The sequence below is a fragment of the Myxine glutinosa genome, chromosome 10, assembly GCF_964187855.1.
Source record: "Myxine glutinosa chromosome 10, kmMyxGlut1.1, whole genome shotgun sequence".
Taxonomy (NCBI): Eukaryota; Metazoa; Chordata; class Myxini; order Myxiniformes; family Myxinidae; genus Myxine; species Myxine glutinosa.
In genome coordinates this window covers 18,366,133-18,623,667 of record NC_136270.1, presented here as the reverse complement: position 1 = coordinate 18,623,667, position 257,535 = coordinate 18,366,133, and the positions used below count along the sequence as shown (strand labels likewise).

Genomic DNA, 257,535 nt, shown 5'->3' with positions numbered 1-257,535 from the left:
ACCCCCCCCCCATCCGGACCAAATTTAGATCCTGGGGGGACAGGGCCTTCTCCATCGCTGCTCCCACCCTCTGGAACTCGCTACCTCACACCATCAGAGACTCCTCCTCACTCACCACATTCAAAACATCACTCAAGACCCACCTGTTCAACACTGCATTCAACATTTAACCCACAGCATCTAACCCCTGACTATCTCCTCTCCTTCTCCCTCCTTTGTGCTTTGAATATTTCCCTATTGATTCTTCTTTTTTTGCAATTGTTTTTATGTTTTGCTATGCATTATGTTTTGCACTCTGTCAAAGCGTCTTTGGGCTTCCTGAAAAGCGCTATATAAAATAAATGCATTATTATTATTATTATTAGTATAAGGGATGACAGGGGAAGCACCAGTATTAGGGGAAATAGTTAGTTTAAATGATGCTGTGTGTATGGAGTGTAGTTTATTAAATAAGGAATTGAATGAGTGTTTTTCTGGTGAGCATGTTGAAATGAGGAATTGAGCGTGGGAAGATTTGAGAGCATGAGGCAATGGTTTGGAGAAGTGATGTATTGTGAGTGTATTGTGGATGATGTAATGAAGTTGGTTGAATGAATTGCTTGCTTAGTGTGCAAGTAGAGATTTGGTGAGTGGTAATAAATGGTGTGGAGTGCTTGTTGGGTGGAGTGAGTATTGTGGAATGAGTGGAGTGGAGTGCATGGTGTGAAGGAGTGAATGGGGGAAGGATGGACCCCTTCACGAATACCCGGGGAGGGTAGTTTAAAGTTAGGTAGAGAGAGTAGGTAAATTGGTTGGATATTGACATCTGTGGTGCAGATAGATGCCAGTTGGCTGGGTGTGGGTACCTCTCTCACCAGCCATGGCTCTTCAGCAAAAGACTTCTGCGACTCACTGGGACTGACACAATCTGTCAATTTCCCGACCCGGATCTCAGTCAACGGAGCATCTTCTCTTCTGGATTTGGTTATGACAAACTTCCCTGAAAATGTCTGCTGCTCTTCTTCTGCTCCAATCGGCTCATCTGATCATGTGCTTGTCAAAGTGGACATCTCTCTGACCATTCTCAGAGAGCCTCCTCAGCGTCGACGAGTCTGGCATTTCACTCAGGCCAACTGGCACGGTCTTCAAGCAGCCATCAATCACCTGGACTGGTCTCCCATCTCTACCGCCTCTGACATCAACTCATCCTGGGAATTCTTTCAAAGTAAATTGCTTTCTCTCATGCACAGATTTATCCCATCTCGTCTTCAGTTGTCATACCCTTCCTCCCGTCCAAGGTACACGGATTCTTGTGGTGAGGCTGTTGCCCTGAAACAACTTGCTTTCGTCTCCTGGAAAGCAAATCCAACTGAAGGAAATCTCATTTCCTTTCACAAAGCCCGAAACAAGTGTGTGTCCACCCTCAGGAGAGCCAGGAAACAATATCTCACCGTTCTCAAGACCGAACTCTCTTATCTGTCTCCCTCTTCCAAATCCTGGTGGCGTCTGGTCAAATCTGTTTCTGGTGTTTGTTCCCCCTCCATCCCCTCCCTCACCTCAAACGGCTTAACGGCTGACTCCGCACGTGAAAAAGCTGAATGCCTCAACTCTGTGTTTGCCTCTAAATCTTGTGTCCCAAACCCATCCCTCTCTGTACCCACCGTACCCAGTCGTACCCAGCTGCTCCTGGACTCTGTGTCCTTTCCTCCTGACAAGGTGGAAAAGTTTCTGTCAACCCTCGACTCTGATTCTGCAACTGGTCCTGACAGCATCAGCCCACGGGTCCTAAAATCATGTTCTTCCGCTCTTTCACTCCCTCTTTCTGTTCTCTTCACCCTCTCTTTTGCTCAAGGTCATCTGCCATCTGCTTGGAAATCAGCCAACATCACCGCTTTGCACAAAAAAGGTGCAAAAACAGATCCCAGCAACTACAGACCAATCAGCCTTCTCCCAATTATCAGCAAAGTCATGGAATCCATCATTGCTTCAGATATGAAATCTTTCCTCTTCTCCAATGGCTTGATCTCTGATCATCAATTTGGTTTCAGACCTGGTCACTCTACTCTGGACTTGCTGCTTCTGCTTTCTCAACAATGGATGGAGGTCCTCAACACCAAACAGGAAATTAGAGCTGTCTCCCTTGACATTTCACGTGCCTTCGATACGGTCTGGCACCCTGCTCTGCTCACCAAACTCTCCTCCTTTGGTATCCATGGAAATCTCCACGCATGGCTGGCGGACTTCCTCTCTGGTCGTAGTCAACGTGTGGCCCTGAATGGGTTTCTCTCATCTCCTCTTCCTGTTCAGGCTGGAGTTCCCCAAGGTAGTGTTCTGGGCCCTGTGCTTTTTCTGGTCTTCATCAATGATCTCTCTTACTCTCTTGAAAATCCTCTCTATCTCTTTGCTGATGACTCTACTCTCTGTCGCTCCATTCCTCATCCCTCAGATCGGCAGTCTGCAGCCTCCTCACTCTCTGCAGACCTGGACAAAATCACAGACTGGGCAAACAAATGGAACATGTCTTTCAATCCTGATAAATCTCACACTCTTACGATGTCTCTCCGAAAAGACCGACTGGAAAACCCTCCCATCCACTTTCTGAATAATCCTCTCCAAGAAGTTCTGTCACTCAAGCTTTTGGGTCTCACTATTTGCCATGATCTTTCCTGGGAAAACCACATTTCAAATCTGGCCTCCAAAGCCAGTCACCGACTGGGCATCCTCCGTCGTGCGAAGTCCTTCCTTGGCACACCTGAGCTCCTCACCACATACAAGGCTTTCATCTGCAGCTCTATGGAATACTGCTCTCCCCTCTGGTCTGGTGCTCCTGCCTCACACCTAGCCCGTCTTCACGCTGTTGAAACCAAAGCGTTCAGAATCATTGGAATCTCCCGCGATGAAGCTAACTCCAAGGGCCTTTCACTCACTCACCGCAGGCAGGTTGGTGGTCTTCCGTCTTCTACTGACTCCTCTCTGGCCTTGCCCCCCCAGCCCTCTCTGGGCTCTGTCCCCCAAATATTCCTACAGGTCGCACAAGATCTGCCTGCAACCCTCTTATGGTTAAACTGCCAAAATCAAGACTTTCTGCTCACCTTCACTCCTTCATTCCTCTTTTCTCCCGCCTCTGGAACAAACTCCCTCGCTCTCTTCAATCGCACTCCACCCTCCAGGTCTTTAAAACAGCTGTTCACCACCATCTCTTATCCTCCCCCAACCAAAACCTTGATCTTTTCTACCCCCGCTAATTTCGGTCCCCTTGTGTTTTATACCTCTCCCCACCCCCCCCCCCTCCCCTTCCCACGCCTCCTGCCCCCAAGCCCTCTCCCTCCCACACTTCTCCTTGCTCTCAAATGTTGTGGTTGTGTGCTTCCCCTTCTCTCCCCATCTTGTCTTCCGCTCCCTCTTTTTGTATATTTTGCTTGTCTGGTTGATTTGTTTGTGAAATAAATGTTAGCTCTTTCACGAGCCTCGATTCAGTACACAAAAAAAAAAAAAAAAGTACTGCTTGGATGGGTGCATAAGTGTATGGAATGGCTGGGCGTGTGAGCCTGTTAGTGCGTATGGTTAAATGAGCACTCCGCCACTGGTAGTCTGTTGTCCAGGTGAGGCCGCAGGTAGGCTCTGGGAGCCAGGTAGAGTTGAGTAGAGTTCAGCGGGGCCCGAGGCTCTGAGGAGAGGGCCCGGGTAGCCCAATGCCAAAGAGGGCATCGAGGGGGTAAGTGCCAGAGAGGGCCTTCCCCAGGTAGGTTAGGGTAGTGTGAAGGAGCTAGGCAAGCTCGGGTGGCGACGTTCAGTGGCGGAGGTGCACAGGTAAGTAGGACCTGCTAGGAAAGCCACACGACCCAGCCCCGAAATGTGCGAGGGCACAGGTAGAAAAATCGGGGGAGTGAGACCCCAAATTGGGAGAGCACCACAGACTGGTCAATGGGAATTCAGTTTTTAGAACTGCATAGTGCCCCGGTGTGTACCCCAGTTTAGAATAGGTCCACCGTATCCCTGCGCATCGGAAGAGGCGACTAAAGGTTGGCGTCAGGAAGGGCATCCGGCCATAAAAACATTGCCTCAAACAGGGAACCATGATTGTCATGGGGCCCGCAAGGCTAACCCCCGCTCTAGCGGGGAAAATGGCCTGAAAAACGATCATTCATTCATTCATAAAGTGTAATGATGGCCAATGGATTGGCAGGGCAAGACCCCGGGTAGTTTAACGAGATAATGTCATTTAGATGTATAGCTAGGATGAAAGTCTCTTCGCACCATCCGCATCCACCACTCACCAAGGGTGATAGGACTCCACACCAGGTTTTGTGAACTATTTGGAAAGGTAAAGACGCATCTTGACGTGGGTGAGACATTGTATGTGATTCCATCCCTTCCTTCTTGGGAGGGATTGGGGACGAATTTGGTTTAGGGGAGATATGGGGGACAAGACGGGTTGAGACGAATTTGTAAAGTTGTAAATTGTGTAAATACGGGGTAGGGGCAAGGGTAGTGTAGGCTGACATGGGGGGTGATGAACGCTAGGGACGAGCTTTCTCAGCTCGCTCTCCCGCGCCCTTCATGTCGCATTGCCTTGTTTTGATGTGTACTCTTGCGCCCTTGCCCCCTGCTAACCTCTGCTTGTCTTCCTTCCCCACTCATGGACCATGGTTTTTTGTGTCCGAGGGGAGTGTGCAGGTGCCGTGAATTGTGCGCCCGCACCCTTGCTGCCTCCTGCCTGCACTGATGCACCATATGGACCACATGTTCTGTGGCCTGGCACTTATGGACCACACGTTCTGTGGCCTGGCACTTATGGACCACACGTTCTGTGGCCTGGCACCTCTGCTGGGACCGACCATTGCTGCCAGCAGTATCTGGCTAGCGGACCACTGTTTTAAGTGGCATCCATGCCCAGCAGTCGGACCTCCTACGTTGGCCCTGCTGGCCACAAATAAAAAAGCGGACGTGGTGTGTGCCCTTTTTATTAAAGTAACATCAAGCAAGAAGATCAAGCCAAGATACATCGGCCCAGCAGAGAAGCAGAAGACATCCTTTATTATTTTTGAAATGTTTCAGTGCATTTTCATTTTGGTGCTGGTGCTTTTTGGTGCTTTTCATGCATTCTCATTATGGTGCATATATGGTACATATGGGTATGGTGTATCGGTGCAGTGCATGGCAATGGCATTTTCCTCTTTTCAAAACCATTCTGCTTCTTCCCACAAAAGACAGGTCCTGGGTTGTAGTGTAAATAATAGTAGTCTTGTAAATAATGCTCCCCACCGGCTCTATGTGTAGTTTGGAAACCAATTCCGTAATTCGGTTCATTGTGGGCGTGAGTCAGTTAGATAGGACGCAACGCAGCAGGGGGGAACATTTCTAGTGTTAAAACTGTCGCACTCAGGGTAGTAGGTTAAAAGTAGAGGGGAACCACACCTGAGTGTCACATTAATTTAAAAGATAGTCCTTTTGTTTTGGCTCGGGCCGAGCCTGGAAAAAGGGGGGGGGTGCAGTGTTGCGGTTTTAGAACCCACACTTTCTTGTAAATATCCCATCATTAAAAGGTTAAAGGTTGCACCCCATAGTTAGGCCACAAGCAACACGTAGGCCACCATAGGACTTCAGTTATTTCATTAGTATGTGTATAGGTAAGGCCGCGTTTCCAATAGTTGAATCTGCGTTGTGTCAATCAAATAAGAAGTAGGCCCATTCCGTCCATTTTGAAAGCCTCCCTCTCCAAGCAACGCCATTACGCGCCCTCCAGTCTGCCCTATGGCTCTCCCAATTTGTTACGTGCCTTTGTTAGCAGCAGCTGCCTTAGCGCTCGCTCAACGCCTCCATAAGCCACGCGGTGAGGCCCGGAAAAAGGGGGCGGAACGCCAAGAAGAAGGTGTGGCCACATCATCCAACCGTCAAAGGCGGGGCCGGTAAGCCTTAACCAGCCAACCAGGGCTGAAGTGACATCGCCGACAGGCGTGGCTTTGGGGCCCGCGGAGTGATCGCTTGGTGAGTTATAAAAGCGAACGCAAAGCCCTTTTACAGGACTGTGCGTAGGACTGTCGTGATTGCAAGAACACTTACTGCGTGAGAGAGCTCGCCTTCACTTACTTACTGGGAGAACGCGCGTTGCATTGAAAGGACTCGTGCAGTGGCGCTGATGAAAGGAAGATCTTATCAAAGGAGTACATTGGAGAGGGGGCGGTTGGCGCCTTTGTATAGTGCAAATATTACGTACGCAGCGTACCAGCTTCCCTCCGTTATATAAACTGTCCGGTCGCGTTCCATTATATGCGGAGCTGCCTGCCGGGTTTCGTCCGCTGGATCGGAGCTTGGACTGGAGCCGACTGGAGCCTGGACCGGAGCCTGGACCCCATCGCCGGACCTTCCACCCTTCCATCTACAATCCCCATGTGAGTGTGTATGTTTGTCCTGGGTATTAAGAATAAGATTGTTTTAAGGCTGCCCTGTGTAACTGCTTCTTCCTCTTCCTATCTTGTGTATTCCTTTCGTTTCCTCTTCTCCTTGTACATTGTGAATAAATTGCCCTGTTCTTTCTTGGTTTCCTCTTATCCGATCGCATCCGTCTTTTCTCTCATTGGGTAAACGTGGCACGATTAGAAACCGCTCAGAATCGGGTTTAGTCATTTGTTAATAGCTCGGATCGCGGAGCATTTTCCATCATATCCGTGGTTCGAGCGGGAGTTATTCCCTCGTTTCCGGCCTGCGTTAGTAGTTAGGTAGTAGTGAACCCCTAGGCCTAACAAACCCTACCTAACGCCGCGCCGGGAAGGACGTTATAACTTCCAGGACTCGGGTCGGCCAGATAAAAAGACAAGGGGATTCACCCCCCCCCCCCCCCCCCCCTTGATAAGGGGAGAGCCGACGTCCGAGATCCGTAACAATATATATATATTGTATATATCCGTAACAATAAAATATATATATATACTATACATACATACACAGTACACACACCCTGCATGTGAAGTACCATGACAATAACAGGTTATAGCTATAGGTCGATATTTCAACCCAGATTCCACAGCTGAGATGGGAGTGTGCATGGCTCTCGGAGTCTACGCCTTTGGCTTTTATTTTTTGGATGCAAGATCGAGGCTCGTGTAAGCGATAACATTTATCACAAAAACAAACAAACAAACGGACACACAAAACACAACAAAGGGAGCGGGAGACAAGATGGGGAGAGAGAGGGAGGCACACAAGTACAACAGCAGAGAACAGGGACAAACGGATCTTCTTGTGGGAGGGAGAGGGCTTGGGGGGGAGGAGACATGGGAAAGGGGGGGGGGAGGTATAAAACACCTGGACACTGTTAGGACTTCCAGCAAAGAAGTCAGTATTTCAAAAAAGTGGATCTGGGGTGAATTAGCGGGGGTAGAAAAGATCAAGGTTTTGGATGGGGGAAGATAAGAGATGGTGGTGAACAACTGTTTTAAAGACCTGGAGGGAGGAGTGGGATTGAAGAGAGTGAGGAGGTTTGTTCCAGAGGCGGGAGAGAAGAGGAATGAAAGAGTGAAAGTGAGCAGAGAGTCTTGATTTTGGCAATTTCACCAGAAGAGTGTTGCTGGTAGATCTTGTGTGACCTGTATTGGGGAGGAATATTTGGGGGACAGGGCCCAGAGAGAGAGAGCTGGGGGAGCTAGGCCGGATAGGAGTCGCTAGTAGGCAGAAAAGACCACCTACCTGCCTGCGGTGAGTGAGTGAAGGCCCTCACAATGAGCTTCATCGCGGAAGGTTTCAACAGCGTGAAGCCGAGCTAGGTGTGAGGCAGGAGCACCAGCCCAGAAGGGAGAGCAGTATTCCATTGAGCTGCGGATGAAAGCCTTGTATGTGGTGAGGAGCTCAGAAGTACCAAGAATGGACTTCGCACGACGGAGGATGCCCATTCGGCGACTGGCTTTGGAGGCCAGGTTGGAAATGTGGTTTTCCCAGGAAAGATCATGGCAGATAGTGAGACCCAAATGCTTGAGTGACAAAACTTCTTGGAGAAGATTGTTGAGAAAGTGGATGGGAGGTTGTCCAGTTGGTATTTTCGGAGAAACATAGTAAGAGCATGAGATTTGTCAGGATTGAAAGACATGTTCCACTTGTTTGACCAGTCTGTGATTTTGTCCAGGTCTGCAGAGAGTGAGGAGGCTGCAGACTGCCGATCTGAGGGATGAGGAATGAAGCGGCAGAGAGTGGAGTCATCAGCAAAGAGATAGAGAGGATTTTCCAGAGAGTCGGAGAGATCATTGATGAAGACCACAAAAAGCACAGGGCCCAGAACACTGCTTTGGCGAACTCCAGCCTGAACAGGAAAGGGAGATGAGAGAAACCCATTCAGGGCCACTCGTTGACTATGACGAGAGAGGAAGTCCGCAGGCCATGCGTGGAGATTTCCATGGATACCATAGGAGGAGAGATTGGTGAGCAGAGTGGGGTGCCCGACCGTATCGAAGGCATGTGATATGTCAAGGGAGACAGCTCTGATTTCCTGTTGGCATTGAGGACCTCCATCCCTTGTTGAGACAGCAGAAGCAGCATGTCCAGAGTAGAGTGACTTGGTCTGAAACCAAACTGATGATCAAAGATCAAGAGTATAGGCTGTTATAGCAGCAATGGGGAGGGGGACCAACTCCATATAAATTTTGGAATGAGATGTGTGATGTTCGAGTGTCCACATACTTTTGGTCATGTCGTGTATATATATATATATATATATATATATATATACATATATATATACTGTATATATATATATATATATATATATATATATATAAAACACAGTTTGTGTGTGTGTGTGTGTGTGTGTGTGTGTGCGTGTGTGTGTAATGTTACCGATAGACTCCGAAACGGAGAGGCTCACGTGCTTGATATTTGGCATAGACATGGCCATTGAGCCTGGGACGAACATGGCTGAGACCATATTTGACGAGATCCATATTTTTTATTCATATTTACCTTAGCGCATTTCAGCGAAGTACCCGCTAATCTCAGCCAGTGCGAGCAGCTCGCTGATTCGCTCAGAGCGATCACGTGATGTTCCATCCCTTCACACGTCACACGTTTGCACGTGATTTAGGGCGAAAAGCCATTGCGTTTTTCACCTTTATGCGATCGTGTTTTGTGTCGATTTTGTGCGATATGAATTAAATTTTAAATTCATATTTCGTATTTACGAATTCGAATACGAAGGATTTCCCCTTTCCCATTTCGATTTCGAATACGAATCGAATACGAGCTTGAGTCGAGAGGGCGAATGTCCGGGTTGGGAATGTACGGGTCTCCCCTCCCCCACCCGGCAATGCCGGGTACTTCTGCTAGGATCACGTGATGTTCCTCCCCCCTCTCCTCCCCTCCCCCTCCCCTCCCCCCTCTCCCTCCCCCCACCCTCCCACTCCTCTCCCCCTCCCATCCCTCCCCCTCCCCCCTCTCCTCCCCTCCCCCTCCCTCCCCCCTCTCCTCCCCTCCCCTCCCCTCCCCTCCCCTCCTCTCCCTCCCCCCTCCCCTCCTCCCCTCCCTCCCCCTCCTCCCCCTTCCCCCCCCTCCTCCCCCTTTCCCCCTCCCCCTCCCCCTACTCTTCCCCCTCCCTTCTCCCTCCACCCTACCCTCTCCCCTTCCCCCCTCCCCTCCCCTCCCCCTCCCTTTCCCCATGCCCCTCCCTTTCCCCCTACCCCTTCCTTTCTGCCCTACCCCTTCCCCATCCCCCTCCCTCCCCCATCCCCTCCCCTCCCCCCTCCCCTCCCCCCTCCCCTCCCCCTCCCCCCTCCCCTCCTCCCCTCCCTCCCCCTCCCTCCCCTCCCTCCCCCTCCCTCCCCCTACTCTTCCCCCTCCTTCTCCCTCCACCCTACCCTCTCCCCTTCCCCCCTCCCCTTTCCCCTCCCCTCCCCCTCCCTTTCCCCCATGCCCCTCCCTTTCCCCCCTACCCCTTCCTTTCCGCCCTACCCCTCCCCCTCCCTCCTCCCCTCCCCTCCTCCCCCTCCCCCCTACCCCTTCCCTCCCCCACTCCCCTCCACCCTCCCCTCCCCCTCCCCCCTCCCCCTCCCTCCTCTCCCCCCCACCCTCCCACCCCTCTCCCCCTCCCCCCTCTCCTCCCCCTCCTCTACCCCCCCACCCTCCCACTCCTCTCCCCCCCACACTCCCACTCCTCTCCCCCCCCCCACCCTCCCACTCCTCTCCCCCCCCAACCCTCCACTCCTCTCCCCCCCCCACCCTCCCACTCCTCTCCCCCCCCCCCACCCTCCCACTCCTCTCCCCCCCCACCCTCCCACTCCTCTCCCCCCCCCACCCTCCCACTCATCTCCCCCCCCACCCTCCCACTCATCTCCCCCCCCCCACCCTCCCACTCATCTCCCCCCCACCCTCCCACTCATCTCCCCCCCCACCCTCCCACTCATCTCCCCCCTCCCCCCTCCCCCTCCCCCTCCCCCTTCCCCTCCCCCTCCCCCCTCCCCCTCCCCTCCCCCTCCCCATCCCCCTCTCCCCCCCTCCCCCTCCCCCCTCCCCCTACCCTCCCCCCTCCCCTCCCCCTCCCCCCGTCCCCTCCCCCGTCCCCTCCCCCCTCCCCCTCCCCCGTCCCCTCCCCCCTCCCCCTCCCCCGTCCCCCTCCCCCCTCCCCCTCCCCCTCCCCCGTCCCCTCCCCCCTCCCCCTCCCCCGTCCCTCCCCCCTCCCCCTCCCCCCGTCCCCTCCCCTCCCCCGTCCCCTCCCCCCTCCCCCTCCCCCGTCCCCTCCCCCCTTCCCTCCCCCGTCCCCTCCCCCGTTCCCTCCCCCTCCGCCCTCCCCCTCCCCCTCCCCCGCCCGGCAATGCCGGGTACTTCTGCTAGTATATATATACTAGCGGGGTCACCCGTGGGAATCCACGGGCATGGATGTGTGTGACATTTCGACATATTGAGTTATATGCTGCACATTCATATTTACAAAATGGTTACTGGCAAGTCATCAGATCCAGAAATGGTGTGAATTTAGTTATTTCACATAATATGTGACCCCTCACTCCTCTCCACCTGACACTCTCCTGTCTCCACCTGACACTCTCCTGTCTCCACCTGACACTCTCCTCTCTCCACCTAGCACTCCTCTCCTCTCCAAACCCTCACATCCCTCTCCTTTCCAATCCCTCACCTCTCCAATCCCTCACACTCCTCTCCTCTGCAATCCTTCACACGCCTCTCCAATCGCGCCTCACACTCCTCTCCAATCGCGCCTCACACTCCTCTCCAATCGCGCCTCACACTCCTCTCCAATCGTGCCTCACACTCCTCTCCAATCGTGCCTCACACTCCCCTCCAATCACTCCTCTCCAATCGTGCCTCACACTCCTCTCCAATCACGCCTCACACTCCTCTCCAATCGTGCCTCACACTCCTCTCCAATCGCGCCTCACACTCCTCTCCAATCGCGCCTCACTCGCCTCTCCAATCGGCTTTCCCGTCTCGTTTCTCTCCTTTTTCTCCCGTCTCGTTCTTTTTCTTGCTCCAAATCGGCCCGTCGGAATCGGAAATCGGCCCGTCTCGCCCGTCGGCCCGTCGGAATCGGAAATCGGCCCGTCTTGCTTTTGTGCTTGTGCGTAAATAAATTGTGTTCATGACACCATTTCTGGTGTTGGGCTAGCGGCTAGGGTGCCGGCTTAGGATCCTGGGGTTCGAATCTCGGTCGATCGCCGAATTAATGCCAGGGGGGTTGACTCAGCCTGTCATCCTTCCGAGGTCGGCTAATTGAGTACCAGTTCACTGGTAATTCCCTGTTTGTCGTTGAAGGCGGCAAAAAGGGTTGGCGTCAGGAAGGGCATCCGGCCGTAAAACATTGCTTCAAAAAGGGGACAAAAAAACAACAACTACCCACGGTCCCCGAAAAGGCCAACCCCCGCTTTGCGGGGAAAAATGGCCTCTAAACGGTGGTTTTTACACCATTTCTGGATCTGATGACTTGCCAGTAACCATTTGTAAAAATGAATGTGCAGCATCTAACTCAATATGTCGAAATGTCACACACATCCATGCCCGTGGGATTCCCACGGGTGACCCCGCAAGTTTGCATTGAACGTTCGTCGAAGGACTCGTTCGCCCGTCTCATTCGTTTTCTTGCTGCATCCTGTTCAAGTCTGCGTTCTTCATCGATCGTCTCATTCATTTTGGAAATAGAAGTTTCCACGCAGCGCATGAATTGTCACGATCCTCAAGAGGAATTTGTCTCGTAATCATCAAATGATAAATGGCAAGTAAATTATATTGTGGAAATTAAAGATTTCAAATAAACCTATTTAAAGTGTATTCGCACATAACTAATTTTAAAAAACGAAGAAATATCTCTCGGTAATTTCCTGAAACATATTTTACTTCCGGCTAATAATGTTGAATTAAATAAAAACGAAGAAATATATGTCGGCATCATTGTTGACGTTTTTGTGACGACTGTCATCAAACGAAAAAGTAATATATCTTAACGGAAAAGCAAAAGCGAATTTTTAATATATATCGACACGTTGCCGTCGGTGTCATGTTGGGCGGTGTATGATACACCATGACGCGATTTTTAAAAATATATCTCTGCATTTTCCCGCGTGTGTGGAATGTTCTCAATTATTGCTGACACCGAGTCCAAAACCATCGATAAAAATGAAATCATATGGTGAGTTAGATTGGAGATAAAGGCGTGAGAGAGACTCAATGGCCTTGAAGTTGAAGTTACAGGCGTTTGAGAATTCATTTCGTTCTATAAACGGCAACTTTCATTGGATTTCCTTCCCGTTTTTTTTCAACCGAGTCGAAAACTATGTTAGCGACTGTGAAAAATGAAATGATATATCGAATTTTTAATATGTATCGACACGTTGCCGTCGGTGTCATGTTAGGCGGTGTATGATACACCATGACGCGATTTTAAAAAATATATCTGCATTTTCCCGCGTGTGTGGAATGTTCTCAATTATTGCTGACACCGACTCTAAAACCATCGATAAAAATGAAATCATATGGTGAGTTAGATTGGAGATAAAGGCGTGAGAGAGACTCAATGGCCTTGAAGTTACAGGCATTTGAGAATTCATTTCGTTCTATAAACGGCAACTTTCATCGGATTTTCTTCTCGTTTTTTAAAACCGAGTCTAAAACTATGTTAGCGACTGTGAAAAATGAAATGATATATCGAATTTAAAATAGATATCGACACATTGCCGTCGGTGTCATGTTGGGCGGTGTATGATACACCATGACGCGATTTTAAAAAATATATCTCTGCATTTTCCCGCGTGTGTGGAATGTTTGTGGAAAATTAAAGATTTCAAATAAACCTATTTAAAGTGTATGCGCACATAACTAATAAAAAAAACGAAGAAATATCTCTCGGTAATTTCCTGAAACATATTTTACTTCCGGCTAATATGTTGAATGAAATAAAAACGAAGAAATATATGTCGGCATCATTGTTGACGTTTTTGTGACGACTATCATCAAACGAAATAGTAATATATCATAACGGAAAAGCAAAAGCGAATTTTTAATATATATCGACACATTGCCGGCGGTGTCATGTTGGGCGGTGTATGATACACCATGACGCGATTTTAAAAAATATATCTCTGCATTTTCCCGCGTGTGTGGATTGTTCTCAATTATTGCTGACACCGAGTCTAAAAGTAAAACCATCGATAAAAATGAAATCATATGGTGAGTTAGATTGGAGATAAAGGCGTGAGAGAGACTCAATGGCCTTGAAGTTACAGGCCTTTGAGAATTCATTTCGTTCTATAAACGGCAACTTTCATCGGATTTTCTTCCCGTTTTTTTTCAACCGAGTCTAAAACTATGTTAGCGACTGTGAAAAATGAAATGATTTATCGAATTTGATTTGAAATAAAACTGGGGGAGAGCAAGACACCACGGGCCTACAAAACAGGACTCAAAGCTATGCGAGTTAATAAAATGGTGGATATTTGTTTATAGCCACTCCCAGAATGGGTGGAGCTATGGGTGGAGCTACTCTGCAAACCGAGTAAGCCACACCCCGGACAGACACCCAACAGATAGACAGACAGACAGACAGAATCATCTACGGCTATTATAATATAGATATATATATATGTTTTGTTCTTTTTTTAAATTATATTTCCTGTCAATGCTCGGCTTTATCAATAACATCTTGTTTGACGTTAGTATTTGTTTTAATCCTTAAGTAGCTTATTTCATGGAATGGTAAATAGTATTCTGTCTTTTTTATGTAGGTGTTGATAGAGATGCAAACCCACTTTTACAATTCCAAATATTGTGACGATTTCTCTCCGTGCAGTTGCTGTTGGCCATTACAGAGTAGTTAATTGCAGTTTGTATTTTGAGGCGCTCGTTTCCTTTTTTATTTAGTATTTTACACATTTGTTATGCAAAATGTATATATTGGTATTAGTTTGTGAAAACGCCGTCATCAGAACATGAAAAAAAGAAGGAAAGCGAAGATTGATTATTTGCTTAATGGACCGAAACAGTGGCGGGGAGCTTAAGTCGTGCTCACTTTGGGCCTGAGGTGAATGTTATGCTAAAGCTATCGATTGTTGCAAGGCCCCGGCGCACATCCTTGGTTTGTACTTATGTTAAGTAGTAAGGGAGCATTGTATAGCATATCCTTACACTTACAGCTTCTTTATTAGATTAATGCACGTGGGGTGGACAATGTCAATGTTATAACCTCCCTGTACTTCGATAGAACATCAGATTTGACGAACACAGACTACATAACGTGGAGATATGTACATATACATTATTTAAAAGCCTGCTTGAAGCCCTGGAGGGAAGAATGCGATTGATTCGTCTCCAAAAGGTAGTTTCACAAATGCAGGAAAAAGAGGAATAAATTAGTTTAGGCGTACATTAAACCTAGTATTTGGAAGTTTAACCAGGATGGGGTTACTGGATGAACATGTGCTTCCTGGAGTTGTTTGGGAAGGACGGAGGGCTGAGAGAGCTAATCGACCAAGACAGTAGAAAACACCTGCCTCCCTGTGATGTGAGAGCAACATGCCTTGTGCTTCGTCCTCATAGCAAGAGATTCCAATAATGGTGAGACTTCAGACCTTTAGATTCAACAGAATCCAGGAGATACATATGTGATGCTGGAGTACCAGCCCATAGGGGAGAGCAGCACTCCAATGATCTACAAAGCAGTAGATCAGCCGTGTTGGCTGTGAGTAGGAAAGATTTTTTTAAATCAAGGAATGACTTGGAGTGGCGGAGGATGGATTACTTTGGTGACTAAGATATCGGTACGGAATTCCAGAGTGGTGTGGATTAGTTGTGATTAGACCTCGCGTTGATTTAAATGATGTTTCTGCTTCAATTCCCTCCCTAACTACTGATCATTGGACTTGATCCCAGGTATAGTTGTGATAGTGTGTTAAAACGAGGCTTTTAAGCACAACATAATAAACATTAACATGTATGACGTGTCCACTTGCTTTTGGTTTAACTTTAAATGTTTTTTTACTTGATTTGTGAGTTTTAAATTCTTAACTTTGATTAACGGCATTTTTAGTTTGTGTACCTCCAAACCTATATACCCCCAAACACACCTACCTTAAATTTTACAATCCCACCTGCATTTTACAAGCCCCTCATATCCAAGAATGAAACTTGCATGGATGATAATGCATAAACATTCTAATATATATATATATATATAATCACTGAGGCAAGTTTGCTGGGTACTGCCGCTGTGCAAAGTTCACAGCAATTTTAAGTTATATTTTAAAGTTGAATTCATTTTGTTTTTAATTTTATTAATTGTGTGAATCCATGTCTGTTGCGATTTCTGTACAGAGTGCGTTGGTCACGTTTGTGTGATGTACGTGGCTCACCGTGTGTCTGCGGATCATAAAGACCTTATTCATGATGTGGCCTACGACTTTCATGGACAGCGCCTGGCTACATGTTCCAGTGACCAAAGTGTAAAGGTTTGTTCACTACAGTGCATGGAGATTATGCTTTCACTCATATGTTTGTCTGACTATCAGCAGGATATTAAATCTCAAAAAGTTGTGGAAGGGTTCGGATGAAACTTGGTGGACTGGTTTGGTGTGTAGAAGAAAAAAGAAGAACCACCTTTGGAGGCCATTTTTCCATGTAGAGCAGGGGTTGGCATTTTTTGGGCACCGTGGTCCCCTTTTTGAAGCAATATTTTATGGCCGGATGCCCTTCCTGCTGCAACACTGTTAGTCGCCCCTTGCAACACACAGGGAATTATCAGTGAACTGGTACTCAATTTGCCGACCTCAGAAGTATGACGGGCTGAGTCAACCCCCCCCCCCCCCCCCCCCCCGGCGTTAATTCAGCGATCGACCGGGATTCAAACCCAGGATCCTAGGATCCCAAGCTGGCACCCGAAACGCTAAGCCAACACCAGGCATTACTCGTAGGTGTGTGACGAGGACAAATTGATTCGATGTTGGTGAAGATCCGAATATGGATCCAGATACGAGAATTTTTGAATTGAGTAATTCTTCACAATTGAGAGATAGGGCTAAAAGCAATATATAGCATATAAATTGTGGATGAATTATGACAACTCGGTGGATAAGTTGGGTAGGTGACAAGAAAAAGCTGATTAGATTTTGGTTTAAGGTAAGGATCCAGATCCGACCCATCAGTGGGATACAAAACGTAAACTGTTCAGCCAGGTGGAGTTATGCAAATAAGAAATTAACTGGGGATGAAACAGAAAATGGACAAAAACTAAAAGGGGTGAGAGATGTGAGGTTGGGGGGGATGGAGGAGTGTGTGGGATTCAATATGCTGGAAAGGATGGAGTGTGCTTCAGGAGGATTAATGTAGGTAGAAAGGATCACATGTATGCATAGAGGTGACCTAATGTCCTACCAACGTACCATCATGTCAGTTATGGATCATTCACTCTCGTATAGATTTTCATAAACAAATGGGTAGCGATTGATTTGTGCAAAAGGCTTTATCACTTGTAGTTTCACCTCTCTCCAGTTTGTTCATTTTTTGTTTAAAATTCTCAATTTGAGAATATATTGGAAAAAGGTGTGTTTATGTTGAATAATCCGTGTGATCATATCCATTTTTTTTTTTAATCCGTGTGATCATAAGCACCAGTAGCATTTTGTGGATAAATGTGTAGAAAACCTGTCGGTTGGATGTTCTCATGGATTTTCGTCTTGTCTTCGAGTTGAATTCTTACTCATAACTGTTTACTTGGCCTCTTTAGGTTTGGGATCGTAATGAGAATGGTGAGTGGATATGTACTGCAAGCTGGAAGGTAAGCCTTATTTTGAGGAATAGTTTTCATTCAATTGCAAATCCCCTCTGAATAGCCATACTTCCTTGATTCTGAATTATTTAATTATTATTCTCCTACTGTGGGGCTCGATTCACTTTAAGTAGTTAAGAACTTAATTTGGAAACGTAATATTTGACTTTACTTTTTATTGCCCATGTCAAGGCTCATGGAAGAACTGAATAACAGGAGGAAAGTGAGGAAGATGAAAGCAGGACAGGAGGATAATAGTTGCACAGCTGGCACCATCACATGCACAATTTAGGTAGATGTTTTTAGTAGGTCGGAGTGCGGAAGATATAAGATGGATACATAATGGAGGTAATATGAGGTGGTTGATGAGATTGTAATATTGGGAGTGAACGACATGAGAGGTAACCCCAGGGAGGCGATTCCACAAGCTAGTGAAGACGAAGACAGGTATGGAGGAACAGAAAAAGGCAGAGATTTTGAGAAGTACCAAGTTGTGAATTTCTGGATGCATGTACGGTTGGATATGGTTTTATCTATATATATAAAAGAAAGTTTTTCTTTGTTTGTTTGTTTGTCTGCACGCGCTAATCTCCTGAACAGTGAAAGATAGGAGGAAACCTCTGAAACAAAAAATGTCGGGACGGGCCCCGGGAAGGTTATAGGCAAGGTGGCGAGACCGGTCGAGGCTGCCTCGGCCCATTTCGCAATTAAAAGCTGAGCTGAATTATAATTATAGTAGTCAATCTTCTACGGCTGCGAGTAAAAGCTGAATTTTAGTAGTAAATTCATTCAAAAAGAACCTGGGCAACGCCGGGTGCTTTCGGCTAGTCTATAATAATAATATTAAAAGAGAATGTGTGTCAGTCAGGTAGTGGTTTTTTTTGTTTTTTAATTATGTAGAAGGCTCCAGGCACGGACTATGTAGTCCTCATCGAGGCCAGGTCTAAATAATAGAGCTGCATTGACAGAAAAGTGAAGAAGGAGAGAATAGTCTCAGAGTTTTTGAGAAAGCAGAAAATCTGCTTTTTGAAAAGGGAAGATCATAAGTGTTTGGAAAGACATGGCAAGGTAAACAGTTCCAGAGTTTGGCAGTGGAGGGGAAAAAACAAACATCATAATGACCCACCCTTGAGTTGCCAATGGCCACACAGTAATTATGAGATGTAGTGGCTTGTCGAGTATTCCGTGGTCTCGCTAATGGCGGAGGTATACAAGCAACAGGTTCTTGGGAGCAAAAACCGAAGTAATATCTGTAGAAAAGTGAAAGAGAGCCAACTTTGCGACGTAATTTGAGCGGGTCGGGTTTTGAGGTCAGATTGGGAGAGTTGATAAGTCGAATTACTTTTAATTCAATTCTGTCCAGTAAGTATGTGGAGCTAGAACCTCTCCAGATGTGAGAGTAGTACTCCATACAAGAACTAATCAATCCTTTATATAGTTGAAGCAACTGTTAAGAGGAGAAGAATCTTCGACATCTGAACAGGACTCCCAGTTTCTTCGAGGAAGACTTAGCTATTTGTGTAATGTGTGGATTCCAGGATAAATTTGAAGTTAGGGTAATACCTAGTATGTTTATTGTATCAATTGTGGAGTGTTCGAAAGAGTTTGGAGAGTTGAGAGGAGTTTTAGAGAGAGAGATGGGAAGAAATTTAGTTTTAGAAGCATTTAATTTTACCTGATTACATTTGCCCCACTGGGAAATCTTGTGCAAATCCGAATTTAAAGAGGTGGCTGTGATCAAACGAGATGCAGATCGATTGACGGAAGATGGAGCAGATGGGAAAAACATGGAGGAATGCAACGTTGAGTCATCAGCATTTGAGTGCATTTGGTTATTTGTAGAAGAAAGAAGGTCATTGATAAAAAGAAGGAAGAGTGTTGGAGACAGGACAGAACCCTGAGGGACACCGCTGTTGATAGGGAAAGAGGGAGATGTTGAGCCATGGACAATTACAGAGATAGAGTGGTCGGAGAGAATGCTCTCTCATAATCGAGTGAATGAGTGAATCGAGTGAATGAGAAAAGCCGAAAGAGGGAAGCTTGGATATCAGACCCTGATGCCACACTCTGTCAAAGGCTTTTGAGATATCAAGGCCTACAACAAAGGATTCCCCAAAGTCTCTCAGAGAAGAGGACCAGACATTTGTAATGTAAGAAAGGATATCACCGGTAGATCTTGCCTTGCGAAAGCCATATTGATGGTCAGATAGAAGACTGGTGAGATTCAATATGCTTGAGGAAATGGTTATTGAGAAGATATTCAAAGACTTTGGAAATAGTAGAAGTCAGAGCAATAGGACTGTAGCTGGAAGGGTTTGAACGATCACCCTTCTTTAAAATAGGCTGTACGAAGGAATGTTTCCAGGAAAGGGGAAAAGTTCGGGTTTTCAAACAAAAACGAAACGAACAAACGAGCAAGCACGGGTGCAAGTTCTGAAGCACACTCCTTCAAGACACAAGAAGGAATGCCATCTTGTCTGTATGCCTTGCTTGTGTCCATAGAGAGGAGTACTTTTCTGACTGCATGGAAAGAGATTATAGGGAGGGGCATAGGATTGCTAAGGGGTGCATCAGAGGGAGATGGAATGTTAGAGTCATCCAGAGTGGAATTAGAGGAGAAAAGAGGGCCAAAAAGAGTTGCTTTGTCAGTCGGAGAGATAGCTATAGTATCATCAGAACGGAAAAGTGAAGGAAAGGTAGAGCGACAGAAGTTGTTGGCGATACTTTTAGCTAATGACCAGAAAGATCTATTAGTGGAAGAAGATGAGAGTTTGTCACATTTCTTTTAGATAAAGGAATGCTTCGCCTCACGAATAACATGTTTGCAATGATTTCTAGCAGATATGAAAGCTGAATGTGAGTTGGAGGAAGAAGAATTTTTCCATGTCCGATATGCCGCATCTCTTGAACGAATGGCTGCAGAGCAGGAATTATTGAACCAAGAGTTGGTTGGAGAGATAAACGTGAAAGAGAAGGGGATATAAGCCTCCATTCCTGCAACAATAACCTCAGCTATACGTTCAGCAGAGATGGAGGCATCGGCCGAGGAGAGGCAGTAGTCTTTCCAGGGAAAGTCAGTTTGTCAGTCAGTCAGAAAGTCAGTCAGTTCAGGGAAAAATAAGTTTCGTAAACCAGTCCAGTCAGCACTATTGAAATGCCAATACTGGCGTTTAGTCAGAGCAGTCGCAGAAGGAGTGGTGGTAAGTAAAGTGATCACACGATTGTGGTCAGAAGAACCAATTGGGGGTGAAATTGTGTAGTTGCAATGCAACGGATTAGAAGTGAAGAACAAATCCAAAGTATTGGATGAGTGGTCATGACGATCAGGGATATGGGTAGAGTGGGTGATGATTTGTTCCAAATCATTGAGAATGGAAAATGTAAGAGCTTCAACTCCCCCAACATCCATGTGGGATGATTTCAAACATTCCTTGTGGTGTACATTGAAGTCTCCAAAATAGAGGAATTCTGCATGAGGGAGTTTGGATATCATGGCCTCATGGCAGGAATTAAGATAGTCAAAGAAAGCTGTGAAGTTTGTAGAGTTGGGAGAGCAGTAAGTGAAACAGAAAAATAGTGATGAGTGATGGTCGGGAGACAAATCTTAAGCCAGATGACATCAAAGTTTGGAGATTTGAGGTCCACAAGGCGTACAGCAGGCGTGTTGATGTTGGAGTAGACACACGCTCCTTTGAAGTGGAATCATGAGTGAAGGTTGTACTTTGAAATGTTAAAGGGGTTAAGAAGAACGTCGTGTGACAATTGGGTCTCTGAGAGAAGCAATATATTGGGAGAGTAACATGCAAGATTATGTTCATCAGAGGAAAGATTCGAAGAAAGACCACGAATGTTGGTGAAGTGAATTGAAACAGAGTCACATTGATTCAACAGGCAAGGGTTTTGGGAGGGACCGATACTACTACTACTACTACTACTACTACTACTACTACTACTACTACTACTACTACTACTACTATCTGAGCCCCCCTCTCATTGATAGTAGAGACAGGCAGGTCACCGGAGATTATTCGCACCCCATAATGCTGGGAACAAGGGGTCATTAACTTTTCAGACTTTATCATATTTAATAATTGGACAATGTGAGGAAATGAGAGGAAAGAGAAGTAAAGAAGAGAGAATGTAAAGGTGAGGAGTGAAAATGAGTAAGAAAAGTGTTTGATGAAAAGTGTATGATGTTTGTTAGAGAGACAGAGACAGAGACAGAGACAGAGACAGAGACAGAGACAGAGACAGAGACAGAGACAGAGACAGAGACAGAGACAGAGACAGAGACAGAGACAGAGACCGAGACCGAGACCGATTGTTTGAGATTGAGATTGAAGCTAGCCTGGTAGCTATAGTTTGAGTGAAACAAAGAAAATTCAGCAATCCTGACATGGAGAGTGTAAGATGGTTCCGGGCACCACTTTAACGCTCCTAGGTCAAAACGGTCATACCACTCCGAGCGGTTACTGCCTACAACCTACTACCTAAGAAACCGGTCCAACCGGATGAGTGTTTTTTTGGAGACAACATCTCCTTACTGGATGGCCTTTGGCTCCTGAAGGGAGCTCATCCTCCCTTTGACAGGTATTGTTTTTAGTTCTACAGGGTGTCACAGTCACCCTCCCCACTGGCGAACCAGTGAGGGTAGCCAGTTTAGTAGCTGACTACCCGACCATGCGGCATGTAGCACTGGGTTACATGGTAAAATAACTCATATATAAAATAATATAATAATGATAAGTAAAATAATAATAAGTGTGTATGTGTTTCCTCCATAACTCCAAAATCTTGAAACTTAGTGGCTCAAAACTTTGCCTGCATATTTAAGGTTCAAAGGAGTGCATGAATGAAAACTGGGTGCTTGGGTAAATTTTAACACTCCTTTTAAAGATAATTTAGGGGGTGCTCATTTAGGGGGTGCTCATCACAAAGAAAACAAAATAAGCCTTACCAAAATGGTGGCGTGCAATCTTGGTCAGCCATCTGTCACATCGCTGGGTTCTTCCACCGCCATTTTGTTCAGCCTGCTCAAAAGTGGCCTTGTAACAGGCCGCAACGGTTTCTTAACGATGAAGCACTCGAGTTTGTTTTTTTCCCCCACTTTCTTCACTTACATCATTGAATGTCTGATCTTCATACCTACGGATCGCTGTATACATTGCTTTTGTCTGTGCTATAGTTTTCAAATTACATGCTTGGACAGATTTATGCATTATGTGATGCGTTTTTTCACGATGACCTCTCATGGCCAAATTGAAGTGTATAATTGAGGATCTCATGAACTAAATAAGTGTAGAAATGTGGAGTGAAATCTGAAAAAGTTAAGAAATTAGTGATGTTTTTGTTTTTGTGGGTGTGTCCCATTACCAATCAACTTGCTATCGCTTGCCAAGCCAGCCGTTCCTTATCAGCTGTTTCATTGGAGTGCTTGCTTGGGCGCTTACGCCACTTGGCGAGCGCTCTACAAGCTGTTTGGTTGTTCGTTTGCAAGCCATGGCGATACATGGCAAAAGTACCTGCACTGTCACTCTAAAACACAACCAAAAATACATCAATCAATGTATAAAGTTCAAGCCCCACCCGCCTGCGTTGGCCCCTGCAGTGTCGTGCAGTGTCTCGGGCGGTGCCTCTCCCACTGAATATGTGCAGTTTTATTTTTACATGACAGCTCTACAAGCTGCTTGGGTGTTCGTTTGCAAGCCATGGTGATACACGGCAAAATACCCGCACTGTCTCTGCATTGTTCCTCTGCTTAAAACAACCAAAAATACATTGATCGACGTACAAAGTTCAGGCCCTATCCACCTGCTTTGGGACCTGCGGTGTTGTGCTGTGCCTCAGACGGTGCCTCGCCCGCTGAAAATGTTTTGCAATTTTTGTTTTGCATGGCATTTCCCCTTTTTTGCACGGCACCCATCACGTTGACATAGATAGAAACATATATAAAGTAAATTAAGTATTCTTCAACTGTTTTCTTTGAGTACTTGAGTGCTTAAGTGGCTTAGCGAATGCTCTACAAACTTTGTTCTTTACAAGCTTCCATGGCAATACGGCAGTTCGGTTTTCTGTGGGACATCCCTGGAGTTAGGAAGGGAAAATAAATTGGAGGATTAGAATGAGTAAAGCAACGGAACAAGTGAACTATTGGTTCAAGAGAGAATCCAAAAATGTTTTTATTGACTACAAAGCAATGAATCCCCACACCATGGCAGGATGGCCGAGAGGTACGCACACTTGTTCTAAATGGTGTAGCCTGGGTTTGATTCCAGACTCCACTATAAACCACCATCCCAGTGTCTCACAGGCAGGGTGATTCATCAATGTGTGTGCCATCACTCGGGTTGACGTTAAACTGGGATTCACACCTGCCTGAACCTCTCCCCCCCCCCCTCTTCTCTTTCTCCTCTCTCCACCTCGCGCTCTCCCCCCCCCCTTCTCCCTCTCTCTCTCTCTCTCTCTCTCTCTCTCTCTCTCTCTCTCTCTCTCTCTCTCTCTCTCACCTCCTGCTGGCTGTTTGTGTGTTGGGCATGGCAAGATGGTGGCTGTGTGCACCTGCTCTGTTGTGGTGAGTCCTCAGTGTGGTTCTCTCCTCTCCTCTCCGGCCCTTGCCTCCCTCTCCGGCCCTTGCCTCCCTCTCCGGCCCTCGCCTCCCTCTACGGCTCTCGCCTCCCTCTCCTTTTCCATCCTGTGTGCTTTGGCGTTTTGTTTTCATCCTTTCTACACCTTTGTCTTCTCGAGAGAGAGAGGATTGAGAGCGGGCCCATTTTGGGTGCGGCCTACCAGCTTCGACGACGCTTTGTAAGCCCTTTTGTGCTTATAATGCACGTTTGTTATTTATTTTATTTCGATTTATTTAGGTTTGATACCTTCTTGTCCGGTTCGGACAAGTGAGGGGGGGGGGGGTGTTAATTCGCTGTTATGGTGAATACATGCTCTCGGTTAGAGGCGTTCAACAATTTAACAAGGAAGCATGCATTTGTGTGTGTTCCACCTGAAGGAACTGAATTATTGAATGTCCTGGAATCATCATTGGTGCATGGAGAACTACCATTAAGCTTTAGAATAGCGGTGCTGTCGCTGATTCCAAAGACTGGAGGTCTACGACAGATAAAGAATTGGCGGCTGGTCTCGTTATTATGTACAAAATATTGTCAAAAGTGTTGGCCAGTCGGTTGAAGACTAATCGGTGATCTAGTCCATCCTGATCAGAATTACTGCATCCCAAACAGATCTATTTGTGATATTTTTTTGATCAGGGATTTAATGGAGTGTGATTGCTTGGAAAAAGATTTTGGGATAATATTCCATGATTTGGAATATCCTTGGTGTTGGTTAACCAATATCCTTGGTTTAGTCCTTGGTGTTGGGCTAGCGGCTAGGGTGCCGGCTTAGGATCCTAGGATCCTGGGTTTGAATCCCAGTCAATCGCTGAATTAACACCAGGGGGGTTGACTCAGCCTGTCATCCTTCCGAGGTCGGCTAATTTGAGTACCAGTTCACTGGTAATTCCCTGCTTGTCGTTAAAGGCGGCAAAAAGGGTTGGCGTCAGGAAGGGCATCCGGCCGTAAAACATTGCTTCAAAAAGGGGACCGAAAAACAACAACAACCACAGTTCCCGAAAAAGGCCAACCCCCGCTTGCGGGGAAAAATGGCCTCTAAAGGTGGTTTTTATTTTATTTTTTATTCCATGATTTGGAAAGAGCTTTTGATCGTGTTGATCATGTTTTTTTGCATCGTTAGCTGGAAGCATGTGGCTTTGGTGCCAATTTTAGGGCTTACGTGACTCTATTGTACAACAATATATTTAGTTTATTTAAAATAAATAACTAACTCAGTTTTCCGGTACAGGTTCAAAGAGGGGTGAAACAAGGATGCCCGGTTTCTGGGTTATTATTCTCCTTGGTAATGGAATCACTTCTAATTTTATTTAGGAAAAATATTTCAGGAGTGACTATGACTATTTCAGGACTCCCCTGGAAGTCCTTCAGTAGTTGTATCGGCTTATGCAGATGATGCCTGTGTGGTTGTTAAGAATAAGAATGATATCTTTGCACTTGTCGAATGTTTAAATCTTTTTTTGCCTCGCTTCTTCTTTGAAGTGTAACTGGGACAAGAGTAAGGCCTTATGGATTCCCTGTCTCAAGAACAATCCACCTGGAACAGTGCTGGTACCACCTGTGCATCTACCAACGAAGTTAAAATGGGTGGAAGATGGAGTCAAATACCTTGGGGTTTTCCTGGGATCTCCACATTACATCCTCAGAAATTGGGACGGGATGGTTGAACACGTTAAAAAAAGATTGGGACTGTGGAATCGAGCTCTGCCACACCTTTCCTACAAAGACAGGGTTCTAGTGGTTAATAATTTAGTGGCTTCTTCTTTGTGGCATAGGTTTATCTGCCTTCAGCCGCCGGAGGCACTACAGAGTCTACTGGTGGATTTTTTTGGAGTGGTCACCATTGGTTACTACAAATGCTATCTGTAGCCCATTGGCTGAAGGTGGCCAAGGATTTGGTTGGTACCAATTTGGTACCATACAGCAGTTGATGTACTAAGAACGACTGCCAAGCCGTCTTCTGGCCTATCATATGTTGCGAAAAGCAAGCGGGCTCGGATACGGCCTTGAACTTTTCTTAATCCAACTCCAACATGTTGACACATTTCATCTACCATCATTCTATCAGAGCCTTCTGAACGCCTGGAAAAACCTTTCAACTAGTCGCCAGCAGGAAACCTATGCTACAAACATGTTTGTGGAAGAACCCCTTTTTTACAACCCGCTTTTTCCTGCAATTCCAAGAAGCCGAGACTTTTATCAACACTTTATTACAGCAGGCATAATCAAAGTGTTGGACCTCCACTATGATTCTGGTTGGGGGTGGAAGGCAGTGCAGGAGATAGCTGATATGACTGGAATATGGTCAAATAGAATAATTGGAAGAGTCTGAAAGGAAATAGTACAGAAAATAGTTCAACTTGGACTAAGATGGACCCAGGAAGTTTTGGTGACATCCAATGACTGGCGATTTCCTGGTTTATTGGGACAGCTTAGTCAGAGACTTGCCCCCAATTAGTGATGGACAAAACATTTTTCAGAAATGTAGTAGTGAAGACCTGTATTGTTTATGTACTACAGTTCTGCTTGGGAACGAACTCACCATCAAATGGAATGGCCAGGTGGAAAGGGTTAATGCTGGAAGGACTCCCATCTGAGCCTGCATGGGAATCGATGTGCAGTAAGCTGGTAAGCAAAAGGAAGGTGATCTTCAGTGGCGATTGATACACTGGATCATTCCGTCTAATAAATTAGTGAATCATTTTGCGCCTACATCTACGTGTGCCCATTCTGCGTTTGCACAGAGGATGTATTCCATGCTTACGTTGATTACGCAAGACTTGTGCCTTTATTTCAATGGCTTAACTACATGTCTGGAAAAATGAATATCACTTTTTCTCTGTGATCATTTATTTTTGGTTTCAACGATATGAAAGAACATGTACATATGTTGTTTTTGTTTTTTGTGGCCACGGTGAAAATGGCAATTTATTTATCGAGGAAAGAAAAACTGAAGGGAAAGCTGATTGGGCAATGCAATATCATGTTCTTTTTTAATGCCTTGATATCTGCAAGACTTAAACTTCAAGTTTGTTTTTCTGAAAGAAAGAAAAGGATTGATGAGTTTATGAACATTTGGTGTTTTGATGGGATCTGCATGGTGTATGAGAATGAATTAATGATATATATGTGTTGGTTCGTTTGGAATCAGTAGTGTGGGGTGGGGTCAGTTTTTGGTTTTTCTTTTTATTTCATTGTACGGTTTAAATTCCTTTCCTTTCCTGTTTTTTTCTTTTATTATTTTCTGTGCTTTTTCGATTATTGTGCTTGTATTGAATAGTATCTTCACCGACTGACAAACATGTATTTTTATATTTTTGTAATAAAAAGTCTAAAAAGTCTCTATCTCTATCGATCTCTCTCTCTCTCACACTCGCTCACACACTCACTCTCTCACACACTCACTCTCTCACACACTCACTCTCTCACACACTCACTCTCTCACACACTCACTCTCTCACACACTCACTCTCTCACACACTCACTCTCGCACACTCTCACCCTCTCGTGCACTCTCACTCTCCCTCACACTCTCTCACTCTCTCCCACTCTCTCTCACCCTCTCTCGCCTTCTCTCTCACCTTCTCTCTCGCCTTCTCTCTCTCACCTTCTCTCTCACACCTTCTCTCACACCTTCTCTCTCTCACCTTCTCTCTCACCTTCTCTCTCACCTTCTCTCTCACCTTCTCTCTCACCTTCTCTCTCCCTTCTCTCCCTTCTCTCTCTTTCTCACCCCTTCTCTCACCCCCTCTCTCTCTTTCTCACCCCCCCCCCTCTCTCACCCATTCTCTCACCCCTCTCTCCCTCTTTCTCACCCCCTCTCTCTCCCCCTCTCCCCCTCTCCTAGTATTCCCGGCAGCAAAGCAATGGGTGATATTTGCTAATAACAAATAATAGTAAGATGATCAAGGTCAAATAGAGGCAATATATAGGACTGAAAATTAACTAACCTTTCTGCGGTGAGCAAGGGGTGGGCTCCATAACTCGACCTCTTTTCTACACACAAATGAGCCTCTGATGGGCATCAATGGCATCTGATGCATTTTCTTATTAGCCCATCCCCTGCACAGTGGGATACTGGGTTTTTGTGTGTGTCTGTGTGTCGTGTCTCCGTCCGTCTTTGTCCAGGCCATAACATTTTTACCATTTCAGCTTTTGTCATCAAATTTTCAACAAACCTTTATTATGAGAATATGGAGAAAACGAATTAATAAATTTTACATTTTATTTTATTTTTTTCCTGCTGTTTTCCTCAACTTCAGTACAAAGTGGACGTGGACAGGCTTTAAATTTTGGGTTCATTTCTAGTTGAATTTGTCTTGTAAATGTTGATTAACATAATTTAATCTTTTTCACAATTATGCAATGTAAAACAACTTTGTGCAATCAACCAGGGAAGGCCCATGACACTCTATATGCAGAAACAGTTTCTCTCCATAATTCTAACATGGCATTCTATCTCCCTTCCTGTTTATGATAACTTATCTTGGCCGGCTTAATGAAACAAGAAAACAAAGTTCTTGAAAGACGACGGCAAAAGTTTAAAGCAATTTGTTTGGTTAACATGCACATACTACTGCCCGTCACATCACTACATGCAAAGGCCTACTTCTGCTTTTGGTATGAGTGTGTATTTGGTGAGTTTCACTTCATTTCAAGATGACGCACAAGTCCACTCTGAAGCCAAGAAATGTTACCGTGAACTGGAATAACAACACACGAGCTAATCAAGTTTGTACTTGAGATTAAAATGTAAAAGAAATACTTTTATTGATTGAAAGTAATCTTCCTGAAAAATTCCTTCTCTTATCTTTATAAACTCCAACATTGTGGCTGTCCATGTTTCCATAATCAGACTCTACTTCCTTTTTCTCATTTACATATTGTTTATTTTTGCCTGAAGGTCAATTGATGCACTTTCACATCTTGCTTTGGTTTTACAAAACAACGTGCTCCTGGCAGTTTCACTTGTGCTAGTTTCACTCTGAAAAATGTCTGTGGCTGGTGTTTTAAGTACATTTACTGAGCAGGACGTTGCCAGTGTTTTGGCCAGAGCTTCAAATACTATATATATATATATATATATATATATATATATATATATATATATATATATATATATATATATATATATATATATATATATATATATATATATATATATATATATATATCTTGTATATGTATGTATATATATATATATATATATATATATATATATATATATATATATATATATATATATATATATATATATGTATATATATATATATATATATATATATATATGTATATATATATATGTATATATATATATATGTATATATATATATGTATATATATATATGTATATATATATATGTATATATATATATGTATATATGTATATATATATATATATATATATATATATATAATGTATATATATATGTATATATATATATATATATGTATATTGTGGTGAAAATGTAAGTTGAACCCAGGTGTGACGCTCACTTAAACCACTGGGCGGTGTCTATAAGACCTCGGGACGTCCGCGACTCGAGGCCACTCCTGCGACTTTATACAATGACATGTAGAATTGAATGGTACGTACCCACTTATATTCTAGGCTTGCTGGCATTGACTGATACTAGGGCATGCCCGTACTATATCTATATCTAAAATTATATCCCCCCCCTCTATTTACATGAAATGGTTTGGTCCAAAGCGAACGGCTTGCGAGTACGGTGACAATCCCCCCCCCTCTATTTACATGAAATGGTTTGGTCCAAAGCGAACGGCTTGCGGAGTTTGGTAAAGAAATCGCCGTAGCGTGCACAAACGCGCAGGAAAGCGAAAGAATCGCAAATTAGTTTTAATTAGTTTTAAAACATAGTTTAACGCCAACATAGTTTGCCAACGTGAAATAAATGAATACGCTCTCAAATGTGCCGTCCGAGGCAGAGTCTGTTCGGCACGTTCGGCACACGTGATAGCTCGCTGCTCTCTGATTGGTTGAATCGTTTTTTGGACATAGCTCGGTAACTACTTGTCCGATTAATATGAAACCTTGAAAAGGCACATCCTCGGGTCCCCAGCAATATACCTGGCAAGTTTAAAGTATATCGGACCCGTGGTTGTCGAGAAACAGCGGTCACAGACAAACATACATACATACATACATACATACATACATACATACATACACACAGAGATTACTGGAATTATAGATAGATATCCAATCTTTCTCATATGATGCCTTGATCCTGACATATATGTTGCATGGTGTATTTTACAGGATGATGTTACGATCTAATTGAAATTAAACCTATCTATGGGACGAGTTGTGGATTTGGTTGATTTTCACAACACTTAATTTCAATTATGATCTTCGGAAATGGCGGGACACGAGTCTTGCGATGGCCGGATGAACGCAGATCACAGACGAGCGTTCCCGAAATTCTCCGCGCTCCTGCGAGGCCCACCTCGGAGAAGAATGACCGGCGGAGGACCCGTCGAGCTAGCTCCAGCTACGGAGCTCCGACTACTCTCGCCGCCGGTCTGCCTCAAAAGGACCGAATGCGATGGGGACCTCGCAAGCCTTTTGCGGGACCGCGTCGTCAAACGCGAACTGCTCTCCTGAGGCCCGAACGCCGGAGCAGGCATGACGGACTCCGGCAAGACGCCTGGAGAACGATGCTACTGGGCAACGTCCTGCGGCCGAAACCCCGTCGGAACGACGGACCCGCTTGGAGCCGACGGCCCGACCAACTGATTTGCGTGCCTCGGCCCGAGATGAGATGACCACGCGAGTGTTCACGACTCCCTTGACTGTCATGCCGCGCTCGGAAGCACCTCCACGCGCGAATCGCGCGCGCGGCACCCATCGCGTGCACTGCTCTGTGAGGCCTACGATTCCGATCGCTGCTCGGAATCACCTCCTCCTACGCGACGCCGCACGCTGCATCCGTCGCGTGCACTACTCTGTGCCCGACCGACCGCTGCTCGGAAGCACCTCCCCGCGCGAATCGCGCGCGCTGCACCCGTCGCGTGCACTACTCTGTGAGGCCTACGAGAGGCCTACGATTCCGATCGCTGCTCGGAATCACCTCCTCCTACACGCAGCCACGCTGCGCCCAATGCGGGCACCACTCTGCGAGGCCGGCGATTCCAATCGCTGCACGTCGGAATCACCTCCTCCCACGCGAAGCCACGCTGCGCCCAACGCGGGCACCACTCTGCGAGGCCGGCGATTCCAATCGCTGCACGTCGGAATCACCTCCTACGCGCGAGTCGCGCGCTGCCCCATCGCGGGCACAACCCGATCAATCGCTGCTCGGTGGAATCACCTCCTACGCGCAAATCGTGCACTGCGCCCTTCGCGGGCACCACTCTGCGAGGCCGGCGATTCTGATCGCGGCTCGTCGAAATCCCACCTACATGTGGCTACTCAACGAGGCCGGCGAACTCCGCTGCCCGGAATCGCCTCAATGGAGGCTCGCTTGGCACCATTCAAGGACTCGCCGCAGCACGGATGAGTTTCTAAGGACGTCGAGCGGGACCTTCATAGCCTTTCACGACACTCGGGCTTATGCTTATGATAGATGATCGTATACCATGTGTATTCTATATGACTAACTATGTCTAAAACTCCGGACAAAACACGGCCCGAAAGCTAAACAAACGAGACGCTACTTCAGGTCGTGATATGTATTCGATCCTTTGACCCAAAAGCTAACAAACGAGACGCTACTTCAGGGCGTGATATGTATTCGATCCTCTGACCCGAAAGCTAACAAACGAGACGCTACTTCAGGGCGTGATATGTATTCGATCCTTTGACCCGACAGCTAAACAAACGAGACGCTACTTCAGGTCGTGCAGTCTATCGCTGCCAAGCATGCTCACCCTCTCGACTCGGCGTGCTCGCCCTCTCGACTCGGCGTGCTCGCCCTCTCGACTCGGCGAAGCCGCACTGGTTCAACGGGCCGAGCTCAACTTTCGGTTTCCCTCGTACGCGGTGCGCCCTAGATAATACTTTTCACTCGTCGGCCGGGTTCGTATTCCGTACTCCGATCTCGAGCCCGCTCGAATGCTGCTGCCCAATGGACGCGAGACTTTAGATTTCGGAGTGCTACTTTACTCCGTCTGGGGATACCGCTCAGCTGGAACTCGCCATCAAACCCGCCCGCACGCGCCCGAAGCAATTGATGACGTCATCGACTAAATCACGCGTTTGCTTTACAGCGCCATTTAACTGTTTCCCGCGCTTGCGTCATCAGAGTTCGTCTACCTGGGTACCTCTACAGATAGCAGAAATACTCAATCTGACCGCCCCTGCCCGAAAGTGCGTGTCATAACGTGGCGGCCTTCGAGGGCGACTAGCCAACATCGAGGACTTATGCCGTTAATCGATAAGGCACGGGGCATTTGGGGGTGCACGGTGACCCCATGACACGGTGACATTGAGCGTTGCGCCCGACTCCCTCGTCTCCTGAGCAAGCCACGTGGGCACCGGCCCGCCGGATCGCCCTTGACTCTGGGCTTGTTGCTTCTAGGACAGGTCTCCTGGCTCGCCTCCACACATTTCGAGACTGCGAGACGCCTCGCCCGGCCGCTGCCTGATTGCGTTCCCTCTGACCCAGACTGTGAAGGTCGCTCGACTTCGGTGCGCGGTGCGCGGCTGTTAGCTCACACTTCACGAGGGGGGGGGGGGGGATGGATGAGTGAGGGGGTGAGATGATGGTCCATCCATCCGGGCCATCCTCTTGGATGTCGATCCATCCATCCGGGCCATCCTCTTGGATGTCGATCCATCCATCCGGGCCATCCTCTTGGATGTCGATCCATCCATCCGGGCCATCCTCTTGGATGTCGATCCATCCATCCGGGCCATCCTCTTGGATGTCGATCCATCCATCCGGGCCATCCTCTTGGATGTCGATCCATCCATCCGGGCCATCCTCTTGGATGTCGATCCATCCATCCGGGCCATCCTCTTGGATGTCGATCCATCCGGGACGTTTTCCATTTCTCGATCTCGACGTTTTCTCTCCGGGACAATCCCTCCGGGACGGTAGCCGGTATAGCCGGTATCGCCGCGTAGTCAATAGGACGGGCCATGGATACAATCCATCCGGGACGTCTCTCGGTAGCCGGTACGGCCGAACGGGCCATGGATGGACAATCCATCCGGGACGTTCTCTCGGTAGCCGGTAGCCGGTATAGCCGATCTTCTCCGATCCTCTGCGCGCTGTGCTGCAGGTCAGGAGATTCTGCGCGCTTCGCTGGGAAGGCGCATTTCGGTCGTTTTGTGCGTCGTCGTAATCTGCCATGCCGGTCGTTCGGGCAGTCTTCGGAGGGCACTCGTGGCAAACGTTTTGCTTGAAACTATTTGCCGGAGCTTGTAATTCGTACGCGCTGCCGTCAGAGAGCGCTCGAGTCTCGTGATTTCAAAACGGGGGACTCCGGGGTATCGCGTAACTCTCGTTATGGCTCTCGTCGGTTCTCTCCCTCGGCAATTCCATGACATGGATGTAATGTGGATCGACCATGTACCCTTGGGAGCCAAGGCAGGTACAGACTTACTGTAATGGACTTACTAAAATGGCCTCCTGTCATGTAATCTTACTTACTGTTACAACTCCTAGGCCGGTACAGACTTACTGTAATTGACTTACACTGTCATGGCCTCCTGTCATGTAATCTTACTTACTGTTACAGCTTACTGTAAAGAGGCTTACTGATTTACACATCTTCCACATCGACACATCTTCCTGTAATGTGTTGCCTTGCGACGAATAGACATGGCTTACTGATTTACACATCTTCCACATCGACACATCTGCCTGAAATGCGTTGCATTGCGACGAATGGACATTCGCTCTTCGACAAGGTACACCCTACGTGCAAGGTACACTTTATGTAATGAGTTGCATATCGAAAAGGTACACCTTATCCAGCACATAGGCCTGTGAGACTAGACTATTGTGACCCACAGGCTCATCGTCTGCCAGTATCGGACATGTTTGCTAACCAGGCTATGAGTGCGCCTAGAGAACATCTGCCGTCCCTCCCTTCGCCTGATACACCCCTGCCTGAAGCGGTGAGGGCACTGAGGTGCCCCTCCGACACCTGCCTCCAGCGGCTACTCCGAAGCAGGGGACTCCGGATTTGGGGACGTCGTACCCGGTAGTTTCCGAACCTGTGCTGGCAGGGTAATTCGCCACACTGACCTCTACGGATGGACCGACTGACCTGTACTACTGATAATGGATTTGTTTCGTATAGCGCTTTCCAGGAAGCCCTAAAGACGCTTTGACAGTGTGCGAAACATAACACAATGGCGCAAAGACAAGAATCAATAGGGATATTTCTTTGACACCCTAATAATGATACAATGACTTCCTCTACCCATTAATGCTGACTCGCGCTCGCTTCCTGCCTAGTGGCAGCATAGTTCTAACGGCGGGGAGAATGTGGTGAAAATGTAAGTTGAACCCAGGTGTGACGCTCACTTAAACCACTGGGCGGTGTCTATAAGACCTCAGGACGTCCGCGACTCGAGGCCACTCCTGCGACTTTATACAATGACATGTAGAATTGAATGGTACGTACCCACTTATATTCTAGGCTTGCTGGCATTGACTGATATATCCAATCTTTCTCATATGATGCCTTGATCCTGACATATATGTTGCATGGTGTATTTTACAGGATGATGTTACGATCTAATTGAAATTAAACCTATCTATGGGACGAGTTGTGGATTTGGTTGATTTTCACAATATGTATATATATATATATGTATATATATTGTTACAGACGCGGTTGTGGATGTTAGTTTACCGAGCGGTTTGGTATGACCGCGTCTGCACAGTTTACCCGATTATACTCGAACGTTGGCCGAGTCGCGCTACGCTAAATCAATTGAGGAAAGGACACAACGGCTGGATTAAATGACACGACACCAGGGGTACAGTTCTCAAGACCTCCGGAGGAGGTTATAATATTGCGGAACGTTAGATTACAAGGACAAGAGAGACAGCATAGTAAGGTAGGCACTTAATCACGGTCTTATAGTAGCCCCGACAGACGACAGATAAACAGGACAAAACTGACTCACACGGGGATTGATGGCAAGGAAGGGCAGGTAGTCGAGGCTCAAGGTGCACTCTTGGCTCAGGGGCAGAATCGACCCGGTCCGGTCCAGAGATGCGGGAGGTCTCTCTCAGCGCTAGAAGGTGACGTTCTTTCTCCAAGCTGGGGGCGCCTCTTACGTCACGTCCGGTAAGTGGCTGCGTATATCCGGCGGGGAGTGACACGCCTTCGGCTCGTTAGCTCCGCCCCAGATGGAATCGGCCCGTTGCTTCTTATTGGGTGCGGGGGTTACCGGGCTCCGCCCTTGACGAGGAGCTGACAGCCAGCCCCTTCGTGGTAACCCCGTGGACGCACATGGCAATGGCGGCTAACCAAGCCGGTGTGAGGACGCACACTCCCCGCACCGCGGCCGCGCCGCCCCCGCTGTGGTTGTAGTTGTTGTTGTTATTGTTTCATGAGGAAGATGGGAGGAGGTATGGGGAGGTCCTAAACTCACTACTGGTGCCATACAATCACATTCTGGTGCAACGAAGAGTCAGAATTAATGGAAACGAGTCCTTAACTGACATAGACTAAGAATAACTAGCAAGATGTCCGAAAGTTGTCTACGTGAGATGTGGTGGACCTGGGCACGACATTTAATGGGGGAAGAAGGGGAAGGTCGGTTCTACAGAGTGTTGTTTACAGACAATGGGACTAGGGAATGGGGGATTGGGGATAGTTGGGGAGTAATGGGGAAATAGGGGAATATTTACAAGCGGATATGGAGGCCAAATCCCATATCCGCAACATTGCACCCTTCTCTACCCTCGGGGCGTCCCGACCCGATAAATTTTTACCTATTTTAGTGTGGCACTCAGATGTAGTTCCCTCTACTATTAACTCTACCCTGAGTGCGACAGTTTTGCAGATATTCACAAATGAGTAAATATGTCCCCCTGCGACGTTGCACCCTTCTCCTCACAGAAACACACCCACAGGATAACCGAATCGCGGAAAGAATTCGCAAACTAAACATACAGCCGGTAGGGAGCATTATTTACAAGACTACGCTGATATTTACACTACGATCCAGGACCTGTTTTTGGAGGAACACATGCAGATGTTATGCATAGAGAGAGCACGCATGCCAGCATCGATACACCAACCCACGAGTGCTCTGTGGCCTTACGGCCTTTAATAATGTGCAGAGCACCCCTTCCAAGCACCAAAAGCACCACCCCATCACACAGTCAGCACCATCCGGTGCACCAATAAAATGTTTAATGATCATGGTGTGGTGTCGCAGCCGGCCGATGTTCTGCCGCTGGTCTTGCCTTCGTGTGGTGCACTTGGCCTTCGTACTTCTTTCAAAAATAAAGAAAGGCGCCAACCGCGTCCATTTCTTTATTGTGGCCGTCAGGGGGCCAACTATAAGTGGTTCACCTGTATGGCATAGGTGCCACGTTGACCCATAGGTCCATCCACGGGTGGTGCTTGGCCGCAAAAGAACTGCGGTCCATTGTGGGTGGCCACCAAAATTGCGGTCCATATGGTGTATCGATCCAGGCAGCAAGCAGCGAAAGTGCAGGCCCACAACTGCGGAGCCAGCACCTCTCTCTCCTCTCTCTCTGCCCCAAAGCCAGATCCTCGGAGGTGGGAGACAAAAGAAGCAGACAAGTGAGTAAGGTGGTAAGGGCGCAAAAGTGCACGCAATGTAAGGTAATGCACACTGGGGGCACATGGGAACCAGGTGAGACGGGTACGTTCCTACCGTACGCCCCCCCCCCCCCCCCACCAGGTAACCTACATTGCCCCTCCCTTACCCCTTACTGTATCCACAAAACACAACACTACCCATAAACATCTACTTTACAAATCAACAAACGTCCCTACTGTCTTCCCCGTTCCTCCCATATACCAAATTCGTCTTCTCTCCCTCCTAACCAATCAAATTTGCCATTTTCAACTCTCATCAAAATTTGCCATCTCCAACTCAACATCATAATTTGCTATCACCAATTCATCATCAGTCCCTCCTAGGGAGGGAGAGATGGAATCACCCCAATGTCTCATCCACGTCGTGATGCGTCTCACCAATCCACACAGCAATTCTCATTTCCTGCACACAGAACAAAGAAAACACAGGTGTGGAGTCATCATCATCACCACAGGTAAGTGGCTGCGTATGGTGCGACAGGTTCATCAATCCTAACTATTTCCTAAATGACTTTAACAACTTTACATTACCCGGGGTCTTTCCCTGCCAATCCATTGGCCAACTTACACTATGGGTTCTAAAAACCAATTCCCATTGACCAAACTGTGGTGCTTTTCAATTTGGGGTCTCACTCCCCCGATTCATCTCCCGGTGCCCTCGCACAATTTTGGGCCGCGACGTGTACCTCTCCCAGCGGGTCTACCCACCTGCACACCTCCACCACTGCAGTTGCCTCCGAGCTTATAGTCCTTGAGCCAGACCAAAAGTAATGTTCCGGCGGGGGGAGTAATTCTCATTATGATTTTCCATTAGACCAATGTCTCAAGTGTCAGAAAAGGTGTGATGGACATCTGAGAACGGTAGCTTAGTGCCCGGATGGACGCCATCTTTGAAACCACCCAGCTCGAAAATGCCCATTTGGTGGGGTACATTGTTGCACGTGTATCTGGACTTCTATACTAGCTATCGATGTGCGGTTGACGACTAAATATACGTCCGATGTGTACCGTCTAAATAAAAAATAATATGAAGCATTTTGTTTTAGATTAATTATTATAAAAATCAATTATCGAAAAAAAATCATATATTTTTCAATATTTTATTATTAGACTTGTACTTTTTTTAGTGAAACAACACTGGTATGATTTTCCAAATTATGCATTGTGCTACACCGTTTATCTGTCTATAAAAATAACTCAAAAACTAAAACATATTGTTGCGAATATGGAATTTGACCTCCATATCCGCTTGTAAATATTCCCCTATCTTCTCCGATACTCCCCAACTCTCCCCTTACCCCATTCCCTAGTCCCATTGTCTGTAAACAACACCCATTAGAGCCGATCTTCCCCTTCATTCCCCCATTAAATGTCGTGCCCAGGTCCCCCGCACCACACGGAGACAATTATAGGACATCTTGCTAGTTATTCTTAATCTATGTCAGTTAAGGACTTGTTTCCATTAATTATGACTCTTCGTTGCACCAGAATGTGATTATATGGCACCTGTTAGGAAGTTTAGGACCTCCCCATACCTCTCCGCATCTCTTCCCCATGAAGAAGCGCCAACTACAACAACAACAACAAAAGAGGGGGGCGGCGCGGTGACGGCATGGGGAGTGGGCGTCCTCACTCCGGCTCGGTTGGCCGCCATTGAACATGTGCTCGACGGGGTTACCCAGAAGGGGGCTCCCTGTCGGCCCCTCGTCAAGGGCGGAGCCGGTAACCCCCGCACCCAATGAGAAGCCATGGGCCGATGCCATATGGGGCGGAGCTAACGAGCGAGGGCGTCACTCCCCGCCGGATATACGCGGCCCCGCGCCGGACGTGACGTCAGATGCGCCCCGAGCTTGAGACGACAAGACGCCACCCTCCCGAGCGCTGAGCGACCTCCCCGGCATCTCCACCAAAGTCGCGACCCACGAGCGCTGAGCGACCTCCCCGCATCTGCTGGACACCACCGTACGCGATTCTGTCCCTGAGCCAGGTGCACCTGAGCCATCGACTGCCGCTTTCCTGGCCATCAAACCCCGTGTGAGTGAGCCTTGTCCCGTTTATCTGTGGTCTGTCTAGGGTTAATATAAGAGTGTGTTTAAGTGCCCACCTTCCTATGTTTCCCTCTTGTCCCTGTAATCTAACCTTTTCCGCCTTAATATAACCTCCTCCGGAGGTCTTGAGAACTGAACCCCTGGTGTCGTATTGTGTGATTGTAATCCAGCCGTGTGTCTTCTTTTTCTTTCCTATTGAGCCAGCATAGCGCGGCTTCGTCGACGTTCGAGTACAATCGGGTAACTTGTACGGATACGGCGGCCATCCCGCTCGGCCCACCATACCATCAAAGTCGTATCTGTAACAATTGGTGTCGGGAGTGAGATTCGAGGCCCGACCAAATTTTGAAGAAAAAAAAAAACGAATAGAGGAAAAAAAAAAAAATTTGGTCAAAATTTGGAGCGGCCGAAATTTGTTTTGTTTTACGAAACTCGAATTTTGCAAGTCGCGCTATGGCGGATCAAGACGGCTGGGGTCCGGTAGGGGAGAGTGAGGTAGGGTCGATCCAGGACCAAAATGAGGGACAGGAGGAGAGCGAAGCAGTGAGGGCGGCAGGTTCGCAAAATAGCGCCGTCACGCACGAAGTAGCAGACGCGCGAAATGGCGCCTCGCACATAGCTACGTCGGCCGCACCCGCTGCACAAGTGGGAGGGATGGCCCAGATGCAGGTCCTCATGGAGCAATTTATGGCGCAAATGCAGGCGTCCCTCAAACTGCAGAGTAACCAATTGGGGGTAATGGGGAACCGGATGGATGCTCAGGGTGAGCGATTGGAGGGCCAAATGGGGGCCAATAGCCAACGGTTAGAACAAAGAATGGGGTCCAATAGCGAGAAATTGAGGGAGGACATGGGGGCGCAGATCGGGGGGTTAGGGAGTAGAATAGAGGGATTAGACAAGAAATTAGAGGGGTTAGACAATGGGATAGAAGGGGTGAAACATGGGTTAATGGGGGTAGAAAACAGAATGGCCGCTCAAGAGAATCAAATGGAAGGGATGCAAAAGGGGTTAGAGGGGGTAGAAAATAGAATGGCTGCCCAGGAGAATCAGATAGAGGGAGTGAAAAATGGGTTAGAGGGGTTAGAAAACAGTATGGAAGGCAAATTGAGGGACATGAGGGACCAAGCGGAAAGGGAAGTTAAACAAATGGAGCAGCAGATAGAGGGGGTCAGAATGGGGGTAGAAACCAAACTGGATGCTCACAGGGAGGAAATGGAGCAGATGAGGGTGGCATCTGGGCAGGAGATGCAAGTGATGGGAGAGGAGATCAGAAGAGGAGTGAGTGAGGAGGTCGGAGGAGTGCGCGAGGAGGTGAGGCACTGTAAGGAGCGCATGGAGAAAGAGGTGAGAAAGGGGACTGTAAAATTGCAAGGTGGTATAGAGGAGTTGACGCTGGGAGTAGAACAACTGACAGTGGGACAAAAGGAGTTGGGGGACCAGGTAAAGAAGAACACAGCGGTAATAGAGGGTTTAAAATCGACACAGAAGGAGATGAAAAAGGACGTAGGGGTAATTAAAAAAGAGTGTCAGACGGTACATGAGGACCTGACGAGGAAAATGGACAAGGTGGTAGAGGTAATGGAGGTTAAAGAGCGGGAGGTGCGGGAGCACATAGAAAAAAATAAAGTGGAGTTAGAGGAAGAACTTAAAGGGGCGCACGAAGAGATGAAGGAGATGAAGCAAAAATTAGAAGAAGTGGAAGAAGGGGTGAGCGAAATTAAAAAGCGACGGAGAGAGGATAAGAAAGAGATAAAAGAGGAGGTAAAAGAATTGGTCCAGAGTCTGTGTTCGGATCGTGATGATGTGCTCATTAACCGGATGAGGGATTCGCAGGTGATGGAGGAGAAGCGAAGAGAAAGAGGACCCGGTGTAAGTGGTGACCAATATGGTCGTGCGTATGATGCGCCAGGTGATTTAATAAGCTTGGGGGTCGAGATAGACCCGGATGTTCGTGAGAGGCCAAGAGTGAGGTGTATGGCTGGTCCGGAGGGTATGGAACGAGAGGTGCGAGGTGTGGGTGAGCAAGGTTGTGGTGGTGGTGGTATGGAATGGGTAGCGGGTTGCGGAGGTGTGACCCATGCATCGACACCAACAGGGGTAGTTGTTGGAGGGACCGGGGAGGCACGAGAGCCCCTTGGGGGTAGTGTACTGTGGGGGCCCGGCCGGTTCGGCCCCGCGCTGACCCCGCAAGGGGCGACGCACGGGGTCCGGCAGGCGGGCAACGACTCACATACGAGGTGGTCCCACAAGGTCCCACTCGCGCCGTATGACGGCAAGAGTGATCTACGCGCGTACCTGGCGCAGTTCGACTGTGTGTGTAAGGGCAACGGTTGGGGTGAGGACGAAGGTGGAGTACACCTGGTGGCCGCATTGCGCGGCGCGGCGGCGGAGGTGCTGACGGCATTACCAGCGGGTGCTCTCACCCTGCCAGCCCTCCGCGACGCCCTAATTAATCGATTCGGCATAGAACAGCAGAGCGAGCTTGTTAAAGCTCAGCTCGCGCTGCGAAAACGCAAGCCCCAGGAAGCCATCGGGGAACTTGCCCACGACATTCGCCGCGCAGTGGGGATCGCACATGCTAGCATGGCAGCGGATTCCCGGGAAAGCCTGGCGCTGGACCATTTTATCCAGGCCCTCCCGGATATTGAGCTCCGGCAACAGCTCGCCATGTGGCGCCCGCAGACTCTGAGCCAGGCGGCTGACGCTGCGGCCCGTTGGGAAGCAGCGAGGCCCCTGGCCCGAGGGGGCGAGCGTCTGGCAATGGCGGTCCGCCAGGTGGGACCCCCGATGGAGGGCGGACCCCTTAGGGGACCCGCCCCCGACGTGGGTCCTGACCTGGCGGGCATGGTCCGGAGGCTGGTGGACCAGCGCCTGGCGGGACCTGGACCATGGCAGGCGGCCACGGAGGTGGCCCGCGGTGGACCACGAGCGGGTAATCCAATTCGGACCTACAGGGGGGGGAATTTGGAATTCCGGAGGCAAGCACCTTATCAGGTGAGGTGCTATACCTGCAACCGCCTGGGTCACCTGGCGCGGCACTGTCGAAACGCGCGCCGGGATGATCCCCGGCAGTTGAGGTCCTCAACTCCGCCCAGGGGGGAGCGGGTTAGCCGACCCCAGACACCCCCCCGCCAGACCCCGGGAAACTAGAAGGTGTCGGGCACGTAGGGCGGTGTTCGACAGCAGCGGATGGAGGAGAGCCCTCATTGACGCGACAGGTCATTTATTGTGGCCAAATTGGAACCGGTAGCCTGACAATTAGATGCAAAATTGCCGGCGTGGGGGTAGACGCCGTAGTGGACACAGGAGCTAGCGCCACGATCATCAGCCCTGTGGTCCTTGATTCGAGCGCAGGTGGCTGGGATAAGATCCAGCGCCTGCAAAATTATAGTTTGCAGCTTGCTACCGGGGTAACGGCCCCGATCATAGGGCGTGGTTCTGTGACCCTCAAGTTAGGGTCGGTAAGGAGGGAGATAGATGTTTGGGTGGCGGAGGTGTGCGACCCATGTTTAATAGGGTTGGACCTGTTGACTGCCAGCGGTTGTAAAATCGACTTGTGCCGGGGGATCCTGCAGGTGGGAGTAGAAGAGCTGCCGTTAGGGGGAGTGAGCACGGCCGAGAGAGCGGAGCTGGAGGCTTCCGAGGCCGTGACCATCCCCCCAAGGGCCGAGGCGATAGTGCCGGCCCGGTGGGCAGCTCGCCCAACATGGCAGGAGTCCTGCGGCCTGGTCGAACCGGTGGCAGCGCAGTCCATACCGGGTTTAATCGTGGGCCGCACCCTTGTAAAAACGGACGGACCGGTAGTGGCCGTCCGAGTAGTAAATGTGAGTACAGAACCACGCACTATAGTAAGGGGCACGAGGGTAGCTGGCTGCACCCCAGTTGAGGAAGTCGCGACAGTGAGGGGCGAGAACGTCCAGCCGAGCCGACCCCGGGGGGAGCCTTCAATAACAAGTAGGAATTGGCCCGATCCCATTTGCGAGATGGTAAATCGTAGTAGCGTAGAGTTGGGAGGTACCCAGAGGGAGGCCTTACACAAACTGGTTGGGTCCCATTTGGACCTCTTCTCCCTGTCCACCGAGGATATTGGACGTACGGGCCTGGTGAAACATCAGATCCACACCGGTGAGGCCCGGCCTATTCGTCAGGCCGCCCGACGGCTCCCTTGGAGCAAGAGGGCGGAAGCTGACGAGCAGGTTGCAAAAATGCTCGACGCAGGTGTGATCGAGCCCTCGGGAAGTCCTTGGATGTCACCTGTTGTGCTGGTCAAAAAGAAGGATGGGACCACGCGGTTCTGCGTGGACTATCGCCAGCTAAACAACGTGACACTCAAGGACTCATATCCCCTGCCAAGGATTGATGACACCCTCGATGCCGTTGCGGGCTCAAATTGGTTCACAACTTTGGACCTCAAGAGTGGGTATTGGCAGGTGGAGATGGATAGGGCAGGGAAGGAGAAAACGGCATTTTCCACAGGTAAGGGACTGTATCAGTTTACTGTGATGCCGTTTGGTTTGTGTAACGCCCCCGCCACCTTTGAGAGATTGATGGAGCATGTACTAGGCGGCATGCCATGGCAATCATGCCTGGTGTACCTGGATGACGTCCTGGTACATGCCCAAACGTTCCCCCAGGCACTAGCTAATTTGGACCAGGTGTTCGGGTGCCTCAGACAGGCAGGGTTGAAGCTGAACCCGAGTAAGTGCACTTTGTTTGCAAGAGAGGTGGCCTATCTAGGTCACGTGATTGGCCGCGAGGGGGTAAAAACAGACCCAGACAAAATTAAAGCGGTAGAGGAGTGGCCCGCACCACGTACCATCAAAGAGGTGCGGGGATTTTTGGGACTCTGCTCCTACTACCGGCGCTTTGTGGCGAAATTTGCGGAGTTGGCCCGTCCCCTCCACCGGCTTACTGAGAAGGGGACGCGATTTAATTGGACACGGGAGTGCCACGAGGCCTTCCAAAAATTGAAGGGGTGTCTAACATCCGCACCCCTTCTAGCTTACCCCACTAGTGACGGGACATTTACCCTGGACACGGATGCGAGCCAGGAAGGATTGGGCGCAGTTTTGTCTCAGACACAGGAGGGCGTGGAGAGAGTGATTGGTTATTATAGTCGGGCCTTAAGTAGGCCCGAGAGAAATTATTGCGTCACTCGCAAAGAGTTATTGGCTATGCTGGCTGCCATGAACCATTTCCACCCGTACTTGTACGGGCGGAAATTTTTGGTTAGAACTGACCATTCCTCCTTGCAATGGCTCCTTCGGTTCAAGGAACCGGAGGGCCAAATTGCAAGGTGGTTGGAAAAGTTGCAGCAGTACGATTTTGATGTGGCCCATAGGGCCGGGAAGGCCCATGGTAATGCGGACGCACTCTCTCGGCGTCCTTGTCTGGGGGAAAACTGTAAATTTTGTGCGAGACACGAGGAGAGGGAGCAATTGGGCGATTCCGCCCCGATTCTCGTCGTCCGGGCAACCCGGGTGAGAGGGCCAATTTTGCCACTAACCGCGGACGAGGAATTTGGAGAGTTGGCTTGGAGCACGGCCCAGCAGGAGGATCCTGTTCTGGGGCCGGTGTTCCAATGGGTCAAATTGGGGCAAAGACCAAAGGGGGAAGAGGTCACCCCCCTCGGGGCACAAACAAAGGCATATTGGGCTCAGTGGCAGACCCTGGAATTGAAAGGCAACATCTTGTATCGCAAGTGGGTGGAGGTTCCCTCTGATCGAACTTCCTGGCTGGTGATAGTCCCTGACAAATTCAAGAACGTCATATTGCAACAGGTGCATGGTACCCGCTCCGGCGGCCATTTGGGCAGGACAAAGACAATATCTCGGGTCCGCCGGAGGTTCTATTGGGTGAATATGGGGCGCGACATACAGGACTGGTGTCGGAGATGCGACGCCTGTTCTGCCAAAAAGGGACCAGCACGGAGGATGAGGGCCCCCCTTCAATTACATCAGGTGGGGGCCCCCCTTGAGCGGGTGGCTATGGATATTCTAGGACCGCTGCCCCGCACCCGCCAAGGTAATAAGTATATCCTCGTTGTGATGGACTACTTCACCAAGTGGCCGGAGGCCTACGCCCTCCCCAACCAAGAAGCAGGGGTGGTAGCGCAGGCCTTCGTGGAAGGATTTGTGTGCCGGCATGGGATTCCACAGGAGTTGCACACCGACCAGGGACGAAATTTTGAGAGCAAATTACTAAAAGATGTGTGTAGTCTCCTGTCAATTCGAAAAACCAGGACAACGCCTTTAAGACCTCAATCTGACGGGATGGTGGAAAGATTCAACCGAACTTTAATCCAACAACTGGCACTGTTCACCACCACCCGTCAGGATGACTGGGACGAACATCTCCCTTATTTGCTTATGGCCTACCGGACCAGCCAGCACGGGGCCACCGCATGCAGTCCAGCGTTGCTTATGTATGGGCGGGAGTTACGGGCTCCCGCCGACTTGCTGTGCGGTCCCGTGCCAGACACAGTGGTTAACCCGCCGAGGGAGGGGTACGCACGTCACCTAGAGGAAGGCATGGAGCTAGTCCATGCCTTCGCCCGCCGCCAACTCCATCTGGCGGGGGAAAAGATGAAGCGCAGGTACGACGACCGGAGCCAGGGGAGTCAATACGCTCCGGGGACGAAGATTTGGTTCTTTAATCCCCGGAGGCGGAAGGGAAGGTGCCCAAAACTCACCTCCCCCTGGCAAGGCCCAGGAGTCGTCCTGTCGCAAATCTGTGACGTGGTCTTTAAGATCAAAATGGGGCCACGAGCCCTCCCTCGGATCGTCCACGCCGACCGGATAAGACCTTACACCGGCGAGCAGGCGCCCCCGTGGATTGCCTCGGCTTTAGATGCCGAGGCGGGACCCAGTACCTCTGAATAAGGGGGGCTTACTAGTGCCAGAGGACTGGGGGATTGAGGAGCGATAGGCCCGGTGGGAGAGGGTGGCATCCCTGCCACCTTTCCCATAGTGGGGCAAATGCGCTATAGCTTATGGGGTGTATGGCAGTGAAAACTAGCCCGGGTGGGTTAGGATATGGTGTGTAGGGATCTAGAGAAGATGACCTTAGGTAACGTTAAGGTTAGTTAGTGACTGATACCTGTAGTGGGGACGCAGGTAGATTAGTATGGATGATAATGACGTGGGAGCGCAATAGTTTAAAGGGACGACTGGGAAGCGCAAAGTTCAGAAGGGAGTAGTTAGCTGAGATGGTGCCGTGTGTGTGTGAGAATTGAACAGGTGTGATTGCACAGGTGTGCAACTGGACAGGTGTGTGGAGCAGTGTATGAGTAGTGAGTGTTGTGGATCAGCGCGAATGCGCTTGGGGAGAGAAGGGTGCAGGTGGCACCAGGTGTGAGAGCACAGGTGTGCAGGTACAGGTGTGTGGAGAGAGTTGGAGTGAGTGGTACGGAGTGGTGTGCATGGTGCGAAGGTGTGGATGGGGGAAGAGTGGACCCCTTTCACGAGCACCCGGGGCGGGTAGTGTAAGTGTTAGGTAGAGGGTGCAGGTAAATTGTGGTTGGATATTGGCATTTGTGGTGCGGTTGCAGAATGGTGTTGTGAATGGGTGCATTAGTGTTGTGGAAATGGCTGGGCGTGTAGCCTGTTAGTGTGTGTAGTTGGTTGGGCACTCCACCACTGTGAGGATGTCGGCCAGGTGAGGCCGCAGGTGGGCTCTGGGAGCCGGTAGTTGTGAGTGGGTGCCTGAGGATCCCGGGTGTGGATCGGGCAGCCCAGTGCCAGAGAGGGCACGGAGTGGGGAGAGAGCCAGAGGGCCTTCCCCAGGTAGTTAGGTTAGGGTGAGGAGCAGGTAAGCTCGGAGGCAACTGCAGTGGTGGAGGTGTGCAGGTGGGTAGACCCACTGGGAGAGGTACACGCCGCAGCCCAGAAATTGTGCGAGGGCACCGGGAGATGAATCGGGGGAGTGAGACCCCAAATTGAAGAGCACCACAGTTTGGCCAATGGGAATTGGTTTTTAGAACCCATAGTGTAAGAGGGCCAATGGTTTGGCAGGGAAAGACCCCGGGTAGTGTAAAGTTGTTAAAGTCATTTAGGAGATAGTTAGGATTGATGAACCTGTCGCACCATACGCAGCCACTTGCCTGTGGTGATGATGATGACTCCACACCTGTGTTTTCTTTGTGTGTTGCAGGAAATGAGATTGCTGTGAGGATTTGTGAGACGCATCACGACGTGGATGAGACATTGGGGTGATTCCATCTCTCCCTCCCTAGGAGGGACTGATGATGAATTGGTGATGGCAAATTTTGATGTTGAGTTGAAAATGGCAAATTTTGATGAGAGTTGAAAATGGCAAATTTGATTGGTTAGGAGGGAGAGAAGACGAATTTGGTATATGGGAGGAACGGGGAAGACAGTAGGGATGTTTGTGGATTTGTAAAGTAGATGTTTATGGGTAGTGTTGTGTTTTGTTGATACAGTAAGGGGTAAGGGAGGGGCCATGTAGGTTACCTGGTGGGGGGGGGCGTACGATAGGAACGTACCTGTCTCACCTGGTTCCCATGTGCCCCCAGTGTGCATTACCTTATATTGCGTGCACTTTTGCGCCCTTACCACCTTACTCACTTGTTTCTTCTTTTGTCTCCCACCTCCGAGGATCTGGCTTTGGGGTAGAGAGAGAGGAGAGAGAGGTGCTGGCTACGCAGTTGTGGGCCTGCACTTTCGCTGCTTGTTGCCTGGATCGATACACCATATGGACCGCAATGTTGGTGGCCACCCACAATGGACCGTAGTTCTTTTGCGGCCAAGCACCACCCGGGGATGGACCTATGGGTCAACGTGGCACCTATGCCATACAGGTGAACCACTTTTAGTTACCACCAAGTGCACCACACGAAGAGCAAGAGACACCTGCAGGGTTAGGGGTTGTCGCATTTATTTTTAATCATTGAACAATGGTGACTGCACCGATTGGTGGTGGGGTGGTGCTTTTGATGCTCGGGAAGGGTGCTCTGCACGTTATTAAAGGCCGTCGGCCACAGAGCACTCGTGGGTTGGTGTATCGATGTTGGCAAGCGCGCTCTCTCTATGCATAACATCTGCATGTGTTCCTCCAAAGACAGGTCCTGGATCGTAGTGTAAATATCAGCGTAGTCTTGTAAATAATGCTCCCTACCGGCTGTATGTTTAGTTTGAGGATTCTTTCCGGATTCGGTTATCCTGTGGGTGTGTTTCTGAGAGGAGAAGGGTGCAACGTCGCAGGGGGACATATTTACTCATTTGTGAATATCTATAAAACTGTCGCACTCAGGGTAGAGTTAATAGTAGAGGGAACTACATTGCGTGCCACACTAAAGTAGGTAAAAATTTATCGGGTCGGGACGCCCCGAGGGTAGAGAAGGGTGCAATGTTGCGAATATGGAATTTGACCTCCATATCCGCTTGTAAATATTCCCCTATCTTCTCCGATACTCCCCAACTCTCCCCTTACCCCATTCCCTAGTCCCATTGTCTGTAAACAACACCCATTAGAGCCGATCTTCCCCTTCATTCCCCCATTAAATGTCGTGCCCAGGTCCCCCGCACCACACGGAGACAATTATAGGACATCTTGCTAGTTATTCTTAATCTATGTCAGTTAAGGACTTGTTTCCATTAATTATGACTCTTCGTTGCACCAGAATGTGATTATATGGCACCTGTTAGGAAGTTTAGGACCTCCCCATACCTCTCCGCATCTCTTCCCCATGAAGAAGCGCCAACTACAACAACAACAACAAAAGAGGGGGGCGGCGCGGTGACGGCATGGGGAGTGGGCGTCCTCACTCCGGCTCGGTTGGCCGCCATTGAACATGTGCTCGACGGGGTTACCCAGAAGGGGGCTCCCTGTCGGCCCCTCGTCAAGGGCGGAGCCGGTAACCCCCGCACCCAATGAGAAGCCATGGGCCGATGCCATATGGGGCGGAGCTAACGAGCGAGGGCGTCACTCCCCGCCGGATATACGCGGCCCCGCGCCGGACGTGACGTCAGATGCGCCCCGAGCTTGAGACGACAAGACGCCACCCTCCCGAGCGCTGAGCGACCTCCCCGGCATCTCCACCAAAGTCGCGACCCACGAGCGCTGAGCGACCTCCCCGCATCTGCTGGACACCACCGTACGCGATTCTGTCCCTGAGCCAGGTGCACCTGAGCCATCGACTGCCGCTTTCCTGGCCATCAAACCCCGTGTGAGTGAGCCTTGTCCCGTTTATCTGTGGTCTGTCTAGGGTTAATATAAGAGTGTGTTTAAGTGCCCACCTTCCTATGTTTCCCTCTTGTCCCTGTAATCTAACCTTTTCCGCCTTAATATAACCTCCTCCGGAGGTCTTGAGAACTGAACCCCTGGTGTCGTATTGTGTGATTGTAATCCAGCCGTGTGTCTTCTTTTTCTTTCCTATTGAGCCAGCATAGCGCGGCTTCGTCGACGTTCGAGTACAATCGGGTAACTTGTACGGATACGGCGGCCATCCCGCTCGGCCCACCATACCATCAAAGTCGTATCTGTAACAATATCATCCACCACGAGTTTACAACAAATAAATGTAAAGAGGCATAAAATGACTTAGGCCGCCGCTGGCATTATCTATTCTGACGATAACGCAAGTTAGGAATGTCGTACGGAGAGGATTTTAACACCATACGATATCTAATAAGCAGACGGAAATTGTTACATAGGAAATCTGCACTTTGGTGGCCATCTTGGATTTCAAAATGGCCGCCAATTATATTAATTATTCATTACTAGAGTTTGGAAAGACGTATGGAGCTGATTTTAACACCATACAATGTATATTCCTAATAAGCAAGCGGAGGTATCATTGAACATGTCATGTTTTAGTCAAATAACACCGGTATGATCTTCCAAATTATACATTTTGCTAAACCGTTTATCTGTCTATAAAGATTTTCAGGCAATTTGGCCTGCATTATAATAGAGAACAACATATGCTATACAATATACAGTGCACACAAAGTTAATCATCAGAGTCGCCATCAGTCATTGGCATCCTGAGCCACGATAGCATCATCCTGCACCATGTTGGAGCATCCCTGCAGCTTACACACAACAGTGCACTTCAACCCATTCAGTATGCAGGAGCAATCTGACGGTCGACACGTCCTTCTGCATGTGCATGAGATGAGATTCAAGACGACATCTGGAGCTGGTAGACCCGCCATCCATCGGATTGTGAGCGAACCGCCATCATCGAGTTCCCAACCATGTCCTGCTGATGGTGTTGGGACGTCTGGTAGGTTTTCAAGGCTGCGTCGCCAGATAGCCGCCTGATAGTTGGCCCTAAGCGTATGCTGCATCAAGGAGTCTTCACAAGGCGGCAATTGTCCAGATTCGATCTGGCCCTTCTTTGCACAGAACATGTGATAACGGAGCGAATTAACACCGACGATCTTCGTGTTCTTGGCGTACAGCTGACACGTGAAGGCCTGAATGCTATTGAAGACGTCTGTTGGTACATTCCACGAAGATCCCAGATCTGTGAATGCTTGAAGATACAGCTCATTCGCTTGCACAAGCTTCAAAGCCTTTATCTTTCCTTGGCTAGCCAGAGCACTCACAGTGTCACACCCGCTCCATGCATGAAGCCCTGGCAATGCACTGCAAACTCCAGACCCCAATACCGCAGCCAACTTTCCAACGTCGATCATTCTGACTCGAACCTTTGTTCCTCGTCTGATGAAGAGCTGACTATCGATGGTTCTGCTGAGATGAAGACTGATGATCAGAACGTCGGTGTCATCTGCCACTAAGATGATCGTCTTGTAGTGGGTAGCGGCGTGCTTTGCGTGGAGAAACATACGCGTGTCTGCTTCCTCGTGGCTACATTCGAGTGCTTGCCTGTACAACTCGGGGCATTTTTCGTGGAGTTGCGTCATCTGTGCATAGTACACTGGTAGATATCTAGCATAGTTCACCTTGTTCATTGCGAAACACCAAGGGATCACTCTTCTGACACAAGCCAAGTGAAGCATCCAGTCGCCTTCTCTATCCGCACGAATCAACCCCAGCAGGGTCTCTACCATATCAATATACATCATCCAGAAGCGAGCCAGGTCTCCATGTTTGGTTCGCAGAAAATGTAGGTATTTCGCGAACATGTCAAAGCTCTGTACACATGAATCATCATCGAGAGCAGCAGCGAGAGTCTCGTGGCAAACATCCTCCTTGATGCTGCGAATTTTGAGGTCAGTGCTTCGAATCTGGGGTTCCTTGTCAGGATGATTGCTTTCTATCCACACCTGGAAGCCCTTCCAAATGATGCGCATTAGTGCCTCGTACATCAACTTGTGGAGTCGCACAGCACGGTTGTATTGCTTGCCTTCCAGAACCCTGTTGATGGAACCTTCAGCGATTACTCCTGACTCAACAGCTACATCCCGAAGGCCTGCATCTCCAAACATTTTCCCAATGCTCGACATGAAGTTACAGATGGTATGGAAGTTCCCCATCATGAGCACGATTCTTCCATATCGATCGACATCTTTCCATGCTATTTCGGTCGCCTTAGCAAATAGTGCCTGGTCTAGCACCACCGGTATACGCTCAAGCTGAAGTGATGACATGATGTTCAGAGCTTCTCTGAGGATTTCTTGCACTGTTGCCATATCTGTGGCAGGCGCGTTTATAGTCGGCAGGTAGCCAACTACATCTTCCGTCACCTGAACACGATCTCTAGTCATGATGTTGAAACCAGTCCACGAACTGATTGTCTGGTCGCATGGTTCCAGCATGCGAGTCATAATCCATACGTGATTTCGGCGCTGCGCAAGGGATGTTGCGCCTGCAAGAGTGTCAGAAAGATCTGCAGGCTTGATTGCAGGTGGGCCCTCTCGTTTCCCACCGCTGTATATTGGAACTAAATCGCTGGATGACGGGATATATCGCTTCTTATCTGCTTTGGATACTGCCGATGGAGGTTGGGGCGGCAAACACGACTGCGACTTCGGTTGGACGATGATACCGTTGACGCGATGCGATGTTCCGCCACCACTCAGCGATTCCTCTAGCCTGTCGATGTTATCGAATGCTAATACAGTCGGGACCGAAGGGTGCACATGTGACGGAAGTGGTACTGTATCTTTCTCCACACTTGCTAATTTGTCTATGCATAGCGCTGTCTCGATTTCTTCCAGAACTGTGTACGAACATCCGTGCCCGAGTCGATTCAATATTCTGATGACCTCTGTATTACCGGTGAGCGTTTTCATGACCCACGGAAGTAGGACATGCTTCGATGTTCTGATGGTACCCCGGTGTACAGCATTGATGATATCTTGAGCCATCGACCATACCAGTGTGTCGGCACGCGCAGAGCTACCCCCACTCCCGCAAATCAAAGTATGCAGAAATACACGAAGAGAATCTTGTATCTTCACGTAATCTGAAGTGAGTTCTGCTGGCTGAGGCGGCCAACGTTCATTGTAATGAGCATCTTTGATCTGGTGTCGCAGTGAAGTAGCTGCACGCACAATGTTACTTTCACCGTCCGTTCGTTCAAATGCTTTCACTTCTGCTTTCAGGTTTACGCACTCTGCAGCAATCTCTCGCTTTGTCAGATTATCGGGCATCAAGTATACACGGTGTTTCACATTGAAGAAGATGAGCGATTCTCCAAACTCTCTTTGTAATGTGCGCTGCAGATTCTTCTTGATGGAGTCACGAACATCAACTGAAAATGTATCTGAAGACAGGATATCTGTTGCAACATCAACTATTGGAACAATCCTCGGGTTCAAGAACAAGTCAGTGCGAATGAAATTGAATATACATCGTATCATTTCTTTTTTCTCGATATTATCTTCAATGTCAGTTTCTACTTGAGGTTTTTGGGGCCGTGTGTAGTTTCTATAGCAGGAGAAGTGGTAGTGAGCCTCAGCTGCAACCATATCTCGTGTAGTCAATGCCAAAACTCTCTCATCATTGCGAGCTGTCGCAGCATCTCTTATTGTCTTATCTGCTCGAAGTTCAACAGCCAAGACAACTGTTTCACGGGTACGACTGCCTTTTATGAATTTTGAAGCATGCTGGCAAAAAATGCATTTATCATCGTAGACCGTTGAAGTTGATCCTGTCTCTTCCCGTGATGATCGCCGTCGCACCGCATCGCCAGTATCAACTGAAGAACTTCTAGCTGCATTGGTCAAAGTAGCTAGGTGGTTTTTGTGAGTGAAGTCTGATCTACAAGCCCTATGGTATAATATTGGAATATTAGGAAGTTCAACTGCGCCTTCTTGGACTAGCTTTAGAATTGGATAAAAGTTTCTAACTGCGGCTGCGTCACACAATGTCTTCCAAGAACTGTTGCCCGCTGCCTTGCTTAGTTCAGAGAGTGGCGACTTCTTGCTGCACAGGATGCACGTTCCGGACTCAGGTTCAATCTTCGCCCGTTTCGCCTCGACACCGGCCATCTCAGCTGAAAGAACAAAAAGACTGACGTTAGATTACTCCGATATCCGAAAAGCTCGCCAGCTTACATAGACATACTCATCCAAGTCAGTGAACATGTTAGATGGCGCCACAATACAACTCTATAATAGAGTTGTATGTGGCGCCATCTAACATGTTCACTTTTAGTTCTTAAGCCACCCACCCCCCCCCCCCCCCCCCTCAGAAATTAATCAGGTCACCGCAACAAATCTCAGACTGAGATATAGAATATAGATATAGAATAGACTGACATCACTTTCGGCACTGGGTTCTGTGGGTTGATTATCGGCGGGAAATTCCAACTGACATAGTTTCGGTTTGTGGAAAGTGCATGCCTTTTCATATATTTTTTGTGTAAACTCGTGGTGGATGATATGTTTTAGTTTTTGAGTTATTTTTATAGACAGATAAATGGTGTAGCACAATGCATAATTTGGAAAATCATACCAGTGTTGTTTCACTAAAAAAAGTACAAGTCTAATAATAAAATATTGAAAAATATATGATTTTTTTTCGATAATTGATTTTTATAATAATTAATCTAAAACAAAATGCTTCATATTATTTTTTATTTAGACGGTACACATCGGACGTATATTTAGTCGTCAACCGCACATCGATAGCTAGTATAGAAGTCCAGATACACATGCAACAATGTACCCCACCAAATGGGCATTTTCGAGCTGGGTGGTTTCAAAGATGGCGTCCATCCGGGCACTAAGCTACCGTTCTCAGATGTCCATCACACCTTTTCTGACACTTGAGACATTGGTCTAATGGAAAATCATAATGAGAATTACTCCCCCCGCCGGAGCATTCACTTCAAAATATGGCCGGTTGGCTCAAGGACTATTACCTGCTCCTTACCCTAACCTAACTACCTGGGGAAGGCCCTCTGGCGCTCTCCCCACTCGGTGCCCTCTCTGGCACTGGGCTACCCGGGTCCGTCCTCCGGATCCTCGGGCCCCATCCACAACTCTACCGGCTCCCAGAGCCCACCTGCGGCCTCACCTGGCCGACATCCTCACAGTGGTGGAGTGCCCAACCAACTACACACACTAACAGGCTACACGCCCAGCCATTTCCACAACACTAATGCACCCATCCACAATACCATTCTGCAACCGCACCACAAATGCCAATATCCAACCACAATTTACCTATACCCTCTACCTAACACTTACACTACCCGCCCCGGGTACTCGTGAAAGGGGTCCACTCTTCCCCCATCCACACCTTCGCACCATGCACACCACTCCGTACCACTTACTCCAACTCTCTCCACACCACCTTTACTTGCACACCTGTGCTCTCACACCTGGTGCCACCTGCACCCTTCTCTCCCCAAGCGCATTCGCGCTGATCCACAACACTCATTACTCACACACTGCTCCACACACCTGTCCAGTTGCACACCTGTGCAATCACACCTGTTCAATTCTCACACACACGGCATCATCACAGCTAACTACTCCCTTCTGAAACTTGCGCTTCCCAGTCGTCCCTTTAAACTATTGCGCTCCCTCGTCATTATCAACCACACTAAACTACCTGCGTCCCCACTACAGGTATCAGTCACTAACTAACCTTAACGTCACCTAATGTCATCTTCGCTAGATCCCTACACACAATATAACCTAACCCACCCGGGCTAGTTTTCACTGCCATACACCCCATAAGCTATAGCTCCTTTGCCCCACCCATGGGAAGGGTGGCAGGGATGCCACCCTTACCCACCGGGCCCATCGCTCACTACCAATTTTGCACATCAAATTTCAACAAATCAAAAATTTTGCCAATCACTACCCATCATCTGCCAATCATTACTGCCAATCCTTTGCCAATCATCAAATTTTGTTTTTCTCTAATTTTGGGTCCAAAACACTAACCTCATCACCCAGTCTACTCACTAATGCCTCTCGGTGCGCCAATTCCTGTCCAAAGCCCGGCTTCGTAAAGCTGAGCAATGAATGCGGGTTGTTTTGCGCCAGCGGCTGGATGCGTCCGGCATTCGGTGCAGGCAAGGAGGTTTACCCGGGCCGAGATCCCACGCACCATCTCGGCACGGAGCCATCCAATGTCCCGACCTCGACCTGCCGGCACGTCTCAACAAAAAGGGGTCGCCATGACGATCCTTCCTATCCAGCCGCCCGCTCCGCCTAGTGGAGCACGGACGCGGCCGTTCAAAGCGAGGCCCAGCACGCACCGAGGGCCCGATTCGGCTAAAAGTCGACCTAACCTCTAACCCGTGTAACGTCGATGCTTCACCTGCATGCTTACACCCCGCAGCCCGTTCCTTGCTCACACATCCAGCCGTGCCCATGCTCCTCGTACCTTTCCTTACACACCCAGGTACCCTCATTCCACTCACAGCCTTGGTCACACACCTGACCACCGAACACTTTGGCACACATTCGTTGGTAGCACACCTCACCAACACACCTCTTCGCGCCCCCTCCTCGGTCACCTCCTCTGTGACAATCACAGGTGTGCTCTCATTCGCACACCCAACCACGTGCCTCACTACCAATTCCAGCGTGCATTCCCACTCACGCTCTACCAGTCCAGGTGTGCATCCTTTCTCACCTGTCACAACCAACTCACGCTCCTTGTCACTCTCACTACTCTCACCTCCATTCTTGACAGCGCACTCTTTCCCCATGCACCTGTCCGTCACACACCTTTCTCGCGCACACTCTCCCGTCACACCCTCTGTAACACTCACCACAGGTGTGCATTCTTCCTTGCCTTTGACAGCGCACTCTTTCCCCATGCACCTGTCCGTCACACACCTTTCTCGCGCACACTCTTGCGCACACTCTCCCGTCACACCCTCTGTAACACTTACCACACCGCGCTTCCTTGTGCTCCCTCGCACACGCGCTTCGACCAACTCACTCCTGCCAGCACCCTCACTCCTTGGCACGCACTTTTTCCTCACACACCCCAGAGTCGGACTTTCTTGCACACCTCCTTTTTCACACACCAGACCTGTCGCACACTTCACCAACGGCCTCTCACGAACACCCGGGTCCATCTCGACCCCCAAGCTTCTTAAATCCCCTGGCGCATCATACGCACGACCATATTGGTCACCACTTACACCGGGTCCTCTTCCTCTTCGCTTCTCCTCCATCACCTGCGAATCCCTCATCCGGTTAATGAGCACATCACGATCCAAACACAGACTTTGGACCAATTCTTTTATCTCCTCTTTTATCTCCTTCTTATCCCCTCTCCGTCGCTTCTTAATTTCGCTCACCCCTTCTTCCACTTCTTCTAATTTCTGCTTCACCTCTTTTATTTCCCGGTACGTCTCCTCAAGCTCATCCTCTAAGGCTACCTTGACCGTTTCCAGGTGCGTCCTCACCTGCCGGTCCGTCGTCTCCATTACCTCTATCACCTCGTCCAACCTCGTTGTCAGTCCCTCACGTACCATCTGACATTCCCTCTTCGTCGCTATCAAGTCATCTTTTAGTTCTTTCTGTGTCGCCTTTAACCCTCCTAATACCGCAGTGTTCCTTTGAACCTGCTCCGTTAGTCCTTTTTGTCCCTCCGTCAGGTCCTCTATGCCCCCTTGCAATTTTACAGTCCCCTTTCTCACCTCCTTCTCCATGTGCTCCTTACAGTGCCTCACCTCCTCGCGCACTCCTCCGACCTCCTCACTCACACCTCTTCTGATCTCCTCTCCCATCACTTGCATCTCCTGCCCAGATGCCACCCTCATCTGCTCCATTTCCTCCCTGTGAGCATCCAGTTTGGTTTCTACCCCCATTCTGACCCCCTCTATCTGCTGCCCCATTTGGTTAACTTCCCTTTCCGCTTGGTCCCTCATGTCCCTCAATTTGCCTTCCATCCTGTTTTCTAACCCCTTTTAGCCCCTTTTGCATCCCTTCCATTTGATTCTCTTGAGCGGCCATTCTGTTTTCTACCCCCATTAACCCATTTCTCACCTCTTTTATCCCGTTGTCTAACCCCTCAAAATTATTGTCTAACTTCCCAAATTTCTTGTCTAACTCCTCAAAATTATTGTCTAACTTCCCAAATTTCTTGTCTAATCCCTTAAAATTATTGTCTAACCCCTCACCGGTACCCCTCGCTTCGTCCCTCATTACTCCCAATTGCTCACTCTGAGCATCCATTTGGTTTCTCAAACCTCCAATTTGGTCTATAAGGGCCCTCATTTGCAGGAAAAAAAGGTTCGAATCCACCAGCGTCACTGCTACGGTCGCGGGCGGCGTGGCCATGTGCGAGGCGCCATTTTGTGCGTCTGCTACCCTCGCTGCTTCGCTCGCCTCATGTCCCTCAATTTGGTCCTGGATCGACCCTGCCTCACTCTCCTCTATCGGAACCCAGCCGTCTTGGTCTGCCATAGCGCGACTTTCAAAATTCGGGTTTTTATTTTTTTTGTAAAACACAATTAAATTTTGCCGTTATAATTTCGAGCGCGTGAAACGCGCTCCGGATCGAATTCCACTTCCCGACACCAAAATGTTACCCTAATGGTACAATTGGTGTTCCAAAATTTGGGCCTAACTGAATTTAGTCCCAGGTCCGAATTCCACTCCTCGACACCAAATGTTACAGACGCGGTTGTGGATGTTAGTTTACCGAGCGGTTTGGTATGACCGCGTCTGCACAGTTTACCCGATTATACTCGAACGTTGGCCGAGTCGCGCTACGCTAAATCAATTGAGGAAAGGACACAACGGCTGGATTAAATGACACGACACCAGGGGTACAGTTCTCAAGACCTCCGGAGGAGGTTATAATATTGCGGAACGTTAGATTACAAGGACAAGAGAGACAGCATAGTAAGGTAGGCACTTAATCACGGTCTTATAGTTCCCCCGACAGACGACAGATAAACAGGACAAAACTGACTCACACGGGGATTGATGGCAAGGAAGGGCAGGTAGTCGAGGCTCAAGGTGCACTCTTGGCTCAGGGGCAGAATCGACCCGGTCCGGTCCAGAGATGCGGGAGGTCTCTCTCAGCGCTAGAAGGTGACGTTCTTTCTCCAAGCTGGGGGCGCCTCTTACGTCACGTCCGGTAAGTGGCTGCGTATATCCGGCGGGGAGTGACACGCCCTCGGCTCGTTAGCTCCGCCCCAGATGGAATCGGCCCGTTGCTTCTTATTGGGTGCGGGGGTTACCGGGCTCCGCCCTTGACGAGGAGCTGACAGCCAGCCCCTTCGTGGTAACCCCGTGGGCGCACATGGCAATGGCGGCTAACCAAGCCGGTGTGAGGACGCACACTCCCCGCACCGCGGCCGCGCCGCCCCCGCTGTGGTTGTAGTTGTTGTTGTTGTTATTGTTTCATGAGGAAGATGGGAGGAGGTATGGGGAGGTCCTAAACTCACTACTGGTGCCATACAATCACATTCTGGTGCAACGAAGAGTCAGAATTAATGGAAACGAGTCCTTAACTGACATAGACTAAGAATAACTAGCAAGATGTCCGAAAGTTGTCTACGTGAGATGCGGTGGACCTGGGCACGACATTTAATGGGGGAAGAAGGGGAAGGTCGGTTCTACAGAGTGTTGTTTACAGACAATGGGAATGGGGGATTGGGGATAGTTGGGGAGTACTGGGGAAATAGGGGAATATTTACAAGCGGATATGGAGGCCAAATCCCATATCCGCAACAATATGTATGTATATATATATATATATGTATATATATATATATATATATATATATATATATATATATATATATATATATATATATATATATATATATATGTATGTATATATATATATATATGTATATATATATGTATGTATATATATATATATGTATATATATATGTATGTATATATATATGTATGTATATATATATATATGTATATATATATGTATGTATATATATATATGTATATATATATGTATGTATATATATATATATATGTATATATATATGTATGTATATATATATATATATGTATATATATATGTATGTATATATATATATATGTATATATATATATATGTATATTGTTACAGACGCGGTTGTGGATGTTAGTTTACCGAGCGGTTTGGTATGACCGCGTCTGCACAGTTTACCCGATTATACTCGAACGTTGGCCGAGTCGCGCTACGCTAAATCAATTGAGGAAAGGACACAACGGCTGGATTAAATGACACGACACCAGGGGTACAGTTCTCAAGACCTCCGGAGGAGGTTATAATAGTTCGGAACGTTAGATTACAAGGACAAGAGAGACAGCATAGGAAGGTAGGCACTTAAATACGGTCTTATAGTAACCCCGACAGACGACAGATAAACGGGACAAGACTGACTCACACCGGGATTGATGGCAAGGAAGGGCAGGTAGTCGGTGGACAGCACAAGGTGCACTCTTGGCTCAGGGACAGGATCCACACGGTCCGAAAGATGCAGGGAGGTCTCTCAGCGCTCGGAGGTCGCGACTGGTTCTTCTTCAAGCTCGGGGCGCATCTGACGTCACGTCCGGTAAGTGGCTGCGTATATCCGGCGGGGAGTGACACGCCCTCGGCTCGTTAGCTCCGCCCCAGATGGAATCGGCCCGTTGCTCTTTATTGGGTGCGGGGGGTTACCGGGCTCCGCCCTTGACGAGGGGCCGACAGGCAGCCCCTTCGTGGTAACCCCGTCGGCGCACATGGGTAATGGCGGCTAACCGAGCCGGAGTGGAGCCGGAGTGAGGACGCACACTCCCCGCGCGCTGTTGTGGTAGTTGTTGTTGTTGTTGTTGTTTCATGGGGAAGATGGGAGGAGGTATGGGGAGGTCCTAAACTCACTACTGGTGCCATACAATCACATTCTGGTGCAACGAAGAGTCAGAATTAATGGAAACGAGTCCTTAACTGACATAGACTAAGAATAACTAGCAAGATGTCCGAAAGTTGTCTACGTGAGATGCGGTGGACCTGGGCACGACATTTAATGGGGGAAAAAGGGGAAGGTCGGTTCTACAGAGTGTTGTTTACAGACAATGGGACTAGGGAATGGGGGGTTGGGGATAGTTGGGGAGTATTGGGGAAATAGGGGAATATTTACAAGCGGATATGGAGGCCAAATCCCATATCCGCAACATTGCACCCTTCTCTACCCTCGGGGCGTCCCGACCCGATAAATTTTTACCTATTTTAGTGTGGCACTCAGATGTAGTTCCCTCTACTATTAACTCTACCCTGAGTGCGACAGTTTTACAGATATTCACAAATGAGTAAATATGTCCCCCTGCGACGTTGCACCCTTCTCCTCACAGAAACACACCCACAGGATAACCGAATCGCGGAAAGAATTCGCAAACTAAACATACAGCCGGTAGGGAGCATTATTTACAAGACTACGCTGATATTTACACTACGATCCAGGACCTGTTTTTGGAGGAACACATGCAGATGTTATGCATAGAGAGAGAGCACGCATGCCAGCATCGATACACCAACCCACGAGTGCTCTGTGGCCTTACGGCCTTTAATAATGTGCAGAGCACCCCTTCCAAGCACCAAAAGCACCACCCCATCACACAGTCAGCACCATCCGGTGCACCAATAAAATGTTTAATAATCATGGTGTGGTGTCGCAGCCGGCCGATGTTCTGCCGCGGGTCTTGCCTTCGTGTGGTGCACTTGGCCTTCTTACTTCTTTCAAAAATAAAGAAAGGCGCCAACCGCGTCCATTTCTTTATTGTGGCCGTCAGGGGGCCAACTATAAGTGGTTCACCTGTATGGCATAGGTGCCACGTTGACCCATAGGTCCATCCACGGGTGGTGCTTGGCCGCAAAAGAACTGCGGTCCATTGTGGGTGGCCACCAAAATTGCGGTCCATATGGTGTATCGATCCAGGCAGCAAGCAGCAAAAGTGCAGGCCCACAACTGCGGAGCCAGCACCTCTCTCTCCTCTCTCTCTGCCCCAAAGCCAGATCCTCGGAGGTGGGAGACAAAAGAAAAGACAAGTGAGTAAGGTGGTAAGGGCGCAAAAGTGCACGCAATGTAAGGTAATGCACACTGGGGGCACTTGGGAACCAGGTGAGACAGGTACGTTCCTACCGTACGCCCCCCCCCCCCCCCACCAGGTAACCTACATTGCCCCTCCCTTACCCCTTACTGTATCCACAAAACACAACACTACCCATAAACATCTACTTTACTAATCAACAAACGTCCCTACTGTCTTCCCCGTTCCTCCCATATACCAAATTCGTCTTCTCTCCCTCCTAACCAATCAAATTTGCCATTTTCAACTCAACATCATAATTTGCCATTTCCAATTCATCATCAGTCCCTCCTAGGGAGGGAGAGATGGAATCACCCCAATGTCTCATCCACGTCGTGATGCGTCTCACAAATCCACAGAGCAATTCTCCTTCCTGCAACACAAACAAAGAAAACACAGGTGTGGAGTCATCATCACCACAGGTAAGTGGCTGCGTATGGTGCGACAGGTTCATCAATCCTAACTATTTCCTAAATGACTTTAACAACTTTACATTACCCGGGGTCTTTCTCCTGCCAAACCATTGGCCCTCTTACACTATGGGTTCTAAAAACCAATTCCCATTGACCAAACTGTGGTGCTTTTCAATTTGGGGTCTCACTCCCCCGATTCATCTCCCGGTGCCCTCGCACAATTTCTGGGCTGTGGCGTGTACCTCTCCCAGCGGGTCTACCCACCTGCACACCTCCACCACTGCAGTTGCCTCCGAGCTTACCTGCTCCTTACCCTAACCTAACTACCTGGGGAAGGCCCTCTGGCGCTCTCCCCACTCGGTGCCCTCTCTGGCACTGGGCTACCCGGGTCCGTCCTCCGGATCCTCGGGCCCCACTGACACTAACGGCTCCCAGAGCCCACCTGCGGCCTCACCTGGCCGACATCCTCACAGTGGTGGAGTGCCCAACCAACTACACACACTAACAGGCTACACGCCCAGCCATTTCCACAACACTAATGCACCCATCCACAATACCATTCTGCAACCGCACCACAAATGCCAATATCCAACCACAATTTACCTATACCCTCTACCTAACACTTACACTACCCGCCCCGGGTACTCGTGAAAGGGGTCCACTCTTCCCCCATCCACACCTTCGCACCATGCACACCACTCCGTACCACTTACTCCAACTCTCTCCACACACCTGTACCTGCACACCTGTGCTCTCACACCTGGTGCCACCTGCACCCTTCTCTCCCCAAGCGCATTCGCGCTGATCCACAACACTCATTACTCACACACTGCTCCACACACCTGTCCAGTTGCACACCTGTGCAATCACACCTGTTCAATTCTCACACACACGGCATCATCTCAGCTAACTACTCCCTTCTGAAACTTGCGCTTCCCAGTCGTCCCTTTAAACTATTGCGCTCCCTCGTCATTATCATCCATACTAATCTACCTGCGTCCCCACTACAGGTATCAGTCACTAACTAAACTTAACGTCACCTAATGTCATCTTCGCTAGATCCCTATCAATATCCTAACCCACCCGGGCTAGTTTTCACTGCCATCAACCCCATAAGCTATTGCGCATTTGCCCCCACCATGGGAAGGAATGACAGAGTTGCCATCCCACCACATCGGGCATCTCCCACTACCAATTTTGCACATCAAATTTCAACAAATCAAAATTTTTGCCAATCACTGCCCATCATCTGCCAATCATTACTGCCACTCCTTTGCCAATCATCAAATTTTGTTTTTCTCTAATTTTGGGTCCAAAACACTAACCTCATCACCCAGTCTACTCACTAATGCCTCTCGGTGCGCCAATTCCTGTCCAAAGCCCGGCTTCGTAAAGCCAAGCCATGAATGCGGGTTGTTCTGTGCCAGCGGCTGGATGCGTCCGGCACTCGGTGCAGGGACGGGGGCTTACCCGGGCCGAGATCCCACGCACCATCTCGGCGTGGAGCCATCCAATGTCCCGATCTCGACCTGCCGGACTGCCTCAACAAAAAGTGGTCGCCATGACGACCCTTTCTATCGGGCTGCCCGCTCCGCCTAGTGGAGCACGGACGCGGCCGTTCAAAGCGAGGCCCAGCACGCACCGAGGGCCCGATTCGGCTAAAAGTCGCTCTAACCTCTAAACCGGTTACCGTCGATGCTTCACCTGGACGCTTACACCCCGCAGCCCGTTCCTTGCTCACACATCCAGCCGTTTCCATGCTCCTCGTACCTTTCCTTACACACCCAGGTACCCTCATTCCACTCACAGCCTTGGTCACACACCTGACCACCGAACACTTTGGCACACATTCGTTGGTCGCACACCTCACCAACACACCTCTTCGCGCCCCCTCCTCGGTCACCTCCTCTGTGACAATCACAGGTGTGCTCTCATTCGCACACCCAACCACGTGCCTCACTACCAATTCCAGCGTGCATTCCCACTCACGCTCTACCATTCCAGGTGTGCATCCTTTCTCACCTGTCACAACCAACTCACGCTCCTTGTCACTCTCACTACTCTCACCTCCATTCTTGACAGCGCACTCACCCTTACTCATGCACCCGTCCGTTACACACCTCTCTCGCGCACACTCTCCCGTCACACCCTCTGTAACACTCACCACAGGCGTGCATTCTTCCCTGCCTTTGACAGCGCACTCTTTCCCCATGCACCTGTCCGTCACACACCTTTCTCGCGCACACTCTTGCGCACACTCTCCCGTCACACCCTCTGTAACACTTACCACACCGCGCTTCCATGTGCTCCCTCGCACACGCGCTACGACCGACTCACTCTCGCCAGCACCCTCACTCCTTGGCACGCACTTTTTCCTCACACACCCCAGAGTCGGACTTTCTCGCACACCTCCTCTTTCGCACACCAGACCTGTCGCACACTTCACCAACGGCCTCTCACGAACACCCGGGTCCATCTCGACCCCCAAGCTTCTTAAATCACCTGGCGCATCATACGCACGACCATATTGGTCACCACTTACACTGGGTCCTCCTCCTCTTCGCTTCTCCTCCATCACCTGCGAATCCCTCATCCGGTTAATGAGCACATCATCACGATCCGAACACAGACTTCGGACCAAAACTTTTACCTCCTCCTTTATCTCTTTCTTATCCTCTCTCCGTCGCTTCTTAATTTCGCTCACCCCTTCTTCCACTTCTTCTAATTTCTGCTTCACCTCCTTCATCTCCTCGTGCGCCCCTTTAAGTTCTTCCTCTAACTCCACTTTATTTTTTTCTATGTGCTCCCGCACCTCCCGCTCTTTAACCTCCATCACCTCTACCACCGTGTTCATTTTTCTCGTCAAGTCCTCATGTACCGTCTGACACTCTTTTTTAATTACCCCTACGTCCTTTTTCATCTCCTTCTGCGTCGATTTTAACCCCTCTATTACCGCTGTGTTCTTCTTTACCTGTTCCCCCAACTCCTTTTGTCCCACTGTCAGTTGTTCTACTCCCAGCGTCAACTCCTCTATACCACCTTGCAATTTTACAGTCCCCTTTCTCACCTCCTTCTCCATGCGCTCCTTACAGTGCCTCACCTCCTCGCGCACTCCTCCGACCTCCTCACTCACTCCTCTTCTGATCTCCTCTCCCATCACTTGCATCTCCTGCCCAGATGCCACCCTCATCTGCTCCATTTCCTCCCTGTGAGCATCCAGTTTGGTTTCTACCCCCATTCTGACCCCCTCTATCTGCTGCCCCATTTGGTTAACTTCCCTTTCCGCTTGGTCCCTCATGTCCCTCAATTTGCCTTCCATCCTGTTTTCTAACCCCTCTAACCCATTTTTCACTCCCTCTATCTGATTCTCCTGGGCAGCCATTCTATTTTCTACCCCCATTAACCCATTTTTCACCTCTTTTATCCCGTGGTCTAACCCCTCAAATTTGTCGTCTAACTTCCCAAATTTCTTGTCTAATCCCTTAAAATTATTGTCTAACCCCTCACCGGTACCCCTCGCTTCGTCCCTCATTACCCACAATTGCTCACCCTGAGCATCCATCCGGTTCCCCATTACCCCTATTTTGCCCTCCAATCGCTCACCCTGAGCTTCTATACTGTTTTTCAAACCTCCAATTTGGTCTCCCATTTGTTCCATAAAGGCCCTCATTTGCAGGAGGAAAAGGTTCGAATCCACCAGGGGCACTACCACGGTCGCGGGCGCGGTCGCCGTGGCCATGTGCGAGGCGCCATTTTGTGCGTCTGCTACCCTCGCTGCTTCGCTCTCCTCATGTCCCTCAATTTGGTCCTGGATCGACCCTGCCTCACTCTCCTCTATCGGAACCCAGCCGTCTTGGTCTGCCATAGCGCGACTTCCAAAATTCGGGTTTTTATTTTCGTAAAACAAAATCAAATTTCGCCGTTATAATTTTGAGCGCGTGAAATGCGCTCCGGATCGAATTCCACTTCCCAACACCAATTGTTACCCTGATGGTACAATTGGTGTTCCAAAATTTGGGCCTAATAAATTTAGTCCCAGGTCCGAATCCAACTCCTCGACACCAAATGTTACAGACGCGGTTGTGGATGTTAGTTTACCGAGCGGTTTGGTATGACCGCGTCTGCACAGTTTACCCGATTATACTCGAACGTTGGCCGAGTCGCGCTACGCTAAATCAATTGAGGAAAGGACACAACGGCTGGATTAAATGACACGACACCAGGGGTACAGTTCTCAAGACCTCCGGAGGAGGTTATAATAGTTCGGAACGTTAGATTACAAGGACAAGAGAGACAGCATAGGAAGGTAGGCACTTAAATACGGTCTTATAGTAGCCCCGACAGACGACAGATAAACGGGACAAGACTGACTCACACCGGGATTGATGGCAAGGAAGGGCAGGTAGTCGGTGGACAGCACAAGGTGCACTCTTGGCTCAGGGACAGGATCCACACGGTCCGAAAGATGCAGGGAGGTCTCTCAGCGCTCGGAGGTCGCGACTGGTTCTTCTTCAAGCTCGGGGCGCATCTGACGTCACGTCCGGTAAGTGGCTGCGTATATCCGGCGGGGAGTGACACGCCCTCGGCTCGTTAGCTCCGCCCCAGATGGAATCGGCCCGTTGCTCTTTATTGGGTGCGGGGGGTTACCGGGCTCCGCCCTTGACGAGGGGCCGACAGGCAGCCCCTTCGTGGTAACCCCGTCGGCGCACATGGGTAATGGCTGCTAACCGAGCCGGAGTGAGGACGCACACTCCCCGCGCGCTGTTGTGGTAGTTGTTGTTGTTGTTTCATGGGGAAGATGGGAGGAGGTATGGGGAGGTCCTAAACACTACTGGTGCCATACAATCACATTCTGGTGCAACGAAGAGTCAGAATTAATGGAAACGAGTCCTTAACTGACATAGACTAAGAATAACTAGCAAGATGTCCGAAACTTGTCTATGTGAGATGCGGTGGACCTGGGCACGACATTTAAAGGGGGAAAAAGGGGAAGGTCGGTTCTACAGAGTGTTGTTTACAGACAATGGGACTAGGGAATGGGGGGTTGGGGATAGTTGGGGAGTATTGGGGAAATAGGGGAATATTTACAAGCGGATATGGAGGCCAAATCCCATATCCGCAACAATATATATATATGTATATATATATATGTATATATATATATGTATATATGTATATATGTATATGTATATATGTATATATATATGTATATATATATGTATATATATATATATGTATATATATATATGTGTATATATATATATGTGTATATATATATATATATGTATATATATATATATGTATATGTATATATGTATATATGTATATATATATACACAAAGAATTAAGTTAAGCACCCCCCCCCCCCCCCCCCCCCCGTTTTTTTACAACTTCGCACATTACAAGTTTGTTGTCGTCAAAACAGTGTAATATACCCATGATATTGCTATATTTTCTGGAGAAGTGATATTATGGTCACATAAAAACATAACAATCATGCCGGTTTCAATATTTTATTCTGAATAATTTAAGGTGAAATTTTTTGGGAATTTTAGGCATATTTTCACCTCAATTTAAGTATGGAGCTATAGGTCCATCACGGACAGTGTGGATGACGTTTATGTTTTCTAACGTACAGTCATTGTTCTGAGAAGACCTCTAGCGATCTTTGCGTCAATAACGTGTGTAGGACCCACGTGATCGGATCACTGACTCAACCAATCACTTTTTTTCACTTTGATCACTCAATTTCATCAATGGATAATTGCTAATGTCATACCAATCATTATTTGGTCTCACATACCTTAGAATATATGCCAATGTATACATATACACAAAGAATATATATTAGGGGGTGCTTACCTTAATTCGTTGTGTAGGGGTGCTTAACTTAATTCTTTGTGTATATATTGTTACGGTCCGTGGATTAGATGTTATTTTTTACCGAGTGGTGGTGTAACCGCGGCCGAACAGTTTTTCCCCGACTAAAACCCGATTCAACCCAAACGTTGGCCGTATCACGCCACCGCTATTCAATCGGGAAAAGACTAAGACGACAAATGCAAAGAGGAAAAGGAATAAGACGAGAAAAGGGTTGAAAATACTACTAAATTTATTTACTATTTACAGGCTCAAAATAACCAAGGAGAAGGAAAGATAATAAAATAATATACAGAAGCTTTTAGAGACACAGGGAAAATACTAGCTTATCTAACAGGCTTACTTACTACCCAGGACAGAACAAACAAAGACACTGACTCATGCGGGGAATTGCAGAGTGGATTGCTGGAAGGAGGTGTGTGGCTGGAGGGGGGAGGACGGCACGGAGCTGGCTGGAGCTTGATCCCGCACGGGACGTCGGGCTGGACCTCGACGGCCGCTGATGCCACTGAGCCTGTCGTGTGCGCGGAGTCACGGGTCGGAGCTGCTTGTCTCAGTAAAAACGCATCTGCTCTGGCGACCCAGCTCTTTCTTTGGACTCAGTAAAAGCGCAACTCTCTGACGACCCAGCTCTTTCTTTGGACTCAGTAAAAGCGCAACTCTCTGACGACCCAGCTCTTTCTTTGGACTCAGTAAAAGCGCAACTCTCTGATGACCCAGCTCTTGTCTCCTCCCTCCTTGTCTCAACTGCTTGGGGAACGCCCCGCCGGCGGGTTATATAGGCCCCGCCCCTCAACCTTTGCGAACCTCCCCCAAACGTTCTTCCTCCGCCCTCTCAAACCAAACCCCTCGTGCTCGGTTGGTTGTTCGGGGCTGGCTCACTCCTCCCCTCTATGACGAGGTGGAGACATGCCTTTCTTCCCCAATCCTGCCTCGTGGCCAATGGTGGTTGAAGAAAACTGCCCAAAATGCAGTTGGCCATTGAAATGAAATGAAAGGGGATCTACTCTTATTTCACTTGGTACAATGGAGTATTTAAGTTAATGGGAGACACAGCCTTACCCTAAGACACATAATAAGATATAAGCTATCGAACAGGGGTATTCTATGATTGGCTGACGTGTATGCTTTATGGACTAATTACCGAGACGCCCTTTTTACCTTTATACAACTCTGGAGGCAAGAGGGGCCATATCCAACCAATGGTACACAGCAGTTTACCACAATCCAATACACACAATCAAAAAAATGCCATCCTCATATCCGCAACACTGCACCCTCCTCCTCTTAGGCACACCCCGGGCCTATAACTTTAATTTAGTGTGACACGAAGGTGTAGTTCCCTCTACTTTTAACCTGACCCAGAGTGCGACAGTTTTAAAACATAAATAAATGTGTCCCGCTGTTCCATTGCACCCTGCCTAACAGACTTACGCCCACAGTTAACCGAATTGCGGAATGGTCTTCAACTATACATTGACGGTGGGGAGCATTATTTACAATTGACGCTACTTTTATTTACAAGACTAACCCAGGACCTGTAATTGTTCTTTCTGGGGGGGAGACAGTCTGCTCTGCATCGACGCACCATGAAAGCACCTATAACGCACCAAAACACCCTCAAGCACCAATCGGTGCAGTCACCACAGTTCATCAGTGTTCAATGAATAAAAATAAAATCAACAACCCCTAACCCTGCAAGTGATCTCTTGCTCTTCGGCTCCCTCTGCTGGCTATTATTATTTCTTCCAGTTGTTGTCTTTTCCTTCATTTCCTTACTGGCGGCCTATTTGCAATAAAGCTTGCCCAAACGTGTCCATTTTATTTATCTTTATTTATGGCCCACAGGGCCGACTACGTGTGGTTCACCTGTGGGGCATCAGTGCCCTGTGGCCAAGGTCCGCCAGCAAGATTTCGGGCCCTCATGGCCGGTTCCAGCAGAGGGGCCATGCCCCAACCCATGGGGTCCATAAGTGGTGCTCAGCCACAGACATGTGGTCCATAATGTGGTGCATCGATGCAGACAGCTGGTTCTGAGAGTTCCGGGCGCACAATGGCCGACTCACGCACGCTCCCCTCGGCGCCCAATGGCGCACAGGTCATGTGGGAGACAAAAGGGGAAAGACAAATGAGCGAGGGGTATTGGGTAAGGTCACAAGGGTACACGTCAATAAGGCAATGCAAGGCGAAATGCGTATGGAGGGCGAAGTGAGAAAGCTCGTCCCTACCGTACGTCACCCCCCTGTCACCTACACTACCCTTGCCCTTACCCCATATGTACAAAATCTCCACATTACAAATTCGTCGCTACTGTCACGTCTCCCCATATTCCCCTTATACCAAATTCGTCTCCACAATCCCTCTACTTCAAAATTTGCCATCACCCAATTCATCATCAATCCTCATAAGGAGGAAGAGATGGAACATCAAAGCACAATGTCACATCCACGTCATGATGCGTCTCACAATCCAAACATTTGCATCATAAAAAATAATCAAAACATGGCATGGTGTGGAGTACCTGTCACCTCAGGTGAGTGGATGCAGATGGTGCGAGGAGACTCTAATCCTAACTATCCTCTAAATGACATTAACACACTTTACACTACCCGGGGTCTTTCCCTGCCAATCCATTGGCCAACTTACACTATGGGTTCTAAAAAACAATTCCCATTGACCAAACTGTGGTGCTGCTCAATTTGGGGTCTCACTCCCCCGATTCATCTCCCGGTGCCCTTGCACAATTTCTGGGCTGGGTCGTGTAGCTCTCCCAGCAGGTCTACCCACCTGCACACCTCCACCACTGTAGTTGCCACCCGAGCTTACCTAGCTCCTCACCCTAACCTAACTAACTGGGGAAGGCCCCTCCTGGCTCTGTCACCCCACTCGGTGCCCTCTGGCACTGGGCTACCCGGGTCCGTCCTCCGGATCCTCAGGCCCCATCCACAACTACCGGCTCCCAGAGCCCACCTGCGGCCTCACCTGGCCGACATCCTCACAGTGGTGGAGTGCCCAAACCAACTACACACACTAACAGGCTACACGCCCAGCCATTTCCACAACACTAATGCACCCATCCAAACATCATTCTTCCACCCGCACCACAGATGCCAATATCCAACCACAATTTACCTGTACCCTCTACCTAACACGTACACTACCCGCCCCGGGTATCCGTGATGGGGGTCCACTCTTCCCCCATTCACACCTTCGCACCATCCACTCCACCTCACAGTTTCCACCATACTCACTCCACGACCATCCATTCCAATACTCCATTTACTCCACACTACCATTTATTCCACACAACCATTCTCCATACACCTGTTGTTGCACACCTGTGCAATCACACCTGCTGCCACCTGCACCCTCCTCCTCTTCCTGGACCAGTTGGTCAACACAACACACATCACCATCACCCAAACACTGCTCCATACACCTGTTCAGTTGCACACCTGTGCAATCACACCTGTTCAATCACACCTGTTCAATCCTCAAACACATGGCATCATCTCAGCTAACTACTCCCCTCTGAAACTTGCGCTTCCCAGTCGCCCCTTTAAACTGTTGCGCTCCCTCGTCATTATCATCCACACTAATCTACCTGCGTCCCCACTACAAGTATCATTGTCACTACCTAACCTTAACGTCACCTAAGGTCATCTTCTAGGTCCTTACACACGATATATCCTAACCCTCCCGGGCTAGTTTTCACTGCCATCAACCCCATAACACTAGTGCTCCTTTGCCCCCCCTTCTGTGAGGGATGACAGAGTTGCCATCCCACCACAGCGGGGCATCTCTCACTACCATCCCCCCAGTCCTCTGACGCTACGAGCCCCCGTCGCAAGAGGTACTGGGTCCTGCCTCGGCATCTAGAGCCGAGGCGATCCATGAGGGCGCCTGCTCGCCGGCATAAGGTCTTATCCGGTCGGCATGGACGATCCGAGGGGGGGGTCCGTGGCCCCATTTTGATCTTAATGACCACGTCACAGATTTGCGACAGGACGACTCCTGGGCCTTGCCAGGGGGAGGTGAGTTTTGGGCACCTTCCCTTCCGCCTCCGGGGATTAAAGAACCAAATCTTCATCCCCGGAGCGTATTGACTCCCCTGGCTCCGGTCGTCGTACCTGCGCTTCATCTTGGCCCCCGCCAGATGGAGCTGGCGGCGGGCGAAGGCATGGATCCGCTCCATGCCTTCCTCCAGGTGACGTGCGTAACCCTCCCTCGGCGGTGTGTCCGTGGTGTCTGGCACGGGACCGCATAGCAAGTCGGCGGGAGCCCGTAACTCCCGCCCATACATAAGCAACGCTGGACTGCATGCGGTGGCCCCGTGCTGGCTAGTTCGGTAGGCCATCAACAGGTACGGGAGATGTTCGTCCCAGTCATCCTGACGGGTGGTGGTGAACAATGCTAGTTGTTGGATCAATGTTCGATTGAACCTTTCCACCATCCCGTCAGATTGTGGCCGTAAGGGCGTGGTTCTGGTTTTCCGAATTGACAGGAGTCTGCACACATCTTTTAGCAATTGACTTTCAAAATTTCGACCCTGATCGGTGTGCAGCTCCTGTGGAATCCCGTGCCGACATACAAATCCTTCTACGAAGGCCTGCGCCACAACCCCGGCTTCTTGGTTGGGGAAGGCGTAGGCCTCCGGCCACTTGGTGAAATAGTCCATTACAACGAGGATATACTTATTACCTTGGTGGGTGCGGGGCAGCGGTCCTAGAATATCCATAGCCACCCGCTCAAGGGGGGCCCCCACCTGATGTAATTGAAGGGGGGCCCTTATCCTCCGTGCTGGTCCCTTTTTGGCAGAACAGGCGTCGCATCTCCGACACCAGTCCTGTATGTCGCGCCCCATATTCACCCAATAGAACCTCCGGCGGACCCGAGATATTGTCTTTGTCCTGCCCAAATGGCCGCCGGAGCGGGTACCATGCACCTGTTGTAAGATGACGTTCTTGAATTTGTCTGGAACTATCACCAGCCAGGAAGTTCTATCAGAGGGAACCTCCACCCACTTGCGATATAAGATGTTGCCTTTCAACTCCAGGGTCTGCCACTGAGCCCAATACGCTTTTGTTTGCGCCCCGAGGGGGGTGACCTCTTCCCCCTTTGGTCTTTGCCCCAATTTGACCCAATTGAACACCGGCCCCAGGACAGGATCCTCCTGCTGGGCCGTGCTCCAAGCCAAATCTCCAAATTCCTCGTCCGCGGTTAGTGGCAAAATTGGCCCTCTCACCCGGGTTGCCCGGACGACGAGAATCGGGGCAGAATCGCCCAATTGTTCCCTCTCCTCGTGTCTCGCACAAAATTTGCAGTTTTCCCCCAGACAAGGACGCCGAGAGAGTGCGTCCGCATTACCATGGGCCTTCCCGGCCCTATGGGTCACATTGAAATCGTACTGCTGCAACTTTTCCAACCACCTTGCAATTTGGCCCTCCGGTTCCTTGAACCGAAGGAGCCATTGCAGGGAGGAATGGTCAGTTCGAACCGAAAATTTCCGCCCGTACAGGTACGGGTGGAAATGGTTCATGGCAGCCAGCATAGCCAATAACTCTTTGCGAGTGACACAATAATTTCGCTCGGGCCTACTTAAGGCCCGACTATAGTAACCAATCACTCTCTCCACGCCCTCCTGTGTCTGAGACAAAACTGCGCCCAATCCTTCCTGGCTCGCATCCGTGTCCAGGGTAAATGCCCCGTTGCTAGTGGGGTACGCTAGAAGGGGTGCGGATGTTAGACACCCCTTCAATTTTTGGAAGGCCTCGTGGCACTCCCGCGTCCAATTAAATCGCGTCCCCTTCTCCGTAAGCCGGTGGAGGGGACGGGCCAACTCCGCAAATTTTGCCACAAAGCGCCGGTAGTAGGAGCAGAGTCCAAAAAATCCCCGCACCTCTTTGATGGTACGTGGTGCGGGCCACTCCTCTACCGCTTTAATTTTGTCTGGGTCCGTTTTTACCCCCTCGCAGCCGATCACGTGACCTAGATAGGCCACCTCTCTTGCAAACAAAGTGCACTTACTCGGGTTCAGCTTTAACCCTGCCTGTCTGAGGCACCCGAACACCTGGTCCAAATTAGCTAATGCCTGGGGGAAGGTCTTTGCATGTACCAGGACGTCATCCAGGTATACCAGGCATGATTGCCATGGCATGCCGCCTAGCACATGCTCCATTAATCTCTCAAAGGTGGCGGGGGCGTTACACAAACCAAACGGCATCACAGTGAACTGATACAGCCCCTTACCTGTGGAAAATGCCGTTTTCTCCTTCCCTGTCCGATCCATCTCCACCTGCCAATACCCATTCTTGAGGTCCAAAGTTGTGAACCAATTTGAGCCCGCAACGGCATCGAGGGTGTCATCAATCCTTGGCAGGGAATATGAGTCCTTGAGTGTCACGTTGTTTAGCTGGCGATAGTCCACGCAGAACCGCGTGGTCCCATCTTTCTTTTTGACCAGCACAACAGGTGACATCCAAGGACTTCCCGAGGGCTCGGTCACGCCTGCGTCGAGCATCTTTTCAACCTGCTCGTCAGCTTCCGCCCTCTTGCTCCAAGGGAGCCGTCGGGCGGCCTGACGAAAAGCCCGGGCCTCACCGGTGTGGATCTGATGTTTCACCAGGCCCGTACGTCCAATATCCTCGGTGGACAAGGAGAAGAGGTCCAAATGGGACCCAACCAGTTTGTGTAAGGCCTCCCTCTGGGTACCTCCCAACTCTACACTACTACGATTTACCATCTCGCAAATGGAATCGGGCCAATTCCTATTACTTATTGAAGGCTCCCCCTGGGGCCGGCTCGGCTGGACGTTCTCGCCCCTCACTGACGCAACTTCTCTAACTGGGGTGCAGCCAGCTATCTTCGTGCCCCTTCCTATAGTGCGTGGTTCTGTGCTAATATTAATTACTCGGACGGCCACTACCGGCCCGTCCGTTTTTACAAGGGTGCGGCCCACGATTAAACCAGGTATGGATCGCGCTGCCACCGGTTCGACCAGGCCGCAGGATTCCTGCCATGTCGGGCGGGCTGACCATCGGGCCGGCACTATGGCCTCGGCCCCCGGAGGGATGGTCACGGCCTCAGGAGCCTCCAGCTCCACCCTCTCGGTCGTGCTCACCCCCTCCAGTGGTAGCTCCTCCACCCCCCATTGCAGGATCCCCCGGCCCAAGTCGATTTTACAACCGCCGGCAGTCAACAAATCCAACCCTATTAAGCACGGGTCGCACACCTCCGCCACCCAAACCTCTATCTCTTGCTTTACCGATCCCAACTTGAGGGTCACAAAACCACGCCCTATGATCGGAGCCGTTGCCCCGGTAGCCAGCTGCAAGCTATGATTTTCCAGACGCTGGATTTTACCCCAGCCGTCTGCACTCGAATTAAGGACCACGGGGCTGATGATCGTGGCGCTGGCTCCCGTGTCCACCACGGCGTCTACCCCCACGCCGGCAATTTTGCACCGAATTGTCAAACTACCTGTTCCAATTTTGCCACAATGAATGACCTGTCGCGTCAGCGAGGGCTTCTTTCCATCCCCTACTGCCGAACACCGCCCTGCATGCCCGGCACGTTCTAGTTTCCCTGGCCCTGGCGGGGGGGTGTCTGTGGTCGGCTAGGCCGATCGATACTGGGCGGAGTTGAGGGCATCGGCTGACGGGGAACGTCCCGGCGCGGAGCTCGACACTCCCACGCACGGTGACCCATCCTAGCACAATTATAGCACCTCACCTGGTAAGGTGCTTGCCTCCGGTATTCCAAATTTCCCCCCCTGTATGTCCGAATTGGGGTACTCTGTCGGGGACTACCGGGTGCCATCACTGGAGCCGCCTGCCATGGTCCAGGTCCCGCTAGACGCCGATCCACCAGCCTCCGAACCATGCTCTCCAGGTCAGGGCCCCCGTCGGGGGCCGGCCCCCCGGGGGGGGCGACCCCCATCACGGGCCCTACCTGACGCACCGCCACTGCGTGGCGCTCGCCTCCCCGGGCCAGGGGCCTCGCTGCTTCCCAACGGGCTGCAGCGTCGGCCGCCTGACTCATGGTCTGCGGGCGCCACATGGCGAGCTGTTGTCGGAGCTCCAGGTCCGGAAGGGCCTGAATAAAGTGATCCAGCGCCAGGCTTTCCTGGGAACTCGCTGCCATGTCCGCGTGTGCAATCCCTATCGCGCGGCGAATATCGTGAGCAAGTTCCCCGATGGTCTCCTGGGGCTTGCGTTTACGCTGCGCAAGTTGAGCTTTAACAAGCTCGCTTTGCTGCTCGATACCGAAACGGTTAATTAAAGCCGCACGGAGAGCTGACAAGGTGAGAGCACCCGGTGGTAAAGCTGTCAGCACCTCCGCCGCCGCACCGCGCAGCGCCCCTACCAGGTGTACTCCACCTTCGTCCGGATTCCAACCGTTGCCTTTACACACGTACTCAAACTGCGCCAGGTACGCCCTCAAATCGCTTTTGCCGTCATACGGCGCGAGTGGGACCTTGTGGGCGCCTGAAGATCGGACCCCGCGCGTCACTCCTTGCGGGATCAACGCGGGACCAAACCGTTCGGGCTCCCACAGTACGCTATTCCCGGGGGGCTCGCGCGCGCCCCCCGTCCCTCCAAACACCACCCCTCTTGGTGTCGATGCCTGGGTCGCCCTTCCGCAACCCGCTACCCACTCCATACCCGCACATTCTTGCTCACCAGCACCCCCCTCACTCCCCATAGCCAGACCTCCTTGTACACCTCCTCTTTCCACACACTCCGGACCAGTCATACACCTCACTATTGGTCCCTCACGAACACCCGGGTCTAAATCAACCCCCAAGCCGACTGAAGCTCCCCTCACATCATATACATTTCCAAATATATCGCCACTCACCTTGACACCTCGTCTCCGCACCTCCTCTGCCACCTGCAAACTCTTTATTTGGTTAGTGAGCACATCATCACGATTCGAGCACAGACCTTGTACCAATTCCATTACCTCCTCCTTTATTTCCTTTTTAGTTTCCCTTCGTCTCTTCTTAATTTCACTCACCCCTTCTTCCACCTCCTCTAATTTTTCCTTTACTTCCTTCATCTCCCTGTGCGCCCCCTCTATCTCTTCCTCTAACGCCACTTTAACCGTTTCTATGTGCGTCCTCACTTCTCGGTCCTTCGTCTCCATTACTTCTGTCACCTCTTCCAACTTCTTCGTCAACCCCTCATGTACCATCTGACATTCCTTTTGTGTCGCTATTAATTCGTTCTTAATGTCTTTTTGTGTCGCTTTTAACCCCCCGATTATTGCAGTGTTCTTTTCCACTTGGTCCACTAGTTCCTTTTGTCCCACTGTCAGCTGTTCTACTCCCTTCGTCAGACCCTCTATGCCCCCCTGTAACCTAGCCGTATTATTCCTCACCTCTTTCTCTATACGCTTTTCGCCTCGCTTTACCTCCTCGCGTACCCCCGAGACCTCCTCACTTACACCTCGTCGTATAGCCTCTTTCATCTCCTCCCTCTCTTTTGTAGATGCCGCCCTCATCTGTCCCAATTCATCCCTCTGAGCATCCAGTTTGGTTTCTACCCCGATTTTCACCTCTATCTGCTCCCCCATTTGTTTAATTTCTCGGGCGGATTGCTCCCCTATCTCCCGCAATTTGTCTTCCATCCTATTTTCCAACCCCATTAACCCGTTTTTCACCCCCTCTAACTGATTCTCCTGGGCAGCCATTCGATTTTCCACCCCCGTTAACCCATTCTTTACCTCTTTTATCCCGTTGTCTAACCCCTCAAATTTATCGTCTAACTTCCCAAATTTCTTGTCTAATCCCTCAAAATTATTGTCTAACCCCTCAAATTTGCTGTCTATCTTCCCTATTTGGGCACTGGTACCCCTCGCTTCGTCCCTCATTACCCCCAATTGCTCACTCCGAGCCCTCGCTTCTTCCCTCATTACCCCCAATTGCTCACTCCGAGCCCTCGCTTCGTCCCTCATTACTCCCAATTGCTCACTCTGAGCATCCATCCGGTTCCCCACTTGTCCCTCCAATCGCTCACTATTAGCCCTCATTTTGTCCCTCATTTTGTCCATAAGGGCCCCGATTTGTAGCAACAAAAGGTCCGAATCCAACGGCGGCGCTGCTACTGTCGCGGGCGCGGTCGCCATGGCCATGTGCGAGGCGCCATTTTGCGCGCCCGTAACCTCGTGCGCGAGAGCGCCATTTTGTGCGCCTGATACCTCCTCAACCACATTGCCAATGTTCTCCTCCTCTCCTTCCCCCACATACATTTCCCCGAGGTCCTGGGTCGATTCCACCCCGTCTATCTCTAGCTCACCCACCTGCATCCGATCGCCTTGACCAGCCATGGCGCGATTTCAAAATTCGGGTTTTGCTTTAAAACAACACAAATTTCCAGCAGCTTGTAATTTTGAGCGCGTTAAGCGCGCTTCGGGCCTCGTATCTCACTCCCGACACCAATTTGTTACGGTCCGCGGATTAGATGTTATTTTTTACCGAGCGGTGGTGTAACCGCGGCCGAACAGTTTTTCCCCGACTAAAACCCGATTCAACCCAAACGTTGGCCGTATCGCCCCACCGCTATTCAATCGGGAAAAGACTAAGACGACAAATGCAAAGAGGAAAAGGAATAAGACGAGAAAAGGGTTGAAAATACTACTAAATTTATTTACTATTTACAGGCTCAAAATAACCAAGGAGAAGGAAAGATAATAAAATAATATACAGAAGCTTTTAGAGACACAGGGAAAATACTAGCTTATCTAACAGGCTTACTTACTACCCAGGACAGAACAAACAAAGACACTGACTCACGCGGGGAATTGCAGAGTGGATTGCTGGAAGGAGGTGTGTGGCTGGAGGGGGGAGGACGGCACGGAGCTGGCTGGAGCTTGATCCCGCACGGGACGTCGGGCTGGACCTCGACGGCCGCTGATGCCACCGAGCCTGTCGTGTGCGCGGAGTCACGGGTCGGAGCTGCTTGTCTCAGTAAAAACGCATCTGCTCTGGCGACCCAGCTCTTTCTTTGGACTCAGTAAAAGCGCAACTCTCTGACGACCCAGCTCTTTCTTTGGACTCAGTAAAAGCGCAACTCTCTGACGACCCAGCTCTTTCTTTGGACTCAGTAAAAGTGCAACTCTCTGACGACCCAGCTCTTGTCTCCTCCCTCCTTGTCTCAACTGCTTGGGGAACGCCCCGCCGGCGGGTTATATAGGCCCCGCCCCTCAACCTTTGCGAACCTCCCCCAAACGTTCTTCCTCCGCCCTCTCAAACCAAACCCCTCGTGCTCAGTTGGTTGTTCGGGGCTGGCTCACTCCTCCCCTCTATGACGAGGTGGAGACACGCCTTTCTTCCCCAACCCTGCCTCGTGGCCAATGGTGGTTGAAGAAAACCGCCCAAAATGCAGTTGGCCATTGAAATGAAATGAAAGGGGATCTACTCTTATTTCACTTGGTACAATGGAGTATTTAAGTTAATGGGAGACACAGCCTTACCCTAAGACACATAATAAGATATAAGCTATCGAACAGGGGTATTCTATGATTGGCTGACGTGTATGCTTTATGGACTAATTACCGAGACGCCCTTTTTACCTTTATACAACTCTGGAGGCAAGAGGGGCCATATCCAACCAATGGTACACAGCAGTTTACCACAATCCAATACACACAATCAAAAAAATGCCATCCTCATATCCACAACAATATATATATATATATATATATATATATATATATATATATATATATATATATATATACATACATACATACATACATACACACACACACACACACACACACACACACACACACACACACACACACACACACACACACACACACACACACACACACACACACACACACACACTGATGCTGTCTGTCTGTTCTACCCTGAAACACGGAAACGCTCCTCGGACAGAACAAATTATTAAATGAAAGTTGCTTCAAATTAATCCCAACCAATGAGAAAGTTATATATTTTTTTCAATCGGACAAAAAATTGAACCTGGGCGGTGGAAAGCAAACAGACTGCTGCCTCAATCGCTCCCAATTTTTGTCCCCCGTCGCACAGCGGAGCAAAAGGGGGACTATGGTTTTCCCCTCCGTCCGTGTCAGTCCGTCCGTCTGTCCGTCCATCTGTCCGTGCGTGCGTAAGCGAAGGACCGCATTCGAATTTGGTGTGTGGGTGCAACCCACGTCAAAATCCAAGATGGCCGCCGCCATGTATGTCTGATGCCATGTATGTCTGAGCCTTGTGAGCTGAATATCTTGAAAAATAAGCGAAGTACCAACTTCTAATTTGGTGTGTGGGTGTATCTAGGCATAAGGAAGAAGGCTATTGAAAATTTGGTCGCCACGTCAAAATCCAAGATGGCCGCCGCCATGTATGTCTGGCTGACGTGTATGCTTTATGGACTAATTACCGAGACGCCCTTAGGGTTGCGCGAGGGCAACGAACCTTGTGAGCTGAATATCTTGAAAAATAAGCGAAGTACCAACTTCTAATCTGGTGTGTGGGTGTATCTAGGCACAAGCAGGAACGCTGTTTAAAATTGAGTCGCCACGTCAAAATCCAAGATGGCCACCGCCATGTATGTCTGAACGTTGAGATGAATATCTTGAAAAATAAGCGAAGTACCAACTTCTAATTTGGTGTGTGGGTGTCTCGGCATAAGGAAGAACGCTATTGAAAATTGGGTCGCCACGTCAAAATCCAAGATGGCCACCACCATGTATGTCTGAACCTTGTGAGCGGAATATCTTGAAAAATAAGCAAAGTACCTGTGATGAAATCGTCATATGCAATCGTCATCCAAGTTACGACACGGATGTTGTTCGCCTCATGGCCGCTACGCGACCCTTTCGCGGTTCCTATATATATCAGCGTGGACAGGAGATGTACATCCATAATCGAAATGTAACTCTCTCTCGCTACTCTGGGCTTCCCTAGAAAGGTAACGACTCTGCTATAAATATCACAAGCTCACTTATAGTTATACTACCTGTACGCACCTGTATGCAACCGTTGCTACTCATGTGATGCTGATTTAATGCCTGTTGCTTGAATGTATTCTTTTAGGAATGCCTTTGGATCTAAATGATATTAAAGCCTACCTAGAGGTCCAGTCGTGTCAGAGTTCGATTTTCACGACATTTAATATCATTTAGATCTTTGAGATCGCCGGATGATGATCGTGGTACCGCCTCGCGGAGCCGACCCTCAAGCGGAGGGATCTGCGTCGGAGTTGCTCCTTGGCTCAACGCGCGGCAGAATAACTTTGCGGCTCACGAGACCGAGCCCACCGCTCCGTGTTACAGACCAACTTTCTCCTGACATCGCTCGGAATCAACCCACGCTCCCGCACTGCTCGCTGCGGCGCTACGGAGAAGAACGCCCGGCGGAGGACCCGTCGAGCTAGCTCCAGCGACGGAGCTCCGACTCCTCTCGCCACCGGTCTGCCTCACGAGGGCCGGATACGATGGGGACCTCGCAAGCCTTCTGCGGGACCGCGTCGTCAAAACGCAGGCTGCTCTCCTGTAGGCCCGAAAGCCGGAGCAGGCATGACTCCGGCACAGCACCTGCTGAAGGAGGCCACTGGGAAATGACCTGGGCCGCAACCCCCTGTCGGAACAACGGACCCGCTTGGAGCCGAAGGTATGAACCTCGCCTCGGTTACTCGAATCGCTAACGGCTCCGTCCGAGAGAACCATCCCGCTTCCGGAGCTCCCCCGCAGCCGCCGCTGCCCGGCCTACCCGGTATGCAAAACGTTACTCGTGTGGACATCGGCCGCATCCTCGCTCCGAATGCCGGCCCGACAGGCGACGTGTCACCTGTGCTCCACTAAGGCCCTTTTGCGAAAGGTCTGCAGAAAGGCCGCTCGGGGCACGCATTCCGCTGATCGTGATTCCGTGACGAGCGGAGATCAGCGGAACATAGAGCTCACGACCGGCTCCACTCCGACAACTCGCGACTCTGTGGCCCCTCTCCTCCGCGTGAATCACGCACTGCTCGTCGGAATCACGCCGCGTCTCTCTCACGACCGGCTCCACTCCGACCACTCGCTACTCTGTGGCCCATCTCCGCCGTGCGGATCGCGCACTACTCGTCGGACTCACGCCGGCACGACCGGCTCACTCCGACCACTCGTTACTCGGTGGAACCACCACCTCCTCCACGCGAATCGGGGCCTCCATTCTGATTCTGAACACCTCCTCGCCGCACGTTGCTCCCGCACTCGGCGTGGCCCACGACGATCGGCGTGGCCCTCGATTCCGTTCGTTGCTCGGAATCACCTCCTACTCGCCACACGTGGCACCCATCGCGGCCCTCTCTGCGTTGCCGGCGATTCCTCGCTGCTCGTCGGATCCCCTCTTACACGCGAATCACGCGCCGCACCGTCGCTGGATGGAATCCCTACTATGCACGACGCGCCCGTTGCGCGCGCCGCATCTTCGCTGGATTCCTCTCGCCGGCCCCACTGAGTAGGGGATCGCCCGGAAACGCCTCAATGGAGGCTCGCTTGGGCCCTGGCGAGGACTCGTCGCAGCACGGACGAGTTTCTATGGACGTCGAGCGGGACCTTCATAGCCTTTCACGACACACGGGCATATGCTTCTAATGGTTGATCGTATACCTGGCTACCATGTGTATTCTATAAGTGATCGTCCTTTGTTTTCCTTGATTTGGTGTTCCCGATCTTCAAACGGCGTATTCGTTAACCACCTGCGACCATTGTAAAAATGCTGTGCATGGAATGTATGTGGACCGTATGCTTTCATTCTTCTTTTTCACACCCCGCGTTTCACCCAATTAATTTAATTTGATAAGCTGTTGGATTGCGTTTATGTGGTGTAGAGCAGGCTTGACGGACCGAAAGGCCCCTCTTCATCCTTCATGCTCAATGCACCTCCAAATGAGATGCTACGTCAGGGCGTTGTATGTGTTCGCTCCTTAGACCCGACAGCCAGGCAGGCGGGGCGCTGCTTCGGGTCGTGCGGTCTGTCGCTGCCGGGCGTGCTCGCCAACTCGACTCGGCCTGCTCGCCCCTCGGCTCGGCGGGCTCGCCCGCTCTGGATCAACGGGCCGAGACGCGGCTTTCGGTTTCCCTCGTACGCGGTGCGCCCTAGATGTTGCTTTCGCCGTCGGCCGGGTTCGTGTGCCGTGTGCCGATCTCGGGCTCGCTCGGGTGTTGCTGCGCCCTAGATGTTGCTTTCGCCGTCGGCCGGGTTCGTGTGCCGTGTGCCGATCTCGGGCTCGCTCGGGTGTTGCTGCGCGCGACTCCGTCTGGGGAGGCCGCTCGGCTGGAGCTCGCCAACCCGCCCGACCCACTTGTTGACGTCATCGACTGTATCACGCGTTCGCTTTACAGCATCTTTGACGCGTTCGCTTCGCGGCGTCATTAGCGTAATGGCGTGCTTCCCGTGATCTCATCGGGGGTTCGTTTGCCTTACCGTGTACCTTGGTGACTGCGTACCCATTGTCCTTTACGTAACGACGTGAACAACGTAACGCGGCGCTCCCTCAGGGTCGCGCGCCAGCACCATTTAGGGTGTACACGGTGACCTCGTGACATTGAGCGTCGCGCCCGACTCCCTTGACCGCATGCTCGTCCTTGACTCTGGGCTCGTTGTTATCGAACAGAGCTCTTGCCTCGTACATTTCGAGACTGCGAGACGCCTCGTCTGATTCCAATCTCCCCTCTGCCCCAGTCTGACTGTGACTCATCCTGACCCAGACTGTGAAGGCCGTCTGTCTTCGGTATGCAGCGCGCTGCAGCCACCTCCTTAACAGTTGTTTTGTCTCGTGTTTTGTCTACCTCGATGTTCTTGCGGTTTGTGGATAGTATGTCCAAGGGATATGACCATGTTGCTAATCTGCCGCGCTTCCTTGAGGTCGCGCTGGTGGATAGTCTTCTGGGTACACCGTGACCCATGGCCCCTGCGACCCTTCCTCGACATGACCCCCCCCCCTGAGATCGGGCCACCTCGGGAAGTTCTTGTTGCTCGCTCCGGGAGCCGTCCGGTATTCTTGTTGACTTCGGTATGTTGACCATAGATGGTCGATCCGAGCCATTCCATGTGTTACCATGGATGCCTTTGTGTCTTTGAGCGTGACTTTGAGTCCATGGATGGTCGATCCGAGCCATTCCATGTGATGAACGGATGGACGATCCGAGCCATCCCATGTGTTGAATGGATGGATTGGTCGGACATCTGTGGATGGACAGCCCATCCGGGGAGACCTTGCGTCCGTGGATGGTCGATCCGAGCCATTCCGCGGTCCGGCTGGATCCGTGCCATGCAACGATGGCGTTAACTGGATGGATCCGGGATGGCCAATCCATCCGGGACATCTAGCATGACAATCATGACAATCATGACAATCAATCTTAACGATCCGGGACGACGCTGGGACAAATATGGTTTGTCCAGCCGGGGCTCTCTCGGTCTGCCGATCTTCTCCGATCCTCCGCGCGCTGTGCTGCTGGACAAGCTTGCCATATGCATCCCGGAGGACCTGCGCGTTTCGCTGGAGAGGCGCGTCGTAAATGCCGGTCGTCCAGGCAGCCTTCAGAGGCCGCTCGTGTCTCGTGCGATCGCTGCCAACGGTAGATTCGCGTGCCGCTACATGAGCTTGTACAGCGTATGTACCCTTGGGAGCCAAGGCAGGTACAGACCTACTATAATGGTCTTCCTGTAGTGGCCTCCTGTTATGTAATCTTACTTACTGTTGAGGTTTACTGATTTACTGTTGAGGTTTACTGATTTACACATCTTCCGCTTCGACACCTCTTCCTGAAATGTGTTGCCCTGCGACGAATAGACATGACTTACTGAATTACACATCTTCCACACCGACACATCAGCCTGAAATGCGTTGCTTTGCGTCGTATGGACAGCCGCTCTTCGTCATGGCACACCTTATGAGCTGCGAATCGCAAAGGGTACACTTATCTACTCAGACTACCCCACTGGAAGACTACTGCTACCCACGGGCTCAACGTCTTCTCCCTGGGATGACCACTGCTTGCTCGGTCCGATATCTTCTTGACTGGGACTTCCTCCTCGACACATCTATAGCTGGGGATTGATTGCTAACCAGGCTAACAGGCTGAAACGCAGTAGCCCTGCCATCGGGATTGATGGCCCCTTGGACGTCCGACCGGCCGTGACATCTTTCAAATGTATTTCGTTCTTTGCATTCCCACGTGTTCCTCTGTATGAGTCTGCTGTTCTTCACCGCCGAGTTAAGATCTAAGCGCGGGGAGAATGTGATGAAATCGTCATATGCAATCGTCATCCAAGTTACGACACGGATGTTGTTCGCCTCATGGCCGCTACGCGACCCTTTCGCGGTTCCTATATATATCAGCGCGGACAGGAGATGTACATCCATAATCGAAATGTAACTCTCTCTCGCTACTCTGGGCTTCCCTAGAAAGGTAACGACTCTGCTATAAATATCACAAGCTCGCTTGTAGTTATACTACCTGTACGCACCTGTATGCAACCGTTGCTACTCATGTGATGCTGATTTAATGCCTGTTGCTTGAATGTATTCTTTTAGGAATGCCTTTGGATCTAAATGATATTAAAGCCTACCTAGAGGTCCAGTCGTGTCAGAGTTCGATTTTCACGACAGTACCAACTTCTAATCTGGTGTGTGGGTGTATCTAGGCATAAGGAAGAACGCTATTGAAAATTGGGTCGCCACGTCAAAATCCAAGATGGCCGCCACCATGTATGTCTGAACCTTGTGAGCAGAATATCTTGAAAAATAAGGGAAGTACCAACTTCTAATCTGGCGTGTGGGTGTATCTAGGCATAAGGAAGAACGCTATTGAAAATTGGGTCGCCACGTCAAAATCCAAGATGGCCGCCTCCATGTATGTCTGAACCTTGTGAGCGAAATATAATATCATAGTTTAGGAGTCGCGGAAGGCGAGAGAACGAGGCCATTCGTAGGGTTCGAAGATGGTTTATTGTAACAGCAAGATCCAGCACACTAAACTCGAACGGAAGTCAGCATGCTTATATAAAGCCAAAAGCCCTCTTCGGAGGGCGTGGCTCCGGCAACCGCGCGTGCGTCACGTCCGCACAACCACAAGTCCAACAGGCCCATGCACGTGTATTATGCCCAAATAAGGTAATCACATAAGGTAACCGCCACATGCGTCCCCCCAGAATGCACTCCACGGGCCTATGCGTAGGCTGAGGCGACCGAGGGGCTGGTCAAGTCCTCGGGGGAGGCTGCCGAGGTTCCTCGCGGGCCTCCCGATGTTGCTGGTGAAATCGAACCGAGCCGCGGGTGGAACAGAGCCGGGCCGCGGGTGGAACAGAGCCGGGCCGCGGGTGGAACAGAGCCGGGCCACGGGTGGAACAGAGCCGGGCCACGGGTGGAACAGAGCCGGGCCGAGGGTAGGCTGCCGAGGTTCCTCGCAGGCCTCCCGAGGATGCAGAGTCGGAGAAGTAGTTGCAGCTTTGGACACGCGGGCTGTAGCTGTAGTTGCGCGAGGGCAACGAAGCGGCCGTGCCGCTAACGTCAGTGCGCGCGAAGGCGACGAAGCAGCCGTTCCGCCAACGTCGGTGCGCGCGAAGGTGACGAAGCAGCCGTGCCTTCGGAGGGTCTTGGAGTAGGCTCGCCCCTCCGGTCGTAGAGGAGGAGCCGAGCTCGGTGCGCGAACCTCATAGTCATGGCCGTCGTCGTTACCGAAACTCCAGCATTTCGAAACTGCGCCCGAAGCCGTGCGGGAGAAGCCGGCGTCACCAGCTTAGGTGGCTTCCCTGGCTCGGGCGCGCTTGCCGTGTTCGTTCGCAGCCCCCGAATCCGTTCGGGGGCAGTCGGAGGTCACCAGTTTAGGTGGCTTCCCTGGCTAGGGCGCGCTTGCCGTGTTCGTTCGCAGCCCCCGAATCCGTTCGGGGGCAGTCGGAGGTCACCAGTTTAGGAGTCGTGGAAGGCGAGAGAACGAGGCCATTCGTAGGGTTCGAAGATGGTTTATTGTAACAGCAAGATCCAGCACACTAAACTCGAACGGAAGTCAGCATGCTTATATAAAGCCAAAAGCCCTCTTCGGAGGGCGTGGCTCCGGCAACCGCGCGTGCGTCACGTCCGCACAACCACAAGTCCAACAGGCCCGTGCACGTGTATTATGCCCAAATAAGGTAATCACATAAGGTAACCGCCACATGCGGTTACCTGCACATAAGGTAACCGCCACGATAGCATGTTTTCTGCGTCTTCCACTTTGTCAACTCACATCACTTCCCCGACGGGGGACCGAGGCGTAACGCTTGTTTTTTCTTGTTTCTTTTCTTTTTTCTTTTTCCTGTTTTTTATACCGTGGTATTTCTACAATGGGCTTCTGCTAGTATTGTACATTCATTTTGGGAAGATGAAGCCTGCTCATTCCATCAAGGCAATATTGCTAAACAGGTGCGTTTGAAAGTTCTTTGATTGTCTACCTCGTACACCTTTGCTTCTTTAATCTAATTTGCCAAAAGCTTATACGAGTACATCACATTTACCTTGATATTGTTAAACTGGTCACAATTTACCTGAGTTTGTGTGCTTTATGCTGATTCCATGATGTAGAAAGATTCTGTGTCATATTTACATTGTTTCTGTAATTAAATATATAAAATAAATGTTTCCTATTATATTTTATAATTGATAAATTACAGGTGCTGTAATTTATAAAACTCTGTTGTTTGTACACTCGACATACACTACACTGACAATATGACCAGAGCCTCCACTTCCTTTCCCCCACACCCACCAACATTTTATCTCTTTTAGACTCATTGTGGTTCAGTTTGGCGTGTTACCTGGGCCCATCCTGAGTTTGGCCAGGTGCTTGCCTCGTGCTCATCTGACCGAACAGCAGCCATATGGGAGGAAGTTGTGGGTGAATCTACTGACAGACAACGCAGCCAGAGTCATTGGGTATGTGAACAACAACAAAATAAGATTTTGTTAATGTTAAAGTTTCCAGTCACGGACTATATAGTCTTAAATAGAAGAACTGCATAGATACAAAAGTGAAGAAATTGTCGGCACCCTGGACAAATTACAAATTTCTCCCAAAACCCACAAGAGGCACCGCACTAGCGGCACAGTAATGATGCAAATTAGCAACCACGAGCTGCACACAATATAATGATGATTATTTCATTGTCTAGGTGAAACGCACGACTCTGGTGGATAGCCGGACGTCGGTGACAGATGTACGATTTGGACCAAAGCACCTGGGGTTGGTACTGGCGGCGTGCTCAGCTGATGGCGTCATAAGGCTGTACGAGGCACCGGACATCATGGAGCTGAGTCAGTGGTCTCTTCAGCATGAACTGTCATATCGTCTCAGTTGTTCCTGCATTTCGTGGAACCCTTCTTGGTTAGCTTCTGTTTGATTGTTAGGTTTTTTCAGTGTGTGGTATAGTTTGGATTTGACTCAAACTCTGATTTTCAAATTCCACTGTACTGTACAACAACACAACACAACAGGCATTTTAAGGCCATTTTCCCTGCTAGAGCGGGGGCTAGCCTTGCGGGCCCCATGACAATCTTCTCCATTTTGCCATATTTTCTGCATCTCCCCTTGTTAACCCCCTTGCCCGCATTTCTTCTTCCACCACCTTTAGTCAAGTCTTTCCTCAGTCTTCCCCATCCTCTACTTCCTTCTACATTCATTTCCATCATTCTTCTCAACCAGTCACTTTCATCCTTCCTCAACACATGACCAAACCATCTCGACCTGTTTCTCCACACAGCATCAATCACAGGCTCTATTCCCATCATCTTTCGCAATTCATCATTTGTCTTCCTCTCTCTCTCAACGATACTCGGCACATCCACCGAACCATTCGCATTTCCACCCTTTCCAGACTTCGTTGCTGCTCTACATTCATTACCCATGTCTCGCTCCCATAAATCATAACACTTCTCACACATGCAGCATACACCTTTCCCTTCAGCTTCAACGACACTCCCCTCCTCGTCAGCACGCCACTCAGTTCCCGAAACTTCTTCCATGCACATCTCACTCTAGCAACGTTACCAAGTCTGATCCACCTTCTCCATTCAGCATGTCTCCAAGGTAACAAAATGTTTTCACACCTTCCAGCTTCACGCCGTTTCCAAGATCCAACTCAACATTTCCTCCATCTGCAGTTCCCTCTGTGCACACCTTACACTTGAATGTAGCTGCCACACTGGTTAATGACCCTCTCAGACCACTACATTTTTGATGAACCCACTCGGCGCACATTGTACATTGAATGGAGTTCACTCCAACACCCTTCCTGCACACAGCACACGGCCACTTCCCAGTTCTTTCCACCTCACCACATGCTTTACCACATCACTGTACTGTGATTTATATTATTCACATATCCTACATTTTTAAACATGAAGAGTGCTGGTCTTGTTCTTGCTATACTTGTCCTTGCCGTCATCAAATATTTCAAAGTCAAACAACATGGGTTGGATAGAAAAGTGATTTCAGATTTTCAGATGATTCCACAGTGTGCATTTTCTCAAAAATGTGACGAGGAACAAAAGTTTGCTTTGGTGAAGTAAAACCTGGAATAGTCCAGACAGATGTCTGAGCACTGCCCTTGAGAGCCATTGCTCATACGGAGAAACGTAGTAATTGATGGTTGAGAGTGGTGTGATGGAATGGCGGTAGTGAGACGAGGCTGAGCAAAATAATTTTTGATGTCTTGCACAAATTTTGCTTTGAAATGTGAAACATTAGGCCTTTTCCCACTTTCAACTTTCATTCTGTGTTGAAATTTACACAGATCCAATCCATGTCAACTATGTGTAAGTTTCAACACAGGTAAACAACACATCATGTTCACACTTGCTATACGCGAACCCAGTATTTGCGCTACATGTGTAACTTTCAAACACATGTAATATGCACACATTTAAAACTGCACACGTTGAGCACGGGTCACAGTGTGCGCGGCCAGGCTGGCACAGTCCCATGCTGCATTGTGCCAAAGCGACAAATAGCCAAACAGGAAGTGGTCACCAAATATAACATGCGTGTTTTCTTCTCTCCCACTCCATCCTCACGACTCAGCTTCCGTGGCCATCCCCCAATGTTAGCAGTGGGCAGCGATGACTCCAGTATCTCAAGTGGAGGGAAGGTGCAAGTGTTTGAGTACAATGAGAACACAAGGTGTGGAAAAACACTTTTCATCCAGGGTTTCTTTAGCTCCAACGGCTGGGCTGTCTGTGTGGCTGTGTATTGGTCTGTTGAACGGTGTGAATGATATTTCCCTTGATTGTTCCACAGCAGCATTGCAGGCACAATATTTAAATGGGTTCAAAAGCAATAAATGGGTTATATCAAACTAAATTATGCAATTTGGTGTCTGTTTGTCTGTCTGTCTGACCACGATGCATTCAGTCGTTACTAATCCAATCTCAACCATACCTGCCAGGTAGACGAGCAGTGATGCAAGGTTGTCATGACTTAATTTGCCTCCCTCCCCAAGGGGGTTTTCTGCTTTGAACGAACTCCATGTTTGGTGTTTAAATAGCTTGACGTGGTGTTTCATGGGGCACACATACCTGACATAAAAATTATTTTAACCACAAACTGCAATGTTTAGTGCTTTAGTCATTTCTGTCTAAAGTATGATTACCTTTTTAAACAGTCGTTACTGTTGTTTAACACTTAACTGAAAGAAATTTGTAGGAAATCTGATGTCCTTGAGGCATTTTATGCTTAGAGCGTCATCCACAAACTAAAGTATCTGAGCTGTCTTGACTTAAGGGAGCACTACACTGAACACAGTAAAAACAACACTGAATCACAGTAATGCACTTTTTGATAAAATGTCTTGATTGAAAATATGCAAAACTATATATGTACATGTTGCTTGATATATGAACATTACATTGGTATACATTACATAGCATTATATTATGCATGGTTACCATGGTAACCAGATGCATACAAATGATGAATTACCACTTTTCAGCTTATATCTTCTCTATGACAAGTCCATTTACGTTCAAACTTGGTACATATATACAATACTAGGAAACAAACATTTTAATTGATGCATTTGTATAATTGGCATTTCGTGTTGCCATGGCAACCATTAATCGTCCAATGAGAATTGACATCCTTTAAATTAAAAACCCAAGGTCATAATACAATAAAACTCTATTAATATCTTTGTTGGGTCATTATCAATATCTGTGCCAAATTTGAAGTGAAAAGAATTAAGAATTCCAAAGTTATAGGGGAAAATGTAAACTAATATTATGTAAACACACATTTGCTGTAAGTGGCCATTGACATCAGGATTCCGTTTCCTATACATTGAAATTACAATTGCGTACAATGTTTTTCCATTATTTCATGAATCTGGAGTTCACTTTGCAAGTTTTTTCATTCTTTTCACCCTTGTACTTGTATGTTGATGGACAAACGCCTCTCCAAACTCCCCACTACCATATGTTTGGCCTTCTTCTTCAATAAAGCTTTCCTCCTTTTTTCTTTTTGCCTTTGAAATATTTTCCCGTATCTTTGTTTCCTGAACGGAAGCTTTCCTAGCAGCATCGTACAAACTTTTTTTGTCTTTTTTTTCTGCTGCTGCCTGTGTGTATAGTGCCCCCTTAATAGGCCTCCAGGTAGGCCGCTAGCAAGGCTGCAATGACCGATGGCTAATAAACATGGTTAAATTGGTCTTCACGCATGAATGGTGTATCCCATTGCTTGTCTGTTTTTTCTAGCCATCAGATTAATATGTGGACTGTATATGGATTGTTTACAACTTGTATATTTGAGGCATCTTATGTAATTGTGCAGAGTGATGTGCAATATTGCCTTCAACACCGTTTTTTTTGTTTTTTTTTGTAAATATATACTGAATCGAGGCTCACGAAAGAGTGAACATTTACTTCACAAACAAATCAACCAGACAAACAAATATATATAACAAGAGGGAGCGGAAGACAAGATGGGGAGAGAAGGGGAAACACACACACACAACATTTGAGACAAGGGAGATGTGTGGGAGGGAGAGGGCTTGAGGGGAGGAGGCGTGGGAAGGGGGTGGGGGGGTGGGAGAGGTATAAAACACAGGGACACCAAGAACTTCCAGGAAAGAAGTTGGTATTTCAAAAAAGTGGAATTGGGGTGAAATTAGCCAGAGTAGAAAAGATCAAGGTTTTGGATGGGGGAAGATAAGAGATGGTGGTGAACAGCTGTTTTAAAAACATGGAGGGTGGAGTGGGATTGAAGAGAGTGAGGGAGTTTGTTCCAGAGGTGGGAGAAAAGAGGAATGAAGGAGTGAAGGTGAGCAGAGAGTCTTGATTTTGGCAGTTTAACCATAAGAGGGTTGCAGGCAGATCTTGTGCGACCTGTAGGAATATTTGCGGGACAGAGCCCAGAGAGAGCTGGGGGGGTGGGGGGGGCAAGGCCAGAGAGGAGTCTGTAGAAGACAGATAGACCACCAACCTGCCTGCGGTGAGTGAGTGAGAGGCCCTTGGAGTTAGCTTCATCGCGGGAGATTCCAATGATTCTGAACGCTTTGGTTTCAACAGCATGAAGACGAGCTAGGTGTGAGGCAGGAGCACCAGCCCAGAGGGGAGAGCAGTATTCCATTGAGCTGCGGATGAAAGCCTTGTATGTGGTGAGGAGCTCAGGTGTGCCAAGGAAGGACTTCGCACGACAGAGGATGCCCAGTCGGCGACTGGCTTTGGAGGCCAGATTTGAAATGTGGTTTTCCCAGGAAAGATCATGGCAGATAGTGAGACCCAAAATCTTGAGTGACAGAACTTCTTGGAGAGGATTATTCAGAAAGTGGATGGGAGGGTTGTCCAGTCGGTCTTTTCGGAGAGACATCGTAAGAGTGTGAGATTTGTCAGGATTGAAAGACATGTTCCACTTGTTTGCCCAGTCTGTGATTTTGTCCAGGTCTGCAGAGAGTGAGGAGGCTGCAGACTGCCGATCTGAGGGATGAAGAATGGAGCGACAGAGAGTAGAGTCATCAGCAAAGAGACAGAGAGGATTTTCAAGAGAGTCAGAGAGATCATTGATGAAGACCAGAAAAAGCACAGGGCCCAGAACACTGCCTTGGGGAACTCCAGCCTGAACAGGAAGAGGAGATGAGAGAAACCCATTCAGGGCCACACGTTGACTACAACTAGAAAGGAAGTCCTTCAGCCAGCCATGCGTGGAGATTTCCATGGATACCAAAAGAGGAGAGTTTGGTGAGCAGAGCGGGGTGCCAGACCGTATCGAAGGCACGTGATATGTCAAGGGAGACGGCTCTAATTTCCTGTTTGGCATTGAGGACCTACATCCATTGTTGAGAAAGCAGAAGCAGCATGTCCAGAGTAGAGTGACCAGGTCTGAAGCCAAATTGATGATCAGAGATCAAGCCATTGGAGAAGAGGAAAGATTTCATATCTGAAGCAATGATGGATTCCATGACTTTGCTGATAATTGGGAGAAGGCTGATTGGTCTGTAGTTGCTGGGATCTGTTTTTGCACCTTTTTTGTGCAAAGCGGTGATGTTGGCAGATTTCCAAGCAGATGGCAGATGACCTTGAGCAAAAGAGAGGGTGAAGAGAACAGAGAGAGGGAGTGAAAGAGCGGAAGAACAGGATTTTAGGACCGGTGGGCTGATGCCGTCAGGTCCAGTTGCAGAATCAGAGTCGAGGGTTGACAGAAACTTTTCCACCTTGTCAGGAGGAAAGGACACGGAGTCCAGGAGCAGCCGTTACAGCCCAATTGTTACCTTTCTTCAAAGCATGACCCAATTCCTAATGGTCGCTAGCCTTGTTTAATACTCGCTTGAGGATTTTTTTTTTTTTTTTAGAAAACTGGACATACTTGCACATGGGCGGTGTATAGGCTAAGTCGCTGGTCTGAACACCTACCGGAAGTAAAAGCTATTTTACCCAGTTATCCAATTCCGTCATGTCGTGGCCAACTTCTGGTAACATTCATGATCAGATTTCTCCAAACATCCCTATCCTAACAGAGCGGACAAGCGTGATATTAACAGAGCAGACGAGCGCGATGCTGACGGCGGACGAGCGCGATGCTGGCGGCGGACGAGCGCGATGCTGGCGGCGGACGAGCGCGATGCTGGCGGCGGACGAGCGCGATGCTGGCGGCGGACGAGCGCGATGCTGGCGGCGGACGAGCGCGATGCTGGCGGCGGACGAGCGCGATGCTGGCGGCGGACGAGCGCGATGCTGGCGGCGGACGAGCGCGATGCTGGCGGCGGACGAGCGCGATGCTGGCGGCGGACGAGCGCGATGCTGGCGGCGGACGAGCGCGATGCTGGCGGCGGACGAGCGCGATGCTGGCGGCGGACGAGCGCGATGCTGGCGGCGGACGAGCGCGATGCTGGCGGCGGACGAGCGCGATGCTGGCGGCGGACGAGCGCGATGCTGGCGGCGGACGAGCGCGATGCTGGCGGCGGACGAGCGCGATGCTGGCGGCGGACGAGCGCGATGCTGGCGGCGGACGAGCGCGATGCTGGCGGCGGACGAGCGCGATGCAGGCGGCGGACGAGCGCAATGCAGGCGGCGGACGAGCATGAGGTTTTTATCTTAATGTTGTTACCTCCGCCACTGAAGGTGGATGGAGGTTATGTTTTCACCTTTGTCTGTTTGTTTGTCTGTGAACAGGATATCTCTAAAAGTTGTGGACAGATTCGGGCAAAATTTTGTGCAGGGACGAATGACAAGGACGAATTGTATGTGACAAGGACAAATTCGATTTTGGTGAAGATCTGGATCTGGATCTGGATCTGAGAATTTTTAAGAGATCAATCACCATGTCAACATTGGGGGGGGAAAAAACGATATATAGCACGATATCTCAAAACGTTATGTAAGGGTTCGGACGAAACTTGTTGGGCAGGTTGGTTGGGTGACAACGACGAATCGATAAAATTTTGGTGAAAATTCGAATACGGATCCATATGTGAAACTTTTAAACTTTTAAGTGATTCTTCACTATTGAATGATAGGACCAAAAACTATGTATAGCATATTTCAAAAGGTTGTGGAAGATGTATGAAAAACCTTGGTGGATGAGTTGGTTAGGCAACAAGAACAAGACTATTACATTTTGGTTTAGGTCTGAATCCAGATCTGGCTTATCAATGGGATACAAAACATAAACTATTCAACCTGGTGTAGGTATGCGCTCTACTTAGTGCTGTTAAATAAGAACCTCAGTAGGTATTATCACTCTAAGAGGGCAATCAATCACATGTTTAATAAACTTCTTTAAAATGTGTGGTACTGCCAAAGCAGTTCCTGACTTTTTTTTATATGTACTTGGACTAAGGCGCGTAATAGAACACACACACTCACACAGATGTACTGACGAGACCAACACTCCCCTTTGCCGTTGCCTTTCCTGTTGTCGTATTAAGTGTAAGAATTTGTTTTTTGTTCAGGGTGCTGGCAATATCTTGTCTACTCTTCACAAAAAGCCACCGTTGCATCTAACGTCCATCAACTAATGCCAGCAGGGGAGATGGACAGTAACGTATATCTGAGTGATGGGACACATACTGATGCCGCACCCTGCATGTGAAACGTCAAGGTGACAGTTTATAGCTTTGCTGGGATTCTAACCCAGGCTAGACAGTTTAGAGACGGCTGTGCGTACCGCTAGGTCATCCTGCTCGTCCTGAGAGGGCAAAGATAAACCTGAACCACAAATGCATGCTATTGTTGAAGTTGCATACACCAAATTTAGCAAATTTTGCAAATACACTTCCCTTTATTTTGGCTTGTGTCAGTTGTTTTTTTTTGTCATTAATGTTAACTCTTACATGAGCCTCGATCTGGTATACGAAAAAAAAAGAAAAGCTAGATAATCTAAGTAACATATTGTTAATTAAGTAAAGTTTTTAACCTTTTAAGAAAAGCTGAATTAATAGTTCTATCTGATAAAATAATGAATGTATAAAGTAGTTAACCTTTAAAGAAAAGCTGAATTAATAGTTCTATCTCATGAAATAATGAATGTATCACACCATGTATTCATATATTGACTAACATTCAAACTCCCTGACAGGAAGTATGGCCGAGTGGGAACATTGTTGATGGTCCCCGAACCAGTACACGATCTTGCATTTGCCCCGAACCTTGGTCGCTCCTGCCATCTCTTGGCCATTGCCAGCCGTGACGTACGGATATTCCAGCTCAAACCTTTGAGGTACCTCAGATTCTTTCCCTCGGTTCCCCTGCCTTTGGACACGTCTGTTACATAGAAATGATAGCCAAGCTTTGCACGTGTGTGTCCGCAGTGCTCATTTTAGTATTATTGGTTAATTAGCAAATTGCTTGTAAGATCCCTTGTGCTTGTAAACCCAAAAATCTATTTGAACAAGCATTCTGAGTATTGCGCTGCAATACATGTCCCCTACCAGAGTTCAAAGTGCCATAACTTTGTCAAAAATGATCGAATATACAAATTTATGCACGGTTGATGCTGGTTTTCAAACTTGATCTGAGGTATGCTGAGACACATGTGTCACACCTCGCCTCGTTGATATGCCCGCAAGGTCGCTCCGTGGAGCGGCCTGCACGTATTGCACTTTGTGAATTACATAAATTATTACCAACTCGCGGTCTGAGGTACTAACGATTCAAGAGATATCCATTTTTTAAAATATTTTCGTTTAATTAACGATGTCTGCCAAACCACGTGCCCTATCGCAAATTCCAAAAGGTCATTTTAGTAGACTGATATGCTGAACAGATCTGTGAAGTTTCCCCTCGATTGGATCAAAAATGATGGAGGGGCTCGGTTTTAAAGGTTCATGCTTAAAAACATAATAACTCTGAAACCATGTGACGCATGACGTCATGCTCGCTGACTTTTTTGTTCGTCATGGGTATGCGATTCTGCCTGCAAAGTTTGGCCTCGATCTGTTCAGCCGTTGCAGAGAAAAAGGGGTTTTCGTGTTTTCATGAAAAACAATATGGCGGCCGAACCACGTGACCTGTGACGTCATAATTACCATTAAAATATTCTCCAGACCGAGTCCCCCCTACGGTGAAAATTTGATCTCAATCGGTCCTATTATTGCAGAGAAATTGGTTTTTAAAGGAAATTAAAACTTAAAATGGCACTGAGTTAAGGATCATCAGAATTCCCAAAGTTAAGTGCCATAACTTTGTCAAAAATGATTGAAACGTCCTGAAGTTCGAACTCGATATGTAACTTATCATGAGAAAACCTTGTGCCAAGTTTGAAATCATTAGCATTAAGCGTTTAGAAAAAAAGTCTGGAAAACTGTTCTTTGCGTGACGGACTGACAGACTGACAGACTGACGGACGGAGGGACGGCGTGCAAACCTATAGTCCCCTCCGGTGTACACCGGTAGGGGACTAATAAAGAAACTAATAGAACCTCAATTTTCCACATTGGCATAGGAATTGCTGTCATTTATTACTCATGGCCTATTCTTAAATTCACTGTAATTTGTAACTCAAGCAAGTGTTACGTGGTCCCCTCGGTGACTACCTGGTCTCGGTGACCCCCGGACCGTGAGAGGACCTTCGCCAGAAAGTAGTATTATATATGCGCTTTCGCAACGCAATCCCTGTGAATTCCACCCAAGAGAAACTGATGTTCAATGATATATTTCCAGGGTAAGGATATCATACCATTTCAATGATACAATCACGGATATTCCCCGAGCAATCAACAACAAACAACCATCAACAATTCCCAATCCACAATCAATTCCCTATATGATTAAGATGGCCATCTTATATATGTGTGTCCCCTTCTGTACTCACGACCCCCTTTTGGTCTCTGCCCCTCACAATGTCTCTGGGCCCCTCCTGACCAAGATGCTGGTCGGCGTCGCCGCACTCGGGCGGTTGAACGAACCCCGGGTGGACGTGTTTCCACCGGGCAGGTATCGTACCAGGCACCGCGGCTGCAGCCCCTCGTGGCCACGCGCAGCGGGTACGGTAAAGCAAGCCAAAAGCCCCACGCCGCTTGCAAGGCGTGTTAGGCCCCAACGTGCGACCCGTACGCGTCTGTTTAGACGGTGCCGCAAACGGTGCCAGACGCGGGGTCGATGCACGGCCCCACGTCAACTTGACGTCTCCACCGGGTAGGTACACGTCCCGGTAACTCCTCTCGCCGGACGGGCTTCGGAACGCCGCTTTTCCACGCGGCGCAAGGTCGATCCCACCTTTCGTCGGAGCGGGGCGAGGAAGAAGAATACTCGTCGCTTTTCTTCCTCGTGTCTTTTCTTCTTCCGTTTCCGGTCACTTCCGTTTCCGGACACTTTTTCAGAATGGCTCCTGACCCTCCAACCACAACAACCCTTAATCTACTTCACATGGATAAGCAAAGACCTGAATGGTAATTCACATACATTCACATAAATATGTAACACTCCCCCCCTTCAAGAAAGAAAGTTTGAACCCAGCGAAAACTTTCTTTGCCGGCCAATTTGGAGAAGCAAACCAGATAACTCAACCCCCCCACATTAACAGTTCCCCCCGGGCACAGTTATCACTTAAAAATAAAGCAACCAAAATTTCACCACAACCCCTCCAGATTACTCACTCTGGACTAAGCACCAGCAACGACATTGTCCCTGCCAATTCAAACTCCATCTCATGACCCTCTGACTTTGACCGTCAGTTTCTTGTGAATGAAGGTTAAGGGGTTGATCAACGATCCAAAGTTAAGCCACTCGATAGCACTTTTTCCGGGAGGCCAAGCCGAGTATTCACTACATGGATGCCTTTAGGAACGTGGAGTTCACGGTTAGTCCGTGCAGGAAAGTTCTCTACATGGGCGCCTTGAGGAACGTGGAGTTCACGGTTAGTCCGTGCATGAAAGTTCACTACATGGACGCCTTTAGGAACGGCGTTCACGGTTAATCCGTGTAGGAATCTTGGCTCGGCGGCTCCGCCGCATTCAGTGCTTCAACTTCTCAGAACTTCCCTAATAATTAGGGTGGGACCCCTTGTCCCTGTAGTCCCATGAATAGCGGTCTCCTTCTCGGCCACTACTTTGCCAATCCTTCCTTCGGGAGCGGCCGTAACTCAGGGAGCCTCCATAATAATATTGATTGCGGCCACCACCAAAACTACCGCCCAGTTGTCCTCTCCTGTAGACCTCTCGACGCCTACGAAATGCCTTCCCTACTGTTATGGTCCGACCCTCCAAATCCTTGCCATTCCAATTCTTCTCTGCCTCTCTGGCGTCTTTTGTGCTGGCAAACGTGACAAAGCCGAACCCTCTTGACTGTTGCGTTTCCCAGTCTCTTACCAACCGCACTTCCACCAGCGGCCCATATCTGTTGAAGACAGAGGTCAGAACTTCTTCCTCTGTTTTGAAGTTCAGTCCCCCTACAAATAACTTGGCACTTTTGTCGCCATCCCGAGCTGGTGTGGTGTTATTTTCCCTGCTGGGCTCTTTACCAACCCTCAGGTTACCATAAACTTGACCCCCGGCCAAATCATTCCCGATAACCACAGATACAACCTCTACAGGAAGCGTGGCTTGTAAACCGACGGTGACCGGACCTGACACCAAATCGGACTCCAAATGGATGACCTGAAGGGGAGCACTAACACCGCCCCCGATCCCCTGTAAACGAACACTATCCCCCGTTGCCGTCTCCTCGGACCATGGCAAAATGCCTTCAAGCATTAAATATTGATGTGCCCCTGTGTCCCTCAATATCCTAACCGGTTTCCGGTTAGTCGAGGCTCCATCCCGTGACACAAACCCCTCTGAAATAAATGGTTGGTAACCCTTTTGATGGCGATTTCTCACAATGGCCATTGCATTTGGAGTCGTAATAGTCGGACTCCACTCTGGGTCTTCCCTTTTCATGCGGTAACAACTGGACATCAAGTGTCCAGGTTTCTTGCAAAAAGCGCAAGTAGGCCCGGAGGAAAAACTCGTGGTCTGCCTCGGGCCCCCCGAACTATAAGTTTGTCTTGGGCCCGCATCCCTCTGATTTCGAACAGGTGGGGTATCATAGTTGTCCCCATAATCATCTCGAGGCCGCCGCCATGTAAGGTCGTTCTCCGCACCGGGTGTTCCATAACTCCCCTGCTGAAGTCTAGGCGAGGAGTTAGGGTTGTGGACCCCTATTCGGTGGGTTAAGGCATAATCATCTGCCATGGTGGCTGCGTCCCACAACTTTGGTACTTTCTTTTCCTGCAGGTACACTTTGATGTCCTCGTGGACACACTGCTGGAATTCCTCCACCAGGATCAAGTCCCGCAATGTTTCGAAGTCTTTCCCGACTCCTTTTGACACACCACCGATCAAACATGTTTTCTTTCACTCTGGCAAACTCCACATGGGTCTCACTCTCCCTCTTCCTGGCATTCCTGAATTTTTGCCTGTAAGCTTCCGGAACCAACTCATTGGCTTTGAGGATGTGCTTCTTCAGTACCTCATAATCTGCACATTGGTCCATTGGTAGCGCCGAATAAATTTCCTGAGCTTTCCCCACCAGCACACTTTGCACGAGTATGGTCCAGGCCTCCTCCGGCCAGTTTAATTGTCGAGCCACTTTCTCAAAGTGTGGAAAAAATTTTGCGACTTCCTTTTCACTGAACGGTGGAACCAGCCTCACATGTCTGCCCACATCCCAGGTTTTCTGGTTAGGTGTCGACCCCGTCAGCAAGGGTGGTGCTTCTCCCCGTTCTCTCATTAACTCCAGCTCCTTGAATTTGATTTCTTGCTGAAGCTCCATGTCACGTTCCTTTAATTCCCTTTCCGCTTTTCTCTCCTCTGCTTCGAGGTCCCTTGCAGCTCTCCTCTCCTCTGCTTTTCTCCCTTCTAACCTTTCCTGGAGTTCTCGTTCCACTCTCCTTTCCTCTGCTTGTTTCTCTTCTCTCCTCGCTTCTGCTTTCCTTTCTTCTTCTTTTAACCTTTCCTGGAGTTCTCGTTCCACTCTCCTTTCCTCTGCCTGCTTCTCTTCTCTCCTCGCTTCTGCTTTCCTTTCCTCTTCTGATCTTTCCTTTTCTGCTTTCCTTTCTTCTTCTGCTCTTTCCTTTTCTGCTTTCCTTTCTTCTTCTGCTCTTTCCTTTTCTGCTTTCCTTTCTTCTTCTTTAATCCGTTCCTGGCTCCGTAATTGCAACTCCAGTTTCCGGAGCTCAACATCTTCTGGTTCTTCGGGTAGCCACTCCCAGGCTAACTCGTCCCATGTTCCTAATCCCACCATAGATTGTATCACCGTGGCCTGCAACTCTGCCTTCCTCAAATTAGTTCGGACCTCCAAGTTAAAATGTTTGGCCAATTTCAAGAGGTCCGACTTTAGTAACGCTCGGAACTGTGCCTCACTCGGTGTTACCGCAAAGTTCTGTGCCACAAACGCCATGGTGACTATCGTTAACACCTGTTAACCTTCACCCAAGACTTTACCCCAATTTCCCCAAAAATTTTCCAATTAATACTTAATTAATAAATTTTAATTAATAAAAATATTATTTTATTATTTTATACAATTTTAGATCCCGGACGTAGACCCAATTGCGAATCCGCAAATCGTAATTTGGACGAGCCCCCAATTCTGTTACGTGGTCCCCTCGGTGACTACCTGGTCTCGGTGACCCCCGGACCGTGAGAGGACCTTCGCCAGAAAGTAGTATTATATATGCGCTTTCGCAACGCAATCCCTGTGAATTCCACCCAAGAGAAACTGATGTTCAATGATATATTTCCAGGGTAAGGATATCATACCATTTCAATGATACAATCACGGATATTCCCCGAGCAATCAACAACAAACAACCATCAACAATTCCCAATCCACAATCAATTCCCTATATGATTAAGATGGCCATCTTATATATGTGTGTCCCCTTCTGTACTCACGACCCCCTTTTGGTCTCTGCCCCTCACAATGTCTCTGGGCCCCTCCTGACCAAGATGCTGGTCGGCGTCGCCGCACTCGGGCGGTTGAACGAACCCCGGGTGGACGTGTTTCCACCGGGCAGGTATCGTACCAGGCACCGCGGCTGCAGCCCCTCGTGGCCATGCGCAGCGGGTACGGTAAAGCAAGCCAAAAGCCCCACGCCGCTTGCAAGGCGTGTTAGGCCCCAACGTGCGACCCGTACGCGTCTGTTTAGACGGTGCCGCGAACGGTGCCAGACGCGGGGTCGATGCACGGCCCCACGTCAACTTGACGTCTCCACCGGGTAGGTACACGTCCCGGTAACTCCTCTCGCCGGACGGGCTTCGGAACGCCGCTTTTCCACGCGGCGCAAGGTCGATCCCACCTTTCGTCGGAGCGGGGCGAGGAAGAAGAATACTCGTCGCTTTTCTTCCTCGTGTCTTTTCTTCTTCCGTTTCCGGTCACTTCCGTTTCCGGACACTTTTTCAGAAGGGCTCCTGACCCAACCACAACAACCCTTAATCTACTTCACATGGATAAGCAAAGACCTGAATGGTAATTCACATACATTCACATAAATATGTAACACAAGTTACACATGTATTTAATATTTGTCATTTCTTTTGTTGATGTGTTTAATGGTTGGTTTTTTTGGCTTCCTAATCCAGATCAGCAAATATTAAGTTTCAGTTGGCCAAAATGCACAACTACCAGTAAATTATACTGAGAATCAAAAACGTTTTCTTTAAACTTGACTATTCGCTTCAGTAACCAACCTTGTTCAAATGGTTCTTTAAAAATTCACCAAAGCTCTCAATATTTATCAGATTTGGTAAGTTTAACATTTGTCTGAATTCCTTTTGCCCAACGGTCCAGGGTCCAGCTGTCGATTTTACGGGGTGACCCATTAAATGATGACATTATTTACAGTTGTGATCGTTTTAAAATTTGCTTGAAGAAACAATCCATAAATCAAAAACTATGTTCTTGGGAGATTTATTTTTCATGAACATTTTCAACATCACCAGCATTTCGCCAATTCGCTTCCTCAAACCTATCGTACTAAAATACACAATTTGGTGTCTGGCTGTCTATCTTCATCCTCTCACAAATCTCCCCAAGGGAGTTTGCCTCTTTGGGCAAAATCCGTGTTAAGGTATATAGATAGCTTACTGTGCCGTTTTCCCAAGGCCGCTTCTAATAACAAAAGTAACAACGACATTATTGATATTAATAGCAAAATATTGATGTTATTACAAAGCAATGTTAATACCAATAATATCTCCTCTCCCTAAGGGGTTTTTTCCTACTTGAACAAACACCGTGTTAATTGTGTAAATAGCTTGTCATGGCGTTTCATGGGGCACTCCTACCTGAAGTAAAAAAAATATTGTAGACCGCAAACACATATGGAATTAGTTTTTTTTTTAAACAGTTGTTCTTTAACACTAAACTGAAAGGGAGGAAACCCAACGTTCTTCAGGTATTATATACTCACTAGTAAAAAGGTTACTTTATTTGACAGCACAGCCTCGTGAGCATGCCAAAATCTGAAGCCTCGGCCTAGTGTCAGGTGTGCTTATATCTTCTTTATTTATGAGATATACTACAGGCGTAAATGAATACTTGTTTTACTCTGTTCGTGATGCACATCATGTGCAGCAAATTTTACCTCCCTGCGCCTTGTATTTCTTATTTAAAAAATAAAACCCTTCTGTGCACCACCCTTGAAGCTCGGTTTTCAAGCCACCGTTTACAATTCCAATAGAAGAGACATAATTACTCTTTTATGGAAAATGTTTTTCGATTTTGTTTTATCCTCAAAAATAGACCGAAGTAAACACACATTCGTGCTACAAGTTTGACCTTTAAAACCTACCCTTATGAAGGGAGACAGACCTCTGTACAAACACACAAACTGACACGTTTTATATGGTTGGCAATCATGTGCCCCACAGACTAATGGACCCGAGCCGAGATTTACTGTCATCCATATATCCCAGATAGGATAATAGCATGACTATTCCTGTCACTCCCATCAGGAGTGGGTGTATTAGTACATAAAATTCTTCATCACTCTGGTACACAAGCCATTGTTGATTGAGCTGCACAATTGCACAATATTTACCCTCAACTCCATGTGAGTTTGTGACCTTTGTGTAAAACCTGACTGTTCAAACGTCCCCATTGAAAATAGTTGCACAGTTTTAAGTTGGGGATATAAAGGCCAATCGTTCCATGTTGGTGTATGTGTAGAAATTTGACAGATATGCTGTGATCTTCAATTGTTTTGATGGGGGAAAAAAAATGAAGAATAACTCTCACAGTATGGGAGTTGTACCATTCAACATGTGAACCATTGTACGTGCACAAACACTATAAAAATTCATTTTGGGGAATGGCAAGATACCGGCCAAACTAAGTGTTTCTTCGACGATGAGACCAATAAGACCATAATCTTTAGTTGCCATGTCAAATAATGCATGGAAAGTGGTGCCAACAATCCCTGCTTATGGACCGACAAAAAAAATCATACTGCTGTCATTTTGCTGGCCAGCCTATACTAATGATTACCTTGTTTGTTTAGTTGCTCATCAGAACTGCACTACTCAACTAGGTATCACTATTGGAATATTATTTTTTGTTATATGGTGTTAACACAAACTTTTTCCCTCCTTCCACTCCTAAAGAAGAGAAGGCGTGTCATCCCAGCCAGTTAGTTCAGGACTATTTGAGACGCAGCAGTTGGCTCAGTTTGATGGTCATGGTGCTCAAGTGTGGCGCGTCGCCTGGAACGTCACGGGTACTGTGCTTGCCTCTTCCGGCGATGATGGATGTGTTCGGCTATGGAAGGGTAAGACTCTAACATTGAACTGATGAACATTGCATTCAGTTTATATTTAAAGTTTTATTATTATTATTATTTTTTTATATATTTTTTTATCAATCAGATTTCTCTAATATAAACTGTATATCACCCTTGAGGCTTGGTTTGCAAGCCCTGTCGACACTTCCAATAGAAGAGACATAATTACTCTTTTATGGAAAATGTTTTCGAGTTTGTTTTATCCTCCAAAATAGAACGTAGTGAACACACATTCGTGTTAAAATATTGGCCTTTAAAACCTACCCGGATGAAGGAGGACAGACATTTGTACAAACACACAAACTGACTGTTTTATATGGTCAATGAATAAACATAGACATGTAACAATACCCAACATTCTTTGTTCAATTATTATCTAAATGGTAGTCTGGCATCGTCCAAACTTGCCTTTATTAAAAGGAACACATAGAACCTATGATAAAGGGAGGAGACAAGAGGAGGAAGAAGAGGGAAGCACAACAAAACAGTGGGGAACATGGACATTGGGAGATCTGTGGAAGAGAGATTGCTGGGTGTGGGGTACACGGGATAAACAAGATGGACACTGCTAGGACTTCCAGGAAAGAACTTGGTATTTCAAAAAATTGGATCTGGGGTGAATTAACTGGGGTAGAAAAGATCAAGGTTTTGGATGCGTGGGGCGGGAGGGGGGGTGTTGGGAAGATAAGAGATGGTGGTGAACAGCTGTTTTAAAGACCTGGCGGGAGGAGTGGGATTGAAGAGAGTGAGGTAGTTTGTTCCAGAGGCGGGAAAAAAAGAGGAATGAAAGAGTGAAGGTGAGCAGAGGGTCTTCATTTTGGCAATTTCACCAGAAGAGGGTTGCTGGCAGATCTTGTGCAACCTGTAGGAATATTTGGGGGACAGAGCACAGATAGAGCTGGGGGAGCTAGGCTGGATAGGAGTCGGTAGAAGACAGAAAGACCACCAACCTGCCTACCGTGAGTGAGTGAAAGGCCCTCGGAGTTAGCTTCATCGGGGGAGATTCCAATGATTCTGAAAGCTTTGGTTTCAACAGCGTGAAGCCGAGCTAGGTGTGAGGCAGGAGCACCAGCCCAGAGGGGAGAGCAGTATTCCATTGAGCTGCGGATGAAAGCCTTGTATGTGGTGAGGAGCTCAGGTGTGCCAAGGAAGGACTTCGCACGACGGAGGATGCCCAGTCGGCGACTGGCTTTGGAGGCCAGATTTGAAATGTGGTTTTCCCAGGAAGATCATGGCAGATAGTGAGACCCAAAAGCTTGAGCGACAGAACTTCTTGGAGAGGATTGTTGAGAAAGTAGATGGGAGGGTTTTCCAGTCGGTATTTTCATAGAGACAAAGTGACAGTGTGAGATTTGTCAGGATTGAAAGACATGTTCCACTTGTTTGACCAGTCTGTGATGTTGTCCAGGTCTGCAGAGAGTGAGGAGGCTGCAGACTGCTGATCTGATGGTTGAGATATGGAGCGGCAGAGAGTGGAGTCATCAGCAAAGAGATAGGATTTTCCAGAGAGTCGGAGAGATAATTAGCCTGTTCATCTGAGGGATGAGAGATGGAGCAGCAGAGATAGAGAGGTCATCAGAGATAGTCAGATAGAGAGGTCATAGAGTCATCAGCAAAGAGATGGAGAGGATTTTCCAGGAGGTCGGAGAGATCACTAATGAAGACTAGAAAAAGCACAAGGCCCAGAACACTGCCTTAATGAAGCCTGGACAGGAAGAGGAGATGGAGAGAATTCCATTTAAAGCCACATGTTGACTACGACCAGAGAGGAAGTCCACAAGCCATGCGTGGAGATTTCCATGGATACCAGAAGAGGAGTGTTTGGTGAGGGCGGGTGCCAGACCGTGTTGAAGGATACAGATACGTCAAGGGAGACGGCTCTGATTTCCTGTTTGACGGTGAGGACCTCCATCCATTGTTGAGACAGCAGAAGCAGCATGTCCAGAGTACAGTGACCTGGTTGGAATCCAAATTAATGATCAGATATGGAGCCATTGGAGAAGAGGAACGATTTAATATCCAAAGCAATGATGGATTCCATGACTTTGGTGATAATTGGGAGGAGGCTGATTGGTCTATAGTTGCAAGGATCTGTTTTTGCACCTTTTTTGTGTAAAGCGGTGATGTTGGCTGATTTGGAAGCAAATGGCAGATGACCTTAACCAAGAGAGAGGGTGAAGAGAACAGAGAGGGTGAAATAGAGCGGCAGAGCACGATTTTTTTTTTTGGGTTTTTAGCCTCAATCTTGTATTTAAAAAAATAGATAAATAAAAGCTGGATTTTAGGACCTGTGGGCTGATACTCTCTGGTCCAGTTGCAGAATCAGAGTCGAGGTTTGACAGAATCTTCTCCACCTTGTCGAGAGAGAAGGACACAGAGCCCAGGAGCAGCTGGGTACAACTGGGTAAGGTGGGTACAGAGAGAGATGGGTTTGGGGCACAAGATTTTAAGGCAAACACAGAGTTGAGGCATTTGGCTTTTTCACAAGCGGAGTCAGCTGTGTAGCCATTTGAGGTAGGAACAAGCATCAGAAACAGATTTGACCATCCGCCACCAGGATTTGAAGGAGGGAGACAGGTTTGAGAGTTTAGTCTTGAGTTTAGAGAGATATTGTTTCCGGTCTCTCCTGAGGGTAGACACACACGTGTTCTGAGCTTTGTGGAAGGAACTGTGATTACCTTCAGTTGGATTTGCCTTCCAGGAAGCGAAGGCAAGTTCTTTCAGGGCAACTGCCTCACCATAAGCTTCAATGTATCATGAGCAGGAGGAAAGGTATGACAATTGAAGACTAGATGGGATAAAACTGCTCATGAGAGAGCTGTTTTCTTTGGGAGAATTTCCAGGATGAGTTGAGGTCAGAAACAGTAGAAATGGGAGACCAGTCCAGAAGTTTGATGGCTGCTTAAATACCGTGCCATTCAGCTTGAGTGAGGCTGACTGTGTACAACAGAGTTGACCCGTCGGCGCTGACGCAGCTCTCTGAGAATGGTCAGGGGAGATGTCCACTTTAACGAACGTGTGATCAGATGAACTGATTGGAGCAGAAGAAGAACAACAGACATTTGCAGGGAAGTTAGTCATACCCAAGTCTAGAAGAGAAGATGTACCGTTGACTGTTGAAGATGTACCGTTGACCCCTCAACCCAGACTGAGATCTGGGTTGGGAATTGACAGATTGTGTCAGTCCCAATGAGGCGCAGAAGTCCTTTGCTGAGGTGCCATGGCAGCCAGCTGGCATGATGACAGTTTATGTCGCCACATATGAGGAAGAGAGTTTGGATGAGTGGATAGAAGTTGGTCCATGTTGTCGGACAGCGAGATGTAAATGGATTCGTCACTGTTTGGTGGACGGTACAACACACATCTGAACAAAAGCTGGGAGTGGAGGTGAAGCCATAGAAATTCCCCGAACACTCGCAATCTTCCCATAACCTGTAAATCTAACTCTAACTCTAACATTGACATTTGTCACCTTTTCACTCCACACTACACCTACAATTAGCATCTATGTCTAATAAACATTATAAAGTACTATATAGTAAACAATTGGTTCCACAATGCATCATAGGTATACCAGAATTATGAATGCACAGAACACAATTCACTGAGCAACTTTGCTAAATTTTAATGATCTTTTTTTATCATGTTCTCACTTTGATATTTATCGATTCTCTCTTTTTTCATATTAGTTGAATATAAACATGGCTGACAGAGGTATTGGATCTTACTGGATGACGATGGAAGGGGTTTAAGTGTTATTCAATTGATTTGCAATGTTTTCAGGAAGTTGCTTGACTTTCGATGTTGGGATTGTATGGACACTCCATCGGTTTAATACAACACAAATCCTCAAAAATAAATCCACCAATATATATAAACTTATCAACCTGTAAAGTACCTACTAGTTGTCTATAGAGGATTTTACATCCTATAACACTCATCCTAAAACACCTATAACACTCATTTTGGACCGCATCACTGTACTTTAAAACTGACCGACACTAAATAGCCTGATTGTAATTCCTCTTCAATCAAGCCAGCCAGTTTGCTGTCCAATAAGTGTTATAATTCCACGTGGTACTTCTAATTAAAAAAATAATGCTTGTTCCCTTTTATTACTTGTAATTAAAAATGATATGCTATCTAATTGTTATAATTGTACATGGTGTTAAATATGAGGATGGTATTGGTTAATGTGAGGATGGTGTGAGGATAGTAGTGGACTTCCTGAGTGGGGATGGCACTAACACTGCATTTCATACACTCACCCCATCCTACAGTTGCCACTCTGTACTTGGATGAGATCCACCAGGCCAGAAACTGATAGTTCTATGTGTACATGTTGTTATTGCTGCTCATTATATAATAATGACTATTTAAGGTGAAGTGTTTTCACACATAATTGACAATATATATATATTGTTACGGTTCTCCGCCGCCCTTCTTACCCTTACCAAGGGGGGATTAAGCCCCTTGTTCTTTCTGGGCTTGGCGGAACCGAGAGACTTGAAACGCCTCTTCCGGACAAACGCAAGGTCGGGTTTCGGGACCAAGTCTCGCTCGTACCTAAATCCCTGCACCGCCACGGAAGCGGGGAAGCAAGCCTCGCACAAGCCACGTGTGATTTGGGTACACCGAGCGGATTGAGTACCACGTGGTCCGTGCAGTTTTAAGTAGTGGAACCCGATTCGAGCGGTTCTATTCGTACCACGCTTAGTCAATGAGGAAATCACGAGAACGATCGAATGGAAAAGGAAGAACACAGGTTTAATTATTATTCCCACACGTATGTACAATGATCGGTACGCAGAGACAGAGCAGCACTTAATCAGTCTTATCTTACTTCCCAGATTCGGGCCCGTCACACTCACACAGGGGATTGCAGGCAGGTTGATGTTCCGGCCAAGCGCGTCGACGTGGTCGTCCAGGAACCGCCCCGTCCGGCTCTCCACGGTCCCAGCACGTCCCGCGAAGATGGCAAGCAGGCGGTGGAAGGACCCTCGTAGCGCGTCTCCCGAACAAAAGGCAGCCGATGAGGTAGAAAGGAAAATACGTGTCTCTCACCGCGGCTGGCGGTTACACAGCGCGCTCTCACTCGCGCAGCTTAATGCACGATGCGGCTCGGCTTCAAGCTCAAACCGAGTGTGGCTTTATATTAGCGCGTATCCTGGTTCCTGCGCGTCTCTCGCCACTCGCGTATCTCTCAAAGTCCTCTTGCTCACCGCACGCTCTTTCAACTCTCGAGTCCTTCGACGCTCTCCACTCGCAAGTCCTTCAGTCCCTGGACGCTCAGTCCTTTGACGCTCTCCACTTACTCAACTGCTCACCGCGCGTGAGTCCTTTGACGCTCAGTCCTCTTGGGGGCTTTGCGCGACGGGTTATATTGGTACGCCCCGAACCCTCTCGAACACTCTCGAACCTTCCAACCACGCCCTGTGACGCAGTGCTGCCGCCACACCCTCTGAGCCCTGATTGGCGACTCGTGCTTGCCCTCAGCTCCTCTGCCGCCCTCATTCGGCCCCGCCCCGACCCTCCTAGCCAGCCTCGTGTTAATTTGCGTCAAAATGAACCAAAGGCAGCGCAAAGGGGCATGAGGCTAGGGAGGCGGGATAGTCAATGGAAGTAGGAGTAGGACCTATTCTCCTTACTCTACTCAACGCAGAACTAACATAGGAAAAGAACTAAGCTCACAAATACGAAGAGATAACTACACTATCGCGAGGCTGCATGTTGCTTGTGTGACTAACTACGAGGGGTAAATTTAACCTTTATTATACTGACTGAACAAAACTCAAAACCGCAACACTACCCCTCTCCCTCGTCAGACTCGTCCCCAAGTCGAACCTACAAAAATTGGAACGACCGGTTTTGAGAAAGATCTGGGAACTGACTTTTACTTTTACATGTGACATATAGATGTGGTTCCCTCTAACATTTACTCTAACCCGTGTATGCGACAGTTTTAAAACACTAAATATGTCCCACCTACTGCGTTGAGTAGCTACTCCAACAGAATCACGCCCACGATTAACCGAATCCGGAATTGGTCAAACTAAACATAGAGCCGGTGGGCAGCATTTTATATGCAAGCACAAAACCTACTCCTTATTTACAGTTCTATGACCCAGGACCTGCCCTTTTTGGAAAGAAGATTGGAGGGGAGAGAAAGCACAGCAAAGCACAAAAACTCACTCAAAAGTCATATTTGCTGCTTGCTTCTTGCATCTTGCTTCTTGCGTCTTCTGTGTGCATATATCAAACCGGCAAGCCCCCTGACCGGCATACAGGCCATTCCTGCTCTTCAGGGCTAAATAAACTTACCAATCTTCTCGTCCCTAGCACACCATAATAAAAATACACAAAAACTGTTTATTGTATTCTGCCAGCAGGGCCAACCCTATGTGGTCCGACTGCATGACATTTATGCCACTCAAAACAAGTGGTCCGAAGATGCAAGGTGAATTTGCAGCAAGGTGCTGCAAAGCAGAGGTGCAAGGCCACAAAACCTGTGGTCCATAAGTGTAATGTGCAGCAAAGTGTTTTGGGGGCAGCAAAGTGCTGCACAGGTGCAGCAAAATACAACAAACGGATATGGCAGCAAAGTGCTGCGCAGTTCAGCTGCACAGATGTAACAAGGGTGCAGAAAGAATGCTGCACAGGTCGATGATGCTGCACAGTTCCACCTCCAAAATGGTCCTGGGGTGGGGGGGAGAGACAAAGCACGACCAGCAAAGTGGAAAGGGCACAAAGGTACACAGCAATACAAGGTAATGCAGCATGAGGGGCACGGAAGAGCGAGCAGAGCAAGCTCGTCCCTAACCGTTCGTACCCCCCCCAACATCGGATTACACTACCCTGGCCCTGTTTGTATTTACAATTTCGTCTCTACGTCTTGTCTCCCATATCCCCCTCTAATACCAAATTCGTCTCCCAATCCCTCCCAGGAAGGAAGGAATGGAACAAACACAATGTCTCATTACGTCATGATGCGTCTTACACTCAACAGTTCACAAAGCCTTGGTGTGGAGCTCCGCCCTCCTTGGTGAATGGCTGTGGATGGCGCGAAGGGGATTTCTCTTCCTAACTTCACGAATGACATTAACTCATTTAAACTACCCGGGGTTGTACCCTGCCAATCGGCCTCTTTAAACTATGCGGTTCTAAAAACCAAATTCCCATTGCCCACCTGGTGCCATCCAAATTTGGGTCTCACTCCCCAATTTTTTCACTCTGTGCCCTTGCACAATTTCGGGGCTGGGTCGTGTGGCTCCACTAGCAGGTCCAACTACCTGTGCACCTCCGCCACTGAAGTCGCCACCCGAGCTTACCTGCTCTTGCGACTACCTAAACTGGGGAAGGCCCCTCCTGGCTCTTTACCCCCTGATGCCCTCCTTGGCATTGGGCAACCCGGGTCATTCCCTTGGATCCTCGGGCCCCACTGAACAACTCGCAACTACCCTAACTGGCTCCCAGAGCCTACCTGCGGCCTCACCTGGCCAACAAACTACCCGTGGCGGAGTGCCCCAATAACCATACGCACCAATTAAGCCACACGCCCAGCCATTTCACTGACTCATGCACCCTCCAAAGCACTACTTTGCCACTACCTGCACCACAGGTGTCAATATCCATACAAATTTTGTCTAAGCCCTCTACCTGGGTTTTACACTACCCCCCCCCCCCCCCCCCCCGGGCTTTTGCGAATGGGTTCCACTCTTCCCCCATTCAGTCCTTCGCACCATGCATTCCACACCTTTTATTCCCACACCAAGCATTCGACACCATTTATTCTCACACACCATTTATTTCGCAAACCAAATATCTTGCACACCTTTTGTGCTTACACACCTCTCGTCTTGCACACCATGCAAGTCAATTCACACTACTTTCCATACACCAAAACACAATTCCATTTGTCTCAATACAATTTCTCATCAAACACACAGCATCATCTAGCTAACTGCTTTTCCACTAATACTCGTGCTTCCCCGTCATCCCATTAAACTATGCACTCCCTTCGTCATTATCATCCAGGTAAACTACCTACGTCCCCACTGCAGTACAAATGTCACAAATTAAATCTCATGTCTTCTACAGTCAGCTAATTCCCTATCAATTATCCTAGCCCTCCCTCGGCTAGCTTCGGTGCCCCATGGAGGTAACCATCGCTGGCTCCCCCATGTGCCTAACACTGCCATCCCCCTAATCTAATCCTCATGGGCCCTGGTCATGTGAGGAATGGTCAGACTGCCATTCCCCCTCGCAGGGTACACTATTTCCATTTGTCCACTGCACTTGAGCCTCTCCAAGTGGGAATACATCGTCACAGCTCGGCTTTGAAAGGCCGAGTGATCCATGTGGGTGGTTAGTCTACTGTAGGTTGGGTCCGTCCAGCATTTTTGATCCAGGGGAGGAGGCATGGAGGGGTCGAGGTTCAGGGCTCCATCTCTGCGCGGGGCCTCGCGGTCCCACGCACGATGACCCCAACCACCCACGGTCGGAGCACCGCACCCGCAAAGGTGCGCGGCTCTGAAATCTCCTGCCTCCCCTTGAATCTCGCCGTTCGCCTTTACCGCCACGGCGCGGCACCAACCATACAGGGCGGGGTCCGGCACGAATCGTGCACGTCGGTCCTTGTGACACGGCCGTGACATGGATCCCCGCCAGTCCCTGTTGCACACAACTCACCGAGGGCTCACGTCGGCTATCCGTCGCGCTAAACGCTACCCCGGTCTGTGTCGATGCTTGAGCCGCGTTCTCACCACTCGCGACCCACTCCGCACTCCCACACTGAGGCGTCCCTGCGCCTCCCATACACTCCGTTACCACACACTCTCCTTCCATGTCCTCTGGTGTGCATTCTCCCTCACACCGTACTCGCACCTGCACACCTATGCGCACTCACACCCCTCACACACTTCAGTACGCACTCTTCTTCTACGCACTCTTCTACCACACACTCTAACACCCCCGGGTGTGCACTCCTGCACACACTCTACAACACGCTCTGGTGTGCACTCCTGCACACTCTCTGTAACACACTCTCCCCGCACACAGTCTGTAACACCCACGGGTGTGCACTCTCCTGTTGCACACCCAATCATCGTACACTCTTTTTCCCCACTCTCGGGTGTGCACTCCTTCGCACACTTTAACACACTCTCCTGTTACACACTCTTCCCGCACACAGTCCGGTGTGCATTCTCACTCACACTCTGTAACACACTTTTCTCGCACACACTCGCGCTCCGGTGCACACTTTTCTCTCACGCGCGCCAGTCGCCCTCGTACACCGCACAATGGACCTTCCACGACCGCCCGGGTTTCACTTCTTTCCCAAGCGTGCCAAAACCCTTTTCGCACCAAACACACTCGCGCCATTTTATCTCACCTTGGGGATCTTCTTTTCCGCCAGCAGCACCTGCAAACTTTTCATTTTGTTAGCAAGCCCAACATCACGAGGCAAATACAAACTTTGAGTACATTCCATCACTTTCTCCCACGATTCATTTTCTATCTCTGCCGTCTCTTCGGCCCCAATTGTTCCTTCAATTTGAATTATCTCTTCGATTCGAATTATTTCTTTTTCTTCAACGACCGCCGCCGCGCATAAAATTTCCTTGTCCAATTCGGCGGCCGTCGGCTTTTTTACACCCCGCGTCGCGATTTCTATACTCCCAGTCAACTTGGCTACCCTTTGCTTGAGCTCGCTCTCCTCGCGCTGCTTCACCTCGTCGTGCCCCACACTGCGACCTCCTCGCTCAACCTGCGTCTTATGTCCTTCCCCCCTTTTTTATGTCCTTCTTTGATGCTGCCATCATTTTTTCCAATTGATTATTTTGGGCTTCCATTTTGTTTTCCAACCCCTCCATGTTACACCTTGCTTCGTCTCTCTGGGTGTCCATTTTTCCCCCCATTTCTTTCAGGCTATACTCCGTTTTGGCCACAAAGGCCATCATGTGTGTCATAAATAGTTGTATGTCCATAACCGTTGGTACAGTGGGCTCGGCTCTCGCCGCCATGTGCGAGGCGCCGCCATTTTCTTTACCAGCTACCGCACCCTCATCGATTTTCACTTCGTCTACCAACTCCTCCTGTGGGTCCTGGGTCATTAATTTTTCATTTTCTACCGCCACCGGCATTCGACTGCCTTGACTAGCCATGGTACGAATACAATTTGGCTTTTATACTAAATTTCGTCCGCTTGCAATTTGGAGCCAATCCGTCCAAACAACTTTTGTTAGGGTTCCAAATCCCACTCCCGGACACCAATTGTTATGGCCAATATGTAAAATTGGTGTCAAATTTTGTCCATGGTTCCAAATCCCACCTGACACCAAATGTTACGGTTCTCCGCCGCCCTTCTTACCCTTACAAAGGGGGGATTAAGCCCCTTGTTCTTTCTGGGCTTGGTGGAACCGAGAGACTTGAAACGCCTCTTCCGGACAAACGCAAGGTAGGGTTTCGGGACCAAGTCTCGCTCGTACCTAAATCCCTGCGCCGCTACGGAAGCGGGGAAGCAAGCCTCGCACGAGCCACGTGTGATTTGGGTACACCGAGCGGATTGAGTACCACGTGGTCCGTGCAGTTTTTAGTAGTGGAACCCGATTCGAGCGGTTCTATTCCTACCACGCTTAGTCAATGAGGAAATCACGAGAACGATCGAATGGAAAAGGAAGAACACAGGTTTAATTATTATTCCCACACGTATGTACAATGATCGGTACGCAGAGACACAGAGCAGCACTTAATCAGTCTTATCTTACTTCCCAGACTCGGGCCTGTCACACTCACACAGGGGATTGCAGGCAGGTTGATGTTCCGGCCAAGCGCGTCGACGTGGTCGTCCAGTAACAGCTCCGTCCTGCTCTCCACGGTCCCAGCACGTCCCGCGAAGATGGCAAGCAGGCGGTGGAAGGACCCTCGTAGCGCGTCTCCCGAACAAAAGGCAGCCGATGAGGTAGAAAGGAAAATACGCGTCTCTCAGCGCGGCTGGCGGTTACACAGCGCACTATCACTCGCGCAGCTTAATGCACTATATGCGGCTCGGCTTCAAGCTCAAACCGAGCGTTACTTTTTATTAGCACGTATCCTGGTTCCTGCGCGTCTCTCGCCACTCGCGTATCTCTCAAAGTCCTCTTGCTCACCGCACGCTCGTTCAACTCTCGAGTGCTTCGACGCTCTCCACTCGCAAGTCCTTCAGTCCTTTGACGCTCAGTCCTTTGACGCTCTCCACTTACTCAACTGCTCACCGCGCGCGAGTCCTTTGACGCTCAGTCCTCTTGGGGGCTTTGCGCGACGGGTTATATTGGTATGCCCCGAACCTGCTCGAACCCTCTCGAACCTTCCAACCACGCCCTGTGACGCAGTGCTGCCGCCACACCCTCTGAGCCCTGATTGGCGACTCGTGCTTACCGTCAGCTCCTCTGCCGCCCTCATTCGGCCCCGCCCCGACCCTCCTAGCCAGCCTCGTGTTAATTTGCGCCAAAATGAACCAAAGGCAGCGCAAAGGGGCATGAGGCTCGGGAGGCGGGATAGTCAATGGAAGTCGGAGTAGGACCTATTCTCCTTACTCCACTCAACGCAGAACTAACATAGGAAAATGACAAAGCTCACAAATACTAAGAGATAACTACACTATCGCGAGGCTACATGTTGCTTGTGTGACTAACTATGAGGGGGAAATTTAACCTTTATTATACTGATTCTACAAAACTCAAAACCGAAACACTATATTTTTTTTTTTTTTTTTTTTTTTTTTACATATGGCGTTGACGTGAGTCGACGTGGGGGGCACACAGTGGGGTGCGCACAGCGGAGTCGATGTGGGGGGGGGTGCACAGCAGAGTCGTCGTGAGGGGGCGCACAGTGGAGTCGTCGTAAGGGGGCACACAGCGGAGTCTACGTGGGGGTGGGGGGGCATAACGGAGCCGACGTGGGGAGGGCACAACGGAGTCGTCGTGAGGGAGCGCACAGCGGAGTCCATGTGGGGGGGGGGCGCACAGCGGAGTCGACGTGAGGGGGTGCACAACAGAGTTCAAGTGCGGAGATGTACAGGGGCATTGACCCGAGGAGGTGTATAATGGAATTTAATAAATGGTTTGTTTTGAGCAAGTTTTTTAAAAATGAACTTTTCAGGAGTGTGTCAAATAATTGTTTGTTTTATTTTGCGTGTTCCTATTACGTAGCCAACTACTTTGGGAACTGGAAGTGTGTCGGTGTGCTGAAAGGGGATGGCAACCCCGTGCAAGGTGACGGTGCAGGATCCGCTCAGACAGTACCGTGCTCTGGGAGTACGTCCGGTGGACCCATAACACCGATTCCTGGATTCCCAATTTTAAATGGGAATCATGCCATCAGGTACAAGGCTAATTCTGCAAGCTTGCGGAGAGGTTTCCGATCCCAAGTGTTATTGTGAGATGGTTTAAACTTAGGTTTACTTGAACCGCTTTTGGGCGATGCTCTGCTTGATCATCTAACGTCCAACTTGTCTCGCAACTAATTTTAGTTTGTTTTATGTTTGCAACCCTCACTGATTGGCCAACCCTTTCCTTTAACCCCCTTACCTTTCTTTATCCCTCCCTCGGCCTCTCCTTAGACTAATATATTTGTTGGTTTGCCTCGACAGAAACCGCCTGCCCTGCACATCTCCGTAGACGCTGTGGTGTTGGTGTGGCATTGGCATGGCCCGGAGTGCCACGCTACAGCAAGCATCCAAACACAAACACACGTCTATCCCTGACCAGCCCCATTCCTCCCACCTCTCATCAGGATTGCTACCACTAAATCACTAATGCTCTCAACTTGCTCCTCATTCCACTACCTCTCCCATACTCACCTTGTGTGATATTGTGCTTTTCTTTTTTTTTTGCCGTCCAATTGTTTTTTTGTTTACATCTGAACTGAAGCTTTGCTTGGCCCTTTAGAAGGATCTGGCTCCATCTTTACTGATTGGCCAGATTTATAACTTGAATGTCAAGTGTTTATAACATCCTACTTCGACCAGGTTTACAATTGGGGAAATGTATTACATCTTCAAAGTTTAAAACGTTCTTTTCTTACACTCCCTCCTCATTTGCTCAGTCCTCGCCTGTTATTTGCCTACTACCTTCTCTTCCTCATCATCTTTTTTTGGTACAGTTTTACTTGTGTTATGCTGTGACTTTCCTGTGTCGTAGAGGATTGATAATTGTTTTTAAACAAATGAATAAGGGACCAGAGTGTTATAAATTGGTGAGAAATTGTTTTTTTGAGTCATTGAAGGCTCGCTCATGAATTAAAATATAAATACATTGTGCATTGGAAAGATGCATATATGGAGCAGCAATTGTCTCCATTCTCTGGTATGTTTACTTTATTCCTTTTTTGGCTTGTGTAACTTCCTTTGCCATGTCTCTAGGGTGTAGGTGCCTGTGGCGGCGAGGAGAACAGGACAATACTATTAATAATACGTGGGTTCTACAGCTTTGAGATAATTATTGAAAGCATACTTCCTGCTCAGGAACTCCCACCCTTCTGACGTCTAGCAGGTTGTACATCTTTGTAGCATGTACACGTAGTGTATAGCAGCATGTCGATCTCTGCAGTATGTATTCCTTGTGTTTAGCAAGTTGTCCATCTTTGCAGCATGTACTCGTGGTGTCTAGCAGGTTGTCCATCTCTGCAGCATGTGCATGTACTCGTGGTGTCTAGCAGGTTGTCCATCTCTGCAGCATGTACTTGTGGTGTCTAGCAGGTTGTCCATCTTTGCAGCATGTACTCCTGGTGTCTAGCAGGTTGTCCATCTCTGCAGCATGTACTCGTGGTGTCTAGCAGGTTGTCCATCTCTGCAGCATGTACTCGTGGTGTCTAACAGGTTGTCCATCTCTGCAGCATGTACTTGTGGTGTCTAGCCGGATGTCTATTTCTGCAGCATGTACTCGTGGTGTCTCGCAGATTGTACATCTTTGCAGCATGTACTACTGGTGTTTAGCTAGTTGTTCATGATTCCTGGTGTCCATTTAGTGAGGAATGCGGCTTCCTGGTGTCTCCGTTTAGTGAGGAAAGCGGCTTCCTTGTGTCTCCGTTTATTGAGGAAAGCGGCTTCCTTGTGTCTCTGTTTAGTGAACAACGTGGCTTCCTTGTCCTTCGTTTAGTGAGGAACGCTGATTACTGGTGCCTGTGTAGTGAGGAACGCGGCTTGTCTTTGTTTCGTGAGGAACGCTGATTCCTGGTGTCTCTGTTTAGTGAGGAATGCGGCTTCCTTGGGTCAACGTTTATTGAGGAACGTGGCTTCCTGGTGTCTGTTTAGTGAGGAACGCGGCTTCCTTGTGCTTCGTTTAGTGAGGAACACTGATTACTGGTGTCTGTGTAGGGAGGAATGCGGCTTCCTTGTGTCTTCGTTTAGTGAGGAATGCTGATTCCTGGTGTCTGTTTAGTGAGGAACGCTGATTCCTGGTCCCTCTTTAGTGAAGAACGCAGTTACCTCGTGTCTCAATTTAGTGAGGAATGCATCTTCCTGGTGTTCATTTAGTGAGGAATGCAGCTTCCTCGCGTCCCCGTTTAGTGAGGAAAGCATCTTCCTGGCATCTCCGTTTAGTGAGGAACGTGGCTTTTTTGTGTCCGTTTAGTGAGGAACGCAGATCCCTGGTGTCTCCATTTAGTGAGGAATGCGTCTTCCTGGTGTCTGTTTAGTGAGGAATGCAGTTTCCTCGTGTCTCCATTTAGTGAGGAATGCAGCTTCCTCGTGTCTCCGTTTAGTGAGGAAAGCGTCCGTTTAGTGAAGAACACGGCTGTTTTGTGTGTCCGTTTAGTGAGGAACGCAGATCCCTGGTGTCTCCGTTTAGTGAGGAACGCGGATTGCTGGTGTCTCCGCTTAGTGAAGAAAAAAAAGAGGTTTCCTGGTAGAAACACATAAATACGTACATTTTCCAATCGGGAATGTAAATATAAATGGGTGTTCGCATAAAGGATACTAGAACGGGCACTTGGTAGATTGCATACCCCCTCCAGGTTGAGGGGTTTACGTTTTGTATCCCACCGATAGACCGGATATGCATCCGGACGTTAACCAAATCTAATCGGCTTGTTCTCGTCACCTAACCAACTCATCCACCTAGTTTTGTCCGAATCCATCCATAACGTTTTGAAATATCGTTTTTTGCCCCTATCTCAATGATGAAGAATCACTTAGAAGATTCTCATATCCGTACCCGAATCTTCACGAAAATCTCATCGATTCATCCTTTTCACACACCCAACCTGTTCACCATTTTCGGCCAAATCCGTCCATAGCTTTGAGATATCCTACTCAGAGGCAAACAAACAGGGGTGAATACATAACCTCCGTCCACCTGTGGTAGCAGAGTTAATAAATACTAGGGCATGCCCGTACTATATATATATCTAAAATTATATCCCCCCCCTCTATTTACATGAAATGGTTTGGTCCATTCGCAAAGCCAAAGCGAACGGCTTGCGAGTACGGTGACAATCCCCCCCCCTCTATGTACATGAAATGGTTTGGTCCATTCGCAAAGCCAAAGCGAACGGCTTGCGAGTACGGTGACAATCCCCCCCCCCCCCCTCTATTTACATGAAATGGTTTGGTCCAAAGCGAACGGCTTGCGAGTACGGTGACAATCCCCCCCCTCTATTTACATGAAATGGTTTGGTCCAAAGCGAACGGCTTGCGGAGTTTGGTAAAGAAATCGCCATAGCTCGGTAACTACTTCTCCGATTAATATGAAACCTTGAAAAGGCACATCCTCAGGTCCCCAGCAATATATCTGGCAAGTTTCAAGTATATCGAACCCGTGGTTGTCGAGAAACAGCGGTCACAGACACACAGACATACACACAGAGATTACTGGAATTATAGATAGACTAGGGCATGCCCGTACTATATATATATCTAAAATTATATCCCCCCCCTCTATTTACATGAAATGGTTTGGTCCAAAGCGAACGGCTTGCGAGTACGGTGACAATCCCCCCCCCCCCTCTATTTACATGAAATGGTTTGGTCCAAAGCGAACGGCTTGCGAGTACGGTGACAATCCCCCCCCTCTATTTACATGAAATGGTTTGGTCCAAAGCGAACGGCTTGCGAGTATGGTGACAATCCCCCCCCTCTATTTACATGAAATGGTTTGGTCCAAAGCGAACGGCTTGCGGAGTTTGGTAAAGAAATCGCCATAGCTCGGTAACTACTTGTCCGATTAATATGAAACCTTGAAAAGGCACATCCTCAGGTCCCCAGCAATATACCTGGCAAGTTTCAAGTATATCGGACCCGTGGTTGTCGAGAAACAGCGGTCACAGACAAACATACAAACATACAAACATACACACAGAGATTACTGGAATTATAGATAGATAAATAGACGTTCCTTTAAGTTTAAGGAATACATATGCTGTTAGACAGACCCCGGTTTACGTCGGGGATGCGTTCCTAAAATGTGCGACGAATATCGAAACAGTGTAATTCAGAGTAATTCTTCTCTTGAGACAAATGGAATAAATAAGGGGGATGCATTCCTGCCGTTGCCATCTCACCTATTATATTTCGCATTTTACCTACGATATTATCCTTTCTTTTGATTCATGACAGTTATATTCAAATAAATAAGAAAAACAATTGCCGCACCCACACATATTTAAATAAAAATAAATAACTTTTTTGGAGTTTGAACTTTTCTTAACTCTCCTGGAAGCAGTCGAATCATCTACGACTTACAATGACCATCAGCATTTTTAGAGATGGGACGCACTCCATTCGGACGCAAACTTAATAACCCGGTGAAATCGACAGCACATTCACCAGCATCCATTGGACGAATAACATCGAATTTCACTTCTAAGGTAATACTTTTACACTGCTTCTTAGTCACTCTAAAGTATAGTACATTTCTTTATGCGCAACGCAACGTAGTTTGTGTCCAGGGCAGGTGGAGGTGAAAGGCCAAGGTGGCAGATAGTGACAAATCAGGTAGTGGTATTGATAAAGTGATGACATATTTGTGAAATGACGTTAAAAGTGGGAGACGTTAATCGAGGTCCATTACTATATATGTTCCCCTTGGGAATATAGATATACAGATAATGGAAATATTTGGGTAAATGAGGGACATATATGAAAGTAACAACTTTTACACAGGGTGTGATCCATTATTTAATTAAGCAAATAACATCCCCACGTGCTTAGGTTCATATATAAAAATGCTGCACAGGCCTGGTTGCCTAAAATTATGGCTGCAATAAGAGACCTCAGTAACTTTCAAAGAGGAGTAATTGTTGGGGCATGTTTGGCAGGATCTTCAGTGATAGCTCAAATTGCTGATGTTTCATGAGCAACGGTGTCTGAGGTGATGTCGGCAAGGAACACCCAAGTGAAAGACATCAGCAAAGAACAGATGACAAATCAGACTTGATCTGCTTCACAGAAACTTTCTTCCTTCAAGACGTCTCTGATTCCTTAATATCTCTCGGCAGTTACTCCCTCCTCGGGAATGATAGACCCGAGCCTCATCTTGGTGGTGGGGTTGCTATCTTTATCAAAAACACTTCCTCACTCTCCCCGCACTGCCTGAATACTGTTAAAGACTCAAAAGACCCAAAAGACCCTTAAAGACCCCAAAAACCCATAAACACCCCAAAGGGACAAAATACCCTTAAATACCCTTAAATCTTCCTGGAGGAAGCTGCCCCAAATACCCTTAAATACCCGAAGACCCTGAAGAATGTTAAACACCCAAAATACCCCAAATACTTAAATACCCTGAAGACCCAAAATACCCCAAATACCCTTAAAGACCCTCAAGGACCCAAATGACCCAGAGGACTTAAAAGACCGACAAGTCACTGAAAACCCAAAATACCCCAAAGACACCAAGACCCTTAAAGATCCAAAAGACCACAAAAACCCAAAATACCCTAAAGACACAAAATTTCCCAAAGACCCCAAGACCCTTAAAGACCATGAAGAACCTGAAGACCCAAAAGACTCTGAAGACTGTTAAAGACCCAAATGACCACGAAGTCCCAAGATACACCAAAGACCTTTAAATACCCCGAAGACCGAAAATATCAAAAATACCCTGAAGACCGAAAAGAGCCCGAAGACCCAAAATATCCCGGTTACTGAAAGGATCGAAAAGACCCCAAAATACCACAAGACCCAAAATATCCAAAAGACCCTTAAAGATCAAGAAGACCCAAAAAACCTCGATGACTGAAAATATATAAAAGACCCAAAATACGCCATAAAACCTTAAAGACCCCAAAGACCATCCAAAAGACCGAAAAAACCCTGGAGCCCCTTAAATACCCTGAGGACCCAGTGGACCCCAAATTACCCCTAAGACACAAACTCCCCGAAGACCCTTAAATACCCCAATGATTCAGATTGAGGACTCAAAATACTCGAATGACTCAAAAGACCTAGAGGACCCAAAATACCCAAATGACCTAAAAGAGACCGATGAACCAAAAGACACTGAAGGCCCCAAGGACCCAAATGACCCCAAGGACACAAAAGACACCAAGGACTCCGAAGACCCAAAAGAAGAGTAATTATGCCTCTTACATTGGAATTGTAGACGGTGGCTTGCAAACTGAGCCTCAATGTCAGTGTTTGTGTACAGAAGCGGTATTTTTTAAAATCACAATAAATACAAGGCACAGGGAGGTGAAATTTGCTGCGCGTGATTCGCAATGTGCGCAGAATAAAACGAGTGTTAATTTACGTCTGCAGGATGTCTAACAAATAAAGACGATATAAGCACCTCTGACACGAGGCCCAGAATTCAGACTTTGGCATGCTCACGTGACTGTACCTTCAAAAACTGTTCCAACGCGTCTTTTTTTTTTTGCGGACTTTGTACTAGTATAAGTAGCTCAAGTGCACTAGCTCCTCCAGTGCATGTGTGTACCCCGATACTGGTGTGTACCCCGATTTAGAATAGGTACACCGTATCCCTGCGCATCATAAGAGGCGACTTAGGGTTGGCGTCAGGAAGGGCATCCGGCCATAAAAACATTGCCTCAAACAGGGAACCATGATCGCCATGGGGCCCGCAAGGCCAACCCCGCTCGGGCGGGGAAAAATGACCTGAAAACGATCATTCATTCATTCAAAGTGAATGTAAATATAAATATATGCTCCTACAGGGAATGTAAATATATATATATATATATATATATATATATATATATATATATATATATATATATATATATATATATATATATATATATATGCTCCTATAGGGAATGTAAATATAAATAGATGTCTCTACAGGGAATGTAAATATAAATATATGCTCCTACAGGGAATGTAAATATAAATATATATTCCTATGGGGAATGTAAATATAAATAGATGTCTCTACAGGGAATGTAAATATAAATATATACTCCCACAGGGAATGTAAATATAAATATATATTCCTATAGGGAATGTAAATATAAATAGATGCCTCCACAGGGAGTATAAATATATACTCCGACAGTGTAAATATAAATATATGCTCCTATAGTGAATGTAAATATATATAATATATGCTCCTATAGGGAATGTAAATATAAATATATGCTCCTATAGGGAATGTAAATATAAATAGATGTCTCTACACGGAATATAAATATAAATATATGCTCCGAAAGGGAATGTAAATATAAATATATGCTCCTATAGGGAATGTAAATATAAATAGATGTCTACACGGAATGTAAATATAAATATATGCTCCGAAAGGGAATGTAAATATAAATAGATGTCTCTACAGGGAATGTAAATATAAATATATGCGCCGAAAGGGAATGTAAATATAAATAGATGTCTCTGCAGGGAATGTAAACATAAATAGATATTCCTACAGGGAATGTAAATAGAAATATATGCTCCTACAGGGAATGTAAATATAAATATATACTCCTTTAGGGAATGTAAATATAAATAGATGTCTCTACAGGGAATGTAAATATAAATAGATGTCTCCACAGGGAATGTAAATATAAATATATGCTCCTATAGGGAATGTAAATAAAAATAGATGTCTCTACAGGGAATGTAAATATCAATATATGCTCCTATAGGGAATGTAAATATAAATAGATGTCTCTACAGGGAATATAAATATATGCTCCTACAGGGAATGTAAATATAAATATATACTCCTACAGGGAATGTAAATATAAATATATATTCCTTTAGGGAATGTAAATATAAATAGATGTCTGCAGGGAATGTAAATATAAATAGATGTCTCTACCGGGAATATAAATATATGCTCCTACGGGGAATGTAAATATAAATATATACTCCTACAGGGAATGTAAATATAAATATATACTCCTATAGGGAATGTAAATATAAATATATACTCCTACAGGGAATGTAAATATAAATATATACTCCTATAGGGAATGTAAATATAAATATATACTCCTATGGGGAATGTAAATATAAATATATACTCCTATAGGGAATTTAAATATTAATAGATGTCTCTACAGGGAATGTAAATATAAATATATGCTCCTATAGGGAATGTAAATATATGCTCCTACAGGGAATGTAAATATAAATATATGCTCCTACAGGGAATGTAAATATAAATATATACTCCTATAGTGAATGTAAATATAAATACATGCTCCTCTCGTGAATGTAAATATAAATATATACTCCTGCAGTGTAAATATAAATATATGCTCCTATAGTGAATATATAAATATATGCTCCTATAGTGAATATAAATATATGCTCCTACAGGGAATGTAAATATAAATATATGCTCCTCTAGTGAATGTAAATATAAATATATACTCCTGCAGTGTAAATATAAATATATGCTCCTATAGTGAATATATAAATATATGCTCCTATAGTGAATATAAATATATGCTCCTATAGGGAATGTAAATATAAATATATGCTCCTCTAGTGAATGTAAATATAAATACATGCTCCTCTAGTGAATGTAAATATAAATAGATGTTCCTATAGTGAATGTAAATATAAATATATGCTCCTCTAGTGAATGTAAATATAAATATATGTTCCTATAGGGAATGTAAATATAACAAGCGTTACGCCTAGGTCCCCCGTCGGGGAAGTGATGTGAGTTGACAAAGTGGAACACGCAGAAAACATGCTATGATATGATATTTCGCTCACAAGGGTCAGACATACATGGAGGCGGCCATCTTGGATTTTGACATGGCGACCCAATTTTCAATAGCGTTCTTCCTTATGCCTAGATACACCCACACACCAGAAGGTACTTCGCTTATTTTTCAAGATATCTCGCTCACAAGGTTCAGACATATACAGACTTGGCATTTAATATGGAATTTTTTTTTTTTCTTGACTTGGGTTTACTTTCTTAACTCAGTATATCAATCTGGTGAGTTTCTTTCACACTTTGGTGATTTATTTGTTAAAAGAACCATGTCACATTGTCTGTCGCAGCAAGAAGTCAACAACAGGATTACATCACAAGTGGCGTGGCAAAATGTATGGACAGGTGCATTTGATGATTGGCTTCACAGTCGGGTATACAAGGGTTGTTGCATTCTGTATCAGTGGAAAACAACTGCTGCACATCTCCAAAAGTTATTGCCGCTTCCTCTGGAGATGGTCCGTCAACTCCACAATGCTGTTTGCCATGGAGTGGTGGCTTTACGAAATTACGGCATGAAACAGCGTGCTATTGCTCGGCAGTATGGCATCACTCAAGGTCAGGTGTCAAAGATCCTGAAACGAAATGGTCAGAGGGGTGTCCCTACTCCAATACCGAGGCCAGGACGTCCCCGCAAAACCACAAGGAGGGATGATCGCCAGCTGCACCGGTTAGTCCGCAATGGCCGTACCAAGTCAGCTAATCGGCTTCGGGCTGAGTGGCAGCAACTGACAAATGTGCCTGTATCCAGAAGGCTAGTCAACCAATGACTGGTTCAAGCAGGCTATCGTGCCAGGCGTCCCCTGAGAAAGCCACGCCTGACCAGACAACACCACCAGTGCCGATTGCAGTGGGCCAGAGAGCACCGTCAATGTCAGCCAGGACAATGGAATCACGTGATCTTCAGTGACGAGTCTAGATTTCTGGTCTATCGTCAACATGGCCACGTCCGAGTGCGCAGACAAGTGCATGAAGCCTTCAACAAAGATTGTATAGTGCCAAGAGTCCAAGCTGGAGGTGGTGGGGTGACTGTTTGGGCTGCTTTTCATGCAGGGGGCAAAACTGACCTGGTTGTTCTGAATGGAAACCTGAACCAGTTCAAGTACAGGGCCATTCTGGAAGAAACATTGCTTCCATTTGCTCGTGCAGCTTTTCGAGGAAACTTTGTCTTCCAAGATGACAATGCACGGCCTCATCATGCTCGCATGATCCAACACTTTCTTGCTGACCGTGGTGTAGAGCATATGGAGTGGCCTGCCATGTCCCCGGATATGAATCCGATAGAGAACTTGTGGGCAGAATTAATGCGTCAAATCGACCACTTGGACCAGCAGCCGACCTCTGTGCATGAATTGCAGCAGGCTATTGTCACTGCACGGCAAGCGATTCCTGTCCAAACCTTGGCAAATCTCATGAACATCATGCCTCAACGTGTACGTGCTCTCCTGAATGCTCGTGTGGGTTACACGAAGTACTGAACTGTAATTTTACTGTCCATAATCCCAGTCGTAATTTAACTTTTGTTTTTGTTAAAAAAAATTTGGGCTGATGTGCAAAATAAAGAGATACTTCTGGAAAACGTACAGAAGTTTAACACAGTACTGTCCATGAATTGAGTTCGATATCAGTTTACATCACTTTCAAGGATCAATTTATTTGTTTCGAAATGTCAAATGTGGTTTTTGTTTCTTTTAAAGGTCACACTAACAAAATCTAGAATAATTTCAACATAATTCCAATGAACTTTTGATTCTCAGACATCTTGAAAAGTAAGTTCACCCCCACAAAAAAATATTCCATATTAAATGCCAAGTCTGTATATGGTGGCGACCGTCCTGGATTTTGACGTGGCGACCCACTTTACAATAGCGGTCTTCCTTATGCCGAGATACACCCACACACCAAATTAGAAGTTGGTACTTCGCTTATCTTTCAAGATATTCTTCTCACAAGATTCAGACATACATGGCGGCGGCCATCTTGGATTTTGACGTGGCGACCCAATTTTAAACAGCGTTCTTCCGTGTGCCTAGATACACCCACACACCAGACTAGAAGTTGGTACTTCGCTTATTTTTCGAGATATTTCGCTCACAAGGTTCAGACATATATATGGTGGCGGCCATCTTGGATTTGGACGTGGCGACCCAATTTTCAATAGCGTTCTTCCTTATGGCGAGATACACCCACACACCAAATTAGAAGTTGGTACTTCGCTTATTTTTCAAGATATTCATCTCACAAGGTTCGGACATACATGGCATCAGACATGCATGGCGGCGGCCATCTTGGATTTTGACGTGGCTTGCACCCACACACCAAATTCGAATGCGGTCCTTCGCTTACGCACGCCCGCTCGCACGCACACACGCACGCCCGCATGCACGGACGGACACACGGACGGACGGGAAAGCCATAGTCCCCCTTTCGCTCCGCTGAGCGATGGGGGACAAAATATATGCTCCTAGCGTGATTGAAAATATAAAGAGATGTTCCTATTGTGATTGAAAATATAAATAGATGTTCCTATAGTGAATGTAAATGTAAATATATGCTCCTATAGGGAATGTAAATATAAATATATTCTCCTATAGGGAATGTAAATATAAATATATTCTCCTATAGGGAATGTAAATATAAATAGATATTCCTACAGGGAATGTAAATATAAATATATGCTCCTATAGTGAATGTAAATATAAAGATATGCTCCTGCAGGGAATGTAAATATAAATATATACTCCGATCGTGAATGTAAATATAAATAGGTGTCTCCACAGGGAATGTAAATATAAATATATACTCCTACAGTGTAAATATAAATATAAATATATACTCTTATAGTGAATGTAAATATAAATAGATGTCTCCACGGGGAATGTAAATATAAATATATGCTCCTACAGGTAATGTAAATATAAATATATGTTCCCATAAGGAATGTAAATATAAATAGATGTTCCAATAGTGAATGTAAATATAAATAGATGTTCCAATAGTGAATGTAAATGTAAATAGATGTTCCTTTAGGGAATGTAAAAATATTGTTGTGGCCCTGGGTTTCGGGTCTACTAAGAGGGGGATAGCCTCGGTTCCCCCCAAACTTACCAGGCCTGAGGCTACGACCCATGGATAACTTCATGCTGCAGCACGTTGCTAATCAACCGCGATGCCAACCAGTTTATCGTGTGCTTCAGTGTCCGCCGTCTCATACAATTTAACTAAAGGTCACGTGACCTTCTGGCTGGGATACGTGCCCTCGGCAATAAACCAATCTTATCTCAATTATATGTTTTAATGAGGGTGGCCGAGCAACCACTTGGTGCAAGCCAGTCTTAATGAGCCAATTAGTCGGGGAATAATAATCTTCCTAACCACACAAAGTGCGAACAGCACTGAATCAATGGAGGAAAAGACAAGCATGAACCGATTGGAAAGGAATGTCAACAAGGGATTTATTAGTTATTTTACAAGGCACAGGTGGGATCCTGCAAAATGGGTGGTGGGTGGGGGGGGGGAGTGAACTCAAGTGCTTTAGTGTTGGTGGGAGGAGGGGAAGGTGCACGCAAAGGGAACAATGGGGGAATGTACATCAAAATGTACAAACGGTCACTGCAATAAAGGGTGCAGCGATATTTATAAGCCGGAACGAAAATGGACGAGAGCAAAACCTTAACCTATGCCTTATCTGTCGCTATTACACAGTACAGGGTGCCATGCAGACATTCACGGAGGGAGAAAAGAACAGAAGATAGAGACAGTGCGAGGATCACGGCCTCTCGCTTACCTGGCTGAAGCAGTCGTGCTTCCGCGGCCCAACACTGAAGGAGGGGGCAAAGAGGGAAAATACTGAGGCGACTAGTGTGGATTGAGTGTAGAGGTGCAGGTGAGTGTATGTAATGTGAACGATACAAAAGGAAATGTAAAAGTGCATCTACGTTTATGAAACAACAACATAACAACAGGCATTTTAAGGTCATTTTCCCTGCTAGAGCGGGTTAGCCTTGTGGGCCCCATGACAATCTTCTCCATTTTGCCCTATTTTCTATATCTCCCCTTGTTAACCCCCTGCCCGCATTTCTTCTTCCACCACCTGTAGCCAAGTCTTTCTCGGTTTTCCCCATCCTCTACTTCCCTCTACATTCATTTCCATCACTCTTCTCACCCAGTCACTTTCATCCTTCCTCAACACATGACCAAACCATCTCAACCTGTTTCTCTTCACAGCATCCATCACAGGCTCTATTCCCATCATCTTTCACAATTCATCATTTGTCTTCCTCTCTCTCAACGATACTCCACACATCCACCGAACCATTCGCATTTCCACCCTTTCCAGCCTTCGTTGCTGCTCTACATTCATGACCCATGTCTCGCTCCCATAAATCATAACACTTCTCACACATGCAGCATACACCTTCCCCTTCAGCTTCAACAACACTCCCCTCCTCGTCAGCGCGACACTCCGTTCCCGAAACTTCTTCATGCACATCTCACTCTAGCAACCGTTGCCGAGTCTGATCCACCTTCTCCATTCAGCATGTCTCCGAGGTAGCAAAATGTTTTCAAACCTTCCAGCTTCACGCCGTCTCCAAGATCCAACTCAACGTTTACGTTTACGAAAGAATGATAAAAATAATAGAAAGCTGAGAAAAGAAAGTGTGAGAGGCTAGCCTACTGTGTGAGAGTCTAAAAGGAATGTGTGAGCATAACTTGGTTTGCCCCTACTCTGTTCACTCACTCCGTCCACCTCAAGACTTCTAGCTCTAAATCACCAATACGAGCGCCACCCCTCAAGCTCAGATCGTCGACCAACACACACGCAGAGTAGGCAGGCAGCATAGAGGGCTGCAGGTTGAGAGAGAGTGAGAGCTTTCGCCCGCGGTGCTTTTATAATCCCCTAGCGAGGGCGTGGCCTGCCTGTGCAATCTCGAAGGGTTGCGGCAAAATCTGGGATGCCGATTGGCACATCGCTGCTTTGCCCCACCCTCGCCAGATTTTTCAGCCGATGTTCCCCAGAAGGCACTTCCAACTCGGTACGGAATGGAGCTCCACAGATAATATGGATGGGACTTGCTGTCTCGGCACGACCTGAATTCTGGTAGCACATAATTGTTTTGTAAAGACAGATGGCGATTCGATGTTCACAGGATGCTAATGGCCAATTAACGCCTGTCAGTTTCCGAGGTAAAATATAGTCCGGCGAATGCGTGGGCTGCTGCCTCTGGTGATCCCCTCTCCGGGACATTCCATAGCTTATAGAAAATGTTGAACAATAGAAAAGAAAAGATATTCAAAAAATATCGTGTGCATGCTGTACTACACTTGTGTTCTGAGGATGAACGCCCCACATCTGGCAATTAAAATACATTTACATTTACATTTACAAGGAACCTCTTTATGCAGCTGTATGAATCAAATTGGCATCCCTTTATATGAACTCTTCTAGAGCATTACTTGGTTCCTCCTCAGAACACAAGGGTAGTCCAACATGCACACGAGAGTTTTTGAATACCCCTTATTTTGTATTGTTTGGAATTTTCTACAAGCTATGGAAAGTCCCTTCTTTTCTATACTTTGTCACTTGGCACATACTCTTCTATAAAGGGGCCTTTTCTATGCCCCTGGCATTTCACCCAAGAATATTTATAATATACCAGCAGAAGCCGACAAACTTCTGGTTTTGGCTTCTGGTTTTGCTGGTGAGGTCGTGTGTTTTTCCAAGTTCTCCACGCTACCAGAGTTAAGAAATTTTCCCATTTGTATTTTTGTCAAAACTGTATTTTTATTTTACGGTGTGAGTGCCTACTGTGTGTTTCTAGTTAGATCTCGGTGTAAATCGTGCATACCTGTGTATAATCGTCGGTTGGTTCCTGCCGCGTTTTTCAGGCCTGGTTTTCCATGCCTCGAGGATTTGTTGTCTCCTCTTGGCGGTTGTTTGTGGGTCATTTACTTTCGTTCTCTCACTTTTTTTCCAGTCTTTTTTTTCACCCCATACTTCCCCGAACATCTTACCCTTTGTTTAATCTTAATACAAAAAAAATTATTATTATTTCCTTCTCTCCCTGGGTTTGTTCGTTCTTCGACCACGTGTTTCGCCACACCCGTTTTTTTTCTCTCCTTCCTTTATAACTCAATCCTCTCCAGCCGACACCTTTCCACTAGTTTCCAGTTCTCACCATACTTCTTCAACTTTATCCTTCTTCCTCTGACCCACTTTCACCTAACCTTCAAAAAAACATAAATACGAAGAATTTAAAAAGTAGGCCTCTCCTCCCATACTAACACATTTGCTTATACACCTCCCTGTTCCTTCATTCTCTGCTCTCCTTTCTGTCAATCCTCGAATCTGATTCTGCAACTGGACCAGACGGCATCAGCCCACGGGTCCTAAAATCCTGCTCTGCTGCTCTTTCACACCCTCTCTTTTGCTCAAGGTCATCTGCCAGCATCTTGGAAATCAGCAAACATCACCGCTTTACACAAAAAAGGTGCAAATACAGACCAATCAGCCTGCTTACAATTATCAGCAAAGTCATGGAATCCATCATTGCTTCGGATATCAAATCCTCCTCTTCTCCAATAGCTTGATCTCTGATCATGAATTTGGATTCAGAGCAGGTCACTCTACTCTGGACATGATGCTTCTGCTGTGTCAACAATGGATGGGGGTCCTCAATGTCAAACAGGAAATTAGAGCTGTCTCCTTTGACATATCACGTGCTTTCGATACGGTCTGGCACCCCGCTCTGCTCACCAAACTCTCCTCCTATGGTATCCATGGAAATCTCCAAACATGGCTTGCGGACTTCCTCTCTGGTTGCAGTCAACGTGTGGCCCTGAATGGATATCTCTCATCTCCCCTTCCTGTTTTTGCTGGAGTTCCCCAAGGCAGTGTTCTGGGCCCTGTGCTTTTTCTGGTCTTCATCAATGATCTCTCCGACTCTCTGGAAAATCCTCTCTATCTCACTGCTGATGACTCCACTCTCTGCCGCTCCATACCTCATCTCTCAGATCGGCAGTCTACAGCCTCCTCACTCTCTACAGACCTGGACAAAATCACAGACTGGTCAAACAAGTGGAACATGTCTTTCAATCCTGACAAATCTCACACTCTCACTATGTCTCTCCCAAAAGACCGTCTGGACAACCCTCCCATCGACTTTCTCAATAATCCTGTCCAAGAAGTTCTGTCACTCAAGCTCTTGTGTCTCACAATCTGCCATGATCTTCCCTGGGAAAACCACATTTCCAAGCTAGACTCCAAAGCCAGTCGCTGACTGGGCATCCTCCGTCGTGCGAAGTCCTTCCTTAGCACACCTGAGCTCCTCACCACATACAAGGCTTTCATCCGCAGCTCAATGGAATACTGCTCTCCCCTCTGGGCTGGTACTCCTGCCTCACACCTAGCTCGGCTTCACGCTGTTGAAACCAAAGCTTTCAGAATCATTGGAATCTCCCGCGATGAAGCTCACTCCGAGGGCCTTTCACTCACTCAGCGCAGGCAGGTTGGTGGTCTTTCTGTCTTCTACCAACTCCTCTCTGGCCTAGCCCCCCCCCCCCCCCAGCCCTGTCTGTGCTCTGCCCCCCAAATACTCCAACAGGTCGCACAGGATCTGCCAGCAACCCTCTTATGGTTAAACTGCCAAAATCAAGACTCGCTGCTCACCTTCACTCTTTCATTCCTCTTTTCTCCTGCCTCTGGAACAAACTCCCTCACTCTCTTCAATCCCACTCCCCCCTCCAGGTCTTTAAAACAGCTGTTCACCACCATCGCTTATCTTCTCTCATCCAAAACCTTGATCTTTTCTACCCCCACTAATTCACCCCAGATCCACCTTGTTTGAAATTCCAACTTCTTTCCTGGAAGCCCTAGCTGTGTCCGTGTTTTTACCTCTCCCTTTCCCACGCCTCTTCCTCCCAAGCCCTCCCACAGATTTCCTGATGTCCCTGCTCTCAAATGTTGTACTTGTGTGCCTCCCACTCTCTCCCCATCTTGTCTCCCGCTCCCTTTATTATGTTTTATGTGTCAGTTTGTTTTTTGTCATTAATGTTAGCTCTTACACGAGCCTCGATCTTGTATACAAAAACTAGAGCGTCCAGGGAAGCAGAACTCAACTGAACTGACTGGACAACTTTAAAGTAGGTGATTTGTCAGTACTAGATATGACTTAAATGAAAAGCCAACAACCTTGCCAATTTCTATATATACATTTCACTTCCGTAAATGTTGTGTTCACTTCTTTCTCAGTTTCAGCATCCTAAATTCTTGTGCTTTTCTTAAGAGCTGAAAAAAAGATGCCGACCTATGGCGGCCATTTTGTGACAGATCGGGTTGATATGCGATGGCAACCTACCTTGTGTGGTAAGAGTCTCACACACCAAGTTTGATCAAAATCCATAAATATTTGTGGATGTTAAAGTCTTAACGTCGTTTCGGAGCTGAAAACAATATGGCGGCCATTTTGTGACGGATCGGGTTGGAATGCAATAGCAACCTACCTTGTGTGGTAAGAGTTAAACATTCAAAGTTTGATCAAAATCTATTAATATTTTTGGACGCTAGAATGTTAACGTCGTTTTCATGACCAAAAACAAAATGGTCGCCTAAGTCCGCCATTTTTCAACGGATCGGGCTGAAATGTAATACCAACCTGGTCCTTGGGGTAAGGATGCTGCATCTCAAGTTTGATCAGAATCGGTTGATATTTGTGGACGCTGGAGTGTTAACGTCGGAAAGTTAATGGACGACAGACGACGACGGACGCCGGAGGGTTCAGTATGTGATGAACAGTTCAGTATGTGAACTACCGTCCAGTTGAGTTTTAAAAAACCAAAAAAATTTCTGTCCCCATGTTAAAGTTGCATGCAGAGAAACGATCCCATATAAAGGGAGGGGTACTTTGCGCCTCCCTTTGATTATATTGAAGACGAAATAAAAGACTTCAAAAGTAAGAAGAAAAAAATTATTCAACCCAGATGGGACTCAAACCTCCAACCCCCAATTTGGGAGTCTGTTGCCTTACCCATTCGGCCATTAAGCCAGCACATCAGATTTGGGTAATAACATTTTGAAGAGTTATAAAGTGTGTATATATTTTTATGTATTTAATTATGGATATATATTTATATATATTTAATTTTGAAGCAAAAACGATTGCACTTCGGTGGAATTTGTTTCAAAAGCCATTAACTAGATCTACTGGCCGATGTATAATCCAAGTTTTAGCTGGTTTCAATGTATAGCCCTTGAGATATGAGTGCCAACACATTTTTGGCGGATGGACAGACGGACGGACGGACAGACACCAACTTGATTTCGAGGGTTTTCTAAATATAACTCAAGAATGTGGAAACAGACGTTGCTGAAATTTGGAACATATTACCTCAATGTACAAAGCATTTATTTCTGAAATTTGCAGCTAATTTCGTCCAGTAGAAACCGAGAAACGTATTTCAGTTCCTATGTTATAGCTGTATCCAGAGAAACTATCCCTTATATAAAGGGATAGATGCTTTGCGCCTTCCTTTGATAACTACTCTAAGGTACCTGTATGGTGTTTGCCAATGCCTCTGAACGGTTTCCAAAACCCGCAACAATATATAGATGTCCCTATATAGGGAATATAAATATAAATAGATGTTCCTATAGGGAATGTAAATATAAATAGATGTTCCTTTAGGGAATCATCATCATCAGCATCATCACATCCTAAAATACACAATTTGGTATCTGTTTGTCTGTCTGACGATTTTTGACAGCGATACATTTGGTCGTTACTTATCCAATCTCAACCTAACTTGACAGGAGGACTAACCGAACCCACGAACAAAGAAACGTCAAATGAAAATACAACAATAATGATTTTTAGGAAAATAAACCAAGGAATAAAATTAATGCTGAGGTAAATTAAAATTCTCTACTGTGAGGTACCTCCACGCAGTCTCGAACACGCACACAGGGAAATGATAACAAAATAAAAAGAAATCCCCTTTGGCCGGCGTCAATCGTTGGCCTCAATGAGTTATTTTTGAGGAGAGTGGTGGCGACGAGGCTCAGAGGCTCCAGCTCGGGAAGCACACAAGATGGCGACGGCAACGAAGGTGCCAAGGGCATGAGGGGAAGACGGCCCTTTTTCTCTCCTCTGTTCCTCCAAGCTCCCGATTGCCACCTCTCCTCCACAGTGCACACAATCCCTTGGAACCCTGCTCCACTGGAACACCACACCAAAGACACCAAACCTGGCCAGCTTCTTCTCAAGCACCAAAACTCAAAGATGGCGAAACCTTTTTTCCTCGATCTCAAGGACCAGGTCCCTAGAAGCTTCTCGATGACGTCACACCAACCAATGGTGAAGCTCTTTTCCAAATCACCCCATGCTCGGCCCACATCCTCTGGGCCAATCATGACCTGCAGGGGCGTGGCCTGCCAGCTCTTTCTGCACCACCCATCACACCACTCCGTGTGCATGGCCTTTTTCCTTATTAGGTCCTTTGGGGGCGGAGCTTAGTCCGATCAGCTCTTCCTTGGCTTTTGTCGGCGGTAAGTGTTCATGGGGCCGGCTTCGCTTGGTTTGTAAAATGTTAGGGATTGATCACAAGGGGAATCACATCCTGGGGAAAACTAACCTTATTCCCTACACTAATTAGCACTGCACCCAGGGGAAGAAGGGCCCCTCCCCTCCCCCTCCCCCCCTTTCCCCTCCCCCCCCCCTCCCCCTTCCCCCTCCCCCTCCCCCTTCCCCCTCCCCCTCCCCCCTCCCATCCCCTTCCCCCTCGTTCCCCTCCCCTTCTCTTCCCCCTCCCCTCCTCCTCCCCCTTCACACCAGGGGGGTTGACTCAGCCTGTCATCCCACCGAGGTCGGAAGTCGGAACTCATTGTCGTCAAATAAATGTAGCCTGTATGTTTCACTCTTTGTCACATGCCGTTGGTCCCATGTCAATCGGATGAAGTTGAAAAATTAACGTTACGAAGGTTCTCTGGGACGTACTGATTCCGAATAATGAAGTTGAAAAATTAACGTTCCGAAATACGCTAATTACGCTAACAGAAGCGCTGGAGGGAGCACTGCGCTCCCTCCCTTAGATTCCCTCCCTCTTCTGCTAGCGCTAATTACGCGTAACACACTAATTTTAAAACCCGAAGTTTTTTTAATTTTAAGGTGTGCTGTAGTCAGAAGCGCTAGAAGCGCTGCGCTCCCTCCCTTCGAATCCCTCTCTCTTCTGCTAGTGCTAATAATACGCTAATTTTAAAACCCGAAATTTTTTAAATGTTTATGTCTCCGTGACATTCCTGGGACCATCCCGAGTCGAACAGTACTTTCCGCTCGCAAATCCGTCCACGGGTTCTCGAGATCTTAGAGATCATAGATACATAGATCAGGACCAACTCTACTTTATATATATAGAAGGTGTGCTGTAGTCAGAAGCGCTAGAAGCGCTGCGCTCCCTCCCTTCGAATCCCTCTCTCTTCTGCTAGTGCTAATAATACGCTAATTTTAAAACCCGAAATTTTTTAAATGTTTATGTCTCCGTGACATTCCTGGGACCATCCCGAGTCGAACAGTACTTTCCGCTCGCAAATCCGTCCACGGGTTCTCGAGATCTTAGAGATCATAGATAGAGGCCAACTCTACTTTATATATATAGATTAATGTTATTACAAAACAATATTAATACTAATAATACCCCACCTTCTCAAGGGGTGTCTCCTCCTTGAACAAACTCCGTGTTAACGTGCATAAATAGCTTATCGTGTCATTTCTGTGGGAGCACCTCTACCAGAAGTAAAAAATATTGTCATGTGACTACCCTTGGTGATCACCTTAAGGTAGCACGGAGAGCCAAACAAGCTTTACTCCGAGGCACTCTGTTCAAAATGTGGTGGAGTTAATCCACTACATGCGGAAGGGGGGGCGGGGGTGGGGGGGGGAGGAGGAGGAGGAGGATGCTGAAAAGCACTTACCTGAACGGTCTCCACTTGACGTCTTCAACCTGTATAAGTTAACTCAAACAATACGGTTTTAAAATGTCAAAAAATACTGGCTTTATTGAAAGAAATGCCAGTAATACAAAATTAAACACGGTCAAATAAATTCCTAAATTGGGACGTCCCCACAACAGACTTGCACACAGGCAAAGGATAAAAGAACGTTATATAAAATAACTGTGTGTGGTTATTTAGTGAACTTAACTCTGATCACTGGTAGGGTCTCGTCAGGGGTCATCAAAATCGCCCGGTCCGTCGGCAGGAACCGCTCGCTTATTGGCGGGAACCGCCGTTCGTTGGCAGGAACCCAGGCCACACTGTGTATCGCACTGCAGTGAGCTGGCAGCGCTCATCCACGCATCGTTCTTGCCTGGAAACTTGCAGCTCTCCATCCGCAGCTCTTCCGCCTCTTCACGACCACCAGAAAAGTCTCGGAATGCGGGTGTTTATGATGAAGCCTCCCCGTGCAGAGAGCAAGCACAACCGTTCGCTTTAACATCCAGAACGAGAAGGGAAGATGTCCGCCACTCCAACAACTTTTTACACGCCGCCCTGACGTCATCGTCAGGGCGGCGTCAGCGAGTTGCTCTCTACCCGTGCTTTGCCAATCAGCGAGTTGTTCTCTACCAGTTCTTCCCGTCGATCAAAAACCCCACCCAATCACGGCTCCTCTGGGCGTGGCCTTGGCCTGCCCGACCTACATGTGCCTCCAAAGTCAATGCAATGGCAGCGCTCAATGTCCTGGCTTCCGGTAGGTTTTTTTATTAGGGCATTTAAATGTGGGATTCTAGCCCTACGTGTGGTGTATTGTAAAAACAAACAAAGGAATAAATACAGAGGTAACGACGTGCAAGGGATAATTACCCATAATCCATAATGATTACCCATAATGATGCGCAAGATTGGAGGTCACGTTTTTATCGAAGCTGTCCATGCGCTCATGCTTTCGAAGTTAAGTAATTTTTCACAATTGTGTTTTTGTCGAAACTGTATCTATCTTTCGGTGTGTGTACCTATAGTGTGTCTTTAGTAAGATTCTCGGTGTTAATTTTTCATACATGTATACAAAATCGTCGGTTAATTCGTGTCGCGTATTCTGAGGCCTAGTAGGCTACCGTGTCCGACCTTGAGGCTTTGTTTTTCTCTCAGCGGTTCGTCGATTGCGCTGCAATTACTTTCCTTCTCTGTTTTTGTCCCAGTCTTTCACCCCATACTTCCTTGTTTAAAATCTCAACTCAAAAATATATATATATATATTTCCTTCTCTGTTCTTATTCGTTTATTCGATGTATATTAAATATTAAATAACATTAAATCTGGACTGGAAATTAGTGTAGGGAATGAAATATTCCCTACACTAATTTCACTCAGGCCAACTGGCACGGTCTTCAAGCAGCCATCAATCATTTGGACTGGTCTCCCATCTCTACCGCCTCTGACATCAACTCATCCTGGGAATTCTTCCAAAGTAAATTGCTCTCTCTCATGCACAGATTTATCCGATCTCGTCTTCAGTTGTCATACCCTTCCTCCCGTCCATGGTACACGGAATCTTGTGGTGAGGCTGTTGCCCAGAAACAACTTGCTTTCGTCTCCTGGAAAGCAAAGCCAATGGAAGGAAATCTCATTCCCTTTCACAAAGCCCGAAACAAGTGTGTGTCCACCCTCAGGAGAGCCAGGAAACAATATCTCTCCATTCTCAAGACCGAACTCTCTTATCTGTCTCCCTCTTCCAAATCCTGGTGGCGTCTGGTCAAATCTGTTTCTGGTGTTTGTTCCCCCTCCATCCCCTCCCTCACCTCAAACGGCTACACGGCTGACTCCGCACATGAAAAAGCTGAATGCCTCAACTCTGTGTTTGCCTCTAAATCTTGTGTCCCAAACCCATCCCTCTCTGTACCCACCGTACCCAGTCATACCCAGCTGCGCCTAGACTCTGTGCCCTTTCCTCTTGACAAGGTGGAAAAGTTTCTGTCAACCCTCGACTCTGATTCTGCAACTGGACCTGACGGCATCAGCCCACGGGTCCTATAATCCTGTTCTTCCGCTCTTTCACTCTCTCTCTCTGCTCTCTTCACCCTCTCTTTTGCTCAAGGTCATCTGCCATCTGCTTGGAAATCAGCCAACATCACCGCTTTGCACAAAAAAGGTGCAAAAACAGATCCTAGCAACTACAGACCAATCAGCCTTCTCCCAATTATCAGCAAAGTCATGGAATCCATCATTGCTTCAGATATGAAATCTTTCCTCTTCTCCAATGGCTTGATCTCTGATCATCAATTTGGTTTCAGACTTGGTCACTCTACTCTGGACATGCTGCTTCTGCTTTCTCAACAATGGATGGAGGTCCTCAATGCCAAACAGGAAATTAGAGCTGTCTCCCTTGACATATCACGTGCCTTCGATACGGTCTGGCACCCCGCTCTGCTCACCAAACTCTCCTCCTTTGGTATCCATGGAAATCTCCACGCATGGCTGGCGGACTTCCTCTCTAGTCGTAGTCAACGTGTGGCCCTGAATGGGTTTCTCTCATCTCCTCTTCCTGTTCAGGCTGGAGTTCCCCAAGGCAGTGTTCTGGGCCCTGTGCTTTTTCTGGTCTTCATCAATGATCTCTCTGACTCTTGAAAATCCTCTCTATCTCTTTGCTGATGACTCTACTCTCTGTTGCTCCATTCCTCATCCCTCAGATTGGCAGTCTGCAGCCTCCTCACTCTCTGCAGACCTGGACAAAATCACAGACTGGGCAAACAAGTGGAACATGTCTTTCAATCCTGACAAATCTCACACTCTTACGATGTCTCTCCGAAGAGACCGACTGGACAACCCTCCCATCCACTTTCTGAATAATCCTCTCCAATAAGTTCTGTCACTCAAGCTTTTGGGTCTCACTATCTGCCATGATCTTTCCTGGGAAAACCACATTTCAAATCTGGCCTCCAAAGCCAGTCTCCGACTGGGTATCCTCCGTCGTGCGAAGTCCTTCCTTGGCACACCTGAGCTCCTCACCACATACAAGGCTTTCATCCGCAGCTCAATGGAATACTGCTCTCCCCTCTGGGCTGGTGCTCCTGCCTCACACATAGCTCGTCTTCACGCTGTTGAAACCAAAGCGTTCAGAATCATTGGAATCTCCCGCGATGAAGCTTACTCCAAGGGCCTTTCACTCACTCACCGCAGGCAGGTTGGTGGTCTTTCCGTCTTCTACCGACTCCTCTATGGCCTCCCCCCCCCCCCCCCCCCAGCTCTCTCTGGGCTCTGTCCCCCAAATATTCCTACAGGTCGCACAAGATCTGCCTGCAACCCTCTTATGGTTAAACTGCCAAAATCAAGACTCTCTGCTCACCTTCACTCCTTCATTCCTCTTTTCTCCCGCCTCTGGAAGAAACTCCCTCACTCTCTCCAATCCCACTCCACCCTCCAGGTCTTTAAAACAGCTGTTCACCACCATCTCTTATCTTCCCCCATCCAAAACCTTGATCTTTTCTACCCCCGCTAATTTCACCCCAAATCCACTTTTTTGAAATACCAACTTCAGTCCTGGAAGTCCTTGGTGTCCTTGTATTTTATACTTCTCCCACCCCCCCCCCCCCCCCCCCCCTTCCCATGCCTCCTCCCCCCAAGCCCTCTCCCTCCCACACATCTCCCTGCTCTCAAATGTTGTGTTTGTGTGCTTCCCCTTCTCTCCCCATCTTGTCTTCCGCTCCCTCTTTTTATGTGTTTTGTTTGTCTTGTTGATTTGTTTGTGAAATAAATGTTAGCTCTTTCACGAGCCTCGATTCAGGATACAAAAACAAAAAAAAAAAATCCCTGTGCTGGTTAACATTCCCCATTCCTCGTAATGGGGACGAAGATGCACCTTAATCCGAACACACGGTCTACCGGATCCCTACTTACTACATGGTGGTTCTTCTTCTTCACAATAATCGGAGCATACTAATCTATACAAATCTTCCTGGACTAAAGTAATCAATGCCTACCCACTACAAACGTAACAATATTATAAACCACAAACACACACCGGGAATGTAAACCTTTTTAAACAGTCGCTATTTGTGTTTAACATGAAACTGAAAGAAATTCAAAGGAATCCCGACATCCGTGAGGCAAATTTTACTTACTGAACTGAGCAAAGATCTACTGTAATCTATATAACCCACAAGGGTTAATAACGTGACCCTTCCTGCCGCTAACATGGCGTTTTTCATGGCGGCCTTTTTAAACAGTCGGTAATGCTGTTTACCACGAAACTGAAAGGGAGGAAACGGTAGGAAACCCGGGGTGTGTTCAGTTACCAAGCAGCTAGCTCGCGCTTACCAAGCCAGCTGCTCCTTATCAACAGTTTTGAATGGAGCGCTTGCTCGAATGCTTAAGCCACTTGATGAGCGCTCTACAATAAATGTGGTGACTGAAAACCACTGTTTCGGGAATGTAAATAAAAATACATGTCTGTTTCGGGAATGTAAACACACATAGATGTCTGTTTTGGGAATGTAAATACACATATGTCTGTTTCGGGAATGTAAATGTAAATATATGTCTGTTTTGGGAATGTAAATACACATAAATGCCTGTTTTGGGAATGGAAATATAAATAGATGTCTGTTTTGGGAATGTAAATACACATACATGTCTGTTGCAGGAATGTAAATATAAATAGATGTCTGTTTTGGGAATGTAAATATAAATAGATGTGTATTTTGGGAATATGAATGAATGAATAGATGTCTGTTTTAGGAATGTAAATATAAATAGATGTCTGTTTTGGGAATGTAAATATAAATAGATGTCTGTTTTGGGAATGTAAATACACAACGATGTCTGTTTCAGGAATGTAAATATATATAGATGTCTGTTTCAGGAATGTAAATATAAATAGATGTCTGTTTCAGGAATGTAAATATAAATAGATGTGTTTCGGGAATGTAAATATAAATAGATGTTTGTTTTGGGAATGTAAATACACATAGATGTCTGTTTAGGGAATGTAAATTTAAATAGATGTCTGTTTTGGGAATGTAAATATAAATAGATGTCTGTTTTGGGAATGTAAATTTAAATAGATGTGTTTCGGGAATGTAAATATAAATAGATGTTTGTTTTGGGAATGTAAATACACATAGATGTCTGTTTCGGGAATGTAAATTTAAATAGATGTCTGTTTTGGGAATGTAAATATAAATAGATGTCTGTTTTGGGAATGTAAATTTAAATAGATGTGTTTCGGGAATGTAAATATAAATAGATGTTTGTTTTGGGAATGTAAATACACAGATGTCTGTTTCAGGAATATAAATTTAAATAGATGTCTGTTTTGGGAATGTAAATATAAATAGATGTCTGTTTTGGGAATGTAAATATAAATAGATGTCTGTTTTGGGAATGTAAATATAAATAGATGTCTGTTTTGGGAATGTAAATATAAATAGATGTCTGTTTTGGGAAAGTAAATATAAATAGATGTCTGTTTTGGGAATGTAAATACACATAGATGTCTGTTTCAGGAATGTAAATACAAATAGATGTCTGTTTCAGGAATGTAAATATAAATAGATGTCTGTTTTGGGAATGTAAATATAAATAGATGTCTGTTTTGGGAATGTAAATATAAATAGATGTCTGTTTTGGGAATGTAAATACACACAGATGTCTGTTTCAGAAATGTAAATATAAATAGATGTCTGTTTTGGGAATGTAAATATAAATATATGTCTGTTTCGGAAATGTAAATACACATAGATGTCTGTTTCAGAAATGTAAATGTAAATATATATTCCTTTGGGGAATATAAATATAAATGTTCCAATGGGGTATATAAATGGAAATACATCTTCATCAAGGAATAGCATTGAATAGTAATCGTTTGTTTTCATCAACCATTCTGCCTTTTGCACTGTAGTGAAGTCTGAATGAATGAATGAATGAATGATCGTTTTAAGGCCATTTTCCCCGCTGGAGCGGGGGTTAGCCTTGCGGGCCCCATGACAATCATGGTTCCCTGTTTGAGGCAATGTTTTATGGCCGGATGCCCTTCCTGACGCCAACCCTTGGTCGCCTCTTACGACACGCAGGGATACGGTGTACCTATTCTAAACCGGGGTACACACCGGGATTATTCATCCCAGCAAGCTGGTACTCAATTTGCTGACCTCGGAAGGATGAACAGGCTGAGTCAAACCCCCCTGGCGTTAATTCAGCGATCGACCGGGATTCGAACCCAGGATCCTAGGATCCCAAGCCGGCACCCTAACCGCTAAGCCAAATACCTTTTAATTACTTATGTGTATGCAAAAGTAAATTGCATAGATGTTTCCAAAGAACTTGATGATCCTGTGCTGTCTGGATCGCACGTACACGCAAGGTCATTGTCATCGAGATGATCAATACTTTTTATTTTTTCATTTTGTAATTGATAAATCACATGCAGCATATATATATATATATATATATATATATATATATATATATATATATATATATATATATATATATATATATATATCGGTGTACTTTATGGACATTGTTAAACATTGGACAAACACACATGGTGTTTGTAACTTGAAGCAGGATTCTGTGTATCATGAACGAGAGGTTCAGATGGCAACACGAACAGGTCAACCCAACGATATTCTTCACGGAATGACGTGCATGCGAGTGCTCGGAAAGGGTGGGCAGTCTGCGCGTAAGTAATGTCGGGAGTCTTCCTGTTTCATTCTCCTAACGCAAGATGCTTCCTTCAAGGAAAGCGATCTGTATTGGGCAACACAGTCCTTGTTGGATTATCGCCTGGACATCTGTTTATTTTCGTGTTCTCGCACCACCTGTACAGTACAGTGTACGTACCGCTTCCTACTCATGTAAGAATGTCCATTCTCCCGCCCTTTTTCTGCCCATGACGGTTTTCCCTCTCCCTGTCTCTTATCCCATCTCAGATACTTCCTGCCTCCTGACGACAACCTTCGAAGTGCCTCTCGGGTCAATGCCGTGCCTCTGCCCGTCCCGCATCCTGTGCCACCTGTTCCTCGTCCTCTTCCTCTGCCTCGTCTTCTTCCTCACTCCGCAGGCAATCGTATCCCGTGGCATCTCGAGCACAGAATAACACGCCGCGTGTCCACCAACACCATTTGGTCTTTACATGATCCGGTCAACCAATGACAGCCGCTTATTTGTGTGCCGTTAAATTATTTAAATTGAGATGAAGCCCTCGATGATTGAGTAACCAATGAGATGACAAAGCAAAAATTACTTAATAAGAGCAATTTGCTGAGTTCCGATTTATGCAAAATAACTTTTCAGTAAATAAAAAAATCTAAATATCACCTTTATTACCGATTGGAGAATTGATGTAGAAATGTGCATGGTGTGTTTATTCGTTAAAAAAGTGAAGGCGATGTGGACGCATTCATCATCCGTTGACTTGTTGAGTGTTCAAAGCGATTGATACAGAAGATGAAACTCATTGATTGTCACAATTTAGACATTTACATATTGTCAAAGGTACAAGAGGTGCAGCATGCTGATGATGAGCACACCTGCGTCGTTAATTCACTCTTTACATCTTTAGTTTACAAATGAAACGCATTTCTTATTGTGACATCCGAGTTCTCTCTTATAAATCCTGTTCTTTGCTTACTTCATATCATCCAGTGTTGTTCAGTTGTTTGAATCACAAGGCTGCGGGGTGGCATCATTGGCTGAGGGTGTAGCTGTGCCACTGATGCAGTGCCCTCTGCTGGTTAGGGCAGGAATTTGTAATTAGATCAGGGTGCCGGTACTGGCTCGCCTACTCTTCTCGAAGGACAACGTGTGATCTTAACGTCCACCAACGAATGCTACAGGACGCCAAGTTTAATCTACATCCGAGGGACGGCACACACATTGATGAAACCGTTTATAGCTGCATCGGGATTCTAACCCACCATCCAGTAATGTCTACAATGCAGGTGGCGAGACAAAACTATTGTGAATAACTAGATGGTATTCATAGAATACTTACCCTGATCAGTCAACTTGTTGCGAGCCAACTCTTCTGTTCTTGAACATTTTTTTCCTTTGATCCAATATGGCTGCCAGGCCATGAGCGATGACATCATACATTTATATTCTCCAATATAATTGTTGCATAGATCATGCTCAATACATTTCAAACTGATCCGACCAAATGTTGTCCCTGTGGAATTATGACGTCATAATTATGGCACAATGACGTCATCGTTAACAACACCTATTCCCCATATGGAGTTCTTTACAATGAGCCATGATTCAATTTTTTCCATGCAGCGGTTTTGGAGATATAAAGGTGCAACATTTTTCGGTTTTTCTAAGATGGTGCCTGCACCACATGACCTATGACGTCATGATTATCATTAAAATATTCTACATGAGGAGGTGCTCCTATGGTGAAAATTTCGTGCCCATCAGACCAACAGTTGCTGAGAAAAAAAAATTCACAATGATCTTATAAGTGTTGTACTTGTCGAATTATGACGTCATAACGAAGGCATCGATGACATCACCATCAACATTTCTTATTCCCCATGGTGAGTACTTGACAATGAGCCATGTTTCAATTTTTTCCATTGAGCGGTTTGGGAGATAGAGGTGTAAACTTTTTCCAAGATGGCGTCCGTACCACGTGACCTATGAAGTCATAATTATGAATAAAAAAATTCTACAGGCAGAGGCGCTTCTATGGTAAAATTTCGTGTCGATCAGACCAACGGTTGCTAAGAACGGTTCGGAGATATGGAGGTGCAACTTTTTTCGATTTTTTCCAAGATGGCGTGTGTACCGCGTGACCTATGACGTTATAATTATCATTAAAAAATTCTCCAGGAGGAGCTGCACATTTTCTGAAAAATTCGTGTCCATCAGACGAACAGTGGATTAGAGTTGCAGAGGAATTTTTGTTTTATTCATCCTGATCAGATCAAGCGTTGTACTTGTCGAATTATGACGTCAAAATTAAGGCATCGATGACATCACCATCAACATTTCTTATTCCCCATGGTGAGTACTTGACAATGAGCCATGTTTCAATTTTTTCCATTGAGCGGTTTGGGAGATAGAGAGGTGCAAACTTTTTCCAAGATGACGTCCGTACCACGTGACCTATGAAGTCATAATTATGAATAAAAAAATTATACAGGCAGAGGCGCTTCTATGGTAAAATTTCGTGTCAATCGGACCAACGGTTGCTAAGAAAATGAATTTTTAAAATGCAGACACGTACGGCACACGTACGCAACTGAATGCTTAACCTCGCTTTTCGCTTGGCGAGCGCAGGGTAATGAGCCATCGAAGAACAGTTTGTAGCTTTCTGGATCCATATATACAAGCACTGCAGTGATTTTTGTATTTTAAAAACGAGCAATGGTTCAGGAATTTAGTAAGTAGCTTGGTTACCTGTCTACCTCATGGTTACCTTTGGTTACTGCAACCATGTGTCCCTCTGCCCCTTTAACGAATCCGACTTGGATGCACATGTTCATTGTCCTACAGTTCTAAGAATTTTTCTGTCCAAACATTGGAGCAAATCCAAAATCCATACCACGATATCAGAACCTGTACGCATTGAATGTGTGGAGAAGCAGGAGCAGTTGGTCAGCTCAGGACCTGTTTGGAACCACTGGAAGTTGTCTTCCTGTCATGACACACGTATGACTGCAGTTGAGGTACTGTTAGATGTAACGCTACTCTATGTAATCCCATGGTGCTACATAGTTGGTGTTCTCAAAGTTCTCGGTGTACTGTATATGAATCTTCTGATGGCTTCTTTTTTTTTTTTTGGTATACAAGATCGAGGATCGTGTAAGCGCTAACATTAATCACCCAAAAAACAAATGGACCCATAAAACATATGATAAAGGGAGTGGGAGACAAGATGGGGAGAGAGAGGTAAGCACACAAGTACAACAGTGGAGAACAGGGACATCGGGAGATCTGTGGGAGGGAGAGGGCTTGGGGGGGAGGGCATGGGAAGGGGGGTGGGGGGTGGAATATGATTTGATTTTTGAATGATTTAGCATCATTTGTCCTTTGAAGCACCTGAGAGAAATCATCCGACACTATGAGGTTCTGCTGATGAAGAATGACTATTCAGGAGATCCACGAAGTGTTCAGTTGGGAAAAGGTCCAGCAGGATCGCAGGCCACGGATGTGTTTGGACAGCACATTTGGTTGGATGATAATCCTTATTTGTACATCTCCACGTGGACACCCGTGTTATGTGGAGCATAAGGTCGTTGGAGGGTTACACGTCAATATGGCTGATTCTCCTGTGCTTACAAGCAATCCGTTATGAAGACCATAAATCTCGTCTACCTTTACACAATTGTAAACGTGCCCGCACCACCCAGGCACACAGTCAAAACGTGCTCAAAATTTGTCCGAAAGTATATTTGCTTTAGTATAGAACTCTGGACGATTCCTTTTCATTATGATCGGTGATAACCGTGCTCCTTTTACTAAAATTTCTGTACAACTGGAATAATGTGAAACTGCAGACAATGAGTATGGTACCATGGTATATGGTGGATTGGTGGTACTATGGTATATGGTTGTACTATGGTATGTACTATTGTATAACTATCGTATGTACTATGGTATATGGTAGTACCATGGTATGTACTATGGTATATGGTAGTACCATGGTATGTACAATGGTATATGGTGGTACTATGGTATATGGTGGTACAATGGCATGTACTATGGTATATGGTGGTACCATGGCATGTACTATGGTATATGGTGGTACTATGGTATATGGTGGTACAATGGCATGTACTATGGTATATGGTGGTACCATGGTATGAACAATTATATAACTATCGTATGTACTATGGTATATGGTAGTACCATGGTATGTACTATGGTATATGGTAGTACCATGGTATGTACTATGGTATATGGTGGTACTATGGTATATGGTGGCACTGTAGCGGTTACCGCTGGATGTACATAATCGCCTTGCACCGGCCAGAACACGGCCAGACGCGCCTCTCCCGGGCATGCCCGGACTCACTGTTCCCGGGCACGCCCGAACCTCCCGGGCACGCCCGGTCTCGTCTTTCCCGGGCATGCCCGCTCTCGCCTTTCCAGGGCTCGCCCAGAGCATCCGGGCATGCCCGCTATCGCCTTTCCAGGGCTCGCCCAAAGCGTCCGGGCATGCCCGCTATCGCCTTTCCAGGGCACGCCCAGAGCGTCCGGGCATGCCCGCTATCGCCTTTCCAGGGCTCGCCCAGAGCGTCCGGGCATGCCCGCTATTGCCTTTCCAGTGCTCGCCCAGAGCGCCCGGGCACGCCCAGCCTCGACTTGCCAGGCCGCAGCCAAACACGCCCGGGCAGGTCCAGACTCGCCTTTCCAAGGCTCGCCCTTGATACCCGGGCATGCCCGGTATAGCTTTTGCCGGGCAAACTTCCCGACATAAATGTGTATATATATTGTTGCCCGAAAAACGGGCTGGTCAGAATACCTGAGCTGTTTTGTTTCAATAAAGCAACTCGGACGAATTCCGTCTTTGGTCGCGGCAATTCTTTCGACTCGCGTTGGAGCGCAGTTCCTTCATTGGTGACCTACCGACATGGATACGGCAGTGACGCTTAAACTGCCTACCTTCTGGGAGACTCACGCGGCTGTTTGGTTCGCCCAGGCGGACTCCCAGTTCGCCCTGCGAGGCATCACCGCGGACGACACCCGCTTCCACCATGTTGTGGCGGCGCTCGGTTCCGCCACCGCGGCCCGCGCCTTGAGCCTCCTCCAGCACCCGCCGGCTGCTGACAAATACGACGCGCTGAAGACGCTCCTCCTCGGCGCTTTCGCCCTCTCACCGGCAGCACGCGCACGGCGCCTGCTTGACCTGCCCGAGCTCGGCGACACGCGCCCGTCCAAGCGCATGGACTATATGCTCTCGTTGCTCGGCGAGCACTCTCCGGCATTCCTGTTCCGGGAGCTGTTCCTCCGTCAGCTGCCTAACCCGGTACGCCTCGCCCTGGCTGGCACGTTGATCACGGATTCCCGCGCCCTCGCCAGGGAAGCCGATAAGATCTCCTCGGCGGGCCAGCACATCGGCGCGGTTACCTGGAGCCCGCCGCCGTCCGAGACGACGCCCGAGCGCCCTGCGCGGTTGGAGGCCGAACTTCCGGTGCAACTGGCGGCCGCCACGCCGCACCGCCCGCTTCCGACACGACGGCCGGGGCCTCCACCTGACCGGGCGTGGTGTTATTACCACGCCAGGTTCGGACACAAGGCTCGGACGTGCCGGCCCCCGTGCACTTTCGGCAGGTCGGGAAACGGCCGGGCCGGCGTTCATTCCCAGCCATGAGCGCCGGCCACTCGGGCAACTTGCTGTTTATTCGGGACAAAGCGTCTGGACGGCGTTTCCTGTGCGACACCGGCGCCCAACTGAGCGTCATACCTGCCTCCGAGCAGGACAGGCTGGACGCAGTTTGCGGCCCCTCTTTGGTCGCTGCTAATGGCTCGGCCATACGCACTTTCGGCCCACGCGTCGTCACCCTCTGCTTCGGCAGCCAGCGCTTTCAATGGACTTTTGTTACCGCCAGCGTCCCCGTGGCTTTGCTGGGCGCCGACTTCCTCTGCGCGCACGGGCTGCTGGTCGACGTCAAACGACGTCGCCTTGTCCACGCCGAGACCTTCAGCTCCCTGGCGTGCACAATGAGCAGCTCCGCGCCGACCGAACTGGCGTGCGCCCTCCCGGCAACGAACGAGTTCGCTCGCCTGCTCGTGGAATTCCCGGCCCTCACGTGGCCGACGTTTTCGGCCGCCGCGGTGCGGCACGGGATCGAGCACCACATACCCACTACGGGCCCGCCGGTCTACACCAGGGCCCGCCGCCTCGACCCAGCCAAGCTCGCCGTGGCAAAGGCCGAATTCGACGCGTTGGAGCACCTCGGCATCGTGCGGCGCTCCGATAGCGCGTGGGCCTCGCCACTGCACATCGTGCCAAAGCCGGGGGGTGGATGGCGCCCGTGTGGCGACTACCGCCGTCTCAATGACGCTACCACCCCCGACAGGTACCCGATCCCGCATATTCAGGACTTTTCCGCCCGTTTGGCGGGACGGGTCATCTTTTCGAAAATTGACCTGATACGGGGCTACCACCAGGTACCTGTCCGGGCGGCCGACGTCCCGAAGACGGCCGTCATCACGCCGTTCGGCCTGTTCGAATTTTTGCGGATGCCGTTTGGCCTCAAGAACGCGGCCCAGGCGTTCCAGCGCTTGATGGACGGCGTGCTGCGCGACCTGCCGTTTCTTTTCGTCTATCTGGACGACATCCTCGTCGCCAGCACGTCCCGCGCCGAGCACCTCCTCCACCTCCGAACACTGTTCGGTCGCCTCAGCGAGCACGGCTTAATTGTCAACCCGGTCAAATGCCACTTCGGCGCGACGACCGTTGACTTTTTGGGCCACCGCATCACCAAGACCGGGGCCGTGCCGCTGCCGACCAAGGTCGAGGCCATCACCACGTTCCCGCGTCCCCGTTCCATCAAGGCCCTCCAAGAGTTCCTCGGCATGGTGAATTTTTATCACCGATTCGTGCCCCGCGCTGCTCAGCTCATGCGGCCCCTTTACGAGGCCCTCCGGGGCAAGCCGGCCAAGCATGACATTGTTTGGTCCGCGGCCATGGACGCGGCCTTCGCCAGTGCCAAACGGGCCCTCGCCGACGCAACGCTGCTGGCTCACCCGGTGCTCAACGCGCCCATCGCCCTCACTACGGACGCCTCCAACTACGCGGTGGGAGCCGTCCATGAGCAATGGGTGGACGGGGTTTGGCAGCCACTCGCTTTTTTCAGCCGGCAACTCCGGCCGAACGAGTTAAACTACAGCACGTTCGACCGCGAGCTGCTCGGGCTATTCCTGGCCGTTCGCCATTTCCGACACCTCCTGGAGGGCCGCCCGTTCACGGCTTTCGTCGACCACAAGCCGTTGGTCTACGCAATGGCTAAGGTCACGGAGCCGTGGTCGGCCCGCCAGCAGCGCCACCTCTCCGCCGTGTCGGAGTTCACTACGGACATCCAGCACGTCGCCGGCAAAGACAACGCCGTGGCCGACTGCCTTTCGCGGGCCAGCGCGAACGCGGTCCACCTCGGCGTGGACTTCACGCTCATGGCGGCCGACCAGACCACCGACGCCTCGGTGCAGGCACTCCGCGTGGCGGACACGGGCCTCCGCCTGGCCGACATCCCCGTCGCGGGCACCGTCCTGCTCTGCGACGTCTCCCAGGGCCAGCCTCGCCCCATCGTGCCCGTTTCCTGGCAGCGCCGCATCTTCGCCTCCATCCACGGCCTTTCTCACCCGGGCCGGAAAGCTTCTCAGAAGCTGGTGTCGGCGCGTTTCGTCTGGCACGGCCTTCGACGAAACATCCGCGACTGGGCCAACGCCTGCACGGCCTGCCAGCGAGCCAAGGTCCACCGCCACACCCAGGCCCCGCTGGCACCTTTCGCCGTGCCTGAACGGCGTTTCGACCACGTCCACGTGGACCTGGTGGGTCCCCTGCCCCCCTCGCGGGGGTTCACCCACCTGCTCACCATGGTGGACAGGACCACCAGGTGGCCGGAGGCCGTGCCCCTCACCTCCACCACCACCGCCGACGTGGCGCAGGCGTTCATCGCCACCTGGGTCGCGCGCTTCGGCGCACCAGCGGACATCTCGTCCGACCGCGGCCCACAGTTCACGTCTGAGCTTTGGGGCGCGGTCGCCCGTTCGTTGGGGGTCACGCTGCACCGCACCACGGCCTACCACCCCCAAGCCAATGGGTTGTGCGAGCGGTTTCACCGCTCCATGAAGGCCGCACTCATGGCCGGCCTTCAGGACGACGGTTGGGCCGACCGGCTGCCGTGGGTCCTTTTGGGCCTTCGCACGGCCCCCAAGGAAGACCTCCAGGCGTCCGCCGCCGAGCTCTTCTACGGCCAGCCACTCCGCGTCCCGGGCGAATTCGTGCCTGACGCTACCAGTCCCTGGTCCGCCGCTCGCCAGCGCTCGGACCTCCAGGAGGCCGCCCGACGATTTGCCCCTGTGCCGACGTCCCGCCACGGTGGCCCCCAGTCCTACGTCCCCCCGGCGCTTCGCACAGCGGAGTACGTCTTTGTGCGTCATGACGCGCACCGGGGGCCACTCCGGCCGCCGTACGACGGGCCCTTCCGGGTCCTGCGACGGGGCGACAAGTCTTTCATCGTCGACTTCGGCGGCCGGCCGGACCGGATTTCTGTGGACCGCCTCAAACCGGCGCACATGGACGTCGACCTACCACCACGGTTGGCCCTTCCTCCGCGGCGAGGCCGCCCCCCGTCCACAGTTCCCCTCGCTCGACCACCCACCACCACGTCAGACCCCTCCCCACGACCCTCCAGGGGTCGCTTCGGCCGGGTCATCCGGACCCCCCTTAAATTGACCCTGCCGGTGCAGGTCGATTTTGGAGGGGCGTGTGTAGCGGTTACCGCTGGATGTACATAATCGCCTTGCACCGGCCAGAACACGGCCAGACGCGCCTCTCCCAGGCATGCCCGGACTCACTGTTCCCGGGCACGCCCGAACCTCCCGGGCACGCCCGGTCTCGTCTTTCCCGGGCATGCCCGCTCTCGCCTTTCCAGGGCTCGCCCAGAGCGTCCGGGCATGCCCGCTATCGCCTTTCCAGGGCTCGCCCAGAGCGTCCGGGCATGCCCGCTATCGCCTTTCCAGGGCACGCCCAGAGCGTCCGGGCATGCCCGCTATCGCCTTTCCAGGGCTCGCCCAGAGCGTCCGGGCATGCCCGCTATCGCCTTTCCAGGGCACGCCCAGAGCGTCCGGGCATGCCCGCTATCGCCTTTCCAGGGCTCGCCCAGAGCGCCCGGGCACGCCCAGCCTCGACTTGCCAGGCCGCAGCCAAACACGCCCGGGCAGGTCCAGACTCGCCTTTCCAAGGCTCGCCCTTGATACCCGGGCATGCCCGGTATAGCTTTTGCCGGGCAAACTTCCCGACATAAATGTGTATATATATTGTTGCCCGAAAAACGGGCTGGTCAGAATACCTGAGCTGTTTTGTTTCAATAAAGCAACTCGGACGAATTCCGTCTTTGGTCGCGTCAATTCTTTCGACTCGCGTTGGAGCGCAGTTCTTTCAGCACCATGGTATGTACTATGGTATATGGTGGTACTACGGATGCCCAATAAGATTCGATCTAAGGTTTTTTTTTCTTTTCCTCTGACATTTAAAAAGTCACAGATAAACTGCTGTGAAGATTTTCGAGATGAAGAAATAGAGACGATGTTGCGACTTGCAGGCGCTACCTATCCTTTGAATGCATCAGGTGTGTTCACTTTGAATATGCTTGCGAGGCCATTTTGTTTTGTTTCTCTCTCTCACTATTGAGCTTGTGTTGAGCTGTTGCGTGTTAATAAATTACATACTCGCATTCCGTTTTGTCATCCGAGATAAATTATCATTACGTGAAGAGCTCAATAACAAAAGGTAAAAGTTTAATGCCTGACAGGTAAACATGAGTAGGCACAGGTGTATTAAGGGTATAAACGAGTGACCGATATAAGCCGATGGTCTGGGTGGACTTGGGGACAATTTTACGTGAAGAACAAAAGAGTGGGAATAAGGTGGTTGTAAAGCTTGGATCTGGGATTATTCAGAAGGGGTAGAGCGGTAAATGAACATATGCACATTGTTGGTCATTGAGGGTGAATGGCACAGGGTGCAAGTTTCATCATTGGAAATACCAATGATACTCAAGGTGGCGCTTTCACTGTAGCCAGAAGTATTATGTCTTTTTTATGTATACCAGAAGTATTATGTCTTTTTTTATGTATACCAGAAGTATTATGTTGTTTTTTTATGTATACCAGAAGTATTATGTCTTTTTTTTATGTATACCAGAAGTATTATGTCTTTTTTATGTATACCAGAAGTATTATGTCTTTTTTTATGTATACCAGAAGTATTATGTCTTTTTTTATGTATACCAGAAGTATTATGTCTTTTTTATGTATACCAGAAGTATTATGTATTTTTTATGTATACCAGAAATATTATGTATTTTTATGTATACCAGAAGTAATATGTATTTTTTTTATGTATACCAGAAGTATTATGTATTTTTTATGTATACCACAAATATTATGTATTTTTTATGTATACCAGAAGTAATATGTATTTTTTTATGTATACCAGAAGTATTATGTATTTTTTATGTATACTAGAAGTATTATGTATTTTTTATGTATACCAGAAGTATTATGTATTTTTTTATGTATACCAGAAGTATTATGTATTTTTTATGTATACCAGAAGTATTATGTATTTTTTATGTATACCAGAAGTATTATGTATTTTTTTATGTATACCAGAAGTATTATGTCTTTTTTTATGTATACCAGAAGTATTATGTCTTTTTTTATGTATACCAGAAGTATTATGTCTTTTTTTATGTATACCAGAAGTATTATGTCTTTTTTATGTATACCAGAAGTATTATGTATTTTTTATGTATACCAGAAGTATTATGTATTTTTTTATGTATGCCATAAGTATTATGTCTTTTTTATGTATACCAGAAGTATTATGTCTTTTTATGTATACCAGAAGTATTATGTCTTTTTATGTACGAGCAACATGTAGATGAGAATTACTTACTACTAGAATTTTACTTACTATTTTACCTATTACCTATTTTATTATTACCTATTTTATTTTATTTTATTATTATTACCTATTTTACCTATTTTACTTTTTTTTTTTTTTTTTTTTTTTTATTACTTATTATTTATTTTATATTTATTTTACTATTTTACTATTTTACTTACTACTAGAATTTTACCAGAAGTATTATGTATTTTTTTTATGTATACCAGAAGTATTATGTGCAGAGTTGAGGCTCATGGAAGAGCTATAACACTGAATGGATCAGGAGGTAACAGAAGAAAAGAAACAGCACAGAGAGGGGCACCAACAGCAGGGGTGAAGAACAAACTAGAGGGAGACTTGTGGGTGGAGAGGTTAAGAAGGGTAGAACATATCATGCTTTTGGATTGGGGATGATCTGAGATGATGTCTTGAAGATCTGCAGGGAGGAGTGAGATTGAAAAGGCTGTGGAAGTTCGATCCATACTTGAGCTCCTTGCAACCATGAATCCCAATGCTCAATTGTATGTTCACGTGCTATCTATACTGGGAGAAGTTACATGTCAAGGAAAGACTCCTTGTACACAAGCCTCGATTTATACGAGCCTCGATCTTGTACACAAGAAAAGAAAAAAAAAGACAACCCAGCCCCCTGAACTACCCCCTGGGGGGTACTTAACGTAGTTGTCATGGTAACTTGGAAACGTGGTCTATTCATATCGGATAGTGAAACATCAAAGCTTAAGACACTGTACTTTCTCCGGAGATTTGTCAGACAAAAATAGCTTTCATAAGGTAGTCTTGTCTAGAGACAGAAAAAAAGACGTCTTGTTGCAGGTGTGAAATCACTTTGATCTCCCCAAACTCGACCAGAAGAGATATAGATGCTAACTCTGCGGATTACTCCAATCTACCCCAATCCGTGACCCCATTTCCAAAGTGATAAAGGCTTTTGCAAAAATGATCGACATGTTATATTTCCCAAAGGAATGTTTGATCCGATAATTCAATGGTAACCCCTTTGGCAAGAGTGGAAGTGAATACGTCATCAGGGAGATGATGCTGTTTTTCAAGTGTCGCAGACAAGGAGATTTCCAGCATAGCATAGACCTTGTACAAAAGGCCAGAGCACGTTCTCCACTTAAAACTGACCTAACTGCTACGATCCCACCAGGAGTATAATTAACACTCCCTGTATAGGATAGGGGAAGGCTTATTGCTGTTGGAGGATTTGTTTCTACAACTCGTGCCCCCAATTTCTAATGCTACCACAGAGTTTCTTGGAGTACTAAGCCACCACTGAGGTTGTTTTTCTTCCTTTCTTTTTCTTCAAATGTTCGAGCTGTATCTTAACAACTTGCCTTCGTCTCCTGGAAAGCAAATCCAACGGAAGGAAATCTCATTTCCTTTCACAAAGCCCGAAACAAGTGTGTGTCCACCCTCAGGAGAGCCAGGAAACAATATCTCTCCGTTCTCAAGACCGAACTCTCTTATCTGTCTCCCTCTTCCAAATCCTGGTGGCGTCTGGTCAAATCCGTTTCTGGTGTTTGTTCCCCCTCCATCCCCTCCCTTACCTCAAACGGCTACACAGCTGACTCCGCACGTGAAAAAGCTGAATGCCTCAACTCTGTGTTTGCCTCTAAATCTTGTGTCCCAAACCCATCCCTCTCTGTACCCACCATACCCAGTCGTACCCTGCTGCTCCTGGACTCTGTGTCCTTTCCTCCTGACAAGGTGGAAAACTTTCTGTCAACCCTCGACTCTGATTCTGCAACTGGACCCGACGGCATCAGCCCACGGGTCCTAAAATCCTGCTCTGCCGCTCTATCTCACCCTCTCTCTGTTCTCTTCACCCTCTCTTTTGCTCAAGGTCAACTGCCATCTGCTTGGAAATCAGCCAACATCACCGCTATGCACAAAAAAGGTGCAAAAACAGATCCTAGCAACTACAGACCAATCAGCCTTCTCCCAATTATCAGCAAAGTCATGGAATCCATCATTGCTTTGGATATGAAATCTTTCCTCTTCTCCAATGGCTTGATCTCTGATCATCAATTTGGTTTCAGACCAGGTCACTCTACTCTGGACATGCTGCTTCTGCTGTCTCAACAATGGATGGAGGTCCTCAATGCCAAACAGGAAATTAGAGCTGTCTCCCTCGACATATCACGTGCCTTCGACACGGTCTGGCACCCCGCTCTGCTCACCAAACTCTCCTCCTTTGGTATCCATGGAAATCTCCACGCATGGCTGGCGGACTTCCTCTCTAGTCGTCGTCAACGTGTGGCCCTGAATGGGTTTCTCTAATCTCCTCTTCCTGTTCAGGCTGGAGTTCCCCAAGGCAGTGTTCTGGGCCCCGTGCTTTTTCTGGTCTTCATCAATGATCTCTCTGACTCTCTTGAAAATCCTCTCTATCTCTTTGCTGGTGACTCCACTCTCTGCCGCTCCATTCCTCTTCCCTCAGATCGGCAGTCTGCAGCCTCCTCACTCTCTGAAGACTTGGACAAAATCACAGACTGGTCAAACAAGTGGAACATGTCTTTCAATCCTGACAAATCTCACACTCTTACTATGTCTCTCCGAAAAGATCGACTGGACAACCCTCCCATCTACTTTCTCAACAATCCTCTCCAAGAAGTTCTGTCGCTCAAGCTTTTGGGTCTCACTATCTGCCATGATCTTTCTTGGGAAAACCACATTTCCAAGCTGGCCTCCAAAGCCAGTCGCCGACTGGGCATCCTCCGTCGTGCGAAGTCCTTCCTCGGCACACCTGAGCTCCTCACCACATACAAGGCTTTCATCCGCAGCTCAATGGAATACTGTTCTCCCCTATGGGCCGGTGCTCCTGCCTCACACCTAGCTCGGCTTCACGCTGTTGAAACCAAAGCTTTCAGAATTATTGGAATCTCCCGCGATGAAGCTATCTCTGAGGGCCTTTCACTCACTCACCGCAGGCAGGTAGGTGGTCTTTCTGTCTTCTACCGACTCCTCTCCGGCCTTGCACCCCCAGCTCTCTCTGTGCGCTGTCCCCCAAATATTCCTACAGGTCGCACAAGATCTGCCAGCAACCCTCTGATGGTTAAACTGCCGAAATCTCGGCTCTCTGCTCACCTTCACTCTTTCATTCCTCTTTTCTCCCGCCTCTGGAACAAACTCCCTCACTCCCTTCAATCCCACTCCTCCCTCCAGGTCTTTAAAACAGCTGTTCACCACCATCTCTTATCTTCCCCCATCCAAAACCTTGATCTTTTCTACCCCCGCTAATTCACCCCAGATCCACCTTGTTTGAAATTCCAACTTCTTTCCTGGAAGTCCTGGCAGTGTCCATATGTTTTATACCTCTCCCACCGCCCCCTTCCCATGCCCCCCCCCCCCCAAAGCCCTCGCCCTCTCTCAGATCTCTCGATGTCTCCATGTCTCTCGGTCCCTGCTCTCAAATGTTGTGTTTGTGTCCTTCCCCCTCTCTCTCCCCATCTTGTCTACCGCTCCCGATGTTATATGTTTTATGTGTCGGTTTGTCTTTTTGTGTGATTAATGTTCGCTCTTTCACGAGCCTCGATCTTGTATAAATAAATAAAAAAATAAAAAAAAATAAAAAAATGTCAGCTGGGACTTTCAGAATGAAATTTTGCATCAATAATGGGAATCGAAGTACGCGAGGTTGACATTATACTTTTTGACCTTGACCTAATTTTTAAGGTCATGACCTAACTACAGACAATAACTTGACTCAGGTCTGTCCGATCAGAACGAAATTGCCCTATCTAGATAGCCTAGGCCCTAGACCAAGAGCAAGGTGCTTTTTACACTTGATTTAAACTTAATTTACACCATACCCCTCCAGATTAAAGGTCAAGGTCAAATGGTGGTCTGAAGAAAATAACGTTTTTTGTCATCACTCAATTTTGATAATGCGGAATCTTAAAGACGGCTTGGCCTTCCAAGATGTTTGCATCCTAATAGTTAGTATACCTGCACTGAAGTTGGGCACCTGGTATTTGTTTCATGTCATTGACCTACTTTTTCAGGTTGTGACCTAATTAACTAAAAATATATATTTTTTGATCAAAACTTGAATACTTTCTTTTCCTCCGATTTTCATGATCGTGGGTTTTATGGATATATTGTAGATGGCGACTCATTTTCTTCATCTACAATCTATCCCTAAATGTTGAAGGTCGAGGTCCTATGGTGGTCTTTAGTCCTGTGAGCTTATGGATCGAGCAGTGTATGTACGTAGGTCAGTGAGCGAGTCTGCAAACACTTCAATCATTATCACTTGAACCAAACATGTCATTTTAATGAAACTTGGCCACAAGCTTCATATCTGATGCCCAATGAAGGTTTATTGACCGCATCAAAATCTGCGCTCACTAACGGGTTGAAATCGGGCCTAATACGCTAAAAACAATTCCTGCCCTAACCTACAGGGGGCGTTGCATCAGCAGCACAGTCACACCCTCAGCTAAAACATGACCTGCAACCTGTAAAAACACCTGTAAACATGTATCGCTGTAATCAGCATTGAGAGGGTTTCCATTTAACCAATCACGTAACCAGATTCTGCACATGAACAAACTTTCGATATTTTAAGACCCGATTGACCATTGCTCCTGATCCAGGTGAGATTCAGAACCGGTGATCCTATCTTTATATCAAGAATCACGTGGCGAAATGAAACGCAAACCCGGTTAATAGCTTTACTGATCTGTTGTCCCACAAGGATGTTTTTATATTTTTGATTGAACAGGCATTCTCAGAGGAATCGATTGTTCCATCCAGTGGCTTATAGTCACAATCATTTGTTTCATTAATGGAGATGAGGTAGCACCTCAATAACCGATATAATTACATTTGCAACTAGAACAGCACTCTGTAGAGCGCATACTGGTAGAACAGCACTCTGTAAAGCGCATACTGGTAGAACAGCACTCTGTAGAGCGCATACAGGTAGAACAGCACTCTGTAGAGCGCATACTGGTAGAACAGCACTCTGTAGAGCACATACTGGTAGAACAGCACTCTGTAGAGCGCATACTGGTAGAACAGCACTCTGTAGTGGCAATACTGGTAGAACAGCACTCTGTAGAGCGCATACTGGTAGAACAGCACTCTGTAGAGGTAATACTGGTAGAACAGCACTCTGCAGAGCGCATACTGGTAGAACAGCACTCTGTAGAGCGCATACTGGTAGAACAGCACTCTGTAGAGCGCATACTGGTTGAACAGCACTCTGTAGAGCGCACATTGGTAGAACAGCACTCTGTAGAGCACATACTGGTAGAACAGCACTCTGTAGAGCGCATACTGGTAGAACAGCACTCTGTAGAGGCAATACTGGTAGAACAGCACTCTGTAGAGCGTATACTGGTAGAACAGCACTCTGTAGAGCACATACTGGTAGAACAGCACTCTGTAGAGGCAATACGGGTAGAACAGCACTCTGTAGAGCGCATACTGGTAGAACAGCACTCTGTAGAGGCAATACTGGTAGAACAGCACTCTGTAGAGCGCATACTGGTAGAACAGCACTCTGTAGAGGCAATACTGGTAGAACAGCACTCTGTAGAGCGCATACTGGTAGAACAACACTCTGTAGAGCGCATACTGGTAGAACAGCACTCTGTAGAGCGCATACTGGTAGAACAGCCCTCTGTAGAGCGCATACTGGTAGAACAGCACTCTGTAGAGCGCATACTGGTAGAACAGCACTCTGTAGAGCGCAAGCTGGTAGAACAGAACTCTGTAGAGTGCATACTGGTAGAACAGAACTCTGTAGAGCACATACTGGTAGAACAGCACTCTGTAGAGCACAATCTGGTAGAACAGAACTCTGTAGAGTGCATACTGGTAGAACAGCACTCTGTAGAGCGCATACTGGTAGAATAGCACTCTGTAGAGCACATACTGGTAGAACAGCACTCTGTAGAGCACATACTGGTAGAACAGCACTCTGTAGAGCACATACTGGTAGAACAGCACTCTGTAGAGCGCATACTGGTAGAACAGCACTCTGTAGAGTGCAAACGCCAGGCTGAACAGTTTACGTTTTGTATCCCACCCTGGTGTTGGGCTAGCGGCTAGGGTGCCGACTTAGGATCCAAGGATCCTGGGTTCGAATCCCAGTCGATCGCTGAATTAACGCCAGGGGGGTTGACTCAGCCTGTCATCCTTCCGAGGTCGGCAAATTGAGTACCAGTTCACTGGTAATTCCCTGTTTGTCGTTGAAGGCGGCAAAAAGGGTTGGCGTCAGGAAGGGCATCCGGCCGTAAAACATTGCTTCAAAAAGGGGACCGAAAAACAACAAACAACCACGGTTCCCGAAAAAGGCCAACCCCCGCTTGCAGGGAAGAATGGCCTCTAAAGGTGGTTATTTTTATTTATATCCCACCGATAGGCCTGATTTGGATGCAGACCGGAACCAAAAATCTAATCAGCATGTTCTTGTCTTAACCAACTCATCTACCAAGTTTTGTCACAACTTGTCCACAACTGTTTTTGAAATATCATGCTATATATCATTTTTGGCCCGTATCGTAGAGCAGCGACGAAGGCTGGAAAGGGTGGAAATGCGAATGGTTCGGTGGATGTGTGGAGTATCGTTGAGAGAGAGGAAGACAAATGAATTGTGAACGATGATGAGAATAGAGCCTGTGATTGATGCTGTGAAGAGGAACAGGTTGAGATGGTTTGGTCATGTGTTGAGGAAGGATGAAAGTGACTGGTTGAGAAGAGTGATGGAAATGAATGTGGAAGGAAGTAGAGGACGGGGAAGACCGAGAAAGACTTGGCTAAAGATGGTCGAAGAAGAAATGCGGGAAAGGGGGTTAACAAGGGGAGATGCAGAAAATAGGGCAAAATGGAGAAGATTGTCATGGGGACCGCAAGGCTAACCCCCACTCTTGCAGGGAAAATGGCCTTAAAATGCCTGTTGTTGTTGTTGTTGTTGTTGTATATCATTTTTGGCCCTACCACTCAATGGTGAAGAATCACTTTAAAATTTCTCTGATCAGGATCCGGATCCTCCCCAACATTGAATCAATTCTTCCTTGTCACACACCCAATCTATCCACCAAGTTACTTCCACAACCTTTTGAGATATCATTTTTCCCCATCTCTCAATGGTGAAGAATCACTTTTAAAATTCTCAGATCCACCAAATCTAATCATTTCATCGTTGTCACATACCCAACCTCTCCACCAAATTTCATCCGAATCCGTCCACAACTCATTGAGATATCCTGTTCACAGACAGACAGTGGTGAAAACATAACCTCCATCCACCTTCGGTAGCAGAGATAACTAGAACGTCACTCGGTAGAGCGCAAACCTCTGCCAGGCTGAACAGTTTACATTTTATATACCACTGATAGGCCGGATCTGCATCTGCAACTAAACCAAAATCGAATCAACTTGTTCTTGTCACACACCCAATATGTCCACCAAGTTTTTTCCGAATCTGTCCACAAGTTTTTGAGATATCCAGCTCACAGACAAACAAAGCAGACAGGGGTGGAAACATAATCTCCACCCACCTTCGGTAGCACAGGTAAATATATCGATTTATTCACCTCTGTAAAGCACCTGATGTAGTATTTTATAGTATAGGAAAAAATGAATAAATTTACACAATAACATAATCTCCACTTTATTCAAAGTTTACAAAAACAAAAACTCCATAGCAAGGAAACCATTGGAATTAGCACCAAAGGGACGTAACGATGTGGGTCCTAAAACTAGAAACAAAAAGTTCATTTTCACAGAAAATGAACTCCACACATGCAATTTTAACCTTAACATACACTTTCAGTAACTTTGCTTCATATCTAGTCCCTCAAACACTGCATGTATAAAGTACACTACACTAATAAATAATTACGTGTAAACTTGATATCGCCAAACTTGCAAATAAAAACCTGTCACTAAAAACCAACGGTGGTGCCGTGTGATGTATGAAGGGTGATGCGTGTGATGTATGAAGGGTGATGCGTGTGATGTATGAAGGGTGACGTGTGTGATGTATGAAGGGTGACGTGTGTGATGTATGAATGGTGATGCGTGTGATGTATGAAGGGTGATGCGTGTGATGTATGAAGTGTGATGTATGAAGGGTGATGCGTGTGATGTATGAAGGGTGATGCATGTGATGTATGAAGGGTGATGCGTGTGATGTATGAAGGGTGTTGCGTGTGATGTATGAAGGGTGATGCGTGTGATGTATGAAGGGTGATGCACGTGGTGTATGAAGGGTGATGTGTGTGATGTATGAAGGGTGATGCATGTGATGTATGAAGGGTGATGCGTGTGATGTATGAAAGGTGACGCGTGTGATGTATGAAGTGACGTGTGATGTATGAAGGGTGATGCATGTGATGTATGAATGGTGATGCGTGTGATGTGTGAAGGGTGACGTGTGTTATGTATGAAAGATGATGCATGTGATGTATGAAAGGTGATGCGTGTGATGTGTTTAGGGTGATGCATGTGATGTGTTTAGGGTGATGTGTGTGATGTATGAAGGGTGATGCGTGTGTTGTGTGAAGGGTGATGGGTGTGATATATGAAAGATGATGTGTGTGATGTATGAAGGGTGATGCGTACGATGTATGATTGGTGAGGTGTGTGATGTATGAAAGGTGATGCGTGTGATGTATGAAAGGTGATGCATGTGATGTGTGAAGGGTGACGTGTGTGATGTATGAAAGGTGACACGTGTGATGTATGATTGGTGACGTGTGTGATGTATGAAAGGTGATGCGTGTGGTGTATGAAAGGTGATGCGTGTGATGTATGAAAGGTGATGCGTGTGATGTATGAAAGGTGATGCGTGTGATGTATGAAAGGTGATGCGTGTGATGTACAAAAGGTGAAAGTTTTTTTACGTATGAAAAGTGATGCGTGTGATGTATGAAGGGTGACGTGTGTGATGCATGAAAGGTGATGGGATAAGTTATCTTTTTGATTGGAAAACTAATAATTAATATCAAAACAAGTGAACTGAGCAAAAATACAGTATCAGAAACTGTCAACCACTAAACGGTTGCATCGTTGTCACCACAGAATAAATCTACAGCAAGAGGGGTGAGTGCAGGAAGGAAAACATTGACGGTATATATAACCCATGGATTGTAGCTAATAAAATGATCAAATAATCCATTGGAAATTCTTAATCAACTGCGTTTTGTGCCAGGAGTAGGGAAACCGTCGGTAATGCTTGAGACCTCTGTATTGATGAAAAAGGAGAGGTATTTCACCACCTGAATCTTCTATAAGACCATACCCAGAACAAAAGATGGACAGCAATTTGCACTGGGTTATGGATAGTCAGGATCGTTAAGGCTGGCTTGCAGTTGGTTTGAGGTGATACTACCTGCTCTTCACTGGAATGATAAACAAACATGACCCATTCAACATCCACCATATATGTCAATATGAGACTCGTGGTCATAAGAGCCGATGCTGGTATACAAGTCAAAAGAAGAATTTTCATATGGTTTTGTTGGCACGGAATCAATAAAAAAGTTGCCTGAGATAGTCGAAACTTGTACACAACGAGAGAACTTGAACACACGATGCTGCAGCATTTGAATGCAATTTCTCATCTGAACATCAATATTGCAGCTCCAAGGAGAAACATAGCTGAAGAGAGGCCTCAACTTACCATTCCCACACATCATAAATACTATTATGAATTTGGGTAGAGGAATATCTAGAGTCAGATAGATCTGTATCGGTAGGGATTCGACTGTCGCGATAGGTAATCTACCTTGTAATAAGTTCTATGTGTAGTCCGGTTTGTCAGGATAAGCTGTATTGATGTCCCCGCTACGAAGGAGCAGGGTGTGCTAAATAGTCCAGGGATTATGGATAAGATTCCTTTGTTCGTCGTTGTCCCTGTCACCAAACCTTTGTCCCATATGGCAATCCATACACATATAAACACTTAGATAGGCCCTTTAGTGCACACAGTAATTAAATCCCCTTCCCTTACAACAACTTTGGAAAACAGGCAGGAAGCCAGATCGGGGCACTGCCGGATGGCCGCCGCCAGCTACAGCTCCGGCAGGCCTAGCAACATCGAGTGACACTAGCTATGACCACGCTACAGGAAACATGTGATTGGTTGGCGCGGAAGGCGCGAACCTCCAGCCAATCAGGTCGAGCAATACCGGTGCGGGAAGCACTCGGCCAATGACACCACGCCAGCAAAACAGAACATTGGAGGAGAGTGAACCCAGGTTATAAAAGGGCATGCCGGACGACATTTTCCCTCTTGCGCTCTCTGGCTCTCTTGCACTCTCTGGCTCTCTTGCGCTCTCTGGCTGTCTTGATGCTGCACGATGTCTTGTGCTCTCTGCGCTGAGATTGGAGATCACGTTCTTCGTGGTGCTCGGTGCTCGGTGCTTCTGGAGCTTGGAGTGGTGCACGGACCTCGTGGGCGGTCGACGAGGAGCCTGGAGTGGGGCGTTGGCTCGGGCCTAGCGAAGCACGTGGGCGAAGGGACGAAGGGTTTCTTCGCACCATAGCTTGGAGCCGCGACAGACGACAGACAAGATAAGGCTGCACTCGCACCCCACATTTACAAGTACATGACGATTTCTTTTTGTTTATTCATTCCTGTATCCTGTTGTTGAGTCTGGTGTGTGGGATCCCAATATAGGATTTAGTTTATTTGATTACCGTCGCGTTTCTTGTTATCGGGTTCGTTAATAAATCTCTATTTTTGTACATTCTAATTTGGTGTTCGAGTACGTTAATTCCCGACAGGACCGGAGCTGCAGTCGGCGCGCTCCAGGTAAGCACTTTTCCCGCTTTTTCCTCTTCCCGTGAGCCAAAGCAAAATCCGTATTTGGTCGTCACCTCCAGTAGATCCGTTTGGTCCATCTGCGGTCCCTGGTATTAACCGGAGGGATTCGCACGACAATACTTAACCCAGGGGCCCCGACTTACCATTCCCACACACCACAGATACTGAACGCAGAGGCCTCGATATAACATTCCCACACATCACGTACTAAACCAAGAAGCTTCAACTTACCATTCCCATATATAGATACTGAACCCAGAGGCCCTGACTTGCCATTCCTACACACCACAGATACTGAACGCAGAGGCCTCGATATAACATTCCCACACATCACATACTAAACCAAGAAGCCTCAACTTACCATTCCCATATATAGATACTGAACCCAGAGGCCCTGACTTGCCATTCCCACACATTACAAATTCTGAACCCAGAGGCCTCAACTTAGCATTCCAACAGATAATCTAGAGACCTCATGTTACCATTCCCACACATCAGAAATACTTAAGCCAAATGAAACTAGAACGGGCACTCGGTAGAGCGCATACCTTCGCCGCAGCTACTTTTGTTGCCAAAATAAAATTTTTGAGGTTGAAATGATCGCGGGAGATTGCGTTATAGTGATGACGTCCTGGATGGACATCTTCTTCTTCAGTCGCGCATAACTTTGAGTGAAATACGATCGAGTTAAAAATAGTCAGAATTTGAGCAAATCTGTTTCATTCGTTTGTTAATATGCCTCATCTATTGTCAAATCTGCAATTATAATTTTTTTTGAGGTTGAAATGATCGCGGGAGATCGCGTTATAGTGATGACGTCCTGGATGGACATCTTCTTCTTCAGTCGCTCATAACTTTGAGTGAAATACGATCGAGTTAAAAATAGTCAGAATTTGAGCAAATCTGTTTCCCAAAATCTAATCAAATGTGTCCCGTATAATAACCAATCATCCCACCAAATTTCATGCAATTCGGTTGAATACTTTTTGAGTTATGCGATTAACATACACACACACAGACATACAAATAAATACACAGCGATCAAAACATAACCTTCCGCTTTTGCGAAGGTAATCAGTAATTGAATTGACAAGGGAAGGTGTATCACTAATAGTCTGTAAATTACTTCAGTATAGACCATATCCTGCACTAGCTTAACCCATTTCAGATACATAAGCAGCTTTACATATTCCGTACAGTTTGCAACGATGACCAAGCATTCATTGATGTCATATGAACTTCACATGTGCCATGTAGTTTGAAAATTTGTGAACCCGACAATCTAGGCCAACCAACAATAGCAGATATGATCATGGGAGTGATGCCTTTTGAGTGGTGCCATTTGTGACTTAAAACGAGATAGACAAATAAATATATAAATAGAAATGTATAAAAAGTGTATTATTAAAACTTAGCCCTTTACTGTAGTTCGATGATCAAAAGATTTCTTCTTCGGTTCTCACAGGTGCTATCTGTGGAATTGAGAGAGCAGCATTTATTATGTAAATCAATGTGAAGAGATCAAATGTAAAGTGAGAATGTAACTTTTTTTCATTGCAAAACCTTTGGACCTGCTCGAGTTGGAGCATCAACTGTTGTAGGCATTAAAATTCCTTAATGAACATTCACTCCACCCCTTGTAAATCCCAAGCATGGAGTACTGCCCTTGCTGTCTAAAGCAAGCCATAATTGCTGACATAACAGAAAACCCCAAGATGGTCAGAGCACAAGTCCCAGCTATGGGCTAAGCTCGATTTAAGATATCTCCAACCCTGTTTCTTTATGATGGCCCTTACTGGGGGGTACAGATGTCCTATAAGAATTCGTGGCTCCAATTCCTCCAGCTCCAGCTCTAACCCGGCCTCTCCTCGACTGCGGCCCTCTTCAGGTCCATCGCCAGCTCGCCCCGTGCGGTACACGGGGTTGTCAAAGGTCAATGAACGAGGGCCACGGCGTCGGAAGCTGAACCAGGCGACGCACAGTCCGGATGCTAAGACGAGCACAAGACCTGAGCAGCACGAATAGGGACTGCAGTTAGGAATGTGTGTGAGACTGTCTCATCATGCCTGATGGTTAATCCTGAAAAGTAGGCAAAACAAGCACATACTGTATGGGATATAACGCTATTTAATAGAGCTTTTAGTTTTTGTGAACTCTGATGTACACAGTAGATACTCGTACATGAGGGATACTTCATTGTAATGACTAGTGAGATACCCGTGCTACGCATGGGTGGGAGGCCAGAAGCAAACAGGCAATGCAGAAACGGCGAATGCTAAAGCATGAAACCAATAAGTTCCACATTCCTGTAGAACCTTCAGTCGCACGTCAGACATGGACAGCAAGTTCGTGAAGGACTTCCATGAAAAACGTACCCATTGGTAAACAAACAGATACATTTGTTCCATACCCAGTCAATGGCGAATCTGCATGTGGCGATCCGCGAATTCACGTTTAGAAAGTAGAAACCGTCACGGCATTTCGTCATTCACTTGAACTCGATATCTCTTTTTTCCATTCCAAACAGCATAACTCCAATCATAAATTAAATAGCATTAATATAAAAAATAAACTTTCAACAACATTCGTGACATAAACAAATATTTAAATCCTGATGTGAAGTTCCATACGGTTGGGTGAACACAATTACGAATTCAAAAATCGTAATTGTATTCACTCAATTCCAATCATCAATTGATACTTTAACAAAATGATTAACGTTTAACGATTTAACATTAGATTGAATGACGGTTGTATTTGGATATTATCAAACCCGCGCATTGGCATCATCTGTCCACTTCCACATTTGCGGCAGGTTCATAATTGTCATCAAAATCTAAACAGTATTTGTAGAATTTGAATAAAAGCCACATCACTGTTCATATCGGTAAATATTATTCCATCGTGTTTGGAAAAACTGGAAAATTGAAAAAATTGGAAAAACAATATAGCCTATTTTACTCCCAGGGGTCCCAGGAATATCCACCCAAAATATCGTTGCGATCGGTTGAGCCGTTTTTGCGGTACCTTTGAACGGACGGACGGACATTTGGTGAATTATAGTAAGATACATCCAAGATGGCCAACATTGCCAAAAAGAATGTATCGAGTTGGTGAGGTTTTCATTGATAAAATATTTTCGCTGTGTACACATGGAGTCCGACAGGATGATGCACAGGTAGTGCACCTGGCTTTGATCTCTCCAAGACGGGTTCAATTCCCAACTCCATTATAAACTGTTGGATTAGTTATTCACAAGCAGGATGCTGAATCAGAATGCCTGCCTGTGTCGTGGATGGACGGTGTCCCATTGACCATAATTAACTGGTCAATGTTAAAAATCCCAATATGTTCTTCATGAAGAGTAGGTGAGTTATCAGCGGGAATCCCAAACAAATTACTACCAAACTCACCTTTTTAAAAATAATTTTTTATAGCTTCTAAGGCTCATGGAGGAGCCACAATACAAATCAAACACACATGCAGACAAGTATACCAGACAACACCAGACTTGACGTCAGACAAACAGCCGCTGAGCTTGGGGGAGGAGACGTCACTTCCTAAGGCACTCTAGGTACCGGCGACGTCATCTTTATGACGTCACTTTTCTCTCTGTACCATTTTTAGTGTTTGTTATGACTTGGCCGTGGTCAGAATCAAACTGTGGTCAGAATCAAACTGCCAACCTCCCACACTGAGTTGACCCTCTCATTATGCTATCTTCATTTGAATTTCAGGCCTACTCAGCCGGTTCATGAAAGATTTACACCAAAAATTCCGTCCCAGTTGAGCTGACTTCTTCTTAGCCATTCCAATGAGCCTTCTTTGTCTACTCCAAATCTATCCAACACTTTTTATACCTTCCTGCTCTTTTATCATTTTCTCAGTTGTTGATGTAGATGTTGATATTTCGTTCTATGTTTTTATCCTTTGTCTTTTTTGCAGTCGTTGAGGCTGTATTCGTTGCTGTTTTCATTTCATGTGTGACATCTTCCATTCGCACCTATATTTGGAAATGTTTTGCTCGGTGAGTTATGGATACCTTCTCTGGTTTGTTGTATATGTATTTTGCATACACATTGGATTCTGTCGTCTGCTGCACTTTTCACGTCTTCGGCCTATCTATCCTATAGTTGTCACTGCAGTTGGTTGAGTTCCATCAGGCCGCCACCACCTTCTCGTCTCGGCAGGTACATTCCGGGGATGCATTGATTTTTGTAGAACATCTTGTGGATGGTGGCAGATAACACCATACATGAGGCTATTGGAAAAACATTTGCTTCCATCAGTTTCACCTATAAAGAGGAATAGAATGGATCCCTCCCTTTCCTGAACACCATTGTAACAAGGGGTTCTAGAGGTTTGAGCATTACAGTGTACAGGAAGCCCACTCACACTGACCGTTACCTTGATTTTGACTCGTGCCATCCCATGTACCACAAACGTGCTGTGATATACACCCTCCGAAAAAGAGCACGCGATGCACCATCGACAATTGAAGATAAGAGGAGAGAGGCGAAATATCTTCAAGGGCTCCTGCAGGCCAACGAACGGCTGCACTGACGGATTATTACCAAAAAGGGAAGCGATCCTGGCAGGGTGTTTTGAATTATTTATTTCCTCTTGAGAAAGGTCACCGGATGCACGTTCATTTGGTATTACTGGTCCAAACATTGAGTAATTGTTTGTTCAATTAAAGGTTAGAGAATTCAAGATGAATTCATTTGATTTTACTCCCAACCGCAAGTCTTTATATATATATATATATATATATAATATATATATATATATATATATATATATATATATATATATATATATATATATATATATATATATATATATATATATATACATCACACACACTGTGTGTGTGTGTGTGTGTGTGTGTGTGTATCTTGCAGGAATACAATTCACAATCCATGAGACTATATGTTTATTATTACCCTACACTCGCGAAGCGAAAAGCGGGGTTAAGTATTCAGGTACGTACGTGTCTGCATTTCAGTAAAGTAAAGTGTGTGCCGTGTCTGCATTTTAAAAATTCATTTTCTCGGCAACCTTTGGTCTGATTGACACGAAATGTTCACTATACGAGGGCCTCCTCCTGTAGAATATTTTCGGGAATATTATGACGTCATAGGTCACGTGGTACAGGCGCCATCTTGGAAAAACTTTTCACCTCTATATCTCCCAAACTGCTCAGTGGAAAAAAATGGAAACATGGCTCATTGTCAAGTACTCCACTTGGGGAATAAGAGTTGTTAATGATGATGCCATCAGTACTTTAATTATGATGTCATAATTCGACAAATACAACACATCCATCCGATCATTATTTTAAAAAATTCAGCAACTGTTGGTCTGATGGACACGAAATTTTCACCATAGGAGCGCCTCCTCCTTTAGAATATTTTAATGATAATCATGACGTCATAGGTCATGTCTTACAGGCGCCATCTTCGAAAAACCGAAAAACGTTGCATCTCTATATCTCCAAAACTGCTCTATGGAAAAAATTGAAACGTGGCTCATTGTAAATAACTCCATATAGGGAATAGGTGTTGTTAATGATGACGTCATTGGTGCCATAATTAAGACGTCATAATTCGACAGGAACAACGCTTCGTCTGATCAGTTTGAAATGTATTGAGCATGATCTATGCAACAATTATATTAGAGAATATAAATTTATGATGTTATCGCTCACGTGGTCTGGCAGCCATATTGGATCAAAAAAGAGAAACGTTCAAAAACAGAAGAGTTGGCTCACACCAAGTTGACTGAGCAGAGTAAGTATTCCATGAATACCATCGAGTGTACTGTATAGACTAGAATACTAGAATACCATCATAGACTAGAATACCATCTAGTCTATGAATCCATCAAGTGATTGATTGATGTGGTGAGGTAAAAGTGAATGCACGAACCTGCAGGGATGAGAGTTGCTAAGATAGGTGACAAGTATGAAGGTGAAGCTTCATCTTTGCCTTCATGAAGTAACACTGAAAAAACAGTTCACGGGTCAATGGCACACACACACACACACACACACACACACACACACACACACACACACACACACACACACACACACACACACACACACACACACACACACACACACACACACACACACACACACACACACACACACACACACACACACACACACACACACACACACACCCCTGACTCCTTGAGAATTGAGATAATTTACTGTGTTACTGTAATAACTAATACTGTAATAACAAAGGATAATAATCATTATTACAGTTCTTATAACTAAGTTGTCCCATGTGACCACAACCATCCTTTATCGGGGGAGGGGGAGATCTACATTTATATTCATTTCTAATTCAGATCTTAATGTCTGTCTCTCTGTCTCTCTTCAGGTTAGGCATATACATATTGCACAATATATCACTGTGAGGCCAGTGAATAAAGTGTCATCAAAACGGGTGTCACAAGCACACAGGCTGCCTGCAGCAAACAAATAGTGTACAACCTGGACAACTTCAGCATGCACTCATTACTAAGCAACGAGCTTCATTGAACTAATCATGGAACCTGTTAATTTAATAAAGATTCCAAATGTATGGCGAAGCCTGGTGGCACAATTTAAGCACTGCGGCCTCCAGACGACATTCTCACTCATTCCATTCATATTCTCTCTCATTCATATTCTCACTCTCACATTCATATTATTATGAACATGGTCGAGGGGGTAAAATGGGGGATAGATTAGAATGGTTATTTCATAGTACGAGTTTGCGTAAAAGTGGTGGAATTCCAGTAAACACAGACCTGCACTATACCTCCAGATAGCAGACCGCCTGGGCTTGCTCATTTGTTCACTGTCACCAGCATTGGCGGTTAAGTGGTGGCCATGTTTCGTCAAACGAACCAGGACGTAACAATATAAATCAGCACCAGAACGATGATCTCATGGCTATTTTCGTTGAATGTTGAATGTCAGTGGCGTTTCATTCGAATCAGCCTTTGTGCAATGCAGAGAAATATACACCGTTTAATTTCAGCTTTCAGGAGTCGTCTCACCACGTACTCTTGATGTACGTATGGTCCAAAAAAAATCGGCGAAAATCACTCAGAGAATATAGAGATGCATGTTTATTTACAAATTCAGTGAAGATCGCTCAGATAATATAGAGATGCATGTTTATTTACAAATTCAGTGAAGATCGCTCAGAGAATATAGAGATGCATGTTTATTTACAAATTCAGTGAAGATCACTCAGAGAATATAGAGATGCATGTTTATTTACAAATTCAGTGAAGATCACTCAGAGAATATAGAGATGCATGTTTATTTACAAATTCAGTGAAGATCACTCCGATAATATAGAGATGCATGTTTATTTACAAATTCAGTGAAGATCGCTCAGATAATATAGAGATGCATGTTTATTTACAAATTCAGTGAAGATCGCTCAGATAATATAGAGATGCATGTTTATTTACAAATTCAGTGAAGATCACTCAGAGAATATAGAGATGCATGTTTATTTACAAATTCAGTGAAGATCGCTCAGAGAATATAGAGATGCATGTTTATTTACAAATTCAGTGAAGATCACTCAGAGAATATAGAGATGCATGTTTATTTACAAATTCAGTGAAGATCACTCAGAGAATATAGAGATGCATGTTTATTTACAAATTCAGTGAAGATCGCTCAGATAATATAGAGATGCATGTTTATTTACAAATTCAGTGAAGATCACTCAGAGAATATAGAGATGCATGTTTATTTACAAATTCAGTGAAGATCGCTCAGATAATATAGAGATGCATGTTTATTTACAAATTCAGTGAAGATCGCTCAGATAATATAGAGATGCATGTTTATTTACAAATTCAGTGAAGATAGCTCAGATAATATAGAGATGCATGTTTATTTACAAATTCAGTGAAGACCACTCAGAGAATATAGAGATGCATGTTTATTTACAAATTCAGTGAAGATCGCTCAGATAATATAGAGATGCATGTTTATTTACAAATTCAGTGAAGATCACTCAGAGAATATAGAGATGCATGTTTATTTACAAATTCAGTGAAGATCACTCAGATAATATAGAGATGCATGTTTATTTACAAATTCAGTGAAGATCGCTCAGAGAATATATAGATGCATGTTTATTTACAAATTCAGTGAAGATCACTCAGAGAATATAGAGATGCATGTTTATTTACAAATTCAGTGAAGATCACTCCGATAATATAGAGATGCATGTTTATTTACAAATTCAGTGAAGATCACTCCGATAATATAGAGATGCATGTTTATTTACAAATTCAGTGAAGATCACTCAGATAATATAGAGATGCATGTTTATTTACAAATTCAGTGAAGATCGCTCAGAGAATATATAGATGCATGTTTATTTACAAATTCAGTGAAGATCACTCAGAGAATATAGAGATGCATGTTTATTTACAAATTCAGTGAAGATCACTCCGATAATATAGAGATGCATGTTTATTTACAAATTCAGTGAAGATCACTCAGAGAATATAGAGATGCATGTTTATTTACAAATTCAGTGAAGATCACTCAGATAATATAGAGATGCATGTTTATTTACAAATTCAGTGAAGATCACTCAGATAATATAGAGATGCATGTTTATTTACAAATTCAGTGAAGATCGCTCAGAGAATATAGAGATGCATGTTTATTTACAAATTCAGTGAAGATCACTCAGAGAATATAGAGATGCATGTTTATTTACAAATTCAGTGAAGATCACTCCGATAATATAGAGATGCATGTTTATTTACAAATTCAGTGAAGATCGCTCAGATAATATAGAGATGCATGTTTATTTACAAATTCAGTGAAGATCGCTCAGATAATATAGAGATGCATGTTTATTTACAAATTCAGTGAAGATCGCTCAGATAATATAGAGATGCATGTTTATTTACAAATTCAGTGAAGATCACTCAGAGAATATAGAGATGCATGTTTATTTACAAATTCAGTGAAGATCGCTCAGAGAATATAGAGATGCATGTTTATTTACAAATTCAGTGAAGATCACTCAGAGAATATAGAGATGCATGTTTATTTACAAATTCAGTGAAGATCACTCAGAGAATATAGAGATGCATGTTTATTTACAAATTCAGTGAAGATCGCTCAGATAATATAGAGATGCATGTTTATTTACAAATTCAGTGAAGATCACTCAGAGAATATAGAGATGCATGTTTATTTACAAATTCAGTGAAGATCGCTCAGATAATATAGAGATGCATGTTTATTTACAAATTCAGTGAAGATCGCTCAGATAATATAGAGATGCATGTTTATTTACAAATTCAGTGAAGATCGCTCAGATAATATAGAGATGCATGTTTATTTACAAATTCAGTGAAGATCACTCAGAGAATATAGAGATGCATGTTTATTTACAAATTCAGTGAAGATCGCTCAGATAATATAGAGATGCATGTTTATTTACAAATTCAGTGAAGATCACTCAGAGAATATAGAGATGCATGTTTATTTACAAATTCAGTGAAGATCACTCAGATAATATAGAGATGCATGTTTATTTACAAATTCAGTGAAGATCGCTCAGATAATATAGAGATGCATGTTTATTTACAAATTCAGTGAAGATCACTCAGATAATATAGAGATGCATGTTTATTTACAAATTCAGTGAAGATCGCTCAGAGAATATAGAGATGCATGTTTATTTACAAATTCAGTGAAGATCACTCAGAGAATATAGAGATGCATGTATATTTACAAATTCAGTGAAGATCACTCCGATAATATAGAGATGCATGTTTATTTACAATTTCAGTGAAGATCACTCAGAGAATATAGAGATGCATGTTTATTTACAAATTCAGTGAAGATCACTCAGATAATATAGAGATGCATGTTTATTTACAAATTCAGTGAAGATCACTCAGATAATATAGAGATGCATGTTTATTTACAAATTCAGTGAAGATCGCTCAGAGAATATAGAGATGCATGTTTATTTACAAATTCAGTGAAGATCACTCAGAGAATATAGAGATGCATGTTTATTTACAAATTCAGTGAAGATCACTCCGATAATATAGAGATGCATGTTTATTTACAAATTCAGTGAAGATCGCTCAGATAATATAGAGATGCATGTTTATTTACAAATTCAGTGAAGATCGCTCAGATAATATAGAGATGCATGTTTATTTACAAATTCAGTGAAGATCGCTCAGATAATATAGAGATGCATGTTTATTTACAAATTCAGTGAAGATCACTCAGAGAATATAGAGATGCATGTTTATTTACAAATTCAGTGAAGATCGCTCAGAGAATATAGAGATGCATGTTTATTTACAAATTCAGTGAAGATCACTCAGAGAATATAGAGATGCATGTTTATTTACAAATTCAGTGAAGATCACTCAGAGAATATAGAGATGCATGTTTATTTACAAATTCAGTGAAGATCGCTCAGATAATATAGAGATGCATGTTTATTTACAAATTCAGTGAAGATCACTCAGAGAATATAGAGATGCATGTTTATTTACAAATTCAGTGAAGATCGCTCAGATAATATAGAGATGCATGTTTATTTACAAATTCAGTGAAGATCGCTCAGATAATATAGAGATGCATGTTTATTTACAAATTCAGTGAAGATCGCTCAGATAATATAGAGATGCATGTTTATTTACAAATTCAGTGAAGATCACTCAGAGAATATAGAGATGCATGTTTATTTACAAATTCAGTGAAGATCGCTCAGATAATATAGAGATGCATGTTTATTTACAAATTCAGTGAAGATCGCTCAGATAATATAGAGATGCATGTTTATTTACAAATTCAGTGAAGATCGCTCAGATAATATAGAGATGCATGTTTATTTACAAATTCAGTGAAGATCACTCAGAGAATATAGAGATGCATGTTTATTTACAAATTCAGTGAAGATCGCTCAGATAATATAGAGATGCATGTTTATTTACAAATTCAGTGAAGATCACTCAGAGAATATAGAGATGCATGTTTATTTACAAATTCAGTGAAGATCACTCAGATAATATAGAGATGCATGTTTATTTACAAATTCAGTGAAGATCGCTCAGATAATATAGAGATGCATGTTTATTTAGAAATTCAGTGAAGATCACTCCGATAATATAGAGATGCATGTTTATTTACAAATTCAGTGAAGATCGCTCAGATAATATAGAGATGCATGTTTATTTACAAATTCAGTGAAGATCGCTCAGATAATATAGATATGCATGTTTATTTACAAATTCAGTGAAGATCACTCCGATAATATAGAGATGCATGTTTATTTACAAATTCAGTGAAGATCACTCAGAGAATATAGAGATGCATGTTTATTTACAAATTCAGTGAAGATCGCTCAGAGAATATAGAGATGCATGTTTATTTACAAATTCAGTGAAGATCACTCAGAGAATATAGAGATGCATGTTTATTTACAAATTCAGTGAAGATCACTCAGAGAATATAGAGATGCATGTTTATTTACAAATTCAGTGAAGATCACTCAGAGAATATAGAGATGCATGTTTATTTACAAATTCAGTGAAGATCGCTCAGATAATATAGAGATGCATGTTTATTTACAAATTCAGTGAAGATCACTCAGAGAATATAGAGATGCATGTTTATTTACAAATTCAGTGAAGATCACTCAGATAATATAGAGATGCATGTTTATTTACAAATTCAGTGAAGATCGCTCAGATAATATAGAGATGCATGTTTATTTAGAAATTCAGTGAAGATCACTCCGATAATATAGAGATGCATGTTTATTTACAAATTCAGTGAAGATCGCTCAGATAATATAGAGATGCATGTTTATTTACAAATTCAGTGAAGATCGCTCAGATAATATAGATATGCATGTTTATTTACAAATTCAGTGAAGATCACTCCGATAATATAGAGATGCATGTTTATTTACAAATTCAGTGAAGATCACTCAGAGAATATAGAGATGCATGTTTATTTACAAATTCAGTGAAGATCGCTCAGAGAATATAGAGATGCATGTTTATTTACAAATTCAGTGAAGATCACTCAGAGAATATAGAGATGCATGTTTATTTACAAATTCAGTGAAGATCACTCAGAGAATATAGAGATGCATGTTTATTTACAAATTCAGTGAAGATCGCTCAGATAATATAGAGATGCATGTTTATTTACAAATTCAGTGAAGATCACTCAGAGAATATAGAGATGCATGTTTATTTACAAATTCAGTGAAGATCGCTCAGATAATATAGAGATGCATGTTTATTTACAAATTCAGTGAAGATCGCTCAGATAATATAGAGATGCATGTTTATTTACAAATTCAGTGAAGATCGCTCAGATAATATAGAGATGCATGTTTATTTACAAATTCAGTGAAGATCACTCAGAGAATATAGAGATGCATGTTTATTTACAAATTCAGTGAAGATCGCTCAGATAATATAGAGATGCATGTTTATTTACAAATTCAGTGAAGATCACTCAGAGAATATAGAGATGCATGTTTATTTACAAATTCAGTGAAGATCACTCAGATAATATAGAGATGCATGTTTATTTACAAATTCAGTGAAGATCGCTCAGATAATATAGAGATGCATGTTTATTTACAAATTCAGTGAAGATCACTCAGATAATATAGAGATGCATGTTTATTTACAAATTCAGTGAAGATCGCTCAGAGAATATAGAGATGCATGTTTATTTACAAATTCAGTGAAGATCACTCAGAGAATATAGAGATGCATGTTTATTTACAAATTCAGTGAAGATCACTCCGATAATATAGAGATGCATGTTTATTTACAATTTCAGTGAAGATCACTCAGAGAATATAGAGATGCATGTTTATTTACAAATTCAGTGAAGATCACTCAGATAATATAGAGATGCATGTTTATTTACAAATTCAGTGAAGATCACTCAGATAATATAGAGATGCATGTTTATTTACAAATTCAGTGAAGATCGCTCAGAGAATATAGAGATGCATGTTTATTTACAAATTCAGTGAAGATCACTCAGAGAATATAGAGATGCATGTTTATTTACAAATTCAGTGAAGATCACTCCGATAATATAGAGATGCATGTTTATTTACAAATTCAGTGAAGATCGCTCAGATAATATCGAGATGCATGTTTATTTACAAATTCAGTGAAGATCGCTCAGATAATATAGAGATGCATGTTTATTTACAAATTCAGTGAAGATCGCTCAGATAATATAGAGATGCATGTTTATTTACAAATTCAGTGAAGATCACTCAGAGAATATAGAGATGCATGTTTATTTACAAATTCAGTGAAGATCGCTCAGATAATATAGAGATGCATGTTTATTTACAAATTCAGTGAAGATCACTCAGAGAATATAGAGATGCATGTTTATTTACAAATTCAGTGAAGATCGCTCAGATAATATAGAGATGCATGTTTATTTACAAATTCAGTGAAGATCGCTCAGATAATATAGAGATGCATGTTTATTTACAAATTCAGTGAAGATCGCTCAGATAATATAGAGATGCATGTTTATTTACAAATTCAGTGAAGATCACTCAGAGAATATAGAGATGCATGTTTATTTACAAATTCAGTGAAGATCGCTCAGATAATATAGAGATGCATGTTTATTTACAAATTCAGTGAAGATCGCTCAGATAATATAGAGATGCATGTTTATTTACAAATTCAGTGAAGATCGCTCAGATAATATAGAGATGCATGTTTATTTACAAATTCAGTGAAGATCACTCAGAGAATATAGAGATGCATGTTTATTTACAAATTCAGTGAAGATCGCTCAGATAATATAGAGATGCATGTTTATTTACAAATTCAGTGAAGATCACTCAGAGAATATAGAGATGCATGTTTATTTACAAATTCAGTGAAGATCACTCAGATAATATAGAGATGCATGTTTATTTACAAATTCAGTGAAGATCGCTCAGATAATATAGAGATGCATGTTTATTTAGAAATTCAGTGAAGATCACTCCGATAATATAGAGATGCATGTTTATTTACAAATTCAGTGAAGATCGCTCAGATAATATAGAGATGCATGTTTATTTACAAATTCAGTGAAGATCGCTCAGATAATATAGATATGCATGTTTATTTACAAATTCAGTGAAGATCACTCCGATAATATAGAGATGCATGTTTATTTACAAATTCAGTGAAGATCACTCAGATAATATAGAGATGCATGTTTATTTACATATTCAGTGAAGATCACTCAGATAATATAGATGCATGTTTATTTACAAATTCAGTGAAGATCACTCAGAGAATATAGAGATGCATGTTTATTTACAAATTCAGTGAAGATCACCCAGATAATATAGAGATGCATGTTTATTTACAAATTCAGTGAAGATCACTCAGATAATATAGAGATGCATGTTTATTTACAAATTCAGTGAAGATCACTCAGAGAATATCGAGATGCATGTTTATTTACAAATTCAGTGAAGATCACTCAGATAATATAGAGATGCATGTTTATTTACAAATTCAGTGAAGATCGCTCAGATAATATAGAGATGCATGTTTATTTACAAATTCAGTGAAGATCACTCAGATAATATAGTTTTTTTTTTTTTTTTTTTTTTTTTTTTTTGTATACAAGATCGAGGCTCGTGAAAGAGCGAACATTAATCACACAGAAAGACAAACAGACACACAAAACAAATAACATCAGGAGCGGTAGACAAGATGGGGAGAGAGGGGGAAGGACACAAACACAACATTTGAGAGCAGGGACCGAGAGACATGGAGACATCGAGAGAACTGTGGGAGGGAGAGGGCTTTGAGGGGGAGGCATGGGAAGGGGGGGGGGGGTGGGAGAGGTATAAAACATATGGACACTGCCAAGACTTCCAGGAAAGAAGTTGGAATTTCAAACAAGGTGGATCTGGGGTGAATTAGTGGGGGTAGAAAAGATCAAGGTTTTGGATGGGGGAAGATAAGAGATGGTGGTGAACAGCAGTTTTGAAGACCTGGAGGGAGGAGTGTGATTGAAGTGAGTGTGGGAGTTTGTTCCAGAGGCGGGAGAAAAGAGGAATGAAAGAGTGAAGGTGAGCAGAGAGCCGAGATTTCGGCAGTTTAACCATCAGAGGGTGGCTGGCAGATCTTGTGCGACCTGTAGGAATATTTGGGGGACAGAGCACAGAGAGAGCTGGGGGAGCAAGGCCGGAGAGGAGTCGGTAGAAGACAGAAAGACCACCTACCTGCCTGCGGTGAGTGAGTGAAAGGCCCTCAGAGATAGCTTCATCGCGGGAGATTCCAATGATTCTGAAAGCTTTGGATTCAACAGCGTGAAGCCGAGCCAGGTGTGAGGCAGGAGCACCAGCCCATAGGGGAGAACAGTATTCCATTGAGCTGCGGATGAAAGCCTTGTATGTGGTGAGGAGCTCAGGTGTGCCTAGGAAGGACTTCGCACGACGGAGGATGCCCAGTCGGCGACTGGCTTTGGAGGCCAGCTTGGAAATGTGGTTTTCCCAAGAAAGATCATGGCAGATGGTGAGACCCAAAAGCTTGAGCGACAGAACTTCTTGGAGAGGATTGTTGAGAAAGTAGATGGGAGGGTTGTCCAGTCGATCTTTTCGGAGAGACATAGTAAGAGTGTGAGATTTGTCAGGATTGAAAGACATGTTCCACATGTTTGACCAGTCTGTGATTTTGTCCAGGTCTTCAGAGAGTGAGGAGGTTGCAGACTGCCGATCTGAGGGAAGAGGAATGGAGCGGCAGAGAGTGGAGTCATCAGCAAAGAGATACAGAGGATTTTCCAGAGAGTCGGAGAGATCATTGATAAAGACCAGAAAAAGCACAGGGCCCAGCACACTGCCTTGGGGAACTCCAGCCTGAACGGGAAGGGGAGATGAGAGAAATCCATTCAGGGCCACACGTTGACTACGACCAGAGAGGAAGTCCGCAAGCCATGCATGGAGATTTCCATGGATAGATGCACGTTTCTTTACAAATTCAGTGAAGATCGCTCACATAATATAGATATGCATGTTTATTTACAAATTCAGTGAAGATCACTCAGATAATATAGAGATGCATGTTTCTTTACAAATTCAGTGAAGATCACTCAGATAATATAGAGATGCATGTTTATTTACAAATTCAGTGAAGATCACTCAGATAATATAGAGATGCATGTTTATTTACAAATTCAGTGAAGATCAATCAGATAATATAGAGATGCATGTTTATTTACAAATTCAGTGAAGATCAATCAGATAATATAGAGATGCATGTTTATTTACAAAATTGGTGAAGATCAATCAGATAATACAGAGATGCATGTTTATTTACAAAATTGGTGAAGATCAATCAGATAATACAGAGATGCAGGTTTATTTACAAAATTGGCGAAGATCAATCAGATAATATAGAGATGCATGTTTATTTACAAAATTGGCGAAGATCAATCAGATAATATAGAGATGCATGTTTATTTACAAAATTGGTGAAGATCAATCAGATAATACAGAGATGCAGGTTTATTTACAAAATTGGCGAAGATCAATCAGATAATACAGAGATGCAGGTTTATTTACAAAATTGGTGAAGATAAATCAGAATATATAGAGATGCATGTTTATTTACAAAATTGGTGAAGATCAATCAGATAATACAGAGATGCATGTTTATTTACAAAATTGGCGAAGATCAATCAGATAATACAGAGCTGCATGTTTATTTACAAAATTGGCGAAGATCAATCAGATAATACAGAGATGCATGTTTATTTACAAAATTGGCGAAGATCAATCAGATAATACAGAGATGCAGGTTTATTTACAAAATTGGCGAAGATCAATCAGATAATATAGAGATGCATGTTTATTTACAAAATTGGCGAAGATCAATCAGATAATACAGAGATGCATGTTTATTTACAAAATTGCGGATGATCACTCAGATAATATAGAGATGCATGTTTATTTACAAATTCAGTGAAGATCACTCAGATAATATAGAGATGCATGTTTATTTACAAATTCAGTGAAGATCACTCAGATAATACAGAGATGCATGTTTATTTACAAATTCAGTGAAGATCGCTCAGATAATATAGAGATGCATGTTTATTTACAAAATTGGTGAAGATCAACCAGATAATACAGAGATGCATGTTTATTTACAAATTCAGTGAAGATCACTCAGATAATACAGAGATGCATGTTTATTTACAAATTCAGTGAAGATCGCTCAGATAATATAGAGATGCATGTTTATTTACAAAATTGGTGAAGATCAATCAGATAATACAGAGATGCTTGTTTATTTACAAAATTGGCGAAGATCACTCAGATAATATAGAGATGCATGTTTATTTACAAATTCAGTGAAGATCACTCAGATAATATAGAGATGCATGTTTATTTACAAATTCAGTGAAGATCACTCAGAAAATATAGAGATGCAGGTTTATTTACAAATTTGCGGATGATCACTCAGATAATATAGAGATGCATGTTTATTTACAAATTCAGTGAAGATCACTCAGATAATATAGAGATGCATGTTTATTTACAAATTCAGTGAAGATCACTCAGAAAATATAGAGATGCAGGTTTATTTACAAATTTGCGGATGATCACTCAGATAATATAGAGATGCATCTCTATTTCTAAATTTGGCAAAGATCACTCAGATAATATAGAGATGCATGTTTATTTATAAATTTGGCGAAGATCAATCAGATAATATAGAGATGCAGGTTTATTTACAAATTTGCTGATGATCACTCAGTTAATATAGAGATGCAGGTTTATTTATAAATTTGCTGAAGATCACTCGATGAATATAGAAAACAGAAAACCATCGATTTATACTACATCCACAGGTCAGCCTACAAAACAGAAACAAAATGATGAATGGAAAATGACAATCAATCCTTGATTATGGAAATGTAACAGCTTGTTCAACTCGCCCCCAGAGCCAGTGCAAGGGTGCCCTTGGCGAACCTTCAGCATTGTCCCCCTCTACCCCATTAATGTACTCAAATAAATTCGCATTATTATATGTAATATGGATCACGTGCTGTCATACCATGATCATTAGAATTTAGAATTTCACTTTCTGTGCTTTCAGTTTGCAAAAAATATAGAAACAATTATGGTCCTTCAAGTGAATTTTTTGTGCAATGTCATGTTCTATTGACAATGTGGATAGCCCAACAAGTGTTTGTTGCATCACTGAGGAATGTATAAATGGTTTGATAAAGTTTAGCATTGAGAAGCTTCTGTGAATACAAGAATGTATGCTCACATGTATGCTCACATGTATGCTCAGAATGCTCACCATTGGCCACAGAGACAGGGAGGTTGAAGAGGATGCGGAGAGTAATAAATGTGTCGGGGACACTATCGGTGAGGTTGTTTTTACAAAGAAAGTTCAAAATATCTTGTGGTCATGACCATACATTTTGGATCGACAGTTAGACGTGGAGCAGTAAACCATTTTGCAGCATAATTTGGTGAAATCGGCTAAAACGTGTCATGCAGTTATTTATCCACGCCAGTGATTGAGTAAACATGGCCACCGGGTTTGCTCGAAGCTGACGTCAGGCTAACGTAACCATTCATCATCTAGCAGCATAGTACAAAATCGATGCCTGTAAATGATAGTGTGTTGAGCAAGTTTTTTTTTTTTTTTAATGCAGAGTCAAAGCTTGTGGAAGAGCTGGAACACTGAATGGATTGAAATGAAAAATGAAAAAAAAAAATGAAAAAATGAATTCAGAAAGTATTCAGACCCCTTCACTTTTTTCACATTTTGTTATGTTGCAGCCTTTTGCTGAAATCGTTTCAATTCATTTTTTCCCTCATCAATCTACACTCAATACCCCATAATGACAGAGAAAACAGGATTTTAGAAAGTTTTGCAAATTTATTAAAAAGAAAAAACTGAAATATCACATTGACATAAGTATTCAGACCCTTAACTCAGTATTTAGTTGAAGCACCTTTGGCAGCGATTACAGCCTCGTCTTCTTGGGTATGACGCAACAAGCTTTGCACACCTGGATTTTAGGATTTTCTGCCATTCTTTTCTGTAGATCCTTTCAAGCTCTGTCAGGTTGGATGGGGACCGTCGGGGGACAGCCATTTTCAGGTCTCTCCAGAGATGTTCGATTGGGTTCAAGTCAGGGCTCTGGCTGGGCCACTCAAGGACCTTTACAGAGTTGTCCCTAAGCCACTCCTGCGTTGTCTTGGCTGTGTGCTTAGGGTCATTGTCCTGTTGGAAGGTGACCCTTCAGCCCAGTCTGAGGTCCTGACGCTCCGTTTCAGGTTTTCATTCAGGATATCTCTGTACTTTGCTCCGTTCATTGTTCCCTCAACCCTGACCAGTCCCTGCTGCTGAAAAACACCCCCACAGCATGATGCTGCCACCACCGTGCTTCACCGTTGTGATGGTATTGGGCAGGTGATGAGCGGTGCCTGGTTTCCTCCAGACATGACGCTTAGAATTGAGGCCAATCAGTTCAATCTTGGTTTCATCAGACCACAGAATCTTGTTTCTCACAGTCTGAGAGTCCTTTAGGTGCTTTTTTGCAAACTCCAAGCGGGCTTTCATGTGTCTTTCACTGAGGAGAGGCTTCCGTCTGGCCACGCTGCCATAAAGCCCAGATCGGTGGAGTGTTGCAGTGATGGTTGTCCTTCTGGAAGTTTCTCCCATCTCCACACAGGATCACTGCAGCTCAGCCAGAATAACTATCGGGTTCTTGGTCACCTCTCTTACCAAGGCCCTTTTCGCCCCGATTGCTCAGTTTGGCCGGGCGGCCAGCTCTAGGAAGAGTCCTGGTTGCTCCAAACTTCTTCCATTTAAGAATTATGGAGGCCACTGTGCTCTTGGGAACCTTCAATGCAGCAGAAATATTTTGTAGGCTTCCCCAGATCTGTGCCTCGACACAATCCTGTCTCTGAGCTCTGCAGGCAGTTCCTTCGACCTCATGGCTTGGTTTTTGCTCTGATATGCATTGCCAGCTGTGAGACCTTATATAGACAGGTGTGTGCCTTTCCAAATCATGTGCAATCAATTGAATTTACCACAGGTGGACTCCAATCAAGGTGTAGAAACATCTCAAAGATGATCAAGAGAAATGGGAGGCACCTGAGCTAAATTTCAAGTGTCATAGCAAAGGGTATGAACACTTATGTAAATGTGATAGTTCAGTTTTTTCTTTTTAATAAATTTGCAAAACTTTCTAAAATCCTGTTTTCTCTTTGTCATTATGGGGTATTGAGTGTAGATTGATGAGGGAAAAAATGAATTTAAACGATTTCAGCATAAGGCTGCAACATAACAAAATGTGAAAAAAGTGAAGGGGTCTGAATACTTTCTGAATGCACTGTATGTCCCACGAAGGAAATCAATAAGGCGCATGTGTTAAGATCGTGGTTCTGGGGGCGCATTGGTTTTATTAATTATCTATTATTACTGCTTGTGATTGCCAATGTGTGGCCGTGCTCTTCTTCCCCCCAATTTCTCCACATAATAAACTGCCATTTTGATGAAACATTGTGTGGTCATCGAGAGCGGGCTCCATAGCGATTAGCTAAGTTGAGTTATTAACCGAGTAAACGGGCAGATTGGTTTCATGTTAAAGCGCTTTAAATGCGTATTGATGACATAGCTTCGCTTGGCTCTTCTGTCAGCTCATTCGCCGAGGCTGTGTGTTCTGAGGCGCCAAAATTAACACGGCAGCCATGGAGATCTTTTCGTGCCATATACGCCAGACAATGTGACTGTCGTTGAAGACCACGTGACCGTAACAATATTCTCTCTCCCATACTCATTCATTCACATTCATATCCTCTCTCTCAATCGTATTAATTCTCTCTCTCTCATTATTTCTGACACACACACAAACTGTCATTTAACATTTGTGAGATATAACAATAAATGAAAAGAAAACATCGACAAGTAAACAGAATAGTGCTGAAGTAAAGTTTTTCCCAGGATCTACTTTTTCCGTTGGACTTGCTCTTTGGAGGTGAGCCAGGTTGTGGGTCGCTGGAGCTCCTGACCATGGGATTTGTCGTTGGCAGGATAACATGGGTTGCCAAGGTAATGTTCTCTGTCTCGCTTCCTGCGTACACGCACGCACTCCTTCCATGCCCTCATTCACTCACTTTCTCAACTCTGCCCTGCAACTCACCCATTCTCTCGTGCTCACTCGCTCACCCAAAATCTTTACTAACTCCCAAACCTTCATTCAATGCTACATCCTTGCCATTTCATAACGGATTGATAGTGCTGACCAGGCAGATGCACATTTAAACATTTTATCCAATTAAAAGAAACTAACACCACCCATAAGGGATGGTGGCCACATGGTCATTCTCATTAACTTCAACATAGATCGAGGTGACAAGTTATCATTATTCAGCGTCAAACAGCATCAGGAAACTTTGGGGTCATGAGTATCAAAGCTCAGACTCGGACATTTAAATGTTGAACACTCTCGAGTGCATTAAATGTTTAATAACATACTAAACATTTAAAGGGCATTTAAATTCAATCCATTTTTGGCAATTTACAAGGACATGTAGTTAGAAAATTCACAATACAAATAATAATCCACGAGTGATCCCCGTCTGGATGTGAATATATCCTTCAATTAAACTCCAAGCTGCAGATTCAACACAACATAGTGATCTTCCATGAGCCTCAAACTTAGTAGTTTGTATTAATAATGGCAAAAACAATACTACAAAATTGTTGGGTTTTTTTCGTTTTTGAGCTATCTCCTGCCACAAAGCCTTTGAGGCCACTCCAGGTCTTGTTTATTACCTCCGCCACCAAAGGTGGATGGAGGTTATGTTTTCACACCTGTCTGTCTGTCTGTTTGTTTGGGAACAAAATATCTCAAAAAGTTGTGTACGGATTCGGACGAAATTTGGCAGAGATGTACCGTATGTCACAAGGACGAAATTGTTAGATTTTGGTGAAGATCCGGATTCGGATCCGGCTACTAGAATTTTAAAAGTGATTCTTCACCATTGGGAGATAGCACCAAAAACGATACATAGCAGCATATCGCAAAAGGTTGTGGACGGATGTGGACGAAACCTGGTGGACAGGTTGTGTGTCTGACAAGGAAGAATCGATTCAATTTTGGTGAAGATCTTTAAATATGGATTCGGATATGAGAATTATTAAATTTTTTAAGTGATTCTTCAACATTGAGTGATATGGCCAACCAGGCGGAGGTATGCTCTCTACTGAGTGTCGTTCTAGTTAAATATGTTTTTCAATGTTCTGTTTTAATAACTAACGAATGTGAGGTCTGGATTTTATTATTAGTCTCATTAACTAGGGATTATACTGTCACGTGTTTTATTATGCCTTCCTCTTATGTACCCTATTTGTACGATAAAATACCATGTCAGGTGTAATAACACTTTATACACCATACGTCGTAAGGTAAGTTTTGTGAACAAGGTCAATTTTTACAAGTTGGTACATTTTTACCTGCGACATGTTACAGGGCTAAAAGAGCTATGCATGGTTGTTGGTGTTGTAGTTCGTGTTGGGGGTCGATTTTTGAAATGTGCACCCAATGGTTGAACAGCTGCTGGACCCCACCTACATTTGTTGCTCGACTCCACGCACCATAGCACCGAGGTGAAATAATATGGCCGCCATCTTGGTTTTCTGGTGGGCCGACGGTGGGTTTTCTGGTGGGTTTTGTTACGTCAGATTTCCATTGGCTTTGTTTGGGTCGAGTGTTACTCACGATGAGGGACCCAGAAAAATCGAATCATATGTCGAATAAAAGTTATTAGTAAGGTTTAATGAAGCACATCAGCATGCATGCTCCCTAAAAATGCCTCCCTAAAAACATGCCTCCCTAAAAAAATAGCGTGATGTAATTTTTGAACAGCCCCATATTGGTGTTAAACAATTAGTGAGTGGTGGTAAGGCCGAGAACTAGTAGTGAGGCCGAGAAGTTTAAGAGACTGAACGCCTACCAGTGGATGACCAAGGAAATATATTGGTGAGTTTGTCTAACGATATTTACAGAGCGACAGGGTGAGACTGGGATATTTTCCAGGATTAAAGGACGAGTTCCATTTATGAGACCATAGTCTAGAATGATGCAGCTTCCGTCTGCCGAGCAGTGGTGTGGTCGAACTGTACGACACAATGTGGAGACATCACAAAAAGGGAAGAGGGTTTTCCAGATCATCAGAGAGGTCATTTATATCGAAGAGGAACAAGGCTGGGCCCAGTGCGCACTGCCTTGCAGAACTTCAGCCTCCCTGGGAGAGGGGAGGGTTTCGTTGATGGAAACACGTTGATTGCACAAGTGGAGGAAGCCAGAAATCCAGGAATGAAGGTGGCCTTTTACGTCACAAAGCAGGATGTCTGACTGAGCCCATTGTTCCCTTATTTAGACTAAATGCACCAAGTAATAGTACATGAAAAATATACTTTAAATTTTCACACCAAACTAAAATAAACTTATGGTGCTTCACATTGAACAGTTAGAGTACCCGCACTACTTAGGCTTTGGTAGGATAGAGGTATTAGTCCTCTCACCCAATCAACCATGTTACATTATCCGTAGCATCATCACTCATCGGAATTTCACACTAACCCATCCCAAACCAAACAGATTTGCTTCAAATATATCAGATCAGCCTGGTTTGGCTTTTTTCCTTTTGGGAAGCATAGAGTTTGGTTCTGGCTTGAATTAATTGGAGCCTGAACTAGTTCAGAACTTTGTCGTGCAAACGAGACGCAAGAGAGCAGGAAGGTTGTTGTTGATCGAGGACTATTTAACCTCCATTTACATCATCATTAGTTGACTTCTATAAACATGTACAGCATTCTTTGAATACAACGATGTGTACATATACATAGAATACAGTGTGTAAATGATTATAGTAATATACTGTGTATGCATTTTTACCTAGAGCTGTGTCTGTGCAAGTGTGTCCATCATTGCCCAAATGAAAGCCACTAGGACAAAGGCAGGAGAAGAATGGTGGAACTGCAGGACCTGGAGGCTGTGGAGAGGGAAGGCATAGGTAGCTACAGCCGCCATCTTGAAGCCCACCAATTGAACACAGGTCGACACCTAGAAGCCATGAACAATGGGAAAAGGAACAGAAAAGAGCAAAATGTAAATCACAAAACTCGAGTATGAGGTGAGATATTAAACGAGTACTTGTGACCTCATGCTGGTGGTAAAGTACCGGGTGGTTGAAGTAACTCATGGTAAACCAAGAGTCCTTGTGGAGAATTCAGTCCCTCCACCAGGCGATTAACTGAGAAACCAGTAAACTTGTTGGCTCTCATTACAGCCTCGGTCTCACCGTCCGTCCAATACACTTCATCCTGGTTGAGGTGCATAGTTTGATTGTCATAGTGTGATCAAAGGTCACAATATTGACCAGCCAAGTTATTCACAGAATGAAACGTAAACGATTGAAAGAAGAAGCCCGAAACATTGTGATTGGGATTCTGTCAAGTGGGTCCAGTGGGTTCAATTCAATTCCGTTTTGATCCTCCCACAAACATACTCTCACATATCACGTGACAAATGAAAGTTTAATTTGGATAACTGGGCAGTCAACACGTAGAACTGCCTCGTTACCTCTACCACCTCAGGTGGATGGAGGTTCTCTTTGTTCTAGTTTTCTTTGTTGAAGAAATAAAACATTTATGAAACAATGATCAATCTCCAGGAAGTTTTGCGCAGTTATAGAGATTGTTCTGATCTAAAGAAGTTAATAAAAATGAATTGATACCAATTTTGTAACAAATATAGTTTGGAAATATTAATTTAGATTTCTGAAGGAGAACCAGCCATGAGAATGAGTCAAGGTCAGGATGCCCAAGGAGGCTAATACACCACAAAAAGTTGATGTAGTCCACAAGATTTTCATGATTGGCAGAGGATCAACAGTCGGGCATGTAGCTGAGACATTGAGCATCACCCCAGCGTCAGTGTACTCCATCATCACAGAAACATTAGGCACGAAAATGTTTAAATAAATATGGACACCGAGAATATCCCCTGCTGATCAGAAGAGAGCTCGACTTGACATGTCCAGAGAACTTGCAGAGCGGTTTCAAGCAAACCAAGACAACATCATAAGCAGAACTGTGCCATGAGTTCACCACTTTGATCCTGATATCAGACGGCAGGACATGCAGGAGGAGCGCACATATTCTCAAGCCCAACGAAAGTTCAATAAGAACGCATTAGTAGGAACGGTCATGGCCACTATTGCCTGGAAGAGTGAGGAGGTCATCATGACTGACTCCCTCCCAAAAGGCAAGACCATCATTGGGGAGTAGGTATGCATATGAACTGCGGCGGTTGCTCAAAACCATCAAAAACCAGCCCTGTGGAATATAGAGTTGAGGAATGATGCTTCTCCAGAACAATAGACACACACACACACACACACACACACACACACACACACACACACACACACACACACAGCCCCGGTTGCATTAACCACAGAAACCAACTGTGGCTTTCGACTCTTTCCCCATCCAACCTATACCGAGATTTGGCTGCAGAAGACTTCTACCTGTTTCTCAAGTTGAAAGAAGAGCTTAGTAGAAAAAGTTTTTCATGAGGCAGATGGATTGGTCACAGCAGATGAGGGGTTGCTGGACAAGCAGGACAAAGGCTTATACAAGACAGACAAAGGGGCATCGAGAAGGGAGGTCGGGGGAGTGGGGTGAAAGGAGGGGTCGCTGCCTCGGGGACCGGGATCCATTGAGGGGCCCGAGCTTCTCCTGTAATTTTTTTAAACAATACAGTGAAACCCCTCATCGGCTCATCCTCATTTCCTCATCGTTACATTTAAACCTAGAAGCTGATTTTGCTTTCTTGCCGGAAACAAAAACACCATTTACCGCTGTTATAATGGTTCAGTTTCAAACTTTACAGAAAATGGTTATTAACCAGAAATGTGCGTCACAAAGAGAATAGGCTTGTATCCTCTTTGTCCAAAAAAATTATTAATCATCTTCTCACGTATTTTTTGCCAATCATATGGAGAAATAGTGTTCAACAGTTGAGGGTGCGAATTGGCTAGATCGGTCCAAATGTCCCGCTATCTCCTTTATTTTCGATCATACGGCTAAATAAAAGTGACCATTTGGTTTTCTCAGTAAAATATGCAGGTAAATGCCACGGATAAATAATAATTTTGCCCTTGTGTGCATTATGTAATATACTGTTTCAGGACGTTTGTCTGGAGCATTCCATGATGCTTTGGACAATTGGACTATACTGTGTGTTCCGTACGAGGTGCACCAACTTCAACTTGTATAATAGTGTCGTGTCGCAGGCGATTGAGATCACCGGTGACAGATAACCGAAACGGTCCTTAATTCCGAGGCGAACAGCCAAAATTGGCGGTTGGTTTTGTCGCGCGTGAGATGGAAGGAAGTGAAGTGCTTACCTGAACAGAAGCACACGGGTTTAATCCGGAACCCACAATGAATAAACAAACACAACAAATGAGAAATGCCACACAATGAATTTAACGAAGTAAATCGAGGAATAAAAATGAAGGGTGAGGTAAATCTAATATTTCCTACTGTGAGACATCTCCACTCGTCACAAATACAAATACAACACAAAGGGAAAAGATAATGAAAATAAAATGATTTGTTTAGACGGCCGGCACTCAGCTTTGGCCTCAAGTAGGACTTTTAGGAGCTTGGTGATCGTTGAAGCTCGAAGCCCCAAAGAGGGGAAGCACGCAAGATGGCCGCGGAGTCGCGCTCCTCGGCACCACGAACGTGAGGTACTTTGTGGTCCCTCTGCCATCCGGGGAAGCACAACATGGACCCAGTCCACCATGACCTCAGCAGTGTCCGAAAAACCACTAAAAATCCTGCCGACTCGGCAAAAGCGATCCTCTCAGGCGCACACACAAAAGACAAGACGTAGCTCCTACACCCACGTCCATTTCTCTCCAAAAACCCACACCGAGAGAGTGAGCGAGACGCGCTCTTCTTCCGCACTCCTCACGAACCTTCTCTCCTGACGTCATACCGACCAATGGCCGAGCTCAATTGAATCACCCCACTGTCTTCTCGCCCAATCATGAACTTCGCGTAGAGGCCTACCGGCTTTGCTTAGCGTGAGTGTTAATTAAGGCGGGGCTTACTTGCCCAATCAGCCGATCAGCAATGTTTGGGGTTTGTCGTTGGTTGTGGTGGTTTAATGGTGGCTTTGCATGGCTGGCCTTGTGTAGTTGTAAAAATGTAGGGACAAAATCGCAGAGGGAAAATCACATACTGGGGAGAACTAACCTTAATCCCTATCTAGTTAACACAGCTTTACCCCTTGTGTGAAAACACAAACGATCTTAAGCTCCAGTTTCCCTACTTAAATACATTGAGATGTCTCCTATGCGTCCACGGTCCATGCTATAACTTTACAATCCTATCGTTACTATGGGATTCCACCATCTACCCCCACAAACATAACAATAGATTTGTAAATACTTTATTTATTTACTTTTCAACACTTGTACTATAGTACGAGCTAAAAAGGCTGCTACTGTGATTTTTCTTTATGAGCTCGTTACTACTCTAATTTAGGATCTTCATTAAAGAAAGTTCCTTCAAAAGTTATAAAAGAGAAAGGGTGAGGGCCCCAAGGTTGTTTGCCTCAGGGCCCGTGCTGGGTCTCAACGCACCTGGACAGACATATCTAAGATGCAGAGTGCCGGACTAAAGACATTTAACACAAGGGTGACTATGCTGGTAAACAATTCAAAACAAATGATGTTTTCCACGTCAGACTACAAACCTTCGGAACACGTCTGGTACTCTCTTCAGTGGTAAAATCAGGAATTTACCCCCGGTAAAAGTGTCGTTCCCATTTTTGGGAAAAGCAGACAACCTATTCCAAGTCGAAGTTGTGGAATATGTAGAAAAGACTGACTGTATTGAGGAGTTCCTGATAGCTCGATGGTCGTGAGATGGCACAGGGTGTGATACTCTGCCCTCACAAATATCACTACCATCAGACGTCTTCAGAAGCGGTTTTGTAAACATGGAGCACCTAGAAGTCGAAAGAGAGTTGACGACACTCAAGACTATCGACATGAGCTCATCCTCTAACAATAACACCCGCTCCAGTAGGAGTTCAGTCAGTCCTATAATATGGGACAAGTGCCTTTTTGTCAAGGAAAGCCTGACGATTAGTTGCACTGCATTCAAGTGATGAAAACAACAGAGTCCATTCTTAGCCTAGCGAAGCAGTTGGGACCTTGCTGTTGGGCCAGAGGGATGACTACAGGCATAATGAACTTTGTCTTGTGAGATAGCAGGAGCGAACAACTTCATCACTGCAGAAGACAAGTCTCACTTGTAGTGTTAGGAAGATTTATGAAATGTACAGTAGCAGTGCATCTGATGCAGAGGTGGGATGTGTATCGAGAGAAAACTTCCACACTTGAGTCTGGTAGTGGGCCCTCGTCATCATGTCAAGGATTTCTGGCAAAACGAATGTAACACTTCATCACCAACCAATGATTCACTACTACTTCACATGACGAGGGCCCACTACCAGACTCGAGTGTGGAAGTTGTCTCTTGATACACATCCTACATTGCAATCTCCAACCGATTGTGGGTGGCAACTGTTGGACGCTCTTCCCAAATCTGAAGACGAAGGAGCCTAAAGATGAAGGAGTCCGTCGCATGTCCTGAGCTAACAATCTGCAGATGCAAGGCCACTGGAAGTAGATGTTCCACAAGACAATGTATTTGCCGAAAAAGGGGCTTCTTCTGCACTGGAGCGTGAGCGTATTGTGGTGCAAGAACTCTCGAGAACACAATCTTGATGATGCAAACTGATCACAACTCGTATTTTATAACTTTGAGCAGATTTGACCCTACACATCACACTTTAATGAGTGCACTTCACCACTACTGAGAAGCCCCTACCGGAACTCGTCAAACTATTTGCGGAGATGCCAACAGGTCAAAAACTCATCTGAAGGGGTTGAACTTTTCTTTTCTTTTTGTATACAAGATCGAAGCTCGTGAAAGAGCTAACATTAATCACACAAAAAGTCAAACCGACACATAAAACACAAAATAAGGGGAGCCATAGACAAGATGGGGAGAGAGGGGGAAGGACACAAACACAACATTTGAGAGCAGGAACATCGAGAGAACTGTGGGAGGGAGAGGGCTTGGGGGGAGATGGGAGAGGTATAAAACATATGGACACTGCAAGGACTTCGAGGGAAGAAGTTGGAATTTCAAAAAAGTGTATCTGGGGTGAATTAGCGGGGGTAGAAAAGATCAAGGTTTTGGATGGGGGAAGATAAGAGATGGTGGTGAACAGCTGTTTTAAAGACCTGGAGGGAGGAGTGGGATTGAAGGGAGTGAGGGAGTTTGTTCCAGAGGCGGGAGAAAAGGGGAATGAAGGAGTGAAGGTGAGCAGAGAGCCTAGATTTTGGCAGTTTAACCATAAGAGGGTTGCTGGCAGATCTTGTGCGACCTGTAGGAATATTTGGGGGACAGAGCACAGAGAGAGCTGGGGGAGCAAGGCCGGAGAGGAGTCGGTAGAAGACAGAAAGACCACCAACCTGCCTGCGGTGAGTGAGTGAAAGACCCTCGGAGTTAGCTTCATCGGGGGAGATTCCAATGATTCTGAAAGCTTTGGTTTCAACAGCGTGAAGCCGAGCTAGGTGTGAGGCAGGAGCACCAGTCCAGAGGGGGGAACAGTATTAACTTTGATTTTAAAATGGCTGTCAGCTTTTACCCGATGATGTAAATGGGACTGTGAATTCCTTATTTGGCCCACTGTCCACTTTGTGTCTCCTAATGTCTTTTTAATTCATGTAAAAGTAAATTGACGTCTCCGAATGTCCTCCTGCATGTGAAGTGTACAAACTTTTCTATGAGGTTAAATCGCTGGAAGAAAAAGAGAGGAAGGGAAGGAAAGGCCATGATAGATAGCCTTGAAATAATATTATGAATCGAGCTGAGAGTGGCCAACTTCACATCATCTGATGACAGTAACAATTCATACCTCAAACAGTGCGATGGAGATAGGATGGCCAAGGAGAGAAGGTGAATGAAGCACAAGGCGACGAGAATGTCCCTCAAGATCGATGCTACTCAGGGAGTGCAGCTTCGAGTCAACCCAGTACAAGCGCAACTCGGTGGAGTCTGCAAGAGACCTACCCTCATTAGTTTGCATGCATGGATAAATTAGGATACAGGACTTCAGCATACGCTCTGTGAATGTTTTTCAATAAGGAATAAAAAACGTGCAGCAGATTTTTGTGACAAAACAAGTGTAACGTGTGGGAAAGCCATTAAGTTGGCAAATGCGGAGTTGTAGTGCTAATGAATGAGGGGGCTGCAGTATAATAACCTATGACTAGGCCATTCGGCCAAGCCACGCCATCCGAGACAATTTGCTCGCGCCCTTGACCGTCCATGCCGACTCGTTCAATCACAGCCCTCTTCCCCCAGTCTGACCAATAGACGTAGCTGAAAAAGGACATTGGGGTATAAAAATGTGGGAATGGAAAGTAGGTTGATAGAGCATTTATCAAAATCATGATTTCTTCAAAGTGCTCTCGATGCTTTCATTTTCTGGTATTTAGTATGACCTAAAATATGACATAATGCTGCTGAGGTTACGATGCTGTTGTAATTAATCATAACTCTGACAAGTACCAAGTGGTAATTAGCATTACCTTCCTATTCACAAAGGCATCGGCAATGACAGAGACCCAGTACAAAATGCCTCACCCTCGGTGAGGGAGCAAGGAGAGTGCACGAGGCTCCGATAGGTGACGAGTTACGAGGGGGTGTGGCCGAGTCCCGTCGGCACGTGAGGCACACAGCACACGTTCATGTCCATCGGTCCAGAAGAGGCGAGAGCCCAACCAGTCTACGGCCAGGCCCTCGGCGTTCACCCGAGCACCCGAGCAGACCGGGAGCACCCCGACCCCATCTCCACCTTCTTTGTGTTTCTTCGTTAACCTTGGCTCCACAACCTTCTCTCTTCTCCTATTCCATCTCGTGCCTCCTCCTTGGTCCCGAGCTCTTCCTCCAATTCTCTCCGATCCCTTGGTTCCCTCTTGCCTACCAAGGATTAACTCCCAGGTACTTTTGTTTGTTGCTTGTAAAAGCGGTGCTCTGGGCAATGAGGTGGAGAGGGGTAAATAAATAGACAAACAAAAATTACTATATAATCAAACACCTCATCAAGACCTTTATAAATTGTATAATAGTCACGTGATGGAGCTGAAACATCTCTGGCTCCTTCCTGAGAAAACGAGGTTCTTAATGTATTTGGCAGAGCTAAAACAAGATTCTGTATTCCAGAGAAAAGTTAATCCTCTTAATCTTCATGAAAGATAAGCTGGAAAACAAAATGCTTTTGTTCACAAAACGTACGTCCCAAGTATGCTTTGAAAAGAATGCTCTCCCACTCCTCCCTTCCCGTCTCACCCCTCCCCCAAGCCCTCTCCCTCCCACAGATCTCCCGATGTCCCTGCTCTCAAATGTTGTACTTGTGTGCTTCCCTCTCTCTCTCCATCTTGTCTCCTGCTCCCTTTATCTTATGTTTCTATGTGTCAGTTTGTCTTTGTCATTAATGTTAGCTCTTACACGAGCCTTGATCTTGTATACAAAACTAGAGCTTCCAGGGAAGCAGAACTCAACTGAACTGACTGGACAACTTTAAAGTAGGAAAGACTTTTGTCAATTTCTATACATACATTTCACTTCCGTAAATGTTGTGTTCACTTCTTTCTCAGTTTCAGCATCCTAAATTCTTGTGCTTTTCTTAAGAGCAGAAAAAAATATGCCGGCCTATGGCGGCCATTTTGTGACAGATCGGGTTGATATGCGATGGCAACCTACCTTGTGTGGTAAGAGTCTCACACACCAAGTTTGATCAAAATCCATAAATATTTGTGGATGTTAAAGTCTTAACGTCGTTTTTCGGAGCTGAAAACAATATGGCGGCCATTTTGTGACCGATCGGATTGGAATGCAATAGCAACCTATCTTGTGTGGTAAGGGTTAATCATTCTAAGTTTGATCAAAACTGTTAATATTTGTGGACGCTAGAGTGTTAACGTCGTTTTCATGACCAAAACAAAATGGTCGCCTACGTCCGCCATTTTTCAACGGATCGGGCTGAAATGTAATACCAACCTGGTCCTTGGGGTAAGGATGCTGCATGTCAAGTTTGATCCGAATCGGTTGATATTTGTGGACGCTGGACTGTTAACGTCGAAAGGTTAACGGACGACAGATGACGACGACGACGGACGCCGGAGGGTTCAGTATGTGATAAAAGGTGAAAATAAAAAGGTGAAAGTTTTTGGTAATAACTTGTGAATAAAGACGATTATTTGAGCCACGTAATTGTGGAGGTGAAACAAATCTTTTGAGTTGCCATGGTAATGACGTGAACCTCTATCAAATCGGTAGTGAGTAATGAGGTGTCGTTGACGGATGACGGACGACGGTTGATTTGTCACACACCGGTATACTGCGGCTTGAGCTAGATCAGACCAGTAAAGTAGGCCGCGGGCAGGCCAGGCTGCCAGACTGGCTGCGTTCCGTGAGCCAGAGAGAAGACGGGCGTACTCGGATCCCGCTCCAAGGCGTAGCCCCCTTACGTCTCGCCGGTTAGTGAACACCAGCCAGCCATCTTGATCTGTCACAAAATAAAAAGATGATATTAACCACCACCAGCTCACCGTTATCAATGTAGACTCCACAAAAAGTTAAATAACAACTTCTAAACAATGAAATAACCTCTAAATCCTGGATATTCACAAACAAATCATGTCTCAAACAGATTCTGCGTACATGACTGCACCGCAATTACCCACGTCACTACCCTCCATACACTGGTCAACCGTGTGCGTTAGGATTAGGAATGGCTAGGTGTTGTTAGTACCACCGATGAGTTAACTCACACCATCGGGATGGTTCAATGGTGAATAACTCAGATTGCCTTTGAACTCGATGGGGAATATACTGTGAAGTAAACAATTAAAAACAAATGATGTTTTCTATGTCAGGCAGAAACCTGAACACCTCTACTACTCTGTCATCTACTAATCATACTATATATAATTCAAGAAGTCTGTTTGTTTGTTTGTTTGACTTTCATGCATTCCTAAACTGCAGGATGGAATGAGTTGAAAACTGCCGATTGGACTTTGAGTGTGCACGGGTGGGTCTTAGGGTGTAAAAAAAGCCCATAACCCCCCGGCCCCCCAATCCCCTAGGATTCAAAGTTGGGAAGGACCCCAATTTTCTCTATGTCGATGTGTATCGTATAATCACCACCTGTTGGATGCCTGTATTACAACTCACAAATAAGTGTGGACGGACGGTTTCCTTTGTCATGACTTTATAATTCGTGCAATGCACTCCTGCCTTCGGGCACTAGCTCAATTTGGTTGAAGAACTGATCTTGTCATCATCCAGATGGGTGCTATGGCTGTGTCAAACAAGGTTGAGATCATTATGCCTGTACTCATCCCTCTGGCCCAACATCAAGGTCCCGACTTCATCTCTCTGGTTGACACCATCCACACCATGCACATGTTGTCAACGCTCCATTTCAGAACTGCAACATCAGTGTTCTACGCAATCTCTGCATTTAAGTGTACAAGCTTTTTACATCCCCGGGAGGTGTGCTTGTGGTCTCCGATTCCATCCACATTCTCATGATCAGCTAAAAGTGTCCTTGAACAAAGAATGACGCAACATCCCTACAGGAAAAGCTCGATTGTACGATTTGATTTTTCTATTGGGGTCGATGGTGGTCACACATGTTATAAGAGCCATTTCTGCTAATGTTCACCTGTCTGTGATCATTTGTAGATCATGTACACATGTCTGTGATCATTTATACACTGGGATTGTTTGCATATACTAATTTCTCCCAATCACATAAATTAACTTTGATCTTTACACTCCATAAACAAACATGATGTCAGTAGAAGCCAAAGTGCAGGACCAACTTCCACCAGAATATGAACATGTTTGGACATACAATACCATAAAATACATGCCTCAAAAACTTCACCTTTTTGAGGAGTCTTTAAATAAAACCCAACTCTAGGTTCATGATTAGAGCAAAAGGCTCCTCGAACTAATAACACATGAAGTCACCAAAGATCATCGACAATGTCACCGGACTGTCCAGATCTCACTCAGAGCTCGGCAGCGTCCGCGTGGACCCCTGCCGTAGCCAGGTAGACAGGAGCACTTGTAACTGCCCTTGGTGTTTGTGCAGATCTGTGAGCAGAGACCAGGTTTTGTGCATTCATTTATATCTGGGGGAAGAGAGGGAATAAAGGGTGACAATAAGAGGTGAAATGTCAGACAAAAAAAAACTATAAAGGAGGTGGAATTGAACATTCACGAGTAAAAGAGATAGTGCTGGAAAGGAAGGAATAAATGCGGAAAAAAAGAAATTGGGAAATGAGTGGGGGAAGTGAAAAAACGATGATATAACAGATGCAAAATGAGTTCATTTATATTAAAAGTTTCAAATTGTATTATCTTGACTCCGATACAGAGAAGCTTTGTTTATATTTTAATTGGATCAATGTGAACATTATTATTTAACAAAAGTAACATGTTCTTAGGTCTGATGTTCGACTGAAGATTTGAGAAGCAATTAGTCATTTATTTTGGGGAACCCGTGTCCCCGTGTTCAGGGCACAGGACTCTCCATTTAACCCATGTTGCGTGATAGACACGATCCATTTGACCCATGTCTCATGACGAGCACGCTCTGTTTAGCCCATGTTGCGTGATGGACACGATCCATTTGACCCATTTATCATGACGAGCACGCTCTGTTTAGCCCATGTTGCGTGATGGACACGATCCATTTGACCCATTTATCATGACGAGCACGCTCTGTTTAGCCCATGTTGCGTGATGGACACGATCCATTTGACCCATTTATCATGACGAGCACGCTCTGTTTAGCCCATGTTGCGTGATGGACACGATCCATTTGACCCATTTATCATGACGAGCACGCTCTGTTTAGCCCATGTCCCATGACAGGCACGCTCCATTTAGCCCATGTTCCATGACAGGTGCACTCCATTTAGCCTACTGTATGTCCCTTGACGGGCATGCTCCGTTTAACCCATGTCGCATGGCTGGCGCTCTGTTTAACCCATGTCGCATGGCGGGCATGCTTAGTTTAACCCATGTCACATGGCAGCACGCTCTGTTTAACCCATGTCGCATGGCGGGCACGCTCCGTTTAACCCATGTCACATGGCGGGCACGCTCCGTTTAACCCATGTCACATGGCACGCACGCTCCGTTTAACCCATGTCGCATGGCGGGCACGCTCCGTTTAACCCATGTCACATGGCGGGCACGCTCCGTTTAACCCATGTCACATGGCACGCACGCTCCGTTTAACCCATGTCACATGGCGGGCACGCTCTGTTTAACCAATGTCGCATGGCGGGCACGCTCCATTTAACACGGGTCGCATGACGGGCACGCTCCGTTTAACCCGGGTCACATGACGGGCATGCTCTGTTTAACCCGTGTCACATGACGGGCACGCTCCGTTTAACCCGGGTCGCATGTCGGACACGCTACGTTTAACACGGGTCGCATGACGGGCACGCTCCATTTAAACTGGGTCGCATGAAGGGCACGCTCCGTTTAACCCGGGTCACATGACGGGCACGCTCCGTTTAACCTGGGTCGCATGACGGGCATGCTCCTTTTAACCTGGGTCGCATGACGGGCATGCTCCTTTTAACCCGGGTCGCATGACGGGCACGTTGCTTTTAACCCGGGTCGCATGACGGGCACGTTGCTTTTAACTTGGGTCGCATGACGGGCATGCTCCATTTAACCCGGGTCGCATGATGGGCACGCTCCGTTTAACCTGGGTCGCATGACGGGCACGCTCCGTTTAACCTGGGCCGCATGACGGGCACGCTCCGTTTAACCTGGGTCGCATGACGGGCATGCTCCGTTTAACCTGGGTCGCATGACGGGCATGCTCCGTTTAACCTGGGTCGCATGACGGGCACGCTCCTTTTAACTCGGGTCGCATGACGGGCATGCTCATTTTAACTCGGGTCGCATGACGGGCACACTCCGTTTAACCTGGGTCGCATGACGGGCACGCTCCTTTTAACTCTGGTCGCATGACGGGCACGCTCCTTTTAACTCGGGTCGCATGACGGGCATGCTCATTTTAACCCAGGTCGCCAGACGGACACGCTACGTGTCACCTGGCAAACGAGCTGTGACATCTGGGGAACATGCTCTCACCCTCACAGCTCCTGTTGTCTGACATGAGGATGAATCCACGGTGACAACTGCACTGAAAACCAATTGGCCGATCCCAGCAGATCTGTGCACAATCACCATTGTTTTTCTCACATTCGTTCACCCCTGGTGGGAAATATAATATGTATAATTTACACAAGGTAATGAATGAACAGGTGAACAATACAAGATGAACAATACGAGAGTCATCACAAATATTCTCCACCGACATTGCAGACGTAGTTCACAAACATTATTCAAATCACATTATGCTACTTCATAACATGTATCATCTTCAATGTACCTCGTCCAGAGGTCAAACATCATTTTCAATCCCAGCACAGAAATCTTCCTTCTGAAACATCCTCGACACAGGGGACATGCCTGCGTTTACCTCTTCAGTGGAAGCAAAATATAATCCCCTCACTTCATTTCTCATTTTGCCTAATGGGTGCACGTCATGGGCACTTACAACCATTTAATGTATCTCCTGAAACAAATCGGGGAGAAACCTGATAATAAAGAGACTAGAGTGAAGTCGATGGAGCGCCATCGCAAACCCCCACGCTTCCCACATAAATCAAAGTTTAAAGTGGGCGAAATGTTCCACCAGGAATGACCAAATATCAAATTTTGAGTTCAAAAAAAATCTTCTGTTTTGACCCCTGTGACCCTTAGTCCCACCCCCTAAGGCATGAACCAGGAGTCAAATTCATAAAAATGTTACATATTTAATGCTTTCCCCAATGTTGATTGCAATATACAAAGTTTCATTAAAAAATGTACACGTAATTGCATTTTTTTCGTATTTGACATTTTGACCTCACCCCAGTGAGTCGGAGCTAAAAATGATACTGCTCGTTCTTGCATCTTCTTGCTATGTCGTGATTATAACTAACAAGTTTGGCGAATTTCTACACAATCGTTTCGGAGGAGATAGCATGATGGACAGACAGAGACAGACCTGATTACAATATCCCCCGTTTGTTTTTTGGGGGTTTTTTTTAATGCGTGGAGATCATAATGAGGCAGTATGTCATTTTGAGATCAAGACTTTTTAAATGAAAGTTATGTGAGTAATATATATAAAAAAATAACCACCTTTAGAGGCCATTTTTCCCCGCAAAGCGGGGGTTGGCCTTTTTCGGGAACCGTGGTTGTTGTTGTTTTTCGGTCCCCTTTTTGAAGCAATGTTTTACGGCCGGATGCCCTTCCTGCCGCCAACCCTTTTTGCCGCCTTTAACGACAAACAGGGAATTACCAGTGAACTGGTACTCAATTTGCCGACCTCGAAAGGATGACAGGCTGAGTCAACCCCCCTGGCGTTAATTCAGCGATCGACCGGGATTCGAACCCAGGATCCTAGGTATCCTAAGCTGGCACCCTAGCCGCTAGCCCAACACCAGGGTGATATAACCTTTTGATGACCCTCATAATGTTTATGAAATATTTATAGAGATTCTAGTGACAGCATTTGGCCATTAAAGTGTTTTCCTTTTTGAACTGTCACCAGACATAAATAACTAATCATACATCATCAAACCTCTTCTGTTGAGTGTGGGCAGAGACCTAATTGGAGGTGCACTGGTCAGGGTAGTACCCCTAAAATGTGAGCACCATCTATAAACTCACATGTTTATAACATTAAAGTTTACCTTCTTGGCTTGAGAAAACAAGTATTTAATTTTTTCTTTAAAGACTAACATTGAATTTCACTGATTGGTCCACCTTCTCACCGCAAAGATTTTTGGGTTCATCTGACCAATCAGAGCAGTCATTTGTACCATCACATAACCGCTCTTCTGGAACACAGCCACCACCCCCTCTACAACTAAACCGGCCAGGAGCACAACCTGGGAAGACAATGAGGACACAGCAAGACACAAGTATTAATCTGGAAATTTTAACCTGAGGACACGATGAAGACATTTTACAAGAAAGGAATTATATTGATGAATTATGAAATAGGTAATTAAGAATAGGTCAATCGTGATTAGGACGATGAGACCGGTGTACATGTTTGGTCATGCATGGTTACCAGTCTTGTTACATCTCGTTTCATCAGATCCATCTTGGCAATCCAACACTCCATCACACCTGCCCTGGACACGCGATTTTCCTTGGCCCGTGTCTCCCGCACATCGCCCATCCGCACAGTGCCAGGAATCACGTGGACACGATAAAGGGGCTGGTGAGAAAAATATATGAAAAATAACAAAATTGATTCATGGGAAAAGGTGATAGTCGAGCAAGAGATAATAAAATTACAAGTAAACCTAGACAGAGAAGGAAGCTATTTGGTTTATCATGCCCATACTGTAACTTGATCCGCCAATGTACTTATAACTTATGCATGCACTAACCCTGTTCTTATCATTAACTTAATCTAACTTAACATCCATGTCCATTTAAAACTGACAAAAAGGGAGTTTGGCAGGCACCAACCGTAACGGCCTACTCTTATCGAGAGATAATGCGTCTTACTGTCTAATGTGACGCATGGTGGTGGCAGGCAGCAGCATCATTCAATGGGGATGCTTTTCAGCGGCAGAGACTGGGAGACGTGTAAGGATCGAGGGAACAATGAATGGAGCCAAATACAGGCAAATCCTTGAGGAGAACCTGCTTCAGAGTCCAAAAGACCTTAGACTGCAAAGCTTTATGTTTCAACAGGACAATGACCCCAAGCATACAGCCAAAGCAACACTGGAATGGCATCAGATCAAGATTGTGAAAGTCCTTGAGTGGCCCAGTCAAAGACCAGACTTTAATCCCATTGAGAATCTGTGGAAAGACTTGAAGATTGCTCTTCACCAACATTACCCATACAACTTGACAGAGCTTGAGCAAATCTGCAAGGAAGAACGAGAGAACCTCCCCAAATCCAAATGTGCAAAGCTGACACAGACATACCTAAGAAGACTCCTCAAAGCTGTAATCGCTGCCAAAGGAGCTTCTACGAGGCATTCACTCAACAGGTTGAATACTTATGTAAATTAGATAGTTCTGTATTTCATTTTCAATAAATTTGTAAGAAATTCTAAAAACATGTTTTCACTTTGTTAATATGGGGGTATTTTGTGTAGATCGGTGACAAAAAATTAAATTTAATTCATTTTAAATGCAGGCAATAACATAAGAAAATGTGAAAAAGTCAAGGGGTGTGAATACGTTCTGGAGGCACTGTATATAAAAATACATTATTAAATATATATATTTAACCATTTTCATTGTTTGCTAGCAGACGGCAGCATGCAGAAAGTCAGTTATAAATAACTGTTTGAATATTTGAATAACGTGTTGATTTAGTGGCAAGCGGGGTGGACGTGCTGGGTGGTGGACATGCTATATTTAAGGTGAGGAGTGCATGATTTAATGTATCATCATATAAAGGAATATGTGATGGGAGTTGTAACTATGTGATAATACATTAAATGCTCTAGCGAGTAAAGTCTGAATAGTGACGTTGCATTGATGGGTTGACTGACTGCCTATCTGCAACTGAGGCCGTGGATCGACTGATGTAGGTAATCTATTGATATGCAGCTACTGATGTAGGTAGTCGATTGATGTGGATCCATGACTGAGGTTGTGGATCCACCATTTGGAGAGGTCCTTGGCTGAAAAGATCGAAACCTCCAGGAGGAACGGTGCCCAACTGATGATCCGTGCAGTCTGAAAACCAGCCAATTGCCTAGCCCTACAGGTTACCAGGTAAGGGAACTATGTTTTGAGATTTGCAATTTTAAAAAAGTTGAATATAGGATTTTGTGAAATTAACATCATTCACAGCAATCCTTTAAATTATATTTATAGTTTAGGAACAGCCGATACGGTACAATTAATTGTGAGTGTGTGTGTGTGTGTGTGTGTGTGTGTGTGTGTGTGTGTGTGTGTGTGTGTGTGTGTGTGTGTGTGTGTGTGTGTGTGTGTGTGTGTGTGTGTGTGTTGTTATCTCCATATGCGGGTTTCAGAAGGTGGAACGTAGTCATCCCAGGTCTTCAAGTATCCACCTCCATTTCAGTAAGGGATCACATGATTCATGGACCAGTTTGTGAATTTTTCTTATTCTCAAATTTTGGTCCGAGGTCTCTTTTGAGGATCATCACAGAGCCTTAGACAGCTTCAAATTGCAGTTTGTCGTAATGTTCCAGGGATGATTTCTACAAAACTCTGCAAGGTTCTTTTTTCCAATAATCACTAGTTCAATTCCGATGTTCTTCAGCTTCCAAAATATTTTCACTTCATTTTTGAGGCCTTGGTATTTGGGCATTTTCTTGAGTTCTGCGTTGTTTAGGCCAAAATCGCTGACACCTCAATTAGCAATGTCTTCTTCTTTTTTTTTTTTGTACTACAGTTTTATATCCGGTCGCAATGCTTTTTTTCTATGTTGTTTTGTTTACCCGGGGATCATTAGATCGTACGTGAGCATGACTTCCTTGTTTTCAGTGATGGCTTTTGGTTCACGTTTCGATGAGGTTTCTGGAACTGGGATATTTAAATTTCTGCAGACATGCCAGTGGATTACATACTCTACATACATTGTTGGGCCTGTGGGTGTACAGCTGCTCTGACATGAGTTCCTGATAGGAGGTGGCTCATACTTTCTGTTTCTACTTTGCAGAACCTATACTTGTCCGATTGATTCAGTCCCACCATTTTTTTAAAGCCATTGGTGTGGTGTCCTTGGTCATTCTCCATCCCAGTTGAGCTGACCTCTTCTTAGCCATTCCAAAAAGCCTTCTTTGTCTACTCTCAATCTGTCCAACTCTTTTTATACCTTCCTGCTGTTAGTGTGTGTGTGTGGGTGTGATAAACTGTGTGTGTGTGTGTGTGTGTGTGTATATGTGTGTGTGTGTGATAAACTGTGTGTGTGTGTGTGTGTGTGTATGTGTGTGTGTGTGTGATAAACTGTGTGTGTGTGTGTGTGTGTGTGTGTGTGTGTGTGTGTGTGTGTGTGTGTCACAGTGGATCTTTTGGTATACTGTATCTGTTACTGTTGGTTGTTATCTCCATATGCGGGTTTCAGAAAGTGGAATGGAGCCCTCCCAGGTCTCGAACTATCCACCCTCGTGGGTGGGTGTGTGTGTGTGTGTGTGTGTGTGTTCCTGTGTCATACTCTATCCAAAAAGGATTATGAATGTGCAACTCTCGCAAAGGACATTCAACATCAGCATGAGGACATATATGAGTGACCCAACATTTCAGCCACAGAACCACTTGGAATTACTCACCATAATATTCCTTATAATATTCCAGAGAGAATGAGATGATGTGCCAAGGAATGTATAATTTTTCTTAATCATTCAGTCTTCGTATATTGCCGACGCTATCCATAGCTGTGATTAAACCCGATTTGTGTAAAGAAAAAGCTTCAGGAAACAGAATCCATGATTCCATACACAAGGGTCCATCAACATGATTATCACCACAACTATAGTTACTTGACTGTACAGTAGATATACTCCTGTGGGTCCTGTAATGTTAGATACTAACATAAAACTTGATTATGAACATCTCCAAATGAATATCCTCACCTGTCATAGTTGAGTGACATCCAACGCCAAATCCAGAACATTTCTTTTCATTCATCAAGGTATGTTCATTCTCTCGTCTTTCATCTTCATTCTCTCCCTTCTCAAGCATTCTGTCTGTGTCCTCCGTCAACTTCTCATCCTGCTTTAACTTTGATTCAAGCTCTATGACAAATAAGAATAAACAAGAAAAAGTAAATGTACAACCTTTGTGTTATCAACCTTACATATATAGAAATATCAATCAAAATACGTTACAACTTTAGTTTTGCAAATTTGCTTACAAAAATTGATTGTTGACATTTATTGTTGATATTTACACAAAAATAATTTACTATTATGAAATTAATTATAAAATAAATCATAATAAATTAAAATAAATGTTGACATTTATTACTCCCCTATTAACAATATGATTTAATTGAACAAACAAGCATTTTAAGGCCATTTCCCCTGCTAGAGCGGGGGTTAGCCTTGCGGTCCCCATGACAATCTTCTCAATTTTGCCCTATTTTCTGCATCTCTCCTTGTTAACCCCCTTGCCCGCATTTCTTCTTTCACCATCATTAGCCAAGTCTTTCTCGGTCTTCCCTGTCCTCTACTTCCTTCTACATTCATTTCCATCACTCTTCTCAACCAGTCACTTTCATCCTTCCTCAACACATGACCAAACCATCTCAACCTGTTCCTCTTCACAGCATCAATCACAGGCTCTATTCCCATCAACTTTCGCAATTCATCATTTGTCTTCCTCTCTCTCAACGATACTCCGCACATCCACCGAACCATTCGCATTTCCACCCTTTCCAGCCTTCGTTGCTGCTCTACGTTCATTACCCATGTCTCGCTCCCATAAATCATAACACTTCTCACACATGCAGCATACACCTTTCCCTTCAGCTTCAGCGACACTCTCCTCCTCATCAGCACGCTACTCAGTTCCCGAAACTTCTTCCATGCACATCTCACTCGAGCAACCGTTGCCGAGTCTGATCCACCTTCTCCATTCAGCATGTCTCCGAGGTAGCAAAATGTTTTCACACCTTCCAGCTTCATGCCATCTCCAAGATCCAACTCAACATTTCCTCCATCTGCAGCTCCCTCTGTGCACACCTTACATTTGAATGTAGCTGCCACACTGGTAAATGACCCTCTCAGACCACTACATTTTTGATGAACCCACTCAGCGCACATTGTACATTGAATGGAGTTCACTCCGGCACCCTTCCTGCACACAGCACATGGCCACTTCCCAGTTCTTTCCACCTCACCACATGCTTTACCACTTGCCATCACCTTCGTCTTTCCGATATTCACCTTCAGACCTTTTGTCTCCTTACATCTGTGCGCGCTCTTTTGTACATTGCCATCACTACTCTGATCAACCATTCCTCCACTCCTAACTTCCTCAATGCCCATGTCAATACTTTGCGTGGAACCCTATCGAATGCTTTCTCCAGATCAACAAACCCAAAAAACAACTTCTTCCTCTTCTCCATGTACTTCTCCTGCAACTGCCTCACAATGAAAAGCACGTCTGTCGTTCCTCTTCCTGGCATAAATCCAAACTGCATTTCGTCGATCTTCACTTTCTTCCTTATCCTCCAATCCAACACCCTTTCCAATATCTTCATTCCATGCTCCAATAACTTTATCGCTCGGTACGAGCCACACTCCAGAGGGTCACCTTTCCCCTTGTATAGAGGGACGAGGATACTCAGTTCCCAATCCACTGGAATGCGGCCTTCTTTCACCACCAGATTACAGATCTCTGTCATTCTCTTCACACCCCAACTTCCTGCTGCCTTCAACATATCTCCCACAACTCCCGTCGGCCCTCCCGCTTTTCCACTCTTCATTGCTTTTATCACTTCCTCAACTTCCTTCTCAGTTATCTTCTCTGCCAGTCCTAAAACTGGGTTTCTCTCTATGTTGCCATCCCATTCATTCTCTGTATTCAACAGCATTTCCATATATCTTTTCCATCTTCCTTTAATTCCATCTGGGTCAACAACGATTTGTCCCACTTCATCCTTCAAGCAACTCACCCCCATTACATCACACCTCTCTTTCGCTATGTGCTTTGCAATCCTGAATACTGCTTTCTGACCCTCTTCCGAATCCAAGCGTTCTCCGAACATTTTCCGACATGCCTCCTGCGCCTTTGCTACCTTTTTCTTTGCAGCCTTCCTGGCTGCCTTATAACTTTCATGCTCTGCTGTTTCTGCTCCCGTACCCTTCGCCTTCTGCCACTCCTTGAACTCTTCCTCTTCTCGTCAATCCTCTTTCCAACTTCATCATCCCACCACCATGTTTCCGAGTGCCTCGGTGGTCCTTTTGTCCATCCACATACCTCACCAACGGCTCCCAACGGACTAGCTTTCATTGACATCCAACCACTTTCAAGCTCAACCACATCATCCTCTACCCTACTCAGCCTCTCTTTTAATGCCTCCCTTACTGTCACCTCTTTCAACCTCCACACCTTCATTCTCAGTTGGTACTTCACCCGCCGAGCTCTCCTCGCACCTTTCACCCTTATGTCGCAGACAACCAAGTGGTGCTGTGAAACAGCCTCCTCCCCCGGGATCACCTTTGTGTCCCGGAGGTGCCCCCTATCTCGCCCACGCACCATCAGGTAGTCAACGGTTGTCGTCGACCCACCTGACATATATGTAACAAGCTTATTATCCTCTTTCTGGAACTGAGTATTACAAATCAACAAATCAGCTCCATCAGCAAACTCCAAAATCCTTTCACCTTCTCCATTTCTCACACCATATCCACAACCCCCATGAACTCCCTCAAAACCATCCATACTCCTTCACACATGTCCATTCAGGTCTCCTCCCACCACAACAACTTCCTCATCTTTCACGTTTTCCATCAGCTTCTCTATCGCACACCAGAACTTGTCCTTCTCTTCATCGCTTCGACCAACCTGCGGAGCATATCCCGAGATGACGTTCACCAAGAGATTTCCAATCATCATTTTCACCATCATCAACCTATCACTCACTCTAGTCACACTCACCACACAGTCTACAAACTCCTCATAAAACAGGACACCAACACCATTCACGCCCCCTGGGCACCCTTGCCACACAAACTTGTATTTCTGTCCCTGCCTACCCTTCACCATTCTCACACCACTTCCCTTCCATCTCATCTCCTGCACACAACATATGTCCACTCTTCGTCTGACCAATACTTCCACCACTTCTCCTGATCTCCCTGTCATTGTCCCTACATTCCATGTCCCAAACCTCAGAAACCGATCTCCACTTCGGGCTGCACCCTGCCCATATGTAGTTGTAATTGTCATGGTTCTCTTTTTGAGGCAATGTTTTTATGGCCGGATGCCCTTCCTGACGCCAACCCTCTTAGTCGTCTCTTACGACAAGCAGGGATACGGTGTACCTATTCTGACCAGGGTACACACTGGGAAACGTTTAAGACATGGAAATTCTGGGGGGGGGGGGGGGCAGCGTCAGCATCACGGCTGCGGTTTAAACATATTCCAACAATATCCAAACGAGATACAGGGGGCGGGGCACAAGTCGAGACGAGGAGGAGAGCGAACAAGCACGTGTCCGGGAGGAGAGAAAGAATCAATATATAATTATTTGTCTATCCATTTGTCCTGTTTTTAAAAACGCCGGACAAAGGGTAAAATGCCCGCGAGAGGCAGGGGGGAGAAAAGAAAATCAAAGAAACAAGCAAATACTGTGAAGGAAAGAACTTACACTCACAAAACACCGACGGGGGGAAGGGAGCCCGGAAAGACCAGGCCGCGCACAACGCGCGAATAAAAAACGACCAATCACACACAAATCCGCAACAACCACAAAACCAAAACTAAACAGAAACACACAACAACAAACACACAACAAAACAACCAGCGGAAACCCGACAAAGACACGATATGAATGAGATGTGGGATAAAACAAGGTGGTGAATGAGAATGTGGGATAAAACAAGGTGGTGAATGAGAATGTGAATGAGAATATGGGATAAAACAAGGTGGTGAATGAGAATATGGGATAAAATAAGGTGGTGAATGAGAATATGGGATAAAACAAGGTGGTGAATGAGAATATGGGATAAAACAAGGTGGTGAATGAGAATATGGGATAAAATAAGGTGGTGAATGAGAATATGGGATAAAACAAGGTGGTGAATGAGAATATGGGATAAAATAAGGTGGTGAATGAGAATATGGGATAAAATAAGGTGGTGAATGAGAATATGGGATAAAATAAGGTGGTGAATGAGAATATGGGATAAAATAAGGTGGTGAATGAGAATGTGGGATAAAATAAGGTGGTGAATGAGAATATGGGATAAAATAAGGTGGTGAATGAGAATGTGGGATAAAACAAGGTGGTGAATGAGAATATGGGATAAAATATGGTGGTGAATGAGAATATGGGATAAAATGAAGTGGTGAATGAGAATATGGGATAAAATAAGGTGGTGAATGAGAATGTGGGATAAAATAAGGTGGTGAATGAGAATGTGGGATAAAATAAGGTGGTGAATGAGAATATGGGATAAAATAAGGTGGTGAATGAGAATGTGGGATAAAACAAGGTGGTGAATGAGAATATGGGATAAAATATGGTGGTGAATGAGAATATGGGATAAAATGAAGTGGTGAATGAGAATATGGGATAAAATAAGGTGGTGAATGAGAATATGGGATAAAACAAGGTGGTGAATGAGAATATGGGAATATGGGATAAAATGAAGTGGTGAATGAGAATATGGGATAAAACAAGGTGGTGAATGAGAATATGGGATAAAACAAGGTGGTGAATGAGAATATGGGATAAAATAAGGTGGTGAATGAGAATATGGGATAAAATAAGGTGGTGAATGAGAATATGGGATAAAATAAGGTGGTGAATGAGAATATGGGATAAAATAAGGTGGTGAATGAGAATGTGGGATAAAATAAGGTGGTGAATGAGAATATGGGATAAAATAAGGTGGTGAATGAGAATGTGGGATAAAACAAGGTGGTGAATGAGAATATGGGATAAAATATGGTGGTGAATGAGAATATGGGATAAAATGAAGTGGTGAATGAGAATATGGGATAAAACAAGGTGGTGAATGAGAATATGGGATAAAACAAGGTGGTGAATGAGAATATGGGAATATGGGATAAAATGAAGTGGTGAATGAGAATATGGGATAAAACAAGGTGGTGAATGAGAATATGGGATAAAATAAGGTGGTGAATGAGAATATGGGATAAAATAAAGTGGTGAATGAGAATATGGGATAAAATAAAGTGGTGAATGAGAATATGGGATAAAATAAAGTGGTGAATGAGAATATGGGATAAAATAAAGTGGTGAATGAGAATATGGGATAAAATAAAGTGGTGAATGAGAATATGGGATAAAATAAAGTGGTGAATGAGAATATGGGACAAGGGAAGGTGTGGAATGTGTATGTGGGATAAATAAGGTGGTGTATGAGAATATGGGACAAGGGAAGGTGATTGTAGTGCTGTGAGCAGGGCCGAGTGAGGCCGCTGTGGGCGGGGCCGAGTGAGGCCTGTGTTGCCGTTGCCTGGAATAAAGATGGTGCTTGATGCTCTCTGTGTGTCCGCATCTTTATAACAAGACATTACAGTGATGAATGAGAATGTGGGATAAAGGAAGGGGGTGAATGCTGAGAACCTGGAGGATGCGATGTATTGGTGTTTAAACCCCGGGAATTGTAGGCCTTGTTAGTCTTGAACCTGAAAAGTCTGGGTGTTGAAATGTTGGGATCTAGAAAGAAAGGAAAAGTTAATTAAAACAATCGTTTCCAAATTTTCCATTCCAATCGAACACCCTCTAAAGAGCATCCAAGCTGGTATCATCGAGACATGGGAGAATAAAAAAAATCCTTTATTCTCCACTCTATAAACACTCATTTTAAAAGACAAAAATCCATTATTATTGGGGAAAGTCTGGCATGGCTGGTTATGGAATAGCTGAGAAGATGAGATTAGGAAAATGTGCTTCTGATATTTGTGGATGGGATATTCAAGTCATTCTTCTTGTTTATACTGAAAGTAAAGAACTGCAAGAAAAGCAAATAATGAGATGAATGTTGTGGGTAAAAATAGGAAAATGAACACATGAAGATAAAACAACAGCTCGACCATTATAAAGTGCTAAAGGTTTAAGGAGCTATAGGTTTGAGATGATAGGCCATGGTAACAAAGAAATTAAATAAATGAACATCATCACTTACTGTTGGGGGTGCTATGTGGGGTATCCTGGCAGCCCTGTTCATCCGTCCAGTCTCCACAGTCATCATCTCCATCACAACGCCATACAGCAGGTATGCAGTGTCCATTTTCACATGCCACGTAATCCGAGGGACAACTTGAAGTAACTTTAGAGTCTGGAATAAGAGGGAGGAAATATACTATGAACCACCTTTGGAGGCCATTTCTTCCCCCGCAGAGCAGGGGTTGGCCTTTTTCGGGCACTGTGGTCCCCTTTTTGAAGCAATGTTTTATGGCCGGATGCCCTTCTTGCCACCAACCCTGTTAGTCGCCTTTTGCAACACACAGGGAATTACCAGTGAATTGGTACTCAATTTGCCGACCTCAGAAGGATGACAGGTTGAGTCAACCCCCCTGGTGTTAATTCAGTGATCGACGGGGATTCAAACCCAGGATCCTAGGATCCCAAGCCGGCACCCTAACCGCTAAGCCAACACCAGCCAACACCAGGCGGAAATATACTATGGGAAGTGAAAATAATTCTTCTTTGAACAATCATTGTGTTTCCAACTTCAGGGTATATAGACAGATACTGTGCATGAGAGCACCACCTTCAGTACCTCCAATAGGTGTTATGAGGCTGTAAAGATCCATTATGCTCAACCAAGCCAGATATGTGAATATTAGTCGCTGTGCCTATTGTCAGGTATTAACTATTGGCAGGTGTGAACGTGGACACAAAGAAAGCTTCGGCCATTTCCACAACACTCCTTACAACTCACAAAATGCCATTTGTCATGAAGATCATCGTCTGTTCAAGTACAATTGTCATGTGACTAATATGACTACAGGTACTGTAAATGATGATGATATGTTTGTTACTTGTTATAGGGCGTTAACACTGTATATGACATTCCTAAACCTGGGTTAAGATCTCCTGAAATTCCAAAAGTAAATACTGTGCATCAAAGTACTAAACACAAATAAGACACAAAAAGCAAGAGGGACACTAAACTTAGTTTACTCACCACAACTTTCCTCATCAGAGCTGTCTGAACAATCTTTGAATCCATCACAAACCCAGGCAGAGGGCAAACAGCGGAAACCTCTCCTCACCGAGTGGCCTCTGGTACCCGGAATTCGACTCCTGGATCCAAGGTTCCAGATCCAGCTGCTTACCTCTGCATCTTCATCTCGTCCGTCCGGTTCCTCTGCAGCCTCTGTCCAGCACGGGACGGAGTTTGGAGGACACGTTTTGAGATCTGGAAAGAAAGAGCAACAGGAAATGAGATACTAGAACTGATTTGAATTTGTTTATTATGGTACATTTGAATAAAGTGTAATTTGCAATCATATTCAACATTTGCAATTTGCAATCATTAGCAATCATTCAAATTAGTCCCTGGTGTTGGGCTAGCGGCTAGGGTGCCAGCTTAGGATACCAAGGATCCTGGGTTCGAATCCCGGTGGATCGCTGAATTAACGCCAGGGGGGTTGACTCAGCCTGTCATCCTTCCGAGGTCGGCAAATTGAGTACCAGTACACTGGTAATTCCCTGTTTATCGTAAAAAGGCGACAAACAGGGTTGGCGGCAGGAAGGTCATCCGGCCGTAAAACATTGCTTCAAAAAGGGGACCAAAAAACAACAACAACCACGGTCCCCGAAAAGGCCAACCCCTGCTTTGCGGGGAAAAATGGCCTCTAAACGGTGTTTTTTTTTTTTTTTTTTTCCAACTCATTCAACTAAACCATCATTCAAAGACCCAAAAGCACGGTCATCGACGACTGCATCGGAGATTCGATCATTAACCTGTGACTGTGTAAGCTGATCAGGGTAATGCTCGTCTAATAGCGTCAAGGCCTACCACAGGTGACTTCATTCTCATCTTCACCATGCTCGCAATCTGATTGGCCATCACACATCCAGTGGGCAGGGACACAATCTCCATCTCTGCAGGTAAACTCTGATTCACCACAGGTCCGTAGCACTGTGGAGAGAGGTAATAATTACTTTCTTCACAACACAATACAGTAGTATCAACACTGTACAAGTACTATACCGCACAAGTATTAATTATGTACATTACTAGCTATAGTGGATTCTATAATTCACATTGTGCTGTTACTGCTGTGCTGTTACTGGTGACTGACATTGGAAAACTACAGAGTTCCTTGACTGTGATGGGAGAACCTGCTGGAAAGACAAGTCTCTGCAGCACTTTACAAATGTAGGCTTTATGGGAGAGTAGACAGACGGAAGCCACTCCGAAGAAAAAGTCATATGACAGCGCTTGGAGTTTGCAAAAAGGCACGTGAAAGACGTGACAAGAGCATGAGGCGAAATATTCTGTGGTCTGATGAGACGAAAATTGAATTCCTTGTCCTGAATGCAAAGTGCTACGTCTGGCGGAAACAAAGCACACCTCACCACCCATCTAACACCACCCTTACCCTGTAGCATAGGGCTGGCAGCATCATGCTATGGGGATGCTTTTCAGTGGCAGGGACTGGGAGACTTGTAAGGATACAATGAATGGAGCCAAATACAGGCAAATCCTTGAGGAGAACCTGCTTTAGAGTATAAAAGGCCAAAGACTGTGGCGAATATTTACGTTCCAACAGGACAATGATCCCAATCATACAGCCAAAGCAACACTAAAATAGCTTTAGAACAATAGCGTGAAAGTCCTTGAGTGGCACCGCCAAAGCCCAGACTTGAATCCCATTGAGAATCTGTGAAAAGACTTGAAGATTGCTGTTCACTGACGCTCCCCATACAACTTGACAGAGCTTGAGCATATTATCTGCAAGGAAGAATGGGCGAAACTCCCCAAATACAGATGTGCAAAGTTGATAAAGACATACCTAAGAAGACTCGAAGCTGTAATCACTGCCAGAGGCACTTCTAGAAAGTACTGACTCAGGTGGTTGAATATTTATGCAAGTTAGATATTTCATCTTTTCATTTTTCATTATTTGGTAAAAACTTCTTTTAAAAAAAAAACCCCCTTACTGTGACATTATGGGGTATTATGTGTAGATCAGTGACAAAAAAAAAAAATCTCAATTTGATACATTTTACATTCAGGCGGTAACACAACAAAATGTAAAAAAGTCAAAGTGTGTGAACACTTTCTGAAGTCACTGTGTGTATCGATATATAGCATGGTTCTTGGGAGTATTATTAAGGCAAATTGTGTTATACAGAGTTCAAGTATATAATTCAATTTAAATAAAGGTCCAAATAGGATTAAAAGCGTATAAATAAATCAATTCTGGGGTTTTCCCAGTGTCCATTACACCACCCTATGTAGCACCATGTACATTAGTTATTACCTTCGCAAAAGCGGAAGGTTATGTTTTGATCGCTGTGTATTTATTTGTATGTCTGTGTGTGTGTGTGTGTGTATGTTATTCGCATAACTCAAAAAGTATTCAACCGAATTGCATGAAATTTGGTGGGATGATTGGTTATTATACGGGACACATTTGATTAGATTTTGGGAGCAATCGGGTCAAAGGTCAAGGTCAAGGTCACGAAAAGGTCAAAATCGTATTTTAGTACAGTACAGAACAGTAGCTGCGGCGAAGGTATGCGCTCTACCGAGTGCCCGTTCTAGTTCGTGCCTGTTGTGTGTGTCCTTAAAAACAGTAGGTTTCCTGTTTGGAATGATTTTCAATTTTGGTTGACTGCCAGGCAGGCAGACAGAGTAAAAATATTATCTCTCTCCTCACTGTGCATGTGTGCAGTCGGGACAAATTCAGAGCCAAAGTACGGTAAATGGCAAACGTGTCTTCCTATCCATGTTCCGATTCATGTACAGAACATAACATTCGATTTAAAGTTGTTGGTTGATCATAAACTGATAAGATGGCCAAAAGGACGGACATGAACCAATTGCTTAACCATGCTTTTCACTCGGTGTTTGCAGAGTAATCTACTATATAAGAGAGATGTCCGTCTGTGTGTATCGCCATTTTTCTCAGAGATGGCTGAATGGATCTTCGTCAAACTTTCAGAGGTTCATCAGTGAGTGCCTGGGAGTGTTTTAGGCAAAAAAAAAAAATAGAAAGAAAAGATCGTTTTTTTGGAGTAAAAAAAAAACCAAAAAAAAACAAAAAACATTGCCTCAATAGTGCCTACGCCTTTTAAAATTAATGACCGTTATGCACAAGTACACATTCGCATAAATAAATAAAAAAACAATCACCAGACATTTGAATACAAATAAATCAAACAATTCCGGAAGTGTATGAAGTTGGTAGGATGGCTTCTTTTTCTTCCTGATCGGCATCACACTTACCTCAGAAACGTGATGAACGCCACATTCACCCCATTCACCCACCAGCATATATATGAACCCCATTCCTCTCCTGCCTGCCCCTCCCTCCCCCAGCCCCCTCCCCTCCTTCCCCCTTCACCACCTCCCTCCTCCCCCCTCTCCCATCAACCCCTCACATCCCACCTCCCCTTCCCCTCCTCCCTACCCCTTTCCCACCTCCCCCCCTTCCCCCGCCAATTTGTCGCTCACATTAAGGATGGATTTTTAAAATCTTTATTTTAAAAAAAAAAAAAAACTTTACCAGATATTTAAGTTTTCATGGAGTCAATAAACGAAGATACCACCAAATTATCGAACATTGCGTGGCTGCTTGATTTGGCATTTCCAACATGACAGATAAATTGAATGCCCTGAACTGTGGATCGCAAGGGAAACGGAAGACAATTTCCGACATGATTAGTGCAGTGAAAACTTTTAAGTCGAAACTTAACCTTCTGATATATCATGTCCAAAAAAGGAAATATGTAACACTTTTCTTCTATGTTCCAAACGCTAGCAGAAAAACAGGTTGATGTCGGAATTGTGGACATCGACAAATACGGTGATTTCCTGACCACGCTCGGAAAAGAGTTCAACGACAGATTTAATGATTTTGAGGTGATGGAGCCCCGTGTGATGTTCACTTCAAACCACTTCATGGAAGTTGATGTTAGTGACATTTCTGAAGAAATTAATGAGCTGTTTGACCTTGATTGTGTCCCTTTGGAAATGGTGATTTTCAGCCTTCAAAACGACAGTGAAATCAAAGCAATCTGCCACAAACTTCTGGAGTCTCTTGGATACTGAAGAGTACAATAACATCCGCAACGTAGTTATGAAAATGGCTTCCCTATTTGGCCCTATCTATCTTTGTGAATTCGCCTTTTCCGACATGAACTGCATCAAATGTAAATTTCGAACTCATCCAACAGACGAGCATCCGAAGGAGTCCATCACAGTTGCCCTCTCAGGATACCCACCAGATTACGCAACACTAGTGGACAACAAAAGGTGAAAAGTTTCACACTGAAGTAAAGGTAAAAATCAATTTTCCTTCACTTTAAATATGAACTTTTGTAGTTTAACTGTAATAACTATATTTGTACCTTCATCAATTCACATATTCCCATCTCAACCGTGGTCTACCTCTTTTCCTCTTACCTTGTTCCCTCAACCAATCCACCATCTTTGCCATTCTCTCTTCCCTCGTCCACACCAAGTGTCCAGCACATCTCAGCCGGCATTTCACCAATCTCCCAGTCAAGCTCATCGACACATCAATCTCCTCCCTCAGTTCATCCATTCTCCTTCTATCCACCCTCTTCACTCCCGCAACGCTCCTCGCCCAGTTGTTCTCGAAAACCTGCAGCCTCTGTTTTGTCTCTTTGTCAGTGTCACCATTTCCAGACCATAAAGGTCGGCTGGCATTACGCGCACCATCAGAACCTTTCCTTTCAATTCACTTGATATCTTTACCCCGCCACCAAAGGTGGATGGAGGTTATGTTTTCACCCCTGTCTATCTGTCTGTGTTTGTTTGTGAAAAATATGTCTCAAAAAGTTATGGACGGATTTGGGCGAAACCTGGTGGACAGGTTGTGCGTGTGACAAGGAAGAACCGATTCGCTTTTGAATTCCGGATCCGACAAGTAGAATTTTAAAAGTGATTCTTCACCATTGGGAGATCGGGCCAAAATCGATACATAGCAGGATATCTCAAAAAGTTGTGGATGGATGATTTTGATTAAATGTGATTCTGTATTGTGATTTTCTGGTCTACTCTGGGATACAAAATGTAAACTGTTCACCTGGCGGAGGTATGCTCTCTACCGAGTGCCGTTCTAGTTCAATATGCCATTACTTCATACACTCCTCCACGCATTCCACTCCTCCACCTGGCTCCTCCTCCACACCTCTGCCTCCAACTTACCATCCCCAGTCACTGTCCCTCCGTTCCCCACCCCCCCCGAGATACTCAAACCTATTTCCTTGTCCGATTTCCTTCTCCTTTATCCTGATGTTTATTACTTTCCTCTGCTTTCCAACCCACATCACCACAGTATTCTCCATGATAATTTTCAGCCCATGTTTCTCAAATACCTTCTTCCACTCCCCCAGTACTTCCTGCATCTCCCGCCTAATCCCCACCACGACAGTCAGATCGTCCACATACAACATCCTCCCCAAATTACCTTGCATGTTCACCTCCCTGCTTGCCAGCTCCATCACCATGATGAACATGAGTGGGCTGAGAGCGCTTCCCTGCCTCAAATCGATGTTCACACTGAATTTCTCCGACATCTCAGGATGAACCAAAACTCTTGCCTTCGTTCCCTTGTACATCCCTTGAACTAACCTAACTTCTGCTTCCAGCACTCGCATCCATCTCAGTGTCGCCATCACCATCTCTCTTGAGATGGCATCATGGATTTATTTATGGGTTGAGATGGCAACATTAAATAGCACTCACTGCATGGCATGTTTAGCATATTCATCTGAACTTTCATAATTTCACCAAAATAAACTACATTTGTTTATTCTCTCAAACACATCTGTCTTCTCAATTTGAACAAATTCATGTTGGACACATTTATTTATAAACAAGAAACAAACTTCATTATGTACAAGTATAGTTTGAACACGGGTTTCCATTTGTACTATGTATTTGGAATTTAAGGTTAAGATAAAATATGTACATCCCATATTGATTGTCCTTATAAAGCAAGAGCAACATTTTTGTGTGTCCATCGAGCATACTCATCAGTTAGTTTAACCTGTGGGTCACACCTGGCTCCATTCATTCATGTTTTGTGCTGGAAATGAGAATAGCTAAAAACACACGGTATAAAAATTATCAGTTTGTATGATGGATGTACATACTACAGTGACGTTCATCCGTCCCATCTCCGCAGTCATCATCCCGGTCACAGCGCCAGGCGACGGGTACACAGCGCCCGTTTGCACAAGCCAACTGGGTGGGATCACAGCTTGATGAGGCAGCTGGTGATGAGAGAAAGAGAATTATAAAACAGCTTCGGGGGGGGGGGGGGGGGCAGGCGAAGTGCGTGAAAGGTGGGAACAAATGATGGAAGTGGAGATGCATGAACAAATTACAAATTCCTACCCTGACTAACTGCTGGGAAGGCAATGGCAAAGTGATGAATGAAAAAGGAATACTTGGGTATACCAAGTACATTTTACAGAAATACGCTTGATGAAATAGGATTCATAAGGAATAAGAGAATGTGATCAGAGCTGGCAGGATACCCAAGACTGGCCTAGAGGAATGCATTATTATATATATTTGTTTGTATACAAGATCGAGGCTCGTATAAGAGCTAACATTAATGACAAAAAAAAAACAAAAAAAAAAACGGACACTTAAGACGAAATAAAGGGAGCGGGAGACGAGATGGGGAGAGAGGGGGATGCACACAAGGACAACATTTGAGCGCAAGGACATCGGGAGATCTGTGGAAGGTAGAGGGCTTTGGGGGAGGAGGCGTGGGAAGGGGGGGAGGTGGGGTTGGGAGAGGTTTAAAAAAAAAACCCCCAAAAAACCACATTGACACTGCTACTTCCAGGAAAGAAGTCGGTATTTCAGAAAAGTGGAACTATATGTGGAAAAAAAAGAGAAGTGGAAATGTTCAGAAAAGCATACTCGCCTCCAAGCTGTCTAGTGTGGGTTTGAATCCCAACAAAACTATAAAATGGCATCCCAGTGTTTCACAGGCAGGGTGATTCATCAACGTATGTACCTCGTTCCTCGGATGGACCTTAAACGGGCGTTCTGTCTGCCGTCTTTCATTGGTAGATGCTAAAGATCCCATGGTGTACTTCCTGGAGAGTTGAGTTATTGCCACCACTATGAACAAATTACAAATTCCTGCCTTGCCCTACATGGGGCCCAGGGACCACACATGGAGACACTATGAACTACATTTGTGGGGAGGGGGAACTCTGACCTGGAATATACTGGGAGTCATGACATGGCACATCCTGGAAATTTCTGGTCATGTGGGTCATGGGTGCCATTTTGCATCCGTCAATTGCTCATTCAATGAGAACAAGATAGCTGACCATTATTACTCCCGCCAGAGAGTAATGCATTCGATCGTGTCCGTCCGTGTGTGTGTGTGTGTGTGTCCGTGTCCGTGTGTGTGTGTGTGTGTGTGTGTGTGTGTGTGTGTGTGTGTGTGTGTGTGTGTATACAAGATATCTGGAAAAGTTCTGAACGGATTTGGATGAAAGTTGGTGGGATGATTGCCCTTGAGATAAGGAAGAATTGATTATTTTTTGGTGAAGCTCAGGATATTATTCCGGATCCAGGAATTTTTTGAAGGCTTGTTTACCATTGGAAGACAGGGCTCATTTTTTTTTAACATTGTCTTCTATATATTCTATATTTAACATTGTGATATGAAAATAGTTTTCATATTTGTTGTAAATGTCGTTTAAACTCGCGGTTATGCGTTAGAGTGGTGTATTTTTTTTAGCAGCGTCGTCTTCAATGTTCATTTTTTTTTTCTAATAAAGACATATTCTGTCATTTTAAAACCACCAAAGTGTGTATTTGGTTTCCCCGTTTCATAAAATGTATCGTTTGATACATATAATGCTTTAAAACTGTTTTTTTTTTTTTGTTTTTTTTACCTCAGAAGAGATATCAACATTTACCACAGCGAATGTCAATCACGGTGTCAGTATTTGATGAACTTATAAAGGCTTAGGTGACTTAATATGACCCTACTGCAAAGCCGCAATGAGCCGGCGAAGCCAAAGCCTCTATTGAACTTTTTCGCAATTGTTTATGCATACTTCCGCATGCTCAGAAGTCGACCGTACCCAGTCGAAGTCGACCGTACCCAGTCGTACCCAGCTGCTCCTGGACTCTGTGTCCTTTCCTCCTGACAAGGTGGAAAAGTTTCTGTCAACCCTCGACTCTGATTCTGAAACTGGTCCTGACGGCATCAGCCCACGGGTCCTAAAATCATGTTCTTCTGCTCTTTCACTCCCTCTTTCTGTTCTCTTCACCCTCTCTTTTGTTCAAGGTCATCTGCCATCTGCTTGGAAATCAGCCAACATCACTGCTTTGCACAAAAAAGGTGCAAAAACAGATCCTAGCAACTACAGACCAATCAGCCTTCTCCCAATTATCAGCAAAGTCATGGAATCCATCATTGCTTCAGATATGAAATCTTTCCTCTTCTCCAATGGCTTGATCTCTGATCATCAATTTGGTTTCAGACCTGGTCACTCTACTCTGGGCATGCTGCTTCTGCTTTCTCAACAATGGATGGAGGTCCTCAATGCCAAACAGGAAATTAGAGCTGTCTCCCTTGACATTTCACGTGCCTTCGATACGGTCTGGCACCCTGCTCTGCTCACCAAACTCTCCTCCTTTGGTATCCATGGAAATCTCCATGCATGGCTGGCGGACTTCCTCTCTGGTCGTAGTCAACGTGTGGCCCTGAATGGGTTTCTCTCATCTCCTCTTCCTGTTCAGGCTGGAGTTCCCCAAGGTAGTGTTCTGGGCCCTGTGCTTTTTCTGGTCTTCATCAATGATCTCTCTGACTCTCTTGAAAATCCTCTCTATCTCTTTGCTGACGACTCTACTCTCTGTCGCTCCATTCCTCATCCCTCAGATCGGCAGTCTGCAGCCTCCTCACTCTCTGCAGACCTGGACAAAATCACAGACTGGGCAAACAAATGGAACATGTCTTTCAATCCTGATAAATCTCACACTCTTACGATGTCTCTCCGAAAAGACCGACTGGACAACCCTCCCATCCACTTTCTGAATAATCCTCTCCAAGAAGTTCTGTCACTCAAGCTTTTGGGTCTCACTATTTGCCATGATCTTTCCTGGGAAAACCACATTTCAAATCTGGCCTCCAAAGCCAGTCGCCGACTGGGCATCCTCCGTCGTGCGAAGTCCTTCCTTGGCACACCTGAGCTCCTCACCACATACAAGGCTTTCATCCGCAGCTCTATGGAATACTGCTCTCCCCTCTGGTCTGGTGCTCCTGCCTCACACCTAGCTCGTCTTCACGCTGTTGAAACCAAAGCGTTCAGAATCATTGGAATCTCCCACGATGAAGCTAACTCCAAGGGCCTTTCACTCACTCACCGCAGGCAGGTTGGTGGTCTTTCCGTCTTCTACCGACTCCTCTCTGGCCTTGCCCCCCCCCCCCCCAGCTCTCTCTGGGCTCTGTCCCCCAAATATTCCTACAGGTCGCACAAGATCTGCCTGCAACCCTCTTATGGTTAAACTGCCAAAATCAAGACTTTCTGCTCACCTTCACTCCTTCATTCCTCTTTTCTCCCACCTCTGGAACAAACTCCCTCACTCTCTTCAATCCCACTCCACCCTCTAGGTCTTTAAAACAGCTGTTCACCACCATCTCTTATCCTCCCCCATCCAAAACCTTGATCTTTTCTACCCCCGCTAACTTTGGTCCCCTTGTGTTTTATACCTCTTTTATACCTTTTATACTTTTATACCGTTATACTTTATACCTTTTATACCTCTCCCTCCCACACTTCTCCCTGCTCTCAAATGTTGTGGTTGTGTGCTTCCCCTTCTCTCCCCATCTTGTCTTCCGCTCCCTCTTTTTATATATTTTGTTTGTCTGGTTGATTTGTTTGTGAAATAAATGTTAGCTCTTTCACGAGCCCCGATTCAGTATACAAAAAATAAATAAATAAATAATCTGCAAGATGATGGCCTCCATGGAGCGATTTGGTGCGTCAAAGCTTCGAAATTCTCAAAGGATCCAGCAAAATCTGGCTTTTCAACATAATACGTGTTCATTCACAACACCGGCTTTGGCAGCTAATATGACTCGACTGTAAAGCCACAATGAGCCGGCGAAGCCAAAGCCTCTTGCCACTATTTTACCAATCACTATGGCATCAGTAGGTTAGGTAGTTGGTAGTAGGTAGGTGTAGTAGGTACCGTACTTAGTTCAAAATGACACCATTTGCATTCTGGATGAGATTAAAATTTATAAAATTTACTTCTTCATTAATTCGGTGAATTCTGTCTCAACTTCGGATATTTCCAGCCGTGAAAAACGATCCCCTACGGCCCGCGAGATTTCTAAAAAATAATTGTTCGTCAATTTTAGAATATTTGACGCCGTTTTCAGCTTCCGAAACGCGTAATAAGCTTTTTTGAAATATTTTTTCAAATGCTCGCATCTCATTGGTTCCGGTGTTTGGTGACGATTTTCGTTGAAGATAACCAGGGCCCACACGGGCCCGGGGAACGAGGTTGGTCTTAAAGTATTTTAATTACAAATTAGAGGTGCATAAGATTGTGAATCAAACAAAGACGGGTGAAACAATCTCCCATTAAACTTTTTCGCAATTTTTTATGCATACTTCCGCATTCGCAAGATGGCGGCCTCCATGGAGAGATTTGGTGCGTCAAAGCTTCGAAATTCTCAAAGGATCCAGCAAAATCTGGCTTTTCAACATAATACGTACGCGTTCATTCACAACAACGGCTTCGCCGGCTATAAGTGTGACAAGCATGTGCACGGGATTCTTCCCAGAAGAATGAGTGGTCGCATTAGCTTGTACGACTCAGACGTATATAAAAAATAAGTATTTTTTAAATATACGTCCGTGGTACGACTTAAAATGAATGAGTTTTGTTTTCACCTTTGGGCCAGTTTTACATGTTGTATCCCCAAGGAATGAAATGAACGTTTTCCTGGCTTACAATTTTATTTGAAGTCACACATGCCTCAAAATACACTCACTTATATAGAATTGAACGCTGAATCCGAAAATGTAAGTGAAATTGCCTTGTTTTTTTTTTACATTATCTTCTATACTAAATATATATCTGTGCAGTGTCTGTCTTGTGTTGTCTTGTCTTGTGTTGTCACTGAACTACTCCCTCAAACTTTTGTGAAATCGTACTATTCCAACTTGACCCACGGCGGGAGTATGCACTCTACTGAGTGGCGTTCTAGTTTTTTAAGCGACAAGATGCTGAGCCATTGGAAGTACCAATCGATCACAGATGGATTTCAAAATGTGTCGTTTCCTTGTAGATGCCGGAAGAACAAGATTTTGGGAAAATAAAGTTATTCATCAGAAATGGATTCTGACTTCTAGTGGACATGTTAAGTGCTAAAAATAGGGTGTTGACTTCAAGTCATGATGCGAAGGTCCCCTTTGGCATAAAAGTTCCTTAGTGCCCTAGGAGCAAAATTATCCAAAGACACAAGTTATATCTTAAAATCCAAGATGGCCGCTGTCAGCCATCTTGGAAAACATGGCTAACCCATAGCCCAGGATGCATTTGTCATACACACTATTATGATGCATGTTTCCCAGCTAATTTGAGGTCATCTAACTCATTTCCGGTATCACTTCTGCATTTCGGATGCATTTAAAGGTCAAATTGGGGAAAATAAATTCAAATTATAACAATATTTATTGGTTTAATAATATTATTTATTGGTTTTCACATACAGAACACAATGTTTGGTCAGGTCATTTGAGGTAACAAGATTGTTCCTCATGGTATATCTAAATAGTACAATCGGGACATAGTATACTCGACCAATAACGAGCCAAATGAAATATACAATCACACAATGTAGTAACAGTGTAAGCAGATTCATGACATTATTTCGTTCAGCTAAATCCTCTATCTAACGTCTTTCTAACTATCTAACTTTCTAACATTCAGCTAAGTCCCATATCTAACGTCTTTCTAACTATATAACTTTCTAACATTCAGCTAAGTCCTCTATCTAACGTCTTTCTAACTATCTAACTTTCTAACATTCAGCTAAGTCCTCTATCTAACAATGTAACATTCAGATAAGTCCTCTATCTAACGTCTTTCTAACTATCTAACTTTCTAACATTCAGCTAAGTCGTCGATCTAACGTCTTTCTAACTATCTAACTTTCTAACATTCAGCTACGTCCTCGATCTAACGTCTTTCTAACTATCTAACTTTCTAACATTCAGCTAAGTCCTCTATCTATCTATCTATCTAACTTTCTAATATTCAGCTAAGTCCTCTATCTAATGTCTTTCTGACTATCTAACTTTCTAACATTCAGCTAAGCCCTCTATCTAATGTCTTTCTAACTATCTAACTTTCTAACATTCAGCTAAGTCCTCTATCTAACTATCTAACTTTCTAATATTCAGCTAAGTCCTCTATCTAATGTCTTTCAAACTATCTAACTTTCTAACATTCAGCTAAGTCCTCTATCTAATGTCTATCTAACTATCTAACTTTCTAACATTCAGCTAAGTCCTCTATCTAATGTCTTTCTAACTATCTAACTTTCTAACATTCAGCTAAGTCCTCTATCTATCTATCTAACTTTCTAATATTCAGCTAAGTCCTCTATCTAATGTCTATCTAACTATCTAACTTTCTAATATTCAGCTAAGTCCTCTATCTAATGTCTTTCTAACTATCTAACTTTCTAACATTCAGCTAAGTCCTCTATCTAATGTCTTTCTAACTATCTAACTTTCTAACATTCAGCTAAGTCCTCTATCTATCTATCTAACTTTCTAATATTCAGCTAAGTCCTCTATCTAATGTCTATCTAACTATCTAACTTTCTAATATTCAGCTAAGTCCTCTATCTAATGTCTTTCTAACTATCTAACTTTCTAACATTCAGCTAAGTCCTCTATCTAACTATCTGACTTTCTAACATTCAGCTAAGTCCTCTATCTAACGTCTTTCTAACTATCTAACTTTCTAACATTCAGCTAAGTCCTCTATCTAACTATCTAACTTTCTAATATTCAGCTAAGTCCTCTATCTAATGTCTTTCTAACTATCTAACTTTCTAACATTCAGCTAAGTCCTCTATCTAATGTCTTTCTAACTATCTAACTTTCTAACATTCAGCTAAGTCCTCTATCTAACTATCTAACTTTCTAAGATTCAGCTAAGTCCTCTATCTAATGTCTTTCTAACTATCTAACTTTCTAACATTCAGCTAAGTCCTCTATCTAACTATCTAACTTTCTAATATTCAGCTAAGTCCTCTATCTAATGTCTTTCTAACTATCTAACTTTCTAACATTCAGCTAAGTCCTCTATCTAATGTCTTTCTAACTATCTAACTTTCTAACATTCAGCTAAGTCCTCTATCTAACTATGTAACTTTCTAATATTCAGCTAAGTCCTCTATCTAATGTCTTTCTAACTATCTAACTTTCTAACATTCAGCTAAGTCCTCTATCTAATGTCTTTCTAACTATCTAACTTTCTAACATCCAGCTAAGTCCTCTATCTAACTATCTAACTTTCTAACATTCAGCTAAGTCCTCCATCTAACGTTTTTCTAACTATCTAACTTTCTAACATTCAGCTAAGTCCTCTATCTAACGTCTTTCTAACTATCTCACTTACTAACATTCAGCTAAGTCCTCTATATAACGTCTTTCTAACTATCTAACTTTCTAACACTCAGCTAAGTCCTCCATCTACCTATCTAACTTTCTAACATTCAGCTAAGTCCTCTATCTAACGTCTTTCTAACTATGTAACTTTCTAACATTCAGCTAAGTCCTTTATCTAACGTCTTTCTAACTATCTAACTTTCTAACATTCAGCTAAGTCCTCTATCTAACTATCTAACTTTCTAACATTCAGCTAAGTCCTCTATCTAACTATCTAACTTTCTCACATTCAGCTAAGTCCTCTATCTAACTATCTAACTTTCTAACATTCAGCTAAGTCCTCTATCTAACTATCTAACTTTCTAACATTCAGCTAAGTCCTCTATCTAACTATCTAACTTTCTAACATTCAGCTAAGTCCTCTATCTAACGTCTTTCTAACTATCTAACTTTCTAACATTCAGCTAAGTCCTCTATCTAACTATCTAACTTTCTAACATTCAGCTAAGTCCTCTATCTAACTATCTAACTTTCTAACATTCAGCTAAGTCCTCTATCTAACTATCTAACTTTCTAACATTCAGCTAAGTCCTCTATCTAACGTCTTTCTAACTATCTAACTATCTAACATTCAGCTAAGTCCTCTATCTAACGTTTTTCTAACTATCTAACTTTCTAACATTCAGCTAAGCCCTCTATCTAACGTCTTTCTAACTATCTAACTTCCTAACATTCAGCTAAGTCCTCTATCTAACGTCTTTCTAACTATCTAACTTTCTAACATTCAGCTAAGTCCTCTATCCAACGTCTTTCTAACTATCTAACTTTCTAACATTCAACTAAGTCCTCTGTCTAACATCTCTCTAACTATGTAACTTTCTAACATTCAGCTAAGTCCTCTATCTAACGTCTTTCTGACTATCTAACTTTCTAACATTCAGCTAAGTCCTTTATCTAACGTCTTTCTAACTATCTAACTTTCTAACATTCAGCTAAGTCCTCTATCTAACGTCTTTCTAACTATCTAACTTTCTAACATTCAGCTAAGTCCTCTATCTAATGTCTTTCTAACTATCTAACTTTCTAACATTCAGCTAAGTCCTCTATCTAACTATCTAACTTTCTAACATTCAGCTAAGTCCTCTATCTAATGTCTTTCTAACTATCTAACTTTCTAACATTCAGCTAAGTCCTCTATCTAACTATCTAACTTTCTAACATTCAGCTAAGTCCTCTATCTAACTATCTAACTTTCTAACATTCAGCTAAGTCCTCTATCTAACGTCTTTCTGACTATCTAACTTTCTAACATTCAGCTAAGTCCTCTATCTAACGATCTAACTTTCTAACATTCAACTAAGTCCTCTATCTAACGTCTTTCTGACTATCTAACTTTCTAACATTCAACTAAGTCCTCTATCTAACGTCTTTCTAACATTCAGCTAAGTCCTCTATCTAACTATCTAACTTTCTAACATTCAGCTAAGTCCTCTATCTAACTATCTAACATTCAGCTAAGTCCTCTATCTAAAGTCTTTCTAACGATCTAACTTTCTAACATTCAGCTGAGTCCTCCATCTAACGATCTAACTTTCTAACATTCAACTAAGTCCTCTATCTAACGTCTTTCTGACTATCTAACTTTCTAACATTCAACTAAGTCCTCTATCTAACGTCTTTCTGACTATCTAACTTTCTAACATTCAGCTAAGTCCTCTATCTAACTATCTAACTTTCTAACATTCAGCTAAGTCCTCTATCTAACTATCTAACTTTCTAACATTCAGCTAAGTCCTCTATCTAACTATCTAACTTTCTAACATTCAGCTAAGTCCTCTATCTACCGTTTTTCTAACTATCTAAGTTTCTAACATTCAGCTAAGTCCTCTATCTAACTATCTAACTTTCTAACATTCAGCTAAGTCTTCTATCTAACTAACTATCTAACTAACCTAATTCCTCATCTGTCTGTACCTCACGCATCGTACCAGTGTTGGAGCATGAACGTTGATAGCTACAGAGAAACATGCTTGGCTGCCCCTGCACGCAGCATTTACAAGGAACCCTACAGTCTGTCTTACACTGGGAAATGGCAAGCTGTGGCAAGTTTCATGAAATGGTGGGAGTTGTGGTGTAGACTGGAGTTGGCACAGAGTCGGGTGATTCTTGCTGCCATCCCCATTCCTTTGGAGAGACTGGAGCTGGAGCTTTGTTGAGCGTATTACCACACACGTGTCCACTCTGAAGTCACAAGAGAAAGAATTGGGTTGTGATCAATGTTGTGGTGAAAACGTGCTTGACAGCCTGAGGAGGCACCACCACACCAACCTGCTCCCAGTGAGCAATGACTGAATTTGCGATGTCTGTACTCAGCACTCTCAAACGGTCGTACGAGATGCATGTCCTCTTTGATGCATATCATTGATTAGAGATTTACGGCTAGTTTGAAGATGAACTTTCATAGCCATATACAGTGAAGCTGGTGTTTTCCTATCCCTGATGTGACGTGGAACACTGTCAGGTTTCTTGGATCTGTGTCCAACAGAGTTGAAGATGATCTGCTGCCAAATGGATGTTACAACCTTGGACTTCTCAGATCCAGGAGGTGGCTGGTCGATTCCTGGTCCATCAAGAAGCGTGTGCAAAAATGATTTCATCGTGGGTGCGATGGATTCAGTTTCACATGAGGTTAAGAAGGAGCCTTTGAAAGCCTGCTTCATGTGGAGATAATCTCGCCAGAGGATCTTGGCTGCTTTGTGGAGGGTGGAGACTTCAGTTGATGTATTGTCTTTCATATCAGCTATAACTCTGGATAGATCATCGTCGAAAAAAAAGAGACCAGCAACGGTTCATTTTTACTGCCTTGATGTCAGGAATCATGCGCTCAATATCCTCTCTAAGGCAAGTGTTGTATTACATTTGATGTCCGGAAAACCGAGAGCAGCAAGGCGCTTGTCATAGAGGGTCATCAAGTGAGCCATTGCTAGCGACTTCCATGAACTTCCATGAACCACCAATGTTATCTACAACTACAACATCAGGCAGTTCACCTAATTCCTTAAGTTCCTGGATATTGTCCACAACGTATTTGTAAGTGGCTGAAAGTCTTTCAGGGTTGTTTCTCAATTTCACAGATGATGAGGGATCCATAGTTGGTTTATGTCTTTTGTCTGATTGACATATGTAACATAAGCTCCAGTCACGAGTGTCCATGTCCAGAACTCTGACCAGCAGGCCTGGTTTTACAGTTGCCAGTATTTATTTTGGATTATTCACTTTGAATCTGAAACATAGAAACATATGTAAGTAATGCGTCATTTGCAGCAAAAATCAGCATGAGAAACTCTAATTTGAATGAGAAAGTCGAATTTCCTTTCTCATAAATAAAATGTTATCAAAGTACCCCTAAAGCCTGTTGTCATTAATTTTATTTAAATGTCGAATTTATGTTTAATTTACCTGACTTTACCTTTAAAAGCATCCACAATGCAGAAGTGATGTCAGAAATGAGTTAGGTGACCTCAAATTAGCTGGGAAACATGTATCATAATAGTGTATATGACAAATGCTTCCTGGGCTATGGGTCAGCCATGTTTTCCAAGATGGCCGATGGCAGCCATCTTGGATTTTAAGATACAACTTGTGTCTTTGGATAATTTTGTTCCTATGGTCCTAAGGAACTTCCATGCCAAAGGGGACCTTTGCATCATGACGAAGTCAAAAAGCACTTGGCATGTCCACTATTCGGTGTGCTTTATGTGCCAGGTAAGTTGTCGTCCCGTGTGCATACATTTATGTGTGGTGCTGTAATCATATTGTAGTTGGTAGTTGGGTATAGCTTGTAAACGGACATAAATCATTATTAAAGCATCTGTAGATAATTTATGGCATATCAAGAACATCTTATAAGTAAACACATCACTAGTGTGTCTGTAAGGTAGGTTTTTTGGGGTTTTTTTTTTTTGAATTTGTCTAAGTGTCGTAGTTAACATTGGTTAACAACATATCATGGTCCATGATATGGTTAATTTCAAAACAACTCAGGATCCATTTGCATTTGGCCTTAGCTTGCAGCAAAAGTGTGAGATAATTAGTGCAGTGTATTGTTGCGGATATGGGATTTGGCCTCCATCCATATCCGCTTGTAAATATTCCCCTATTTCCCCAATACTCCCCAACTATCCCCAATCCCCCATTCCCTAGTCCCATTGTCTGTAAACAACACTCTGTAGCCCCGACCTTCCCCTTTTTCCCCCATTAAATGTCGTGCCCAGGTTCACCGCATCTCACGTAGACAACTATAGGACATCTTGCTAGTTATTCTTAGTCTATGTCAGTTAAGGACTCGTTTCCATTAATTCTGACTCTTCGTTGCACCAGAATGTGATTGTATGGCACCAGTAGTGAGTTTAGGACCTCCCAATACCTCCCCACAACCTCATCTCCGCATCCTCCCATCATCTCATGGAACTACAACCACAGCGGGGGCGGCGCGACGGCGGTGCGGGGAGTGGGCGTCCTCACTCCGGCTTGGTTAGCCGCCATTGCCCATGTGCTCCGACGGGGTTACCACGAAGGGGCTGTCAGCTCCTCGTCAAGGGCGGAGCCCGGTAACCCCCCCGCACCCAATAAGAAGCGGCGGGCCGATTCCATCTGGGGCGGAGCTAACGAGCCGAGGGCGTGTCACTCCCCGCTGGATATACGCAGCCACTTACCGGAGGTGACGTCAGATGCGCCCCCAGCTTGAGGAGAAACAGACGCCACCTCCAGCGCGACGATACCTCCCCGCATATCTGGACCGGACCGTGTGGATCCTGCCCCTGAGCCAAGGTGCACCTTGAGCCATCGACTGCCTGCCCTCCCCTGCCATCAATCCCTGTGTGAGTCAGTCTTGTCCCGTTTATCTGTGGTCTGTCGGGGCTAAGATAAGACCGTGTTTAAGTGCCCACCTTTCTATGCTGTACCTCTTGTCAGTGTAATCTAAACGTTCTGCAAATCCATATTATAACCTCCTCCGGAGGTCTTGAGAACTGTACCCCTGGTGTCGTGTCATTTAACCCAGCCGTTGTGTCCTTTCCTTCATTGATTTAGCATAGCGCGACTTAGTCAACGTTCGAGTGTAATCGGGTAAACTGTGCAGACGCGGTCATACCAAACCGCTCGGTAAACTAACATCCAAAACCGCGTCTGTAACATTTGGTGTCGGGAAGTGGGATCGGTCCCGGAGCGCGTTTCACGCGCTCGAAATTATAACAGCGAAATTTGATTGTGTTTTACAAAAAAAAAAAAAAAAAACCGAATTTTGAAAGTCGCGCTATGGCAGACCAAGACGGCTGGGTTCCGGTAGAGGAGAGTGAGGCAGGGTCGATCCAGGACCAAAATGAGGGACATGAGGAGAGCGAAGCAGTGAGGGTGGCAGGGTCGCAAAATAGCGTCGTCGCGCACGAGGTTGCGGGCGCGCAAAATGGCGCCTCGCACATGGCCACGGCGACCACGCCCGCGACCGTGGTAGCGCCACCGGTGGATTTGAACCTGTTTTTAATACAAATGAAGGCCCTTATGGACAAGAATAATGAAGAAATGGAAAACAGAATGATGGGGGCCCTTATGGGCCAAATGGGGGTAATGAGGGACGAAGCGAGGGGTACCGGTGAGGGATTAGACAATAATTTTAAGGGATTAGATAAGAAATTTGGGAAGTTAGACAATAATTTTGAGGAGTTAGACAAGAAATTTGGGAAGTTAGACAATAATTTTGAGGGGTTAGACAACGGGATAAAAGAGGTGAGAAATGGGTTAATGGGGGTAGAAAACAGAATGGCCGCTCAAGAGAATCAAATGGAAGGGATGCAAAAGGGGTTAGAGGGGTTAGAAAACAGTATGGAAGGCAAATTGAGGGACATGAGGGACCAAGCGGAAAGGGAAGTTAAACAAATGGGGCAGCAGATAGAGGGGGTTAGAATGGGGGTAGAAACTAAACTGGATGCTCACAGGGAGGAAATGGAGCAGATGAGGGTGGCATCTGGGCAGGAGATGCAAGTGATGGGAGAGGAGATCAGAAGAGGAGTGAGTGAGGAGGTCGGAGGAGTGCGCGAGGAGGTGAGGCACTGTAAGGAGCACATGGAGAAGGAGGTGAGAAAGGGGACTGTAAAATTGCAAGGGGGCATAGAGGACCTGACGCAGGAGGTGGAACAGCTGACGGAGGGACAAAAAGGACTAACGGAGCAGGTTCAAAGGAACACTGCGGTATTAGGAGGGTTAAAAGCGACACAAAATGACCTAAAAAATGACTTGGTAGCGACGAAGAGGGAATGTCAGATGGTACGTGAGGGACTGACAACGAGGTTGGATGAAGTGATAGAGGTAATGGAGACGAAGGACCGGCAGGTGAGGACGCACATGGAAACGGTCAAGGTAGCCTTAGAGGACGAGCTTGAGGAGACGTACCGGGAAATAAAAGAGGTGAAGCAGAAATTAGAAGAAGTGGAAGAAGGGGTAAGCGAAATTAAGAAGCGACGGAGAGGGGATAAGAAAGAGATAAAAGAGGAAATAAAAGAATTGGTCCAAAGTCTGTGTTTGGATCGTGATGATGTGCTCATTAACCGGATGAGGGATTCGCAGGTGATGGAGGAAAAGCGAAGAGGAAGAAGACCCGGTGTAAGTGGTGACCAATATGGTCGTGGTTATGATGCGCCAGGTGATTTAAGAAGCTTGGGGGTCGAGATGGACCCGGGTGTTCGTGAGAGGCCGTTGGTGAAGTGTGCGACAGGTCTGGTGTGCGAAAAAGGAGGTGTGCGAGAAAGTCCGACTCTGGGGTGTGTGAGGAAAAAGTGTGTGCCAAGGAGTGAGGGTGCTGGCGAGAGTGAGTCGGTCGTAGCACGTGTGCGAGGGAGCACATGGAATCGCGTAGTGAGGAGTGTTACGGAGGGTGTAAAGGGAGAATGCACGCCTGTGGTGAGTGTTACAGAGGATGTAACGGGAGAGTGTGCGCGAGAAAGGTGTGTAACGGACAGGTGCATGGGGAAAGAGTGCGCTGTCAAGAGTGAAGGAGAATGCACGCCTGTGGTGAGTGTTACAGAGGGTGTAACGGGAGAGTGTGCGCGAGGAAGGTGTGTAACGGACAGGTGCATGAGGAAAGAGTGCGCTGTCGGGAGTAAGGGTGAGTGCGTTGTCAAGAGTGGTGGTGAGAGTAGTGAGAGTGACAAGGAGCGTGAGTTGGTTGTGACAGGTGAGCGAGGATGTACACCTGGAATGGTAGAGCGTGAGTGGGAATGCACGCTGGAATTGGTAGTGAGGCACGTGGTTGGGTGTGCGAGTGAGAGCACACCTGTGATTGTCACAGAGGAGGTGACCGAGGAGGGGGCGCGAAGAGGTGTGTTGGTGAGGTGTGCGAGCGACGAATGTGTGCCAAGGTGCTCGGTGGTCAGGTGTGTGACCAAGGCTGTGAGTGGAATGAGTGTACCGAGGTGTGTAAGGAAAGGTACGAGGAGCTTGGAAACGGCTGGATGTGTGAGCAAGGAACGGGCTGCGGGGTGTAAGCATGCAGGTGAGGCATCGAAGGTAACCGGGTTAGAGGTTAGAGCGACTTTTAGCTGAATCGGGCCCTCGGTGCGTGCCGGGCTTCACGTGCCGCGAGAACCAGCGGGGATCCGAGCCACGGCGGGTTCGAAAGGACCGCCGTGCGCGATCCACGCTGGGCCTCGCTTTGAACGGCTGCGTCTGTGCTCCACTAGGCGGAGCGGGCAGCCCGATAGGAAGGATCGTCATGGCGACCACTTTTTGTTGAGGCATACCGGCAGGTCGAGATCGGGCCATGGGATGGCTCCGTGCCGAGATGGTGCGTGGGATCTCGGCCCGGGTAAACCTCCTTCCCTGCACCGAATGCGGGACGTATCCAGCCGCTGGCACCAAACAACCCGCATTCATTGCTCGGCTTCACGAAGCCGGGCTTTGGACAGGAATTGGCGCACCGAGAGGCATTAGTGAGTAGACTGTGTGATGAGGATAGTGTTTTGGCCCCAAAATTAGAGAAAAACAAAATTTGATGATTGGCAAAGGAGTGGCAGTAATGATTGGCAGATGATGGGTAGTGATTGGCAAATTTTTGATTTGTTGAAATTTGATGTGCAAAATTGGTAGTGAGCGATGGGCCCGGTGGGTAAGGGTGGCATCCCTGCCACCCTTCCCATGGGGGGGCAAATGCGCTATAGCTTATGGGGTGTATGGCAGTGAAAACTAGCCCGGGTGGGTTAGGTTATATTGTGTGTAGGGATCTAGCGAAGATGACATTAGGTAACGTTAAGGTTAGTTAGTGACAATGATACCTGTAGTGGGGACGCAGGTAGATTAGTGTGGATTATAATGACGAGGGAGCGCAATAGTTTAAAGGGACGACTGGGAAGCGCAAGTTTCAGAGGGGAGTAGTTAGATGAGATGATGCTGTGTGAGAACTGGACAGGTGTGTGGAGCAGTGTATGAGTAGTGAGTGTTGTGGATCAGCGCGAATGCGCTTGGGGAGAGAAGGGTGCAGGTGGCACCAGGTGTGAGAGCACAGGTGTGCAAGTAAAGGTGGTGTGGAGAGAGTTGGAGTAAGTGGTACGGAGTGGTGTGCATGGTGCGAAGGTGTGGATGGGGGAAGAGTGGACCCCTTTCACGAGTACCCGGGGCGGGTAGTGTAAGTGTTAGGTAGAGGGTATAGGTAAATTGTGGTTGGATACTGGCATTTGTGGTGCGTTTGCAGAATGGTATTGTGGATGGGTGCATTAGTGTTGTGGAAATGGCTGGGCGTGTAGCCTGTTAGTGTGTGTAGTTGGTTGGGCACTCCACCACTGTGAGGATGTCGGCCAGGTGAGGCCACAGGTGGGCTCTGGGAGCCGTTAGTGTCAGTGGGGCCCGAGGATCCAGAGGACGGACCCGGGTAGCCCAGTGCCAGAGAGGGCACTGAGTGGGGAGAGCGCCAGAGGGCCTTCCCCAGGTAGTTAGGTTAGGGTAAGGAGCAGGTAAGCTCGGAGGCAACTGCAGTGGTGGAGGTGGGCAGGTGGGTAGACCTGCGGGGAGAGCTACACGTCGCGGCCCAGAAATTGTGCGAGGGCACCGGGAGATGAATCGGGGGAGTGAGACCCCAAATTGAAAAGCACCACAGTTTGGTCAATGGGAATTGGTTTTTAGAACCCATAGTGTAAGAGGGCCAATGGTTTGGCAGGAGAAAGACCCCGGGTAATGTAAAGTTGTTAAAGTCATTTAGGAAATAGTTAGGATTGATGAACCTGTCGCACCATACGCAGCCACTTACCTGTGGTGATGATGACTCCACACCTGTGTTTCTTTGTTCTGTGTGCAGGAAAGGAGAATTGCTGTTGGATTTGTGAGACGCATCACGACGTGGATGAGACATTGGGGTGATTCCATCTCTCCCTCCTTAGGAGGGACTGATGATGAATTGGTGATGGCAAATTTTGATGTTGAATTGGAGATGGCAAATTTTGAAGAGAGTTGGAAATGGCAAATTTGATTGGTTAGGAGGGAGAGAAGACGAATTTGGTTTATGGGAGGAACGGGGAAGACAGTAGGGACGTTTGTTGATTTGTAAAGTAGATGTTTATGGGTAGTGTTGTGTTTTGTGGATACAGTAAGGGGTAAGGGAGGGGCAATGTAGGTTACCTGGTGGGGGGGGGCGTACGGTAGGAACGTACCTGTCTCACCTGGTTCCCATGTGCCCCCAGTGTGCATTACCTTGTATTGCGTGCACTTTTGCGCCCTTACCACCTTACTCACTTGTCTGCTTCTTTTGTCTCCCACCTCCGAGGATCTGGCTTTGGGGCAGAGAGAGAGGAGAGAGAGGTGCTGGCTCCGCAGTTGTGGGCCTGCACTTTCGCTGCTTGCTGCCGGGATCAATACACCATATGGACCGCAATTTTTGTGGCCGCCCACCATGGACCGCAGTTCTCTTGCGGGCAAGCACCACCCGTGTATGGACCTATTGGTCAACGTGGCACCTATGCCATACAGGTGAACCACTAATAGTTGGCCCCCTGACGGCCACAATTTAGAAATGGACGCGGTTGGCGCCTTTCTTTATTTTTGAAAGAAGCCAGAAGGCCAAGTTCACCACAGGAAGGCAAGACCAGCGGCAGAACATCGGCCGGCTGCGACACCACCGGTGATTGTTGAACACTTTATTGGTGCACCGGATGGTGCTGACTGTGTTATGGGGTGGTGCTTTTGGTGCTTGGATGGGGTGCTCTGCACATTATTAAAGGCCGTAAGGCCACAGAGCACTCGTGGGTTGGTGTATCGATCTGGCATGCGTGCTCTCTCTATGCATAACATCTGCATGTGTTCCTCCAAAAACAGGTCCTGGATCGTAGTGTAAATATCAGCGTAGTCTTGTGTAAATAATGCTCCCTACCGGCTGTATGTTTAGTTTGAGAATTCTTTCCGCGATTCGGTTATCCTGTGGGTGTGTTTCTGTGAGGAGAAGGGTGCAACGTCGCAGGGGGACATATTTACTCATTTGTGAACATCTGTAAAACTGTCGCACTCAGGGTAGAGTTAATAGTAGAGGGAACTACATCTGAGTGCCACACTAACGTAGCTAAAAATTTATCGGGTCGGGACGCCCCGAGGTAGAGGAGGGTGCAATGTTGCGGATATGGGATTTGGCCTCCATCCATATCCGCTTGTAAATATTCCCCTATTTCCCCAATACTCCCCAACTATCCCCAATCCCCCATTCCCTAGTCCCATTGTCTGTAAACAACACTCTGTAGCCCCGACCTTCCCCTTTTCCCCCCATTAAATGTCGTGCCCAGGTTCACCGCATCTCACGTAGACAACTATAGGACATCTTGCTAGTTATTCTTAGTCTATGTCAGTTAAGGACTCGTTTCCATTAATTCTGACTCTTCGTTGCACCAGAATGTGATTGTATGGCACCAGTAGTGAGTTTAGGACCTCCCAATACCTCCCCACAACCTCATCTCCGCATCCTCCCATCATCTCATGGAACTACAACCACAGCGGGGGCGGCGCGGCGGCGGTGCGGGGAGTGGGCGTCCTCACTCCGGCTTGGTTAGCCGCCATTGCCCATGTGCTCCGACGGGGTTACCACGAAGGGGCTGACTGTCAGCTCCTCATCAAGGGCGGAGCCCGGTAACCCCCCCGCACCCAATAAGAAGCGGCGGGCCGATTCCATCTGGGGCGGAGCTAACAAGCCGAGGGCGTGTCACTCCCCGCTGGATATACGCAGCCACTTACCGGAGGTGACGTCAGATGCGCCCCCAGCTTGAGGAGAAACAGACGCCACCTCCAGCGCGACGATACCTCCCCGCATATCTGGACCGGACCGTGTGGATCCTGCCCCTGAGCCAAGGTGCACCTTGAGCCATCGACTGCCTGCCCTCCCCTGCCATCAATCCCTGTGTGAGTCAGTCTTGTCCCGTTTATCTGTGGTCTGTCGGGGCTAAGATAAGACCGTGTTTAAGTGCCCACCTTTCTATGCTGTACCTCTTGTCAGTGTAATCTAAACGTTCTGCAAATCCATATTATAACCTCCTCCGGAGGTCTTGAGAACTGTACCCCTGGTGTCGTGTCATTTAACCCAGCCGTTGTGTCCTTTCCTTCATTGATTTAGCATAGCGCGACTTTGTCAACGTTCGAGTGTAATCGGGTAAACTGTGCAGACGCAGTCATACCAAACCGCTCGGTAAACTAACATCCAAAACCGCGTCTGTAACAGTATTGACAAAAAAAGTAGAGAAATGAGAAGAGTAATAGAGGGTATTAATGAACTATGGGAAAAGGGAAAGCGTGGAAGATGAGAAATTTAATGAGAATATAAAAGAAAGAAGGATAACATGCACTTGCATGTTTTCAGTGACATCGTACTTGTGTTAAAATAAATGAAGAGGTAATTTGTTAGATTAGGGGGGGGAGGGGGGAACGCTGACATACATGCATGGGGGGCGGGGGGGGGACTCTGACCTACATGCATGGGGGGGAACTCTGACCTACATGCATGGGGGGGAACTCTGACCTACATGCATGGGGGGGAACTCTGATCTACATGCATGGGGGGGGGGAACTCTGACCTACATGCATGGGGAGGAACTCTGACCTACATGCATGGGGGGGGGGACTCTGACCTACATGCATGGGGGGGAACTCTGACCTACATGCATGGGGGGGGGGGAGGAACTCTGACCTACATGCATGGGGGGAACTCTGACCTACATGCATGGGGGGGAACTCTGACCTACATGCATGGGGGGGAACTCTGACCTACATGCATGGGGGGGAACTCTGACCTACATGCATGGGGGGGAACTCTGACCTACATGCATGGGGGGGAACTCTGACCTACATGCATGGGGGGGGGGGGGGGAGGAACTCTGACCTACATGCATGGGGGGAACTCTGACCTACATGCATGGGGGGAACTCTGACCTACATGCATGGGGGGAACTCTGACCTACATGCATGGGGGGAACTCTGACCTACATGCATGGGGGGAACTCTGACCTACATGCATGGGGGGAACTCTGACCTACATGCATGGGGGGGAACTCTGACCTACATGCATGGGGGGGAACTCTGACCTACATGCATGGGGGGGAACTCTGACCTACATGCATGGGGGGGAACTCTGACCTACATGCATGGGGGGAACTCTGACCGACATGCATGGGGGGAACTCTGACCGACATGCATGGGGGGAACTCTGACCTACATGCATGGGGGGAACTCTGACCTACATGCATGGGGGGAACTCTGACCTACATGCATGGGGGGAACTCTGACCTACATGCATGGGGGGAACTCTGACCTACATGCATGGGGGGAACTCTGACCTACATGCATGGGGGGAACTCTGACCTACATGCATGGGGGGAACTCTGACCTACATGCATGGGGGGAACTCTGACCTACATGCATGGGGGGAACTCTGACCTACATGCATGGGGGGAACTCTGACCTACATGCATGGGGGGAACTCTGACCTACATGCATGGGGGGAACTCTGACCTACATGCATGGGGGGAACTCTGACCTACATGCATGGGGGGAACTCTGACCTACATGCATGGGGGGAACTCTGACCTACATGCATGGGGGGAACTCTGACCTACATGCATGGGGGGGAACTCTGACCTACATGCATGGGGGGAACTCTGACCTACATGCATGGGGGGAACTCTGACCTACATGCATGGGGGGAACTCTGACCTACATGCATGGGGGGAACTCTGACCTACATGCATGGGGGGAACTCTGACCTACATGCATGGGGGGAACTCTGACCTACATGCATGGGGGGAACTCTGACCTACATGCATGGGGGGAACTCTGACCTACATGCATGGGGGGAACTCTGACCTACATGCATGGGGGGGAACTTTGCAATAATGCAAACCAACATTGCTGTACACTAAAATTATGGTGAGAGGAAAAATAAACAGGAGATTTTTCTGTATATGTATGGAAATACGTACAACAAATTTCATTATTTACAAGAAGTTTCAAAAAAGAACTTAAACCTGAAGCACACCACGTGACTCAGACTGTAGCTTGTCACGATTGGTACAATCCAACCAATCAGAAAACGTTATGGAGTAACAGTCAATCAGCACACATAAACATGCATGTTTTCAGCATAAACATGAGAATGACTCTGACCTACATGCATGGGCGGCACTCTGACCTATTTAAATGGGGGGGGGGACTTTGACCTACTTAAATGGGGGGAACTATGACTTACTTAAATGGGGTGGGGCATTCTGACCTACTTAAATGGGGAGCACTCTGACCTACATGAATGTGGGGGAACCCTGACCGATAACTAATCAAGAGTATCAAGAGTAAAGATAACTAATCAAGAGTGGCAAGATCGAGCGTGGTCAACCTTAGGTTGGAAAAGAGGAAACATATTTCACATCATTATTATTATCAATCTTTACCTTTGTGAATTTGTATATTGTAAATTTTGAATTAAAAAAAAAAAAACTCAAAATAAATAAATAACCTGGACACGAGTCTAAGAAAACCATTAAAAGAACGTGAAGCTGTGAAGGGTTCACAGCAGACATCGTGACCCCGGATTGGAGAAGGTCACGGACACAGATGTGTCTGTCCACTCCAACCTGTTATTACAGGGAGCGCTGTACTCAGGGGCATAGCTAGAGATTTGGGGGCCCGGGGGGGGGGGCTTGACTCCTTGAGGGGCCCCCTCCAACATTTAGTGAGGTTTGATGAAAAATGGAAAAAATTGCAACAATAAATCTTTTTTATTTGAATTTCAATTTGAACTGAAAATTTGAAAATACGGTAGTTTCCTCATGCCACCAAAACAAGACAAAATCAAATAATAACACAAGTAAAAAACATCATTTGTACACTTTTTTTGGAAAACCACATAACAGCTTTATGTGGTTTTCCTTCAGTATATACCTCCGGTAAATAACTGCATACCTCTGGTAAAATACCCTCATTCACATCAGGGTATTTTGAGGGGGCCTCCCAGACCTCCCTTGATTTTTTGTTTAATTTTAAAAAACTAGCAACGGTACTCGCCCTAAAGGCGGTGGGTGCTTCAATCGGGAAGCCCAAATAAAAGGCAAAATATCAGAAATTGAAGGCTTTAATTTTAATTTTAAACGATTCATATAAACATCCGTTGAATCATATCACACGCAAATCATCAAAATCTAAAAAGTGAATGGTGCCCATTTTGAAAAAAGATTGAATTCTGCAAAACGGAAGCGGCCGCTACACATCTTTCTCAGTCGCACGTTTATGTGTGAAGAGTGTGCGCCGAATCTGTAACACGGAAGCGGCCGCTACACCTGTTTCTCAGTCGCTTTGCACACGCTGCCGTGTTACTTCGGAGCCGCACATTTATATAGGAAGAGTTCGTCAGGAGTCGATCTACTCTCTCCTGGTACGTAGAATAAACAGTATTTGTAGAATTTCAACAAAAGCCACATCACTGTTCATATCGGTAAATATTATTCCATCGTGTTTGGGAAAATTGGAAAACTTGGAAAACAATATGGACTATTTTACTGCAGGTGGTCCGAGGATTACCCACCAAAAATATCGTTGCGATTGGTTCAGCCGTTTTTGCGGTACCTTCGAACGGACAGACGGACGGACATTTGGTGAATTATCGTAAGATACAGATCCTGAGATCCATTTGAGGCCCCCCCCCCCTCCATTGGGGACCCAGGGGAAATGTTCAAATAGCCCCCCCATCCCTCCCCCTTAGATACGCCACTGGCTGTACTCTCCGTTAACTATCACGACTGGTTGTGCCTTGGAGGAGAAAAAAACACGGATAATGTGTAACTGAGGTTATGAATCGAGATATTTAAAAAGATGGTCGGACCGGGGTTAATGTCAAGGTCGTGGGTGCAGTTCAGTTTGTGTGTGGGGTTAGGGTTAAGCTCATGGTGGGGCTAAGTTGGTGGGTGAGGACCCCACCGTGTGGCTTAGCTCGTGGGTGAGACTAAGTTCGTGGATGTGGTTAAGCTCGTGGGTGTGGCTAACCTTGAGGGTGGGGTTGAGGTCGTGGGTGTGGCTAAGCTCATGGGTGTGGCTAAGCTCATGGGTGTGGCTACGCTCGTGGGTGTAGCTAAGCTCGTGGGTGTGGTTAAGCTCATGGGTGTGGTTAAGCTCGTGGGTGTGGCTAAGCTTGAGGGTGTGGCTAAGCTTGAGGGTGGGGTTGAGGTCGTGGGTGTGGCTAAGCTCGTGGGTGTGGCTAAGCTCATGGGTGTGGTTAAGCTCGTGGGTGTGGCTAAGCTTGAGGGTGGGGTTGAGGTCGTGGGTGTGGCTAAGCTCGTGGGTGTGGCTAAGCTCGTGGGTGTGGCTAAGCTCATGGGTGTGGCTACGCTCGTGGGTGTAGCTAAGCTCGTGGGTGTGGTTAAGCTCGTGGGTGTGGCTAAGCTTGAAGATGAGGTTGAGGTCGTGGGTGTGGCTAAGCTCATGGGTGTGGCTAAGCTCGTGGGTGTGGCTAAGCTCGTGGGTGTGGTTAAGCTCGTGGGTGTGGTTAAGCTCGTGGGTGTAGCTAAGCTCGTGGGTGTGGCTAAGCTTGAGGTTGAGGTTGAGGTGGTGGGTGTGGCTAAGCTCGTGGGTGTAGCTACGCTCGAGGGTGGGGTTGAGGTCGTGGGTGTGGCGTTAAAATTAAAAGGAGGTTCTGAGTTGGGTCACGTGATGCACAGGGTTAAATGAAATGCACGAGTTTAATTATAAAAGCTTCACTGATCGATTCAAAATAAAGGTTTGACGCAAAGAACGAGATAAGCTCGGTTATAGCACAATGAATGCTCAAAATGATCCACAATGACGCTCATCCTAACATTTAACAGCTCTCCCCAAATATTCCAGATGGATGTAGCTGTGACTCCAATTGAATTAGGTTAAATGAGATTATAAAATAAATAAATAAGGTATGTACAGTTTTTACTGATTACATATAAGATTGTACATAAATAAAACACAGCACATTGTATTAATATAACAATATATACAAATACAACGATAACACGATAACAAAAATTAATTACAGTATGATATTATGGCAATGTGCTGATCATAATAATGACGGCAGGCATTGGGGATTGTATTATAGATGTTCAATGAATGACAATATCCCGACACATCGTCCCGACATCGTCCGCTCCGCAGAGAAACGGCTCACACAGGGAGACGTGTTAACCAGAGATTCCCGGATCCCCTGCACACACCTTCAACAACGGCCGGCACCAGCACCAGTACCACTACCAGTACCAGGGCGATAGCGACCGCCGGCACACGAGCATGAGGCATCTCTACCGAAGCGGGACAGAGAGCAAATCGCGACGAGGTGATCGCAATGTCGCGCTTCGCTGTGTCCGTGAGGAGATGCGACCGCAGATCGGGATTCCGGACCGGGTAAGAATCAGCCAATGGGAATCTCTGCTTGCTTGGAATCTGCAATCCTGTTTGTCCCATGAATGAAATAAGGAAGAAAGCTCGCCGAGCTGTCCGAGTAATAGGACATGACTATATACACCGCTCAAGCTCAACAAATAATTCATTTAAACTCGTCATGCTGAAGGCTTTCGGAAGGAGAGAGGAAGATGATGGGGACATTGATGATGAGGAGACGGGTCTATCAGTGTCATTGTAGAAGAACATTTACTGATTTACACATTTCCTGAATGAAAACATCATGAAAACATCACCACACTACTAGTCCACTACTACGCTGCTACGACTACGACTATTACACCACTAGTCTACTGCTACCACTACTACGACGACTATTACACCACTAGTCTACTGCTACCACTACGACTACGACTATTACACCACTAGTCTACTGCTACCACTACTACGACGACTATTACACCACTAGTCTACTGTACCACTACTACGACGACTATTACACCACTAGTCTACTGCTACCACTACTACGACGACTATTACACCACTAGTCTACTTATAACACTACAACGACGACTATTATACTACTAGTCTACTGCTGCCACTACTACGCTGCTACGACTACGACTATTACACCACTAGTCTACTGCTACCACTACTACTACGACTATTACACTACTAGTCTACTGCTACCACTATTACGACGACTATTATACTACTAGTCTACTTCTACCACTACAACGACGACTATTACACTACTAGTCTACTGCTACCACTACTACTACGACTATTACACAACTAGTCTACTGCTACCACTACTACGGTACTACGACTATTATACTACTAGTCTACTGCTACCACTACTACTACGACTATTACACTAGTAGTCTACTGCTACCACTACTACTACGACTATTACACTACTAGTCTACTGCTACCACTACTACTACGACTATTACACTACTAGTCTACTGCTACCACGACTACGACGACTATTATACTACTAGTCTACTTCTACCACTACAACGACGACTATTACACTACTAGTCTACTGCTACCACTACTACTATGACATTTACACAACTAGTCCACTGCTACCACTACTACGGTACTACGACTATTATACTACTAGTCTACTGCTACCACTACTACTACGACTATTACACTAGTAGTCTACTGCTACCACTACTACTACGACTATTACACTACTAGTCTACTGCTACCACTACTACTACGACTATTACACTACTAGTCTACTGCTACCACGACTACGACGACTATTATACTACTAGTCTACTTCTACCACTACAACGACGACTATTACACTACTAGTCTACTGCTACCACTACTACTATGACATTTACACAACTAGTCCACTGCTACCAGTACTACTACGACTATTACATGACTAGTCTACTGCTACCACTACTACTATGACTATTATACTACTAGTCTACTGCTACCACTACTACTACGACTATTACACTACTAGTCTACTGCTACCACTACTACTACGACTATTACACCACTAGTCTACTGCTACTACTACTATGGTACTACGACTATTACACTACTAGTCAACTGCTACCACTACTACTACGACTATTACACTAGTAGTCTTCTGCTACCACTACTAATACGACTATTACACTACTAGTCTACTGCTACCACTACTACTACGACTATTACACTACTAGTCTACTGCTACCACTACTACTACGACTATTACACTACTAGGCTACTGCTACCACTACTACTACGACTATTACACTACTAGTCTACTGCTACCACTACTACTACGACTATTACACTACTAGGCTACTGCTACCACTACGACTACGACTATTACACTACTAGTCTACTGCTACCACTACTACTACGACTATTACACCACTAGTCTACTGCTACCACTACTACTACGACTATTACACTACTAGTCTACTGCTACCACTACTATGGTACTACGACTATTACACTACTAGTCAACTGCTACCACTACTACTACGACTATTACACTAGTAGTCTTCTGCTACCACTACTAATACGACTATTACACTACTAGTCTACTGCTACCACTACTACTACGACTATTACACTACTAGGCTACTGCTACCACTACGACTACGACTATTACACTACTAGGCTACTGCTACCACTATGACTACGACTATTACACTAGTCTACTGCTACCACTACTACTACGACTATTACACTACTAGCCTACTGCTACCACTACTACTACGACTATTACACTACTAGACTACTGCTACCACTACTACTACGACTATTACACTAGTAGTCTACTGCTACCACTACTACTATGACTATTATACGACTAGTCTACTTCTACCACTACTACGACGACTATTACATGACTAGTCTACTGCTACCACTACTACTACGACTATTACACTACTCGTCTACTGCTACCACTACTACTACGAATATTACACTACTAGTCTACTGCTACCATTACAACTACGACTATTATACTACTAGTCTACTGCTACCACTACTACTACGACTATTACACAACTAGTCTACTGCTACCACTACTACTACGACTATTACACAACTAGTCTACTGCTACAACTACGACTATGACTATTACACTACTAGTCTACTGCTACCACTACTACTACGACTATTACACTACTAGTATACTGCTACCACTACTACTAAGACTATTACACTACTAGTCTACTGCTACCACTACTACTACGACTATTACACTACTAGTCTACTGCTACCACTACTACTACGACTATTACACTACTAGTCTACTGCTACCACGACTACGACGACTATTATACTACTAGTCTACTTCTACCACTACAACGACGACTATTACACTACTAGTCTACTGCTACCACTACTACTATGACATTTACACAACTAGTCCACTGCTACCAGTACTACTACGACTATTACATGACTAGTCTACTGCTACCACTACTACTATGACTATTATACTACTAGTCTACTGCTACCACTACTACTACGACTATTACACTACTAGTCTACTGCTACCACTACTACTACGACTATTACACCACTAGTCTACTGCTACTACTACTATGGTACTACGACTATTACACTACTAGTCAACTGCTACCACTACTACTACGACTATTACACTAGTAGTCTTCTGCTACCACTACTAATACGACTATTACACTACTAGTCTACTGCTACCACTACTACTACGACTATTACACTACTAGTCTACTGCTACCACTACTACTACGACTATTACACTACTAGGCTACTGCTACCACTACTACTACGACTATTACACTACTAGTCTACTGCTACCACTACTACTACGACTATTACACTACTAGGCTACTGCTACCACTACGACTACGACTATTACACTACTAGTCTACTGCTACCACTACTACTACGACTATTACACCACTAGTCTACTGCTACCACTACTACTACGACTATTACACTACTAGTCTACTGCTACCACTACTATGGTACTACGACTATTACACTACTAGTCAACTGCTACCACTACTACTACGACTATTACACTAGTAGTCTTCTGCTACCACTACTAATACGACTATTACACTACTAGTCTACTGCTACCACTACTACTTCGACTATTACACTACTAGGCTACTGCTACCACTACGACTACGACTATTACACTACTAGGCTACTGCTACCACTATGACTACGACTATTACACTAGTCTACTGCTACCACTACTACTACGACTATTACACTACTAGTCTACTGCTACCACTACTACTACGACTATTACACTACTAGACTACTGCTACCACTACTACTACGACTATTACACTAGTAGTCTACTGCTACCACTACTACTATGACTATTATACGACTAGTCTACTTCTACCACTACTACGACGACTATTACATGACTAGTCTACTGCTACCACTACTACTACGACTATTACACTACTCGTCTACTGCTACCACTACTACTACGAATATTACACTACTAGTCTACTGCTACCATTACAACTACGACTATTATACTACTAGTCTACTGCTACCACTACTACTACGACTATTACACAACTAGTCTACTGCTACCACTACTACTACGACTATTACACAACTAGTCTACTGCTACAACTACGACTATGACTATTACACTACTAGTATACTGCTACCACTACTACTAAGACTATTACACTACTAGTCTACTGCTACCACTACTACTACGACTATTACACTACTAGTATACTGCTACCACTACTACTAAGACTATTACACTACTAGTCTACTGCTACCACTACTACTACGACTATTACACTACTAGTCTACTGCTACCACTACTACTATGACTATTACACTACTAGTCTACTGCTACCACTACTACTACGACTATTACACTAGTCTACTGCTACCACTACTACTACGACTATTACACTAGTCTACTGCTACCACTACTACTACGACTATTACACTACTAGTCTACTGCAATCACAACTACTACGACTATTACACCAGTCTACTGCTACCACTACTACTACGACTATTACACGACTAGGCTACTGCAACCACAACTACTACGACTATTACACCAGTCTACTGCTACCACTACTACTACGACTATTACACTACTAGTCTACTGCTACCACTACTACTACGACTATTACACTACTAGTCTACTCCTACCACTACTACTACGACTATTACACCACTCGTCTACTGCTACCACTACTACTACGACTATTACACTAGTCTACTGCTACCACTACTACTACGACTATTACACTACCAGTCTACTGCTACCACTACTACTACGACTATTACACTACTAGTCTACTGCCACCACTACTACTACGACTATTACACTACTAGTCTACTGCTACCACTACTACTACGACTATTACACTACTAGACTACTGCTACCACTACTACTACGACTATTACACTAGTAGTCTACTGCTACCACTACTACTATGACTATTATACGACTAGTCTACTTCTACCACTACTACGACGACTATTACATGACTAGTCTACTGCTACCACTACTACTACGACTATTACACTACTCGTCTACTGCTACCACTACTACTACGAATATTACACTACTAGTCTACTGCTACCATTACAACTACGACTATTATACTACTAGTCTACTGCTACCACTACTACTACGACTATTACACAACTAGTCTACTGCTACCACTACTACTACGACTATTACACAACTAGTCTACTGCTACAACTACGACTATGACTATTACACTACTAGTATACTGCTACCACTACTACTAAGACTATTACACTACTAGTCTACTGCTACCACTACTACTACGACTATTACACTACTAGTATACTGCTACCACTACTACTAAGACTATTACACTACTAGTCTACTGCTACCACTACTACTACGACTATTACACTACTAGTCTACTGCTACCACTACTACTATGACTATTACACTACTAGTCTACTGCTACCACTACTACTACGACTATTACACTAGTCTACTGCTACCACTACTACTACGACTATTACACTAGTCTACTGCTACCACTACTACTACGACTATTACACTACTAGTCTACTGCAATCACAACTACTACGACTATTACACCAGTCTACTGCTACCACTACTACTACGACTATTACACGACTAGGCTACTGCAACCACAACTACTACGACTATTACACCAGTCTACTGCTACCACTACTACTACGACTATTACACTACTAGTCTACTGCTACCACTACTACTACGACTATTACACTACTAGTCTACTCCTACCACTACTACTACGACTATTACACCACTCGTCTACTGCTACCACTACTACTACGACTATTACACTAGTCTACTGCTACCACTACTACTACGACTATTACACTACCAGTCTACTGCTACCACTACTACTACGACTATTACACTACTAGTCTACTGCCACCACTACTACTACGACTATTACACTACTAGTCTACTGCTACCACTACTACTACGACTATCACACTACTAGTCCACTGCTACGACTACTACTACGAATATTACACTACTAGTCTACTGCTACCACTACTACTACGACTATGATACTACTAGTCTACTACTACCACGACTACTACGACTATTGTACGACTATGCTACTACTACCACTACTACTACGACTATTATACTACTACACTACTACAACCACTATTACTACGACTATTATACGACTATGCTACTACTACCAATACTACTATGACTATTATACAACTGCACTACTACTAACACTACTACTACGACTATTATACGACTATGTTACTACTACCACTACTACTTCGACTATTATACGACTATGCTACTACTACCACTACTACTACATCTATTATACGACTACACTACTACTACCAATACTACTACGACTATTATACTACTACACTACTACCACTACTACTACGACTATTATACAACTACACTACTACCACCACTACTACTACGACTATTACACTACTAGTCTACTACTACCACTACTAATACGACTATTATACTACTACACTACTACTACCACTACTACTTCGACTATTATACGACTATGCTACTACTACCACTACTAATACGACTATTATACTACTACACTACTACTACCACTACTACAACGACTATTATACGACTATGCTACTACTACCACTACTAATACGACTATTATACTACTACACTACTACTCCCACTACTACTACGACTATTATACTACTACACTACTACTACCACTACTACTACGACTATTATACGACACTACTACTACCACTACGACTACGACTATTATACTACTACTACCAATACTACTACGACTATTATACTACTACACTACTTGTACCACTACTACTACGACTATTATACTACTACACTACTACTACCACTACTACGACTATTATGCTACTACACTACTACTACCATGACTACTATGACTATTATACTACTACACTACTAATACCAATACTACTACGACTATTATACTACTACACTACTACTACCACTACTACTACGACTATTATACTAGTACACTACTACTACCACTACTAATACGACTATTATACTACTACACTACTACTACCACTACTACTACGACTATTATACTACTACACTACTACTACCACTACTACTACGACTATTATACTACTACACTACTAATACCAATACTACTACGACTATTATACTACTACACTACTACTACCACTACTACTACGACTATTATACTAGTACACTACTACTACCACTACTACTACGACTATTATACTACTACACTACTACTACGACTATTACATGCCTATGCTACTACTACCACTACTACGCCGACTATTACACTACTCGTCTACTGATACCACTACTACTACGACTATTACACTACTAGTCTACTGCTACCACTACTACTACGACTATTACATGACTCGTCTACCACTACCACTACTACTACGAATATTACACTACTAGTCTACTGCTACCACTACTACGCCGACTATTATACTACAAGTCTACTTCTAACACTACAACGATGACTATTATACTACTAGTCTACTGCTACCACTACTACTACGACTATTACACTACTAGTCTACTGCTACCACTACTACGACGACTATTATACTACTAGTCTACTGCTACCACTACTACTACGACTATTACACTACTAGTCTACTGCTACCACTATTACGACGACTATTATACTACTAGTCTACCTCTACCACTACAACGACGACTATTACATGACTAGTCTATTGCTACCACTACTATGCCGACTATTACACTACTAGTCTACTGCTACCACTACTACTACGACTATTACACTACTAGGCTACTGCTACCACTACCACTACTACTACGACTATTACACAACTAGTCTACTGCTACCACTACTACTACGAATATAACACTAGTCTACTGCTACCACTATTACGACGACTATTATACTAGTAGGCTACTTCTACCACTACAACGATGACTATTACACTAATAGTCTACTGCTACCACTACTACTACGAATATTACACTACTAGGCTACTGCTACCACTACTACTACGAATATTACACTACTAGACTACTGCTACCACTACTACTACGACTATTACACTACGTCTACTGCTACCAGTACCACTACTACTACGACTATTACACTACTAGTCTACTGCTGCCACTACTATGACGACTATTATACTACTAGTCTACTGCTACCACTACTACTACTATGACTATTACACCACTAGTCTACTGCTACCACTACTACTACGACTATTACACTACTAGTCTACTGCTACCACTACTACTACTATGACTATTACACCACTAGTCTACTGCTACCACTACGACTACGACTATTGCACTACTAGACTACTGCTACCACTACTACTATGACTATTACACCACTAGTCTACTGCTACCACTACTACTATGACTATTACACCACTAGTCTACTGCTACCACTACTACTACTATGACTATTACACTACTAGTCTACTGCTACCACTACTACTACTATGACTATTACACCACTAGTCTACTGCTACCACTACTACTACGACTATTACACTACTAGGCTACTGCTACCACTACTACTACTATGACTATTACACCACTAGTCTACTGCTACCACTACTACTACGACTATTACACTACTAGTCTACTGCTACCACTATTACTACTAGTAGTGGTAGCAGTAGACTACTCTACAAATGGAGACAAGGCTTTCATCCACAGCTCTATGGAATACTGGCTACTGCTCTCCCCTCTGGTTTGGTGCTCCTGCCTCACACCTAGCTCGTCTTCACGCTGTTGAAACTAAAGCGTTCAGAATCATTGGAATCTCCCGCGATGAAGCTAACTCCAAGGGCCTTTCACTCACTCACCGCAGGCAGGTTGGTGGTCTTTCCGTCTTCTACCGACTCCTCTCTGGCCTTGCCCCCCCCAGCCCTCTCTGGGCTCTGTCCCCCAAATATTCCTACAGGGCGCACAAGATCTGCCTGCATCCCTCTTATGGTTAAACTGCCAAAATCAAGACTTTCTCCTCACCTTCACTCCTTCATTCCTCTTTTCTCCCACCTCTGGAACAAACTCCCTCACTCTCTTCAATCCCACTCCACCCTCCAGGTCTTTAAAACAGCTGTTCACCACCATCTCTTATCCTCCCCCATCAAAAATCTTGATCTTTTCTACCCCCGCTAATTTCGGTCCCCTTGTGTTTTATACCTCTCCCCCCCCCCCCCCCCCCCTCCCCTTCCCACGCCTCCTGCCCCCAAGCCCTCTCCCTCCCACACTTCTCCCTGCTCTCAAATGTTGTGGTTGTGTGCTTCCCCTTCTCTCCCCATCTTGTCTTCCGCTCCCTCTTTTTGTATATTTTGTTTGTCTTGTTGATTTGTTTGTGAAATAAATGTTAGCTCTTTCACGAGCCTCGATTCAGTATACAAAAAAACCCCAAAAAAACCAAAAAACTATGACTATTACACCACTAGTCTACTGCTACCACTACTACTACGACTATTACACTACTACACTACTGCTACCACTACTACTACTATGACTATTACACCACTAGTCTACTGCTACCACTACTACCTCGACTATTACACTACTACACTACTGCTACCACTACTACTACTATGACTATTACACCACTAGTCTACTGCTACCACTACTACTACGACTATTACACTACTAGTCTACTGCTACCACTACTACTACTATGACTATTACACCACTAGTCTACTGCTACCACTACTACTACGACTATTACACGACTACACTACTGCTACCACTACTACTACGATGACTATTACACCACTAGTCTACTGCTACCACTACTACTACGACTATTACACTACTAGACTACTGCTACCACTACTACTACTATGACTATTACACCACTAGTCTACTGCTACCACTACCACTACTACTACGACTATTACACTACTAGTCTACTGCTACCACTACTACTACTATGACTATTACACCACTAGTCTACTGCTACCACTACTACTACGACTATTACACTACTAGACTACTGCTACCACTACTACTACTATGACTATTACACCACTAGTCTACTGCTACCACTACTACTACGACTATTACACTACTAGACTACTGCTACCACTACTACTACTACGACTATTACACTACTAGACTACTGCTACCACTACTACTACTATGACTATTACACCACTAGTCTACTGCTACCACTACTACTACGACTATTACACTACTAGACTACTGCTACCACTACTACTACAACGACTATTATACGACTATGCTACTACTACCACTACTAATACGACTATTATACTACTACACTACTACTCCCACTACTACTACGACTATTACACTACTACACTACTACTACCACTACTACTACGACTATTATACGACACTACTACTACCACTACGACTACGACTATTATACTACTACTACCAATACTACTACGACTATTATACTACTACACTACTTGTACCACTACTACTACGACTATTATACTACTACACTACTACTACCACTACTACGACTATTATACTACTACACTACTACTACCACGACTACTATGACTATTATACTACTACACTACTAATACCAATACTACTACAACTATTATACTACTACACTACTACTACCACTACTACTACGACTATTATACTAGTACACTACTACTACCACTACTAATACGACTATTATACTACTACACTACTACTACCACTACTACTACGACTATTATACTACTACACTACTACTACCACTACTACTACGACTATTATACTACTACACTACTAATACCAATACTACTACGACTATTATACTACTACACTACTACTACCACTACTACTACGACTATTATACTAGTACACTACTACTACCACTACTACTACGACTATTATACTACTACACTACTACTACGACTATTACATGCCTATGCTACTACTACCACTACTACGCCGACTATTACACTACTACACTACTACTACGACTATTACACTACTACACTACAACTACCACTACTACTACGACTATTATACTACTACACTACTTCTACGACTATTACACTACTACACTACTACTACCACTACTACTACGACTATTATACTACTACACTACTACTACGACTATTACACTACTACACTACTACTACCACTACTACTACGACTATTATATGCCTATGCTACTACTATCAATACTACTACGACTATTCTACTACTACCACTACTACTACCACTACCACTACGGACCTACGACTATACTACTATGAGGACCACCACACTACTTACGAGGCGATGTGGAAAGAGAGGACATGAAGTGAGGGATACTGATTCCAAAACTGCCAAATTGGACAAATGGAGACAAAGATCATAGGATGGGAGGTAATCATTTTTGTTGAAGGCACAGATAAAGGTGGTGCTGTAGGTGCGGAAGGAGAGTTGGTGGACCAAGTGCTTAGCTGGCAATTTTGGAAAATACTCTGTGAAAAAGAAGAGGAATAGATCGTTGTAAAGAAGAAAACATGTGGAAAAAAAAAGGAAAGTGGAGCATTTTAAAATGTTTTAAAGGAAGAAGGAAGAAGTGTTTCTATTCAATGAAGATTCAGTTTGGAGATACAGTATTGAGAAAAGGGGGAAACACAAGGGAGAATTCCCAAATTGGACAAACGGAGATAAAGATCATGGGATGGGTGGTACAAATTTTGTTGAAGGCATTGAGAAAGGTGGTGCTGAGAGACAGGGCCAAAAGAGAAAAGTGGTGCTGAGAGACAGGGCCAAAAGAGAAAAGTGGTGAGAGATGGGGCCAAAAGAGAAAAGTGGTGCTGAGAGACAGGGCCAAAAGAGAAAAGTGGTGAGAGATGGGGCCAAAAGAGAAAAGTGGTGCTGAGAGACAGGGCCAAAAGAGAAAAGTGGTGAGAGATGGGGCTAAAAGAGAAAAGTGGTGCTGAGAGACAGGGCCAAAAGAGAAAAGTGGTGAGAGATGGGGCCAAAAGAGAAAAGTGGTGCTGAGAGACAGGGCCAAAAGAGAAAAG

General features: G+C 45.8%; 2 protein-coding genes and 1 long non-coding RNA gene across 13 annotated transcripts; 2 read left to right on the top strand and 1 right to left on the bottom strand.

The window, feature by feature from the left end:
- Nucleotides 1-14,256: 14,256 nt before the first annotated feature.
- SEH1L (SEH1 like nucleoporin) lies at nt 14,257-144,932 on the top strand. Of its 11 annotated transcripts, none has more exons than XM_078785395.1 (11): nt 14,347-14,485; nt 15,775-15,908; nt 17,183-17,233; nt 87,184-87,330; nt 87,567-87,778; nt 89,474-89,572; nt 95,459-95,599; nt 103,965-104,128; nt 116,329-116,500; nt 129,010-129,190; nt 144,223-144,932. In XM_078785395.1, exons 2-10 carry the CDS (start codon nt 15,798-15,800, stop codon nt 129,155-129,157), a joined length of 1,245 nt encoding a protein of 414 aa, XP_078641521.1. In that variant the 5' UTR covers nt 14,347-14,485; nt 15,775-15,797; the 3' UTR covers nt 129,158-129,190; nt 144,223-144,932. The 11 variants fall into 11 exon arrangements, with proteins under 11 accessions (XP_078641522.1, XP_078641521.1, XP_078641520.1 ...); XM_068127004.2 differs by having other exon boundaries at nt 14,408-14,539; XM_078785396.1 differs by lacking the exons at nt 129,010-129,190; nt 144,223-144,932 and adding an exon at nt 116,769-117,467 and having other exon boundaries at nt 14,257-14,485.
- Nucleotides 34,311-34,590, top strand: LOC144893996 (uncharacterized). Its single transcript, XR_013624678.1, has 2 exons — nt 34,311-34,438; nt 34,546-34,590. It is a non-coding gene; the product is annotated as an uncharacterized LOC144893996 (long non-coding RNA).
- Nucleotides 144,933-186,199: 41,267 nt separating the features above from the next.
- Nucleotides 186,200-231,407, bottom strand: LOC137433476 (uncharacterized). Its single transcript, XM_078785171.1, has 17 exons — nt 231,005-231,407; nt 221,092-221,211; nt 215,756-215,878; nt 214,919-215,152; nt 213,914-214,066; nt 213,352-213,444; nt 207,662-207,823; nt 204,163-204,312; nt 203,861-203,977; nt 202,128-202,250; nt 199,999-200,140; nt 196,581-196,916; nt 196,198-196,316; nt 195,850-195,989; nt 190,020-190,161; nt 189,734-189,901; nt 186,200-186,904 (listed from the first exon to the last, which is right to left on the bottom strand). The coding sequence occupies exons 1-17, from the start codon at nt 231,405-231,407 to the stop codon at nt 186,663-186,665; spliced, it is 2,967 nt and encodes a 988-aa protein (XP_078641297.1). The 3' UTR covers nt 186,200-186,662.
- Between the last annotated feature and the right edge of the window lie 26,128 nt (nt 231,408-257,535).

What these genes read in the sequence shown, in the direction of transcription:
- SEH1L (XM_078785398.1), top strand. Translation starts at nt 15,798, where the DNA reads ATGTACGTGGCTCACCGTGTGTCTGCGGATCATAAAGACCTTATTCAT. An exon ending in TATGTACTGCAAGCTGGAAG is followed by an intron (nt 17,234 to 87,183) that starts GTAAGCCTTATT and finishes TATCTCTTTTAG; the next exon opens with ACTCATTGTGGTTCAGTTTG. An exon ending in ATTTCGTGGAACCCTTCTTG is followed by an intron (nt 87,779 to 89,473) that starts GTTAGCTTCTGT and finishes CTCACGACTCAG; the next exon opens with CTTCCGTGGCCATCCCCCAA.
- LOC137433476 (XM_078785171.1), bottom strand. Translation starts at nt 231,407, where the DNA reads ATGAAAGACAATACATCAACTGAAGTCTCCACCCTCCACAAAGCAGCC. An exon ending in CTCTGATGAGGAAAGTTGTG is followed by an intron (nt 214,067 to 214,918) that starts GTGAGTAAACTA and finishes CTCTTATTCCAG; the next exon opens with ACTCTAAAGTTACTTCAAGT. An exon ending in GCCGAATGGCCTAGTCATAG is followed by an intron (nt 195,990 to 196,197) that starts GTTATTATACTG and finishes GGTCTCTTGCAG; the next exon opens with ACTCCACCGAGTTGCGCTTG.